The sequence below is a fragment of the Manacus vitellinus genome, unplaced genomic scaffold (genome assembly GCF_001715985.3).
Source record: "Manacus vitellinus isolate BGI_N305 unplaced genomic scaffold, ASM171598v3 scaffold_13_pilon, whole genome shotgun sequence".
NCBI lineage: Eukaryota > Metazoa > Chordata > Aves > Passeriformes > Pipridae > Manacus > Manacus vitellinus.
This window is the reverse complement of record NW_021938999.1, coordinates 17690588-17978945: the sequence shown is the minus strand read 5'-3', so window position 1 is coordinate 17978945 and position 288358 is coordinate 17690588. Positions and strand designations below refer to the sequence as shown.

The following is a 288358-nucleotide window of genomic DNA, read 5'->3' as shown; positions in this document are numbered from 1 at the left end:
CTGTCTGGACACAATCCTGTGCCATGTGCTCTTAAGATGATCCTGCTTGAGCAGGGAGGTTGGATCCAGATGTGGTCTGTTCCAGCCTGACCTGTGATTCTGTGGGGCTGGACTGGGTTGGAAATGGGCTTCTGTTGGGACAGGTTTGGGTGAAACAGAGGGGACCCATTCAGGGCAGATATGGGATGGAGGTGGGGAATGCTTGATCAACCCATCAGCTGGAGTCCCCAGAACTGGGGTCTTGTCCCTACACCCTGAGGGGGTGTTTTGGGCAGCCCTGGGGCACACCAGAAACCCTGTACTCCCTGCTCTCCTGGTGGGATTCCATGCTGAGCACCAGCTGATGGCCATACTGTTCCCAGTATCCACATCCAACTATCCACACTGCTGTTCCTCCTGGAAGAAGCTGTGTCTGAATAGATCCAAACCAAGTGGCTGACTTTGTGTTTCTGTGTATTTCTGGAAGCCGTAGGGAATTCCACAGTTTCTGAGGTGCTGCTGCAGGTCACAGGATGGTTACAAGAACTACCAGTAACTCAGGAAAGTCAAGCTTGAGGTAGCTGCCCTGTGGGATCAAAAAGTGCTGACATCAGGCTTTTAATAATCAAAGTATTTGGTCTTTTATCTTTTTTCAGGTTTAGCACAGGCTTGTTTTTGGTCAGTTTAATGATAGTCCTGCATTTTTGGAGCATTAAGATGGTATGGGCTAATTTTGGTTTGGATCTCAGAAGGGAAACCTTTAGTTTGAGCAACATGTTGTCTCTTCACAGGCCACACACTTACTTTAAATTTCTTAGAGCTTTGAAGGAGTGGGGCATTTTTATGAATTTCATCTCTAACTTTTGTCTCTTTGTCCTGTACTTCCCTGGAGGGAAAATTGACATTGCCCTTTGGGTAAGGGATAAGAGGGGAGAAAGAGAATTGGTTTTTCATAGTGTTAGAGGATAAAACACAGTGTTATTGAAAAAAAAGCGCTGTTAAAAAAACAAATTCTTTTGTTCAACTAGTTTTTTATTATAACAAGTAATATTAATAATAAGGTATTAAAGAAATTTTCATGTTTTCTTCCAGTGTTATACTTCCCCTGCCAGAGAACGTGAAAGAATATTTGCTGGATGATGGAACACTCGTGGTTTCCGGAAGGTAAAGAGAAATGTTTTACGTTTTACATTTTCCCATTTCATGTTCACAGCACTGTTTTGCATATACACATTGTATTTTGCATAATGAGTTTTTTTTAAATTTGTCCAGTCTGGCTGCAGTAAACCTCATACTGTATGAGCATGGGAATGGGCTGACTGTTGATAGTGAAACTTGGTTTGCTGAAGCAGATTCTAAAATCCATGTAATAAACTTCATTCTTGACCAAGTGGAGACAGTCCTTTCATTTTTTCCCACCTTTCCTTGCAGAGTGCCCCAGGCTCTGGGGTGCTCAGCTGCTGGTTTGTCTTTGGTTGCTTGGATCTGGTCAGGTCAGTTTGGAGGCTCGACCTGTCCCACACCATCCCTGTGCCAGCTGCCCTCTCCAGGGGTGAAGTGACATTACCTGAGTTTAATTCTCAATAAAATAAGCTGTATACAAACTCAGTAATCCTAAGATTGTATATAAGCATTTGCACACATACAGTCCAGGCTGTGATATGGCTGAATGTGTTGTGTGTGTACTCATGCCAAGAGTTTGGATGGAGAAGAATGAGGTGGATAGATGGAAGAAAAAGTTGTTATGAAACTAGGCCTTGCTCTTTGTTTTCTGCTTTTGGCTTCCTTGTGCAATGGTTGTTGCATGCATCTTGTTAATGATCAAACACAGAAATCAGTCCGCACTCCAGAATTCCCTGACTGGTAGTTCATCTCTCACAGACCAACCAATCAGGCTGGGAGCGAAATCAGAGCTGTGTCTGATTTATCAGCTATCAATTTATTTAAAACTGAAGCTGTTTTAACACCTTGTAGAGAGGAAAGGTCTTTTTTTAATTTTTAAATTCTTTTTTATTAAAGGGTATCAAGGAAATTAGAATTGTTTTTTAAACCATTTTGGATTAGAAGTTGTATTGTCACCTGCTCATGTAGAATTGTGCAACTTAGCAGCAGCTGCTTATTTTAATAAGCCTTCAGAAAAGCTGAAATTGAGGGTTTGACTTTACAGTTGTGCTGTACAAACAATTTCTGCTGTCTTTAATGGAATAATGGGTAGCTGTATGATTGACTTAAATTATAAATTTAAGATGTTTCCAGTTTAAAATCCTTTCTGGAAGCCATTTTTAATCTGAGTTCACCTTGCTTACCTAGAAGTGAGTGTGATCTTCTTGCAGTCAAGGCCAAGATCACTCCTGATGTTCAGTAAAGCAATATTTGACCTCTAGATCTCAAAAACTGGACTGATAGTTTAATCCTTATGGAACTGCACAGAGGGACTGCAGAGACTGAGCTTGTTAGAGTTGACTTTTGGCAGGGACACACATTTGATCCTACCCTGGTTTGATGGGAATAAGTCTTCAAGAGCTCCTTTAAGATCCTTTAGTATCACAGTTATATTGGCTAAAGAACTTCAAAAGTCACCCAAAGCTTCAAGGGAATATTTGCAGTCAGGAGCTTCCTCACATATATTTTAGTGCTTACAACAGATCTCACCTTTGTGGGAAAAGGAACTTTTCAGGAAGAAACTAATGGCTGTTTATCCACTTTCCATAGGACTTTCTTTTCTGTGTGCAGAGTATGAGGACATTTTCTTCTCAGAATCAGAAACGCCCAGGTCAACATCTGAAACTCAGGTTTTACGAATTTTTAATTGGAAAAGGAGTATGGAGGCAAAGCATAATTTAAACTAAACTTGTTAGAAAAAAAGTTTAATTTGTGCTTCTGTCAGAGTACAGTAAACCTGGAAAAGAATCATTAATAAATAGGGTGTTGAAAAGCTTTGATTAGGGTGTTTTTAGAAGAAAAAATGATCTGCTAATATGAAAGAAGCAAAGTGTTTATGGGAGGGCCCCAGCCTAATGCAAGGTGTTCGGGCTTTAATTTTCTATACTTGCTCTGATTTTTCTCTGCCAGGGGTTTTGAGGTTTACTCTTCTTATGAAAACATTTGGAGATCAACAGCTGGAAATGCTGTGGAAATATAATGGATATGGTCAAGTCAAACTCCAGTGCTTAATTTTTTTTTCCTGTTAATTTTTTGTTTCAGAGAGGATCCACCAAGTCATGCTCAGGAGGGGAGTGATGACACAGAGGAAATACAGGTCAGTGTAAAATGCAGCTTAATGTCAAGTCTCTTGAGAAAAATACAAATGTATAACCTTTTCTGCATAATTGTAGGTGAGGAGAGTTCTTCACAGAAATAATAATCATGTGGTAGTTGCCTTGAAAAACGTGGAAACATCATTATTTATGCTATGACATCAGGGAGGGTTTAAAATGTTTCTGTGCTCTTTCACAGAACACTTTTTTTATTTCTTGATAATTGCATTTGTAATAATGAGTAGGGAATTTTGAAGGATGTTGGAATTGAACTTAATGCTGTTTCATGCCCTGAGAAATTAGACTTACATTTGGAGGAGTTACTTCAGGAACCAGTGAAAGTTTCTGAGGCCATAATAGGTCAGAAGAACATTTGAGAAGAAAAACAGTGAAAGATGTTGTAATTACAAGGTGACAGAAGAACGATGAAAAAGAAATAGAAGTGAAACTAATGGGTCATGGGTCTAAGGATGGAAGTGCTGGAGACAAGCTTCAGACAGGGAAGACTGAGTTTTGAAATGTCCCAAGTTTGTGGTATAAATCACAATTAAAATATATAGGTGTCTTTTTTTCATACTTCTAGAATAACACTTCTGCTGAATACACAGTACTTCTCCTGTCTTAATTTACAGCCAAAATAATCAGAAGATGGTGATGTTGTGCTCTCTGGGGTAGTGATTTGAGCTGTGTGTTGTAGGAGCTGTATGAATCCTGATCGTCTCATAAATTATAAAAGATGCCTCAGGAATCCAGTAACCTTTGATTTGTTCTTGTTTTTAACAGTGGTCAGATGATGAGAACACTACAACACTTAAGGTAAGGTCCTATAAAAGCCTGACGTGGGTTTGTCAGCAGTTTTCCTTTTTGCAGCCTTGTGATAGGAAACTTGTTGCTGGTCAGACATCTCTCTTGCTGTGTTTGACATCTCTCAGACCATTTTGGATGGATGGCAGTGTACATGTCTGTAACTTCAAAAAACTTTTGCTGGCTTAATTTAACTAAAAATAAAACGCTTTTCTTCATCCCCAACAATCACATACTTGTTAGACTATAGGAAATGAACTGAAGTGCAGCTCTAAATATAGCTGGCTTTCATTTTCACCACTTTGAGTATCTCCCAATTATTTAATCAGGCTGGATGCAGAAGAAATGAAGCCCCTGCAGCTCAATTTTCACAGCTCTTCTCTGAATGTGCCATTATTTCCTCCTAAGTACATTTATTCCTATAATTTTTTTTTATTTTTCCTGTCTTTATGGTCTCCTTGCACGGTGCCTGGCACAGAATCAGGAGCATGATGGATGCAAACCAGGCTTCCTTGATCTTTTTTTGCATTTTTTTTGAAACTTGCTGTTGCCCTGTCACTGCCAGAGTTAATAGACTCATGGCACTGTGACTTTAGTCAGTACTGTTACTTCAGCCCTTTAGCTCCCTAATGTTCATGGGTGGGATTGATCACCTTGGATTAGGTGCAGTATAAAAAGGTGGGATTTTTCTCATTTGATTTTTCTGAGTTGATGACCCACTCGAGTCGTCAGGTAGAACTTGTCTCCCTTGCCCCTTCTATACTCTGAAGAAGAATTAGAATACAGGATTATAGAAAATACTGTGTTTAAAGTAACTTGCATTAATATTGATGTCAGGCATTCAAAATTTAGAAAATTTTAGAATCTGGATTGTTTGTGCAGTCACAGAACTTTCCTCTTGTGTTAATCAAATGACACAACGGTAACATTTCCCTAGGGAGGCTTAGTGTGTGATACTACCTATATAGTAGGACTTCTGATTGCTGCCAAAACAAGAGGAGATTGGATCAGAATGCAGTGGATGAAGAGTTTTACTTCTTGCAGGAACAATTTCTAGAATTGACTGAAGCTCTAAAGATAATGAAAAATAAGAGAAGCACTTTTTTTTCAGTTTTCCAAGTGTAGTTTCCCAGGGAGACTAGGTAATGTACCAAGGAAAGGTTCAGAATATTTGAAGTTCAGTCCAGGTCATTGCACTAAAATGTGAGAGGGTTTTTTAAGTGTTTGCATTTGGGGAGGCTGCAGTAAGGGGATGCCAAAATGCATGAGGTTTTTTGATCACTTGTGTGACTGTGAGGGCTTTGTTGTTTTAGAGACATCAATTAGCTTTAGCCTAGAAGTTATCTTTGAGTTTAAAAGTACTCAGACAGTATTCTTGCTATAAATCTTATCACATGAAAAATCTCTGATATATGCTTGAAATCCTTTCATATTATTTTGAAGGTCAGCAACCTGTTTTTTTTTCTATAGCACCACATTCTGAGTGGAGTTTGTAGCATCCTGAGGAATTGTCCCCCCCATCTTTTCAGTGTCCCCCCCATGTTTTCAGTGTTCTTTACAAGGCAAGGTTTTCTAGTCCAACCTTTGCAGTGTATCCTCTATTTTTAGTCAATATATCGTTAAGGAGCTATTTTAAGGCCCAATTTAAGAGCTGATTAATTAAGGTATTACTTTATATAAAACAAGGTTTTATAAAACTAAAGCTTAAATGAGGAGCTGTTACTCAAATTGCCTGTGAGTTGATAGAGATGCTTAATTCTCAAATAAATTTTTAAGTCTAAATATTATTGGGCCTTATTTGTATACAATAATCTACCACTAAGTATAAAACAACTGGTAAGTAATTAAGGTTTGGGTTTTTTTGACTTTTTTTGCTGTTGCAGATTTCATGATCTATGTTAGAAAGTTTCAGGTTTTCTCCTGAAGTTCCTGGTACTTGTTAGTGATGAGAGTCAGAACTGGAAACACTTTCAGTTTTCTCTGATTGAAAGAATGTCGGATTTGTTTATTAAATAATTTATTTCCACAAGGACATTATTTTTTATGGGGTTCATACTGATTTTGGACATGTTTATTTCTTCTGCAGTATGTATTTCTAATGGTATTTAGAAGATGGCTACACTTCACTATTAAATGTGTTGAAATGAATATTTTTGTTGTTTTTCTTTGTTCAGGCACCAGAATTCCCTGAGTTCACATCTAAAGTTGAGGAAGCAATAAGTTCCTTGGGTGGAAGTGTTTTTCCTAAACTTAACTGGAGTGCTCCAAGGGTAAGTAAGAATGCTGACTCCCAAAAGTTGTAACAGATGTTATGTGGATTTTTTTGTTTGTTTGTTTTATCTCAATGCATTGAAAAGAAGAAGAGACCAGTGGTTCTGATAAAGGAAGAAGTGATAGACAAGATATCAGTGGAGTGTGATACAGCAAACTGTTCTGGTGGATTAAGAGCAGGGGTGGTGGTGCATATTTGGTGAGGCTGATGCAAGGCAGCACTGACTTTCTTACATTAAACTCTGTATCCTGATCACAGTGTGATGATCAGGCTCTTCTTATTCAGGATACTGGTTGAAAACTGCCTGGGTGAAGATGAAAAATCCCACATTTTTTAAAAAGACAATAAACTTCCCTCTAGTTATTTTTAGGTACTCAAACTATACCGTAGGGATGAGTTCCCCCAAATGTTGTTGTATCGTATTCTCAAGAGACACTGTTCAATCAGGCATTCCAGGAAAGGTCCTGGAAGCAGTAAGGCAAAAACTTAGTTTTTAAAATAGATTTGCTCTGCTTTCAACATGGTATCTGTAGGAAAAACAGTAACTATTGTGTCTCTTTTAACAGCTAATGAAGTTTTCCTCAAAATAAAAAAACGATTTTCTGTGTGTATTTCAAATGTTGTGTAATATTCAGATACATCTTCAGCTGCATTCCCTCCTGCTCATGAAGGTGCATTTTTGGATGATCTCCTTCTTTGTTTAGGATGCCTACTGGATAGCAATGAACAGCTCTCTGAAATGCAAAGCTCTCAGTGACATCTTCCTGCTCTTCAAGAGTTCAGACTTCATTACTCGTGACCTCACTCAGCCGTGAGTACATTCCTAGTGACACAATGATTTGTACCCAGCCAAAAAAACAAAGGCAAACCAGGGAGATGATAAAGTAGCACATGCCAAATGACATTGTGGGCTAAACCCATTTTTATTGAGTTGCTTTCCACAGCAAGTGATTACCACGTCCCTTTCAAATTTTAAAGCTGTTGAGGTTTGTGTGGCTGCCTGGAAGAGGTCCGAGACTTCTGCTAACATGTTTCTAGAGCTCTTTCTGAACCCAAGTTCTTGTACCTCTTGGAACAAATGCATTCCAGGAACTGTGACTAAGGATAACAGTTACAGATAAAATTACAAATATGATGTGCTTAGAGTGTATTTTTATCTGCTCACATGAAAAGAGCACTTAATTGTATAGGAGCAGTTTCCTCCTGTAGTACCTGCATCTGATTGATTTATGCCACTCATTTCTAAAATACAGCATTTTTCTGAGAGAAAATGAAATTTCTGGAGTTTAATACTCCTGTTACTATAATTACTATTTTTTTTTCAGACAAGCAGAATTTCAAAGAAAAGGGGAAATCCGTGGCTTGGTATCTGAGAGCTTGTTTTTCAGTAGTTAGTCAATGCTTATTTGTATTGCTGCAATATCTAGGAGACTCAGTCAGGTGCAGAATCCTTGCTCTAGGTGCCTTATGGAGGGTTACCAAGAGTAAGAGTCCAATGTCAAGTGGTTTATGACTCGACAGAAATTTTCTTGTTTAAAGTGTGAAACCAGTTGCATTAGTGCCATGCCTTCTTTTTTATTCCTGCAACTCTCTTACCCCAGTTTGTTGATACGTATAAAACCAAGAAGAGATAGGTAGCAGCATCTCATCCTTACCTCTGCATTTATGGAGTGCTGGTGAGGTTGCCAGGCCAATTCTGGGGTTAGGTTTTATGTCATGTCTAACCTGCAACATTGTGAGGTGCAGGAGAAGAGACTGAGGAGGAGGGGAGAAGATGCTGGAGTGAGAAGACAGTTTGAAAAGTATGCTGGGCTTGGGAACCAGTTATGAGATTGAGAATTTATGATTTTGGGATTGTAGGGAATGAAAGAGATGGGGAGATGAGAAATCTATAGTTTACATTTCAGAGGTGAGTAAATAGTGGCTCTCAGAAGACTTTGGTGCCTCACCAAGGAGCTGCTTTTCGTGGTGTTCCTCTAAGGAGAAGTGGACTGTCTTGGGGGATGGCTTTCTCAGAGGGTTGAGTGCTGAAATTTAATGTCTCCTTTGTTGTCATGGCTTTCAGGACTGAGTTTTGTGCATCTGCAAAGAACTGCACACTTTGTATCAACCCTTCGTGAATGTTAAATAATACAGGTTTTGTATTCTGCTATCCTCATGTATAAAGAGGTTCAGCAAAAAGTACCCTGAGGTCCTTCCAGAATTCCTGTTTGGTTAACCACTTCCTAGGGAGTTTGAGAGGCAACCAAGTGTTTAGCAAGTCTCACTTGAAGATGTGGCAACTCTGTGTGTGTGTTCATTTGTGTGGCAGAATGAACTGATCTGACCACCTTCACTGGCACTGAAATCAGTGCATTTTCTGTCAGGTTTTATCTTCAATCAGGTGTAGGTGCCTGAGCTGTTCACCTTGCCCTCTGCAGCCAGCATGGACCTGGTGGTAGAGGCAGTGAAGACATTCTAGTTCCTGTGGTGTAAGAATTCACAGCGTGGGTGTTACCTTGAACCATCAGTGATTTCACCTGAAGTTCACACCAGACTAAGAGCAGAAGTGCCTGAGCAGCCTGGAACAGGCACAGTCCCTTCTACTGATCCTACTGTGGGAGAATAACCTCCAGCAGAAAGGCAACACGTCAGATTGCAAGGGCTCAATCCATTTAGAGATCCTTGTCCAGGCTGATAAGACCACACACCCCACCAGACAGCACAGCTCAGCTAGTGGGTGCTCAGTAAGTAAAGGTTGTGACATGACTGTGGGAAATCACTTTGATCTCTGTGTATCTTATATTTTATGAATATTTTGTACGTGATCAAAGCATGTCTTATTGTCCAGTCTGTGCATGGTATTTCTAAATTACTAAGTTATTGGTACAGAATGTCCCCAAACAGTGGAATGATTATTGCTAAATCAGAACAGTGGTCTTCCTTAATTATACTATTGATTAGCTGCCAGTTTCCTAGTCCTTAGCAAGCAGAAATTAAAAATATAGCTGGCATAAGAACCTGAAGTGCTGAACAAATGAAAATTGCATACATAATACATCCAAATCCCTTGGAAGGGCAACTCGGAGGGAGGGTAAATGCATTTTGTTTCTGCTTCTTTCATTAATACTCATCATGGTCTAAAAGTTTCTTGCCTTGCATAAGTAACAACTGAAATGCTGTATACCCTTTTTGTTGTTGTTGTTGTTTTGTTTCCTGTTCAATTGTATGAACTTTAAAATCTGCTTCATGGGTCATGATACGGTAAACATTTTCCACTGGCAATTTGTACATTTGATTTTTAATCCAGAAATTTTAAGCCAGTGATGTGAGACTTAAGGCAAACTGCTTTCCTTGCCTCCTCCTTCCTCTCCCATTTCCTATTTGCTTCCCTGCTGTCAATCTGTACATTTTTCAGGTCAGGGAACTGCCCTTGCTGTGATTCTCAACCATCTCGAGTTCTGAGAAAACTTGAGCCATGCAATACTTCATTACAAACCATTAAAAAATATGGTCTTTATGCAGATGTACTGAGCATGACCAGATAAGCTTTGACTGTTTTAAATGTTTGGATTCTCTCATGATGTTGACACTTTGGTTGAAAAGTTCAGACTGATGAGTTAACTTTCCTGCTTGTTCATTCTGTATAAATTAACGAAGACTTCAGAGTAATGCACTCATTAATGTAGTTGATGTTGTTTCTGCTTTAAAGTCAGCATTGTGTTTTACTTAGCTGTGTTCACAAAAAATCTTGTGGGTGGTGTGATCCTTAACTTTTCAGGTTTTAATGTGGGCTTTCAGAAACTTAGTGTTGTGGATGTGTGATTAATAAAAAAATCCCTTTCTAACTGGGTTTTCTGTTGAGGGATTAAAACTCCTCTTTTCATCAAAATCCCTTTAAAGCCTTGATGTGTGTTTTGGTTTAGAGCACAGTTTTCTTCCTTATTGTTAGAATGGGTGGACTATGTTTTGTTAAAACATGAGTGGTTGCCCACTTTGAGACTGGTAGAAATTAGCAATATTTCTAATGATCTGATAATGCCCCTTCAATTATAAGATAAGGTTGATATCATGCTCATTAATAAACCTTAAAAATTTTTCCAGAGATTGTCCCTGTTCTACAGGATGGTTTAAATGCTGAAGTGTTCTTATTTTTCCAGTTGTTTAATAATTGCAACCATAGAGGTGAAATAAGTCTTGTAAGTTTAGCCTTGTTGAAAAGCAAACTAATGCAGAGAACTTCTTTTGCAGGGATTGCCCTTTGACTTATGACATTCAGTCAGCTTGAGATCTATTTTTTATGTATTTAGGTGTTTGTAAGAGGGTTTCTCAATATCAAATTCCAAATTGTAAAGAAATGATGAAGTTTTTCTGAGATGTGGAGTAGCAGCCTGTGTTCTCCTAACAGGACATAGGAGGCAGTGTTGGATTATGAAGATGTGCCTTGGCACTCCAATACCTTTTAGCCAGAACAGTAGCTGTTGGCTTAGGCTTTAATATAACCTGTTTCAAGGAAGGCAATTACACATGAGAGGATGAAGAAAATGAGGCCTTTGATTTTTTTTTTTTTCTTGAAGTTTTACTCTCACCCTGTTCTTCTGAGCAATTTACAGTGTGGTACAAGATCCTCTTTTGAATGGTGCTTGAATTTCCTATTTCTTTTAGTCCTTAAAGTTCCAGGAAGTTTCAATATTCAAGGAATAAAGATACAGTTCAAAGGCTGTTAGAAGTTTCTCCTTTGATTTTTTTTCTTTTTTTAATTAAGCTTTTAAAATAAGCTATGAGATGATAGCAGGGAAGTGTCAGGTACAGAATAAATTTTACAATTTTCATCATATTCATAATAGTTCCTAATTATCCACAGTGATTTGCAAATGAGTTCATGGATTTCTTAGCAGGGTAGGTACTGGGGATTTTGCAAACTTTCTTGAAATTGCTTTTCTCAGTGTTGAGAATTGACTACATAGTGGCTTTGTGTCATGTGTCCTGTGGGGGAGAATATGCATTTGGAGTTTAAATACAGCTGCTAAATGTAAAGAGACCTTGGTCCTTCTGCTCTTGACGTCTAAGTATAAATCTGTAATCAAGCTGTTGACCACAGCACAGGCCTATAAGCAAAAGAGTTTGACCCCTTCACCCTTAATAGTATTGAAAATGACAGTTTTCAGAGGTTTCAGAAAATACAGCCCAGATATGTGTCAATTTGGGGTTCCTGAAGTCTTTCTGATTGTTCTTTCAACTACCTCCAGACCCGAGTAGGATGTGGGTTAAAGAAATCCCATTAAGTCTTTTGCCTCTGGAGATCAAAGGGCCACCTGTAATAGATGAGTTCAGATGGGTCTAAACAATTAATGCTACAAGAAACTGGTAAAATCTATAAAATTGCAACCTCAAGTTGCCCAAAATTTACCCCCAAAACAGGAGTGGTAGTAATGTCCTTTTGTTGACAAATCCTCATGATACTAGTTATAAGGAAAAATAAGACTGCAAAACCATTATTTTATCTTTCGCTGTGTTCTCCCATTTTTTCCTCATTTGTACTCAGTCCTGTGTCATTAAGGCTCAAGAAAAGTACCCCTACTGGATCTTGCAGTGTTTTTGCCTGTGCTCATAATTTTGCCTCTTTGGCTTGATTCTACAGCAGTCTGTGGGGCTTGGGGTGGCACCCAAGGATTTAATGTTCTAATTTACAAGGAAAGAGGAAGTATCCTTCCCCACACAGCTCTTGTCCAAAATGTTTGAGGGTTGAGTTAGAGGATAATTTTGATTGTTCATTAGGCTGGAGTTTTTTGACTGCTGGAAAAGACTGTGTGTTGTAGGACTGAAGCACATTGGAGGTATCCCAGTCTCAGATATGGAAGTCTGAGAGGCAATGCAGGTCCTAGTGTGCAGAGACTGTAAACCCCCATATGCTGGACTTTAGCTGCCTTTTTATATATTGTTTATTTTGGCTTTGGGGGGGGGATATTTTCCTGAGCATGACAGGCATATATTCTAGTAAGGGAGGAATTTTGAATCTCAAAACTGTGAGTTCTCATGGGTTTGTTTCTCCTGCCTTGACAGATCTTAAATTGTGGGGAATCCTAACTGGAGCTGAAGGTTGTTATCTGTTTACACAGGCTTACAGATATATATGATGTGTTTGATCACAGAGCTTTTGGAAAGCTATTGCCCTACTTTTCTGGGTGTTGTGGATATTAAAGTCTAAACTAAAACGTGTGAAGTGTATTTCTGCTGGCAGCTCACAGAACAAACTCTTACAGTCGCGCTTTGCTTCAAACCGAAGGCTGGGCAGCCACGTCCTACAAACACAGTGCTTATGTGAGACATGGGAGACTTTTGGGTTGCTCAGTGAAGTTCACTGCCAAGAGGAGATGGTATAAATGTTGCCTTTAGGACTAGTGCTCAGCAGTGACCCTTTGCACAGTTCTGTGCGTCTGAGGAGTTTGTTGCCAAGGTTGGGGAGTACAATTGGAAGGAAAATGCATGTTCTTCTGCAAATTCCCTTTGGAAGTTACAGAATTTTTGCAAGGTTTGCTGTAAAAGGCACATGGAAGTTGACTTGGCTTAGAACTGCCTCCATTCTTGATAGTTCCTGAAAGGAGACACACAGAGTCAGCTACTCACAAGGGACAAAACCTTGACATCTGCTTGCAGTTATGGAAATAGTTTTGTTTATTCCCTCTCTCAAGAGATTTGTAAGAGTATTTCTTAAGGCTCTTAATTTAGAAAGATCCTGTGCTGTGGAATCAGAAGTGCCGAGCAGCAGTGCTGTTTTGCATCCTTTATTCATGGAAATGAGCTGCTGTAAGGCATGATGATGTGTCTCTGTTGTGTGGTTTGGGAAGTTAAACATTAAAAGTCCTCAGGAAAACATGCTGCAATGAAACTGGATTAGATTGCTCAAGTTTATCTGGTTCTTTGAGAATTCAGTTATGCCAACATAAAAATGCAAAGGGAAAGGAGCAGCACTATTGATTCAAACAGAAATAAATCAATAGTGAATAAACACTCACATTTTGGCCTCATCCCTGTCCAGATTTAAGTGCTTCTAAATTGCAGTAGAAGAAAAGAGGTGATTTTTCCCCCCCCGCCCCGATAATTGTGAGAAGGAGGTTTGTTATTGATGTATTGCCTTTACTTGGTTTTTACATGTTGGAAACAATTTAACAGTAGTTTTTGTGATTTATAGTTTGGCGTTATTTTTCTCACCGTGGCTAAAATATTACATGTAAAGCAGATTTTGATGCCCGTACTTTGATTTTCCAGGTTTATTCACTGTACTGATGATTCCCCTGATCCTTCCCTGAACTATGAGGTAGGACTCTTTGCATGATTCTTAAGTAATTTTAACAAAATGCTCACAGCCTGGGTGCCATTTGTGCCTGAGTGCACGTCCATAAAATTTGTTGTGTTTGTTTTATTGGTGTTGCTTGTGCAGTGAGGGGGGAGTGTGGTTAAGCACTGCAGGTCGTAAGTAGTTCATTTAATTGCAGATCAGGTGAGCTAAAGTGCAGGCTTGTGAAGCTTCCTTGCAATTTCCTCCCATGTCTGTCAGGTTTTGACAGGAAGGACAAGTTGAGTAGCTGAAAGTCATAAATCCTTGATGGTGTGCTGCTTGTGAGCATCACACTGAGGTTACTGAGGGAGAAACTCGCTGCACTGGCTGGGGACATCCTGAACTGAGGTGTTCTGTCATATCTTGTTTCATATGTTTGTTACCAGATTAAAATGTTCAGCTAGACATGCTTTAAACTGTTAGCGTGGAGCTACTGCTTTTATGGTAACATTTAGTCATCTCTCTAATAATAGTCTTTATGTAAATATAACATTTGTCATCATCCTGTGGGCTTAAAGGGCTTTTGAAAAGTGAATGAACCCTTTTTTTTTTTTTTTTAAAGCACTATCTAGTTTGCTTTAAAGATACAGGACATGTGAAAGCTGGAACAAAGAGTTCCATGTTTACACTGTAGTTAGGAATGTCATCTCTGATTACTGAAGGTTTTCTGCTGCAGTCCATGGGTGTTGGGAGTTTCCAGTATCCAGTAGCAGTAACTGGGGCCTTCAAAAAAATGAATCCTTCTGAATACTTCAGCTTAGGAAATGCAGAAACTTGAGGAAGTGCCAGAGAGATGCTTTAATTACCAGGCAGTCTGTCCTGTGGACTATAATAGTTTGCTTTCTATTTCTGTCCTGTGTCCTTGTTTTAACTGGTTTGCGCCTTCAAAGGCGTCACAGAACTCTGCTTGGGTGTGTACCAGAATAGAGGTTGATTTGGATAAATTTAATTCTGCTCATCAGCTCCTTTGACTAGGGAGCAACTTTGTGCCAATTCCATGACAGATTTGTTGTGTTGTACAGCAAGGTTTTTATTTTCCATGCTTTATCATTAATGTAACTTGGAAGTCGATTCATAAACGATTTCACAGTTATAAATACTGTAGAAGAGCATAAGATAATTAAGGTGGGAAAGGGCCTCAGGAGGTCTCTAGTTCATTCTCATGCTCAAAGCCAGGTAAGAGTTCAAATTGGCTTGCTTGGCATTTTATCAAATCTGATCTGAAAAGCTCAGTGGGTGGAGGCTGCACAACCTCCGTGAGGGAGCTGTTCCAATGCTTGACAGTCCTCATGGTGAAGACATTTCTTATGTGTAGTCTGAATCTTTCTGCTTTAAACTAGTTTGGACTACATGGTATTTAGAGGTGCCTTCTAACTGAAAGCATCCTGTGATTCTCTGAGACAGATATTAAGTCTAATTGCTTGGAAGTATTTGCTGAAATGGTTATGTGAACTGCAGGTTAAGGTTCTTTTGCTTTCTTGTATCATAGGTCATCTGACCACTACAGCATAACTGTAGATGTTGATCTGTTGACAAAAAGTTACCTGTTACCTTTCTGAGACAATATTTTGTCATTTGCTTTCCCTCTGCAGCTTGTTCTTCGCAAATGGTGTGAACTAATCCCTGGTGCAGAATTCAGGTGTTTTGTCAAGGAAAACAAGCTTTTAGGTAAGGATGTTCTTAGATAAATCTATTAGATGAAGTTCTGAGTAGTTTCTCTGATTCCTTGAACGAGAGCTAAACCTGAAGACAGATCTTGCTTGTCACACCTCATTTCTGAAATGAATGGTTTCTTCTTTCTGTAATTTAAAATGTGGCATGCTGCATTGCTCTATCCATTGTTTTTGAAAGCCTGACAGCACAGCGTGCTCACCATTGCAGGGAGAATATTCTTAATTTAATTGTTAATTCAGAAACTTCACCCAGAGGCTGTTTTGTGAGTGATTCTTTTATATTCAGGAGCAAATTGCATCACCTCCGACTTGCAGAATGAATACAGAGCCAATTGTGTGTTGTGCTGCTAAGACATGACCCCATGTGGATGTTACATGCAGAAAGCTGGGGAGGTCAGAACATCTCCACGGGTGGCTGAGGTGTCTGAATTCATGTTATAATCAGTGTAGCTTAGTCCTGTTGTAGGTTAGAACCTGTTGTTCTGTTGCTCTGGTTCAAAGTCCTAAATGTAAAACATTTCAAGTGGCAGTGAACAACCAGGGTTTCCTCAGCATGCAAAGAGCTGGTGGGCACATTGGGAGACTTCTGACAGCTGGAGAACAGGCAGGTTGTGCTGGAGTATGTATTTTAGGCAGCTCCTTGGGTAATTGGGTAAATTTAGCTGAATTACACTCTTCTGGTTGTGTAGATTATTCTCTGTTGACTACAGCAGGAGCTGAGACATCCAGTGCACACCCAGGTGCTTGAATTGAGTGGTTTAATTTCAGGCTAAGTACTGTTGTGGAGTTTGAGTTTGGTTTTGGTGTGGTCTACCATGGAATCTTTAGAGATGAACAGAAATGCAAATAGCACAGGACTGGTGCACAGTTGTTCTTACCAAGGTTGAATCATTCTGCCTGAAGTCTTCTAACAAGGAAATGTTACAACAGTCATGTAGCAAATCCAGACTTTACAGGAAGGAAGGTGATTTTTTTGCTTTAAGATAAAACCAGGTTTGCTCATTTTATCTGTCTCATGCCTACATATTCACAAACCCAAGCTCCATGTCTACAAGTGATCTATCCAGGATACCTTGTGATGATATGGAAGACAAGGGATATTAACTGTGTAGTCCTCATTGTTTTTCCTGTCTTCCTCTCAGCATTGTAACTGTAGGCTTGTTCTGGATGTGTCTTTTTTTACCTGTTAGAAGCTGTCAGTAATTCATTGCTCCATCCTGTGCCACCTCTGTGAATCTAGGAATGTACTCTCTGGTTTTTGTTTCCCAATCTGAGCATCCTAGGGAGCTGCACATGGATGTTTTGAGCTGTGCTAATCCAGGTGCTGTCAACACATACCATTCTCCTAAGCCCTTTTATTTGGCTGTTTTTTCTGATGCTCCTACACTTGTCTTCCCATTCTCTCTCCATTTTTGCCAAGTGCAGGTTCATTACAGTTCTCTGTAACAGAGTTTATGTTGCTGTTAGCAGGGATTCTCCATTAGGTCAGGATTACTTAATGGCTACTGACAGAGCTTTTTGAAGGGAGAAGAGCTGAATCCTGTCCTGTCCTGTAATGCTGTGAGCACCACAACTGTCAGAGATACACATCACTGTAATAACCTCTAAAACATCTGAATTTAGTTTTATTATAGAATATACATAGTAATATTTATTTTCAAATACCTCAAACCATTTGTACACTGGCTAATTAAAAACTGTCCATTTCATGACTAGGATTTGAAACTGTAGATCTGCCAATATGGGTTTTTTTTAGCTAGCACTCCAGCTGCATTTCTGAAGATAGTTCCAAGATTTTTCATAATGTGTTCCCATGCTCTTAAAATTAATGAGCCTGTCAGTCAAGCTAAGGAGTGATAGTTGCAGTGTAGTGAATGATTTTCCAGTTACACATCTACCTCCCCTGAGATGCCATCACCTCTTGGTTTTTGTTTTTTAGACTCAACTTCAGCTCTGCACTGGTATTAAAAAGTCCAAGTTCCACTGACATCATAAACTTTTTGTATGAGCTTTTTTAGAAAGAGCACATCTTTGGAGGGAGTCAGCATTGTCTTACAGTAAAACAATCTATGTTTTGTATATGGTTAAAATAGCAAACTGACATCAGGGATAAATCTTTCTGGGGGGATTCTGGTTTCTTCTGTATGTAACTAGCCTGAGTTACTCATTCTTCAGTGATGGGGCAGCTCTTGGGTTTGGCTTTGTGAAACAGGGTATTGCAGTGGCCTGTGTTGACACATCCTGTATGAGAACTGTCATTCAAGATGGATGCAAGTGTATAATCCTGCTGATGTCATTTTAAACTATTGTCTTGTAGACAAACAAGTGTCTGAAACTGAGAGCTTGTGATGTAGCTGGGAAGTGTCAGATAGGCAGGAAAGCCCTTGAGGGAGTAAATGAGAGCAGCAAGGTACTTGACTGTGTGCCATCTCATTGATTTGGGGATTTAAGATTTCACCTGTAGTGCCTTATCAAACAAGCATCTGTTATTCCACACTTTAAAAACTGGTTAAATGAGAATCTGTGGTACACTAGGATCTATCATCCTTGCTAATGTGTGAGCTTAGCCTCTACCTCTTTCATTTCATGGTTCCAAATTGTGGTCCCTACCTCTGATGTGCAGAACAAGGTTTTTGACCACAGTATCCAGCTGGAATAAAACTGAAAGGAAAAGACAGGAACTAGAAACTTAAACAGAGGTGAATGTTCCTCCTGGAATTCACTTAAAAATAGTCAAAGAATGTGCATATAAAATGTAGGACAGGGCTGTTCAAGGACAAGGTTCCTAATGGAAGTACTTTAAGTACAGGAGAATAAAGCTAAAGAGTAAGTCATTGGTGATGGTTGAAACCTGGGAGAACCCCATCTTCTGAAATATAAATGATGGCATGCATGTGCCTGATAACTGCATTTTTTCAGATTTGGTTTTTTGTGTGCCTGGAGCCCTTTATAATCAGCTGAAATCATTGGCAGGTATATCCCAGAGGGACTACACCCAATACTACGACCACATCTCCAAGCAACATGAGGACATCTGCAGAGCCATACAGGAGTTCTTCGAGAAACACATACAGTATAAATTCTTGGATGAGGACTGTAAGTATCTTAAGGAGATCTGTGGATGTGCATCTCTCTCTTCACAGCTGTTGCTTTCCCAAGGCTTGGTCCTGTTTAACTTGGGAGAGTCTTACAGCTCTTGTGGCTTTAGCATCTGGAGGAGCGAAGGTTTGGAGTGGCTATAAAATTGGCAACAAAAAAGCCCTGAAGGAGTAGGCTGGAGCTCTTCAGGAAAACACAGTAAATGAGTGAAAGATCCCTTCAAAAGGCATAATGATTTTTTTTAAGACGTTTTGCCCTTATACTTGAAAAATTTTATACCTGAGGAGTAAAGTAGGAGATGCTTGACAAAAAGCTTTCAGTAGTAAGAAGAATACTTGTTTATAAAGATGTTGTCAGATGTTTGCTGCTAAATTATTGGTGTATTTCTTGAATAAAGTATTTTAAAATTTTGTTTCAAGAAGTTTTAATAATTTCTCTTAGAATATTAATGCACAGCCGTCTAGGTGCTGAACCTTTTGAATAAAGGCCACAGTATTTGATACACCTAAGCAGCCCAAGTAAATTGTGTTGTTCTTTAAAAGTTAAGTCCTTTGCAAATTCTACTGGAAATAGTTTCTTGACATGGTTTAGTGAGAATAGAATAGAGTTCCACTGTGATGGGTGATCAGTAGTGGTGAAAAACATGGGGAAGAAATTTAAATTGGGTCTGGCATGGACCAAACCTCAGTTCAGTAAAATACATAAACATAAGAGCTGTCTGGTAGTTGTGTTGTCTTCTCTAAAGCTTTGAAAATTCAACCTTTAGGTAAATTTGAACATGGTTAGTTGTTTTGCTGAGCCACCAGGGCAGCCAAGTAGATCTGTCCTCTCTGACTGTTTGAAAAAGATACCTTCTAGTGCCAGTATTTGTTATATCAGAATTCTTAATAATTTAACTCTGCAGAGTTCCTTTATTTCCATCCAGAGAAGTTCTCAAGGACCACTGCTTGGAGAAGAGTAGCAGTCTGGAAATCAGTACAATAATTTAACAGGTCCATAAGCTTGTGTTTTGAAGTAAGATCAGTCATATAGATCTGAAATTTCTGATTACTGTCTTTTAATTTTCCTCTGTGTTCCAATGTAATTTTAGCTGGTATGTAATCAACTGATAGATAAGAATTCAGGGCACTATTTTTGGAAATTGATGCCTAGATTTAGGCTCTGAAATTGCTGCCTGGTGAACTGAAAGGTCTGAAGTGTCATCTTATGTAAAGGATGGCATCTGAGTTACCTTCTGGGAAAAAGAGGTTTCAGGGTGACCTTCTGGGATGAAGGTTTGTTAACCTTTTGTTCTGAGGCACTAAATGCTGGTCCATCTGCAGAGAAATGTCATGCAGAAAATGTTTTCTGGTTTTTTGTGGTTTTTTTTTTTTACCACCTTTCATTTATCCCCCATCATCTCCCTTGATCTGGTAGCATATGTGTTGCTAACAATAAAATCTGGCTTTGCTTGTTTGTTTGCTTTTAAAAGGAAAGGTATTACAGCTTTTTTTTCCTGACTTCTTGTTTCGTTGGGGATTTTGATGCTGTTTGCTCTGCTTTTTCCAGTTGGTCTGGTACCATCTCCAGATGGAAGAGTTGAGTCAGAGCAGCTGAAACATTGCAGAGTCAGAGCAGTAGGATAACAGATGGGTGAACGCTTTATAAATACTTCTAAATTATGTTAGAACCTTCTAAATACCTTTCATAAGAGCCCAGTAAAACAGTGCTCTGGAGGTATTGGTACTTGCTGTAGAGCTGGGCCTTGGCTTACCCTCTGTTTGAGCAGTTTCTGATGAAGTTTTACTCCAGTCTCACTGGCACAGGACAGTCCTGCTCTGGGGTGACCCCTAAGAGGAGGGAAGAGTTCAGGTTTTCTCCTGTTCAGTGTTTGTGAGTGTTCTGAGCTAGTCACCAGTGTGCCAGCAGTCTTGCCAGGGATGTGATCCCACTAAAGGCCATTGTTCTCATGGACTGCCATGGTCTTGCTTTAATCTGACAGCCCTCACTTGATAGAAAAGCTTGCTCAGATGCAAGCATTCCATGCAAGTGGGATATGACTAATGAGAGGACATGGTACAGGCACCAAGTTCAGTTGCACAGCTGGAGAAGAAGTCCTGGGGTTGCTGTGCTCCTCTTTGCATTGATGACTGAATTAGCCACTGAGGGCTCCTCTTCCTGAGAAAGCAGAGCACTTAATCCTGGAGTGACATTTTAAATTGACGCAAGGGAGCTTGTGCCAGAGCTGTGGGGATATTTAGGCTGGATGGTCAGAACCAGATACGTGCCTGACTTTGGCTTTGTGGAGTTGTGGTTTGCCCTTAGCCCAGCCAACCTCACATGAAATGTCAGATTAAGCCTTACATGGATGGTTGTGATCAATCAACATTCCCTGTTCCTGACGGGCAGCTTCCTGAGACTCAAGTGTTCTGCAGTCATATCCTGAGTTTAGTTTATCCACATGTATTGGGAAATCTCTTAGCTGAAATATTCCCTTCCTTATTCATGAAGGAAATGACAATACAGCATTTGTCTGAGGCTTTTCTAAAGCTTTCGGGTTTTTTCCTTTTCTTCCTGCTAAACTGGTACAACTTTTGCATGTGGCCATGCCCTGAATGCTTATCTGTGGATTTCCCTGGCTCAATAGAAAGACAACTAAAGAATTTGTTTAACCACACAGAACAGCAGCTGGTAGAAAGCTGCATGTACAGAGGTTCCTGTTTAATTAAGCCAAGGGGAGGAAGAGCAGCAGAGCCAGGCAAGGCAGCTTTGTGTCAGTCACCGTGTCAAGGGGGCTGTTTGAAGGAGTCCTTGGTAATCAGTAGGTGTGCTGTGTCTGCTCTGGGTTACATCAAAGGTGGCACCCACCCCTTTGTTCTACAACTTCTTTGTCTTCTTAGCTGCTGAAGGCCTAATCTCCCTCAAGCAGGAACTTTCTCTTGTTAAATGTTTGTGCAATGTCCAACACGGTGGAGTCTTGATCCATTTCTCCATTCTGCTGCAAATGAAACAGCAGCAATGTCAAAGATAAGCTTCTCTCTGGGCTTAGAGTTTATCAAATGTTCTTCACTGGGGGGAAAAATCAACAGAGGAAAACCAGCATTAAATGGAAAAACCCAGCAGCCAATCTCCCAGTGCATTAACAGTGGTTCTGAAATGTTTCAGCTCCCTCTTGGAAATAAACCTAATTCTGGCGTGCAGTTCTTTAGACATATTGACTTTGCAGATTGTGCTGTGTACACAAGTATCTATTCAGATTTAGATGTCTTGAAATATATATTGTTGAAGATTAACACTTTTTTTCTCCTTTTCAGTTGTTTTTGATGTGTACAGGGACAGCAGGGTAAGTGAACAATAGGTTGGATATAATTGTTTATTCTGTGAAAACGCTGAAATGCTGAGATGAAGCAAATAATAGCTTTGTCTTCCTAGAAGTGGTTTTGGGGGAAAAAAAAAAGAAACAAACAAACAAAAAAATCTCACCAAAACATAAAATGCAACCAAACAAAAAACCCCCAAATCCCCAAACAAAACCCCAAAACCTATTCGATGTTATTCTTTTCCACAGGTCTTTTTCTATGTTAAGCACTATCTACAGTAAAAGAATAATAGGATTAGGGGTGTAAATATGACTGTGCCAGTGAATTATTTACCATTTTCCAGATTATTAGTATCTTCCAGAGAAGCTGTCCTAAAGCAAAGAACTTTGGCTTCAGCTGTAATTCTCTTGGTTCTGTGAATCTACTGAAGGCAACTTAGTTTTCATTATGACACTGAGAGTCTTTGCTGCAGTAATTTAGAGTTGAATCGACTATTTCAGTTGGAAGGGACCTACAACAATCATTGAGTCCAACTGAACAGTTGCCTGAACAGTTCAGGGCTGACCAAAAATTAAAGCATGTTATGGACAATTCTCTCAGGCACATGGTGGAATTCTTGGGGCTGTTCTGTGCAGGGCCAGGAGTTGGACTCGATGATCCTTATGAGTCCCTTCCAACTCAGGATGTTCTGTGACTCTTTGATTAAGGGCATTGTCCAAATGTCTCTTAAACACAAACAGATTTGGGGCATTTTCTTTTAAGACAGATATTTCCCTGGGCTTTATTTTTTTCCCACCATGTGTTATTTTTCCCTATAGCATCTGAGCTCATCAGAACTTATTAATATTTCTTCAGATTATCCGTGTGAGGTTGGAAAATAGTAACTTGTGCTTCATGTGTGGAAGCCTAGGATATGAAGGGATAATTGTGAAAAGGGAATATGAATGTGACATATCCAGTTTGTGACAGATGGAAGCCGATTTTTTCTTTTCCAGCTGCTCCAGCTGTGGTTCTGAGATGTGGGCAGAACCCTGAACATCCAAATAGTGATGGAGTTGGGGAGAAATGTTCCATCTCAAATATTTAAAAGACACAGATGTGGTACTTAGGGATGTGGTTTAGTGGTGACTGCAGTGGTGCTGGGTTAAAGGTTGGAATTTATGATCTTAAAGGTCTTTTCCAACCTTAACAATTCTATGAACTTCACGTGCCAATATCAAAGTTAGTCACCTTGACTTCTCCCAGTGCCAGTAGAGAGAAATACTCAGTCAGATGAATTGTGCTTGAAAGGCACACATGTATTGTTTTAAAAGCAACTACAACCAAAAATGCATTACCTAGCCTTAAATCTGAAAACCTGATTTAGGAATCACATTAGTGTGTGAAAATTAAGTGTTTCGCTTAATTTTTTTTCCAATCCTAAACCAGAAATGCAAAAACAATGGCTACAGACTTTTGTTCTCTATATTTCTAAGTCTCACTGTTTAACATGTTTACAGTTATGGGATTGGAGAAAGCCTTTATTTGAGTTGAGTTGAATGTTGCTAAACTATTTTGGAATTGTTTAATAGTAAATCATGCCCATGGCTTGCAAAACAGAAACTAAACAGGATGGTTCCTCATGTGGAAAACAACTACTGTACTGTTTCTCAGCACAGCTTTTAATGTAGGTACCTAAAACCAGGTAGGGACTGGGAACAACCACGCTGAAAGGAAAATTACCTGCCCAGGCTCAGCTCCTCAGACATGAGGATGCTGTCAGGGAAAATGAGGAGCAGCACTTCAGCATTGAACCAGACTCTGCTTTTGGGTTCTCTGCCTCACAGCTGAGACATGAAAACAGATTATTGAAGTAAAAGATTTCAGCCTGTGGGGTCTCAAATGAGCAGTGTTTCTTCGTCTGTCAAGATAAAATATATCTGTTTGTAGACGTCTCTCAGTGCCTTTTACCCTCAGGTTTTGTAAACTGCCAGATAGCCCTTTGTGTGTCAGATCCTCCTCCTTTCACACATACTTCTGTGGTTTGCAACTGCATTATTCATCTCTCCCTTTGTGTGTTAGTTACAGGCAGCAAAAGAATATTGAGTGTTTGTGAGCGTGATTAATTTCCAGAGCCCGTGCTCCTCATCGTGCTGGTTGCACAGCAACCTCACCTACAGAATGAGAGAAATGTCCACTGTCTGCTTGTTTTAAATACTTTCAGCTCTAAATATTCAGCTTGGAGAAGCAGCTTGTTGTTTGATATGGTTGTGAGTGAGAGCAGCCTCCTTCCTGTGCTTGCTTCAGTTCCTTGGGAGACTGGATGGAGTTGGGTGCCACAGGTCCTGCTCGCTGAGATGGAGGGTGGCAGCTCCCAGTGGTTGTGCAAGAGCTGACAAAGCCTGAGAGACAGTTCTGTTGTTCTTTGTTGTCTCCCAGGTGTGACCAATGAACCATGTTTGAGGCAAGTCACTGTGGTAATGCAGGGAGATGCAGTGAGTGGCTCCAGCCCACTGTGGGCTCACAGCTCTGGTGAACGTGCAGTCCAGTGCTTGTGTCTCTGCCTTGTGAGTGTTGTCACTGTGCAGGAAGGTGCAGCTGGAGTTAGGGAGATGTAACAGTTCAGTTTGCATTTTATCTGTCTTTAACTTCCTTTAAGCAGTCTGTGTCATAGGCACTTCCTTTCAGCAGTGTGCTGCTTAATGCTCTAGTAAAACAAAGCGTGAAGTGGCATGGTGTGGTAAATCTATTGGTTCCTCCTTTTAGGATGAGAAAAAAAATCTTATGTATTACAAATGTATTTCTTTTTTCAGCTCCAGATATGCACAACTTTGTTTTCCTGGCTTGTGCACTTCTCATGGCAAAGATTACTAGAAACAGGCAGAAGATGGCAGATAAATAGCTTTACTGTTGTTCTTTAGATACGCAGTGCAAGTCATCTGAAACAACATTTAAATCATGACATTGCATGTAAGAGTTGAAAGAGAATTTAATCTTAAGAAAAGACAGTTTGGTTACTGACCCAGGGTTACACACACTCCTTTTAATGAGCCCTGAAAAGAGATATTTAGTTTGTTTTGCCACTTCTCATCAATTTGCAGCTACCAAAGCTCTGTGCAGATTTAAGATCCTCTCAAGGAAACAGCTGGTGGTGTAGATGGGGCACTGCTGCCTGCAGGGGTGGAGGAACACTGCTGGGTGCTCACAAAAACCATGTTGCTTTCAGGAGTCTCAAACCCAATCTTCAGTTTTTTCCAGGGTACATTTCTTCTCTAGAGAAATGATCTTGTGTTCCTGTGGAAATGCTATTTGATGTATTTGGGGTGAAGAGGAATCTCTGTGAACTTTTGTAGGGAAGTATTAAGTATTACTGTTTCTGATCCAAGGAAAGATTCTCTGAACCGATGAACGAACTTTGCCAGCCATTGCTTCTGTCTGTGATTAAATTGGTTCATTAGCTTGTTTTTCCAGTGTGATAGAGTGAATCTAAAATCCCAGATTAGTCCTCGTGCTGCCTTGGAGCTAACAAGACATCCCCATTAGCAAAAGTAAAGCATGGCTTGTAATGAGAATTTGTGATGGCCTTTTGAGGAGGACCAAAGATGGGAAATGACAGCAGATGTTTGCCCTGCTGGCTCTGCACTGACGGTGTCACTATTAGTGCAGAGGTGTTGCAACTCAGCCATGCAGACTTGGGCTTCTTCACCCTTCCAAAACAAGTAAGAAACCACTCAGGACTGACCCCCCTCATTTCACAGTTTCTTTTGTAGCTGTCTGGTTTCAGCACTGCTGTTGCCGTGGTTTGGCAACACCAAATTTGCCCTGGGGGAGCTGTACCCCGTGGGCCTGCCCTGAGAGAGAGACCTGTGAAACCCTGTGTGCAACTACACACCTGCTGGTTGGGTGCTGGCTCAGCTCCAGTTTGCTGATAGTATCACTGGTTTCACCTGTGCTGGGACTCACCTGTGCTGGGACTCCCTGTACCTGCTCGAGGAACTGGCTGTGGATGGTAACAGAGCAGCCAGAGCCCTTCTGTTCTCTATCTGATGGGTTTCCATGCATTTCCTCTTCCATAGTGTATTAGTGCCTGTGGGATGGCTTGGGTGTGTGGGTGGGAGAGGCAGCCTCCATGTTACTCTGTGCTGAAGGCTGCAAAAGCATCTCTGAGTTAGAAACCAGATGGCTGTACCTTAAGTCATTGAAGATATTTGCTGTTTGAATCAAGGTGGGGAAGATCTTTTAAAGAAAGAAGATTCTTCAGTAATGAGGGAAAGGAAGAGAAAGCAAAATGAATGGTTAATAGCTACACAGTCTTCAGGTTTGTTTTCCAATTCCAGTTGATCTTTAATAAACACAGTAAAACTCTTCAGTCCTGCTTATATGACTGCAACCTTTTCCTTCCATATTTGATAGAACTGATTTCTTCCAGATGTAATACTTGTTTTGCAGTAGCAGCTGTAGTCAAATTTCATTATAATTTATTACAATATTTTGTTTTGTTAGAATAGTTGACACTTCCTTGGGTAAGGAAAGATGGCCCTGTGCTGGGGGTTGTTTCTTGAGGTGACTTAGGGAACCCAATTTCTTCCTCCCACACACACGTCTCTGTTACCTTTAATATGTCAGTCTCTGCTTTCATTTTTCAGTTGTGTAGCAGGAGTGCTGTTGTGCACACTACACAGCTGTTTGGAACACAAAAAGATTAAAGTTCAGGCACGAGAAACTGGTCTGGACTACTAGTAATGGCTATGTTAAAAATACCTATAAGTTATTCTGTATTTATCTGTATTTGTAGAGCATCTTTGTGCTTCCATGAGCTCCATTAGCCTTTTTTAGACCCTGCTCTGTGTTTTTGGAGTCCCTTCAGAGACCAAGAACAGCAATTCTTGTGGAAAACTGAGTTTACAGTAGAGCTGAGGTGGCTTTTGATGGAAAAGAAAATCCTTGTTTAGGTGGTTTAGGTTTATTTGTTTGGTTGTGTTTTAGGTTTTTTTGTTTGTTTTTGTTGGTGTCCTCCCTTATTCCTTGTTCATGCTGTCTGGGGATCTTGGAGGACCATGGAGATTAGACAGAACTTCTGTGGCACCTGGCATAGAACTAAATGCAGTTTATTTGAGCTCTATTTGATATTTTGTTTTTTAAAAAAAATACTTAAATAAGTAAATTATAGCTTGCTGTGATTTAAAACTGTATAATGTAAAGGATGTTAGACTATTTAAAGTGCTTAAAACCAGGTAGTTTGTTTTGATATCTTTTTATCTAAAGACTAAGCACACTGTAATGATACAAGTGTATGTGTATTCTGATTTTTTTTTTTTTAGTTCTTTTGTTTTGTTTTAATTCTGTGATTTGTTTTAACTCTTCTGTGGTTCCTTTGCAGGGTAAGATTTGGTTAATAGATTTTAACCCATTTGGTGAAGTAACAGACTCCCTGCTCTTTACATGGGAAGAACTGACCTCTGGGAAAAACCTGAAAGGAGACCAGAGTGAAGGGGAAGCAACAGAACAGGTGAGGGAGGCTCAATAATGTCCAACAGCAGTTATGGCCTTTTTTTTTCCCTGTCTTTTGCTCTTATAATCAAATTGTGATGCAAACCCCATTTTGAAGTAAGTGAAGGTCCTTAACTCATGACACCTAAACTCTTTGTAAAGCAGAATCTTCCTTAGTTATATCCCCACAAGTATCACCTGCTAGTTTTAGATGCCTGCAAGGGAATTTTTAGTTCAAACAGTACGAGCCCATATCACAGCTTTGACCACTTTGCAAAGAAGACGCCCTGAAACTTCCTTTTATGCAGTTCTGATGCTCTCCTTTCAATTTTTTCTTAAAATGTATTACTTATCTGTATGATCCCTCAAACTTCTGTTTTGTTCCTGATGTCTTGTCATACAGTTTCCCACATCTCCAGCTTCATGCCTGGTGGGGGGAGTCAAAAAGAAGCTTAACTTCTGTCTCCCCCTCATCTCGAATACCCTCAGGGCAGCCCCGTCCTCTGGTTGGACTCCCTGGACTTGCAGAGCAGGGCTTTTCCATCTCTCTTCCAAGCAGCCTTGCCTCCATAAAAACAAGTTAACTTCCCACTAATACAGAGAGGGAGGAATAGTCTTCATTTTTTGTATTCCAGGGGTTTTTTTTCCTCATGCTTGAGACAGAGTCCTCACATCTTAACAACTGCTCAGGCAGCCGGATGGGAGATGGAAAGAAGTGCGTTAGTAGATCTGGGGAAACACTTGGTCGTTTTTGAGGAGAGATATCTAAGTCAGTGTGGGCTTTTAGTTTCTAGCTGTTGAGCTGCATTAGAGGGAACTGAAATGTCATTTATTGGAGCTGATTTTAGCATTTGAGCTTTGCTTTAGTCCTGTGGCCATTTCCATAGCACGTTGACAGGGAACACCACTCCTCAGACTGTCGTTCAGGCCAGTTTCTCTGTCTCACACTGTGGCTGTTACTGTATGAAAACCCATTCCATGAATCTTCCTGCTAAAAGCTGCGTCTCCTTTGTTAAAACACACTCCCAATTCTTGAGCTGTCTGTGGGACACCGAAATTTTTGTTTGGGGGTTTCTTTTTCTCCGTGCCAGACGCTTTACACAGTTTTCTGTAGTGCAAGCCTGTATGAAAAGCAGAATAACTTGTCTTCATGTTTCAGCTTATATCCAATCACAGAATCTGGTGTGAAGTTACTGATTTTCTCTCTTTAAAATGAAGCTCCTTATTGCTGTACAGTGGGCAATTAAATTGCATGTCAATGTGTTGAGCTGAAAATTATATAATTACCCAAAACCTGTTGCTACAGTTGAGCATTTAGAGATATTTTTGGCTCTTTTATAGAGATATTTTTTCCTTCAGTAAGTAAATTGGTTGGAAAGTTTAGATTATAATTTCAGTAAGGTTATAGTTGCAAATGTGTTTAAACAAGGAAACTGTGAAGACAAGTTTGGGGATTCTTTCAAAAAGATTTTTCTCTATCCAGATACTTGTGTAGCTACTATTGCCCAAAGTTGCTTATAGCTCCATTATTACAGCACTGTTCTAAGCACAGCATATTAAATACATTAATAATTGATACATTGTAGGAACTTTACAGCGAGGGAATGAAAGCCGTTAATTGACTGTTTAATGTGTTTGACATTTTAAATTGCTCTGGAGTGGGCAGAGGTTTTAAGAAGAAAACTACAATTTTTAGAAAGCACAAGCTTAGTTGAATGAACGCCAAACAAAGTCATTGGCAACGTGACTCAGGCAGTCTCACAGAGGAGTTCAAAACATTTTGGTGTCTTTGCCAAAGGATTATCCAGTTTTCCGCTGCACGAACAGTAAAGTCACCGTCCAGCCCAGTCCGTACCTGAGCTACAGACTGCCCAAGGATTTTGTGGACCTTTCTACAGGAGAGGACGTTCACAAACTGATCGACTTCCTTAAGCTGGTAAGAAGTGGCAGGAAAAATTCCTGGCCTGCCATCCTTGTCAAATGGAAACATCAAAGTCCCTGGAACTGTGCTTGTGTAATTAACACGGATGATGTAATTATGGAAAAAGTAATGTATGAAGCCATCACACAATGTATTGTTGGGCTAATTGTTTTTGAAGTGATGGAGAGCAAGCTTTCCTACTGATCTCACTTCAGTTAATTGATTTTATCTTTATGGGAAGGAATGAATGTAGTTTGACACATCTTACTGAAGATGTTTTCTTTCTAATTTTTTAGAAAGATGTTTTCTTTTCTAATTTAAATGTAAACACAACTGTAATGCAAATAGAAATGTACTTTCTGAATGCCTGGAGCTAATGCTTTTAAGAACCCCTTTAAAAGTTAGAAGGTAAGTCTATTAGGAAAAGTCCCTAAACAGTTATTCCTTTTTCAATACACTTTCTTTATTCTTTTGATGAACAGTGATGTGAAAATGTGAATCTTTGTGAGGTAGGGAAGGGAGGGCAGGTTATCTGCGTCTTGATCACTGGCTCTTGCCACCACTGTCATGTTTTCTGGTTCTTGTATATTCCATTAGTTAATGCACAGGGTAAATCTTGTTCTTTACTGGAAATAAAATCCTGTAGTTTGGGATGAGGGCTGATATTGCTCTGTTCCATTTTCTGGAAACATTATCTCTCAGCATTCAAAAAATGACTTAGAAACGCAGTCATTGTCTAATCCATTGTACCTGAAAACACTTGTGATGATTTATTAGTGCTCTTATTTCAGATAACTGTGTCCTAACATTATGAACTCTCCTGTTCTGTTGACAGAAGAGAAATCAGCAAGATGATGACTGAGGTACCCAGAAGCATTACACTGAATTACAAGCAAGAAATGCAGCTAAAGCTATATTTAGCATAACTATTAAACTATTGATTTAAAGAAAACGTGCTTTTTATAGTCAATGAAAGAACTGAAGAGCTGTTCATCCTCTGTGTCTCTTGGTTTATATAAAAGTGTAGAAAAGCTTTTTCAGGGAAACATGAAAGGTCAGGGTGAGTTCTCGCTGGATTCCAGGTGCAAGCAAGCAACAGTCTGAGTGCAATGAACAACTGCTTTCCCATCTCATATTGTGAAGACTGATGCCACTGAGCTCTGCCTTTGGACTCTTCACTGATAAATATGGCAACATGTAATGCTTGTGCAGTTAAAACATCGAGCATCCTCTGAGTTTAGGCACAGTCTTGCTGAAAATATAGTCACAAAGAAGAAGGAATGTACATTTTTATCTGTAGTAACCTTTTAAAATTGTAAATTGATTTTCATTTGGGAGCACTTCTTGTCCTTCATGTAAAAAAAGAAATAAATAAAAAAGTGGAGAAAGGTTGTTTTTTTTTTTTTTCTTTGAGGGCTAATACTTCATTTCAGAGAACAGGTATAGCTACAGCAGACTACTTAAGGTTTGAAAATTTTGCATATCAGGACTTGGAAATTCTTAATGCATTTCAAGTAAAGTAGTGTTATCAGAGTCACTGAAGCGATGAAATTTGTTAAACTTCACGAAATTTCATTTTATTTGCATAGAAAAACTTTCCTGAAACCTATTTTTGTAACAGGATTACATACTAGACATCATCTGTGACAGTCTACATAGTTAAACATAACATCAGCCTGTAATTTTATATTCAGACTCAGTCTTATTTCTTTTGTATCACATCTCTGAGTTTCCTAAGAACATGATTGCTCTTTCAGCTCTTAAAATGCTGTATTCATTTGGTGGCAGCTCGTGTTTTGTGCCTAAGTGGAAGCCTGGCTAAATTTGGGGAAACAGAAGCTCTTGTTACCAATTGCTGTGATTTGGGAGGTGGGGGAGGGGAACAGGTTCAGGTGAAGAAGCAGTTGACTTTTGGATACAGGTGTTTGCATGGCATCAGTCATTTCTTAACAGTGTGCAGAGTTCCCATTGGAAAAAAAAGGGACATATGGAGATGCTCAGAGCCCCTGGAAATTGGTTCTTGTTTCACACCAGTCATGTGATACTCTCTGTGTATATAAAGCAGTTCATGTTTCTTTGCCTTGCTTTTGCTGTCAGTTTGGAGTGGTGCTTGGTTACAATCTCTTCTTGGATGTTAAATCTGAGCTTAGATGTTAAATTATTACTTAGTGTCTTTATTTCACTTCACTTTTGAATGAAAAATTACTCTAGTTGAAGATTATGCAGTTTAAGAATCCCATTCTATGAAACATTGGTGGAACATCACAGACTGAGGCTCCTGGAGTCAGTACAGGACATGCTCTGCCTTTGAAGCACTGGAACCTGCTTCTCAAGAGCTTTTTGTACACAAATTACATGACCATTAACTCAGGGCTGGGCTATACCTAATCCTGCCATATTGTAGGACTTTGGATGAGTGTTTCTCGCCCTTATCAGAGGGATTATTTGAGTCTAAATGTCTCTAAATCAGGTAGGAACTTCAAAGTGTAAAAAAATCAACAAAGCTTTCCTTTTCCTTTTAAGGTTCTAGCCATAACTTAAACTGATGTGATGATCTAACCATGCTTCCTTTATACAGATGATGCCCTGAAACTTCCAATGGATTCATAAATGCTTCTGAACTACAGATTATTGTCTTTAAAAATACAGAGTCTTGGTTTAAAGCTGTAAGATAGTTTCCTGAATCTTTCATGTTGGGTCAACAAATTAATTTACCATTATCTCAGCTTTCTTTGATGGATATTCACCAGAACATACACAGTGATGGGACCAGTTTGCTGGGACTCTCTGCACTCTGGAGTGTCCTTATAGGTGAGTAGGCTGGAGTTTTTCTCCCCTGTGATATGCTGACAGATGCCAAATCTGAATTCATGGACTGCTCAGCCAAGCTACCAAACACTGATACCAGACTTTATTTTGGAGTTGCAGGAACTTCTCCCACGTCCTCTGGGTTTAATCTCAATAAAGAGCCATAAAAGGTAGCACAGCAAAAACACTAGTCCCATGTTCAGGTCCTGGTACAGAAACAGTCCCCACTATAAAAATCTGTCCTACATAATGAGGTCCCCCAAAATACCATATCCTTACAGCTTAAATACTTACTTTAGTTGTACTTTGCTTCTTTCCTCAGCTTCAGGTAACCAGATAGTGATTTTGTTTGTCTGCTAGATTAAAGAATACTCTTCTAAAAGAATTCTGATCCCATGTGACCTTTTGATCTGCAAGGCTAATGAATGAACATACTCCTTTTGGGGAGGCGAGGAAGCTCATGTTGATAGACTGAAAATGCTTCAGATCACTTTTACACTGAATGGTATATGACACTGTTCTAATTCTATTTCAGGTCATCATAAAAGCAGTTTCTGGCTCTAGCCATCATACAGAAATTTAAAAATACAGAATTCCAATTGTTCAGGTCCTTGTTCACGTGATTCAATTGTATGATCAGAGTTGGCTGAGCAAGGGCCAACTATAGACTATATATTCTTAATAATATGCTTAAAACACTATATAAAGACACTTGCAATCTCATCTAGATGACAAACATGAGCAGTTTTAGAGGGAGGTAATGTGCAGTCATTTTATACAGATCCTGTGCTTGCCAAACCCTTCACAAGGCTGTCTGTGTCTCATGGCTTGAGCAGGGAGATTCAGTTCTTGGACTGCAGCTCTGCCAGGAGTGCCAAGGAAAATCCTGATTGTTCCACAGCCAACGCTTGCAATATTTAATCTCCCAGATGGATAGTGGGGGTCAGAATTCCAGTGACCCCATGAGTAGAATTTGTTAACCAGTACTGGCTTAGTTCATGATTTGGAATAACACTTCTGTACTTCAGGGCTGCAGACTGTCCATTCTGTTTGTACTCCTTTGACTTCTTTCTCCAGTGTTGCCCACGTCTTTCCTTGCCCACCAGTCTCTTATTTGGGTAAATGTTAAGGTCAGAATTGGCAGCAGCAGCAGCACGGATAATACTGATCTGAATTTTAAAATCTCCCCCTGTCCACTTTTCTCTCGCTCTTACAAAGACACATTTTTGAGTGGTGCTCTACAATATCTAAAAAAAACCCCAACCCAAACCCTAAGAGTAGGGGAGTAATAGCCAGCTCTGATCTCAGTAAAATCAGTAGTGCTTGTTGGAGTCTGGTCACAGGGTATGGCCTGTAAAAATGCACATAACTGTATCTGACACCCTTAGGTAGGAATTAATTTCATGTATCTCATTGTCATGCACTCCCCTGCTGCTCATGTCCAGGATGTGGAAAAAAAGGTACCCTGTGAGATGCAGTTCAAGTGCCCATTTGAGCAACAGAGACCATTAGACAACTGCCATGGTTTCAGGCTTTCAGGTGAAGGGACTCCAAAATAGATCAGTGGTGGTGTGGAGATGGGTAATAGCAAGGCACAAAGCTGTGTAAAAATACTTCTGGTGCCTCTGTGCATGAGTGAGTTCAGCTTTCACAAACTGGTGGACCACAGGGTGTTTATCAGTGAGTATAAAAGGATACTTGTTAACATTGATGTTTAGAGGCTTAGTAAACCTATCTTAGCAAAAGCTTATCTGGATGTTAAATTAACAGTGTTTTATTTCTATTTGAATTTGATGACCTCTGTAAAGAGAAAGTCTCCAACTTGGGGTCATCCTGAAATTATATAGGGTTAAAATAAGACTTGTTGCCATAATTGGAGTGTTTTGTGCAGACCTGAAGCTTTCTCAAAGACACAGAGCCCTTAAGCAGTTATGTGTGATTACGGATTTTTATAGTAAAAAGGACTTTGGCACTGCAGTAAGTCTGGTTTTGGGGGTTTTGGTTCTATTTTTGGAGGAAGGGGAGGAGGGAAGTTAAGGGGAGAGATTTCCCACTGTATTTGTCTGTGTGAACAATTGCAGCAATGTACTATCTGGGTGCCAATAGTATTTTAACTGTTCTAAGGTCTTCTTAATAGCTGACCAGGCTTCTTCCAAGGATGTGTTTTGGCAGCTTGTAAGGAAAGTTTGCTTGGCTGGTCGGTCAGAAATGCTGACTGCTCAGAACCTTTCTCCAGGGAAGCAAGCTAGTTACAAATGAACTTTCAGGAGAGATTTGTGACTCCTAAACAGCATTACTAGCCAAGAGAAAGAGAATAATCAATACTTGTTATTTCTAGTCTTTAGGGCTTAAATGCAGCTGGTGGAGGGGCTTGAAATTTTGGGTTCTATCTTAGCTTCTGCTGTGAAACTCTGTGTCCTGACAGACTGTTGCACTTCCTTGACATAAATGAATTATTCATTGGAGCTGGGACTGTAAGATCCAGGAGAGAGAATGAGGCACCATGTGAAGCTAAAACGTCTGTACACCAGTATGAGGAGTACACAGGAGGAACTCTTTGTCAATATATGTAAAAAATGATTGCTGGGCATTGCAGAGACTTCAGGAGATAAAGTGCAGCACTGGAACAGAGACTTTTTGCTCAGAAAAGGCTGGAGGCTCGATGCTGAACATCAACAGAGTCTGTAGTACTAAAGCTTGGGTAACATGGAATCACAAAATGGTTTGGGCTGGAATGGACTGTTAAAAGTCATCTAGTCCTCAAACAATTCCAGGAATGGGGCATTCACAACTTCTCTGGGCACCCTCTTCCTATGTCTCACCGAATTCATCATGAAAGATTTCTTACTTAATGTTTAAACTGACCCTCTTTCAGTTTAAAGCTGCTGCCCCTTGTCCTGTCTCGACAGGCCCTGTAAAATTCTCTATTTGTGTTTCCTATAAGCCCCTTTTAAGTATTGAAAGGCTGCACTATGGTCTCCCCAGAGCTTTCCTCAGCTTTCCCCACCTCTCTCAGCCTTTCCTCATTAGAGAGGTGTTCCAGCCTTAGGATGATTTTTGAGGCCTCCTCTGGACTCGCTCTGACAGGTCTGTGTCCTTCCTGTGCCGAGGACCCCGGAGCTGGAAGCAGCACTCCAGGTGGGGGCTCATGAGAGCAGAGGGGCAGAACCCCCTCCCTCAACCTGCTGCCCATGGTTCTTGTGATGCAGCCCAGGACACAGTTGGCTTTCTGGGATGTGAGCACACACATTGCCAGCTTGTGCCCAAGTTTTCATCCACCAGTATTTCCAAACAATGAAGTCTGGTGGAAACGGGAGATATTCACTACTTGGGTATCTGTTGGGAAAGTTCCTAACATGGAAAGCCTTGAAAAGACAAAGAGTTAATAGATTTTTTTTTTTTTCCAGAGGACAGTTTGTAATTCAGAACATAGAGAGTGTTATTCTGGAGTTGGCTGTTCTGGGTTACAGTCAGGCTTATTTGATGTGGTTAAAACTTGTAAATTCAGAGGTAATTTGGGTAAAAAGTGGCTGTGGAGTTGGCATTTGGTGCTGTGGAGAAAGCAGGGAGATGAAAGAAGCAGAATAAGGACCTCAAAAGGCAGTTTTGCTAAGTGGGGGGGTTGATGCCAGGGTCCATTTGGGAGAGGATAGGTGGGATAACTCAAGGAAGGTGCTTTTTTAATGGCAGATCTCTTAATGCGAAGGGAAAATGGCATAGTGAGGGCTTCTAAGGCTCAGTCAAAATGAAAACTGCAGAAGTCTGAAGGAAAGGCACATGATTAAGTGTGAAAAGATGAGGGGATGGAGAAAAAACGACGGATGATTCAGAGAAAACTGATGCGGTTAATGTTTCCTTTGCCTAACTGTATCCTTTATCCTTTTTACAAGAAAGAGAAGGAAATGAGCTAAAGTAACACAGCTTAGCAGAAAAATTGCACTTGGAATGGCTATTGGTGTGTAGCCAGAGAGGGCATCGTGAGACCACTGTGCACTTTATTGCAGGGTCTGTGTTTTTCTGTGACTTCATTAATGGCTGGAGCAGTGACAGTAACAGCCTGTGTAAAACCCTGCGGTTGGCAGTGACTTGAGAACACACTCAGGCACTTCGGAGGGCTGTATCAGAATTCCAAATGGCCATAATCCCCAGGAAAAATGGCCTGAAATAACGAGGAGAAATTTGATAAAGGCGAGTGCAAAGAGCTGTAGTTAGGAGGAGAAATCAGACATTCGAGTACAAAATGGGTGAGAGCTGGCAGAGCAGCAGGACAGTGGGAGTGGATAAGTTACAGTAGAGACCATTAAATGCAAGGCAATAATAAGCTGTTGGGGGAGGATAAAGGCAGGTGTCATTCTGGGCTAGCAGGAGAGAGGGATGGAAGAAATGAGACATTACTTTGTTTGATGAGGGGATGGTGTGCTGCCATGTGTCACTTTAGGCACAATGTTGCAAGAAATACCTCGGTCATTGGAGAGCGGCCAAAGATTGAATAAAGAACCACAGAATGCTTCAAGTTAGAAGGGATCCATAAGGATCACTGTGTCCACCTCCCTGCTCCTCACAGAGCTACCTAAAAACTAAAACTCTATGACTAAAAGCATCATCCAGACTCTCCTTGAACTCTGTCAGGCTTGGTGCTGTGAGCACTTCCCCAGGGATCCTGCACACACTCTGATAGTCTGATGTCCTTCTTATATTGTGGTGCCCAAAACTGCCTCAATATTCAAGGTGAGGCCACCCCAGTGCAGAGCAGAGCAGGGCAATCCCCTCCCTCACCTGGCTGGTGATGCTGGGCATGATGGCCCCCAGGACAACGTTGGCCCTCCTGGCTGCCAGGGCACTGCTGACTCGTATTCAACTTACCATAGTTACACAGATTCATGAGATCTCTCTGAGCCTTCTCTTCTGCAGGTGAAACACTCCCAGCTCTCTCTGCCTTTCCTCATAGAAGACATGGTCCAGTGCCAGACAGATTGCTTCAAGGAGCACCCCAGAGGTGGAGGACAGCTGTGAACTCCAAGAGCTTAGAGAAAATTACTGTAATAATGGAACATGTTTTTCTAACTGCAGTGGATGTCAGGCTCTAATCCCAGAAGGAACAACTTGGCCTGTGATACCATCTTTGAAGGGCAATGGAGGGTAGAAGGCAGCAAAGGGGCTGACCTGCCTTCTCCAGCTGGCTTTTCCAAATTATTGCTTGCTGATTCTGTGACAGCAAGATGCTCCTTGTGTCCTGGGTTTGGGGTCAGGAATGCACTGAGAGCTGCCTCCAGTCCCTGCTCTCCACAAATGCGGAGATGGTGAAGGGCCTGGAGGGGAAGCCGTATGAGGAGTGGCTGAGGGCACTTGGTCTGCTCAGCCTGGAGGAGACTGAGGGGAGACCTCATTGCAGTTACAACTTCCTTGGGAGGGGAAGAAGAGGAACAGGCACTGATCTCTTCTCTATGGTGACCAGTGATAGGACCCAAGGGAATGGCCTGAGGTTGTGTCAGGAGAGCCTTGGGTTGGATATTAGAAAGAGGTTCTTCCCCCAGAGGGTGGTTGGGCACTGGAACAGGCTCCCCAGCTCACAGCACCAAGCCTGACAGAGTTCAAGAAGCACTTGGATGATACTCTCTGGCACATGGTGTGACTCTTGGGGATGGTTCTGTGCAGGGCTAAGGGTTGGACTCAATGATCCTTGTGGGTCCCTTCCAACTCAGCATATTCTGTGATTCTGTGTTCCTCCCCATCTATCTCTGCTTAGGCACCTAAATGGGCATTCTGGCTCTTTCAGCATGAAGGTGCCCCTTGTGTCCTGGGTCCAGGGTCAGGGAGGACTTTTTTCCCTGTGGGTTTTTTACCCATAGGGCAGTTCATTGTTATCACAAGAAAATGTGATTCATTAGAAATGGCAAAATCTGAATTCTTCAACGTGGGATAAGGGGACAAGGTTCATGTTGTTTCTAAATGAAATCAGCTAATACATAGCAAAGATGAGCAGAGTGAGATCTCAGAGGAGAAAATAATCCCAGCCCTAAGGCAAGATACAAGGGGAGTCTGGGGAATCTGCAGGAATAATGTTGCTTATGCTCAGTCTTCCATGAGACCCTTCCTCATCCTATTTCTCACCTTCCAGATGGTGTGAAAATTTCTGCCTTATTCAGTGAGGCAAACCTCCCTCAAACTTCAGATCTCATCTGTGGATGCCACAGGCCCTTTCAAAGTGGTATCCTGCTTGATTTCACTGATTCCAGATGGAAGCCCTCAGTGCTTTCCTATGTGCACGTGGCTGCCACCATCCCTTTTGGGGATGTGGTGGGTCAGCCCTCCTCAGTGCACAGGGATGAGGAGGAGGGGGAATTCAGCTCCAGCACTGGGTTTGCATTTGGGTTTTCTCCCTTTTCCAGGAGGCAATGATCCACACCAAGGAGTCAGCCAGAGTCCAGGAATAGCAGTTAGTCTCTCATAGAAACCATTTGATTGGCACCACTGAGCTGCAAAAAGACCCTGTGGGCTTGGTGACAGATTCTGATCGCCTGGAGACAGGTTTTTCTCTCTTATCTCACAGCAAGGGGAAGAAAGCTCATCTGATATCCTTTGTACTTGCATACACCGGAAAAAGGATAGAGGATCTTTTGAAAAGGAGATGCAGAATGGGATCAGGCACGGAAAGGGGAGGAAATTGTTGTGCTGGAAGCCCTCTGTCTCTAAGGGTTTGGCCTTGTGGGATTTGCTGTTCTTTGGAGTGTGAATACCACTAGTAAAGGAACAAACAAAAGAAAGGCACTAATGTCATTTGCTGGCAATTCTTAATTATAGAAAAATACATATGATGGAATTATTGCTCAACTCCTCTCCATTTTTAACCTAATTTGATCAAGAGCTTTCTCAAACATCATGAAAATAAGCAGATAAATGGAGAGATGGGCATGAGTGAGATGCTCTGAAAGGCCCCTCCTGAAGGAAAGGTTGCAGTAGTGGTTTCTCTAGCAGTGGGTAATGAGTCCATGAGAAATATCTGTGGTGAATGCCCTGCAGGCAGGAAAACCTTCAGCACAAATTTCTTTCATAAGCCATTATAGAAATAAATTCCCAAACCCAAGTCTGCACAGGCCTTGCCTGTGTTCTGCTACCTCACAGGTAAACTAAAAACGAGTTTGAGTCAGAAACATGAAACCATCAAACAACTTGGGTTAATTTGGACACTTTTGAGTTGCTTTTGATGATCCTTTTCCACGAAGAAGACTTGAAAATAAGTGCTAATGGGTGCTAATTGCTGCTGTTTCACCGGTTGGGCCTGTATGGCCCTAAGTGGCAATTGATGATGACTCCTTCCAGTGATTGTGATTTATTTACTGGATAAGCTATTAGGGAATTAGCGTGGATTTCTAAACAAAATACTCAACATCTGAAACACCCTGGCAATCAGTAAAGAAACCACCCTTTTACTTCACTCCTCAGATCACGCTCAGCATTTTTCCTGGTGTTTTAGGAAAAAGGGCCTTTTCCATAAACCCGTGAACATCTGAGACCCTCCCAGCCTCTGCTGTGTGCGTTCAAGGGAGAAACTGGAGTGCTGGCCAAGGATGGAGACTGCTCCACGCTGGGCTCTCAAGGTGGGGAACAGAAACTGGTATGTAATATTTGGGCATCTGGTTCTCATTTTTCTTATTCAGCCTGAGATTCTTCTAGGTATGGAAGCAGTTACTCCACTTGATGTTCATTTCCTAAGCAAAAGAGTATCTGCTTCTCTCTAATATGGACAAATAATTTCTTAACTTCAATTATGTTGTTTTAATACATATAGCAAAGATAATTCTCCCTAATTATTAAGTTGAGCACATGGCTGCAGATGCTGTTTACGGATATTTTTTTTTCAGTAGGAAATCTGCATTAGTCCTAAATATTGAAGTGTTTTTCATTACTGAAGGTGCTAATAAGTTATTCAGCCTACAGCTTTCATGTGTCAGGAGATCAGGGCTGTATTGACTTTGTGGTTGCAAAGCCCTCTTTAAATTTAACATAGGGGAAAAACAGGACCCAACCCTGAAATACATTAACTGGAGTTGTTCCAGACACCTGCAACTGCCACGTGTAACCATCAGTCTGGTGTCTGACATTTACAGCTCAAGAAACAGGTTTCTGTTTGGAATGGCATTAACCAGCTATCAGGAACCTCTGGAGCCCAAGAACACCACCGTGTCCTGCTCGTGCTGCTCCATTTTCCTCTGAGGCTCCTCCAGCAAAGACTTCTGCCTGCAAAAGGTCCTTCCCAGGCAGGAGGTTCTCCCTCGTGCTCAGTGCCCACTGCAGGGATATCCTTCAGCAACAAGAGCCTCCTCAAGTGGTTTTTCTCCCATCCATCCCGAGGCTGGAAGGAGAGCAGGGAAAGGGAGGAGGCACGTTGTTGGGATGAGTGTGTTACACTGAGGTTCAGGTCTCCAGGCCTAAAGATGCTGCTGTAAAACAAGGGAAAACAGTGGCTTTCAGCATTTCTCAGTCACAGCAGAAATGCAGAAGCTCAGATGGGAAATTTGTGCTGCTTGTCTTGGTCACCCTTTACAGACCTAAGTGTTCATCCTCAGGGAGACCTCCAGGGACTCTGGGGTGATGGGCTGAAAACCACAGCTATAATCAAGAAGCAGGAGGAGCAGGAGGAGGAGGAGGAGGAGGTCTTCCCTGGTGGGACATTCCTTTGTATCTCACTCTTGGTATCCTGCAGTATCCCTTTATGGGAGTCAGTATTTTCAGCACATGCCTTGCACCCACAATACCCAGGCTGTGCAGGGAGAGGATCTTCATGGGGAAGAACTGCAGGACTGAGTATCTCTGTGGAAAAAGGACCAGAAGGAGCCGAAGCAGAGGCTAAAACAAATAAACACTGCAAAAAAATAGGAAACCAAAGTCTGTTTTCCAAACTCCAAATCCCCTGTGTCTACAGAGTCCCTTGCATTAAGCTCACATCCCTTCCATGTGTCCTTTCATCATCAAACTCCTTCTCTCTGTTCCTCAGTCATGGGCAAGGCAAGGCACAACCTCCTGGGGATAATTTTGAGTTGTGCCAGCTCATATCTGGTCAGCCAGAAGGACAAGCAGAACAGGCAACTATCCCCCTTACACTGTTGGTTAATAGGGAAGGCACTAATTTCACACTCTGCTTTTCTTCCAGCCAACCATTGTTTTTCACAAAAAAAAATGCAGCTGATTCATATATTTGATTTTTAGTTCAAAATTGATAGAAATTGGCCACTGGACCATTTGTGGGGACAGATGGAGACAGAGGAATCACAAAAGTCCTTAAGGAAACCAGGCTAAAATGTGGGATGTGTTTTGCACCTCAGCACCTTTACACATCTTTCTTCCATCCCTGTCTCCTGCTGGAGTTGCATCCCTCATGCTCCCTGCAATCCCATGTGCACAGAGACTCTGCTCAGCCCATAACATTTCACAATGCTTTCCATGAGCCTCCAACAGCTTGTTCAACAAGATAATCCTGGTTGCATTACTTCCTACAAATGCTTCCATTCATAGATCCAGCACTTGCTTCTCCTAATTAAAGGCAATGCTTCCAGTTTGGATATGTTTTGCCAAAAATAAAGTGAAAGACATCTTTAAATTAAACAAGAAATGCAAAATATTATTAACATGAGATAGTCACACACGTGGTAACTTCAGAAAGTTGGGTTTCCTCTCTTATTAAAGTACAATTTATAACATTTCCCCCCTAGCCTATACATTTTTCTTCCTATCTGAGGATTTCTCTTATAATATCATTCAGGTCTGTTAAAAAAAATTCTTTTTCTTTTGGTAAATATAAGACCATCTTTTGGCAAAAATAAATATAACGAATTTGGGAAAAATTAAGATGTTTAGTACTCCAGTAACTAAATGCTGAATTTTGTTTAATGTCACATTTCAGGAAGTTGTATTAGTTTGAAATTCAAATGTTGTTTATGAGATTTGAGATGGATTTTACAGGAGAAATAGAAACTAAGGGGCAGAAAGTTACTAGTAGGGAATACAGGGGTAAAATGGAGAGCGGGACAGGAGAGAGATGGTTACCTTGATCCAGTCAATATCTGTGTGTAGTTTGACCTTGCTCAGGATTTGCCTTGAACTGGATCCTGTTGTAGACAATGACACCATGCTCTTTGCAGTGATGAATTTGTAGTTACTGAGCTGAGCCTTTCCAACAGTGAGACTCCTTGCAAGTTGAATGCAAACTTAATTATTCCAGGTTTGGTACTTTGACATAAAAAAAATTTTAAAAGAAGCATTAAATATGCCTTATTGCCCCTGTACTTGTAGTTATGTATCTCTAGGGCACTGTAAGGTGGCTCTTTGTTCCAGCCTGCGTGTTTTAGCTGCACTTTCTGTGTGTGGGTGGACATGCTTTATGAATGTGTGTTTAGCTTTGTGCAGTTATGCAAGAGCAGGTTTCTTAAATAGAGGAAACCCGGGAAACACAGAAGAACACAGCCCACCCACCCTGGAGCACCAAAACCCCCTGCAGAAAACTCACACCTTCTCCAGGATTCATTCCCAAGGGAGAAAAAGGAGAAGGGAGCAAGTGGTGTTAGCAGAAGTTGCAATAATCTGATTTATTTCCACTGCTGGCATCATTCAGTCTGAAGACTCTGGGAACTGACCTGTCCTTGAGGTTGAGGCAGAACATGCTACAAAAGCCAAGAGGAGTAAGGAAGCAAAATATATTTTCAGTCTAAATTGATAGGATGAAACCAAGGGATTGATTTGGCCCTCCATGCTGGATCAGGCAAAAGAGGTGTGTGCAGAGCCAACTTCTGCTCTGGACAGAATGTGATGGGAGAGGAAACAGAAGGAGCCAGAAAACCTGGTGCTCAGGTTACAGTAATGAAGGCCAGCTAAGCAATTAGCTACATCCCACGGGTCAGTCCTGGGCTGCAAGAAGCTGCCAAAGAAAATATGCTAAGGGAATGTGTTTTGGACCTCTTTTTGCAGCTCTGACACAGTAGTGTCAGAGCTTCTGGCTGCCTGCAGGTAGAGGTTTTTTGGGAGGATATCAGTGTCTAAGTCCCAGCTTGCTCCACAGTGGGATGACTCCAGCATTTTGGACATCTCACAAAGGTTTTTCATTCCCACAGAGCCAGGTGTGGGCTGAGCCCTCAATCCAGGGTGTTGCAGGGAGGCTGCTCACACCAGAGCAAGGCAAACTACGTTGTTCTGCAGTAAAGCCACACTCTTGGCACTGTCTGTTTCCTCGTGGCTGCTTCTTCAGCATCAAGCCTGTTTGCAAAGGTCCCAGGTGTACCAGACTAGCTTTTCACCTCCACTATTCCTGTCTCAGCTCCAGGAGCACGTTTGGGAACCAATATCTTAGCATATGTATGTGTGATTCCCATAAGCAAACTAGGAGAAGCAGAAATTCCCTTCTGGCTGTTTCTGAGTTTGAAAACTCTGCAAACCCTTACAATTTCATCTTTGACTTTTTCATGCTCCGAGGCCAAGCACCTCTGTGCTTTCCTTCCCCCCTTCCTGCCTTCCTTCATTTCCTTCCACAGAACCATTTCCGTCCTCCGAACGTGAGCGTTATTAAATTGCATTCATAGCTCATTAGGGCCTGCCAGTTCATCCAAGGGAGCAACAAAAGCCAATATTTCTTGTGAAAAGCCATTAAAGTCAGAATGCTGAAGTAGAAAGACACCCCCAGGCCTGCTCACGAGCTCTGTGATGGGCTGCAGCACAGAAGCCTGTCTGAATCCAAAAGACTCCTTCATCTGGTAAAGCTTTGCACCAGCAAATGTGTAGGGCTGAATCTGGATGTGTCCTGAGCACCAGTCATGTGCAGAACTCCTTGAAACACGTTTACAAAACCACATCTTTGCTTGCTTTTAAGGAATCTGCCAGTCTTAGATACCAAGTAGGATGGCAGTGGAGTGTCTTGCTAGAAAAAGAGGCTTGGGGCAGCAGAAGGTGCCCAGGAACTGGATCAAGGGCTCAGCTTGGGATGCAATGGCTAATGTGGTCTTACTCAGTTTTTAACAGAAACTTAAATCTTGGTACCAAAACATTAGTTTGCATTGCCCAGACAGTGGCCTCATGCAGAGGCTGCCAGGGAATGGCTCCCCCCAGCCTTTCCCTGCTCCTGCCCAAGCCCCAAACTTCCTGTTAGGGCAATTCTACCTCCATCTCCCTCTTCACCACCCCCATGACCCCTTTAGTCTAAAGTCTCCAGCCTGGACATTGCATGGGGACAAACTGTGCTCTGTTTTCCTGGTGTGCCCAGGGCTCACATTCCTGTGTGAGATGGTGCAGGATGGAGGGGCTTGGTCTGTGCACCCCTGCCCTGGCAGCACGTTCTCACCATGGGCAGAAGTCACAGCACAGCTCTCACAGCAGAGAGGCCCCATCAGCAGGGCTGTGAAAATGGGAGATTTTGGGTTTAGCTCACAAACTTGCTCTCAGCTTTTACAGCACTATGAAAGCTTTCAGATGGGGGTGTTTTTTCTGTCTTCAGGATATAAACTAATATAAATATAATGATGTTGTGCCTTTGCACCAGCTGTACTGCTTTTCTCTCTGAATAAGGACTAAATCATTAAAGCTGTCACAGGTTTTAGATACTCAGAATCCAATAACTTTACTAAAGGCTCTTGGTTATGTAGTTTCTAATAGAACAGCTATTCCTGCATCAGCCCTGTTGGAGTCTGCCTCAGCTACAGTCCTTGAGCTACTAAGGCATCATAATTTCTTATATATGTTCTAAAAGATCTGCAAAATTTGATGGGATCTAGAATGAAATAGTGTTCCATCTTGGGCAAAACCCCAGTACACTTTAGGGGGGCTGTAGGCATGTTAGTTCCAGACCTCTGGGTGTATGGCAGCAGCAGACTTTTCCTGCAGCATGTCCTAATGAGTGCATGGGCAACACTGGCAGCCCTGCCTCTGTGGGGGAGCAGATCAGGGGTATTGCCATTTTATTGACCCTCCTGGTAGAGCTGGGCACTCAGGATGGAGGCAAAAAATAGCTTCTGGACTTCTCAGTCGAGAGTGTAGGAAACAAATCATTAATTCACATTTTCAGTTGTGCTGAGAAAGAGGAAAAAAACAATGTTTTCTTATGGTTAGAAGAATAAATTATTATTTTATGCATTAGGAAAGAGCTGCAAACCAGGCTGCAGACTCTCTCCAAACAAGAACAGTTGTCCTTTCATTTCAGATACAAAAATGGAAACAAATGTGCTTCTTAGCACATAGCTTCCCTCATTCAAAACCCCCCAAAGAACCATGTTCTCTGCTTACAGAAATCAGCACAGCTTCAAAGTTGTACCCTCTGAGACACTGGCCACAGCCTTATGGGCAGAAGTAATTCAAAGAGGAGCACTGTGGCTCTTTTAACATCAGCTGAAGGCCAGTGGGGAGCGGGAAAGGTTCAGGGAGTGGTTTTGGGAAGCAGCTCACATTTATCTCTGTGCTGCCTGGGGCAGCTCTCCATGCAAACCTGAGCTTTTGCATAAAAAAAATTTACCTTAGGCCCTCCTGCTGACCTACTAAGCACTCAAAAGCAACTGAAGCCAGCTCTGAGCTGCATTCAAACACCCTGCTTAGGATCCACCCCTCCCCAGCCCTGTGACTGAGCTCTGCCCTGAGAACCCAGCTGGTGCCTGGGTGCTTGTATTTTGGTGCTCTTGGCTAAGACTTTTAATTTATCTATGTAAAGTCAAAAAAAAAATTAAAATCCCTTTTTTTATTATTTATGTGCAATGCCACCTGCCTTGTAGAAAAAAGTATTTGGTCCCTGACTTTCCTCCTTCTTTTATGTGATGATCAAAAAGGTGATGTTTTCCCCCCAAGGCATTTCCAGGGCAGAGGAAGAGTATGCAGCCAGTTCAGTGGAGGATGTATAAAGCGATCCTAGCTGGAGAGGCTTGCTTCGTCTCAACTGAAAAATTAGGATGATGTTTCTTGTAGCTTTTGCAGCAAAGGAGGCCTGGAGGCAGGATTTTGAGGAAACTGCTGAATGGGGAATGTTTCTGGGAGCATCGTTCCCACAGGGAGGGCAGGGGCAAAGGAAAGCAAGCCCTTGGTTACTCAGTTCAGCACGGGGCACATCAGATGCACAAACAGGCTGAGTGAGAGCCTTTTGCTGTGAGCTCCCATGGTTAATATTGATTTAGCATCAGTAAGTAGCAGGATGGGAGAGCATCCCTAGCAAGGCCACACTGCTGAGCCATTAAGCAGCAAAGATGCTTCCTTGGCTCTAAATTAATTTTACCAAGGCTACAAATAGCTCAACCAAAGAAACTCATAACGGGGAATAAGTGCATTGCTAGAGAAGGAGGAAAATGGGTAGAAAAGTGTTTCTCTTAAGGCCCTTGGCTGCACTGTCCCTTCTGCTCCTGACATGTGGAACAGTGGGCTTGTAAAGGTCAAAGCCCTTTGGGTGCCCAGACAGCCATGCTTTGCTGGTGCTGAGCAGCCAAGGGTGGAAGAAATGCTGGATTCTGCCCTAAGAATGGTATTTTCTTACCAAATTTTAATTGCCTATCCCAAAATGTCCCTTGTTCCTGTACAATGCCAGTAAATAACAGGTATTGCCAATTAGGATTTTCTCTATAGTTTCTCTTTATTTAGGTTCTTGCACTTCTACCAATTCCACCATGCAAAAGTGGGAATGGCTGTATATTGAATTATCCACTGGAATTTTACCAGAATGGAGTGCATTGGCTTCAAATTGACATTTGAGAAGGGATGATGATGGTCATGTGCCACCTTCAGACTTGTCGGTCGCTGCTTGGCACTTGAAATGCTGAAGGTGGGAACCATCACACGCAGCTGGATGAAATCAGGATGTGAAGTTGCCTGGTGTTAAACTGTCTCAGCCACCAGCCTATCTGCCCTGGTTGCTGCCTTGACTTTGGGGAAGCAAATGTCCCAGGCTTGCAATGAATAAACCTTGTGGGTCCACTTAAAGAGAAAGTCACAGTGCAGCAGTAAAAATATCCATCAGGAGCAAGTCTGTTTTCACATAATCTTCATTCACAGCCTTTTTGTCACCCAATAATCCGTTGGTTGTAATTGCTATATCATATATACACTATACACCATAAGGAGAAGCAGTCCCAAACCGATACCCACAAGATCTACTCCTGCACCAGCAGTTTATGCACCTGCTACTCCCAAACCACAGCCACCTCGTGAACTTTTTTGACAAAAATTGCTTCCTAAAAGGAAAATATTCTCACTGTTTGTACACATGCATGCCCACGTGGCTATCAGTCTGTTTTTTAACAAGTTAATGAAGACTCCCCTTAAGGGAGGGGGCAAGGAGACCTTGCTGTTTTTCTTATGCAACATAGAGGCAGATGAGGGAGGAATAATAAGAGGAGTAAGGAAAAGACAGAAAAGAACTAAAAACAGCCCTTTTTTTCCCTCTCATAGGATACACTCTGAAGACAGCCTTTCTCTGGCAAACAGGAGTTTTTTTCTGTCTGGGAGGTGATTTTTAAGGACAGCAAGACATTGTGTGTGTTAGTGCAGAGGGTCCTTTGGAAAAAGAAGTGGCACGGAGCTGAGGGATGGGAAGCGGTGGCAGGGCAGATGGGGTTGTTGTGCTGGGAGGTAGCAGGAAAAATAAATGAGCCTGTGTTGGGTCAAAAACATCACAGATGTGACTATTACAGGCTTGCTGGTGCAGCAGGTTCCTGGAAGAGAGCTGTTTGTCTGAACAGCCATCCTGTGTGCTCCAGCCCGTGACAAACCCAGGGTACAAGAAGACCCATGTCACGGTGCTATAATAAGAGCTGTGGCATCAAGAACAGCATCACCCCTTCCAGGAGAATGGCAGGCATTTCTCAGACAGCCCTTTTCACCGAATAAAGGAGCTCTTGTTGAAAAAAAAACAGCTGCTTTAAACTTCATTTTCCCATTTGGTGCATAAATGAGGAATCAAATATGCTGGGTCAAACAGACTTTTCTCATCCACCTCCTGATGATAATAACCAAGGCTTTTAAGGAAGAGGCAGCACAGGGTCTGTTCCCATTTTTGCTGTGGTTTTCAGCTCATTGCCTTCAGCGGATCCATTTCGGCTTAACAGCCTGAAGCTGCCTGAGCAGTGGCACTGCTGGAAACCACCCACTCATCTCACCTGTGCCAGTGATGGTGGGTGAGAGGGCAAGACTCCACTCTGCCTTTTAGATGTGCAGTGAAATGGAAACCAAGGAAGACTCTTGGATAGGTCATGTCTGATGAAATGAGGTGCTGAGCCAGCAGCACCGCTTTGCTTTGGGGTGAGTGCTGAGCAAATGGACCCCTCCATCCACTTGGAAGTGTCCAAAGTGGACTGGGTGGACCCAAGCAGGCCAGCAAGCTCAGATGTGATGTGTGCTGAAGGCTGAAAGCAGGTGAAATGAGTCCAGGTCTTTGCCATAGGTTTCTAGGGGGAATTGCAGGTGTGTTTTGGTTTTTCCAGGCCTTCATCCACAGCATGATTCCCAGTTGTTCCACTTTGACAGGGGACAATGGTCTTGTCTGCACAGAGGATGCACCCAAAACCTAAGGTTGATCATGAATGGTGCATGCATGATCTCCAAGAAGTCTGTATCTTTCCAGACAGCCTTGCAGTGCTTGGTGATGTCTGTGTTTCCCAAGTTAGCAGAAGGGTAGAAGCAACTGTAAAAGAGTAGGATGAGCTCACTCTAATTTCAAGGCTTTACTCACACTGGTGAAGTCATCTGCCCATGATTATCTGTGTTAGGGTACTTCTGCCAGACAAATAAACCCTTCTGCCATCTTCATCACCTCCTTATCATTTGACCCTGTCCCAGCCTTCTTAGTTAAGGCTAATTAAGACTGTGAAAACAGTCTTAATGTACAACACGCCTTTGGTGCACACAGTCCAGCTGAATGAGGTGGTGTAAAGTTTCCAAGGGTGTGCACATGCAGTCTGGGGCATCATTAGCCCTGCAATAAATGGGTTTTGAGCATGGCAGCTTATGTGGGAGAAACACTGGTGGACATATTCCCTTTTCTTCAAGTTTTTTTAAAGCATAGAAATCATTGCAATGGCATTGGGTTTGCACAGGTAACCCTGGCAGGTTTGCCCTAATAACTGTAGCTGACAACTGGACCACTGACATCCAAAACTCAACCTGCTCATTGATTTCTGAGCATGGGGATGAATCAAGTCGAACCATCACTGCAAATGAAACCAAAGCTATGGACTCTGATACTTTAGGAAGCTGGACAGGTGAGGTTCATGCTTCAGTTCTCCCAGAGAATATCCACCAAGGTCCATTTCATAAGGGAAACTTGGGCTCAGGTACTTGAAGTCTTACCATGAAGATGGAACCAGGACACAACTTGCTCTGCAGCAGCCAAGCTCAGAAGTGTGGTTAAACAGGGACAAAGGCCCTGTAGGACAGAGAGCTTTTTTGTTAAGGGGATTGAATTTACGTGGAAAAGCTCAACGAGGAAGATGGTGGTGCACAATGTAAAACCTCACACTAGCTGGTGTTTTCCTGCCTGCAGAGCCCAGATTAGACCTTATCTGACCACAGCTGGCACAGGCGGCAGGCACGGGAAACACACAGACACAGCAAAACACAGCTCAGTGCCACTCAAAAAGTGACCCATGGGAACAAAGAGTGGCTGGATTCCTCTCTGGTGGGACCGTGATCAGAGGCTGTGCTGGGAGATGCAGGGTGTGGACAAAAGGCAGAAACCATGGCTCAGTTTGGGAGAGGAAGGAATGAGGGTGCAGTTGGATGGTGTCACTCGTGAGCATAGTAAGGTGGTGGGAATACAGATGGAATGCTTTGTCTGATAGGAACTTTGGGGGCAATGGCAGCCTGGGTGTTGTAGGGAGCTGGCAGGAGGTTCCTGGCTTTTTCCATAGTTGTTTTTGTGCTCATTTTCTGTGAGATCTGGATCTCCTCTCCTGCACCCAGCCAGGTCCCAGACAACCATGGAGCCTCACAGTCAAGTCACAGAAAGCATGGGGAGATGTGGGGCATCACTGTTTAATTAAGCTTTTTGGTACAAGCTGTTATCAAAACTGAGTGAGATGGAGGAGCAGCTGGTGAGAGATGTAACATTCACACCAGGCTTTTGGTTTAATTGGAGACATGGACCTCCATTTGGGGGCTGAAGTTTAGGGGCCCATGAAGGGTTGTGTGAGGGCTCCTGAGCTTCAGCGAGACTTAACCCAATTAAAACATGCCAGTGACGTGGATGATGAGTCCAATGGCTTCACTGCACTTCAGTTTCCCCCTCAATAATGAGAATGGTGCTGCTGCTTACCAAAGAGCATGCAGCAATCATATAACAAGACAAGAGATTTGATGGCAAATAGGACAAATATCATTGTCTTCCAGCAGAAAATATTGCAAAATTGAGGTGAGTAGCCTCTTTTTGAAAGCTAGTGGGGTTTGCTGTGGCCATAGAGCAGACTGTGTGCAGCAGTCACTGCTCACAGCCCCGTGTATGGATGAGAGGCAAAGGAAAGCCAGGTGGACAAGAGCCTGTCAAGGCATCATTCAGCCCATAGCTGGCCTGAGAGAGGATTTGGCAGTTTGATGGTGGGGGGAAAAATGGGTATTGCTAACTGAAAGGGGTAGAGTTTGATAAAGCACCCTGGCTTTCCTTGCTTTCTATGCCTATGCAGATTTAATTAAGAGAGAGTGCCTAAAATATTCCATCCAATTAAATGAGTTTTCAAAGAGCACAAAGTGAACTCCAGTTCCATCAGAGAAAGCCACCTGCATTGTGGCCCAAGGCTTAGAGACGTTGGTTTGATTAAACACCGTGTAACAACCTTCGTGGTGCTGTAGCTTTCACATCAATTAGATGAAAGCACATTTTTCCAGCTGAGTTATAGAGCTCATGAAAAATGAGGTTCACCCTTCTACTAGAATTGTTTCCCTCACCATCCAACTCTGCATAACTCACCTTCTGGAGATCCTTTCACAGTCTGCTCACATCCCTGCAGGCATGAGTTTGGACTGTTGGAAGAATTGCACCAGCTGACACTGGCCCTGGCATCCTGAAAGTGAGGAATTCCAGTAAAACTTTCCAAAAAATGTCTGATTTTGCTAAACACTGACAACTTCTGTTTTCAGATCTGGCAGTGAATGAGGTTTTTGGCTGAAGTTGCAAAATTGCATCCTTTCTTTGCTTGGTAGCTCATCTGGTAATTATGTTGTGTAAATGGAGCGTGGCTTGCAAAGAGTGGAGGGCCCTGATTTGGCCCCTGGGCAGCTCCGGCTCAACTCCCTCACTTGTTTGCTGATGGGGACTGTGCAGAGCTAGGCAGTGATTAAGCCTAAATCCAAAAGATCATCCCAAGTTTAAGACTACTCCATAAGTAAAGCCTGGTTTTGTGAACAGGATTATCACCTGCGTTAGTTGTCCTCAGTCAACCCAACTGGTAGCTTCGAGTTCAGATATTTACCCTCCGGGCAGGAAGAGTTGAGCTCAGGACACAGCCCGGGACAGTCCTGATGTCCCTGTTCTGGAGGGATGAAGAGGGAAAGGCTCTTGTGCTTTTCTCTAAAACACCCACTGAATTTGAGGTTTGTCTGCCAGGGAGCACTAGGACATGGCCTAAACCTGTTGCAAATTTGTGTTTTCTGTAAAGAACAGAAATCTGGATTTGAGCAAGCTCATGCTCATGTGAAAGCCTACTTTTCTTTTCCAAGCCAGAGGGTCCCATTTCTCATGTAGGTCCTCTTCACCCATTAGCTTTTTTTTTTTCCAAGCTACAAATGAGCTTTTTAATGGATTCCACCCTGGATTTCACGATGTCCAGCTTCCCATGGCCTACTAAGGCCCATCCAGCTACAGCAGAGCTGGAAGAGGATGGGATATATGCAGGAACATTTCCTTCACCTTTCCATCACTATTCCTGCAACACAACCCTGTTGCAGCCCTAAATAACATATTGGGGAATCTGCCCATGATTAAAAACTAAAACACCTCTTCTGGGTTGGTTTGGGCAGCAGGACTCTGTTCTGGCTGTTGGCTCAGGTGCCCATCGCTGGCTGATTGCACTGTGCTGCTCCTTGTCTGTGAGTGCCAGCCTGGACTTAATGTGACTAAAGTTAATTAGCAAAGCTCCTTCTCTCTTCGTAATTCAGCAACATTAATGCCTGCGGAAGGAAAGAAGAAAATGAGTCAAGTTCATTTCAGTCCTGTGAGAAACCCTGAAAAAAAGCAATGTTCACGAAATGGGAAAAAGAGAAAATGAGAAGATAAAAAAAAAATTAATTTCCAGCTTCTAAGAGGACTTTACCAATAACAATATAAAAGATAGCTGAGTGTTCTGCTCAAATGAAAAAAGTGATTACTTCGCAGGCAAGTGAATGGCTTTTGATATCTTCTTTCCCTGCCTCTGTCATTTAATTTTTTTCCTCCACTCTTCACTTGTTATTTGACTCATTGGTGTGGTGAGATGGTGCTGGGCTGGAGGCTATCGACATTTTTCCTCAATGCAAGTGGAGGTGACATCCAAAATAAGTCACCTCCTTTGGAGGGGATGACTCTGGCCTGTCACCCCTGGAAGTGAGTTGTGTTGATGCAACATTCACATGGCTCAGATAAGCACATCAAGCTCAGGAAGATGAAAACTTACAGTAAATGTACAGCCTTAACAGTAAAATTGCATGGAGCTAAGGAGTTCTGATGTGTTCTCAGGGTGAATATGGACCCAGTGCAAGCATGGGCCAGGCTGGAGAGGGAAAAGAGGCTCTTCCATGGTTCCAATCAGCATAACTGTGACTACTGAGTGCTTCACAGCTGGTAGTATCTGGCCTCTAAATATTATTTTGAGGTTCACAGGCCAAGTTCCCTGATGGATAACCCATTGGACATAAGAACAATGTGGTGGGCAGTTAAACCAGCTGAGCCCCACATCCTACACACTTGTGTCCTCTGCTGCACTTGCATCTTCTCCAGTCTCCCTGATGTCCAAACAAAGCAACATGTCTTTCTGGGGAGGAATAACTGGATCTTTTCTCTCTTCTCTGACTCCTCATTTTCAGTAAACTTCTCTTCTTGGGCTGCCCTATGGTGGCATTTTATGTGGTCGGAAATGGGTATGAAAGTCAAAATTTATTGGGGGTGGAGAAGACCAAGAGGCATATGAATGGAAGCAGTGCAGAGAGAGATGTGATAAAATAATCCTCCCTTCCTGAGGGCACGGGCTGTTAACCCCACGTGTAGGAGACAGGTTGTAAAGTCAGAAGTACCAGAATTAACAGCCTGCGCAGCCACAATTTGGGCCTTTGTACACATCAAATGTGATGCATCCTTTAATTATCTGATCACCTATCATTTGGGGTTATTTTAATCCAGTGAATTGCCCCAGGCCACATTAACACACGCTGTTCAAACCACACGCTGCATTCAACATTAATTTCCCTGCGAGCGTCTCTGTGATGCCCCGGTGTCTGATCAATATTAATGCGTTTATCTTCACAGTGCTCCTGCGGTATCACCAGCTGGGGAACTCAGCCACACAAGAGATTAAGGCCAACATGATCAAACGTGCTTGCTAATTTTGGGTGCTTGGTTTGCAATACCGGGGATCTGATCTTCCAGAGCACTCAGTGTTTCCCTGCACTTCGTGTGCCTGAAGCACAACTCCTGTTGTCTTGTTCCTGTCTCCCAGTGCAAATACATCCTGAGTGCCCTGTGTGGGGCAGCAGGAATAGGAAGGAGACCCTTATGGACAGTTCCTTTCCTGTGCAGCTGAGTTCCCTATGCTGAACTGTTCATAGAAAGGGAGAAATCCTGTGGGGACAAAGCCAACCAAATAAAAACCAAGTAAACTTGTATTGGCCAGCGGTGTGCCCAGGTGGCCAAGAAAACCAGTGGCATCCTGGCTTGTATCAGCAATAGTGTGGTCAGAAGGACTAGGGCAATGACCATGCCCCTGTACTTGGCACTGGTGAGGCCACACCTCAAATCCTGGGCTCAGTTTTTGGTCCCTCATGAAAAAAAGGACATTGGCGTGCTGGAGCGTGTCCAAAGACAGGCAACAGAGCTGGGGAAGGGTCTGGAGCACAAGGATGATGAGAAGAGGCTGAGAGAATGGGGAGCTTCAGTCTGCAGAAAAGATTTGGGGAGGCCTTTTCACTCTCTACAACTACCTGAAAGGAGGTTGTAGCGAGGTGGGAATTGGTCTCTTCTCCCAGATAACACGTGAGAGGACAAGAGGAAATGGCCTCAATTTGTACCAGGGGAGGTTTAGTTTGGATGTTAGAAAAAAATATCTTCCCTGAAAAGATTGTCAAACACTGGCACGAGCTGCTCAGGGAAGTGGCTGAGTCACCATCCCTGGAGGTATTTAAAGGCCATGTATATGTGGCACTTGGGGACACGGTTTACTGGTGGGCTTGGCAGTGCTGGGTTAATGGTTGGACTCAGTGATCCTAAATGTATTTTCCATCTAAATGATTCTATGGTGTTGAATTGGAAGTCTTTGGGAAACCTCTTTTTTTGATATTTTGCAGCTTCTTGGTCCTTACCTCATCACCTAATGTTCTTTCAATATAAACTTTGGACATGTAATGTCCCAACCTGGTACTCCCCTCAAAAAACTGTGCAAAACCAAATCTGCCAAATTAACTGGAGAAAGATCCATTTTTCATTTTTACCAGTCCTTGTCTCGTTGGTGAGGCTCAGCCCATTGGAGCCCAAGCCAGAGCTCCAACTCTGCAGCTCAGGGTCTGAGATAGGAGATGTGAGAGCAGGGTTTGTGTTGGCCATGCAGCTCTCTAAGGGTATGAAATATGTCTGGTGATCTCACACTGGGTGCTTGGCACCAGAGAAACACTGAGATTTGGGACTCCAGAGCTCAACACCAGGAACCAAGTGGGGTGTGTGGTTTTGCTTTCTGTAACTTCTGTCACTGAGAGCATCTGCTGTCCCTCATCCCTCTGTCCTGCCCATCTCTCATCTTTTCCCTGCTCCCTGTCTGTCTCCGGTCAGCTCTGCCATTGCTCACATCCATCTGCACCACTATGTTACTGCTTTGTCTTCTGCTTTGGCAGTGATAGTTTTTTTTCCTCCCACTACACTTTTATATGACCATGATTTACGACCCCGAGTTTAAAGATTTATTGCAATGCACACATGGCACAGCAGAGTGTAAGTGATGTGTTCAGCATGGTTATTATTCTCTTAAATGCCAATTTTTCTACAGCGAAACAAGTGGCCTCATGTTATCAAAACTTTTGTCCACTAACTTCCTAGATTTATTCCTATGAGAATAAAACCAGGGATGAGAAGGCACAACTTAAAGAGGTTGGTTGGCATCTATAAACCTCACGAGTAATATAAGCACCTGGAAGCTTAACCAAGCACCAGATGGTCTTCAGGCAATTAACTGCAGGTTGAGGATTCACGTCTACTTCAGCTCTTGCTTATTCCACTTTACAGACATGGTTAAAAACCTGGCAATTTAAACTCCCTCCTCCCTGTGAGAAAAGCAGCAGTGGCAGCTTTTCACCATCTATCACCTCCTCTCCCTTGTTTCTACATGTTTTTGGACAGTGTTTTAGCTATCTAAGATGAGCAAGAGCCTTAGGTCATCTTAAAGAGCTTAAACTGATCTAAGGCTTTAATGTGCTTAAAGGCGGTGGAAGGACATAGATTATATTTAACCCTAAAAAGAACACAAACCACATGTGCCTAAGATCTGCAGAAGTCTCTTGTTTGGCATGGCTTTGTGTTCTTTTCTTCACATGCACCCTCTTGATGTACAGACCAAGTCAAAGTCCCCTAAAATCACTGAAAAGTCTTAAATTAGCTCAAAGGAACATTGCTGTCGGCAGCACAGGCAGCAGCAGCAGAAGGCTCAACTTGCTGTTGTGGACATTCTTGGATGAGTTTATAATTTTCTGTACTGAACTTGTGGTGTCAAAACTAATCTGGAAAACGTTAAAACCATAAGTAGTAGTTTCATCTGTGGTGAAAACCTGAAACTTGTGGTCCCCTATCAAAGTGCACCTTTCAAACTGCAGTTCTTTTAAATCACTATCCAAGCAAAGAAATAGCAGTGAGCCTTTTTTTTTCTTTTACAATAAGCAATTTTCTCATTTAAAATAAGCAGTTTTGCATCTCTTTTTTAAGCAAGCAAATCTAGTAATAAGTTAATTTTCTCATGACTCAGCATAATACACAAGAGGATTTCCTCCAAATTTCCAAGTGAAGCACAGGCTGGAGCTGCAGCATTTCCGCTCTCGAAAATGCTAAGAAATGCTGTGAATGCATGAAAAATAGTGAGTTTGGATGGAATTATTAACATGCTAGTCAGACCTGGCATCTAAAAATATTAAGACGGTAACACACGCCACCAAAATTTGATGATGCCTTGCCCCAGGATTTTATTTCGTCTCAGGCTTGTCCTGGAGGCTACGAAGCACCTGAGATGTCACTTTGCTTTGGATTTCCAGTCTAGGTCTACACTCAGGCATGACATGTTGCTACCAATGCCCGTGGGAGCAGCCCAGAGCTGAATAACCTCGCTCCTGCTGTCCTGCAGTTTGCATGTGTACGTACACCTACATGTGTGTGACACCGAGAATCCACCTTCTTCTCGCCAGGGTTGGCCCAAGTTTTTCCTGTCATAAGCAGAAAACCCACTCTCTGAGGTTGCTACGTGGAAGTAAAGGCAGCAGAGAACAGCTGTGGGCTCAAGTGCTGTTTGCTTTACGTTGATGCTGCTCCAGCTCAGATGCTGGAGTTGCTGCCTTCCAGATTACAGCTCGCACGGGGAGGTTTTAACCCTAAACAGCCAGGGACATGTGGGTGCTCCTCTGTTGGAGTCAGACCCTGGCAGCTGATGGACAGGCACTTTTCTCATGTTCCTATAGAAAAGCATCAATAGTGCTGGTTTGTAATCGGAAAGGGAGATTCGACTGTATAGCTTAGAAGCAATGTTGGGAAAGAGATCCAGTGTTACAGAATTTTGGCAGAAGAAAACCAGGTTGCAAGTGGAAAAGCTTCAAAACCAGACATGACTCCTTTATTTATGTCCATGACAATGTAGCTTGCACAGTGCCCATATTAAAGACCAGCAGTGAACGTGGCCATACCATACATATTAGGAGCCACAACACCATTTGGAAGGACCGAAGTAGTAAAAATGTGGTTTCAAATGTTACTCCAAAAACCCTATCACTTTATCCTGAAATAAAATATCTTGTATAGAAGTCGGTTTTCAGTTTCTCCCCTGAATTTACAATATTTCCATAGGAGGCTTTAAAAAAAAACAGAGCTGGAACTTGTCCATTGGCGATTTAAGGGGTTGGGTTCTTGTTGCATGGAGTGGTTGGGTGCACGTGCAGCGTGTGCAGCTCTTTCAAACACCATCAGCCACGTCTGCTCATTAGCCAGTTACTGATACAACCCTTGGCAGAGCTGCAGAGCATGCCCAGGTAATGAGAGATGGCCTCCATGCAGCCACTAAAAGGGCCTGAATTTATGTTTTATTGTCAGTTTTAATGCTGGCATTTCTGTGTGCTTCATTTTACCACACTATTACTGTTCTTGTGATCTGGTTGTATGTAATTAAACATTGAATACAGCCGCACAGAGCCCCATAGCTGCAGTGTATCCTGCCACTCCAGAGGGAACTTTTCACATAAGATTTTAATTTTTAAAAAATACCTGTTCTTCAAATAGCTACAATAGCTCTGCAGGAGCTTGTCAGTCAAGGAAGATTACAGACTCCCTAAATTCAGCCTGACATGACAGATTGTAATGACCCTGAAGGGGCTTTTACAGTCTATTGTGCCAGTGGTCCCTGCCTAATAGGAGCATCTCCTACACTTCTCATTAAAACTGTAATGGCTCCAGAGATTTCTATATTACCAGTTACTTCAAATATGAGTTATTTTGTCACAAAAAAGCACATTCATGCCATGCTAAAGGTGCAGGTTAAATAAGGAAAATAGAACTTGGATTTACAGACTGACCTGTACCTTTACCTTTAACTTATGCCATGTTGATGCTGAGAAATTGCAGCATTGGCAAGAATTTGGGCAATTTCAAGTAAAACATCAGCTCGCTGAAAGCAGGGATGGAGAAGTGGGAGACGCTGTCTGTGCAGTGAGATTTTTAACATGATGCTGTAGGGACCAATGTGCCACCATAAATAATAGTAGTGGATGCTTTTGCTATGCCATACCTCCAAGGTAAATTACAGTGCCCTTCTTATGGATGGATGGAGCTCTTTGGCCTCCACTCTGCTGGAGGTCAGGGCAGATCATGACACTTGCCCTCTCTGGCCTCATACACTCTCTCAATCTTCTCCTGAAGACAGGAGGTTACCTGTCAGTAGCCCCATTCAGTAACCCCAAATCACAGCGTGGCATTTCTGATACCAAGTGATTTAGATGTGGTGAAAAGGAGAAGAAATGTCACGGTGGTGCAGGTTGAAGGGAAACTTGCATTTGGGAGTCAGCTGGATCCTTTTAGGTCAGTCACATCTTTAATTTCCCAGGTATGCAGTGGCATTGTGAGGCTGCCTGGGGACTCCTGGTGATTCTACCACGGATCATGCAATAAAGAAAATCCTGAGGGTAGTGAGAAGAGAGGAATAAGTCATGAGCAGAAGGAAATCTGTTCCAAAGTTCATGCTGTGCAATAAGCATCCACTGTAGGAAATTCCAAGCTGTTTGGGCTGTCCATGTGGCTGGACAACCACCAAAGCATCAGAGTAGAGGAGTGCAGTAATAAATCAGGGCTGGCACACGCAAAACCGAGTGGCTCCGCCCAGCAGAGGGTAGCATTGACCAAACACCCCAACCTGTATTCCAAGTTTACACTTTCACCCACCTATGAACTCCCATCTCTGTCGCAGCCCCTTTGAGATGAGAGGCACAGCTCAGCCCAGACCAAGGGGAAGCCTTAAAAGCTGATACCTTGTACATTCTGCTCATAAAATATGAGAAATCTGGAAAATCAGCTTCTAAAGTAGAATTTTAAGGAATTTATTAAAAGACACAATGCTTGTTAAACAGTTATGTGCATACAGTCATATATGTAAAGTAAATATTATTCAGCTCCTTGTATTTAGATTTATTTCCAGGTCCTGATTTGATGATCAGGTTTGGAGCTGACCAGGTTTGGAGGTGCCCTGGAGGCACTGGACTGTCTGTGCCTGCTGGCAGCAGAGCCTCTGATTTAGTCAACTAACTTGGGCATCCCAAAAGAATTGCACTTTTTTAGTGCCTTACCTATTCTGAAACTGCAGCCCAAAGATCTTAACTATAAACATATCTCAGTTAGGCTAGACTATAATTTTCCCTGATGTCTGAGGAATCCTGCCTGTCACCCCCCATCAGAGCTCAGCCCATGCCCGATGCGACGACGCTAGAGGTCTCAGTGTCGCTGAGAAAAAGCTGCTTTTAGCAATAATCCCAGCCACGCGTGTGTGACAGTGTGACAGGCCGATGCCGTGCCTGGCTCAGACGGCGGTGCCGGCGGGGTGGGCACCGTGTCAGGGCTCGGGCCTCTCATCGGGGCTGCGCGGTGCCCATCCCCTGCCCCTGGGCTGCGCGACCCCTCTGCTTGTGTGCCCCTCGCTTCGCTGGGTGCACCGAGTGCTGTGCTGGGTAAGGGTGGTCCTTGGCAAGGGGTGCGTTTCTGCATCCCAGGAGTGTGTATTTGCGTGCGAGGCAGGTGGGCACGGCAGCCCCCGCGCAGCGCCCGGCCAGGCAGCGCGGCCGCTTGTGGTGTGGCTTTGGAGGTTTTTTTTTTCCCTGCTTTCGCTTTTTTTTTTTTTTTTTTATTCCCTTCTCGCTGCTTTCCCTCCCCTCCCGTTTGACGTGCGCGGTTTTGGTGCAATGCGAATTATCTTCATTCAGTCAGGAGGGGCAGCGCCAGGCAGCAGAGCAGCGGCGGGGCTGCCTCCTCCTTCTCCCTCCTCCTTCTCTTCTTCCTCCTCCTCCTCCTCTTCTTCCTCCTCCCATTGCCATAACAACCGCGCACAGCCGCTGTGCCCGAGGGGCCGCATCGCTCCGCATCGCACCGCGCCCGGGAGCTGAGCATCCCACGGGGCCCCGCACGGGGGGGTGGGGGAAGAGAAACAGTGACCTCCCTCAAAAAAAAAAAAAAAGAGAAAAAAAAAAGAGAAAAGAAAAACCACAACAACAAAAAAGAAGGACTTTTTTCCTCGGGTGGTCAGTCAGGGAGCAAAGTGACCCGGGACGCGCAGCTGCTGCGCGGGGCGCGGAAGGGGGAGGGGGGGAGGGAACGGGGCAGCCCCGCCAGCGGCTCCGCGGGGAGGGGGGGCGCGGAGGAGGGGAAAGGAGGGGAGGGAAAAGGGGGGGGGAAGAGAAAGTTGGGAGGAAATAGCCCAGGAAAAGTTGAGCACTCGCGGAGCCCGCCGGAGCGCGGAGGAAATAAAATCGGCGGCGGGCAGGAAGTGTGAGGAGGAGGAGGAGGAGGAAGGGGAGAAGAAGGAGGAGGAGGAAGAAAAAAAAAAGAAGAAGAAGAAACAACAGCAGCAGCAGTCGCTGCTGCCGCGGCAGAAGAGAAAGCAAAAGCCGCCCGAGGGCTCGCAGCCGCCGGCGCGGCATCCGCGGGGCTGCACGGCCATGGCCCGGGAGAACGGGGACGGCGGCGGCTCCTGGAAGAAGCAGGCGGAGGACATCAAGAAGATCTTCGAGTTCAAGGAGACGCTGGGGACGTAGGTGGCGGGTTTGGGCTGCGGGGGCCGGGAGGCTGCGGGCGCTGTCCCTTCCCCCGGGGGTGGGTCCGTGTCCCCGGGTCCGTGTGCGGGGCTGCTCCGCGCCCCGCGCGTCCCTCCGGGCGAGAAGTCGGGGCGACCTGGAAACACGGAGAAAAATAGAACTGAGGGGCAGGAGCTAGGCTAGCATCCCTCCTCGCCATCCTTCCCCCCCCCCAAAAAAAAAAAAGAGGGAGAAAAAGGAAAAACTCCAAGTGTTTTAAAATATTCATAGAACGAGGAGACGGGGAAAGGCTTTTTCTTGATAGTGCAACTGTAAATAAATGCGGTCTGACTTGCACGCTTCCCCTAAAGCCGATGGCTGCAGCTATTCGTGGACAGACGAGCAGAAATAATCGGAGTGGATTGGATGTGTTTTAGCTACGATGCTTAACTGTTGTTGGGCTTTATTTGTTTTATTTATAGTGGCGAGGCATAAAGATTAGTAAAACGTTCGAGTGTTGTTTTTTTTTTTTCTTTCGGAAGGCTGAGAATAAACACGCACAGATGGTGCAAGGGAGCGGGGTACAGGCTGGTGCTTTTTCGGCTGAGCAAAGAGTTTTATTTTTGTTAAAACTAATTTTTGCATACAGGATATTATAGAGGTAGAGAGCCGGGAGTGCTGAAGAGAGGCAGCGTATGGGCTGCTGTGTGTATATACGTCGTAATCAAGGTTGCGTTGTATTGGGAGTGGTCCTCGTTGCCGTGTCCCCACTGCTTTAATTGCTACTTTAAGCATGTCTCAAAACGGAGAGTAGCTAATGCCAAGTAGTGCTTTTCCTACGCTGCGTGCCACTTCCAAAACACAGTTGAACAAGTTTTGTCTGTAATATTTCAGTTTCTTTCTGCTTCCAAGGGAGGGCTCTCTATAAACAGAGTATTTCTGGTTCACGGGCTCGCTGTTTTTTCCTATGAACAGGCTGCGAGTAAGAGCCGGGCTGGTCTTTAATATGGAGGTGGGTCACGCAGCTCGGCGGTGATGAGCTGATAGCAGAGCCCTCAGAAAAGCACTGACTTAGCAAATCAAATCAATGTCCGTCCAGGTCTCTGAAGAAGCAAAGTGCAGCGTAAGAGCCAAGTGTTGTGGTGTATTCTCGTCACCTTCAGCGAGATTTTGCTGTCAGAATTTCGTGCTGGGAGAGACGTGCCCTGCTTGTCACCTTAGAAGTGCCGTTCCCTTCCCGAGAGAAGGGGTGTTGGGGAGCAAAGTTTTAATGCACTGAGATTCTCTGGAGCAGCAGGACAGTTCACTGGGGTTCCCACTGAACAACTTTCTGTCACCTTTCTGGTCGTTGTGAGCCACCTGTGAGGGTTAATTTGAGCTGCTGAAGAGGTCCAGGAGGAATTAATGCTGTGGCCTTGATCTGTATCCCACTGAAGTTAATGGGAGCAGGTGTAGGTCCCATGGAAGGTAAAGCTGGTCAGAGTTAATAGTTATGCGTATTACCATGGCTGCTGCAAATTAAATTCATTAAATATGGCTAATTAGTATCTGAAAGTATTAACCATTGTCTGAGCCTCACAGTTTGCTTGCTAAGTCCTTTCTGATGGCAGTGGAAGCAGTGAAGTTTTTAAACTTGACTTAGCAGTCAATCTAGAAAGTTTTAGAAAATTAAAATAAGTGGATTACAAACCTGGGCCTGTATAAAGACAACAGAGCTGTTTTCTTTTCCATGCATAGTATTAATGTTTGTATTAATTATCAACGTATGTGCATTTAACACCCTGCACGTGGGTTGCCTTTTGGTTGTGCATTCCTTAGCTTCCAAGGGAGGGCTGATAATTAAAAGATTTGAATCTGAGTTTTGGTTCTGTCGTTGGCCACCCACCAGCACAGCACCTGCAGTTCCTACTAGCTCTGGTGTGATTTACTAGGGTGTGAAACCCCTAAAAAGTTCAGGCCATTGCTGTGCAAATCATTAAAGTGCTGGTTCCATTCCCACTGAAGTCAGTGAAGGTCTGTTTACTGGCTTGAGCAGCAGATACAGAGGGTCCAGAAATCCAAATGATGGGACGCTTCTCAGTTATTGATAAGAAAGTATTTAAATAGGGATTAAGCAAAAGGATAAACAGCTTTAAAGTATTTGGACCAAAATGTCTTCATCTGGCATTATTTAGGAGCAGGGATAAAATCTGCTTTGATCCCCCCTGCCCTGTAATGCTGAACTGTGTTGGACAGCCATCGCTTGATCTCACTGTCTAATAGATTTTTCTCTGGCATGGAGTGTGAAACTTGGCGTGTCAGATGAAACGCATGGGATTAGTGAAGTAGCTGCATTTTGCATTTCTCGGGCATTCCATTTCAGGATGCCAAAGTGCTGAAAGCACTTATAACAGAAAACCAGCCCTTTTTCATGCAGTAATCTTAACTGCCTGTGGTAAAATTTGTTAGAGAAAGAAAAGCACTAAAGCCCCAAATCAGGGAAGAAAGTGAAAAAGAAACTTTAAAAGTGCATTTTATTTCAAGTGCATTGATTTGTGAATGTTAGATCTATGTGTATACTCTATTAATGATTTGTTCTCTGAAGAGAGCCTTTCATCTGAATAAAAGCTCTTCAGCAGATCTTTAACACGGGAGACTTGAAATTGCTGGAATTATTAAAAAGATCCTAAGTTGGTTAATCATTATATCATTTGGGCTTCAAGGAAACTCTAATGAGTACCCAGCTCTCCCTTCCAGAGCTGGTATTAATTATTCACATGTCCCTGTAAATCACGTCCAGCCACATTGATACTGAAATTGAATTGGATGTCACATCCAGATGTAAGAAAGTAGCCTTCTTCCACCCAAAGAATTGTTTCCTTTGGTGGTTGAGGGCTGTACTGTTTGCTCTGCCCTGTGCTGTTGGGCAATAGTGTTTTTCTAAAGAAGGACCAGCAATGCAGCGGCCTGGCTCAGATGTACCCAGACCTGTACTTACCCTGGTCTGTATTTATGCAGATATTAAAGCATGTGCAATCTTAATTTGCGGCTCTGTATGTGCAGGTTCGTTGAGTTCTCTGTCTTGAAACTGGACTTGTCCACTACTGAGTCACTGAAAGTGAAATTACAGATCCTGAAAAAGTAGCTAGGAAGAAATAAAATAAATCAAGGATAAAATAAAATCATAGCAGTGGGCCAGGTCCTCAGATGATGTGATTTAGAGTCCCTTCCAAGTCAAGACAGGTGTGCTTGAGTAAGGAAGAGGATCTGACTAACTGCTTATGTCTTTAGTTTTCCACAAATTCACCTGTTGTAGCTCTACTCAATTACCCCTGGAAGAGGAATTGACAGGGGGATTGAGGACCTGCCTGAAGAGGAGGATTTCTGCCCCAGCCCTCAAGAGATGTGAAGCTTCACAATAGCAGGAATCTGATAAGAAGATGAGACTGATCACAGAAATAAGAAATGCAATGTTTTTTTCTCCATATATAAATGATATTATGTCTAAGCCATTTTAGAACTCGGATTTTGACATCCAAGAAGTAATATGAAAAACCATGTCATCCTCTTGCCAAAGAGAAATGTCTTCCATCGTTTGATCTGGCTAATTGGGTCAGCCCTGCATTTCTGAGGTATCTGTCACTAGGCCTTATTGACATCAGAGTTATGATGAAGTTATAACATTTAGAAGGGCTCAAACTTAGTAACTATGGAAATACCGAGGCTGTCCTTAAAAATGATGTGGTGGATTCCTTAAAGCTTAGTAATGATAACACAGGGAGTTGCATGGATATAGCCATAACATAGTACGGGCTGTGTGGGAAGACAAATACACTTCAGTGAAGTTTCCAGTGCTTTCCTAAAATACAGTATAGAGAAAACACACAGGTGGTTCTGTTTTTCTCAGGGGCTCTGTGGTAATTTTTGGTTCCTCTGTGTCACTTCCATAGTCTTATGCCATTTGATGGTCTCCTGGCACCCTCCATGGCTGTGCTGCACACCCGTACGTGCTTGTTCATGCTGTGAAATGAAGTCACTCCGCGTCCTCCTCTCACATCTGTTTTCTTTCTCACACACCCACACGCGCACACACACCTCGTCACAAGCCCTTACGTGCTGTCTGCTGTGTTTTGGTCCTCTCATGTCCTTCATGGAACCTTCCCCCACGTGCAGTCTCACTCTGACTCCCACTGGCGAGAGGGTGGTGAGGACAGGTCCTGGTGGAGGTGCCCCAACGGAGGGTGCTGTGTAGAGGGGAGGTGCTGGGAGGTACCAGTGGGCTCAAGATCTGTTTGTCCCTGGTCAGAGATCTTCCCTTCTCGTTGACTGGGTGCAAAAAACACTTGTGTTGGATTCCACACAGCAAATTGTCCCTGGTTAGCCGTTTAACTTGAGGCATCGTACGAGTTACTCAGTGGTTTTTCCCTCCTGGATTTGGAAATTCCCAAGATCTAAAGAGATATGTTGATACTCGTGCTTCCCCTGGCTCCATAGCCCCTGTGATGATTGAAGAGTTTGTCTGATTTTCCTGTTTCTGCTGAAATTACCGGCAATTTCTGCCTCTCTTTTACGACACCTCAGTGAGGCAGCAGTGGCTCTCTGTCAGACTGTTTCATATTTCATAATTTTTTTTTCTCAGTTCAGTATTTTCCTTTTTTTTTTTCCTAAATTACATTAAATAAACATTGCACATAAAAAACCTAGAGTATCCCATAGGTCTCAAGTTAAGATGCATGTTTTCAGGGGGAAGGTTGATGAACCACTGCAGCAAACCATGAAGACAAGAGGTTCTCATCTCCTCTGGGATGATTTTGTAGGAGCTCTGAAAGCTCTCAAGCTTCTTGCAGGAGTTGCCACGAGAGAGCTTCTTCCCGTGTTTACATAGGAAGATATTTCATGGTCATTTCTGACCTTAAAATTTGCAGCTCTGGGAACCCCACTGTCAAACCCATGTAGGGTCAGGGATAGTTTGTGCTGAGGTGCATGGTGCCTACAACACCTTCCCTGCATCTGTGGGAGGAGTGAAAGCTCCAGATATTAATGTTTAACTTAATGGTGTGAAACAACTCAGGTGTTTTAGTTTATGCACTCTGTATAGGGTAAGCAGAAAAATGTTGTTAGGACTCCTTTAAGGTGACACATTTTGTTTTAAAATAAGTAATCCTCTTTGCTATCCAATGTGTTCTTGGAGGCTTAAAAACTATTAGCAGTGTGAATTGTAGTATCTTGTAAAGTAAATTGTTGGTCTCTCTTGAACAGTTACAGAAAATAACAGCGTTCAGATGGAATTGAAAAGGGGAAGACAGAAAAGCAAGATGGCCAATAGTTTTTAAGTCTGATGGTGAGGGTTGGGAAAAGCAGCCATTGGTGGTAAGGGATTTTTGACAGCTCTCCAACTGTGGTTCATTGGTGCATTTTAGACAGGGTTTGTTTGGGGCAACAGTGTAGCATAAAGGTCAATTTTCTTTCATAATCTGAAATTAAGATTCCAAAATACTCAATGCTCAAAAGCTTTCAAGTAAATACATAATTTTGGAGACACACAGTTACTGTATCGTCAGCTCACAAATGTGCTTGTGCTTCCTTCATGAGCCTGCTTTTCTGCTAGTTTTGATGCCTGACCTCTTTTTTTTCCCTGCCTCGTCTCTCTCTCAGTGGCTGTTCTCTTTCAAGTACATCTTTGTCCTGTCTGAGCTCCCTGTTACCAGAGGATACCTGCTCACCTGCCTGCCTGTGCAGCCAAGAAGTGTGCTTGACCAGCAAGGTGACAGTAAGATATCTGAGTTGTGCTGGAATAAGTTATTCTGGTTTTTTCCCCTCTATTTTTTGCACAGGGCTTAGGAAAATGTGATCCTTGCCTAGGCTAGCACTCAATATGAGTACTCAGGACCTCAGTATAACCAATATTGAGTCCACAACTGCTTTGTGTTTGTGTAGATGTGAGCTGAGGGCAAAGTATGCATAAAAATATTGGTATTTTTAAGCAGCCACAGAGGTAGCTGACACCCAAAAGCTCCCAACAAGCAAAACCCAGAGGGTCTGAAGACCTGGTGGAGAGGTAGTGGACAGAGCTGAACCCAAGTCTTTGGAGTCCTGTAGTAATCCTTTAACCAAAAGTCTATTCTTCCCATCACAGCCACAACACAGTGGGTGTGAGAGCCGTCTTCACCACCGCTCCTGCCATCTGGAGCAGCCTGTCTGCTTCCTTCACCCTCCATCTGCTTTCACACAGGAGCTGAAATATCTCTTGATATATGTTTTCCTCCCTTTTTGTCTCTTTTTCTCTCTCTACCTTAGTTACTGACCTCAATTATTTTTGCTGTCCTTCACGCACAGTTCTCCTGACTACGTGCAGAATATTAGCTGGAGTTATTTAATCCTTTCAAGCATCCAAGGATACAATTAATATTGAATAAAGTTGTATTGTTTTGGTTTGCTTGACAATAATGAGCAAGTCATAATAGGATTCTGAATTTATTGCCAGTAATGGTATTCACTTAACCGGTGACTCACAGTTTATATTCATGATTACTTAATAGGACCTAATTTTCTAGTCATTTTAGATAGCATGAAAACAAGTTGGAACTAAGTGGGTACTGTTGGTAAACAGGTAAGGAGTGAAAGGAAGGATAAAAAATTCCTTGGGGCAGAGAGCTGTCATTTTAATTGGAATTCAAACCACCTTGCATTTCAGTGCTTCTGTGTAAATAATAATTAACAACAATAACAATAATTTGCAAACATATGTGTGTGATTGGGCTGTTGTTGAATGATAAATAGCTAGCTTAGCAATCAGAATATTTCTCATTTCTCTACTGTTCCTTAAAACCTTTCTATCAAATTTTAACACTGATATGGTTTTTTATTATCTGACTTGGCAGTTCCTATAATTTTCCTCTGAATGTTGTGCCAATCATTTTTGAAAAAGAAAACTATAAATAACAGATTGTTAATAAACTTTTGAAGGCCCTTCACTGATGTTTTCATGTCGAAAGCAGCGTATTGAGTTTTATGCCAGAATTACTCACCAAGCAGATTCTATGAGGTTAAATTAAAATAATACTCTGTAGCAGAATTTTTTGGCTAAGTTAAAAGCCTTTTTTTTTTTTTAAAACACTGGATGTGCTAAGAAAAAGCTATTGGTAAGCTCTGTTTTAGATCTGATCTGAGTGTGGGACAGCTGACCACAAGGATGGGGATCCTCCATAACAATAGATCACTGATTTTGCTTGATCTTTTCCTGAGCAATGTCTGTGTCACAGTCAAAATATCAATAGTTTTGGATAACTGGACTACATAAGATAGTTCTTAAAATACCTTTTTCAATAGTGAAATGGGAAGAAGTGGATGAGGAAAAACATACTGGCTCAGATGTATTGAAGTGTTTGGATTTTCTTGTGTCCCAAATTGGAGATAAACCAAGCAGTTTCAGTCTACTTACGGTTTCCAGGGAGGTGCTTTAAACAATGCAAATGAACATGAGCATTTACCACTAGCAGCAACAGGGTGAAGCACTGTGGCATCTCCACCTTAGACCCTTTCCCTTTGTTCTACTTCTGCAGTGGATCCTTCTCATTGTCCTGCTCTCAAGGCTCTCCCTAATTTAGGTTGTATATTTGAAGGTATATTCTTTCAAGCCTGAGCACTCAGAAGTTGGGAATTCCATCTTATGCTCAGTTACCAGAGCACAGAAGATCTAGAAGTTTAATCCATGGCTGATGGGAGTGGAGTGAGGTCAGGATCCATGGAAATTCTGAGATCTGGGAGCCCTTAACCTCCCTGTTTGTTTTGGTGAGGGCTGTCATGGCAGTTTGGAGTGTAAGGAGAGTAATAAATCCCTGTTCATCAGTACTGGTTTTCCTAGGACTGTGAAGGTTTGCTGGTTTTCCTAGGAGCTTAAATGTAAAGATTTGCAAAGGCTGAGAAGCCTGTGAGTATTCGAGGGTTGGACACTAGAAGGTGAAATAGGAAGGGTCTAAAATACTTGGGTTTTTTAACTGCGCCTTTTATTGTCCTAAGATGAGACAGGAATACTGCACACACCAGAGTAAAAGACTCTTTGTACCCTGGAGAACTTATAAACTGAATAAATAAGACAAAAATGCTTACACTGTTTTGTTAAAGACAAGAAAGTGTGTTGCTTGTAAACCCAGAGCTCAGCCTGAATCTTAACCCCAGCCCTATGCAGGGGACTGCCCTGCTTCTTTTAGTAGCGGGCACTGTGTCAGCACCAATATCTTCAAAATATATTTATTTATATGTGATTCAGCCGGGGTCATCACATATAATTTGTTTTTACTAGTTAAGGTCTGAAGATGCAGAGCACTGTCTGTGTGCTGTTGGTAACAGCGTGGGCGCTTTGTTGCTGTGTTGTTTCAGCTGCTCACAGGAATCCAGGTCTGCCCAGAGCTATAAAGAGCTGGAACAGACCAGGCGGTGCTTGGGGTGATGTGGGATCACTCCCAGCAGGATCCCATCTTCCCATCCCAGCTTAAATAATTCAAAAGACTAGGATTCAGCCACACATCAATTTTCCATACAAACTCATCAGCTGTGACCCTGATGCCCCACTGTGATGGGCAAGGGCAGAAATGAGGGAAACCAGTGGATGAAAAACCGTAAAAAAACCAAATACACAGAAAACCCAAACAACACAGAAGGGAGCTGAGGGGGTGAGGGGAGAGGAGAGCACTTAGAGGATTTGCAGCCACATGGAAAACTCCTCTGGGGAAGGCACAGGTTGCTAATCAAATTCAGCCATATCTGAGACAGACTGCTAGAGCATCCCTGAATAATCCTTCACTGTTATATTGGGTTGGCTTGGAGATTTCCTCCCACTGCTCACTTGTGTCTTCTCTTGCCTCTCAGTGTAAGTAAATCAGCATGATGTGCCCAGCCATGAAGGCTGCAGTATTTTGGAAATTCCTGGCATAGCAGAGTGCTTGGTGTGTGCTGTCAACAGCACAAGGTACTGGGAGCACATTAAACTTGTTTCGTGCTCCCTGCCCTCTTTTCTTGCATAACACCTGAACAAGTTCAAAGGCTTTATCTTTTATTTCGGGAATTTTTGCAGCTGGGGCCTGAGATATCTTAAAGACTACCTAAAGCTCTGGGATCAGCATCAGTCTCACACCTCTGCTTTAATGGGGTTTGTTGCCGTAGGGGTGTAATTAATTTGTTCAAGAGACGCAACGTTTTTTGAGGGGAAAATCTGACACTGTTAAGCTTTTCCATGGGCTGATGATGAACATCATAAAAACACCACCTCCTTCTCTGAGTGCAAGCCATGGTGTTTTGAGACACCTTCTCTAGCATAATTACATAGCAACCTGAATATTGCAAAGCAAACAAGGTTTCCCTCCCAACATAAAACACTCCCAAATGTAAAAAAACCTGCCACAAACCAGAACAAAAACTCTTATCTTCTTTAGGGAGAGATGAGGGGGACAAACAACGTGCAGCTTGTTAGCCAAGTTGCTTGATGCACCGAGAGAAGATGCTTAGATTAAAACATTTATGGAGCAGAAAAACGGTGTCACTCCTTTTGGCCTAATGACCCAGGCACTGGAGCACAAGAGGAATAACTTAGAAGGAAGAGAAATGTCTCATGTCACAGGTTTGACTTAGGGCTTACGCTTTTTAGGAAGCAGGAGGCTATATATTTAGACATCAGAGAGAATATGCCAAGAAATGAGCTGAAAAAACCAGGGTTTTCAAAAGCACATAGATGCAGGAAACGCAGATACTGCAGGCTGCAGGGAGACTTCTGCTTTTGAGCATATTAATGTGTATCTGGAGTAGTTTTACTGACTAACTTTCCTGTCCATAACCATGTATTTCATGCCATAGATATAAACCTTACGCTCTTAAGAGAGAGACTCTGAAAAAAAATAAATTTCACAGAACTTTGTAGGCAAGTCCATTTGATGAGTGTCTCTGATGAATCTTGTATTTTTCATGGAAAACAGTGAAAGTGATTCAAGGATTCCTGAGTGACAGCTGAGGTGGTTTGTGTCCAGAAAGCAAATGTGTGCCCTTCTGGCACTGTGGAAAGGGAACATAACGAGTTCTAAAGCTGAGAACTTTCTCATTCTGCAGGTGAGTGGAGCTGCTCTGGGGAAAAGACAAAAGGAGAAGTCTGGGGCAAAGCAAAGCAATGGGATTCAGCTGTAGCTAAATGCCAAGAAAAACTCCTCTAAATGGGGTTCTTTTAACTTAATTGGCTCTAAAGACTGCTAAGTCTCCCTCCTTGTTAGTGAGCTGCAAAATTTCATGGACCTGGGTTCTCTGGACAGGACAGCTTGTGCACAACACCAGGCAACATTTTCACCATTTCCAATCAGTGATCACTAAAATGACCTGCAGCTTCAGTGCCAGTGTTTGCCCTGGAGATGGTGTGATGTTGTAACATCTCTATCTTGCATTGCCCTGTGATTGTGAGGAAGGTGAAGGAGCCCTTTATATACATGTAAGTGTAGTGTCTGTATGTACATATATACAGATGTATAGGGTATATATACCCACACATTAAAAATACTATTTATATGGTGATATACAGCGATATATAGTGCTAGTTTCTTGCCACACAGCCTGTTGTTTGGCTTCATTAATAAATGCATAGAGAATGACTTGTGACATTTGGTAAAAACCGTTTAAGAGCATTGTGAACTCTGTTAATTTATTCTGTAGTTTGAATTTCTCTTGATAATTGGGTTGCATTTAGGGGAAGGCAGGGGAGTCATGCCTGCTTATATCATCTAAGCTTCATCATTCCTAATAAAGGGTCTAACCCAAAATTCAGCATGAGGATATCCCCAGCAACGAGGAGTATGCAAAGTGAATGAACACTTATGAAACACTAATGAAAGAACAGAAATTTGATGAGTACTGAATTTTATTATGACATTGTCTAGAATAAGAAATGTGGAGCAAGAAATCTGCCAGACTTTTGGCAGCTGAGTAGATTTACAGGACTGTTTCTGTTATTAATCAGCAATCAGTACACTGAAAAGAGGTAAAAAGCAGATTTCTATTTGTCTATGTCAGTGCATTTGTCTATGCACTGACTTCTTGAGAGATGTTTTCCTGTTATGTTCTTCCTCCATCTAGTGAGGTAAGACTTGAGTCTAACCAACGACTTTGTTTTTATTCTTGCTCACCATTCTTTTGCTTTCAGTAGTGGAAGTGGGATAGTGACATTTTCCCAACCTGTCATCTTTAGCAGGGATGACTTTGGTAGTTCTGAAATATGCAGCATTTGACCTTGCTCAGTTTGTGACTGGAGACCATGGGAAGCTCGCAGAGGCAATCTTAGCTCTGCGATGCCTGATGTCCCCCATGGCCCTCTGCCTCCATTTCTGAGACACTCCTGGTAGGTCCTCTGGAATATCGGAAGGAAAATGATCATTTTACCTGAGATTTAAACAGGAACTGTGTGGTGCCCCCTTGTTCAATTAGCTAATGGGGGTAAACCCAGAAAAATAAGAAGTAAGGGCACAATGGCCCTTCCCTCTCCTCTTGTCCTCCATCTCCACTACCTCTGCTATACTGAACCCCTATTTTCTATCTCCTGTCTAAATCCTGCACAAACCCCTTGGGAGGGTGCAGTGCCAGAGTTACATCCAGCTGGGAGGCAGAGCTGGAAGGCAGCAAAGCATCATCTTTTGGGTCAGTTAAGGGCTTTATTTCTTTAGATAAAGCACCCTTCCCATGGGAGAATGAAGGTGGTGCAGAGCAGATGGAGTCTGTCTGAGCTTTCTTGGGTGCAAACTTGACTGCAGTAAGTGGAGGGTGAATTAACTAACACTGTGCTTGGTGTTTGGAGGTCTGTCTCAGGTAGCCTGTGAGGGATTCTCCTCCAGAATGGGATGGTTGAGGTATCTTCACCATCCACATTTAACTCTGGTGTGCACCACTGCCTGCAGGGTGCTCTTTGACCATGGCTTGCAAAGTTGTGCTGATTAAAACCCACCTTGCCAATGTTGTGGTAATGAGTACATTACTTTCTGCAATCAAATCCCTTTTCTGCTGTTCTTTAAGCAACACCCCATGGGACGTAACAAGGCTTAGATATTTTCATACTTTAACACCAAGGCAAATGTGAAAGATGGGAAGATTGGCAGTAAAAATACTTTAGAAATTTAGTTTTGTCTTCGGAAGGTGCCTGTAAAATGTCTTCCTAGAGGTCTCCTTGTGTGTTGGCTTTGTGCTCTGAGTAGATCTCCCTAAAGCCAGAGGGTAGCACACAAAAGCACACCAGGTCTGTTTCTCTTCTTATTTTCTCTTAAATGATTTTTAGCATCTCAGAGTTACTGTAAAATTCTGCCTTTGATGTGCACAGTTTAGAGGTTTTCCTTTGGGAGTCAAGAAAAGCCCATACTACTCAGCAGCAGCTGGAATAGCAGCAATTTGTGCTCCTTGCACTCACGTTTCAAACGTCAATATAAAGTTACAAGGCTATGAAGGAACAGGTTGCAATTCCAGAAGAGAAGAGGAAGGGGCTGAGCATGTCCCACAGGGTGGTTCACGTCTTCTGCTGGCCCTGTTGTTTTCAGGGTTGTGCTGTGAATTTATTTAATGAAACGATACAGGTTTTAAAAATAGTTGTCCAAAAAGGAGGTGAGGGGGAAGGGGGAAAGTACAAAGTACAAGGAATTTTATTTCTTTTCGTTCCATAGACGCTATAAATCAGCAGGGGAGTCAGTCGCAGGATTTTTTTTCCCTTCTATCTTGCGTCGTTAAAAAAATCATCAGCCACCACACTGAAATGGTTTGCAAGAGCATCTTTGTCAGGAACAATTTCTGCCTGGGAACAATAAAAAATTAGTAGATGCCAGGTTGAAATTGTTGAGGTTACCGAATTCAACTTAAGAGCTGTAAATGGAACCAATCATAATTTCTTAATGAGACATATGAGAACAAAGAATCACAATGCTTGAATAATCTGTCGCATTTCTATCATGCTGCTTAAGAAATTATACAGTTTGTTCGATAGTTTGGCAGGTTACATGACAAAAATCAATTTACAAAGCAGATTAAATACAAATATGCAGTGCTGTGTTGGTTCCCCCCCCTCCACCCCCAGGAATGCAATTCTTAAAGCCATATGTTTTTTATCCTTACAATTCCTACCCAGTCATCTGTTTTCAGTGGTACTGCTTGAATGAGGTGCTGCATGGCCCACAGTGACATTATTCACCAGATCATTTGTCTTTAATCCATCTCTGGTCTAATGAGGCTGTCGTCTGGGCCTTGGTGAAAATGAATGATGGGTTGCTCTGATGTAGACTGTAAGTATGTTTTTCACTTAGTGCTAAGGCTGTATTTTTACAGGGTCCTTAAGGAAACCCATCTCTCAGCCCTTATTAACACTTAATGTAAATATTTCTGAATATTTTATTCATTTGGCAGCTAGTAGGAGAAACTTGGTATGAGTTCCCTAGGAGCTAAATAACAGCCATTGTACATAGAGTTGATACCATCATCTATATTAATACCAGAGCTTTCAGCACGTTGCAGCAGGCTGTGACTGGAACAGTCCTGTCCCTGTTTGTGGTTTCTGCAGCAAACCACCAATAAAAACAATTCATAGTGACAGCCACAGTGGACACTAAATGCCATCTTCAACAACAAGTGTTCACTGGTCTTACCCTTTTCTTCCATAAATGAGTCCCTCAAACTTTGAATGAAGCTGTGGCACAGAAGGGATAATTTTTTCCCCCTGTGAAATGTTTCCACCTCTCATCTTCTCTGTGGAGAACATATAGATATAGGATTTTTGTTCCCTGCATGAATAACTCTGGGATTCCCTCAGTCCATTTGTGTTTTATGTAGTCTACAAGATGCCACTGATGTACCTGGCTGTGTATCTCATTATGCCTCTTGTATGTCACTGGGTTCTCACAGATGTCGCAACAACTTTTAGGGAACTGTGAGCTCTATTTTTTTATTTCAGTCAAGGTGTCAGGGTTCCAAGAAGCCTTTTAAATATACCAGAGGACTGTGTTATGGGAGAGAATAGTATTTCTTAACTTATCGTTGCCATATGACTCCTATTACTGCAATTTTTGAGCAGATCACAGTCCTTGGAGAATCTGTGATACCGAAAACTCGTATGCTTATATTTTTGCTACATTTATGCATGACATATGGACTTCTAGGATCTGGTTACTCAGTGTCTGCTCAACATCTTGTATTTTGTGGTGACTGTTGAGGAAACTGAATATGTATGGTATGTCCTTATCTATTATTGGTGTTGCTGTAGCGTTTATCTTGTGCTTTGTTGGCTAACTGTCAAGTACTCAAAGGCTTCATTAAGAAACAGATGTACAGGTCTACACTTTGTTTTTGTAGCTGCACTTTTGACATATTGTAAATGTCCTTAATTGATTTTGTTCAGGATAATACCATCTGCTGGCATGTATTTCTGCTGTGGCTCTTGCTGAATACTTGTGTCTATCATGGTCTATAAGGACAGATTACAGAGTGTCAGCAAGATATTATGTTGCCTTTTTTTCTGGAATAAATGGGAGCAGAATTTGGACATTGGATGACCCTATATCTACATAATTTAATATCTAGACTAATACATTTTATTCCAAAAAAACATGTTTCAGGCAAGAATTGAGCCCTCTATCCACATGGATCTCTCTTAATGTATTGTTGGTGTGTCTGCAAACGTGTCAGAACTTGCAGTCTGGGAGAAAATGAGTCTTTGAGTTTATATTTGGCTTCCCCTTGATAATGGATGGATGTGGAATGAACGTTTAGATCTTCCTGAAGCCTGTACACAAAACTCTAACAGTCAAAATAAGTTGTCTTTAAACATCACTTACTGTATCTATAAGACTGAAGGTCTTCTTGTCAGCTTCTAACATAGCCAAGTGAGTTCTGATATTGGTGGCAGAAGCAATACTGGACATGCACTAGATGAGAATTCTGCTGAGGATGCAGATAGGAAAATATGTGCAGTCTCCTGAGAGTCCAGGACAAAATCCTCTTTTCTGCGTAGCCCACTGTCCTGTTGGATTTAGCTCTCCATATTCCACTCAGTTCTTTTTACTAGGTAGAACCAGTATTTATGGTAGATTTTATTGCAGTTTCCGTGTCTGTCTGAACTGTGAAATGCAATAGAAATTCCATTTCCTGGCACTCCCTGTCTCTGGTCATGACAAGTGCAGGCAAGCGTCAAAAAGTATATAGGTCAGGATTTCTCTGTAGTAGCCTAACTATGGTCCCAGTAAAAACAGTAGTGAGAGTTGGTCCTTGATGTCAATGAGACAGCATTTATTCAATTTTGAGATGCTTATGAAGCCTTTACCTCTCACATGCAGTGGTGACAGGGAGGAGAAGTGGGGTCATGCAGGGAAATGAGAGTCCTCCAAATAGCAGTGAAGATAGAGAGATGGGTGTGCTTAGTGTTTCAATAAAAGTGGGTCACTGGTCTGAGGTACTTGTGTACCTCAGCAGGTCTGGGTTGTCCTTGAGCTGCATTTGTGTTTGTGGTGCTTCATGTGGTCAGGATTCAGGTGAAAACTCAATTATGGAGAGCCTTCCTGACCATGCATGCGTATTAGAGCTCACATGAAAGTAATGGCAAAAGCACAGGTTCTCCTTTTACTTTGCCAGTCACTTTCTTTGACTCAGTGTCCTTGCTGTTGCTGTTCTCCCACTATTGATAACCCCTGTATTGGTACTCCCATACTGGTACCCGCTCAGACTTTGTAAAGTCACGAGCTTTGGAGACGATGTGGACTAATGGCAGAGAAATGTCTTGGGTTGAAGAGCACTAGATAACAATTTGGGAGACTTGGGGTTTGTTTCTGACTGTGACACTGGCCTTTTTTTATGACCTTGGAGAAATTGCAGCACCTCATTGGCCTGGTTTCCCCATCTGCCAAACAGTCCCCGACCTACTTTGTAGCTCACTTTGAGACCTAACTAATTAAAGCTTGCTATGTGAGATGTTCAGAATGCACTGTGCAGGGTGTTGTTTTTTGTCATGGTAATGTGGTGGGAATCTCCCCTCTTCTATCCATGTTGAAACCTCAGCTGCAATGCTCGTGTTTTGCAGGTGATCCTTTGTGTGGAACACAAGGCCAGAATCTGATCCCTTTCCTAAAAATACCACTCACTCCAAAAAGAGGTGGACAGCCCCACCTCAAAGACACTAGAAATGGGGACAAGAGAGTAAACCCAACTAAAATGCATTTTGTTTTCTGAAACTGTTGTCATCTTTCAGTGTGTTGGGAATTCCAGTAAGGCAGAAAGACCATCCAGAAATGTCTCTGAGCTCTCAGCACCAGCCGGATAATGCATTTTCCAGTGTAGGTTTGTCAGTAGAAGGACACTGGGGAGACAACTATAAGAAACTGTAAAGCTGTGAGGGGGTTTTCCCCTCCTTAGCAATCCAGGTTAGAAGTGGGAGTCAGAAAATAGCAGCTGTTTTAGCATCACACTGTCAACAGAGTGGGATTTGCAGAGCAGTGGATAAGGATTTGTGCTGCCCCAAAGAGCCCTCTGATGATAAGGCAATGTGGTCTTGCCTTGAAGACACATCTGTAGCATTAGTGATGTTAATTATATTTTTTAATATCTAACAATATTTGTGCCTCTTGCAAATCAGTTTAGTAAGTGAAGACAGCACAGAAGAAGCTACAGTGGCCCTGAAACAATCAGCTTTTTGAAACATCTTTAAAAAAAAATAAAAGCAATTGGAGAAATGTCCTCATTTTCACATCTTCATGGGGGAAAAAATGGTACCTATGAGATGCAAGAAGAATAGAGTTGTGTTTCAAGTCACTGCAGCATTACTGTTTTAAAAAGCCTTTTTGTAGGCAGAGTGCATTCAGGGGTTTTTTTCTGATTCTGGAAAAAAGTAAAGTTCACGCATAAATTGGCAAGGCAGACTTTCATTTAAGCTGCGTGATTTAGATCTGCTGGTGAAGGCTGCTGCTGTAGAGCATTTGGCATTCATCAGAAAAAAATCTCCAAGTCTAAACAGTTTTATTATGCAAAGCTATATAGTTGGAAGGTAAAACACTCTGTCTTTTTCCACTTTGAAGAACAGGGCCAGCTGATGGATGACCCATCAAATGTCTCATAAACTTGCAGGGAAGGTGAATAGCTGTGGGTCTCCCTCTTCAACCTGTGGCTTCTCTAAGCAAGGAGGGAAAAAGCTGCTTAGCTGGGCTGTGAATAGGAGAGCAGCTGTGCTCAAGAAACCAGGGTGGTATTCTCAAATAATGTGTTAGAAAACCATTGGTATCTTCATGAATCAGGGTCCCAATATTTGGATATTTCCACTGAGATTTTTGTAAGTGCAGCTTTATATTTCCTACAAGACATTTCTACTAACAAAGTGTGCAATGACTGTGCTTGTACATGGGTGCAGTTTCTCCCGAAGTGAATTTTCCTTAGTGACTTTTATTAACATTTATTAAAGCTTCACCCTGTTTAGTATGTGATTATTTTGCTTATTCATACTGCCATGTGTGCTTATCCTCAAGCACACCCTAAAGTACCATTAGAAGTATGAAGTCAGAGGGACTTCAGCAGGAGCCAAAATATGGAGCCCTTAATGTCTTTTTTGCTAGGTGTGGACTGCTGAAAGGCAACCAAAGAAGGGCTCTCCTAAGTGGCTGTCCTCTCTATTTCTGCACATTTCCACAGGATGCAAGGGACCAGGTCTGCTAATCCCACCCAGAGCTCACCACAGCAGCCACAAAATTCCCACCTGGTGGGAATTCCTGGCCCTCAGTGTCCTGCACCCACCCCGCACCAACCGCAGTGAGCACAAATTAGAGCCTGGCTGAGCCATTTGGTAAAACATCACCACAGAAGTTCCTTGGCAGGGTGAGAGGGAAAAACCTGTTTAGCTTAGCCTGCTGTTGATGCACCATAAATTTTTTTCTCCATTCCATAAAAACTGGAATAAGGGAACACCAGCCTTTGTGAAATGCCCTTTAAAATGCAGTAAGAAAACTCAGTATAGTGACAGGTTCCTATTTATTCAAGCAAACCTTTAAAATAAACTCTGAGTGCTCAGAAAAGTAAATTTCTCCATCACAGACAAAGGAATTGTGTTGTTTTTCATTTTGGACAGCTTTAGTTTTTCTCGGAAGAGGACTGTAGCAGAAAGAATAACCCAAGGCAATAAGTTGGGCCTTGAACACAACCCAATTTCTTGCATGTAATTTGGGTTCATTCTCCTCTGAGGCTTTGCTTTAGGTGAACAGTATAAAACTTGGCGGTCTTTCAAAATCTGGAGGGAATACAAGAAAGGACACATTATCACTTCACCTTGTGCATTGCAGGATCTGCAGAGACTGAGAAAGTACTGCTGTTTCTCAGGAATTACTGGTTCTTTTAAAGCCAGTAAAGAGGCTGAGTGGGATTCACTGCACCTACAAGGCTTGGGTGCATTTGCCTAAATTTAGGCATTCGCTGTCATTTGGGATGTCCCACATGATCCTGAAACAGCCACAGGGAGCTGGCAGGAATGATACTGGATGTGCTGGAGATGGGCACCCTGGGGAGCTGAAGGCTGGGTGTATGTATAGAATAGAGAGGATCTCAAATGGCATTAAATGGCATATAGGTGTGGTGCACCTAGAGGAAGGTCAGGAGCATCCCTGGGCAATGGCATTTGGGTCCTGAGACAATGGAAGAGCAGAATCCTGCCTGACTGAGGGGGCTGATAGAAACACTGTCTCATCTGAAAACAGTCCAAGATTCACACAGACCAAGAGTTTTTAGATCAGTGGGGGGTCTGATCTACTGCTTTGAGAAGGATTGAGCTGTTTGTAATATAAACACTGCCATAAGAGTTTTCCTTGCTGATTCGTGGTCTTACAGGTGGGAGCAAACATTTAATAGCTCTGGTGCTCAGTTGCAGTTGATTAATTCATCTGAAATTAGGCCAAAGGTACCTCAAACTGGGGCATTTTGATCAACAGCCAGCTTGAAAATGTAGGTGTGTGACTTATCTGCATTCACCCGTGAGACAACTGGTTGTGTTTCGTGTTTCTGGTTGTGCAGTGCACTGGGACTATGCTGGGCAGTTAAATTCAGGGCAGTTTAGTGCAGAATTGGGTCCTAGGGCTGGGATGGCTATAGCAGCTTCTTCTTTCTCTGTTAGATCCAGCATGTAAAATCTTCTGTTAAATAACATCATCAAAAATCAAAATTATTTTGCTTGGGCCTAATTTCATTATCTTCACTTGTTGCTTCATTTGCCAGATTTTCAATTACCCGTGGAAACTTAAGATTACCCTTGTCAGTCTCCTGAGGCTGGTGGAGGCACTGCTTTCTCCCTCGGCACAAATAAGACATTCTTTTGATATTGGTCATTCACGAATGAGCTCTTGCAAAAAAAAAAAAAGTAAAACCCCACACATCCCTATTTGCATCACTTGGACTGCTTTTCTGAAAAACCTCCATTATGAGAATTTCATATTGGGTTTGTAACCCAGTGGGGAACACATGTGATCCACTGTTTCTGCTCTGCAGAAGCAGCATCCACAGTAATTAAACACTAACTACCTTTGCTTGGAAATAGCTGTCATCATCACTCTTTGCAGTTGTGAGATTTTTTTTTTTTTTGTGTGTGTGGATACTGATTATAAGCTTTTAAAGCAGTTGCCTACTCTTTATCTCAGCTGGTATTTATGCTGAAAGGTAGGTTAAATCCTTCAATTTTTTGTCAGTGTGACCACTCTGCTTGAAATCACCTCTGGGCCATTATGCAAAAAAAAAGGATTATTTTTTTTTTTTTTTACTCCTGTTTGAGGGGATGATGGAAGAGCCTGTTTTCTGCCTTCAAATGGTAAAATCAGCAAGAACAGAGACTCAGCTGGCCGAGCAAAACTTCAGCTGGGAGGTTCTGTTGGGGAATGTGGGTTGTTGGCAGCAGTGTAAGTGTGTGAGAAATGAAAACTCCAGCTGGACTTTCTTCAGCCCTGTTTTCTCTGAACTGTCCTCCAGCTGGCAAAATTTTCCTCCCTTTGAGGTGAAGGAATGGTCAAGCACAGGAGCAATGGCTGGTTTTGGTTGCCTGGTGCCCCATTGGCTTTGAAGTTGTGTTATTGTTGTCCTTCCCTTGCATGAAGCCCTGCTGCACCAGGATTGTGCTGTGTGGGGCTTGTGGATGGTTGGGCGAAAGAGGGTGAGAACACACAGGAATTGGAAAACCAAACCTCAAACCGCCAAATTCTAGCCAAATAAAACTGGAGAGGGGTAGGAGATGGGCAGGTATGAGTCACATCTCTGGATGGGCTGTACTTAAAATGCTTCTTAGGTGACTTTAGAGGAAAATCATTGCACAGAATAGTTTTGCGATCTAAAAGAAAAAGATGGAAAAAAAATTAAAAAAAAATTAAATGGGGAGAAAAGGGAAAAAGGGAAAAAGAGAAAAAAGAAAAGTAAAAAAAGGAAAGAAGTTTGACTGTTCTTGGATTACAGAGAAGTGAGAAGCACTGATAAGCATCCTCATTTTTGGGGCTGTGCAAGTCCTGACTGTGTCATTAGATGGTTTCCAGTTCAGGGCTGGCCAGTGTCCAGCTGGCGTGGGGCATGGCTGAAAGATCTCCCATCTGTCTCCAAATGCCATCTAGGTGCACCGTGTGTCAGTCGAGTGAAAACTCCTCACTTTACAGCTCAGCCTGCCCCTTGAACAAGAAAAAAATAATAGTTTCAAAAGACTGGGGGAGAAGTTTTGCCATAGTACCGTGTTTGAACCCCGTAGCAGAGGTCGTGGTGGTGGATCCATGGCTCCTTCTCTCCACAGCCCAAGGTTGCCACCCCTGTGAGGGAGGTTTGATTCCTGTGACGTGGGGCTGGGGAGCAGGGACAGCTCAGTCATGTCTGTCTTTAAGCAGTAGCAGCTGAAAAAAAGAAATGAAGTTGTTTTCCAGATTTAGCAGTAACTGCTGAGCACTTTCCATTCCTTCTGCTCCCCTGTCTGAGTAGGAAAATTTCCTTTAACTCTGGGAAACTTGCACCATTCAAGTGTTGTACTGTGTATCCTGGGGAATTTGCGATGGCTAAATCCAAAGAAAAGGCTGTTGGTGGAGTAAAGCTGCTGAAGCTTCTGTTAGAGACAGACTTGAAGAGACAGACTGTTTTTGCAGAGATTATGGGATTGGAGACTGCAGAATCCAGCCTGCTCTTGAGTCTCCTGAAGTTAGTGAGCGCTGTGGGAAGAGGACGGGATCCATGAGTGTCTCCTGCGTGTCAGTCTTTGAAGGAAACACTAACTGAGCAATTTCCACTGTCCCTCAGTGTTGCCTCTTGCCATACTTTGTATTTCTTCCCCTCACAGCCCTGCTGAGCTGTCCTGGATTGAGGCCCAGTGTTCTGTGGTGATGTGCCTTGAGTGGGAGGCAGCCTGTGGAAAGGCAAGCACCAGAAGTGTGCTGGCTCTCTAAGGTTTTGATTTTTAACCTGGCTGGAAACAGCAGGGATTGAATGATCTTCTTAGAGAAGGTGCTTTGTGCACCGGCCGTGGGGCTGAGAGCAGCTGTGACTACCTGACCCTGCTCTGGTGCCTGTGTTGAGAAGTCAGACTTGGTTCATCTGGATCTGGCTCTAGGCTCAGTTTAATTAATCTTTTCTTCAAAGCAGATTAAATTGATTGCTTTGGGAAAAAAAAAAAGTAAATTTTCCTTTGCATCTTTTTTTTTCTTTCTTTTTTTTTTTTTCAGTAGCCAGTTGGGAAAGAAGAGAAATTAAGTGGATTCAGATGGTTTTCACTTTAAAATCTTATTCAAAAAAATCCATTCTATTGGGTATGAATTAAGAAGCTGAGACATAGACTGTCTCCATATTTTTAATGATCCTAGCATGACACGTCCTGCAAAGCAATAATGGAAATAAAAGTTCGTTTTACAACCCAATAAAAGAGGAAAGATGACTACAGCTCAGAACCACTCTGTTCTGTCCCTGGAAGGCCCTGAACACACCAAATATGATGAGTTCAAGCACTGCTATTTCCATTTGGGACTTGTGTGCATACGCTGTGTGCTGTGCTGAGAATATCTGCTTCACCTGGGACATGATGAATTTACTACACTTGTCTGGATCTGGGGTTTCGTGGGCTGAATGGAAATGTACATTTTTATTTTTTTTTTATGGATGCATGTGAGCTGCATGCATGGAGTTCATACTGACCAGGACTTCTGAAGTTTTGGATGTCCCAAAATCTTGCGCAGGTTGCCAGCTCTCTCTTCTTGCACTGAGACAAAATTTGCAGACAGAAAAGAAGATCTCTGTGGGGAATCTTGGGAGGGAAATAACGTAAAACTGGAGCAGTGATCAATGCATTTGGGTAGAGTGGATATTTTTGTTCAGTTTTGGTATGGAAAAAATTTGATTTTTGAAGTGAAATATTTCATCAGGTTTGTTACATTTTTTTTAAACCTTTTTGAATGCTGCAAATGAGAACGTTGTTTTGAAAAGAGAGAATCTGGGATGTTTTTTGACAAATTTTGACAAAAATTTTTGTCCTTTTTCCCAAGCTGAAACTAGTGCTGATGGCTTCCAAACTGTATGAGTTAATAAGTATAATATTAATTACTGGGGTTTTTAACCTGCAACTACTTTGAATTTAATTTTTTTCCCCATGTGATAGCTGAGATAAAGAACAGAATATTCCTCTTTTCAGAACTGCTTTGAAATTCACTTCAAAAGAATCCTGGGCAAGTGTTGTCTGCTGTTGTTCACTGCAGGGAGGGATTCTGCAGGAGAGCTGCTTATAATTTGTGTTAGGTTTCCATTTCCAGGTAACTTGCACAGGGTCGATGAATGACTAGCAGATCTTTTGAATAATAAATAGAATAGCCAGGCAGAAACTATGTCAGCACTGTGCTTGCAGCAGCTGGCTGTGACCACCTGTAATTCCTCCTATAGATGCAAGGACTGCCAATAATAAATAATATGTCTTGGCCAGACCTAGTGGCCAACTCTCCCGGTTCCTCTTGGCCATGTACTTGCAGGAATCAGTCTGGCCCTTGCTCTTGTCTTCAGCTGATCCACTGCCCTGCTTTATCAGCCTGGGTGTTCAGAGATCTGCATTTGCATGCTGTATTCCCCGCCTTAAGGTTTTTATGTAGTTTTGAGTCTGAAAGATGTTCATCCATGTTCTGGCTGAGAGGTGTCCCCCCCCTCTGTCCTCTCACTCCGTGGGTAGACTGCAGAATTATCTGCAACAATGGGAACACAGATGTGTTGCAGGGCTGATCTCCCATCCTGAGAAGTTGTTAAAGACCAGCTTTTCCTGCATGGTTTCTTGATCTCTTGTTGCATGTGTGAGACATGCAGTAGGTCTCTGTCCTCTGTGGTTCATACCAGCTTCGGCTAACACAGAATCAAATAATGGATTGGGTTGGAAGGGACCTTAAAGATCATCCTGTCCAACCCCCTGCCTTGGGTAGGGACACCTTGCACTAAACCAGGTTGCTCCAACCCCATCCAACCTACAAAGAGGTGTGAAGGACTTTAGGGTGCTGCAAAGAGCTTGAGAGCTTTTGTTCCCTATTTGGTGATGTTTCCTTCGTTCAGCACACCCAGGCTTTGCATGAGCATCCCTCAAAGTCACACCATGTGAGGTTTATCCTTCCCTGTCAGAGGTCATCAGTGCTGCTGGCTGTACTGGGACATCCCAGGGCTACCCCCAAACCTCCCTGGGGAGGAGAACATGACCAGGATTCAGCCTGAGGCTTGTGCGAGCTAAAGATAAAAGCATGAAAGTTCATGGTGGAAAAAGGACCTCTTGTATGACTAAGGGCTGTCTGCTGCCCATAGTTTCCTAGCAGGATAATTGGAAGGTGGGCTAATCCAGGGCAGAGATGGAGGAGGAGACGAGGGGGAATGTAGGAACCAGAGCCGGGCCCATGACATCACTGTATTTTCTTTCCTGGTGTTGCTTGGAGCATGTGGCTATGTTTATCTGAAAACCTCACCCTCGCCTATGTAATTTGAGCTCAGTTTTAGGGGTTTAGCATGTTTTGGAAACCACATATTAAGAATACAATTTGTCTATGTAATCTTTTCCTATTTTTGTGGGACGCGGACAAAAATGTCAGCACAGGAGCTTTATGTTGAGGGAGTAATTCAAATTAATATAACTATCTGTAAATCCTGGTGGAAAGTCCTTTTTTTATCAGCAATGCAGAAATACCAACTTAGAGGGTTTGCCTTTATACTTTTAAAGTTCCAGACCTGCGTGGCTCCCAAGGAATTTTAATCTTCTGTTTGATTTGGAAGGGATTTTGTGAACTTAAAAGTCTCGGCTCAGTCTTCGAGGCACACGTTGGGGTCTCACCTGCTCCGTGTGCTGAAGCGTGGCTGCGTTTCAGGTTGGATTGAAATGACCAAGGAGACAATAATGGGATGTTGAATTTAGAGCTGGCTGGGAAGCACTCCTGAGGAGCGCTGGGAGCTGTGCACCACCACCAGCTTGCTGCTGCACGAGGGACAAATTCTTCTCTGGATTGCACATGCACAACTTTGGCTGGTTTCTGAAACACAGGCATCTAATCTCACTGTGGCTTATTGACTTTAATGGAGTTTATTCTTTTAATTTTTACAGTTGTGTAAGTGAGAGCAGAATTTGGCCAGGAGCCACGGTAGCGCTGCATTGGCAAACTGAGTGAGTGAAATGTGCAGAAGCAAACCCATCTCAGGGCAGGTTCAAGTTTTGCGATACCCAAACCCTCATTTGGGAGTCCAGGATTCTCGTTTTCCAGAAAGGCTAGAAGGGGAGCCACCCCTCCCCAGCTCAGACTCAGTGTGCAGGGCCACGTGCAGAAATGAAGAGTCTGGGGCCTTATTCCCAATTCCCGTTCCTGTTTTCATACCAGCCGTGTCTCCATCCTGTGTTGTGCCTGTGGAGTCGATAAGATACGCTCATTGTCAAGCGCTTCTTGACAAGACCCATGCTTGTTCTACCCAGGATGATAAAAACCAAACAAGAGGGAACGGGCAAAGCTGTCGTTCCTGTGCTGAAGGCCAGGGTGTGACCGCTGGCTCGTGGTGACTTGTTCCAACGCCAGCAGTGCAGGCAGCAGTTTGGGCTCTCAGAAGAGAAGTAGCTGTGGTCCGTGGCAAGAAAAGATTTTCCCCTGGTGCCATCCTCCTAAATTTCCCCCTTTAAACACAGACCAAAGAGGATTAAAGAGGTGATAAACTATGAAGTTTTGCTTGTAGCTGTAGTAGGAAGGACGTTATGTATGTATGCATGAGCAAGTGAGAGGAAGGTGAGGACCTGACCATGCACATAATTTCCTAGTGATTTCTGCTGCTATTTATGTATTAATTCCATTGCCACTGCAACCTCAGTAGCACTGTCTCTCCTCTTTCCTTGTTGCTGGCAGTGGCCTCTGCCAGATGCTGTGGAGTGAGGCAAGAAAGCGGATGTGTGGATTATGATCCCTCCCCTTATTGCAGGACCTTTTTGATTTCTTACGCTTCAAAGCCTGGCATAAGCCCTGAATGTGACCTTTAAAATGCATTCAAAAGATGTTTAATCATCAGCTGTAACTCTGCTTAGTCTTTTTATCTGTATAAATGCACAGTAATATCATATACTGCTATCATTTTGTGCATATATTTAATTATCTCTTGCTTTATATTTGGTCTGATGAATTTTAATCCAGCAGATGCTGTTAGCTGATCAGTGTTTTTGGCTTGGATGTGGTCTCCCTCTCTTCCTGCAAATACAATGTGTTTATACTCATTGAACATATTGTAATCCATGGATCCACATACAACATGGATGTGCTTTTTGGGCACGCAGCACATGGAGAACAAGGGGAGGCAACTGTAAGAGTGGGCTTTGGCTGCCCTCTGGGCTATGTTTCACTGGTAGCCTTGCACTTGGAAGAGATTTCCTTTATTTGGCAGTCTTTGCTCTTTCGTCCTGTTCCAATTTGTTTTCAACACAGCCTGAATGTAATTGAATGGCTTCTTTTATTTTGATGTAAAAAAATGTCTAGTTTACATGCCTCCTGAGGATTAGGCAGTGAATTAAAAGCAAGTGGTTTTAGAGAATCACAAATAATGCTTTAACCTCCCTCCCCACTGAAACCAATGAATGACTCTCTAAATAAACAGATTTTCTTTTGTATATGTTGGGCTGGATAAGACAAGAGTCTTTCCCCCAGCTGGCCCCCTCCAGCCCACGGCTGGACCCCAGTGGCATGTGAAAGTTATGGTGTGTTTACCCATACCAGAGTTCATCCTCCCTGGTCAGGGGGAGCTGCTGAATTACTTCACACATGGGTGCCCTAGTCATCTGGGGCGGTTTTATCTCAAGTTTCATAAAGAGTTTAGAACAGGAGTGTTCCTCCCTGGCTCTTTGACTATTTTTAGTTAATCTCTGCAACTTCCCTACAGCTCTGTTCCCCTTAATGCAGCTTATACTAATAGGCAGAGACAGTCACTGGGGACGTTAATGACTTGTCTGTTGAGGTCTGTCACTTGCCAGCGACTTACACAGTCAGGTTGTTGTTTTTCTCCCTGGAGAACTTCAAGATTCTTTATCTGAGCCTCTCTCTCTTGTCTCATTGGGATTGCAGCGGAGATTTTAGTTGCAGGTGCACTTCAGGAAACATGGAGGTTTCTGCATAACTTGATAGAGTGTTTCTTTACCTCTCCGTGTGTGCTTTGTAGAGCCACTTGTTGGAGCAGATTTAAAAAAAACTTCCTCCTCTGGTATCCAAGGTCTCTGTTAGGAGAGAACCAAGCATGTCTTCTATCGTGAGGGTTTCAATTGAAGTGGATTATATGATGGGTAACAAAAATACTGTGAGGAGGAGAGGTGCTGACAGTTTGGATGATACGAGTCTTGTAGCTCCTGTGTTATTGCAGTTCTCTCAAAGGGTCTGTCAACAATGCTCAGACTTTTGGATGATTTCCCTTCAACCACGTTTTCCTTTTACATTAACCATCACATTGTGCTGTTTGGGAGAGCATTTTAGGAGGAGTTGGGATGCTGTAACTCAGTCACCCTTAAACTTGCTAGATTTTCTGAATGGATAATGCTGATTTTGGTTTTGTGTGTTGTTTGTTTGTTTGTTTTCTGACAAAGAAGTCAGAGGTGCCTGTTGGAGAAGTTTCATCCATGTTAGGAGGAACTCAGGCACCAGGAAGATGCTGCACAAAATTGTCATGAGTGAGCAGGTTACTACCTACAGTCTCTGTTTCTGGTCTCCGTTGCCACAGCAACTTATGGTCCTGCTGCCCACTTAACACTGCTTAATTTGATTGCAAAGACCAGGCCTTCAAGGAGAGACTTCAAGCTACACTTATGTGTCGAAACTGGGAGACTGTTGGTAAATTTACCCTATTATCCCAGTCAGCAAGGAGATGCTCTGCCCATGGTCTGTAACTGTGCTGTATTTTACTACTCCATAAACTTACAGCAAAGCCAGAGCTCTGCTCCCTGGCTCTGATACCCAGGTGAAGTGGCTCCAATTATGGTTTAGGTGTTCTGTGTATTCTGTGTAGCCTGTTCAATTTGTCTCTGGATGTATCAGTACAAACTGTGTAGCTAATTTCTCTTATATCAGGCCCATTTCACTTCTCCACCTGGAAAGACAGTAGAAAAAACCCCCACATTGAATTCTGATGCAGAATTGATAAAAATGAAGTATATAGCTTACAGATGCCTTATACTGCATTTGGCAGCTAGAAATCCAGAAAATGTAGAATAATAAGCCCTCTCTAAATGGTCTTTCTTCTTGGGTAAGTGGATTAAATAGCAATAACGGTTTCAAATCTGCCTGACCTTTAGGGAAGTTTGAATATGAATCCAGGACTGCCTTTGAATTAGACAGTAGAGGTTTTTTGTTGGTTCTAAATGTGAATCTAGATCTAAGCCTTGGGTCTTCACTTCTGTATCTGACCATGATGGTTACTAAAAGAGGTGAAATAATGTAATAATAGAAGAAATAACTGTGTGAGTGTGATGGTTGTACAGTGAGAAACCCAGAGTGCTGTACTTATAGGGCCATAGAGGTGAAAAGGGGATGTTGGTATGACATTTGCTGCAGGAGCCTTGAGGAGAGCAGGATGCTCTGCTGGTGTGGAGGGACCTCACCTCTCAGGTGTCACCTCTTCTCCACGTGAGTGTCTGCTTGCAATAACAATGCTCTGATCGCAGGGGGGATCTCTGGGAGAAGCAGGTGCTGGCATTGGCAGGTGTAGCTCTCAGGTGCAGAGGGAACTGGTTTAATATCTGAGAAGAATGAGGGGCACAGGGCTAGACATCATAGGTGTCCAGGTGAGTTCCTGCTGGATGCAGGGCGGGAGCAGATAGTCTGTGCTGGTCATGGGGACATGGGGGAGCATGGGAGAGATGTTCTGCAGGATAAATACAGGTTGCTATGTATTCAGGGAAATACAGGGAAACTGAAGTCCAGGATCTCCATGGTAGCACTTACTTCCAATGACATGGGAGAGTCTGGAAAGGGGGGGGCAAGGATCTGCTCACAGCTCAGTGCATATTCAGAAAGTCCAGGAGGGCTGCAAAACTGGAGTGAGAAAGACAAATCAGGCTGCCTGCGAGAGCAGTTGAGTGGCATGCACACTCTTAGCTGCTGGAGTGAAGACAAAACATACAAATGCTCTTACCCCAGTAATGGAAGCCTGAAAAAATAAGGGAGGCAGAGAGCTTGGTGACAATTGACAGCCATGGCATGACAGTGTCATGATTTAACCCCAGCCAGCAGCCAAGCCCCACACAGCTGCTTGCTCACTCCCCCACCAGTGGGACCAGGGAGAGAACTGGAAAGGTAAAAGCTGGAAAAATCATGGATTGAGATAAAGACAATTTAATAGGAAAGCAAAACCAGCGCACACAAGCAAAGCAAAACTATGAATTAATTCACTCCTTCCCATGGGCAAGCAGGTGTTCAGCCATCTCCATGACAGCAGGGCCCCATCATGTGTAATGGTTACTTGGGATCAATTCAAATGTCCCCCCTTCCTTCTTCTTCCCCTCAACTTTATATACTGAGCATGATTTCTTATGGTCTGGAATATCCCTTTGGTCAGCTGGGGTCACCTGTCCTGGCTGTGTCTCTTCCCTAGCTCCCATACACCCCCAGTCCCCTTGCCAGAGTGGCAGTATGAAAAGCAGAAAAGGCCTTGGCTCTGCTCAGCAATACCAGAAACTTCTCTGTATTATCAACCCTGTATTCAGCACAAATCTGAAATGTAGCCCCATACCAGCCACTGTGAAAAAAATTAACTCTGCCCCAGCCAAAACCAGCACAGGTACTTTGGGGACCTGGGGTTTAAGCAGATAATTAGAGGGATGCAGTGTTGCCAAGCTACAAGATTTATAGGAGCACTGGAGTAGGATGTATAGGAGGAGGAGTGACAGTGCAAGTGAAGCATAATACAAAATGCAGCAGTGTGAAAGTGTTATGGGAAAAGAGAAGTGCTATAGTATCCTTGTGGGTGGAAATTCCAACTCTAATAATAAGTGTAGTACTAGGATTGTACTACTGGCACACCCCCTTCCCTCCCCCCGCAGGAAATACTAAGTGAGATTAAAGAAGCTGAAAATTTAGGACAGGTATTAATAGCAGGAGATTTCAACTACCCATACATAGATTGGGTCAGTGCCTCATCAGGATGAGATGTAGCGAGAAAGTTTTCGGTGGAGGAAGTACATGGTTGCTTCCTAGAACAATTAATCCTGAATCCTGCAGGAAAGGATGCTGTTTTAGATTTTGCCTGAAGTGGTGCCAGGACCTTGTCCAAGAGGCTTTGGTGGGAGAGCTCAGTGGTAGCAAGTATGATACAATTAGTTTTAACATTGGGACAGGAAAAAACAGGGCACATATTTGTATGTGGACAGTTGGTTCCAAGAGAGAGATAAGGTAAATTTGAGCTCAAAAATGCAAGAAACCTGCATGCAGCCTGGAGGCTGTTAATAACAGTGTATTAGAAGCTAAGATAAAATGTGTGCTGCAATTTCGAAAGAAAACAGTTGTCCCTCGAATTGCCTGCAGACTCAGTAGGAAAATTAAACAGCTTATCATGGCAGGTGGCTGGCATCTGAGAAATGGAAGTCTTGTTCAGATGAAGAGAATGGGAAAGGATGTAAAATCTGGCAGGCCAAGTGTAAACAGAAAATTGGGTTTGCTGATGAGGCCAAGCTCCTTTGGATAGTCACATACCACAGTGATGGTGAGGAACTCCAGACAGACCTCATAAAAATGACTGAGTGCCAAAAAGGGGGTATATGAGCTTCAGTGTAGATAAATGTAAGGTAATCCATCAAGGGGAAATGAAACCATGCTTTCATGATGCTGAACTCCAGAACTGGGAGTTACATCCTGTGGTAGGGATCTTGGAGTCATGACTGGCAGTCATTTGGGATCACCTGCTCCCTGTGCAGTGACATTCAAAGAAGCAAACCCCCTGCATGTGGTCAGGGAGGGTGCTGAGAACAAGGTTTAGGGTGTTGTATTGCCACTACAGGAGGGCTTGGTGTAGTACTTGTGCCAGGGCAATGCTGTGTGCAGTTCAAGACAGAGGTAGGGAAGGTCCAGAGCAGATAAAATGACTGAAAGGAAGGAGCAGCTCCTTATGAGAAGAGACTTCCTGAGCATGGTCTTCAGCCATAAAGCTGAAGGATAGGGCAGGCGAGGGGTGTGTTGAAACCAGCAGGTGGCTGAATTAGTATACAATGATAGTAATCCAACTGGAAAGAAAGTATCCAGCTGAAAGCAAGAAAGAAGATGAAGTAATCCAGGTAAAAGAAAGTATTTTTTGTACTTGGTGGGTAGGGAGATTCTGAGTATCAGCAGCTTCAGAAGGGAATTAGACTAATTCATTGGCATTGGGTCTATGGTACTAGGAGTACAGGGATATTCCTAGTAATGTCTCTTAAATAAAAAAAGTGAGGGTATGGAAGAGTGGAAGAGATGGATGGTAGAGATGAGGCTCACCTGCTATCCCTGAAGATAAGGGATTTAATTTGCAACGATCTCATGCAAATTAAAACATTACTGTTCTTGTTTCCCTAAAGGAAGAAAAGGAAATGAGGATGGAGTTGGTTGGAGAAAGTCTGTGAAAAGAGCCCTATTTATCAATACAAGAAGGACAGACCATCTTAGCATAGTGTGGAAGTAAATGCCCCAGGTTACGTGGAGATAGTATGTGAAATGGGTAGAGTGAGAAAGAAGTTCATGGGGTAGAAGACTCAGAATCCTGGTGTGGAACTGACTGAGGGACAGCAAGAGGTGTGTATTATGGGGTAATTCTACTGCATTTGCAGAAGCCAGTATGGTGTGAATTTAGGACCATTCACTTCCACACTAGACTATGGTGCAGATATATGGTATATTTTTGGTACCGGGTGTTCTAGAGGCTCCTAAAACAAATTATTTTAATACTTAGTAAAATCTGAAACGCAAACATGTGAATCCTTCCTAATGCTGAAGCCATTAAAAGTCTGCCCACCCCCAAAACTAATTTTAATACAGATAGGAAAGCAATTTCCTGATGAGAAAGCTCTTAATAGAGCGTGTTAATAGTGAACAGCAAGGAGAGGATCGTGGGCTCTGGTGCAGCTTAACAGCCATGCTGGGAAGCAAAAGGAGACCAGTACTATGAAGGATTGCCCTCAGTGGCTGGGGTGGGGATGGCATTTCAAGACGACCAAGACCAAGCAATGGAAGAGATCTCTTTGGTTTGCTGTTTAACTGGTGGATGGCCTCAGTGGTTTGCTGTCCTGTAGAGCAGGAGAAGATCAGCACTCCTGGACACCACTCACATTGCTGGTGTGATTCTGGGATCAGCTTGGAGGTCCTTGGCCAACCACTGCAAGAGAGAAAGAAGTGTGGTTATGGTGCATTGTGATCTGTGTTACAGTGTTCTGAAATGTGTTTCCAGGCAAGAGGCATCTCATTTCTCACTTGTCTGTCCCTGGCTTTGATCAGAGAACTTGGAGTCCACCAGGCCAAGCAGCAGGGGTGGAAAACCTCCAGGAAACTCAGCGTTTTCCCTTGGCTTCTCCTGTTGTTTTTACTTTCCTTCTCTTGGTTTGCAGTCATTTTCACTGGCAACCCTCACTCCCTGCGAGGGCTGAAGTGCTGAGTTTGGGGATAACCTTAGAATCCGTAGGAGTCCAAATTTGGTGTTCCCATCTCCACTGAGGGGGTGGGAGGCCTCCTAACTCCCTGTAACCTGCGTGGTGTGGCTGACCTCGAACTCCAGGTCTGTGATATCTGGCTGCCTACAGACCTTTGTCTGTTTTTCTGTGGAAGCCCTCCTGTAAGAGTCAGCTTGCTTAAAATAAACTAATGAGTCACACAACCATGGAATTTCTTTCTGCTTTACCTTATAATCAGGTTGTTGCATAAGCAGACTCCACAGCTTTCCCGGGTGAGGGTCTGGTTTGCTCTGGCATCTCTTCTTCTCTCGTGGGGTCCTTCTTTTTTTTTTTTGGCTTTTCTGAGCTGCCCTGAGAAGTGCAGACAAAAATTCAGCTCCCATGGGGGCACAGGGGATTCCCTGTCTGCTGCTGGTGGCTCCTACGTGGACCCATCCTCTCTCCACACCACAGAGCAGCAGTGCTCCGTTGTGGTTTGCCCCGTGTAGCTTCTGTGAGTCAATCTGGGAGCTGTGCACGGATGAACCCTGTGCTGGGTGCCTCTCATCCCACCACGGAAATCACACGAGGGTCCTGCTCCTCAGGATGCGTCACGGTGTCCCTATTTTGGGAAACAGTCGTACGAATGAGAGTCTGAAGACTGCAGCACGCAGTGAATCTAGGATATGTGTTTGGCTGTGGTAGGGAGATGGAGGCTGGTTTGCTTTTCATCATGGGGATGATGAAAACAGCTCCTCTGCTCATCCCTGGAGCTGTTCCCATGCAAAGCCCCCACCCTGTCTGCAGAGGCCATCCCACCCTGGCTCTGCAGAGAGCTGTAGACTCTGCCTCAAAAGCAGGAGTGCAGCAAACAGTGTAACCCCTCTTCTTCTAACCGTGTCCCAACCATGAAGAAGGATTGTCGCCCTCCAGAAAGCAATGTGTCACAGTATCTATTTATATAGAATCTTCCATTGTGGATGCTTCTTACTCATCTGACATCGTTTCTGGAGGCAGTTCTGTCATTATATTTCAGGCCCAGGTTTTGGTTGACTTGGAAGCTGGTAATGGCTACACCATGAATTAATTTGGACACACTGAGAAAAGGTCTCATGGGACTGAACATTTTACCCAAGCTGGAAGGACCAGCATGAATCTATAGGACTTATACTCTGAAATCCTGTGGGGAATACAGCAAATCTCATTTTCTTTATGCCTCAGTGCCCAGACTGTAAAATGAAATGCTACCTTTGCCCAGGTGCAATGGGCAGGGATGGGGGGTATGGGAGGTAAGGGACTGTTTAAAAAATTGTCAGCCTCTTAAGACTGTAGAGGAACTGCATATAGTGACACAGAATTGTAAATGGGATCATAGGGCCTGGAATTATATCTGATGCCTACACTTGTCCCAGACTATATACAAGACTCACTTTGTCTGGCAGGAATTGTCCTGCTTATCACTAGCTTGTGGCAAGGGCAGTTTAATTAGTCAAATAATAATGGCCCAAACTTGGTTTCCCCAAGACAGAAGAGGCTGGAGGCAGCCAGTGTAGCACTCCCTTTCCCGGTGGAGTTCAGCAGATTTATACTAAATCAGAAGCTTAAAATGTGCTTTCAGTAGAGAAAATGTTAGGAATCTTGGAAGAAAATGATTTTCTACCCTTTTTGGAAAAAGAAATTCAGCTGTGCTGTTCTGTGCAACACAAGTTGTGCTGTACCAAGCCTGAGCTTTGCTCAGCAGAGCTGGGGCTGGTGCCCCCCAGGTCCTGGAGTTTGTGATGGGAGATGGGCACACAGAAAAGTCTCCATCACTCTGTATTAGGTGTTGCTGACTGTTGCCCTTGCTGAATCACAAAGACACATGTGCAGACCTTCACCTGAACAGTGGTTGATAAGCTTAGGTCTCTGAGGATGGATGTATTTCATTAGTGAAAAGGTAGTAGTATTTCCAGTGGTGGGAAGATCTCCAGGGACCCCTCTGCCAGTTCATATGAGGTTGGTTTTAACTCCCTCTCCAACTTGGCCTTGGCTCTCACAGATGAGATTTCTTTGCTGAACCTATTAAAAGCCAGATTAAGATCTCTTGTAGAGGTCATTTAGCAGTGAGAGAACTCTGAGGAATACTTGTTTTCATCTCAATCCTCAAAACAATCTTGGGAATGTATTTGCAGTCAGTTTCTGAACTTAACCCTCTCATCCCCAGGAAAAATAGTGTGTGTGCTGCCCTTGTGCCTGGGATGGGGTGAGCTCGACCCCAGTGCTGACTTTCCAATCTGTATTGATTTTCTGGAGCACAGAGAAGGGTTTGTGTTGTGTGTGTGGGGTTATGCCACGATGACTAAATGGGTGTGTAGTTACATAAGTTGGCATCAGCCTGTGTATTGCATGTACAGCACAGGGATGACTCAGAGGCAGGAGCTGTGCTGTCAGGGATTGACAGCCTGGGGCAAAGTTGGCAGATTGGTGTGGTGGGTCTCCTTGGGTGTCTCCCTCATCTGCCGTGGGTGCTGGGGGTGCTGGTTTCTTCTGCGTCGAGGCACTGGGGAGCAGTGAGGTTCAGTACTGAGCCTCTGGGGATGCAAACAAGTCAACCAGTGAGTCAGCATTAGGTGGAAATCCAATATTGTATATGCAGGCTGTTGAAATGCAAAGGAGCTGGTAGGAAAATGAGCCCTATCTCTCTAAAGGTGAGATTATGTTTAGATGTAATGATAAAAGATGGAGTAGAAGTGGAACTCAGCTGTGAGCTCTGTTGAGCTTAGGAACCAGCCCAAAAACCTGGAGTAAAATACTTTTTGGACCACTGAGAAAGATTTTGCTGGTAAGACTCCTCCCTATCAAGAAAAAAAAAAGAAAAAGGAAAACAGAAGAGAATGTTTTAACTGGGACTCAGCTCATTCTGTATGGTAATCCTCAATATTCAGATTCATGCCTCCAAAATGGCAAGATCTTAAAAAAAAAAAAAATTATTAATTTTTAAAATTGAGATTAACTTTTTAGGTTATGGAACTTAGATTTCAATGCTTTATTGGTTTTTTTTTTTTCCACTGGGGGTCAGAAGCTTATTTGAAAAAAAAAAAAAAAAAAAAGCAGAAATCCATCTCACTTTCCCCTGTCCCTTCAGAAAGGTTTGCTGGATGGCTCGCTCCAGGAGCCAGGGCATTTGGAAAAGGACCAGGAATCACAGGAGTGGGCAGTGCTGGCGCTGCCTCAAATCCCCTGCTAATAAACACTCCGACTGAAGCCAGATGGTAAAAGTGCATTTTTATAACATTTTATGTGGATTAATGATTTCAATAAACATTTTTCTCATTTGTATACATTCAGGGCAGCATTTGCACGAAGTCTAAGAAAACTCAGCGAGCTTTCTCTGGCTTTCTTGGTGCTGCACTCAAAGGCTGACTTTGTCTGATTTGTCTCAATTTCTTCTCGTGTTTGCCATTTGTATGAGCCAAGAGACTGCAGTAAGGCAGTGGTTGCTGATCCCTGAGGGGTCTGGTTTTCCCTTGATGTATCTGTAATTTCTTTCATCATAATAAGAGTCATTTGTACATACAGAGGGGATTAGTTAATGACCTGCAATGCACAGTCTGTGGGGCCATGGCTCTCTAGTGATGACCACTGTGTGATGTGCTGTGGTGATTTCTGGAGTGATTTAGAGACGTGTCTTCGTTAAGGTTCAGTGTGTGGTAAAATAAGTATCACTGCCCTCTTTCCAGATGGGAATACTGATTGTTACCTGTTTGGTGGGTAAATACTGTGAGCTGCTGCTAAGTAAGTGATTTATTGTATGTACGGTCAGGGTGCTGTGGTTCAACAAGTCGTCTCTCCTCAGCCGTGCTCCTGGAGGGGCCGTGGGTGTCCTCTTGCCCAGGGAAATCAGCTTAGCCTGGGAGCAGAGGTGATTAAGGTGACACAGGTGAGGTTATGTGCTCACACATTTCCCACGACTTTGCTTGTGAGGGTGTTTGTAACAAGTGTTTCTAGGCCCCCAGTGTTGGATTTGGGAATGGGGTTGGTGGTGTGCTCAGGTCCGTGAGGTTGGGGCTCAGGCCCATGCACACGCCCAGGCTTTCCCAAGGCTGTCAGAAACGGTAGGAGCAGTTACAGAGGGAGAGCATGGCAGCATGAAGGCTTTGCTAAGCACTCAGTTTGTCAAGGAGTTTGCCTGGTTGTTTGCAGTGTTTGTGCTGGTATTTATACCCGTGACCACCATATTGTGTGCTCTAGTTACCCATCAGCCCAACGTGAAGCCCTCATCCCAGGACTCACTCCGAGGGTAGTAGGTAGTGTCTGGGAATGACTCATACAGCTGCTGTATAGCACATCTACTCCTGGCCAGATGTAAAATTAAACACATGCTTTTAGTGTTATCTTGACCCAGACTAATGTTGCTATTTTGGGGTTTTATGTCAGAGGCACAAAAAACCTGGAAATCACTGATGGAAAAGACCTATGAGATCATCCCTTCCACCCACAGGATTGTTCCCTGCAAAATATTCTCCATCATTTTGTCCAAAGCAATCAAAATTCACTCAAGTGAGAGGGATCCTAATGCTTCCCCAGGGGGACTCTTACATCTTCCAGTGTGCAATGGAGGACTCATTCATCCTCAATCTACAGTCCAAAGTTAATTTTACTTAGTTTAAACTTGCCTGTCCAAGTTCAGATCCCCAAGACTGTTCCTGCTATTCCTGCTGTTCATACCCAACACAGCACAAGAGTGAGGTGAACACAGGATGCTCAGCCACCTGCAATGGGCTGAGTTTGCAACCAACCTTCAAATAATTGCCCAGGGATGGGCCAGCTGGACCTCTGCCATGAGGGTGGTGTAGGATAGCAAGCCTCATATCACAGGGCTGCATCTTCTCCATCCCTCTGAAGCACAAACCTTCCACAGGGCATTTTCTATTTCATTGAAATGTCTTGCTTGCTGCTTCATGGGATGTACAGACCCAGGCTGATAGCCCAACTGATTTTCCTATGAGAGAAAAAGGCAAAATTCCCACTAAATGGGAGCAGGCTGCAGCAAGTGGATGGTGGCTACGTGATGGACAAGAGCTGGATTAGACCAGAGTTTCTATGTGCTTGGGCTCCTGGGCAGGGATGCTGGGAACACCAACCCTTCCATCAAACCTTAGGTCTGAGATGTTGAAGGGTATTAACAACCTTTGCTAATGAATACTGTAACGTCATCAGGATGTCTATTTTTAATACAAAATGCCATTGCAAAAAGGAAAAAAAGAAGGTCCCCACATAGCAGATTTTAGAGATAAGTTGGAAAAGAAAATAATCCTGTCTGCAGGGCAGGGACTGTGTGTGCCAGCTCCCTGCTTCGGCCCCATCTTGCCCCATCTCACCCTCACATCCCCTGGGAGTGGAAATGGAAACCTCTGCACCAAGCTCTGGCAGTACAAGTGGATACCAGGGAGAGTTTTTGCAAGTACGTAGCAGAAGCCAGCTCTTGCTCCACTGCAGCAGTTAAACACATCAGTGCTCTGAGCCTGTACAGCCCTCCTGGCACTGACTGAATAGGTATTTGTGGGGTGGGGTTTTCTTTCCACAGGGGTCATTTTCTTCCTGGGCTTCTGAGCACTCATCAGTGAAACATGAAATTGCCTGACCCCGGAGCTCGTCCCTGGGTTGGTGAGATCCATAAGCTTGCAGAGAGCAATATTTTCCTTCTTTTATACACAGAGGAGTCTTCAGACTGCAATCACTCAGCAGACAGCAATTTTCAGCTGTCTCTCCTTTATGTTTTCAGTGGGATTTGAACATCTTTGGGAAGTGTAAATTTACAGGCAAGGATGTACAAAATGATGCCTCACTCTGTGATCTTCCCTGAGCAGGCCTTATGTAGAGACCACAGTTGCCACCTCTGAGGAGCCACAGTGGATAAACAGTTGTTCTGCAGGACCCATCCAAGATGCCTGGGATGGCTCCAGGCTACACTCAAGGGATATGGGAGATTGTTCAGTGCCATAGCCCGTGTGCAGTCCAAGGGGATATTTTGCCTGATTGCAGATCCCAGGTAAACTGAGATCTCAGAGCTTTGCAGAGTTGGTGCAACCCCTCTCAAACATTAGAGGATGCTGATGCACCAGTACTAGGAGGGGGGAAAAGGTCCTCATGTCCATGGAGGACTCTCATTCATTTTGAGCATGTGCTATGGGACAGAGGTGTAGAGTGAGAAATGTCTTTCAGAAACCTCCCTTGTGCTCCTGTGCTTTCACTATTCTTACTGTTACCTGTTTGTCCTGCCTCCAGTCCCCAGGATTTAGCTCTACCTTCCTCCCATCCAGCTGCCTCGTACTAGCACTATTCCCCCATTGCAGTCCCATTAATCTTCTCATATTCATCTGACCTCCTGATATCTCATTTATTTTTCTCTGTTTGCATTTATTTGCTCTGCATATTCCTCAGGCCAGGAGCTGTCTTTATAAAGCATATAGTGAATGTCCAGTAGAATTTCAGTGGGTAGCTTTTTCAGAGTCCACAAAAAATGGCAATTCCAACCCCATAGGCTGCTTTTACAGGTTGCTCCCCATGTGACTGAAGCCAACCTTTAAAAATAAAATTAACTTCTGTAACAAAATGATATAAACATCAGCTCTAGTCAGAGTATGCCTCTGTAATAACTGGAAAATATGGGAAAAATATGCAAAAATTCTGTTCTCCGTATCAAACACAAGCGCTTGAAGCACACTGGGTTATTTGTCATCATTGCCAGGCTCTACAGTGCCTGCATCCATTTCTTACCACCCACAAAAGCTGCTTTCAGAGTAACCAGACTGAGTCATTAGTGTCCTTAGCTACAAATTTTGCTCTTTGAGCTTCAAGCTGCTTCTTTGCGTAGTGCATTTGTGCCGATTCACTGAAGCGTGGATCTGTTGTTTTATCGACTCATCCATGGGACAAAGGGCTGAATCAAAGGGAGCCTGGGGTTGGGATATCGAACCTTTTGTCTCTGGAATCATTGCAGGGTGCCCTGGGCTGGCAGGGGACCTCAGCCACCCCAAGCTGATGGCCTTTGTGCAGCGATTTGGAGGTCATGACTGCGCTCGGAGCAGTCGGATGTCCGTCCTCCAAAAAACTCAGAGGAAGTCCATGTGGAAGATGCCTTACTGCTGTCAGCCACACAGCAGGCCAGCACGGGACCTTGTCTCTGTGGGAAAAATGGAGCTGGTTGTCTCTCCTGTGCCCTGTGGACAGGCTCACTGCCTGTAGTACAGTGCAGGCTATCTTTTGTGGTAGCATCATAAATTCTGAACCAATTATTCTTGCTTCACTCATGCAAAATTCAGAGAAATTGACTGTCAGAGCGAAGCCCTTCCTCATTTCCTACATTGCATTAATTTCCACCTAACAGTGGAATCACAAAATCTCCTAAGTTTTATTACAAAACTACTAAACAAAAGGCTGAACCCTTGCTTTAAGTGGAAGCCTCGTTGCTGCCTCAGCTATGAAGCTGCTCTCCACTTCTGCAATCACCCATTTACAGTGAAGAGTAGAATATGATACAGTGGACCCACAGACACATGGCTGCTAATTACTGGCAGTGCAGTAGACTGAGCTGATAGTTTTCTCTGGTTTTGGAAGTGCTCTACAACAGTGCAAACCAGGCAGAGGAAATGGTCAGCCACAGTGAAAAGGGAGCACTTGTGAACCAGTGGCCTATACAGGTGATTAATAACAATAACACACCAATTCCAGTTGGCAGAAGAGGCTCTTCAGCATCGGTATATAAGTGCCAAGGGCTGAGCAACAGGAGTTTTGCTTGTTGTGTGGGTACAAAATCAAGAAGTTGTTCTGTGGCTCCAATGTGTGAAAGTGGCAGAAGGCTTATCAAAACAAACTCCATCTTCTTTCTTTAAACACGTATTTCTTTAAATGATCCAGCTAAACTGGCATCATTTAAAGGGGATATATATTATTAAGTTTGAAGGCATGAATTGAGTGTTAGAAGATTTGAGGTTTATTGCTATTTCTCACAATGATTTCTCGCATTCCCATGTCCAAAAAGTATGGCTGTTCATCATCTCTCTTTCCATGCCAGTAAAATGGGGATCACAACATCACTTATCTCACAGCAGTATTATGAGCTTGAATGAATTAGTATCTCTGAGGCGCTCTGATGGAAAGTGCAAAGTCTTTTCATAAGAGCTCACGATTCCAGCTAGAAAACAGTTCTGTGTCGTGAATGCTGAGGTTAGAAAGGTGTGAAGCCAATTTAGCTTCCAAGTTCTGTGAGCCTTGATACAGCACCAGGCAATCTGTGAATTCAGATCTCCTTGAAGCTGAGTGGTTAATCAGGATCAGACTCTTCCATGCACTCACTTGAACCTGTCGGACTATGCGCATAATAATACAACGCTGCTCAAAAATCATGGTAGACACAGGTTCTGTGAATGATTTTTTTATCCTAGACATATTGAAAGACAAAAATAATTCTCCAGCCTTTATGAACAGGAAATCTTTTTCTGGGAGAACCTTTTACTTGCTGATTGGAAGCTTTTTACCCTACAAAAAAATAGCAATCTCGCCAGGAGTTGTGGAGTTCAACACAGTGTTAGCACTGCAACAAAAGCTCTTTTGCTGTTTGAAAGTTGGAGTTCTTCACTGGGCCCACGTGTTTTTGATGACTAATTTCCCACTCTTATCTAAGAGTTACTTAATCTAAGAGTTCCCAGTGGGATAAATGGAACAGGAATGAGGGCGACAGTTTCCAGCTGTCAAGGTGAAAAGAAAGAAAATACCCACATATTGCACTAGGCAGGCTCTTAAAAAACATTCTGGCTTTGCCAGGAAAGATAAGGGTCTCTCTGTATCTGCAAAGTTTCCATGAAAGGTACTGTAAGTGCTGCAGAAGTTGGAAAAATGGTCATGCACACCATGTTTTGGGAATGGTCTCCAGCCTGTGGCACTGCTGCTTCACTGACTAGTACTGCTCAGTCTTAGTGACACAGACGTAGCCTACCAGCCTCGATTCCCTCTGAGAAATAGGAGTAAGAACATATCCCTGTATGCTTTGGGATGCTTTGGAGCTGGGCTGGTGGCAGTCATGAAGATGTGCACAGCACCAGTGAGGTTATGTGACTGTGGATATTCAGGGGTCTAAGGCAACAAGTGTGTTTCTGGATATTCAGGGGTCTAAGGCAACATGTGTTTCTGGATATTGATCTTTTCCCCTAAACCCACTGCTTCCCCTTTGGGAAGAGTGGGGAACCAAGTATAAATGCAATCTATTTGTGCAAATAACTTGGATTCCCACCCTGCTCTGAGGGGTGTGAAGCTGCAAAAGGGGATATTACTCTCCTGGATGGGAGAGTTTCCTGTTAGCTCTGGCCCTACTGCGGTGGCCTGGGAACCTGCAGAGACTTGGGATGGGATTGATCTGCCCAAGCATGGGTAGTTGCCTATGTGAAAACTAGTCATCTTGAGTTCCCTTTGGGGAAGATCAGAGGCAGCAGGTCCTGCATGGATGGGATTTTCCACCCTAACTAGGGGCAGTTAGGATGGGTCAAATAGGTGCTGAATAGATGTTAATACAGTGTGAGCCTGTGGGGGTGAGGTAGGACATGGCTTTGCACACAGTAGATGAATCTTGCAGCTGCCATTGGGTCAACAGCTCAGTAGTTGTCCTTAAAACTACTGCTCCACTGCCACGTAATCTCATTGCACACTCAGTCTTCTCTTGATGGGTATAAATGGATTGCCCCCAATTCTGTTGCCAGCTAATGAGTTGCTGAAAGCCCACTCCAACTGAATCCTTGGGGATTCCTGAATTAACTTTTAAATTAACCAGAGGAATAGGGTCTGATATCCTGCCTCTCATTGATCAGGTTAGATGGTGTCTTTGTTTCACTCCTGAATAAAATGGATTGGGGATTGTCAAACTTGTGTTTCTGGAGTGAGGCATGTTTATGACCAAAGTTTGTGTGGGAATGTAGGGCTGAATGTGGACTTTTCCATAAAAAGTTGAAAATTTTAGCTCAAGAACCACAAAGTGTGGCAGCCTCATTTAAATCTGTAAAGATCCAGCATTAGCTACAAGACTGCTTGGTGTTACACCACATGTCTGGATGTACTTTTATAGAACACCTCACGCTGAAAATTTAATTAATCAGAGAACAGTTATCACATTACCAGCCTGACTGAATTATTTTTTTTGTGAAAAAATGTGTGTTTGAAAGTCTAAACGCTCCTGTTACAGTGATTAATTATCTGCAGAAAATTGAAAGCATGCTAGAAATAATCAAGAATGAACATTTAGACATCATCTGTCTTCCTAATAACACTTGTCTGAGTGTATTAAGAAGAATATCATTGCAGCATAGATGTTGGCCACTTGGAATATGTTTTTCCTGCCTTCTCTTTAAGTGCATTCTTGCTACAGTTTTTTTTTTTTTTATATAGTGTCTAAATGGATTAAAGATTTATTGAATTTTTTTAACTGGAATGATTCTCTGGAGAAGATTGATTTCCCTGCCGCCTCAGATGCAGTTTAATTTTTGTGTTACTTATGAAATAATGAGAAATATACTTCAATGTAATGGGGAGAAGCAGTGGCACAGAGCACTGGCGGCGTCTCGCAGAGCGTTGGGTCAACAAGGAGTCGCGCCTCTTATATTTATGAGCTGTGACGGTGTCACGGGGGCAAACTGACTGCCAGAGCCAGACCTAGTGGAGCACACACCCAGCCACCCATAAATCTGTGTACTCTCACTCCTTATTAACTGAAGATCAGGGCTTATTAATTATATATGACTCGATGATGACATGTCTCGTAAAAGAAGAAAGAAGCACACAGTGAAACTTGATAGCTTTGCATTAGGCAAGATGGAGACGAGTCTTTTACGAGCCAGCATGGGGTTAGAATAGTAAAATTTACTCCTGCTTAGAGGTTTATATGGACTCAGAGCGTCCTTATGAGTTTTAAATGGAAATTCAGCAATAGATTAACCCTGTGTCAGTCATTTCCAACAGATCGGAAATTACTGGAGGGGAGTAAACAGCATCTGGTTGTTCTTTCTTAGGAAACAGTGAAAACCAAAGCAAGAAGTGGACTGAAGGAATCCCAGGCAAAGAAAAAAAAAACATCAGTTATGTAGATTACAGAGGATGCACAGAGGAATCCCCAAATGTGACTGTGATGACCACTTTCCTGGTTGACACAAGGCAGATCTCATACTGTAAACTACCTCCTGACAAGGAGCCAAACCTTGGTAGCAGAGAGAAATAGCAGTTTACACCATCTCTGGGCCAGTGTGGAAGAGAGAACAGGGGGATGGAAACAAGGGTTTGAGAATAGCACCATTTTTAAGCCAGATGTGCTCTTGGAGCCCGTGAGCCATTGAACTAAACCCTCTGAGCTTTGTAAAACTTCTGTCCACTGAAATATTTGGCCCATTATGCAGGGCTCAATATTGGGGTCTGAATTAAATCCATTTATAGTAGCTTTTGAGGAGATCTGGGCTGGGTGGAATGCCTCCAGCAAGGAAACTGAATGTTAATAACCAGCCCAGTGAGGCCTGTGCAAACAGTTAGCCAAAGAAAATACCAGTGAAATGAAAAATAAAACACCTATTGCTCCTGCTTTGCACATGCAAGAAGTCTTCTTGGTCCAGCCCTGCATCAAGCCTTGCACATGGTCTCAGAGTCAAGGACCTGAGTCATATGTCTGAGCATGGCAGGATCAAGTGAAATTTATTCTTAGAATGAATATTATCTTTTGTTTTCAAAACATTTTCAAGATTAAGGTAAGGACTTCTGTTGCCCTGATATAACTTTCAAACCAGGTGCTTCCCTAGTGTTCTCAGTGCCTCCCTCCAGCATGTTCAGATATGCTTATATATAAAAAAATGAAAAGAAGAAAAAAAATAAGTCAGTGTTCAGACACATTAATGGCCACACAAAAAAGAGTAAGTGAATGTTGGGAAGTATTCTCACTTTTTTTTCCCCAATTGTTAAGAAAGACTGCACTGATGCCAGTAATAAATAAAAACCAGCTGAGCACATTTTGGAATTACCGTGGAGCTTTTCATCAACAGAGAAAGCCTAGCCCTGGTGCTGTAATTACATGATACATAGTGCAGTTGTCTTGCCCTTTTTTCTCCTTATATGAACAACCACCACTCTGCCACACTTGCCGTATTAAAACAACTGATATCTTCAAATAATTACTTAGTGCTAATCACGCTCTTAAAAATATTCATTCCAATTAATGTATCATTTGTGCTGCAAATGAAGATGCATTAGCTTCTGGAGAGCACCATCATGAACTTTCATCATGTCCTCGCAACACAGTGAGTCCTGACATCCCCAATGTGCTGCGTGAACTTCCACTGAAAGCCTGACCAGGCTTTAAAGAAGTGCTGTGACTGTTCTGAATTTTGGTGAGTGATGAAGTCTCCATAGCCACAGATTGCTCTTTCCAAAGCCTTCCTTTCTGAGCAGAGAAGATTTTTTTATGTGATTGTATTTTTACAGTTGCCTGGCACACAATCACTGTTTCTTGGAGCTGGTTTCAACATTCACCACCCAGCCACAGACCCCAGAGAAGAGACAGAAAAATAATACACTTTAGCAGCTGAAAGATCAAAGCTTGCAGGGGAAAAAAAGGCTTTTGGGGGAAGCTTTGCCTAGATTGGTCCTTGTCAAAGAGATCTAGTTCTGTGTTTAGTTTAGGACAAAAAAAAGGTGTAGCTTTTGGCTTGTGACCACGAGTGTCTGTATTGCCATAGTTTGGTGACTCCCTGCTGTTGGCTGTACGTTGGCTTCAGGATTTATCTGGTTGGTTTCACTTCCCATTGTGGGAGGAGAAGTGAGTTCACACATCTGGTTACTGCAGCTCAGCTGTAGCTCCTCAGGCAGTAAGTCCTTCTCTTCTGTGTGTACATGTGTGCCTTAGCATTGCCTGACGGAAAACACCGTTTTTGGGCTCCATGGATGTGTGTGTGCCCCTAAAACATGAATTAACTCAGAGACTGCTAAGGTGGTGTGGGGCTGAATCATGTAGTGCACCTCTAGAAGTTACAATTGGATTTGTTCAGCCTGGAGAATAGATGACTCAAGGAAGACCTTTTTGCTGTCTACAAGCACCGAACGGGAGGATGTAAAGAGCTCAACTCTCCTCAGAGGTGTGTGGTGACAGGACCAGAAGCAACAGGCTCAAGTTGCAAGATGGGAGATTCCATTTAGGGTTAGGAAAAGTTTTTTACCATGAATCTGATGAAATACTGGTGGAGATTGTCCAGAGCAGCTGGGGCATCTCCACCCTGGCACTGTTCATAATTTGGCTGCACGTGGCCCATTGACTTCGTTGAGGCCGCAGGGGATGAGGTTTTACTGGCTATTCAGCAAGCCCAGTTCTGGCGTTTCTTGCTTCCTTGGAAACTTCCTATAGCTGAAGGATGTTGCATTTTCTGTGTTATTTTGAACGCTGCTCCTTAAGCCCTGCCCCTCGAGCTGACCTCCAGCTGCCACCCTGCACACCAACCAGCTGCCTAATGTCAGAGTGTTTTACTGACACCCCATAAGTGGAGTCACAAGGGCTTTCCAGGCCCACTGCTGAGCCTGCCAGGACCTTTCAGCTGCTTCCCCAATACTCCTGCCTGTTTTGGATGTACCTCAGTGCAGAGACCTCAGAGATTGGCACAGAGGAGAGATGTTAGCTGAATTGTCGCTATTTTTTTTTAAGAAGTTTAGAGCTTTCTATACCAAAAGGGGAAGTTTCCTCCTTGCTGGAAGGAGGATGCCACTTGTGCGTCCTGCTATCTGGTTGTTAAAATGTACCCAGGAAAGCAATATTGGAGAGGCTCTCAATGAAGCCTGAAGCATCTCTTTGGAGTTAGTGTATTGCTAGTTTGCTCTCAGAGTAAAGAAATAACCCATGGTTAAACTGGCACTGAAGTAAGCAGATGTTTTCTGGGCAGGCTCTTAAGGACCTTCAAAGGCAGCTAAGCCCTAGGAAATGAAGTCAACCAGGCTTGCCTGGAAATCAATATCCACAAGCTGAATTTTCACATTTTGGTAATGTTCATTTGGGTGCTTAACCATCCACTCATCCTCAGCTCAGTGCTCCAAAATATTCAGCATGTATGTTCTTGTCTATCTGCTTTATGTCTGATTTTATTAATCTCTCCTTGCTGCTTCATAGCTGCTGTGAGGAGGTATGCAACTAGTGTTTTCAAAAAGCAAAATATTTGCTCTAATGTTTTCTTTCTGGAGTTTTGAAACTTCTTTTATTTAAAAATCTCAATTTTTAAATTGAGTAGGAGCACCAGTTAAACCTAAAAAAATTTATTTGAGATTAGGAAGAAATGTGCCTTTAGATTGAGCTTGTGCCTTTATTTATGATCAACAGGAAAGATTGTGGGGGAAAAAAATATTTTGAAAATTTTCCTCTCTTTCTGCTGCACCTGTATTTTTTACCTTTCCTTTTTGGATCCCAAACCCAGTCTTGCCTTGTTCCCCCAAAGCATATGTGTCCTGTCCTCCCACCTGGGCTGTCCCTGTGCTTGTGATGGCTGCCTGGCCTGGCGTCAGTGTAATGAAGCTCCAGCACAGCACAGAGCAGTGTCCTGATTTGGACGGATTTATTCCTGTCCCAGGAGGGAATTTTTTCACATTTTCCACTTAATTCACTGGAGCCCTGAAGAGGAGCACCCTTTGGTCCTACTGAGAGAGGAAAAAAAAATAGATCACTATTCATCTTACTTACTAGTCAAAATACTACTCAGCAAAACTGATCTGGAGTCATCAGCCTCAGTTTTCCTCAACTTACTGGACCCACTTGTTCTTCAGACAGGTCAGCTAAAGTTGTTCTGGGTTTCCCCAAAATGCGAGGGCCTTTTCTGTGTTTGATCATGGGCTGTTCAATATCCTTCCCAAAATGAAAGGGAAAGAGGTTATTTGAGCTGCATAGCACTGAAGGGAGCAGAGGTTGTGGATGTTAAGTGGAGCTTGCAAAAGCAATTTGAGTGAGACGTGGCTCTGGCTGGCAAAGCTCTGTTAGGAAACCACTCAAGCTTTCTACTAGGCATTACAGATTCCCAATTTTGTGAACTTTGCTGAAGTAAGGCTAGCAAAGTGAAATGTATTTCCAGGTGTAACCCAGCAAATTTCAATTTAATGGCTGCAGCAGATCTCTGCCTGCAGAGCTGAACATTGGAACCCGGAGCTGGAGCTAGGGACAGCAAGTGTTCATCCTGGAAAGGATTTCTGCTCTCTTAAAGGCTGCCTGGGAAAAAAAGATAAAAGCCAGTTGTACTTTGAGCTTTCTATAATAGGAGGATAAAGAAGGAAAGTGGACAAGACCAAGCCAAAAGCAGAATGGAGTAGGATCAGGGAACAAGGAAGTGTTAATCGTTCTCCCCCTCTTTAGAATGGATAGAGTGAGCTGGTTGCCCATAAATCTCATGGTGTCACAGCACTCTAGTAATAAACTCCATCTCAGGCAGTAAGACAAATGGATCTGAGGAATGCTTCCTTGGCTTCAGACCAGTGTTTTGGGTAGTTCTGTATTTTCCAGTGTTTCAGTGATGAGGCTGGGAGGAGATGGCCTCTGGGTAGCCTATGGCCAAATCCCCATCTACCCTGAGTTAATGAGTGACGTGGGATGGGAAAAATTGGCAAGAAGAGGGGGATCAGAGCCAGTTTCTCCTGTTATATGTTTTGAAGTGATGGGAGCATAGTGTGGGTGCTTGGCAGAAATTTCATTCAGGTAACATAGTTTATGATGTGACTCTAGTTGACCAGCCAAGGTCATTCTCCTGTGACTTGTCTGGAGGGATTGGTAGTCAGTACAACACTGATTAGTGCAGGTGGTGCTTGATCCTGGGCAAGTATTTACAAAGGTCTTCACCTTGGATTCACCCTATGACTTCAATCAACCTCAAACAGCAAACAGGAAGGTTGAACAGGTAGGAGTCACATGGGGCATAGCTGAAGACCCCATCAGTGACTCATAAAACTGATTTGTGTGGCACTGTGATGGTTGATCACACTCCAACAGTGCCATATCCATACTCATGTGAGGTGAAATGGGATCATGGGCAGCATGGAGATCAGTTGGCCTTGGCTGTTATTCAGAGGATTTTGCTGTTCGTGGTCATGTTTTTGATAATCCTGGCACTGTGGAAGGCACAGGGAGATGTGGGGTCTGCCAATAGTATTTTACAGTGCTGTGCTTGGAATAAGGAGTGAAACTACCAGATGCATAATTCATTCCTAATATTACACTATGAAGCTTTTTGCTGCTTTTCTTCCTGTGGATGTAATTAGTCATGGGAGCTCTTTTTTAGATGTAATTACACCATTAAACATACTTTCACTTCAACCACAAAAATACATGGTTGGACTCCGTAATTGCACCACTTAATGACGTTGCCACTTAATTGCACGTAAGAGTCTACGAAGCAAACAATGTATGACTTGGACTCCCTCTGACTCGCTGCTGCTTTGATCTTCAGAGTGGTTGGATTTGATGTTTTCAAGTTTGTGGAGTTTGTTAGTGGTTTGGTGGCTCATCATAGCCCTGTAGCTTTTGGGGTTGGTGTCCCCAAAGAAGGGAGGACTTTGAGGTCACCCTGTTGAAGGATCAGAAATATAAATAGTGTGGAGGGAAAGACCAGGAGTATAACTGCAGTGTGAGAGCATGGCCTTGGCAGGTTGGTGGACCTTTTCGTGGGGACTGGACTGGCTGGAGAGAAGTGTGTCTGTCTTCAACTGTCCTTGACCTCAGTGATAACAGGTCTTTAAGTGGGTGGAACATCATTTTAGAAGGGATGGCAACTTCAGGGCATATCTAAAAGATGTTTTTGCATGGTTTTGGTGTCCTTCTCATTGGATGGTGTCCCTCACCCCTGGATGGCACTGTCTCTGATGGTCCCACTGAGGCAGCTGAAGATGGATGAGGGAGATGTCCCCACATCAGGAGCTGGGTGCACCAGTAAATAGTGGTGGCTGCTGTGCACCCAACAAAGAGTGTTCCTCCAGCATTGCTCATCTAGCTCAGGGATGTGGAAGGATAAGGCTGGGATACAGCCCACTTGGTGTGGCTTTCACCCATATCTCCTGGATTAAAATCTCCTGGGTTAAAATCTCTTTTCTTACATTTTCAGTCTTTTATGGTTTTGCAATTTGTTTTTACTACTTGTTTGGAAAAAAAAAAAAGAAAGTGAAATTGTGTTTATTGTGTTTCTTTCTGTTGAAAGAATCAAATGATGAGTCCAATCTTAGAAAGAAATCAAAACCAAACAACATGAGCCTGGGAGCTGCCCAAGTGGCTCACTTCCTCTGGGTTTCTAAATCAGTACGTGTCCATGAGACATGTTTTTGTTCCCATTTCTTCTATACACAACATTGCGGAAGCTTTAAGTAAAATCTGTCCCTAAATAGGCATCCCTGGGATGTGCAGCTGCCAAAACAAAAATCAGGCAACAAAACTGGGCTCATGTCCTGAAAACAATTTATCCTGTTATCTTTTCCCTTTCTATTTAATGTCTTCTAATTGGTTTTCTTGACACATTTTTTTTTTAAGCAACCCTGTGCCTGGCCAGTGTTTCCTACTCAGTCCTGGGGAGGCTGAAGTCACTTCTGTGCCAGATCAGGGTTTCTGGCAGTGTCCATGTGAGTGCTGGCCCAGGTAAATGCTCCAGCTGTAGGGATGGCTGAAGGGTTGGACCTCCATGGGGCTGTCAGCCAAGGTGTAAGTTAGTTTTGTGTTTCTTCATGGCTCATCCTGGTTCTTTCCAAATTGCTCTGATACCTGTTTGGGGAACAGTGCAGTGGAGGGTATATTTGGGCTCATATAATTAAATTACGTATGGTTCTGTGAAAAAGCAAAGCTGGAAGTAAAACTTTGCAATAACAGCATCAACTTGTTGCATTTCCAGTATCTGTCAGTGTGAGCACTAGGAGGACTGTTGGGGAACTTCTAAATTAGTCGACTGTCTCCTAGTAAAACCACCCGATTCCTTTTTCTAAAATACATTACTCTTAATTTAGGCATTGTGTAATCATCTGTCCTTCTCACACATGAGCTAAATAAATGTCTGCTCACACAGGATCACCATTTTTTAAAAAAATCTTTATCCACTGCTGCTATTTCAAGGCCTGCATACTTGTCTGGAACAGAATATCAGTGTCTGCAAAGCATAAGAATACTCTTTTTCAATTTTCAAGAAAGTATAATCTGTAGAAATGCTCAGATTTAAAGCAGATATTTTCTGAAACCTATTACTCTGTTAATCTTGTCATGAAAAAGAGTGACACTGCATGCCTCACATCTCAGAAATAAACACACAGCAATAGACTTCTTATAGGCTGAGGAGACACCAATTCTGAATGTAGGGCCAATATACTACTATTCATTACAATGCTTTCTTCATCTGCATTTTTATTGTTGGTTTGGTAACGTCTTTGTTCTCCATCTGATTCTCTGAAATTGCCTGCAGAATACTAGTTTATTAAAGGCTACTGCACGTCTGGCAGCAGTCAAGGAGTTTGGAGACAGAAGTTGATCTCTGCCATCAAATAAAACATAGACAAGAAGTTTCTTCTCTTCAGGGGGGAAGATGAAGGACACAGAAGATTTTGTGCTAACCCAGCTGGTGCCCTCTGAAGTGCTGATGTGAAAAATGGTTGTGTCCTTGGTTATGCACATGGTGAACTGAGAGTCATGTGAACTCAGTAGTGTCAGAGGGGGAAAATTTGGTACAGAATTTGGTACTCTGCTGTAAACTCCAGCAGCAGTTAGGGAGCTTTTGGCAAAATTCACAATGAAAAGTTATTTAGCAGCTTCAGGAGACTTCTTTGCGTGATTTTCACTGAAAAAGGGCCTAATATTGTGTGCAGGTTTCCTGCTTAGCAATGTGAGCCTGTGAACATTTTACCTCTGCTCATGCTCTTTGCACGGGCTCCACATCGAGTTCACCATCCAGTTCATGCCCTGGGTCTGCTGCAAAAAATCTTTACTGGAGTCATGACCATTACATATAGGATTTTCCCAGGATGTGAAAAGCATGGGAATTGTTGCTGCAGTTTATCAGACCTCATCTCTTTCCAAACTAAATGAAAAGCCTAATGCTTTAATCATGCTGCCATTGAGGTCTGTACAAAGCTGGGCAAGGAGGTGGGGCTGGGAGTAGTAAACCTCCTACGTAACCCACAGTTTGGAGGGGAAGAAGGTGACTGCTGTTTTCTGGAAGGAAGTAATAGAGATGTAAATGAGATAATTTCTGTACTGTGTCTCTGAATGTACCAAAAGTGCACAGATGAGCATCGCATATGACAATATATGAAACACCAGTCATGACTGTTTTGCTCTGTTGGAGAAATATGGCCACAAGCCCAGGAGAACAGCTCTTTACCTTGACACTAGTGAAGTCATGAACTTGTGACACGACTCTGGGATGTCTAAACTCTTAGCTCAGTGAAAAATTTTGCAGAAGTGAGAGTAGTGATAGTAGGTGTTGTTCACAAAATCTAGATTTTCTCCTGTAATACCATATCTGCAGGCTCCTCTCTAAAACAACAAACCCCCTCAGTGGAACCATCAGTTATGCAAAATAAAGCAAAAGGAAATTTAAAGCAGGTCTGAGAGCAAGAAGTATTGGTGATACTTAGAACTTTTCTCTGCCAGTGAGTTGCATCCACGTTGGCTTTTACTGAGACTTGCATTCCTCTCTGTAGAGCCCTAAATACCATCTGTAGATGAGTGTGCAGATGTGAGCCAAGGGCATGGCACAGATTCAGCAGGGACAGTTATGTGTCTTAGTTATTACACTGGATACTGATCTAAGCATCTTTTCCAATAGATGAAAAAGTCTTAAGTGTGATCTCTTCCATGTCACTTGTCTCTTACAGTATCTCTTTCCACTCTTCCACCCCCCCCTCCCGCTTATAAATGTGTAATTTCCTGAAAAAATATTTCCCCCTACACATTTATTTTTAGACTTGTGTTTGTTTACCAGAATCTGTCTGAAGCCTGGCTGGATAGCAATTCAATATCCACTTATTGATTTCCTAGCTCTCATTAGCTTAAATACTTACTCAAAGTAGAGGGTAAGGAGATCTTCATCATTTATTTTAAGAGCATTTGGTTTTAAGATGGTCTTTTGCTATCTGTGGTACCTGAATCAATTTAGAAAGGGACCATTTATATTCTCATTCTCTTTAATGTTTACTTTTTGGCATGAGTGTCTGGTTGTTTCTGTTTTATAATACTTTGAAACGGAAACTAAGTTAGATATAGAAATTAATGAGCTCAGTGATCGTTTGCCAAAAAAAACATGACACAGAAGATGCATGTAACAAATTAACCCCAGGATTTCCCTGAGAAATACCCTTTCCTTTACCAGAAATAATCAACATGGAACAATGTGATAATTAAGCTTATTATTTTGCTTTTGAGGGATCACTGTGCATTTTGGAAAGCAGTATGATCTAAGGCAACATTAGTAAACCTTTAATGCTCTTCCCAGAGTTGACCTTAAATATTTTCTATTTAAGTGATTTGAATTTTCTGAGCCTCTGGTTGCCATCTATTATGTTTAAAACTCATCTTTTTGTTACAAAATGCTTTCAGACCCATAGGACAGTGCTCTAAAATGCTCTCCAAATGAGAACATTTATATCTGTAGCATGATTTTAAGCCATGATCCAGCCTTTTGTCTCCTCTTGGGTAGGGGACATATTCCCTGTACAGTCTGTATAGTTCAGCAATATATTTTATCCTGGTCGATTGTCATAGCTTACTAGGATCTGGCTTTTCTTACTGCCAAGGCAAGATTTTAAGGACAAAGAGAGTCAAATAGCAATGCCTTTCTTTAAAGGCAGAGACAGGTCCTGCATAGGAAGGTCCAAGAAGAAGAATTGAACACTGAAAGTGGAGAAAATAAGTAGTACTAGGAAGATTTTTATTTTTTTAAGTTGGTTATTATTTTAATTTGAGACAGAAATGAAGGAAATTTTGAAGGAAGGAAATTAGGGATGATATGAAAATGTTGCAGTCACCACTTTGCATGGTTTTAATACAAACCCTTCTAATGTTCTTCAACTCTGCAATGAAGAAAAAGCATTTTTCAGGGGGGCACACCCAGACAACAAAAGTGTCTTGACCTGTTCTGTGACTTCAGTGGGTTTGACTGAAAGCCAAGTGATCAGCAAACAAGCTTAATTTTCCAACTTCAACCAATTGTCTAAAAGAAACTGGAAGTTGTGCGAATAAATAATTACACAATTATAGAAGGTACCAGTTGTTACTGTTATATGGTTACATCAGTTATTACGGATTTGAAAACTTAGTTCCACATGACAGATTTAAAATCATGTCTTCTCTAGTTTGCCAAAAGACTCGGCTGAATTGCTGAGTGTGAAGCAGACAAAACCCCTCGTGGGCAGCCTCCAATTGCTCACCTCTAGCTTTTGGTTGTGCAAATGCAATAATTACCAGTACTTAGATAAGTGCTTTTAATATTGGATTCTGAGTGCAAATCTACAGGCACATGCTCATACTTTCAGACCCCAAAATGCAAATATCTTTACTGAGAATATATACCATATAACAATACTATAGCTCCTAGCTCTCTGTTCTTCCCTTCTCTCTCCCTCTCCTCTTCCCATTTCTGTCTAGAAATAGTGGGATTCCTTTGTATTTTCCAGTCTGGGTGGTACATGGAGTGGTATGTAAAGCCTCAGTGACTGATGGGCTATAAAAAAATCTCAAATATTCTGTGACTTACACTTTTTTTAGTGAGCTTGAAGCTTTAATAGGGAACTAATGGTAGATCAGGAGAAATCTTCAGATTGAGGCTTGCAGGGTAGAAATCTTGTTTGTGTTCAGTCCAAAATAAAAATGTGTTTTCTGTAAAGAAGCGTAAAAAGATTTCCCTTGGACCTGAGGCTCAGGTGTCATCATTCAAGATGCCAGGTCATTGTATTGAGGGGCTTGTATAGCAACTGTCTTCACTGACATCTGTTTGCTGCAAAGCACAAAGGAAAGGGAAGATGAGCAGATTTTGAAGGTACATCTGCAGAAGGACTATACTCTTTTTTTATATTATAAAAATTACAAAGGTCAGGCTGCAAGTGAGAATAATTTATTATGAAACTTCTGCAGTAAACAGCTAGCCAGAATACATAAAATTTCACTAGAGGAAGATTTATTGAAGCAGTGTATTTTTTACTGGGAGAATATAATTGCAAATAAATGCAGTGCTCTATAAAATATCAGAAGGGCAGAATGGCATGCTTCCAGCTTTCGGTGCTGAAGTCTGATGAACAAATATTTGAACAGAGAAAGGGGTGGGAAAGAAGAAGAAAAGACCCATAGCATTTGCATGGGCAGATTATTTTCATCTTGCAGTTGTTATGTTTCCGTGGGGAATCGGTGGTGTCAGTTGTTTAGAAAATACTGTTGACACAGAAATGTGGGACTTTAAAGAGTAAAAATCAGGTTCTTATCTTGCCAACTCATCTTGTGATGCTGTCAGTCATCAGCAGCTGAGCAGAGCCTTGCTGAGCGTGTTGTTTGCTTTGTTTTTATTTTTCATCCTGGCATCCTATTTTATTTATCTTTATTTCTGTCTTCAGCTTCATGGTAAGAGACTGTCCCCACCCTGAAAAGTCTGTGATCTAAATAGATAGGAGATGGAAAAACAAACACTAAGTCACAAAGAAATTGAATAGGAAAAACAAATGAAAACCCATATGTTCCAGCCTCCACTCCACCACCCTGTGTCCCAGGAGCTGCCACGTACTGTAATTATCCATTTCTTTCTGTAGCACTTGTGGTACTTCATGAAGAACCTGAGCAGAGACCTCTCATGGGCTCCCGACCCTGGGAGTCTGATTGTCATGTAAATCCTTCCTTCAAGGGAGCTGCTGATGTGAGTGGCAGCTATTGATGTGAGGAAAGGCAAAGCTGAGCCATAAATAATGAGCAAAGTATAATGCAGCAAGAGCAAATGTGTTTATGTATTTTGCATGAGAAAGTCACTGGGTTCAAGCCAAACCAAACAAAAAAAGAATCTGAGGATCAGGGACTGTGACCAGCATTGATTCCTCCCAGGTTGCTGGGTGGGCTCCATCCCCAGTGCTCAGCATCCAAGTTTTCGGAAGACGGACGAAGAATTCTGCTGCCATAGCACTGCCTTTGTGGTGGGAGGTTTTGGTGGGAGGTTTTGGTGGAAGCTCTGCAGAGAGGTTTAGATGTGAATCCCTCAAACTGGGGAAATTGGAAATTGGTCTTCCACTGGTGGTGTGAGTGGTCTGGTGGCATTCAGTGCCCTGCTGTGGCATCTGTTCATGTCAGAGTCCAAGCAGGTTGTGTTCATGTGGTCAATGGGGAGTGGGAGGTACCTCCCATGGTTAATTCCTCTATCCTTCCTTAAAACAGAGCATCTCTTTTTCCATGGCATAGACTAGATGCCCAATTTATGCCCTCTGTGCTTGGGAACTGAATCCCAACCTTCATATTTGTGTCATGGGGAAAGCAGGTGGGAAGGGATCTCAGGAGGCCTCTCTTCCACCCTCCTGCTCGCATGAGGGTCCATTCTGAGATAAGAGCAGGTTGCTCAGGGCTTGATCCAGTTGGGTCTCTTCCATCTGAACCTGTACTTCATCTATTTCCAATGGTCTGCATCCCCTCATAAGACTTACCTTGAGGCCACCTCTTACATGAATCTCCCAGGTTTATGTGCACAGGTCAGGGGACTTGGTTTTGGTGTTGGCTCCTCTGGGAGGCCCAGTGGCTGAACCAAGGTGGCAAAGTTTTTTCCAGGAATTGTACATTAGGATGACATTTCAGATAGCAAAAGAGATTAGACCGTGTTTCTGAGATCTCTGCTATTCAGTCATTGGTCTTCTGTTTGTGTTGCACTTTAAGCACTAAGTGCTATAGTTCAGAGAGTGTTTTTGGGTGAACAGTGATTTTTAAGTGCAGAGCTTCTGAGTGAGTTTGTACCTGCCAACCCTATAGAGAGCTGCGTCACTGACTGCTTTGAGACAGTTTGCATTTTTTTCATGCTGATGCCAGAAGAATTGAATCTTTTCTGGGTAAAGTGTTGCAGAGAAGAGTCCTTTTGGGTTCTTTTAAAAAGAGATGTCAATGCTTGGTGAGAATCACCTCTAAATGTCTCTTCTCATGCATATTCTTTGTGTGCAGCTTCACTGTGAAGTGTCAATGAGTGCAAACTTTGAGCTCTCCCTTCCTCCTTTAGGGATTCTCTGTATGGGAAGAAAGAAAGAAAAGAAATAAGGAATTTTAGTTCACAAAGAACTCATCAGGAAATTTAAAATCAAGAGTTTGGGCAAATAAATACTGTTTGTATTCTCTCTGTTCACTGCTTGATTTCTGAGCTTTTAAGGCTTGGGATTTCAAAGCTTCTTCCACATTCAATTGAGTAATTGCGAATTTCTTCTTTCTTTCCTTCTTTCTTGAGAAGAGGGAAGTGTGGAGAAAAATCCATCTCTCCTGAGCCTTAACCTAAGCCCCAGTCCTGCTATTGCATAATGATGAGACATCCCTCATACCCTGATTTGCAGCTGCTGCAGAGAGCAAACCCTACCCCTGAGTATAGCAGTTGTAAACTGTCCACTTGCATCTATCTGTTCCTTCTGTCTCTCCCAGCAAGATATTACAGTTTAGGAATGATGTGGGAGCCTGAGTGTGTTATCCTTGAGACTGACTTGCTCCTGTGCTGGCATTCAGATCTTGTCACCCAGAGAAAGCTCCGTGGCTGTAGAGATTTATTGCTGTGCCAGATCTTGTCTGATTGTAGAATAGTCAACCACAACGTTTGCTGGATGCAGCTCTGGAGTTTGCCTGTGTGTTTTCACTGCACAGCTTGGTGGCATGTGAGAGTTTTGTTTGGGACCATGCTTTTGGCTCTGGCTGAACTTCCTTCCTTCCTCTGGAGGAGGATTGAAGAAACCAGCCCACACATGGGCTGTTGTATGAGGGTTACTGTAATTTTGTTTCAGGACAGATCTCACAGTGATGGGAAATGATGCCTTTAAAGGGGAAGACTGATGGGAATAAAAACACCACTAGAACCACAGCCAGCCATGGCAGGCAGATGAGAGACTATCAACCCTGAGATGTGGATTCCAAGAAGGAAGCAGAGCCCTGGTCTGCCCTAGCCACAAGTTTTTGTGATAAATGGCTGGCAGTGGCCTCAGAGACCTGTACTTTTAATAGCAAATCTTGTCTCCTTTTCGTGGATGGGGCAAACCCGGGGATATCTGGAATTGCAGCTCTGTACTTGGGAGCCCCGTACTCTGGCATTTCTCTACTCTGAGCTTTCTGTCCCCCTTGAAATGTCACTTCTGCAGAGGTGGGTGTCACTGAAGTGGCATTTTCTGCAAAGGGCAGGAGGCTGGTGTTTAAGAACTGCAGCCACATCAAATCTGCACGGACACGTACAATAAAGCAGGCACTGATTTTTGTGCCTTGGGACACTGAGGGGATTTGATGAGCTGCTCTTACAGCAGCCACCACCGTGGAATCAAAGAGGAGAGCCCATGTCCTAGCATGGTTCCCAGTGGGAAATCTACTTACATGGGGTTGTTCAAGGGGAAGTATTTAGCACAACATGTTTCTGCAGAGGTTGGTTTCTCATCAGCCTTGGTGTAGAATCCTGGGTAGGAAATGATCTGGGGAGGCCACTGGGGATGAGCAATGGCAACCAGCATGCTGGGCCACACAAGGGGGAGGAGTGCCATGCAGAGAGGGAGAAATGGGCATTTGTCATTGTGTCAAATACAAATATACAATCCCAGGAGACAAACTGTTCAGCCACCTTTAGGGAAACCAGAGTTCTTTAGCAAGCAGAAGTACTGTAGGAAGGTGAAGACATGTTTTTCTGTAAACCTAGTGATTTTATTGGGCTTATATGAAAGATAATTTTGTCCCCATGACATAAGGCCTTTAGGATGGAAAACTCCTTCCATTGCTTAGTAGTTAGAATAGTGAATGTTTTCTAAGCCTTGTTTTTTAGGTGGGGTTTTTTTGGAAATGAAAACCAATGTGAATTTTCTCAGAAAAGTTTGTTAAAATTCTAGCTTTTTTTTTTCATTATATATAGTAAAAATGTTGAGAACATAAAATGTTATCAGGAAGTATCTGGTTTTTTTCATATAAAGATTTGTGGAAGGAACTATCAAGCCTGCTTCAGTGCTGTTCTGCAATAACCTATCCATTTACTTCAGAAGCTTCACCGATTAATTTCATAGTTACACTCATTTCCCTTCTTGGAGAGCCCTATATTTAATTATTTTTAATAACAGGAATATGAATCATATTATTCAATACCTTACTATTACTCTTCATCTTTCCAGGGATGTCGGAAATAGAGAAATTTTTGCTTGGCATTTTGATGTCTGTGATGGAAATATAGTGGATAGATATTTTTCTTCGAGAATGTCAGAGCCCACATAGATTTGTGTGCATTGCTTGTAAATTTAACTCTAATTAAAGTAATGCCTGGAGAGCCACATGAAATTAAAGCCCATTACTGTAAATACATGTGAAAGGAGAATCTCTGCCCCGAGGAGCTTTCAGTGCCAGACCAAGGGTAAACTGCCAACAACCTGCAACCCAGTGGGGTTTGGAGCCAGGGTTCTTGAATTCAGTCTTCCAACCGCAAGACCACGTTCCACTTCTAAATATTGTGATTTAAAACTTCAGTCCAGTTTTTCCTGTGTTCAGCACCCACCAGTTCCCAGTAAGTGATGAACATCCACCAGTTCCCAGTATGAAGACACTCAAGAAGCACTCTCATTCATCTTTTATAAGGGTTATACACACTGAATATAACTTTCCTGGTGGTACTGTGATCATTTCCAGCAGATTTTCCCAACTACAAGTCAGTGAGTTTTTTGTTAATGAAGTACAGCTCTCTGTTTTGCTTCTATCCCCTTAGAAGATGTTTTTTTTGTTTTACAGGCTGATCTCTGATATCCTGCCTTTGGGCTATATCCTGCAGATAGTCTCAGATGGTACCCTCCTCCAAGTCACATCACATAATGACTTGTGAATGAAAGATAATTCAGATCAAGAAAACCAGGAAAGCTCAGTGCAAAAAAATAGTAGCACAGCTCTTATCCAGTTCTTTTCATTCCATGATCTCCAAGGGATCTGTGAAAGAAACTTCATTTATGTATGTTCCTCAGATGGGGAAACACTCAGGTCCAGAATCACTCAGCAAAACAGGAGGGAATCAGAACTAGGCTGTGGGTCTTAAATCTCCTGACCAATCTCTTATCATTACTTTTTCCAAGATTATGGTTATCTAACAGAAGTTTGCATGGTTATTTTTGTTGTTTGTTTGTTGGGTATTTTTTTCCTCAGTGAACACTGTAGATGTTGATAATTTAGTTTTCCCGATGAGTTTACCAAAGAGATGTGTTGAAAGATGGGACTTTTTTAAACCAGGGCAACTGGACAAATACCTGTCATCAAGAGGATGTCACTGGTGGAGTGTCAGAAGCAGGGAGAATGTTTTACATATTGGGAACAGTGAAGTATCAGTGATCCGTGGCATACTTCAACTGGAACACATGTCCCAAGTATATCAAACAGCTCTGCCAAACTGATAAGGCCTGAGAGTTTTCAAGGAAAGCTATTTCGTACTATGGATATTACATAAGAACACACTGACTTCTCATTTATTTACAGGAGGATGTATGTAATAGGAACTCTGTTCTCTGCTCTGTGGTTGTTTAAAGGGAACAGGAGAAAGGGGATGTAAAGTATCCTTTTTTCCTTCTGTACTCATTAATCTGCGGAAAAGAAGACATTGCCCCATACGTCCCTTGCATCTGGTTTGCCTGGTATTTCTGGGGGCTTGGCTGCATGCAACCCTGAGTGCTTTGCTGATTCTGACACAACACAGTCTGTTTGAGATAACAAGTTAAGGAAGCTGAATGCTTGCACTTGTTTGCTGTGTAGGACTGCAAAAAATAAAAAGGGCCATCAGTTGCCAGATTAACACTGATTCTCTTACTTCTCCTTGGCCAAGAAATGCTCTCTGATATACAGATCATCTGACTGCAGATGCTGCTCTTGAAGCAGGTCTGAAGTTTTTTTCAGGATCTAGATTGTTGCTTTTCTCCCTGTAAACCTGGTTCAGTCCCATACAAGGTACTGCTTGGGAGGAAAGGAAGGAAAAGGAGACACCGCTGTCTCAGCTTCTGCAGACATTCTTAATGTTTTTCATTGTGTTTCTGCCATTGGTAACCAAGAAATGTTGGTGTTTCATTCAACCATTAATATTCATTCATTGAGGAGCTTTCTCCTGATCTGTGCCTCTGTTTGTCCATCTGTGTGAAAGGAAGACCAGGATTAAACTGACCACCTGAATTTTCTAAGGAAATTGGTAGCATTGGGTGATTCCAGTTTTGGGCACCCAGGTCTTTAGTGGGGCCTTGCCTGGGAGGATGGGTGGTTGGACTGTGGTGACAAAAGGCTTTGTGCATATCTCATGTAGCATGTGAGGGTTCTGAGTTGTGCCATTATCTTCCTTCCTCTTTTTATCTTCCCTCCACCAACTTTCAGTATTGCATGCTTTGAAATAGTTGTTCTTACATTATCTAAAGGGAGATAAAAAAATAAAAATAAAACATGATCTTTATTGTCCTTAAGGCATTTTGGATCTCTGAAAGAGACTGATCACTGCCAGGGGTCACACCATGCCCAATGGAGAGGGGAAGGAAATGTAATTATACGTATATATGTAATAGGTAAATGCTCATTTTCATGCTCAGCAGGTGATTCACGGGAGTCTTGGCCCTGGAAAGTCTGACATACCCACTCAGCTCACCAGAAAATTGTGAATTGGAAAAAATAGTTTTAGGAACATGGGGAACATGGTCTAAGGTTTACAGTGGAACTTTAGATTTTCCTTCCAAATTTTTCAGCATTATACAAGCTAACAGGAAGTAATTTCAAAAACAGACTGATGCAGTATCCTACGTGGAAACTGGTGTTATGGCAGGGTTGGAGGGAGCTCTGTGAGTATAGTTTGCTTTGCTGTTTGTTTACTGATTTTGAATAAAATGATCAAAATTTGTTTTCTGTTGATTTGGCAGTATCTAACCAGAAATAAAAATTGTTGAACGGCCAAAACAACTTGATGTAGGCAGACCAGGGAATCTTTCCTATGTAATCAAACCACGTGTTATGAGGAATTTGACCCAGGAGAGCTTATTTTACATCTTTCCTTGGTAGACTCCCGAGGTTGCATTCCCTGAGCTGAGAGTCGTGCGGAAGTGTCACGGGGAACGATAGGCTTGCTTCAAAATTGTTTACAGTGAGATAAGGGTTGTGAAATAGAGCTGTTCCTTTTGGAGCTGTCAGCATCTCCATCGTGCTTGTTCAGTGGTTGTGTTGCTTTTTGTGGATGTCAAAGGCATCCCCGGTTGTTAAAACCACTTTTGTCATTCATCCCAACCACACGGGGTGTAGAGAAATCTCAGTCTACTCAGTGACATTGAGATTTGGAATTTCTGTGCCGTATTGTAAATGTTTTCTCCATTTGCCCTTTTGCTGGAAGTGTTTGAGGCCTGATATGTTCTGAATACTGTCTGTGAATTTCTCTGAACAAGGACTGTGAAGACCTCATGGTTTTGTGGCTTCCGTGTGATAAATCCAGCCAGGATCTCCCAAATAAAAAAAAATCCTCACTCAATAGGTCTCTCTGACTTAACTTTCTGAAGGAGTGTATTGGAAGAGTTGTTTGACTGAAGTGACTCCTCAATTGCTCCCACATAGGCAGCTGGTTTGGAAGTAGTTACTAAAAGTAATGGGGTTGTGGGAAGAACAATACTTCAATCTGACAGGTTTGGAAGTTACGTAATTTTTAATGGTTTGAAGAGTCTGTCACTTATTAACAGTTATTGAATAGCTTAAAGAAATAAAGTGTTGAGAAAGTTAGAGATTAAAAAGATTAAATTAGTGCCTATTACTATTTTTACTGTGCAACCCCATCACTTCAGGCATGAACTCATCTTCCCTCCTTGTGGGGTTCACTGTCCCTACAATATTTGGGATTTAATATGGGATATTTGGTCTGTCTCTGCCTCTGTTTTTCCATCAGTTAAATGGGATAATATATGCCTTCTTTTGCAAAACACTTTGGGATATAAGGAGAAAAAAAAAAAAAGAGAAAATCAAAGTACTATTAATTATGGTTATTTTATTTACTATTTTATTGATTTAATGCCATCTTACTGTTAGTATCAAAGATTCTCAGGGAGGTTTCCTAGAAATTCAGTATCTCCAAGAGAAGGAAAATTCACAGAGAACAAAGAAATCAGAAAAAAGAAAAGGTCTCAGAGATTGGATCTTATTAAAGGAGATGATAGAAAAGAGCCTTAGACATCTTTCAAAATGTAAATCATACTTAGAGGACACATCTGAAGCTAATGCAATTAGGCATAATGTGAGATTAATATACTTATTTCAAATTATCCTATAATCAACCCTTTAACAAAAGCACTCAGTCCAAAACCAGATAAATGATAAAGATGAACAATGAGAAGGAGAAAGTACTTCAACTGAGTGAAGAGTAATAATGGTCTTGTGGTTTAACCCAGCTGGCAACTAATCCCCACACAGCCACTCGTTCACTCCCTGCAACAGGATGGGGGAGAGAACTGGAAGAGTAAAAGTGAAAAAACTCACAAGTTGAGATAGAGACAGTTTAATGGGTAAAGCAAAAGCTGCACATGTGAGCAAAGCTGAACAAGGAATTCATTCATCACTTCCCAGTGGAGAATCAGCACATTCTCCACGCCTTATTCCACACCGTTCACATCATGCTCAGGTACTGCCCTATCCAATCCAATCTCTGTAACCACCAACCTGCTTCTCATCCTTTGACATAATACACAGGAATCATTTCCCTAGTCCATGTAGAATGTCCATGAAATGCCAAATGGGTTCATTTTGTCCATGGCTTTAGGTTCCATCTGTCGTGGTCGTGACTCAGGACAGGAGAGGTGATGTGTTGTGTGGAGTTATTTGGCACCAAAGCCAGCTCAGGTCAGGTCACTGCTGCACTTCCACTGCTTCTTGTAAGGCTTCTCCATTGCTTTAGGTGGTCCATCTGACACGGAACTCAGATCATGGGTTGCAACAATTTAAAGGCATTTCCATTACAGTCTCCAACCCTGGTGCCTTTGGGCCAGGTTATAGGGTTTAACATTGCAATGAACTCCTTCCTTTGCTCCTGCTCTGGCTTGCACTTATGCACAGACTTCAGTCCCTGAGGGGCTACCTGCTCCAAGTAGAGTCTTGTCTATGAGCCACAGCCTCTCTAGGGATGTACCTGCTGTGATTTAGGCTTATCCAGAGCCACAGTCACCTTGGGGTGTACCTGTTCCAGCATGGCTTTACACATGGGCCACAACCACGGCAGTGACACAACCATGGCCATAGATGCTTTGAGATGTACCTTCTCTAGTGTGGCCATATTCATGGCTGTGGACACTTCGGGGTATCCTGCTCCCATGTGGACTCATCCACACGTTGCTTTGGCTCGAGTTCCCACTGGAGTTCCAGCCTGTCCAGTGCAGCAGCACAGGCACAGCAGAGATGCCCTGGCCATCTGCCAGCCCAGGCACATCTCTGTTCTGTTGTCAGAATGTTCCCAGGCACAGCAGAGTAAGATGATAAGCCACATGGCAGGACAGCACACAGTGGAAGCAAAAAGCAGTCACTAACAAGCACTAGATTCTAATAATAATTGACAAGCAGAGGAGCTTTCCAATTAATAACTAAACAGCAATAGCAGCTATAAATTTGATCTAGCGTCTTTCAATCAAATCTGTTGTTACCTTGAACCCTTCGAGCCCCACGTTGGTCACAGAAAAGGACTGCCATGGATTCACTCCACTGACAACCCAGCTCCATGCAGCCACTCACTCATCTTCCCCCAGTGCAATGGGCGAGAGAATCAGAAGAGAAAAAAACGAGAAAACTCTCGAGCTGAGAGTCAAATGGGTGAAGAGATTCTATTTGATGACAGCCTTTACATTTATCCTTTTGTGATTCAGATGCGATTGAGTTTCAGTTATTAAAGTAAACATAGTTTTGACAAATCTGGGCAGTTACAACTCCTCTGTGAATAAATTTTTCATTCTAATCAAATGCAGGAGATGTGAGTATGACTGAATTTTGCAAACGCTGGCCCTACTGCTATAGATGCATATATCAATATATGTGTGTACACAGAGACATTATAAATAATAAATTTGAAAAATGCCTTTCTGCTGTTGTGGCCGAGGAGCAGCCTCAATTTCTGACATTTCAAGTGACACTAAGGGAAAACTGGCTTCTGAAATTATGCTTCCATGAAATGTGAAGCAAGAAATCTTTTTTGTTGGGAGTATTGCTCTTACTGTCTTTAAAAAAAGTGGGGGTTTTGAAATTAAACATCCTGGTCCTGTACAAGTATATTTCTCTCTTCTGCTGATTTAACAAGCCATTATTTGAGCAATCTGCTGAAATAATCTTATCATACTGATGGCTTTAAGACTTTTCTGGACTTTCAGTTGATTGTTTGATTGCACTGATTCTGTAGACTGGATGGGAGGACAACACAATCAATATTATTGTAAATGTGGCTGCTTCTAGCAGCTTTTTAATTTTAAGGTTGTGTAATACTGGAGGTGAAGACAGAGTGCACAAATTGGATTTCAGCTTGACCAAGTACTTAAATACATTGTTTTCCCTTTCCCTTCAGTATATGGCTTTGAATTCTTCTAAATTACTGGTCTCCTTGGAGATCTTGTTTTAGGACATGAATTTACATTTAGTATTGTATGACTAGAGAAGTCATCATCATATCACAGTTGTTCACTGAATTTATTCCAGAATGGGAATGTCCACAGGGCAAAGCTACCATCTCCAGGAGGACAAGCTGCCATCTCTGTAGGAGGTCTCTACAAAGGTGAAAAGGATTAAGAAGGCGGAGAAAACTGATTTTTACAGCTGCCAAAAGAGGTCTGAGACTCACAGCAGAAAGGTGTTGCTGCCTCTCACCAGTGCTGTGATGGGCTCATAGACCTTGTCTGAGCACTTGGTCTGGTCCTGAGATTTTCCAATCTTAAGGCATGAATAAGTAACAGTAGGGATGGGAGGACGATGTTCCCTGTGCCTTTGTGCCCTCTTTGGAGGGTCTGGTATACAAGACCTGTGTGGGTTGATTGAAAAGGATTCCAATGTGGAATTCAAAAATATACTTTAAAAGTTAATTGAGCTCCTTGTTCATCTAGTCAAAGGCTAGACCAGGAAGGCTTTCTGAGCATTTCAGAGGTGTGCAAGGAATAACAGAGGATTCTTTGGTCTATCAGATATGTCTGCCAGAAAATTTCTTCAAGATACACCATGTGTACTCTCACATGTGGATCTGGCTTTTGGATGTCATGGACATCTTAAAATCAGAGCACGGGCACAGCCTGCAGAGAACACCTGTAGTTCCTTATTCTGCTTATATTAGATGTTATTTCTAATTCTGGTTAATTATTTAATCTATCTATTTGAATCAAAGCAAATGGGTTTAGGAAGCTGTGCTAGCTGCTGTAATTTTTTGGAGATGTAAAAGGAAGCAGTAGCTTCCACCTGCCAACTGAATAAACCAATGTGATTCTCCTAATCTTTTCACATTTATTAAGAAATAACTAATTATATCACTCAGTACAAATTAATATTGCATCATCATGTTTATCCTTCTGTATTAGAGAGCAATGCTTCTTTACAGAAAGAAGGGATTAATGTAATTAAGGATAAGCAAGTACACTGATGTGAATTTGCCTTTGGTTGAATCCTCTTTGCTTGAGGTTTGATGAAACTGGCTTAGTATAAAAATGGCTTATAAAATTAACTGGGGCCAAATTCTTCCCTCAGCTGATCCAGCACATGGGTGTGTACCTACCAGTGAGCTTTAGATCAGAGAATCACAGAATCAGTTAGGTTGGAAAAGACCTCTGAGATCATTGAGTCCAACCCATGACCAAACACCACCGTGTCAACCAGACCAGGGCACTGAGTGCCACGTCCAGGCTTTCCTTAAACACCTCCAGGGGTGGTGACTCCACCACCTCCCTGGGCAGCCCAATCCAGTGTCTAATCACCCTTTCTGTGAAGAAATTCTTCTTAACGTCCAGCCTAAACCTCCCCTGGTGCAGCTTGTGACTATGTCCTCTCCTGTTGCTGGTTGCTTGGGAGAAGAGACTGATACCCTCCTGACTACACTCTCCTGTCAGGTGATTGTAGAGAGTGAGAAAGTCACCCCTCAGCCTCCTTTTCTCTAGGTTGAACACCCCCAGTTCCCTCAGCCTCTCCTCACAGGACTTGTGCTCCAGACCCTTCACCAGCTTTGCTGTCCTTCTCTGGACTTGAATGGAGTCGTGCAGAGTAAAAAACACCTCTGAGATCATTAGAAAATGATCATAATCTTATGATTTTTTAATGAAATAAATGTTGCAGCTCTCCCCATCCACCCAGAGTGGGGCAAATAGACCTAAATACAAATGCTCAATCTTGTTTACAGTCCCTTCAGAACACAAAAATGGGATTTTCAGGCAGTTTGGCTGAGAACTTATTTTGCTTGTCTAATGAGTGATGCCCAGAATCAGGTTTTCCTCTGTCTCTCCATGATGTGTTCATCTTTCAGTTGTTAGGAAGAAAATATTTACTGTGAGGGTGGTGAGGCATTGGAACAGGTTGCCCAGAGAAGTTGTGGATGCCCCATCCCTGGAAGTGTTCAAGAACAGGCTGGAAGGGGCCTTGAGCAACCTGGTCTGTGGAAAGTGTCCCTGCCCATGACAGCGGGTTGGAGCCAGGTTATCTTTAAGGTCTCTTCCAGTCCAAATCATTTTAGGATTCTGTGATATAATTCTAAAAAAAGGTAGGGACTGAGCCAGTGTTTCTGCATTTCAAGAAGATTTTCCAAGGGTTGAAACACAAACACCTGAAAAGAAGGAAATAATGTTCACTCATAAATACAGCGAAGAGAATCAGCCTCATCTAAATGCTGTGTGATGTCTGCACTGCCAGTTCAGGAGGTGCCTGTTTCATATGTGGTTTTTTATTGTTACTGTTTTCTGTTACTATGTGCTGTGTTATTTCTGCTGCCACAGCACCTAGAAAACATAGCTCCTCCTCCAGAGCAAATGCATTAAAGCAAACGTGATTTATCCCCCAAGTGCAGTGAGGCAGGACCACATGTTCACACCAGCTGCTGTCACCTGGATAAGCAGCACTCGCGCCATCTCCTTGCAGCCTGAGCACACACCAAAAGTCTCTCTCTGCTCAGGTCAGGTCACAGTTCAAGATGGACCAGAAACCATGTAAAAATTCCCATATATTTTCTCAGTCTCTAGTGTATGTGTCCTCTTCTTTTTACAGAGTTTTCTCGGCATTAAAGACTGTTTTTCTTGTTGTGAATATCAGTTATTCCACCAGCTTCAGTTAGCAGCTTTGATTTAGACCTATGAGACTGTTCTTATAACTAATCAAAACTTTTAATAACATTAACTATAGTGACGCCCTTGTAACTTTGCTAAAAATTACCTAACACCTGTCAAGAGATTTGTTTTATTAACTTGAACAGTGGCAGGATTTATCCAGTCGGTAGCCAGTCGTTCTCTAAAGAATCATTTTATTTTGGATGCCTACCCATTTTTCAAATGCTTAATGTTTGCATGTTTTTCTCTGTCATTTGTGAGTGACTTCACGTTCTGCTCTACAGAAAAACCAAATTGGAAGGTCCTTATCATGCAGTGGGTGCAATTAGAATGAGAGGGCCAGACATAATGAGAAGTGGCAACAGGCTGTGGAGGGTTATGTAGAGAGACAGCACAAGAAGAGATGGATATTCATTCTTGAGAGGGCATTTTTTTAACAAATGGTACAAATTGTGTTATGCCCAAGTCTGCATTAGGAACATCTAATTGCAACCAGTGATGGGATCAAGTGGGCCATATATTAACATATATATTAACAAGATATACAAACTGAGTGAAAATTTGATCCTTCAAATTCAATTGGTGCTTTGACACTGAGTTTTGTGCAGTCTTTACCAATTTTAAGGGGAAGATGATTTTGTCCATGCCAGTCAGGTCTGTGCACCCAGGAGGATAGATGCATTTTCTGGGCCTTTTCTGGAAGGCTGCTACCTCCCAATATAAAGAGGCAAACATCTCCCAAAACCAGCAACTCTGTCACATTTGTTCCAGGGATCAATTGCCTTAATTCAGCAACAATCACATCTGGAATTTGGAGAAATAACCTCACTGTGTATCTTCAGCCTTTTTGCCAGACTGTTGAGATTTTAAACATCTCAGGGAGGGTTTGTGGGAGGCCTGAGATGCTTGAGCTCTGGGTTTGGGTGGGCCCTCAGAGTATGATCATACAGTGACTAATGCCCACTGAAGGGCTGTTGTCATGCCAGAACCTGCCTTGAGCTTTGTGGGAGAGCCCTGGTGGAGCTGTGTCTGCTGCTTTTTGGAGGGTGAACGTGGTAAAGCTGGCATCAGGTTTTCACTGATGAGTTCAGTCAGTTTTCAATTAATCTTTTACCTAAATTTGAAATTCAAATTTTTAAGGAAGTATTTTTATCCCTCTAAAGCCCCTACTATTAATAGGTAAAACAAGATCTTGAAGGGCTTTTACCATTTTTGAATGCTTCCCAAAAGATGATGTGTAACATGGCCCAGGGAAGCACAAGCCTCAACCCACACCTGTTGAAAACAGTGCAGTTTATATTTCTTTTCTGTCTGCAATCACATTCGTGTATGCCACATACTCCCAACTCACTTGGGGGACTTAAAGAGACCACGTGGATCAAAGTTTCTTAACTCAGAGTAAATTAAGCCTGGAGAAAGGATTTTTTTGTTTGCTTTGAATGGTCTCACCTGCATCATTTTTGCAGTAAAAATGAAGAAATTAATTTCTGTCCCGTGTGCCTGAAATTTTAGCCCTGGTTACACAGTTGGGGTCAGGTTTGGCACAAGCAGTAATTGATGCTTGTCTTCACGGGCACTGCCCAAGATGCACCATGGAATAAATTGCCCTGCAATGTACATTTTAATACCTTTACCTTTCAGTTGGGTATTGAAAACAGTATGTCAAGTTGAAAGGCAATAAAAACCTTTGTGTAAATATGCCCTAGAGGTAGGTTGATTGAACTGGTGTTTTTTTGTTTTATTCCTGGTGTCTTGTGAGAGAACTCTTTGTTGCAGAGGTGATGCGCTGCTGGATTTTATAACAAGGTTCCAACAGAACTTCTAACAAAGAAATAAGTGTCGACTGGTGTTTGTTTTGTTTTCGTTTGTTTGGGTTTTGTTTTGTTTTGTTTTGTTTGGGGGTTTTGTGTTTTTTTATTTTATTTTTATTTGTTTGTTTTTTTGGTTGGTTGGTTGTGGGAGGGTTTGTTGTTATTTCGGTTTTTTGTTTGTTTGGCTTATTTTGTTTTGTTTCAACGCAGTTCAGGTTCTCTTTTTTTACTCCACGCTTTCTTTTAAGTGGTTTATATAAAGATTCCTGACCAATTCATGTTGGCTTTTAGGAATCTCTCTTTGCTTATGCCTAGCATCTTGCTTACTGTTGTCACCGAGTGTGTTCAGTGTTTGTGACAAACTCCCATCTTCTTCCATAGACCCAGAATTTCAGCATGCTCTTCAAATACTGGCTATAGATTGGATACCAGCACTGTGGTTTTGCTCATTTTAAACGGGTATAGTCACTGAGAAATTATGTCTGTACATACAATATTAGATTTTGCCTGTTTTTTCTCTAATTTGATAGTGTTTCTAACTAGATAGTGTATAGTTCAGGTAGTGGGAACACTTGAACTAAGGCTGTGGTCAGCAGGGATAGAAGAGTAGAGGATCTTACCAGCACCACCTGCACTGCTCTGGCAGATGGTCTCCCATCAGCCACAGAGATGTTGAGCCCCCCAGGAGAAAAGAGAAGGAAAAAGTATCAGGTCTTGAGCTGTGATTATTTTGCTCTTATGTGTTGATTATATCGAGCTGCAGCATAAGAGAAATTCAGATGGTAAATCTAACACTGTGGAGAAGTCAAGGCTCAGAGTTTTAAAAAAAAAGAAGTCATCCAGTCTTACTGGTATCAGAAAAATCTCTCTAAAAATAAAGAGATTATATAAAAATTTCAATTGGGTTCTCAGTTTCAAGCCTTTAGGGTGTATTTGAGCCATGCAGTCAAACTGTTCCCTGTAACCCTGAAGGCTAACAGATACCAAAATAAAACAAAATCCTAATAAGAGTTGAGCCACAGCATTACTCACGTCTTTAAAAACTCAGACTTTACAAAAAAAGCCCACGAGTACCCAAAGACTGAAGACAAACTTAAGAGACTTGGCAATATCAATACTTTGAGTACAGGGCAGAGAGTGAAGTTGTCTGGAAATTGATGGCGAATTTAGATTGTCTGGACTGAAATGTGCAAGAAGAAAACCAAAGGCATTATTAATGTCAAGAAAATGAGTCTCTTGCAAATTCTTACTTTCCCCACCCACCCTTAAATATATAATTTAAAGTTCCATTTGGAATTTAGGAAAGAAAATTTATTTTATTTTTGAATGTATATTCTTTCCAATTTGACAGTGCCCTTTTCAATAATTCAATGAGATGGGTGAGAAGAAAAAAGGAACTGTAGTGAGTCAACTTTGCAGCTCGGCAGTGAGTGAGTGGCACTGCAGCCTCAACACAGGTAATAAGATGGAAAAAGAAAGAGCAGAGAAAAAAGACCAAAAACTAATCCACTGGCCGAAAGTTTCTTTAGTGACAGACTTATGGAGCAAATAGAGACATATTAGCTCTCCTTGTTTTGCATGATGAAATTATGCCTTGAAAGTAGCTGGAAAAAAAATTTCATCGTGTAGAGCGTTGAATTTGCTTCTTGGATTTACTTTAATTTTTCTTTGGCAAATTTTCCTGTGGGAAAAATAGGCACCAAACTTCATTTGACCCATGTTCTACTTGGGTTTCTTTTCTGTTCTAAAACTGTCCTTTCTACTTTCTTCTTCAAAAAATAAGGGAAGGGCAAGCAGCACGTGACCTCAGTTGTTGGTATGAAATACGACAGGGTAATTAATAGTGCTAAAACAAGAAACTCCCCCTTTTCTCCTTCCAGGCACCAGAAAAAGCTCACATCTTCATGCAAACCTTACACTGTAGGATTATCTCTAACTGGGATGTACTGGACGGAGAGGTTTTAACCACAGATTATCACAATTCACTAACCTGATCAAAGGGGAGTTTTTTACCAGCAAATCTGTGTCTCCTGGGCCCTTCTCTAATCATATGCAGAAAAAGCATGGAAAAAATAAGAATCCTCTTCTCTCGCCCAGCATGGATCAGTGTGGGAACTTGAACTCAGCTCTCCATTAGCTGACAAAAGCAGGAACTTTGCCCTGAATCTTTGATTCAGGGAAAACCCATTGGTTTTGTGTTGTGTCCCACTCCAGGGCAGGCTTATAGGGCTGTCAAATACTGGCTGATTCCATAGGTCCTGCCAACGTGGAAGTATTTTTGGTTGATGCTAGAGCTTCCCACTCTAAATATTTAATCACTCTTCTGCTGATGTTATGCATCAGAGCAGGGGGCTGCAGCTGCCTTCCCTGATCATAAGGGGAAAAATGGCAATACTGCTTTTATGTGACAGACAGCGTGTTTCTCTGGCTTAGTCTGCAGTGGAGGACATGCTTTCCACTGAGCACATTAGTGTTGCTTGCACACAAACAGAACCTGGAAGGACTTGACAGACTCAGCCAAGGTGATGATTCGCCACGGAGATGATGGTACTGCTGAAATCCACCTGCCAGAGAGGGATGCTTTGGTTCGAGGGAGAGCCTTGCATACTTCACACCCACTGATGACTCCAGGGCGTGGGCAGGAGGGACATGGGGACTAAAGTCATCTAGAGTAATGAACTGATGGGAGCGGAAATTTGGAGTCCCGTCTCCAAATGAGTTCAGATTTTCCCTTCGCTTCTCAGTGAGGTCAGCGGTCTGTTAGAAAAGGTGGCTGGAATAAAGCTCGCTGACATTATCAGAGGTTTAAAATTAACTTAGCTTTTCCTCAGAATAATTGCAGGTGCTTTCTTTAAAGCAGGATGGAGAAGCAGTATCAAGAGTGGGGCTGACTGTGCTCATGGGGATGAAGGGCTATAGTGTGTCCTACCCTGTTTCCCTGGGCATAATGTAAGGCACTACATTGTCAGGGGATTAGAACAACCCAGGAGATTTCAAAGGATAGAAAACCCATCTTGAAGGAATAAGCCAATACTTAAGTAATGAGGGTTAAACCTTTCACGGGGCTGGAGTGCTCTGTAACAGCCCTATGGCAGCGCTCTTACACCTTCCTCTAACAGACATAAACCAGTGTTATGGGCATTGCATAGCACTTGCTGGACTGGATTCATCTTTTTGATGGATATCTTGTATATTGGGCAACAGAAAATCTGTTGAGAAGGCAGTGAGGGAGGAGAGGGAGATCAGCTGGTATAAAGCAGAACAAGTCCATTAGCACCAATGGCATGCAGCTGGCACCAGCTGAGGCACTTGCTCCCATGGCTTTTCCCTGCAGAGCTGCAGCAGGTTGCTTGTCTGAGAGCTGGCAGGACACAGAAACAGCTGTCCTGTTATGTGTGTGAGACCATGTCTTTTCTGTGTGCAATGGGCCGTTGCATGGGTGGGCACACAGCAGTCCCCATGCTCCCTTGCACCCAGAAAGCCCCTAAATCACTGATCCTGAGAGATCAGGAGAGTGAATCAGGTGAAGAATCTCTCCATATTTTCTCTCTTTCATATGTTTTTCATGCAAATATTTGTTACAAGCTGGGAGGCTTTTTGATAAAACTGCTCTTTGGTCTGACACAGTGTGGTGGGTCTTGTCTTCTTCCACGCAGGCAGGTGGTTGAGGGGGTAATTTCATAGAATCATAGAATATGCTGAGTTGGAAGGAAGCCATCAGGATCATGGAGTCCAACTCCTGGCCCTGTGCAGGACACTCCAAGAATCACACCCTGTGCCTGAGAGCATTGTCAGACAAAAGAGAAAACACTGAACCCACTTTGTGTCTCTTGCTTTTCTTAGTTTAACTTCCCTGACTGAGCGTGTGTAAGCAGTACAGTGCTCCCCTTGTAGGGTGAGTACACGTTGATGGGGTCTCCACTGGGGCAAGAGGGCAAACCCTTTGCAGAGTTATTAGTTGTGTGTAGCATTTAGAGATAAATGTGAATAAAAGAAGGGCTGGAAATCTGCAGGGTGTTAGTTTCTTGATGACTGTGTTTGTGCAATTAGATGATTAGAAACCCAGGCTGACACTTCTGTGGCTGACAAGCAAACAACGCCCCATGGGGCTGGTTCCAAGCCTGGCCGTGGAGTCAGGAGCCCTGCCCTGGGCAGGCAGAGCTGGGCTGGCAGCCACCAGCATATTTGATGGGATGCCATTGAGAATTAGACTGTAGGAAAGTTTAAATGTGGGGCTGTTTGTTAATGTTCCCTTGGAGGCCCTGCTGAAATATGGTGCGTCTGTGCAGGCAGCGTGTGGTGTGCTGGCCTGACCGGATTCCATGCTGCAGGAATATCCATAATGTAGGAGTCACAGAGAAAATGTTGGTACCTGAAGCAATCTACCTTGTTCCTGGTGCTTTTGCTTGGTGCTCTTCACATTCTTCCCTGTTTTGCCTCGGGGTTGATACAGGAGGAGCAATGTCAGCCCAGGAAAAGGTGGCTCCCTGACTCAGCTCCAGCTGCAACTGGTGCTCTGCCTTTGCCTGCAGCAGATCAGGGTGGCTCATGGGCAAGTCTTGTTTATTTGCATCTATGGCCTGAACTAAGGATGCTCCATGCAGCTCCACTTTTCCCATTTTCCCAGCTGGTGCTCTGGGAATCTGCCCTCTTCTCATGTTTTATGTCACTTGGGATCATCTCTGTAAGAAGACAAGGTAGTCTGAAAGCATCAGCGTTGGTGATTCAGAATTTGGTATGAGCTGATTTTTCCTCCTGCACAACAATTATTTTTCTAGTTCAGAACTATCTCAGATACTTCTGCAGATGCTCTGCTGATGATATACGAGAGGGACTGATTTCAGCTAGCTGAACTGTGAAGAGAATGGTGATAAAACTCAACAAATCCCAATTTATTTTTATTTTTTATTTTTCCCATCCTGAGGATGTTATTCAGGATACAAAGAATGAACAGTCAGTGGAATAAGAAGATGCTTTTACAGATGCTTTTTACAGGGCTGCACTTGAAGTGTTTTGTTTGGATTTTTAAATGTCAAGGCAGTCCTACTGTTTAATTGAGATTTAAGTATGAAATGGGTTCCCAAACAGGCACAGACTGTGCAATGTCATACCCAGTATTAAACCTGGGACTCACCTACCCCTCCCCTTCCATTTAAACAGTAAAATTTGGAAGGGTCTGCACTGAAGGGATGCCTGCATTCCTCATCTTCTGTCTTTGTTAAGTACTTAATTATCTTTGTTGCCTTCTTACCTATTCATAAGTGGGAACTACTCTGTGTCTGATGTGGGTAATTTCTCATTGTATTGTGCTTCCAAATTGACATTTATAAATTAAACAGCAGTGTAGCATCCCAGAGAGCACCACTGTGGTACAATTAGGAATGTAATTGCATGGAGTCACCTGGGAGGCAGCTGGGATGGGGAAGACATCTCAGATATTAGAAATGGGAATGGCAAAAATAACACCAATGTGCAGAAAACTTGCCCAGACAATCCCATTAAAATTGTACTCACCAGTTTGCTCTGAGGAGGAAGGGTGGAAAAAGCATTAGAGAGCTGAGTGCTGGGTCTGCTTTCATTGAACTCAGATGAAATTTTCTCTTTAACATCACCCTGAGCAATATATTGATTCTTAATGTAGGAATCTTAGATGCCTTATTCTAGGTATGGAAAAAACACTGGAAAAAGCAATTAATTTGTCTCCTCCTGCATGCTGAGACCTGTTAGAGGTTCATGGGTCTCTGAAGACCCATGCTACCACCTTGTCTCCTCCCAGGTGGGATGCTCTCCCAGATAATGTTGCATAGGACTGAGCTTTCAGGTAGAACTGAGTCAGATACAAGCTTGGAGAACTTGGTAGGGGAAAGCATATGCTCCCTGAGCTCACTGGAGTTGTGTTTACTTCTGCTTTGATCACAGGGGTTGGCTTGTAGCCTTCTTTCAGATGTGATTATCATCCTAATTGGTCCTAATGAGAACTACACATGCAGAGGAAAGGGGGTAACGAGTGTTCCTCCCTCAATCTTGTTCTATCTCCAAATTACAAACAATAGAAAAAGAGAGGTGTGTCTCTTTTATATATATATATGTGCATATATATATATGATATATATACACATATATATATCCTCTGCATTGCTGTTGTTTTCATCATAACCTTCAGCCCCTGAATGTGTTTAACATGGGATTTTTTAGCTTCTTTAGGAACATAAGACTGAAAAACAATTATGGGGGATATTGGGTTGTTATTTTTAGCTTCTTGAATTGGAGTAAAGACTAAATAGGCAACTCTGGAGGCATAAAGCTTCCTGCTGCTGCCTGCTCCAGTCTCACCTTTGTGCTGCCAGCACTCATCCGTCCTGGCCCAGGAAGGACAAACCTCCTGTGTGAAGCTCCCTGGCAGAGCTGCTGTTTCTGGGGGATCGATCCCAGTCCCTGCTCCTGGGGTTTTAGGCACGTGACTGGGTTGAATCCATGAAATTTGTTTCTTGCTGGGTAAACACTGCCTCGTGGTAGCCTGCCAGGGACTGCTGACACTGGCTGCGTTTGGACGAGTGACCTCCTGGGGAATGGGGCCCTCAGCAGTTTTATGATTAACATTTTAATGGCATGCTATCAGGGAACATTTTTCTCAGGAGCAGATACCCAGAAAAACTCATGTCTTAACTGTTTCTCCGATTGGAATGGGCACTGCATGTTTGCTAGGTGTGCTGGAGGCTCTCCAGGCTTGGGTGAGGAAGAAGAGGTTTCCTTGGAGCTCACAGAGGTCCTCTTATCACTGGGAAGGGGAAAAAACTGCTTGCACAATTATACCTCCTCTGTTTCTGCTTAACTGGATAAATGACCCTCTGGACCATTTATTAGTCCAGGCTGTTGTGATTTACTGGGTGATGCTTGGAGGGATGCCTCTGGTTTATTGGAGTTGCATCCCATTTTGGGGTTGGAATTAACAGGGCAATGCACAGCCTGGGCTGTGTTAGAGCTGTTGGAACACAACTTGAGCTGCCCTTCTATGCTGCGGAGAAATGAGGTACCATCCTTCATATTTAATGGCCATTTTGGGAGCAGGAACATTCTCTAGGCATAGATGACATATGGAGCAGCAGCAGAGACCATCTCTGGCCCTACCATTTACCCTGTGTGTGTGCCAGGGTTGATAAGTGTGAAAATGGATGTGGTAGAGCTCATCCTGAGGAGTGGACCTCCAAAAGGCAGCAGATATCTCCCTAAACAACATTCCTGGTAAAAGCAGGAGCAGCAAATGGGTAGCTTTTTAAGGGTTCCTTCCCATTCATAGGGCAGCAAAATTCAATCTGGCTTACATAGCCAAGCAGCTTTGAATTGACTCTGTCTTTAGCTGATGTGACTCAGTGTACCATAAATCAGTATAGCTTCATCAGCATGGTAACCAGGAAAGGACCTGGCCCATGGATAACATGGAAATAATATAGAAAGCCAGGGATGAATAATTTCAGAATATAGATGTAGTCATGGTAGTAGTAATAATAATAATATTTTCCCTAGTGGGAGAAAAATAGACCTTTCATGGTTGTTGTGCCTGCAGCTATTAAATATGGATGAGACAGATGAAATGCTGCTTCTCCTATTACACAGAAATGAATAAACAGTAATTCTCAATCACTATATGCATCTCAGGCTTAAAAAAACCCACAGAACCAAGTTAAATATGAACACCTGCTAACATTTGTGTGTGCTACTCCAAGGCTTTTGTCAACAAAGAGAAAAGATTTGCTTCTTTATAAAGACTCTCATGGCAACTCAACCAAAGGGTATTTACACGACTAAAGTTGGGAAAATAGGTTCAATGCCAAACATGGGGGTCCAGTAAACAAGTTTACTGTTTGACTCATTGGGCTGATGATTCTGCTTGTTTACTGCAGCTTTAGTAGTGTGTGATTTAGAAAGCAAGAAACACTTCTGAAATTTTAAATTTTCATGGCAAGATTGGAGAGAATGATGCCAGCTTTTCAGTGAATCTCTTTTCCAGGGAAGAACTGAGCTTTAAGCCCATCACAGATGATTTATGTGTGAGGACAGAAGTCTGTGATACAGGAGGAGGGCTAAAGCAAAAGGTCTAAGGGAGTAAAGGCTGTGTGTGATCTGGCAGCACATGAAGACAGTCTTCCAGTTCAGTAGTGGGTGATGGACTAAAGAGACCTGGGGTTAATCTGCTTTATGACCTTCCTTGCCCTAGTTCCCACGTATTCATACATGTGACAGCACTGCCTAATCCCATAAGGATGTTGTAAGGACAAATGCATGAGAAATTTTGAGAGTTTAGGCTATTCTAGCTGAAGGAATGCAAAGGCAAATTGTTGTATACCATTTAAGATGTTGTAACTAAGTATTGGGATATGAACTTTAATTTAACTGATTGGTGCCTTCTCATCCCACAAGGAAGAGGTAACTGTTAAATGCAGGAGTGATTACAGGCCCATCGCTCAGAGCAAAAATAGAGGAAGGCAGGGCTTATATTTATTATGCAGAGATCAGTCCAAGAAGATCACAAAGGCTCTTTTCTCCATGTATTTGTGATGCACCTTTCAAAACTGTGTTTGCCCTGGACATCTTGTAGTAATTCTCTGCTGGTTTAATTCCTCTCAAGTCAGAGGTTGTCTTTATTACCACATGTCTGATGTACTGCTAGATGACTGGGTTACTTAGGTGAAAATGCACTTGCTGGAGTTAGACAGTATTTTACATGCACTTTTTGCCATGGGTTAACCCTAAAGAGGCTGCTATCTGTCTCAGTGACTGCTTTACTATCCATGCATTTTGCCTGCCCACTTTTTCCCGTGAGCTGCTGCTCTGCTGCATTAAAGGACCATAAGAACAGCTGTACTGGGTCAGACCAAAAATGCAGCTCATCCAGTGCTCTGTCCCTGCAGACAATGCCAGGTGTCTGTGAAGGAATGTCTAGGTCAGCACTTACCAATAATGTAATTCGAATACTGTGAGTGGTCCTCTCGCATTCAGTGAGATGTGTGCAGGCATTTTCTGAGACTTGGTGCCTTTAGTGATCTGGGATGAATTTTGTCATCAGTAATTATCCAGTTGTTTTCTGAATCCTTGTTAATGCTCCACTGTGTCCTATGGAAAGAAGCTGGATGAAGCGTTTTGGAGCTTGGATTTCCTTCTCAAAACCATATTAACTCTTCAGAATCTATCAGATTCTGTCATGTGTTCAATAATATGTCTTTGACCAGAGGTATATGCTTCATTATAGTTTTTACTGACCTACTGATGTCAGTTTTACTTATCTGGAGCTCTCTATAACTCCTGAATTATTCCTTTGAATCCCTTTTTAAAAGTTATGCCAGGTTAGCCACCTTCTGATTTTTGGGTGCCTATAAACTTTAAGGGGGCGACTCCAGTCTATGTTTAGAGTTCCAGTAATTTCATGCTGATGTTCCCCTAGAATGGGGAAGTCCAGGCTATAACCCTTTCTACCAACCTTGTAAAGAAGGTTTCCAAAGTAAGAACCTCCCCAAACCTCCCTGCAATGAGCACAAATGCAAAAAAAAAAAAAAAAAGTAATTTTTTGCTATAGTCACATGGGTTTATTCATGCTGCTTCTATACTTGGTTGCTTCCTGGTCCATCAGTGGTTTGACATGTGTCTGGCTTCTGATATGTGCAAAATAGTCTTATTGACTTCCCTGCCTGGTGCAACTGTTCTTCAGATGCTTTCCCTTGCCTTTTGAAGTTTCATATTTTAACCACTGGAACTTAAAATCCATTTATGTTCCCTCATTTGGACACAAAACTTCTGATTTTGAGGATGCTGTCTTGCTTCTCATATTTTCTCTTGCTCAGCTGCCTGACCTGCCAGACTTCTCTGGTTTTGGAGTTATACCTAGGGTATATATTTGCTCTGTGCTTCAAACATTGATGTTTTTAAACAGTGCTTGTGCCTCCTGCAAGTTTTCACTCTCCTGGTTCTGTCTCCCAGGACATTCTCACTTCTTGTTTAACAACTTTGCTAATTTTTATAATTATTCTTTCAAAATTAAACATGACACTGAAGATTTAGTACAGTGTAAGAGGTTATACATCCTTTCCTAAGAATTCTGGTTTTGTCTCATGTATATCCTACCATAGGTTGAGAGTTTCTTGCCATGAAGAGTGAAGGGGAATCCAGTTCTTGCAGACTCCTTTTGCTGATTGTTTCTAGCCCCACTCTCTAGTACTGGTTTAAAAACCATTCACTATATTTGTGATTAAAACCCATTATGTGACATGGGAAAACAGCTGGTTACTTAACGTGTTTAAAATGTGTTTCACTAGAGATTTATGGAAAGAAATTATAGAGCATCAAATTTAAAATGAACAAAGAAGAACACTCTCATATGATTTGTTCTTAGTGGAGCTTAATTCCACAGGTGACTGAAATTTAAAGTGTAAATGGGTTGGAGAAAATGAATTACACAGATTAGTAGACGACAAGTACCTGAATTACACAGATTACTAGACGACAAGTACCTAAAACACGATGGGTCAGTGCAACTGTGTCTTGAATAGAGATCCCTTTTCTGCATCACTGGCTGCTGGAGGCTGGAGAGATAAACAGGGTGAGAGGAAGTCTTATACTACTTAAGGTCTGTTTCTTAATGCTCTTTCTTTAAATAACTGTTAGTGGCTATTACTAAAGAAAGGACCCTGGGTTGGGGAAACCCTGTTGCTTCTGTTAAGCCTTCTTTGCTTTCTTCATGTCTTCCTTTAACCAGGTAAAAAGGATACGCTTCATGAGCAAACCACGTGAGTTTACATTTCAGGAACCTCAAGTCTCTATTTGTTTGGAATGAGTTTTCATTCACCTAGAAATGGAAACATTTTAATGGGAAAAGAGCTTTGTTTTAAAAAGAGCATAAAGTTTCAAATAAAATTAGACTCTTACCCCTTGCAGAAAGCAAAACTGTTTTCCCCAGTGAAATACTATGTTTTTTTCTGCTACTCTAACAGTTCTACATACATCCTTTTGACCTGTCATGTTTTAATGGACTCAAAGGTTATTTTTTCATGGTGAACCTTCCCATCTGATCATGGTGGGGAGAGATGCTGTCTCATTTTGATCTATTCCTAAATTCCAGGGATCAATTTATGCACTTGCTGTCAGCATCAAGTGTCCAACTCATCCTCCCCTCCAAGCCCTTTCAATGACAGTAAACAGAAACTCCTCAGGAAGCCAGATTTCTGGAATTTTTTTTTAGCTTTTCTTCTTTAATCCACTTTTAACCTGTTCTGAATTCTCTGCAGCCCATCTCTTCTGTGGACTGGTGTACCAACCACAGCACATCTGTACCACACACAACCTGTGGCAGCTTTTACCAGCTGGACCATGCACAGCTTGGCTCCTCAGCTCACTGCCAGTGGCCTGTCGTTTGCAGTATTTTTGGGAACTGACTCTCAGATAACCTTCACAGTGCATTGGAAGAGATGTTCCTGCAATCCTGCTGTTCCTTGTCTCTCTGCCGGTGTTCTCCTACAATCCTTTTGGGGTGCTTTAAGGTTCTGGGGTGCATGTCACCTGGGAGGATATTATGCTACTTCCTTTTTATTCATGAAATTATGCAACAGCTTCCAAAGAAACACAGGAATTATTGCTGTCAGGTTTGAAGAGCTGTGTTCCCCTCTTCCCACCCTCATCAGCTCGTGGGGCATGTAGCAGTGCCTCTCATCACTGCTTCCAAGGCATGGGTGGGGTTATCTGGACCCACATGGAGGCTGAGAAGCAACAGTGGTGGCGATGTCAGTGTGTGTGTAGCATGTCAACCCGAGATGGAAATCAGTTCTGAGAAATTTCATTTTTTAAAATAGGCAGGGCGCGTGGCAGTCATCTCCTAGGAAACTCGGCATTGTATTAGGAGACTATGATGTGCTGTGATTGCATTTCAGACAAAGGGAATCGGCGTGGCTGTCAGATTGTTTCTGGTGAAGTTTTCCAAAACAGAAGGACATCCCTTATGCAGCAGCTGGCTTTGGTTGGTATTCATGAGCTGGTTGAGGCACTGAGATGGTTGCCCCTGCGCTGTTGCTGACTGGAGGATGGGAGGTGAAGACTGAGGCACGAGTAGCCCGGCTCTGCCGTGTGTTTTACTGTGTGCTGGAGCTGTGGGCAGCTGAAGTCTATCATGGCTCTAGTGAGTTAGATGAAGCTCAGTAGCAGAAGCTTGCCCAGGCAGATCTGGAGGTCTTCACTCTTCATCTCCTCAGCAGCAGAGTTGGTAAATACATTAGTGATTCTTTTCTGTGTAGACTAAACCACTTGCTATTAAACCAGGAATCTGAAGACTTTTTATGGATAATGTGACAGAGATACTGATGTTTGTCTCACTGCTGATGTCTTCCATGGACCTTCTCAATGACCAGTTGCTTCCATGGACCAGACTGAACTCTTTGGGCAGGGAGATCTATCCTCCATTCAGATGACATACAGGAAACACCAGCACATTTTCTCTTCTGTGATTCTCTAACATGCTCAGCTGCTTTCATGCAGATCTGTGATGCTGAAAGGACTCATTCCCTCATGATTCTGTCTTCTACCATTATATGGGCAAGGCAGCAGAAGGCAGGGATGACTCCTATCCCCAGAGGACAGGATTGCTGCATGGGTCACTGACCTCTGTTCTTAAAAGCATGGGATAAACCCAGAGGATTACTGTTGCCAGGCCTTGTAGACTTCCTTCTTCATCCAAATAAATGCCTGGGCTGGGCATGGTTTGGATGGAAGCTGATGCAGCTTCTGATTCCTCACATCTCCTGGGGAGTTTCATTTTGGCCAATTCCTGTATAACTCTGTGACATCAGTGAATGTTCCTTCAGAGCAGTGTGGAGGCTCATGACAATGAGTTCATGGGAGGAGAGTTGTGCTGGTGCTGAATCTGTTCTGCAGGTAACTTCAGTAGTCTCAACACAGCACCTTAAATATGGAGCAACACAGAAATTCCTCATCAGCAGAAGCTGAAAGGAAAACCCTCTTTGCAAAGACCTTTTTGAGTGAGAAGGACTGAGGCTTGCACATGTGGATAGTGTGTGGCAACTCTTTTTGCAGAAGTATCTGTGAGTTTCAAAGTCCCTGGTAACTTTGTGTGCAGTTACGCTGAAACAAGCTTTGCCAGCGTGTTTATTATCAAGCTTGCCAGTTGCTAGGCAAATAAGTTTGCTAAGGTTTCTTAATGTACCTCAGCTCAGACATGAAGCTGCATGCGGACACGTGAGTGAAGAGGCTGGAGAGTACAAAAGCAAATACTCTTGAGAGGTGGCCATTGAAAGTAAGACTGCAGATGGAGCTCTGAATATCCTGCAGTGCCTTTTCCTACCAGAGCTAAGTTCTGAGCTGCAAAGTTATTTGTATTCCATCGTACTGAATTGTTTCTCTCTCTTTCTTTTTTTTTTTTCTTTTTTTTTTAATTCTAAACTATGACTTTGAGTGGGCAAAGATAAAAAATACACATAATTTCTAGTCCAGATATTTAAGATGAGTATGCAGGACTGGCTGTCTGGCTGAGACAACAGGATGCTAACAAGCCAATTAGAGTTTCACAGAGGCACAGAAGGACTCTTACACAATGGGAATTGTTCAGCTGTGCTTGTGACAGCTCTGGACCCTGTGGCCTCCTCTTTCGGTGGCTGCTCATCACATTCATGGAGGTGCTTCCTGACTAGGGCTGTACATCTGGTCTAAAGGATTAAACTGGAAAAGGCAGATCTTAGGAGATGTGCCTTGATTTCATGGTCTGGTTATCTAATCTAAATTTGTTCTTAGAATAGGCAGGAACCATGCTGTGATCATCCACACTAATGTCTGGTCATCTCAGATAGTCTCTTTGACCAGAGTCACGCAGCAAATGGAATGGAGAATTTTTGATTGACAGGGTTTAAGGATCCTACAGAGTCACAGTGGGCTGCCCTCAATGTATTTTTGGATGTGATGTAAGCATCTGTTGGAGATGCTTCTCAGAGTACAACAGGAATGGACACTTCTAGATCATGCAAAGCTCCCAACTTTTAAGTAATTACGTAAGAAGAATCACAGAATTGTTAAGGGGGGAAAAGACCTCTAAGGTCATTGAGTCCAACCATTAACCTAACGCTGCCATCCTCACCACTAAACCATGTCCCCCACTGTCATACTGATCCATTTAGTTCCTGTTACTCAAGTCCCTCATCTGTAGTGTGGCCAGAACAGCTCATGAAAGATGGGGTTGGTGTTTGAAAGTCACAGGTCAAGTGATACAACTCTTTGCCTGTCACCACTGAGGAAGACTACCAGAACTGATATTGTGGCTTTATTTTATAGAGATGTAAATGCCACCCAAATGAATGAGGTGCTGTGCAGACTTTTGCAACTTGGATCTGTGGAGGTCCAGACACCTTTAGACAAAAATTCCTGGCTAAATGAAAATTTGCCATGGTTTAGATACAACGGCAAAGCTATTTGACATTTAGGCAGGGGCTAGTTCCGTCTTCATTAAAGAACTCTTTAGAAGGAACATAAAAATTGTTCCAGGCAAAATCTTGGAGAATGCCACGGTGTGCCAGATCTTTTCTTAAGTTTCCATGTGGAAGAAGAAAAAGAAGAAACATGCTTTTTCAAATTGGTGTAATCTGCTTTATACGACCAGATAAGATCTCCAGAAATAATAGACCCTGCATTTATCAGTGTCAGAATAGGGAAATGCTTTGAAAAAAAATAATTATGGAGATCAATTCTGCCTCAAGAAAGGTTTGAGGTCATTATTAGAAGAAAAAAAGGTTATTTTCTTGTGAGAATGCTGCCATCAGATAAACCCTGGGAGACAATGAGCTCCTTTTGACTTAAAAAATGAAAGTGGAAAAAAGGTACTTAAATATTCACTTTGGAAAGAAAGTGATCATCAGTGGAGAGAAAAAACCTGCTTAACAGCTCATTTGTCAAGTATATAATGGAGGGAAGTTCTCAGCACAGAGAACTGCACGTTTTGCTTTTAATTCTGTATAGTTCTACTGTGACTGCCACAGACAATGTAATATAAATGTTATAGGCTTCTAAAGACAATACTTCCCTTTCTGATAGGGGTCAGGATTAATCAGAAAGGAGCAAACAGTTCAGGAAAGAAGAGGATTGCAATAACAAACATGACTGGGGATCTGAGCTGGACCAGTTTCCCTTTTTAGCATCCATGCATCACTGTCTCAGAACAGACTGCATAGCATCCTATTAAATTAGCATACACCAGGCAGCTAAAACAAATTAGTGCATCTCAGAAGGGGAAGAGGTTCTTCAGAAGCTTTTCTTTTTGGCTTAATTTCTGTGCTTTGTGGGGTTCATTCATCTTTGAATCCAAATTTTAGGGCACTGAAGCCTGTGTGCCTCATTCTGCTCTGCATATGATGGCTTTTCTTGCCTGGAACTCTCCTTGATCATGTGCTTTGGTGCCTGGAGTGTGTGTTGGAGTGTCCCAAGCACCGTGGGAATTCCCATCCGGGTGGCTGGGAGCCATCCCAGCAGTGCTCTGCTCTCCTGCCTGCATTACAACACAGGTCTCAAATTGGCATTTCCCTGCTGGCCCTTAAAGCTGGAGCTGAGCTGGCTCGTGGTGGTGAGCAGGGAGAGGTGTTCAGGGTGCAAGGGAGCAGTGTGGCACCTTTGCTGGTGCCTCTCAGCATCATGTTTGAAGGAAGGGAAGGGAGTTCCTCAGTGATAAGGCGTGCTAGTGGTGTGTGCCATGCCCTGCTGTGACCTTGAAATTCATACTGGAGTAAACTAATTTCAACTACAGAATGGTTTAAATAGCTTCCAACAATTTTTCCTTGAATGAAAATGATTGTTGCTCATTAAGGATGTGGTTGTGTTCTGGTGAAGGTGGTCCAGGGGAAGAGGCAGAGTTGTGGAGGAAACCACCTTGACTATATTGTTATAAATTCATGCTCTAAGGTGTGCTACTTTTTTGTTGTTTTCTGACTTCATAGAAGTATCTTTCCTCTGAGTAGCTTTCCTTTAAGTAGCTGACATGGAGTTCCAATCTTAATTCTAGTTCTTTTGATGGGGTCTTTTTTTTGTTGTTGTTGTTGTTTTCTTTCCTCCCCCTGAGATTATAAAATACTGAGTAGCTAAACCGAAAGAAATTATGAGCCTCAAATTGTCATTAAAATTCTTGCAGCTGACTCTGGTGACAAAAACTGTCAAAACACTAAGCTGTTGTAATTGTAGATAATAGTACCCAAGGAAATGGAAGCTAAATCCAAACAAATAGAAAAACTTTCAGGGACTACACGAGATGAAAGCTTTGTGCTGCTCATTCTCTCTCAGCAGCAAATGGTGGGAGGAAACCAAACTGGTTTATAAGGAGGGGAAAGAAGAAGCTCTACCTGCAGCATGATATCGTGGGGTGTCTCTGTAATGGTCATGGTTATAAATCCCAGCAGAGATCTTGGTACTGCCGTGGTTACTTTGTCCCAAAAAATTGTGTTAAAGGGGGAGCAACAAAGTGACTGGAAAGATTAGTCTGGAGCTGGGGATGTGCTGCCCATTCCTGGGCACGGTGACTCCCAGGGTCCTCTCACATTGTGGGGAAGTGTGTGGTCATTGAAGGACCCCAATGGTTTTAATGTAACCTAACTTGGACAAAATGCTGAAGGTATTGCCATGGGGCAGTGGCTCAGGGCAGAGAGAAACATGTCAGTGCTCCAGAAAGAAGCTCCTTGCTACAGGAACACCCAGAAAAGGGTACTTTTCCCCCTTGCCATCGTTTGAGTGTCCGTCAGGCTACAGCAACAGCATTTTGGCACAGTGGGAAGTGCTGTTTATCATCAGTAATGGGATAATAGTAGCCCCACCCCCGGGCATCAGGCATCTCCATGGGGTCATCCCTTTGGGTGGGGATCAGGATCAGCCCTGGAGAGGGGAACCAGGGTCAGACACAGCCCAGGGCAGGGCTGTGTGGTGAGCAGACATTCACTGGGCCCCAAGGTAGGAAACAGCATTTCCAATTGTGGCTGGGTGACTTAGTGGAAGTTAAATGAGTAGTGAGGCTAAAAATACCAGTGTTAATACAGTGATCCCAGTTGCTGTGCTCTTGCCCAGGCAGGGGAAGAATTGCCATAGAAGGGGCTGCAGGGCTGGAACTGTGTGTTTGATGAATGAAAATAGCTAGAAAAAGCATTTGTGCTCTAAAGAATGGATGGCTGCAACTAGATTAGTCACTGTGTTTCTTTTCCCATAAATTTATATCCAGTTCTTGGGAATGTGTAGGGATATCTGGGTTCTGTACCATGTGTGACACAGTCCCCAAACCCTTTTCCTTTCCTCCTGGCTCTCTAAAAGCACCCTCCACACTTTGATTTTGTTAAATTTCCACTCAGACATCACTGAGCTATTGAAAATTACATTGTAAATTCATTTTCATGCAACTATTGTCAATACAATATTGTCATTGATGGATGTGATTTCGGAATGAAAAACTTTATTTTCAGCTTTAGTTTATGTTTATGCTGGGTTGTGCCTGGATCATGTGTGAGGAGAGTGAAGAGGTGTGTACAGAAACAACTGAGTAGAAAATTTAAAAAAAAAATAGCCTGAGCTCATCCCTCAGATCTGAAAATGGAATTGAAGATTTTTTTTCTTACATACTTACCTCTGTTTGTGGTGCAGTGCAAAGTCACCTTTCTCTGTGGAGTCAAGGAGCAGAATTTGAGTGTGGTTGCCAAGGCTTCACTACAAAAATTACCTTTAATTTTGTTGGTCTCGCTTTTACTCAGTCTCCTGTCTCAGGATGATCTTCACGGTGGACATGGTATATTTTTCAGATGATGAGTGTTCGCTACTTTTTTTTCCATGGTTTGGCTGGGGCAAAGTACACACGGAAAGCCAACTGTATCCTAATTAAGAACATTAGCTATGTGCAGCCTGAAGATGTGAAATCTGTTTCCTGGCTATGTCTGTTGATTTAGTGTGACAGAACACCTGCTAATGCAGTGGAAAACTGCTCAACATGGAAGTCGAATGGAAAAAATGAAGTTTTGTCCCCCCCATCAACTCTTTGTCTTCATTTTGCCAGTATTTTTGTGACAGCAATTTTTTTGTTGAATGAGAACAGATTTGCTGTCACAGTATATGCTGTCCATTGTATTTCAGTGTTCATATTAAACTGTAGTTCAAACAGAAGAAGAAGAAAGTTATTTGTTCTTTATTTTGCTTTGATCTGCAGGATAGCCTAGCCTTGCTGCCATTGCTTTCTCATAGAAAAGCCAGTCTGTTTGGGTATGAATCCCATTCATATTCCAGCGTAAATCTTGAAATTCTAATCTTTAAATCTAGATCAAGTAACTGAATGAGAAATAATTTAAATGAATTGAAACTATAAAAGATTGTCATCCCATAGGGTACTGCATGGTCCAGGTGTGTGCAAAGGAGTGAGAAGTCAGAACACCTTAAGTGCCCTCTAGAACTGGCCATTATCTCAATGTCACCCATCAAGTCCTTTAACCTCTTTTATTTCTTGCGTTGTTCCTAATTCATATAGAAATGATCTAAATCATAAAATTATTCCATGGCTTAATTAGAAGTGTGAAAAGAGTAGTTCCTCTGGGGTAAATGATAATGTGGTCAAAGCTTTCAGAAATAGGTTGTTGCTGCACATGTATTTTGGCAGCTAAAGGTGGTTTCATTTTGCAGAAGTTTCTCATTTACCCATTTCCACCACTGTCCTACTTCCTCAAAACCATGATACTTTTTTATTTGTTTGCTATAATCTCCAAGCAGGACAAGGAAAGTTCCTGAAGGATCTTGAAGCCCTTCTTCAGAGAGGCAAAGAGTGGGTTCTGGGTGTGTTGGAAAGGTTGCAATTACTTCTTTTTCATCTGAAAGGAATGGAACATCCCAACCATTGCAGACACCTTTAAAATTGTAACTTTTAATCAATTAACCTCTTTCCTCTATTTAAAAAAATCATAAATCTATATGAGAGTGTGAAAATTCTTTTTGGTCCATATTTTTAGGGAAAATAAAACTCCCCCAAAAATTTTCACAGAGAAACACCTTCCTTGGTATTTCACAGAATCAAAAACTCCTCATTTGCTTGTGTCCTTCACAGAAATCCTGTTTTTCCATGCATGACATTTTGGATAAAACCTCATGATTCAAAATGCAAGATTGACCAGGAAGGTTTATGAGTCTCTTTTAGGCTCAGCATGATGACAATGGAAATACAAGCATATAGGTCAGTTCTTGGGAACATCACATAATTATAAACACCATGTGGTACTTGCTAGGAGAAGTGGGGTTTTAATCCAGAGCCCTCTCTGAGCTGCAGACCTGTAGCATTCTGGTTGCCTAATGTCTCCTGTATTATTTTTTTTTCCTTTTTATTGTGTAACACTGTGTGATGATGCTTAATGGAAGCCATGCCCTTGAAACAAAAAGTCCTGTCACATTGATCGTGTAAAATGCAATATTTTCAGAACCCAAACTTCTTTACAGAATTTTGTACACAACTAATTTTTAGCCCTCAATAAAGAATTGTAATAAATTCTTGGAGATAAACAGATTCCTTCATTAATCATGATTTTAAAGGCCATAATAATTCTTTTTAAGGAAAAAAATTTCTTCTTTAGCAAACCTGCCATGCTGGTAGTTCTGGGGAACTTTTTTGCGGAGGTGGGGAATTTGCTGTAGGATACGTTGCAGTTAGCATGAAAACAAGCAGCCTTTTCTTTCTGACTTTCTATCTGTTATTTATCTATTAATGTGTGAGCCAAAAGGGGTTTAGTGGAGGCTGGACTGAGCCATTAAGGGTGGATGAATTCAGCTGCAAGTCTGAAATGATGGTAATTGCTTGCCCATCTATTTGGTATTATTTTTGACTCTTCCCTGACTCCAGCAGACTCCAGGAGTCTCTTTGCTGCCTTTCCCCGCTGATGCTCCCTCCTACCATTTCTTTCTTCTTGCCTTATGCATCTGAATCTCTATTTAACACTTTGATCCCTATCTGCATCTCTTCCCTCCCTTCTCTTTCCTTCCAGCACTTCACTTAACTTTATTTTGTGCACTGACTTGTTGCTTTGCCCCGCTCCCTTGCTCTGTGAACACAGGAGCATTTACAGTGCTCAGGATAGTGCAGACTAAGTCACATCTGCCTCCTCAAATCACCCTCTGCCTTCCCGGTAGATCCACCCCAGCTCTCTCCCTGCATTGCCCAGGGGCTCTTCCCAGCACCAGCAATTTTATGGCATGGCCTCATACAAAAATCAATGTAAAATAGTGTCCTGTCAGTGCCCAGGGTTGACATGTGAGCAAACATTTTAGCTGAGCTTCAGCTTATTTCATGCTTTAATGAGAAAGGTTGTTAAGGAGATATGGCATTGGGTTTAAGAGTATCTCAGAGCTTCCCAAAAAAATTTCATTTAAATTCACAGGGGCTTTTTCCAGCCGGTGAAACCCATGTCTATCCTGGTAAGCAAAGAAAGAAATCCAGCAAAATGATGAAGCCAGCTAAAATAGAGTAATTTCCCAAAGCTAGCTTTCTTGCACAGAGGGATATAAAGGGACTTCCATCATTTTGTTGTCTGAAAACAGCAATGAAATCCAGATTGAGATGGGAGCTCCCTGTGTTTTTATAATATCATAAACACTGGGAGAGCTGTGTGATCAGTAAAGGACTGGTATGTGTATGCTGCTTCTCACAGCATTTAACTGAAGGCAAAAAGCTTGTTCAGGTGGAGTGAAGTGCAGTGTTGAAAGCTTAAGCAGATGGGACTTAAGGGGTTCATGAAATAGAACTAGGAGCAGCCCTGTGAGTTCCAGAATGCTTTGGTCTGTAACCAAACCTGGTAAGCACCGAGAGGTCTTAGGGTTTTCCAGCAAAAGGATTTTATTGCAGTTCTGGTCTGGCTGTCCCAGGGATGAAGGTCAGGATGAAAATTTCATTTGGTAAATAAAGTTACTCGGACTGTTGATAAGAGGAAACCAAAGAACAGGTCGTTAAAAACACTTTGGATGGTTTATTTGTGCAAGCCCTTTGGATCACTTGGGTGGATCCTAGACTGGAGCCCCTGATGCTCTGATGTGCTGTGGTAGATTATACTCAAAGCAGGAAACAGTGAATCATTCTAGTACTCAGTGGCATAAATGTGGTCATAGTCTGTCCTTTTTAGTAAAAATGATGCAAAACGTTCTTGGTTCAGAGGTTCACTGCCCTGTGTAGACAATCTGTCAAACATCTGCCATAACAGCGTGCAAAAGTCTTTCTTCATACATTCCTAAACTTCCTATCACTATTTCCCTATCACTGCTGGCTGCAAAAGCATTTCTGAATAAGCAAGCACTTTCTTTCCAAAGCATCAGTCTCTTCCTTTTGCTTATCCACTTATCCACAGGCTTAATGATTCATTTGGCTCTTTTGCAACTCAGGAACCTCTGGTGAGGTCACAGCCGCCTGGTTGTGTCATCGAAGTGCATGACAAAAAAGGAGGAGGCTGGCTAGGAAAGGAAATGCTTTTGTTTATCCACAAACATCTAGATAAGCAGAAGTTGTGGGTAATGAAAGCCGGAGAAACTTGGTGGTAGCAAAATGAGGCTGTGATCAAACATGAAACTTTTAAGAGCAGGTTAGAGTGTGGTTGGGTTTGCTCAGCATGCTCCTGAGAATTTATCAGAGAGAGCTATGTAGGAGAACAGAATAATCTGCTGATGAGGGGAATTATAAAAGAAAGAGCATTTTTATTTTGTAGAAACAAAGTATGGTTTGAGTTGGAAGGAATTTTAAAGATTCAGTACCATGCAATGGGCAATTCAATACAATACCACACCTTCCACTACACCATATTGCTCAACCTGACCCTTCATTTGTCATCAGGTTAGATAAGTCCTTGGACCTGATCTCTCTTGGACAAAGTGGGTGCTTCAGGAGGAGGTTTTGGTGAATAGGAGCAAAGATTTGCTGTTTCTTGTCAGGCCAATGCTCTCTCTTGCCCAGTACCTTGCTGCTAAACAAGTTCCAGAATATAAGAATGATCCTAATGTAGCACAGCAAAGTCCAGAGTAGCAGTGTCTGAGTGATGCTCAAATGCTCAAAAAACTCTTAAGAACCAAAAAATGTGTATCTAGCACTGACTGTAACATTTTCCTGGCCTCTTCTCAGTCAGGTCCAGATGCTTTGGAGGAAGCATTGAGAGTGCAAGAAACAATACACTGTTAGGAAATAACCTAATGAAGGAGAGGCATTGCCCACTCCTGGCAATTAACAACTGGCTGCTGTGGTGATGTTTCTTTATTTGTGTAATCCTCTCTGGGGTAACCATAGGGAGACTGCTATTAAGGCCAACGTTTGGATTTGTGATTTAATCTAATTCTTTGGCTTTAGTGGTTACACACATCAGTTTGTGTGGTGGAATAACTCTGCATACATAGAGGAATTCTGACTCTGCTTCCCCGCCTGAGTCAGGGTTGAGCCAACATGAGGAGATGCTCTGGGCTGCCAGGGAGGACCAGAGTGGGGGCCCTGACCTCTTGTGGTGACTGAGGAACCAGGAGCACTCGTGGCAGTGGTGTATCTCAATCCTAGGGGCTTTGTGCTTCTAGGTGAATTAAACCTCCAAAAATCTTGGAAAGGGGAAAAGTACATCATCTGCCTAGTCAGCAGCCAGGCTGTGGTCCATGCCCCTGTGTGCAGAAATGGTATTTTCTCATTTTCAATCTTTGCTTATATTTCTGGTGGACTATGCTTTTTTTATAAAATTGTTGTATTTGGTATACCTTTAATGTTTTGTCTGAGTGTAAATGTCTGCATATGTTTGTAAAGGCAAAGAAAGATGCTCGTCATGCCATTGCTGTGATTAACAAGAGCAGCTTTCAAAAAACACCAGAACTATATTTGATGGTTGTGTTTCAGTGAACAGCTTTCAAAGAAAAAGCACCACTTTAAACCATGGCTTTTCCTTTCTTCTTTCAGGGGTGCATTCTCCGAAGTTGTTTTGGCTGAAGAGAGAGCAAGTGGGAAACTCTTTGCAGTCAAGTGCATTCCCAAGAAGGCACTGAAGGGAAAGGAAAGCAGCATAGAGAATGAAATTGCAGTGCTCAGAAAGTGAGTATCAGACCTTCATTGCTGCCTCTTTGCTTCAATTAGACTCTTGCATTTAAGGAGCAGGAACAGTGATGGACAAATGTGACTGATAGTTTGTTCAGCCCGTCACAGGCAGACAAGATGACCCGAGTTTAAATGGTGCTGAAAACGTTTTGAGAAATGCTCTGGTTCTCTTTTGTGTTAATGCAACCAACTGACTGCAAAGTTGGAAAGAAGAGGAGTTAGGCTGCAGTAAAGTCTTTGATGCTTTAAGAAGTCCTTATCCACTAATAATATCAGCAGTTGTGTCAAGGGCTTTGAGGAGAGTAAGAGCAGGTTATAATTTTCAAATGCATAAAACATTCTGTATGCTGACTGCTCTGAAATTATGATATGCTATGGATTGTCATAGGAGATGGTGGTAACCTGTGCCATGGAGAGGTACCTCTGCCACTTCTGGAAGGAGATTTATCGGGGTTGTCCACAGTGTGAAGTTTTTCCTCACTGTGGCTGGAACATATGCATAACAAAAAGGCATTTCACAATTGCTATGAATTCCCTGTAGTCATTAGAGGCTTGATCCTTATCTCTTCCTCATCTTACAGATTCATCTCACCTGATTTGAGACATTTGGATCTGAACTCATCACCCTTGACTTTCTTTCTAGGAAATGGAGAGAGATTGGTCACTGTAGGATTAGTTCATGTAGTTTGTTTTAAACTTCTAAAAGTACCTTAACTTCTCATTGAGTTAAAGGTAGTACAATTATATAGAACTCTATGTTGGACTGGAACATTGATTCCTGCTGCACTGCTGTCCCGAGTGGGACTTCTTGCCTCAGCTTTTGGTCATGTCAAAGCTGATGGCCAATCATGTGGGCACTGTGTGACAGAACAGATCCTAAAATCTACCTGGATGAACTAAATGCTCAGACAGCCTAAGCCAAAGGAGCTGGTTCAAGGGCAGATTCAGCCACCTCAGTAGACAGAGGGGATCCTCTTAAGTGGAGGACATAAATGGGGCTCCAAAGAGCTACAAGCATTTGTAGCAGTTGCTTTTCCATTGCTGGGCCCACCTCAGGTCAGTACAATGTAAACCCAGTGACAATTGCAGCCTGTTGTCTTGCTGTGTAGAGTTATTGAGAACCTGTCATAAAACTCCATAACCAGATAATTATGACCAATAACCACAGCTTGAAAGTCTTTATGTGTATGGGTTTGTCCCCTGGTACTCATTTGTGGGGTGTAAGAGCAGCAATATCGACATGCAGTAAGAATTGCCTTGCATCAGCCTTGAACCTAGGCTGGTAAAGCAGAGAAATCATTTAGATTATTTCTTGCTTCTTTGTTGTGAAATGTTTCTGTTCCCTGCAAACAATTTCCTGAGAAACCAGGAGGCAGCACCCGGACTTTGCTATTCCAGCTGCAAGGGCAGGAGAGTGAGTAGGCGGAAAATTCCTTAATTTCATGCAATTAGATCTACTCCGTCTCTTGTCCTATGCACGTTAGGACCTTAAAAGAGATTTTTCCTTTTTTTTTTCCCCCCGGATTCTTCTACTTAGCTGTTGCTAATACAAACTTTGCATGTCATTGCCTTTATTCTGAAAATAGACATCCTTGCTTGCAGATGCAGAATTGAATTTGTATGTGCCACCAAGGAAACATTTAGAAAATAACAAACTAGATCTACATACAGTTGAGGAGATATCAACCTGTTTCTCTGTTCAATGAATTCTCTGCTTCAAAAGCTGTCAGTAAAAATAGATTTGAGGCAGGTTGAATGGATCCTGAGCATCTGTTGCTAAGCTCCAAAGGTATCTAAGTGTCCTTGCTTTTGTTTCTGAAAACTTAACACTGAGTGGGGAAGGCTAATTTGTCTGATGACTGGGTGGGATGCCAGAGCTCTGGGCTGCCCTGCATAGCTGTGAGGTGGCCACAGCCTTAATGTGCCATTAAGAAGAACCTCTTCTAAAGGGGATGTGCACAGAGCATGCCTGGCAGGAGGAATTGGTCCCTGTGCCCTGAGAGGAAGGTGTAGAGACGCAGGGGATGGATGCAAAGCAAACGTAAATGCACGCATGTGTTTCCCTTTCTGGTTTTGCATGATGTCTTTTGAGGGTGCTTAAACTCTGATGGGATAAAAGTCCCAAAGGACAGCCTGCCTAGCTAAAATGCAGGCAAACTCCTTGTGATCCGTCAGAGTGGGATCTCTTGTCTGACACTGGCCTTTCTCCCCCTTTGTTCAATCATTAGATTTTTGTCTTCCTCCTGATAAGCTCTGTGCTTTCTGGCAGATATCTGTCAAATGTTGTGAAAGGCAACTCTCATTGAGTTCCCCTGGTTGTGTGTCAAATGGGGGTCAGCTGGGGGATCTTGAATATACTCCCTGCAGCTTCTGCCAACTCTTGTGTGAGCTGCTAATGCCCCTGTGTGTGGCGAGCAGGTTTTTAGGGACAGTCAGTGATTGTGCTGGCGTGTCTAGGATCAGTACACACAAGTGCCACCTACACTTTGCATCCTTAGGCTGCGCTGGTGAAGGTTTGTCGCCCTGCCAGTCCTGCCAAATCATTCAGATCTGGCAGAATCAATATGGAAGAAAGTTTGAATTATGTTTTGTGTTGAGGTCATATTTTAAATAACATTTTTTAAATTCAGGATTAAAAGTCTGTGCATGGAGTACTATAGGCAGTAGACTCTGGTGATGAAAGCATGAATCCAGTGACCAAAAGCCTTGGGTCCCCTCTGTCTGCCGCTTTCCTTCTATCACAGGAGTTATTGTCTGTCTCAGTATTTCTTGTCTGTGAAACAGCCTTTATTCAAAAGACTTTTGAATAAACAGTTTTACCTGCATTTATTTTCCTGTCCTTTCTTGTGTCAGCAGACATTGAAGAGTGGGTGTGACAGGGGAGGTTTCTGAGCTGGGCTTTTAGTGTGAAAGAAGAACTTCTGTCAGTCCTTCTGTGTGTCTGAACTAAAAAGCTGTTGGAAGTATTAATCCTATACTCTGTGTAGGGGAAGGTCAGTGATCCCCATGTGAAGTACATGGAAGGTAGGAGATTTTATCTCTCTGTCTGTGGGCTCGGATGCTCTTGCTGCCAAAACAAAATGACACATTTTAGAAGCGATGTTCTGCTAACAGAGGAGAGAGCTGCCAGCCAACTGATCTGCATGTTTGTGTGAGTGCCAGAGTGAATCATGCATACTCCATAATTCTGTTTTTCCAGCCATGGCCAACAAATCTGTTCTTAAAAAAGAAAAAAGGCGGAAGAGCCGTTAAGTCAATATTTACGCCTAGCAACCTTAACAGGGTTCTTCCAATATGGACTCTTTTGTGTCCCGTGGAAATCCATGGCAACATTCCCCGAAGACTCGGATGGGTGGGGACGGAGTGGGAAGGAGCTCTCTGTCGAGTGCTGTGCTGGGAGAGATTGAGTCTGCAGTTAATCCAGGAGCCTGAGCCTGACAAAGCATTTAAGCATGTGTCTAGTTTTAGAGAATTATTGTTTCCAGTGAAATTGGTGAGGAGGCTGAACTCACCTTGCTGAGCTCAGGCCTAAAAGAAGGCTTCAGAGCAGGGTGAACGTCCCACTGGACAGCTGTGTTTGGTACCATATCTCAGGAGAAGAGTCTTCTTAATGTCTTCAGCTAAGACATTAAGACATGGAAAACATGCTGTGGTTTAGAATCTGAGGAAGAAAATGGGATCTCTAGGACAGGGCTATCACAGCTCCATTAACTACCTGGCTGTGGGGAACAACAGCACACAGACGCCTTTGTGCGGCACAGACTTTTTCTGACCTGACATGTGGGGAATTTCATAACCTGCCCTGAAAACAACCGTGTTCTGGTTTTGAGCAGAAAGAGAAATGTGATCCTTTCTATTGTTTGCTGTAGAATAGCGGAAATTTCTTCCACTTATGGTAATTGTGCAGGTGTGAACACGCTGAAAGAGGAATCATCTGCTAGACAGGTTCCTGAGGGAAGTACGTGGTGTGAAGAGTTGGGCTGTGGAGAAGCAGCAATCTGAGGTTCTAGTTAAATAGAAAAAAAGAAAAAATAATGCTTGTAAGAGTCAGAGAGAAACATGCCTGATTTGCTTGTTGATTTTGTTCTGTTTTTTTTTTTCTTACCTACACCATTATTTATAAGCAGAAACTCTCTCTGTTACCGTGGATAATACCTGCACAATCATACAGACTCAGTGCTGAGTCAGAGCAAAGCAAGGGAAGGAACAATAAACTGTGTGTAGCCCTGCACCCAGATGTATTGATTGCTTAATGGCAGTAATGTGCTCATGAAAGTGCCTTGTTAAGCAATACTATTTATCTAGTAAATCATACTCTGCTTTAGATAGTTTCTGCTGAACAGGGATTTTTAAAATAATTTCTAAACTACTTAAGTATCTCTTATGCTCTCCCCCTCCTCTTTACTCTCCTAGATCCTCCGGAAGAGGCACTGTTAAATTCCTTATTACAAATCAGATCCATGTCTTATTGGGGTCTGAAGCTACTTTTCCTGTGAAACAGCTTGAGGGAACTGTTCCTAGCAGGTCAGCTAAAATTCTGCTGGTGCTTTCCATTGTTGTTTCCTTGGAAAACAGGGGGATGGGGTGTTCATGCAATGATTCATGCCCTGGCTCTGCCTCACTCCTTGAATGCCTGCACCTACAGCCAGGAGCTGCTGCTGTAATAAGAAGGGAAAGAGGAGGGGAGGCATCCTCCTGTAAAATCTGGGAGCTCAGGGCTGTACCCATCACAGAGCTAAACAAAAAGCAGCAGTGAAAAGTTTTCCTAATGTGGGTGAAAGTGTGGAAGCTCCTGCTCTCTCATAAATCAAATGATGGTCAAAGGGGCCCCGTGCTCCATCCTGGAGGGCAGTGCAGTACCTGGTGTTAAAGAGGACACCCTCGATAACAAATGTGGAAGAATCACTCCTTCTCAAGATTTACATGAAGGCTAAAAGGATGATTAAATAAATCAAGCCTTTTTACTCCTTTTCAGCAGCCCATTGACAAGATCCCTGTAAAACCTCTCTGTCCCAGGTTCCTGTCTCTGTAAGGCCCCATCCCTCCGGAGCTAACCCCATAGCCTCTGGGAAGATGAATCCAAATTTAGTTACATTAGTTACATTAGTTACCTCTTATTAAACTCTTCTGTGCAATTTAACTCAGAATCAAAGGCCACACTAATTCTGAATAAAATTGGCCATGCAGAAGTTTAATGTGCCCTAACATAAATTCTGCCATTTAATTAATTCAGATGAATGTTCTTCAGTGACTTTCTGGGACAGGCCCATCTATTCTAATCTTTGGGTCAAAAAATACAGCCCTTGAAGACCCATACTCCAGTTTCCCAGTCGGGAGGCTCTTCTGGTGCCCACTGATGTTCTCCTATGGTAATTATTTTTCTGTATGAGGTCACACAGTTGAGTACTAACATAAAAGTGATGGTAGTTAGATTGCGTAGCTGATGCACAAAAACCTATGGGATTGAGTTTAAGGGATTAATGACTAATTACTTCTTTGCACCCCAGAAATAAGAGCTCTTTTTACTGTCAAGAAATGGATGGAATGGGTAGGGAAGAAAAAAAAATTAAAAAAGCACTTGTCATCTCTGTCTGTCAGGTATCATCTGATGCTTTACTTACCCTGTAGACTAAATAGGCTTTCTACTTTTTTATTTTTTCCCCTCTCTGAATAATGGTGAGAAGATAGGCTGCCTCAGCAAGAACTGGAGAGACAGCTGGTTGTTATATTAAGTAATCACTTTCAGAGAAAGCCTTTATGTAGATTTACTTGTTAAAACCTGGCTTGCTCATAGCACTGCAGTTGCACTGGAGTGACAGAAGGCTGACTCTGCTCTCCCTGTGCTGCCATGCTCCAAGCCCTACCAGCTGCAAAATCAGGGCATCCCAAAAACCACTGGGGCTCTGAAACCCCAAGGATGACTCAGGGTGCTCAGACGTGGCCACCACTTAGGGGGTGATACGGGGTGGTGCCATTAATGATGTTGATGTCAGTGGTGGAAGGGTAGGGCCTTTCCAAGAATATATTTCCTGGCACCACACATGGGTATGCTTCATCACTGCCCCCAGCATCTTTTGGGCTGATCTGGATGCCTGGTGGGACCTCAGTGCCTGCCCATGGAGCTGCCCTTACTGCTGGGTTCTTCGTCAGGCATCCCTGCTAGGGAGGCAGGCAGGCTTGGAAAGGAGCCAGGATCTATAAAAATGCTTCAGGGTAGGGGGACAGTTGGGCATGCCTGGAGGCTGACATCAGCTTAAACCATGAGATCATCTCCTGGATCAAGGAGATGCAGACTGGATGAATTGCCCTTCTCCAGTTTCAAGCGAAAAGGAATATGACCCTTTATATGTGGATATGGCACAGGACAGCTCTGCCTTGGCACTAGCAGTTGGCTCCTTGTTAAGTAAATCATTCTTCTGCAAGGAATTTATCCAAGTGAAAAAAACGTGAAACCTGAAACAAAGCTGACACCATTCTTGATCACTAAGATGCTGGAAACTTTTTGGGGAAGGACTTTGCAGCCAGGACTGCCTGGATTGCATTTCATGCTAGATTAGATGTAAGCAGATGTAGGGAAACAGATCAATGCATCCTAAAAATCCTTAAAATACATTAAATGAGAGAGAAAAAAAATCCCCTCTGAAGTTGTAAACACAAACAAAATCCTTTGTATCTTCTCTGGTCTTGCACAGTTCCATTTACATGCAGTGTGCTGGATCTACCTTCAGGGATAGTGTGTGGTGTTTCTGTGTCTGAGCCCCCTTCGTGCTCTGCATACCCAGACAGTTGTGTTCCTTCAAGGAGGTTATTGTGGGCTAAGTCATTTCTCTGTAATTGCTGGGTGACAACACAGCTGTCTTCTCTTCTGGGTGGTGATGGTTTACCAGATCTCCCTTGCATAACTGTTGTTCTTCAAGGTCACCCCATACCCTGACTCATCTCAAAAAATGGCATATCCGTGTTGGGAGGAGGGTGCTGGTCAGAGGGGATGGGAGCACATCGTCACTCAGTGTGCTGATTTTTAAAATAATTCCGTGTGTTATGGAAGAAACAGCTGCTTTCTGAAATAGTTGTTCTAAGATGGGTTCAAGTTAGCAGAATGGCTTTGTCAGCTTTAGGCGATGTCTGCTTCTATGCTACATAGAGTCATAGTACATCCTCAGCTGGAAGGGACCCAGAAGGATCATTGAGTCCAGCTCCTGCCTCTGCACAGGACACCCCAAGAATCACACCATGTTCCTGAGACCATTGTCCAAACACTTCTTGAACTCTGTCAAGCCTGGTGCTGTGACCACCTCCCTGGGTACCCTGTCTTATACATAGCTGTAATAACAAAGCCAGGGTCCTTTCAGAGCACTTAGCTGAAGAATGAGAATATATCCCCTATTTCCCAGTGCTTAATACTTGGTAAGATGGTTACAATTGTGTTTCAGTGGTACAAGTATCTGATTATATGTGCCATTTTCTGTTACCTAAAAGGAAAGAATTGTTAAGATGCATAAAGACTCTTTAATAAGATCTAACAGTTCGATAAAGGACTCAGCTTTATATCTGGATGCATAAGGTCTGCCTTTGTTACATTCACATGTTTAAAGCTAAGAGTTACCTCATTTGCAAGTACACGCCTTTGGTAGTAGTGAAAGCATTTTCACCAGTTCTTGCAGCTCAGATCTTCAAGGATGTGTTCGTGCCTAAAAGTGGCTAAGGATGTACTTCTAGGTGGCTTCGTTAGGCAAAATACTTCTTCTTCTGTTTTCTCTCCCAAGATTCTTCATAATATGGAACGCTTTGTCCGAAACTAAGTTTGTTTTTCTTTTTTCCATGGAAGTAATTTTTTTCATTTGGAAGACATATGAAAGGCCATTTAAAGGTCTCGTGGCATTAGCAAAGTGAAGATGTCCTTGTCTAAATATTACCGACCTGTTGCATTTTACCTGTATTCTCTAACTTTGTCTTGAACTAGAGGAATTCAGTGTTTTGTAACAAGCTGTTGTGATGTGCTGGTGGAACCAGCTAATTTCTAACCTCAAGATGACCGTATTTTGATGATGGGTAAGGTTTCACATGCGTAGTCCAAACACCTCAACGGATAATCCTTTATCTTACTTTCATGCTGTTAAAATTCATGGCAGTAACTCATAAAATTCTGGAGTATTTGCATGGTGAAGTAGAGTTATAATTTGTGAAACACTGCATGAAGGAGAATAAGTAAATGCAAGGTAGGAATCATCTGGCCAGCTGGAAGCATCCTCAAGGTACACAGCTGCATCTGAGCTCAAATCTCACTTGCAGTGGAAATCATCAAATATGCATTTCTAAGTAGATCAGAATGTACAGGGAGGAAGAACAAGTATTCCAAAAGTGTCAGTTCAAAAAGGTAGAAACAGAAGTCTTATCAGAAATGACAGTTTTCGTGAGTACTCCTTGTCCAAAGCAGTTGTTTGCTCATGGTTGCATGCTAAAATGCTTTGTGAACACAAGTTGCTGTATTTTTGGCCTTCATTATATTAAATTAGACCAGTAATGTTGTCAGTGGGCAGGTTTTTCTCATGTAAGACACCAACAACTTACACGTCCTGTTTTCACTTATAGAAGATGAATCACGGTTAAGTTTTGTGTCTCATTAAGGTAATGAATCCAGGTGTCTTAAACCAGAGTTTGGTGGAAGGGAGATGGTTCTGACCACAACAAAATGGGGAAATATTTGCATTTCATCCCACTTTTTGCTGCACTGGGTTAAACCTGACAGCAGCCTCTGTGTTTGGAACATATCCAGTACATCCTGAACTCACAGCTGCATAAATTAATTGGTATTTGACCAATTAAGTCTGCAGCTGTCAACTGTGATATGTATTGTTTTTTCTTATAATGCTTACTCATACAACACTTTGTGTTCACTAGGAGTTTTGAAGGAAAAAATTTTTTTTAAAAATTAAATCTATAGGTATGGATTTTATCTTTTAAGAAAGATAGACCTACAAGACACTTATTTAGTCTGTGGGCTGCCCTAGTGATCAGTTTGACCAAGGAAGCAGTAATGACGACTTTGTTCCAAATTAAACACTGATTATCTTTTTTAAATCAGAAATTCTAATTTTTTAATTGTGCCTTATTTTCATAAGGCATTGGCTTAATCAGAATAGATAACTTTTATACTGAATTAAGAGTGGCTGTACTAGAGGATTGTGCTTCTGCAACTATAGGACTTTAAACCTATTAATCCAGCCAGGTTTCAAATTAAAGCCTGATATTTTCCATGCTTCCATCCATATTTCCATGTCTCTGGCTATCATACATTGGGCTATATTGCACAGCTCTTAACTGTGCAGAAACCTGTTTGTTTTAATACTGACAATTTGTATTAGTAAGTTGGGTATGAAATAATTTCCCTAAGGTTAGGTGACAACTAGCTTTTGCTTTTACTTTGCCAGATATTTTATCAAATGAAAATTGTGGAGCATTACTTTAAACAGGGATGTTTTTGCCTCCTTTATTACTCCTTTTTTTTCTCCAGGAGAGTAGACATGGGTGAATTCAAGCTTTCTTAGGGATAATATGTTCTCCTTTGAAGGCACTTAAAAATATAATTAGCAGAATTTATTTCTATTTCTTGAAAGTTTGTTCAATAATTTTGAGAAGGGATATTAGTAGGAAGCTTTCACAAATAATCTAATATATATTATATCTCTATACTGAATCAAAACCAACTGACAAATGCATCACAGTGAACTGTGCCAGACATGTTTTTGCACACCAGCACTGTCTCCTTCTGAGATTAGTCCAAGATTTCCATATATAATCCGTTTGGTTCCCACCAAATAGAATAACAACCTGCTTCAAATATCTTCATACCTTTGTGATATCTCCTGTCTTGGTTGACGCACCAGGGATTAAACTGGGACCTTTCTGGACTTACACATACATATCTTTACAGCCTCAGCTAAGCAGCCAGTCCCTGCAGGCTGCTGGAATGGATTCAGGCCTTGGTGGAGTGGGCTCTCAGTACAGTAAACTCATGCTGAAATACTTGTTTGAAAAAATACACATCGGTGTGGGGCTGTTTTTCAGCTGTTTGAGACTTTTTTCCCCCCTCCACCAAAAGCAGAAGAGTTCACATGCAGCAGCAGCATTTGGCATAATATGTTTTGTCGAGAAGCATCTCTCCAGACCAGAGCAATCTGGTCACTCCCATGTCTGCTGTAAACTTCATAATTAGAAGAGAAAACAGCGGCTGTTCAGAACTTTGCTCTCAAAAGGGAGAGGGGTGGATTTCTAACTGAAAACAAAGAGGAAAGGACTTTTTCATTATTCTGGTTATGCTCTCTTATGCGAGCCACAACAAATAGGACATGATCCACCAATATGCAGCTTTTCTTGGCATTTATACAGAAGTGCCAGTATGCCCCTTTCTGTGCTACAGTAATACCGATGGCTGCCTGCTTTTATATTTACCACAAATGGGTTGGTGGGAGGGAATCTGAAAATTCTTGTGAAGTTCGAGACTTTTCCTTCTGTGTTTTTTTTGTGTACATGAGAAAATTGCCATTGAGTGAAGCTGCTGTGTGTCCCACAGTGTTTATGTCTTGGAGGCATCATCCTTGCCATTTATGGTGTCCAACACACACGTCCAAGCCATGTGGCATCAATGTGGGTAAACGAGCCCTCGTCATTAACAAATAGACATGGGTAATATGATCTAATGCTATTCTGGTCAATAGGAAAATTCAAAGTGGTTGAACTTGGTTACATGACTCCACGAGGCTCCCTTGAGAATCTCAGCCCAAAGCAAAAGGGGAAAGAAAGCGCGAGCTGAGGTCATCCGTGTGGATTGCAGGGCTTTGTCTGGTGCAGTCATGCAATATGGACTCAGGGCTTTATACACAGCAGAAGTGTTGCATAGCCCCCTTTCCTCATTTCCAGTGCCTCCTGAATTGCTATATCTAGAAAAAGGGCCATAGCCCAGACTTGTGGCTTCACTGTTCCAAAGGCAGTCACTCCTTCTTCGTGATCTTGTAACTCAGGCTCAGCTGAGCCAGCACAGGATCCTGCCTTTTCTATAGAACTCTGTGCCATCTCTGGATTATCAGTGGGAACAGTGGGTGTTTTATGGTGTTACTGCTGATTTAGGCTGCTGTGCTTGAGGCCAGACTTCAGTCTGCAGAGAGAGAATCTGCAGGCACTGGCCATGTCCCCTCTCCTCCCTCCAGGTAGCTATAGAACTAGAACAAGGGAATCCAAAACACCACTTCTGTGAGAGGATGTGGAACATGGTCTGCATCTTACCCAGTGGGGTTTTCTCCTGCTGGTATCATTAAGTTGGTTTTCCTTCTAGAAATTGGAAGATCAGGCAAGAGTTCTTCACCAAACTTCACCCTGAAAGGATGGGGTTGGCAAGTAGAGATTTTTCTCCCCTCTTTGCTCTGATTTACTATTAGGATGCTGAATTGCTGATTTTGTTTAAAGTTCCACCTGCTATTAGAACCATATGTTTCTCATTTTCTTTCTTATGATGACGTAGTTTGCACTCTTACCCAAAGCTGTTTTCTTAATAGGACCAACTATATTTGGAATCACTCTGAATTGCTCTTCAAATGGAAGACTGATGTCAGTATTTCTGGCAATTTTTCACTATTTTTCTTTCCTCATAGATGAGTGTTAAATAACGATTCAAACTGGGAACACCTACACCATTTTATTTTAACATGGTTTGATTTGTTTCGTTTTAGTGCTGTACATGCTCCTAGAGTAGCTGGTATAGGTAAACATATTAGCAGGGTGATTTGTGGAGGATTTAGTAAATAACCAAAAGAGTATGTCAGTGAGTGTAGAGGGTTGTGCTTTGCATCAATTTACACACAGTGAAATCTCATAAGGTTTAGGGATATGGTCCTGTGTTGACTCTGTCACATCCATATCTCAGGTGGACTTCAGTGGCATTTTTAAAAGCATCTGCATAGGACAGTGATCTGGATCTCATTTGAGAGAGGTATATCCTTTTGAGAGGGAGCACTCAGCTCGGTCTGCTGCTGACCTTGGCCTAACACCATTTGGAAACCTCTTTAAGACTCTCTTATAAAAAGCAACACACCTTTGTCAAGAAAAAAAAAATGGGACCCAAAGTGCCCAAAAGCTTGGGCTTGTTTTGGACTTCGTGTTTCAGCAACTTGAAACTCTGTGTTTAATTCTGGAAAGAGAAAGTCACTCACCTGATCTGCCCTTCTGCATCAAGGGGGCTGTCTTATTTCATCTTTTTATGCTGCGTGGATCTCGATAACAGGATTTGACTAATGCATGGTGGTTAGAAAGGTAGCCAGGCTTCGTGGGAGTCTCCTGCTTGTACACTACAACTCCTTCAAAAAAAATACTCTACTATTCCCATTTGTCTGGGAATTTGTCAGGGTTTAACTTCTATTTACTTGAGTTTGTGTTTCGTGATATATTAAAAGATCTGGTGTTTCTTTAATTTTCTGCCTGTATAGGTCCCTGTTTTGTGGAATCTCTCTGTTTTTACTAAGCAGAATTGAGTAGGATTCTTCTTTATAGACACCCTTGGGTACTTGGAGAATATTTTGGATATTCCTCATGTATACTCTGTAGGTAGAAGTGTTCCCATGGCATACAGTGCTTTATGGGGAGCATGGCAGGAAAAAAATTGGGGTAATCCTGAAAAGACCACTTGATTTGGCAATAATTCCTGGTGATAATCCAGATTTTATCTTCATTTATTAAATCCATTTATTCCCCTTGTAAGTTTTGGTTAACTGAGAGGTAGAAGGAGCTGATTTTAGGAGCCCACCGACATCCTGGGGGTGAGGCACAGCAGGGACCCGTAGCCAAGGACATGAAATATATAGAAACAGGGCAAAAGGAGGGGATTTGGTCAGGGAATCAGTACTCTGACTGCTCTGCATGATTTGTGTCCTGTTTTTAGGAAAATTAAAGAGCATAAGCCCAAGAGCTTATTCTGGAAATGGCTTTATAATAATGGTTTTCAGCCATTTGAATAGGCAGGTACCTAATTTTTTTTCCAGTAGCAGAGCCAGCTCCTGCACAATAATTTAATTTGAAACTCATGACTGATGGATTTACTTTTTTAGTTATCTTTTACAGAGTCTGTGAAGCCCACAGATTCCCAAGGGTCTGCACTTCCCTGGGTGGAAACCAGCCCTCTGAAACATGGAGGAATGAAAAGAAACTCTAAAGAAAATGACAGGAGAAAGAAGAAGCTAATTGTAGCAGGTGAAAGCTGAAACAGAGGAGCCATGCTGGGTGCCTCCAGTAGCAGTACAGTTGTGCAGGAGTTAGTATCACATCTATTTTTCAGGAAACCCACGTATATTAACTACTTTTTTCCTAATAATACTTGAACTTGCAGCATTTTTAATTAACCTCCCAAGAATCTCAGCCAGCCCTTGCCTGTTGCTGTGGCTGTGGCCACTCTACAAGAGAGAAGATGGTGTTAAGGGATGTTGGTGTAACTGAGAGTGCTGGTGTTTGTTCTTGGGCCTGGCCATAGTTTCCCTTCTCCAAAGTGGATGAAGAAGCTCAGAAAATACTTTCTTCTGAGCCTATTTCAGACTAAACTTTTCATTTGAGGGTCCTAAAGGAACATCTCTTCCTGGCTACCCTTCCTGACATGTGCACCAGGGTTTGTTGGGTGATGGCACAGTCCCACTGAAATAACATTTATGAAGCAAAATTGTAGCCCTTACCGAGTTATATAAATATCAGCATTTGGCACCGTTATACAGAGCCAAAAGTATTGCTGGGAGAAAGCAGTTAATTAAAAACTGCTTTGCAGGGCTGTGCTTTTCCTTGTATTAAAAATAAAGTGGAACACTGTGAGCAGTTGGTCTTGCTGTTTTATAAACAATTTTCCTCACACTTTCTCCTCTTTACTTTTGATAATGGTGAGGAATTATACTGCTTATCAAAGAAGCTGGATTGAGTCTGCTATGGTAGGATCAGAAGCTTTTTCATAGCTCTGCCAATAGGATTTATTTGTCCTATAACAGAGCAAAAATGCTCCTTGCTTGGGATCATTCCACTTGTAGTAATCCCCCCTTCCCTAGAAGCCATAACACACGCACATTACTGTAAATAGAAAATATATTTAAACATGACACATGGCCACATGGATGCTTTTAAGATTGAGTAATCCAGGAGAAAGGGGGAGTGGAGGAGCAATAGAAGCAAGATGAGAAGATTCAAGAAAAAAGTTTCTTCAGCTTGGATGCTGAAAAGGTTCCCAAACAGTTAATTCCTACTGCATATTTTTGTGCTCGTCACTTAAAATAGAAAAAAACCTGAAAGTGACCACTAATGCCAAGAATTTGAATGGGAAGTGTGAACCCCCTTGCAAACTTATAGCTTGTTCAATTCACCTTTAGTATTTCATAGACAGAGGAGTTACACAGGCGAGCTCTAAAAGCTATAAAAAAGAAAGTGAAATTATGTGCCAGATCATTCTTGCACTCAAGGAAGTGGTTTCCAAGTGTTATCAGAGGTGTATCCCTGTGGTTGAGAGTCAAGGCTAGATGCTGGCCGTAGTCATGGCTGGATAAAGGTTTGAAGATGCGTGGACAAGGACTCAGACCTCACCAGTGTTCATTGCCTGAGTCAAAACTAAATCAAACAGGGGCCAATAAGCCCTCAGGGCAGCAGAGGAGAGGGAGTTCAGGTGTTAGTACCACTGGCTAACCCAGATCTCTTTTGCCCCATCCCTGCAAATGATGATGCAGGGATGGCAAATCTGCTGCTTGAGTGAGCTCTTCCCGCCCTCCCTGTTCTGCAGTGAGATGCCCATGAGGATTTGTGTCAATCTGAGGAAGCGAGTTTTGTGTGTAAGGCGTCTCGTACAGAGCACAGTGTGCACCATGTATTACAAAACAGGTTTGTCTGTAAATGACGCTGACCTTTACCGTGGTGCAGTCTGCCTGAAAAGAATGCCCTGAGGAGACACACTCCACAGCAGACACCACCGTGATTTCTGTAATTTGTGTGTGGTATTTCTGACCGAGGAAAGGCTAAGCCATTTCTGTGCTGTCACTTCCCACCAGATACCTTAACACCTTCTTGTCCAGTCTCTGGCCAGCAATTCTGCTTTAAGTCATATTATTTCAGTAGGAATGGACGTGTAGAGCATACAGAGAACTTCAGTAATTTTACTGTTTCCTTTACTGGAGTTAATCAGGTTCCTCAGACAACTAATTTGTCTGTTATAAACAGAAAAGCCACATGCAAGCTGTCATTGATCACTGTCCTTGAAAGTGTTAAAAAACCATGTGGATATGGCGCTTGAGGACATGGTTTAGTGGTGAACATGATGCTGGTGTTAACAGTTGAACTTGATGATCTTAGAGGTCTTTTCCAATCTTAATCATTCTAAGACTCTAGGATTCTTCATTGTGGTATGGCCCATATTATAAACGCATTTGTGTGTGCATTTCTCAGCCTCAAAGGAATATGTTTAAGCATCACAGTTCATAGCTATCTCTCTCCATGGTATCTTGGCACTGTGTTTGCAACACTGCAAACAATGAAGTACAAAAAAAACCCCTTCTCTGCCTGTGAAGAGGTGGAAGTGTTTTGTTAAGGTCTGCGGGAAAAGCATTCGTGAAGAAATAGATCTTTCAGCAGATCTGATGGTGACAAGGACATGTGTATTGGTAGAAATCCATTGGATTGTGGTTGAGGGCCCACCCTGGACTAATATCCTTTATTAGCAATTCCTGTGGAAAAATAGAACATCACTTTGCCCAAACAGATACTCTATCTCCTCCTGCTCACCTTCAGGAAGCTCTTCCAGAGTGTTGGATCAGCCATTGAGATATCCTTTGTACTTTCCCCTTGGACTTGTTAAACCTGTTGTGTCTGACAGCTGCTGCTGAAATAACTGGGTTTGGTAGAAAGGTGGATGCTCCCTGGGATAGCATAAGCTTAACTTAGTGTATGAGTTCTTTAGACTAGTACTAAAACCTGTTCTTGGATGCCCTCCAGAGCAGGGGATCAGCACAGGCTGAAACACTGTGGTGTGATGCAGCACAGGGATGTTTGAGCGACCCACAGTGAGAATGAAACTAGGCAGCGAGCCCAGTTTCTTGTGAACTTTTTGGTCTGATGGGCAAGGCAAATATGCTCACCTGGAGTCAAGGTGTGGATCAAGTCTTTTTGTTTCCTTTCTGTGAACTGGAAATGGCCCCACCTCGCTCAAGACATCACTGCAGTGGGATGCCTGCCCTCAAATAGTTAAGTGCTGATGCTTGTCTGAAATGTTTCCTTCTTCTGGGGAATGTGTTAAGCACTAAATGATGCATGAGCACCTTGAAGGGAGGTGTTACATTCTGTATGAAACTGTACACAGACTATTTTTCACTGATGATTTTATTCAGGTTCCAGGCTAACTTGACATGCTAAACAGGCCCTGAAGCGAAGCAGCAATTTGCATTCCTCTAAACAAACACATCCTCTAATTACTGTTTTAAAGGTGATCTCACTTAGGAAGAAGCAATAGAAAATAATTTTATAGGGTGGGACACATGTCAAACTGGCACTGGCATGAAAAAAAATGTCTTGAAGTTGTAACAACTTGTCTTTATGCTTGACTTGCTGCATTGCTTGCCCTGAATTTAGTAAGATCTTGGGTGTGATATTTCCTAGGAAAGATTGTTATCTCAGGTATTAATGTCTGTCCAAATTGCAAAAATGGTGTTTTGCTCATCAGTTGGCCTTCGCTTTATGGTTTTTGCTTTTATTATTTGCTTCTTCCCATGCATATTTTAGCAGGTGAGTGCCTGTAGTGTCAGCTGAGCGTTGAACAGGGCTCTCCTGTCAAGGTGAAGACAGGAGACACTATAGCCTAAGTTGGAAGAGCCTATCTATGCAGGAAGGGCTGTAACAGTCTCTTAACAACCACACACGTGGTACAGGGGGTATTCAGAACACACAGTTGTCAAAGAGTTGTGTCTTGAGGAATGTGCAATAAAGACAAGCCAAAACCTCTTAGTAATTAAGATTGCAGTCAACTTTCATTATGAAGCCCAGCTTCTGATCCTCTCTTCTCCCTCTGGCCACAGCTTACAAAATTTTTAATTGGCCTCAAAAATGACATATTTATTTTCAAATAGTCTGTTTTGATTTCTGCAGCATGAAAAGGAAAATAAACCAATTCAGTCTTAGTGACGGACCACAAAATGAATTGGCATTTGTTAAACTCTTCTGTGTGTTCTTCTGAAGCTGCCATCCCTACCTTTACCTGCCATTGGCAACGATGCTGAGAAAGTTATGGGTCCTCTGCTCTCGTCTGTGAGGGATAATAATGACAGCAGCTTCAGTTTGAGCTCACTTTTTGATCTCCCTTACAGCATGTTGGAGATAATGACAGTATAATTACTCTATATTATTTTTTAAGTATCCCTTAAGAATTTCCCAAATGCTATTTATGCTTTCACTTTTTAAAAAAAATCTGAAATTATTTAGTCAAAAATCAGCTGTATTATTTAATGAAATTGCCCTCTAGTGTTCTAGGTTGAGGTTCTTATTTGTATTAATCTTTTCTGTTGCTTCTGTTGTGCGTTTTTTGTATATAAAACCCTCTTCCTCACACTCTGAGAGTGTCTCCATGCCTGGAGAAAGCAACCATTGCCCTGAATTTAGTAAGATCTTGGGTGTGATACTTCCTAAGAAATCATTAGAAAACATCCCAACATACAAGATCCCTACAGTCCATATTAGTAACGGAGAGAGAATAAAGAATTTATTGAAAGTTCTTGCCATCTGATTTGTTCTTTCACGTTTCAACAAAGCATGTGTAATATTATCACAGACTGCAGCCACAATATCATGGCAACATGTCTGGGAATGGGCCAAACATACCAGCACTTGAGATACCAGCCTAGGCAGATACTCAGCAAAGAGCACAGGAATATAAAGAACAGAGAAGGTGGGAAAAAAAGAAGTTTTTAGCTGTACTGCACTGTATGGATCAGTACAGTTCACCACCAGAAACCTGTTTACACTTCAGAAAACAAACACTTGTTTAAACAATTTCCTTCCATTAGAATTCAGTCAGAGGCTTCTTTGTTCAGACTCTCCCAAGATGGTTGTTTATTCTTCATCCAAAAATACTTTAGTTTCATCAGAGGGAACTGTAGTATGCTTTGGCTAGCAATAACTCGAGTTTGCACAGTAAAAAGTTGCTGCAATAATGGCAATAAATGGTGACTTTAACAAATGCATGTTCCCTTTTATAAGTGGGGTTGCTTGTGGTAGGGCAGGAATTGTGTGCAGGCTGAGGGACGTAGCTGTTTTTGTATGAATATCATGCCTAACTGAGTTTACATGTTTGATATGATCCTGTCTGACTCCAAGGAGATAAATTAAGTTAGGTTCTCAGAAGGGAAGTAATTAGACCATGAAACAATGGCTCTATGATAAGGCACTATGGCAGAAAATGTCCTTGAATAAACAGGGAGTGGAGGGAGCTCTTAGCAGAGAAATACAAGTTTCCTCTGCTCTCAGCAGATCAGCAAAGCTAAGACTTCTCAAAATTAAAATAGCAGCCAAGGGGGCTGCTATAGATCTGACAGTCCTGGCTTTGGGGAGAGAATAGGTTAGTTGGGGAATGGTGCTGTCAAGAAATCATCAGAGGTAGATGCTGCGAGGAAAGTCCTCAAGGTGGGTGAGCTCCAGGCTTCAGCCTTTTCTCTTTCTTGTCACAGACCTGCTGTGAAATAAATAGTGAAGTTATTTCCTACAATCAATGTCCACAGAAAAACAAAGCTGAGAGGTGCCAAAAGTAGAGGGACCATTTGTGTGAAGGTGCCAGGAAAACAAGGAGTCGGCACGTTGGAGTTATGGGGCAAGAGGGCTTAACCAACAGCCTTCAACCCAGAGAAAGGTGGGAGAAGTGAAAGAAGTGCTTGACATGAATTTACTTTTCTTAAATGTAGCAAATTCCCAGGCCTTTGTACTTACTGAGACACCAGTTTTTTATTATTTTGCCTGGCCTTTAGTTAAACAAATAATAAATGCTACCACAAGGAAATACTGGATCACCCTCCTTTGAAATTATCTGATACGATACCTTGTTTGTTTGGAGACTCAGGCTTTAAATCTCTTCCTAGTTACATTAGTTTTACATTTGTTTAATTATTTTTACTTCAACAATGTTGTTTCTGAATTAAAATCTAACTGGATGTAATCAGCTATTAGTGTGAGCAGCTTGCAAACAGTGCCAGTGGGATGCTGAAGGTTTTTTATGTGGATCAACCAGAGTATCTGGCAACTTATGATTGTGAGAAGCAATGGCATATTTTCTGTACAAATGCCTTAAAGTAGCTGTTGTACCATCTTATCAGGTTTACATGAGCTATGGATCCCTACAGAGATGGGTATTGCTTGATTTTTCGTTGGATGAAAGTTGGTATCACCACTGGCTTTATGCATGGGAGGGATCCTCTTTATCAAACAGTGTGATTAATCATACTGAATCCTTAGAAATTATTTAAAATAGATTTTACTTCTAAAAAATTAATTGATATTGTAAAATGTGTAACAGTCTCCATTTCAAGGGGAATCACCTGGATATCATAGGTTTGTGTGTTAGAAATCCATGAGTATTTGACTAAAAAAATCAGGCTGTGAGTGAGATTTCTCAAGGCAACTTGGAGTGGACGGTTGTGCTGAGGCACAGGGAAGTAAGCACTTCTGCCTCAGTTCTGGATTGTGATTTGAAATTCGGTAAAGAAAATGGCCTTTTGATTTCAGCTGCTGGCCTCACTCCCTGCTGTGGATGGACACTTCATTCACACCACCACTCAGCTAGTTTACAAAATGATGAAAAGTAAATCCTGTTTTGAAATGGAGGATCAGTGTAGTCAAGGGGCTGTAGTGAGAACAGAGGGTGTGCACAGATCTGTCTTGTTTTACACTGCAAACCATCACCACAAAGTAATGCACCAACTAGATCAGGAATTGCCAAGTTTCTGGCAAATTTAACAGAGGTGTTAAATCATCTTGCTTTTGGAATTATAAAACACAGGTCATACACATACCTGCTCAAAGTTTGGAAGCTAATTTTAGACTTCTGTTCTTTTTAATATTTTTTGTGGGTAGGCAGGGTAAGCAAGGAGACATTTCAGTCTTGGAAGAGCTTAGCAGTACTTGCTGGAGAGTCATGTTCTAGCTTTTTCTAACCACCTTTAGAAATGCTTTTCATAGATAATAACCTCAGCAGACACATACATGGACGAACTCTGGAACTAGGAAGCATCTTATGCAGCCGGTGGATTCATCCTGAGAGGCAGCTGACAGAGTTATTTTCAGAAGGCAAACTCCTTCCTCGGGGTTTCTGCAAGGGAGGGGAAGTTTTCAAAAGGAGCTGTGCTCCTTTTCAAAAGGAGCTCTGCCAAGTCAGCATATCCTCAGGTTGTTCTGCTTAGGCCCTGTTCCCAGCTGGTATATCTTTCTCAACGGGTGCTGAGAGAGGTCTCAGTTCCTTTTCAGGCTGAAATCCCCTCCCTTGGTGAATTTTTTCACTTTAAAGGGCCATTCCTACTTTAATCAACTGAAAGTTGAGTTCCTTTGGGCCATTAGGCATATGTGTTCTTCCTCCCAAGAGAACTGTTATTTTGGCAAAAAAGAGATGGAAGTTGTTTATCTGCAGAGCTCTTTGGCCGAGTCCCACCTTCAAACTGCGGCATTGTTTTTTGGAAGGAAAAAGGAAACCCTGGGAGCCAGGTTAGGATACAGATTGCCTCCATGTGTTTCAAGGCCTGTGGAAATGATCTGTGGAGAAAGCTGAAATCCTGAGGGCAGCCCTTCAGAAGGTTGGGTGGAGATACACATAGAAGTAGGCAAAGGCAGTGCCTGAACTCCTGTCCTGGGTCAGGAGGAGACTACACCTTCCTATGATCACCCAGTTGGGACTTGGAGCAGCAAGATCTTTGCTGTGCTCCATGTCTATGTCCTCTGCCTTATAGACATTGCATTAGCAGCAGAAAGATTCCTGACAGCTAAAAGCTGTTCAAATGTGGTGCGAAAAGAGTTCACACCACAGGGGAACATGTGGTGTGAGAGACAGGTACAGGCAGGTGAGAGAGCACAAGAATCATAGCATGTTTTGGGGTGGAAGGGACCTTTAGGATCCCCTGCAAGTCAAACCCTCCTGCCATGGGCAAGGCCATACAATACTGGCCAATACATCTTGTCACCTTTAAGAAAGGCTTTTAGAAGCCTAGAACAGTGAGAGAAGGGATTCAGTGATGGCCACCAGGAAGATAAGAAGTAGCTACAAAATGTGTGGCCATGCACTTGTGTAACAGGCAGCACAAATGCACTTGGTTGAAAATCAGGTTCTTTTCTTTATGAGCATTGCTACATTGTTGGAGGTGAGAAATTAGATAAGGTGGGGGTAGGCTAAGAAGGTCCTTAAAGATGCAGATGAATGTGTTATGTTTCAGGGAATAGACAGTGCACAGTCCAAAACGTGGACTAGGAAACGTGCTTTGCAGCAGAGTGAGTGAATGAAAGGCCAGAGTGGAGGAGATTGCAGTAACTGAAACTGCGTGTTTGGGACTCTTCTCTTCCCTTTCATTTACTCCTGATTGCTCCCCTGAGCAGGATCTCACAGACAGCACAAATGGAAACACAAGTCTTGGGAAGCTGTGTATGACCTGCTGTCACTGCACGGCATGGCTGGTGCAAACAGCAGCCGCTGAGATGACTTGTGTGTATGAGACAGCTGTCAGGGGAAGACAAGAGCTTTCCACCTTCAGGTGGGCTTCTGACAGGGAGTAAATGGATGTGGGGGGAGGCAGCTGAAACCAGAGGAGAAAATAAGACATAAAAACAAAACCGGAAATGCAAACAAAGCAGGAGTAACAATTAGAATAATGAGAGATTGAGTGTTTTAACTGTTCACACTGAGTGATTAAGTACTGTGAGATTTGACTGATTATCTACTCAGAAGTGTATTTATGTCTGTCAAAAGCAAAATGGCATGTTAGAAACAGAGCCTCACCTGCCCCACCTGTATCTGGTATGGAGTCTGTAAAGTATAATTCAACAGCCTATTAATCAAAATGATAACAGTGAATTGTGTCTGAATTAAGCACGCACATGACTGATGCAATATTAATTGCTCAGCAGATTTTGTACATGGGATTACTACAGGGTGACTTTACTGATATTATAAACCTGCTTTCAGGTCATTGAAACCTGTCTGCCCCTTGGGGAGTCTCCTTCTCCCTTGACTTGAATATTATGGTGTCATAAGAACCAGCTCAGATGTCCCACACTAGCATGGTATGGACTAGGTCAGGTGTGAATAAAGACACAAGGTTTGGTTATCTTACCCTCTAAATACCTGCAAGTATATGTCCTCGGGGTAAGAATTGACACTTTTCTGCCCATTCCATCTGACTGGTTCCACTTGGTTATACCTTTCAGAAAGGTATATAAGGTGTTAGGCAGACATTCCTTGCTGTCTGGTACCTCTGAAAGTTTCTGACTGGTTACTTGACAGTAAGTTTGTGCCTCTTGATGTGCTCATTAGTTGGCATGAAGTCACACATCAAAACCCAAATGTATTTTGGGCATATGGATTCATGATTTTTTTATCCTAAACATTTCCAAGATACTTTTCATAATGTTTGCTGGTAGCTTGTGTGAGCTTGAAGCCTGAGCATGTTTCCATGCTAACTCCAGCTCCCTCTGAAATCCAAATAACTTCTTAAACAAATTCCATTGGCTTTGCAAACTTTGATTTTTAGTCCTAGATCAAGGGTGGATTTTTTAACAAAAGAAGGAACATTGTTTCCAGTCACACTTCAGAGCTCTGTGAGTGGGGAGAAATGTACTTTTTTTCTGTATGCTTGGTTTGAAGGTCATGATTTCATAATGAAAAATGGTTGAAGTTAGGAGGTTAATGGAAACTCAGAGCCAAAGCATTAACTCAGCAGGTACCTTCCTCCCTCTTACCATCCTATTGAGAGCACACAAATGTCCTCCTGCCTGGAGGAAATAATTATTTGTTGTTATTTCAAAATCCCACCAGAACACAGAGTAACATGATAATGCAGTAATTCACAAGTTGAAGTATAACTAGATGGACAGAGCAATAAAACAGGGCAAAAAGGCTAGGACAGGATGCCTGTCAGGATGCTACTCCAACGCAGTTTGGATTTAAACTTCAAGGGGCGCCGTGCACGAGAGCGTAACACATGAGACTACACATAATTGATAAGGACCTGTGCAATTCTAGGTTTTAAGCTAAAGCACAAATTAGGAATTGTATAGGAACATCTGTGCCTGTATTTGTGTTGCATTCGGAATTGAGATATTCTGTAAATTTTATTCCAAACCCAGCTCTTGAGAGATCACCAGATCGCAGATGATAAGACCCGTGAGAATGTGTACATTCATCTAGAAATGAACTTCTAACCCCTTCAGTTTGTGATGCTAATCACAGCAGCGACTACTTTCCCAGCAGTTTCTACTTGTGCTCAGCATCTGTGAAGCACTAGTACACTTGCAGTTTGTGACAAGACATTGGATTTATTGATGCCACATAAAACTGAGGTAATGACAAAAAAGAGAAAGGCTTGATGACTGTTTCATGATGTATCATAAATGAATGCATCATTCCAATTAAGCAGACAATACGTAGGAGTGAATGCTATAAAATCACACCCCTTGCTTTGTAGCTCCTTTTTCTTGTGGGAGCAGCCAAGCATCGAGTATCCTCAAATTCTGGGCTGAAGAATGCCTTCACCCCAAACACCCAGCTCAAAATTGACATATCCCATGTGAAGCAAGATTTGTTGTATTAGGAGTCCTCCAGCATCATCCTGACAAGCTGTAGTGGCAGATGCTCTTTAAACAAGGTGCAACTTTAATTTATTAATTCAGCATCATCTGTGGTGAGCAACACAGTTTTTAGCACAGCAGAGGAGAGGGTGATATTATCAGAATGCCCTGTGTCCATCAGCACTAAGGTTGCATTTCGTACCATTTATTTTAGACTTCATCTAATAGCTACCTTTCATTCTAAATACCTTGAATTAATTAGATGTATTGCTTAGGAAAAAATGAGTCACCATGTGTGACTTGTATGTGTGACTTGGCTGCATAAAATATTAGAAATCTATAGCACTGTAGTTTATAAGTCAGTTGGTTAGAAAGCCTTTTCTTGAATGGCGTGAAACAACCCACTTTTTCATACTGATTTCTTTTTAGTTGTGTGAATGAAAACAAGGACTTGACAAAGACAAATCTGCTATCATTGTCCTTTGAAGTACATTTATTAACTCTTACTTTCAAAGTATTTTTATTCCCATTTCAGCTTCGTCATGACTTGCAAAAAGTCAATGGGCAGTGGTAAAACCTAGCTGGAACAGTGGAAAAATAACCACATGTCATTGCAGGATTGCTCTTTAGCCCTACTGTTCCTACAGCTAGACATGCATTTATTTTACATGAAGGATTTGCTGTCTTTTAACACTAATTGCTGCTTATGACGTTAATATTCTGCTTGTTACTGTCTGAAGTATTGGTGTTGTTAACCTCCATGCTCTGGATCAGGACAGTGCCACAGTGACATATTTAAAAAGCATAAATTCCTTCTGCAGTGGTTATTAGGGATTTAAAACCATGGAAAAATTCCAGCCTTCCAGCCCTTTAATGCCTATATCACCTTCCGAAATAATTTAGAGATATATTTTTAAGATATTTAACTATCTGAAGATATCTGTGAGGCAGTCTGAAAGTGCTTTGATGCTTAGTTGCTGTGGAAGTTACTTGCATCATAAGGTACCTAATAATCTTTAGAAATCTCATCCTTAAGAGTGGGTGCTCTTAAAAATTATACTTCCATGCCATAAGAAAAGAGGGAACTGCAATTTAAAGCACTCTTTACTGGGCAAGTGGCTGCAAGTATAGACCTGGCATCTGGTTTAAACTCTTCTGTTACTTCTCCAAAGGCACTCTGGGGACGTTTGTGAATTCGGGTTTCTCTCTCCTAAAAATAGAAACCTATATGTAGGGTCCCTATTCTCCACAGTGATACAAGTAGCAGGGATAAATGAACTTCAACACTATTTAACTTTTAATTAGACCCCCTTTATGATATCCTTTGTAAAACTGGAGAGATTAGGTTTCTCAAACTTATTCTCACTTGGTTAAAACCCAATTAGCTGTTATACACAAACAAAATGCATCCTTATTAACAAGGATTTCTGCTAATTATATTGTTCTGGTTAAGTGACTTTCCTGGCACTTGGTGGTTTGAGTTCAAGTCTACTTTGGACTCTTCAGTGATGCTGCCAAGATGTGAATCCAGCCGAGTGAGATCCCCAGCACTCTTGCCTGATTAAAGATTCCAAGATTTGGCCCAGCTGAATTACTCCACAGTTAATTCTGTCCATTGCTGGGAGTTCTCTTTCTCTTCCCTCCTTCTGCTTCTTTCCTGAAGACTATGTGCAAAGCAAGCCCAATAGCAGTGGAAGTAGGGGACATATTTTTGTCTCTAGTATCTGGGAAGGTTGAAAAAAAGACAAGCTTTAACATCAGTAGCCTTCACTTAAGCTTTGAGAGGGCAGGTTCTGTTATGGAGGACTGGAGCTGTATTCTCTGTCATTACCAGCTGTGCAAAGAAGAGGCTCTGGGACTTTCAGGAGTCCCATTGCTTTCACACAGGTGTCAGGAGAACTGGGTCTGCCTTTGAGTTTGGTTTCCTACACTCTGTGATTGAGGACAGTAACTCATAATGAACACAGAGTGGCACGATCGCCCTCCGAGATCAATCCCCCGCTGTGCAGAGCTTTCCCACTTACTCTTTTATGGTATAGGGTGTATGTGACTCACCCGAGGGCTATTGGCACTTCCCACAGGCAACTGGGGGAGCAGCCTTCTGTGTAGGAGTGTCCTAATACAGTGATGATGAAATGTGAAAACCTGCCTAGCCTCTTACTTATCCTTCTGTCTCAATAAATAAAATAAATTGGCTTCCCAGTAACTTGGTGGGAAGGAGGGAGTTTTCTGACAGGTTGCTGGTGATGAGTTTGTCATGTGGCTTGTCCCTGCAGACCGAGTGTTTGAGTCAGACCTCTGCCTAGATGCCAGCTAAGGATTTTCCAGGAGCCTCAAGAGAGCTGTGCTCCAGCATCCTGATCTGCTGGACTTCCATGCTCCCAGGCAGGCAGGGTGCAGGCAAGCACAGCTGATGCACAGTGGCCCTGGTGATAGACAAATACAGTGAGACTTGATCAAGACTCAAAACCACACCTGCTAGCAGAAGCAAAGTGGTTCTTACTGTACCCCTTACACCCCCTATACAGGGTCTCTGACTAATTTTGGATGGCATGTGCTTTTCCTCACTGTAGGAGACACCTGCAACGGGGCAAATATGACACTGTTGGCTGCCAGCATGGCACTGAGGAACTGTAATCTGCTTTAATTATCACGTGCTCACTCAGTCTGATGGAACTCAATCAAGCCTTGTGATTTTCTAGGCTGCCCAGCAACAATTTACAGAGTTGAGCATGCAGAGGACTCATCAACTTCATTGGGGAACAAGAAATTTATGTTCAGGGTGTCACTTGTGCTTGGTTACCCATTTACTTTTCTGCTTCTCTTGTGGAGAAGATGCAATTTTGAGCCATAAACCTCTTTGGATATGCCTGTAGAACATAGCCTTGCTTCCTGCTGTGAGCCAAAGTGTCCTTTTGGTTACATCACTGTTTTCTGAGTGCATAAACCATCTCCACCTTTGTGCTGTTACTTGTCCTTATCATCAGCAGTACACCCATATGCATTAGCTTTTAGGGTAACCCAGTAGCTAAAGATTCTGTAAAAGTCACAGCTGGGAGTCTCAGCTCTGTCACATCTGGGTGACAGCTCCATTTATTCCCCATATGGTGGAATGAAATCCCTAGTTTTGTTACATCTTTCAACTCTGCTCATCCAAATAGGCATTTATCCCTGTTTTTGTGCAACTCACCTATACAGGTGTGTGGGTGTTATAACATTCACCCTTCATTAGCGTGTATTCAAACCAATGAAGGAGATAATAGTAGACAACAACAACCCTGTGTCTGTGTCAAATGGGTATTTCACGGATGGCAGAGCTTTCTTTTCAGAGGTGTAGTATCTGCTGCCAGGTTTCAGGTGTAAATGAATGTATGTGTACATTCTGCACTCATCTGAGGACCAGGAAGCCACAAAAAGAGTGTTATACCAGCTATTCAGCTCTTCATTCACTGTAAACTAATAAGAGCTTCTCATTTTGTGAGGCAATGTACAAGGATAGTTGCTCTGACTGCAGCCAGATCACCCTTCCAAGTGTGTCAGTCTTCCTGTTTTTCAAGGGTTTTGCAAACTCAGGCTGCTTTTATGTTCATGGAACCCCTCCAGAGCAACCCTCTGGAGCCCAGGAGGTGCTCACCACCTTTAACTGCATGTAGCTCCTGGTGTGTCCCAGGCAAGGGAGTGGGAATCAGCTCTAATTACTGGCTGCACATGTAAATCCACAGTTTCCACACTGCAAAAGCAGGGCTGCTGCCAACAACTAAAAGATGGTGCCCTGTTTTTGTCTGAGATAAATCCTTGCAGATACTACTTTAATCTTCTTCACCTTTAATGATTAATTCATCATTAATACTTGCTTTGATGTGTTTCAAATTAAACAGCCTGGAGGTTTTTGCTCAAGCTTTGCAAGCCTTTTTGATCGCTGCCAATTTGGATACATGGATTGGAAACCATCATTCTGATGTCTTCATCTGCTTTTTGTGGAAATCAGGGATATTCCTGCTGCCTTGAATGGGCATTTCAGAAGGTTATTTGGGCTTAGTCTTCTCACTAGAGTTGCAAGTTACAGCAATAGAAGATCCAGAGCTTTAATTTCTTTTCCTTGAATGGCTGCAGAGCAGCATTCCCATAAAAATACTTGAGACAAATGAACACAAGGTGAGCACCTAAATTCAGGTATATGATCTAGGAATCACTCATGTTTATTCTCAAAGTGCCTATATTCATTTGTTACTTTTTTTGGTGAAAAAGCATGAGTCCGTGCTGGAGAAATTCAGCCTTTGTCTGAGCTCTGCTGTGGTCTGGATACAAGGCAGAAGAGGGCATAACCTCAGCTTGTGTCCCAGGGAAGCAACAAGCATGTGGGCTCACTCTTTGCATGCCTAATGGGCCCAGCATCGTGCCTGGCACAACAGCTGGAGTCAGCTATTGTTTCAGAAATGGTCAGGATGCTGTCCCCAGCATCCCTTTTGGACCATGCTCGATGGCTAGAAAGTACCTCCAGGAGGAAAATACACATGCTCGGGACCTGAGGAAGTTCATACAACTCTCTCCCCTTCCCAGGAGGGAACCAAGTTTTAAGATGAGCAAACAGTCCCCACTTCTTCAAGCTGCCCTGTTGTACAGAGTGGTGCAGGAAGGCAGACTGCAAATATCCCTGCCAGTGAAGGAGCCAGACCAGTCTCTGCCCACAGGATCTGGAGAAATGAACAGAAAGGTTACTCTGCTAGGAAGTACAACATGAGGTAGGGCATGGATCAGAAACTGTGAGGTGAATGTGGGTAGGTTTTGTCACAGCCAGTTAGTGTTACAGCTGCTTAACTACACAGCTCAGGTTTCCAGCTGTGGAATGTCTCCAACTTGACTTTATCACCATGAAATCTCATGAGAATGTTTTATGCACATGGTACATAAGGCTGGCATTTGTTATAGAAGGCATGCAGTGCTGGGGAAGAAAGGCCATTGAAATTGTTGGAAAGATTTCCGGGTCTCCACTCTTGAGTAAGAGGAGGTTACAGAGGTGATGGGTAGGATCTGAAAAATGAAATGGAGAGAGCTCAGGTTGTATAAGCATGAGATAAGATGTCCTGGCACCTCCCCATCCTTTCTCCTCTCTCTCCCCGTGTAGGCCCCAGAGGAGGCAGCTGCACTGGCAGCAGAATTACTCAGCATCCTGCTCGGACGCTGGCTCAGGAGAAATCCCATCCTGGTTCATTACTTTGCATACAGAAAATTATATGCCTAATTGAAGAGTTAAATCGTGAAAAAACTAAACTGGAAACAATATCAATTTTAAAATCATCACCAGCTTTCAAGGCTAATAGAAGTAGGTCTTTTGGTGAGTGTCTCTCCCATGAATTTTGGCTGTTCCGGCTTCCTTCAAACACCTGCTCTGAGCCACTTGCTGCTTGCTACCAGCACTGGAGCTTTTTATCACAGTCTCCTCTTCAGCTGCAGCTGAGGGAAGGTGTATGAAGTGACTCATCCCTCCATGCTTGCCTTTGTGTACCATCTTCTAGGGCATCCAGGGTCTTTCTCTTCTAGCTGATTTTCCAAAGCAGATGAAATTAACCTGACAGAAGCATAAAGATCTTAAAGATATTAGTAAAGACAATGATTTCCTTCTGTGTTGTGAGCAGTCTGTGTTTTGAAGCCCATATGTGACCCCAAAGTTCAACTCCTTGGCCTTCCAGCCACAGAGATTTAACTAATTTGGCTGGGCAGTCAACATATGGGCACTGGAACCATCTGGCTTTGAGGTGGAATTAGCCCTCCCTTTCCCAGTCATTAGATTGAGCAAGGCGAGATGTGCAATGTGGGTGGGAACAAAAGGTATCACAGTGGTAGGAGATCAGAGGAGGTCAAAAAACAGCGTCTGGCCAGGGGACATAGCACAATTTCTATGTTTCAGCTTATAAATATGAGTTCTCTTTCATTTTTAATTCAACGGAATATTCAATACTGAATCCAGAAAATCTCCTCCAGCTCTTTTCAATAAGCAAATTAAACTCATAACTTCAAAAAAGCCCCAGCAATCTAAATGCAGTAGGAGAGAAAAAACAGATGTTTTAGCTTTGCAAACTCTGTAGATCTACCTTTGCCAAGCAACTGACATCTGCCTGGTTTTGTTCACATCTCTCCTCTGTGTCTAAGCTGAGGTTTCTCTACGTTTCACATTATTTGCATGTGTGTTTGTGGGTGAGAGAGAGGAAGACTGCTGATCTGAGATGGTGGGGACCAAAGCCCTTTCTGTAGCCACAGAAGGTGTCACCACTGCTGTACCAGGTACTTGCTGGCTGCTGTGGGAGGACAGTGTGGGGAACATGAAGTAGCAGAAATTAATCTCAGTGTCATTAAACCTTCCACCTTTCTTCCAAAGTGTCTTCTTTCTATCTGCAAGAGTGTCCATTGCAGGGGAAGGGGGTTGACTTAGTGACATCAATCTGGTAGCCTCTTATAATTTGGACCCTTGAAAGTCAACCAGACACGTATGATGTGAGGCACCACACTCTCCTCCCTCCCTTTTCTATCCTGTAGCCCCCAAAGACCAACAGTGTAGCCAGCAGGACCAGGGCAGTGATTGTCCCTCTGTATTCAGCACTGGTGAGGCTGCACCTCCCATCCTGTGTTCAGTTTTGGGTCCCCCAAGACAAGAATGACATCGAGGTGAGGCAGTACAAGTCCCATGGACAACATCATATAGGTTTTTCTGGAGCAGGAATGGTGGGCAGAGCTCTGCTGCAGTCAACCAGCCATTTCCAGGATTTCCAACCATCAGTTTCCTTCCCCATACCAACCCCTGCAACCTCACCCCATTCCCCTCTTGTCAGACTTGCCACAGTTTCCCCTTGGGAGCAGGCTGGTTTGTTCCCATGTGTTCTTGCATCATTCTGAGCCATCCTGAAGACTTTTTGATAGTTTTTTTTCAAGTGTAAAGCAATCTGATATGATCACTCTGTGTGAACATGTGTGAGACTATCCTAATACCTGTTGAAATTATTGACTTGTTTCAACCAAATAAAACAGTTGAGCAAAGGTAAGTTTCCAGGATCATCCAGAGCAAAAACTGTGATTTAAACATTTCCCTTGGTCAACTTGTGAATTCATCAACCCAGGAACCCTCATGCTGCTGGTAAAACTCTCTTCAGGGTACATGTAGAAATAACAGAACATTGATTCTCAAAGACATTTGGTTACTCAAAGCCACAAATCCTTATAGACTCAGGCTTTGTTAGTTCTGGCTTTCACAAAATTATTCACGCTTTCTTGTGGCATTTTATCCATTACACGTGCTGTTCATGGAGGTGCAGCATTAAATGTCAGATCTTGCAAATGTAACAGTGACTTGGAAAAGAGCTGTTGTGGGGGGATCCTGCCCTACTTACATGGATGTCGTGTTTGCCCAAGGTTTTTGAACAGCGTTCTTCTTACTGATCCTAGTTTTCAGTGTTAAATATGATAGATGTTAATGTAAGTGATTCAATTGTAGTTTATAACTGGTGTGTTTAACATGCTCTCCTGGCAGCTCAGCAGCCAAAGCAACAGCAATGTCTGGGTTCTCTGCTTTTATGTGTGCAGAGTGCTACCCCTCTAATTAATGATCCATGGCAATACACAGTGGGTTTAATTTCAGCCCTTTGGCCTCTGGGATGGTCAGGAACTGGCAGAGATGTACAGAAAGCTCAGTCATTACAGGATTTAGTTTCCCTTATTGTACATCAGCTTCCAAATTTCAATCCCTTGCTTCTTAGAAGAAATATCCAGCTAAAGCCCATGGAATATATAGATTTTTAATATTTTTTTTTGCAAATGTTGAAGGGAATATTGTGTATTAAAGCTAGTTCTGGGCCCATGGAGCTTGTGCCCTCTTGGTGGCAGTGGGTAGGACATGATGTCTCTGTGCTGGCCAGTGGCAAGGGAGGATTTTAGCATCACTGGAGTGCCATACCACGTACTCGTCACCACTCCAGTGCTGCAGCACTCCCCATTTGGTGTGATGGAAATTCTTGTACAGTGAGGAAATGCTACTCCTGGTCAAGTTGGGTCTTGTTTCGGGGATGTGTTTCAGCTCTTTCAGAGGTGGACGTTTCTGTGTTTCTGAATGCTGTAGCAATCAGGGGGAAATGACAATTCCCCTATCAATGCCCTTGTGCAATGGCTCCACAGCAAGCAAAGGGACCAGTCTGTGCTTGGGGCTCTGCCACAGATCAAACACTCTTTCATCAGCCCTTGTTTGCACAGCTGCCATGCCCAGAAAAGTCACTTGAAGTCCTTGGTTGCACAGCTTAGTTTGCTCCTTTAAGGCTCGGCTAGTAATGTGTTAAAATATTGCTCAAGTGCAACATTGCCTTCATTCATGTTGTTGACACCTTTGTAACACCACAGGGCAGAATCATAGACCTGAAAGGCTGGAGGGGAAGCCTGATAATTTTGGATGGTTGCATCGAGCCCCATGGTTTGTGTCTGTCTGAGGCACAGCATCCAAACCAGGGCTGTTCTGAACATGGGGAACCCATCCTTTATTTTCATGGTTTCCTACCAGGTTAATCCCTCTTCATGTTTTTGTGTATACTTAAATTTCCCTGATTCTCATTCCTGGATTTACTTTCCTCTTTTTTTTTTTCCCCTGGATTGCAGCATCTCATGGGCTTTGTAGGGTGAAGAGACTGGAGTGTAAAAAAGCATTAGCCTCTCTTTATTTATATTTTTATTTCTAGGCATCTTGTTTCTGTCTAATGGCCTCAGAATATTCCTGAAAATGAAAAAAGCAGTGGTGGCTGGAGGTGTCATGTGCCCTTTGTGTCACAGATGGAGGGATTTGTGGGGACACGTCAGGGTGTGGGAGACACAAGCAGCAGGTGGTGTTTGCCAGGAAAGGGGGGGAGCATCAGGAAAAATAGCAAGTGTGATGAAAGGGAGGTTAAAAGGGTGGTAAGGGCAATTTTCCTTAGCTGGATGTTTCCTTGTTCATAACAATTTGAGTAATCTGATCTAATTTGCTTTAACTAAGTCCATGCTTTGATGTTCACTTTCAGGGCTTTTTTTATTTATTTGGAAACAATCAATGGGAACTGCTGTCACCCCAGTGCATGTCCACGTCCCCTCTGCTACAGCCATAATTGTCCCATCATGTACTTCAATGGCATCGATGTGTTGCTTTGTGCAGAGTTAATCCAGTGCATGTTTATCAGCTGCAGTGTGGGAGCTACACGTTGGGAAAAGGGGAGTATGGACAGGGAGGACAGAATGAAGAAAAAGGCTACAAACAAGTGGGGTTAATATTGTTTCTCTGAGATGGGAAGGAGAAGGGGTGGAAATAATATGGCCCACTGGTTAAGATAATACTCTGGGACTGAGGCACCTGGATTCTTGGCCCTTTCTGCTCCCTCCTCTCATGAGAAATCTTCAAGTTTTTCTTCACGGTGCTTCCTCTTTTGTAAAGTGAGAGCAACACCTTTTAAAAAAATTAATCCTGTCAGGTCTCGAGGAGATCAGACAGTCTGGTGAGTATTTCTGCTGGGCGAGCTCACCGGGGAGGCTGCGTGCAGGCATTTGGAGGCTTAGCAGAATGACTCCTCTGAACCTTTGAGATTCACTCAGTGCTCCTGGTGGGGATAAAAGTGGAGTTAATTAACCCATTCTCAAATCCCTCCTGATCTGTGACCATCAAGTAGATGCCACTGCACAGTGCTTTCTTTCCTTGGCTCTCGATGTACCCAAACATCCGTGCAAGCTTGAAGTGTGTGTCTGGCTGTTACCTGCACGTCTGGCACTGCTGATCTGCTTGCACAGGAATGGGACAAATTTGCCCCATCCCCATTAACCTTTGGGGTATCAACAAAACAATGCGATGCTACTACACCCAATTTCCCAAACCCCAGGGTGCTATTAAAATGAGCAGTGTTCAGCCTTAATTATTGTGTATCCAGGCTGTACACGATTGCTTGCTCGTGCTTTAAAGTGAAGAAAGGGCCACACAAATTTCTGTGTGAATTTCTGGAGTGAGAGGCAGAGGAGCTGCAGCTGGGCAGTGACCTCTGCTGGGAAGCCCACAGATGCTCTGGTCCAGCTTCAGTAACACCCCACCCAGCTTCATCTAACCTGTGGGTTTCACCCCAAGAGATTTCCATGTCACTGGGTTTTTTTTATTTTAAATTCCATTTTCCTTTTGATAGCTTACCATTTGAGAGTTCATCCGAGTAGAGAAATGCTGTGCAGGACAAGCGGCTTCATTTGCAGGGATATTAAACACTGTGTAACACCACAATTAAGGCCTTGCTGGCCTTGGGAAGGCTGAGAGAAAGTGGAGAAAAATACCTCCTCTCCATCTCAGCAAGCCCCTTGAGTGCAGCAGCCACCAGCGTGGTGGCTGGTATGCACAGACATCACCTATGAAAGGGGCATCTTCTTCCAAATGCCTTCAGCCCTATGAGACGTTGCCCTCTGTGTACTTTGGGGGTGATTCAACTTCTTCTGCTGCCGCCTTCTAGTTTATATTTGCTGGATCCCACATGCTCACATCCTGCATCTGATTTCATAGAGGGGCAGATTGGCTCAATACAGAGGACTCTGTAGTGGTGGGACTAAACCTCTTCTCCCCCCCTAGCACTGAGCGAGTTTATCTGCCTTCTGAGAGCACAGTGGTGCAGTGCCCATTTGGTTTGCAAATCAGGAAGGGGAGAGGGTCTCGCCGCAGCCCTCGGCGTGCGGTGTTGCATGTCTGATGAGCTCTCCTCTGGCCTCTGCCTCCCTGGCTGTTTGCTCTGTGGGTAACCCACCCCTTGGCCGTGTGTGTCACGGTTAGGGGTTGCTGTGGCTGCCTCAGAGGGCGTTTGGGGAACCTCTGAGGTTCTCAAAAATAGAAATGCAAAGCGTATTTAATATAGGCAAGGTGAAAACCGTACCTCTGAGTTGCGGGCTTTAAGCAGATAACACTGTGGCAGATTGTTTGTGTTAAACTGCCCTGATCGTGGTGGTAGGAGGAACACAAACGATCATGTAAATGTGCATGTGCGTAAAGGAAAATGGATAAATACATATAATAATTTTCATTAAATGTGACTAATTGCTTGAAATGTCATTTGTAACGTACCTTCAGCTAACCTAAACAAGGCAAACCAGCCCTTGCCCTACCTAACCCTTAAGGGACCAGGCACTAGACCTGCACAACAAAATAAACACTTCCTAACACGTGTGCTGTGTAAAGCCAAGTGGGTGGTGTATTGGTTTCCTGTTGCAAATACTAAGAATTTAATTTGCAATACAGTCTACCTGGAAATTTTGCTAAAATATCATGGGATTTTCCAGATATTTAGGTAGAGTGAATAGCCAAGTCATATACTTGTTACTCTAACGTCGTGTAGTGCATTATATTTGAGTTTGCTTATTGTTGATGTTAAATTTCCTGTGTGTGAAGGTCATTATATGAATAAGCTTCTGATGACTATGAGTGTAAATTCAGGTCAGTCATAATCTTACCAGTGAATTCAGAGGAAATTAAATTAGTCTGTGTGCTTACAGTAAAGATCCTGCTGGGCACAGGGGATCTTCTGCTCTCAGCATCATCACACAGATGTTAGGACACTTGGGACCACTGAAGATAAGGCCCTGATACATGATTAAGCATCTTAATTAAGCTACTTGAACCTAGACATATGTAAAGTTTTGGATTTGCTGACAATGCATGTTTACTTTCTTTCTGAACATGTCCATCTGTTGCTTAGTGAGTGGCCTCTGCTTAGCATTTTCCATCTTTCTCTTAAAATGATTGTCTACAATTGGTGTAATTAATATCCTGCCCCTGGGGTTGTACTGGTAGTCTCCTTAGGGTTTGCACAACCTAAATGTATCCTTTGCGCATTATTTGTAAGCATTTAAGGACCAAACCCAGAGAGGCATTGCTCAGCTGGTTAATTAGATGGGTGCTTGTGGAGATGATTTTTGTCTTTAAAGCTAGTGTTTTGACAAGAGGCTTGGTGGGAATTGTGAGGATGCAGAAAACCCATTGGTTACTTGGAGGTGTTGCACAGAAAGCACCCAGTGCTTAGCAGTGCTGCAGGGAAATTCAGGTGTGAAGACTTGGCTGGACATCAGAACTGGGTGAATTTGGTGTGAAGGAGTGTGGAGCTGTCATATGGCTGCTGCCTACTTGTGCCAGCTTCTCCACAGAGTCAAATCCCTGCTTTCTCCCTGCCATCCTACACCCTGCCTCCGTCAGTCCCCTATACCCTGCAGCGAAGCTGTCCTGAGAATTTAACCTCCAACCAACCATCTTCATTCATCTGAACTTCTAATGCCTCATATACTTAACCCTTACACATTTTGCCTTTGGAGAGGATTGAAAGAAATCTCTCTGAGTAATAACAGTATTCTGGGCTGTGAAGCACTTCTGGCTGTTTACTTCAGTTGGAAGGACCTTAAATATCACCGAGTTCCAACCCCCCTGCCATGAGCAGGGACACCTTCCAGTCAACCAGGTTGCTCAAAGCTCCATCCAGCCTGGCTTTGAACACTTCCAGGGATGGGGCATTCATAGCTGCTCTGGACAACCTGTTCCAGTGACTCACTACCCTCGTAGTAAAGAATTTATTCCTAACATCTAATCCAAACCTACCTTCTTTCAATTTAAAGCCATTACCCCTTGTTCTATCACTACATGTCCTTGCAAAATATTTATGATGGTGAATAAAACACTGACAAGTAGTGCCTAACTAAAAATAGCTTTATGTTTCATAGTCATGTAAAAAAAATTAAAATCAGTATTTCATCTTATCTTATCTTATCTTGTGGTTTTTCAGGATCAAGCATGAAAACATAGTTGCCCTGGAAGACATCTATGAGAGCCCGAACCATTTATATCTGGTCATGCAGTTGTAAGTACTGAACCTAATGTATTTTTTGTGTCAAAATTGCCACCTCTTCTTGTTCTGGTTTTGTTCTTTAACCCAAAAGATGGGGTACATGAGAGGTATTTGTCTAGTGTGCTACAGACTGCAAAATCCCTGGTGGGTGGTTAAAAATGAATCTCCAGTTGTAACGGGCTGAGTTGTTGTGAAATTGGGAATTAAATTGTTTTGTGATGAGTGTCACCCAAATCAAACCAGAGCAAAGAGGAGATGTTAAAGGGATCTGAACAGGCTTCATATGTATGGAGTTGCCAAGGTTTAGTTCTCTGTGTCCCAACAGGTACCTGCTTTGTACTGTGCCCAAGGTGACCCGAGATGCCACCATGTGCATGGGTACATGGGTACTGCACTTGAAAGACAGCATCATCCTTAACTCAGCAACAGTGGTAGATCATATCACTATTCCTTGACACACCTCTTTCACCAGAGCCCCTCTTCTTCCTCATTTTCCCCTTCTGGACCTGAGAAAATCAGGATCCCATCACATGCATGATACGCTGTAGCTGACCTGGTCCTCCTGTCACATCAACCTGGCAGGAAGGCAGGGAGGGGCAGGCAGATGCTCATAGTGCTTCTATTTTTACCTCATTCTGAAATCAATTAAAAAACATGATTTGAAGTTAAAATTTCCTCTTACCAGCTCTAGCCTCTCTCTTATTCAATTGTGAGATCACATCAAACAAGATCAGAACAGACAGACAGGGCAGAAGAGTAAACTACAGCTGGGAAGAGCCAGATGTGCCATAGGGAAACCTGACACATCTGATAGAGGCAGTTCTGGGGTTAAATACCCCAGGGAAAGCTGGGGACTGTGCTGGTCCCTGGTCTGTTGGTAACAGTTGTTAGAAGTTGTTCTACTGACAGTGTGGGAAGAATATGGTTTTTGTAGCCCATGTTTTAGTTCAGAGTGCTGTAAAAGAACTTGTATAGGAACATCAGTGTTGTACAAATTCCAACAAACCAGCTGGATTGTGGGAAGTACTAGTTTTGTGATCAGTTGTTTTACAAATCCTTGATTTTGTTTAATCTCTTTAGAAAAAATAAATCGATATTATTCCTTCTTATTAGCTTGTTCAGTGTAGTGTAACTTTCACTTTCATAAATTCCTGACATCCAGATCTTTGGTTTATCTGAAATATAGTTCTGTAATCATAGGTGACACTGAATATATATCTTGGTATAAATTTCTGCTTGCTCACAATTCAACACTGACTAGAGAATTATCCCTTCTGTTATAGCTGTGCTTGTAAACCCAGCTAACCAATTTTCCGAGGGCCAAGCACTTAGCTATTCCAGAGGGATACAGATTCGCTGATGCCCACCAGGATAAGATGCCCAGCTGAAACCATCAGCTGGAAACCCATCAGCATGCTTTGGGGTGGCTGCTCTGAGCAATTCCCAGCCTCAACAAAGAGCTGTGCCTTGTGTTACAAGGTAAACCAAGAGCACTGAACTGAATGCAGGGCATAACCTTTCTGCCAGTTCTTGAGAAAGGGCTGTGTTATCCCCTAGTGGAGAGGACAAGAATGCCAGGGACTCACCTCATTGCTTTGGGTGTTGCATGAAGGATGGTGCAACCTCTGCACTGCCTCTGAACTTTCATCAGTAGTTGAGTTTGGGATCAATTGGCATCAACAGCTGGGCAGCAACTCTGCAAAGCCCAGAAGGCTCAAAATCCATTCTGCATGCCTCTTTTCATGGGTTCCTGTTTGGGAGAAGGCATGTACAGATAATTTCTGGTTTCCAAGGTAACACCAACTTGTTGATACAATAGCTGTGAACCATTGCACAGCATGAAGTATCTATTTGTTTACATTTCTGCCCTATTTATTATTAGATTCCTTGTGGGTTTTTTATCTTCTCATTTTTGTGTATTTCTCCTAAACAACACGACAGTTGCCTACATTTAAAACTTGGCTTCTGATATGAAGCAGAAATGGTTCTGATCAAGCAACTTTCATGAAGCAGCATTTAGAATATAAAAAAAGGATGGGTAAAATCAGGGCCACTCAAAGGTCAGTATCATGGGCACAGCAAATCTCAAATCCATATGCCCTTCTCCCTGGGTCCTCACTAAGTGAACTCTAGCTAATAGTTTCCAATGGTTATTTTGTGTCATGGACAGCATTTTCATTACCAACCTTTAGAGCACTCCTTGCTATGTTGTGGAAAATCCACATTACAGCCCTTGTGCATCTTGCAGCACCTCTGTGGGAGAAGGCTTTTGGAGGTAGACCAAACCTCTCTGTTTATGTTTGTCCTTGGGTACATCTACTTTTCCATGAAAGCCACGCTTGTTAGCAGGCCAGCTTGAAGCATAAATATCACACCTCGTTTATTCTGTCAAAGATATGGGCAAGTAAAGGTCTCAGTGTCTGTGCTGGAATTGGAAGAAAGGGAGGTTAAGAGGCAGCTGTCCGTGTCTACTTGACACTTAATTTGTTCCTGCCAGGGCCCCTGGGAGCTCTTCCCAGGATTACCTAGCTCTCGGTGAATCTGTACTGTGTGTTTCCTGGCATGTCCATGGGGGAGATAAGGACTCTGGCTTTGGTTTCACCACCTTGTTTTCACATACATTGTATACAAGCCATCACAGAACAGTTCAAACTGAGAGGTAAGACAAGGGTACACCAGAAGTTCAGGTTGGAGATCCCCAAATTTGACAACTCAGAATTTCATGTGCTGTCTCAAAGCACTATCCTGTCCCTTAGAAAGGGCTGGACTGTTTTTTTCTTTATTTGTTTTCCAAAAGTGCAAGATATTCCAACCTAGTGCCTCTAATTTTGGCAAGATTGTGGACAATTCCTTGCTGCCTTTCACTCCAAGCAGTATTGCTCAGCTTTGGTATGAGGTGGAGTTAGGGATGCAACTGCAAAGCAGATTACAGATGTAGGACAATTGCTGCCTCTCCTGTGATGATTCTGCTAAAATTTTTCAGGCAATATAGAAAAGTGTTGTAGAACATTTGTCTTATTTCCATGACAATAATGTGCTTTCCAACCAAGAAAACACCTGCTCCTTCCCAATCTTGGATTTCCTATAGTACTGTTAAGACCTACACAGGCAACAAAGACAAAAACTAAAATGAAACTCTGAAAGTTTCATTCCTTCTGGATGCTGAGATTCCCCGGAGGATACTGTAAAAAAACAGGGGGGAAAAAATTGCTTTCAGAAATAGAAGTTTTATGAAACTGTATTTTGGTATAATAATAAGCTTTGTTAATGAGCATTTACAGGATTTTTAGTTGCTATTGTTGCCACTTGGTAAGAATTACCATACTGTATCTCCTAATTGATCTACCTTATTTCATCTCGTCAGTACAGGGAAAGATCATGATAATCTGTTGTGGTTAGTGTCGTCAGATACTAATGTTTCATTAGCATAATCAGCCTCTTTGTGTATTGATGATTCACTTTCTGTGTCCTGGAAAATCTTGCATAAAAATGGATTTACATAAACACATGGAATCATTTGGGTTGGAAAAGACCTTTAAGATCATCTAGTCCAACCATTAACCCAGCACTGCCAAGTCCACCACTAACCATGTCCTCAAGTGCCACATCTACACGTCTTTTAAATACCTCCAGGAATGGTGGTATTTCCTTGGGCACCATTTGCCAGTGCCTGACAACTCTTTTGGTGAAGGAATTTTTCCTAATATCCAATCTAAACATCTTTTCCATCTGAGTTTTACGGATCCATTTGCAAACGCTGTTTCTGAAGGTGCTGCCTGGGGAGATCGAAGCAGATTCCCAAGGTTTGACCCTGACTTCATCTGTATTGTTCACCTGCACTGAAGCGTGAAGCAGCAAAGTTTGGTTTCCCAGAGATTTTTCTGTAACCTACACTAGTCAAAGCCACAGGAGCTGGGGCTGCTGCCTCTCCAAAAGGAGAGGGGGAGCACGTTATAAATTGATTAAGACAGTAATTTCATTGTTCTCCTTTATTCATCCGTATTTCCTTAAAATATTTAGGAACTTAATATTTTTGCTATCTCTACCCTTCTGTCAAAGCTGGTTGAAGTTCATCTAACAGGTCAGAAATTACTAAGGGCTGGAAAGCTGGGATGGAGAGTCAGTGCCTCGCTGCCTTCGGAAAACAGGCTAAAAATGGGTCCAAAAGGCACCTCCAAAACTGACAGACCAGGCTTGGAGAAGCATGCAAGCAATGATCAAACCAGAAGACCCACCTCTGGGTATCACTGCATTTGTTTTTCACAGTCAAGAACATTGCCAAATGCAGAGGAATTCCTATTAACACTAGGATCTAGTTAAAGAAAGTGAAAACCCTAGTCCCTGTCTGGTATAGCTTTCCACTGCACTGGTGGAGCTGTGCTCCCAAAGAGTACATCTGATCCCCTCAGTAGGATGGCTGCTTTACCCAGATCCTGTTGACTGCTGGTTCTGGTTCTCCAGGGTATTTCTCCTGTGTGATGTCTTCTGAAGCTTTGACATCTCTGCTGAGAACCAATTTTTAGGGTGAGCAGCCTGGTTGACCCAACCCTGAAATGTTTCTCCTTACATTTACAAAAAAACCCAGCCCAAACCAAGCCTGAATCCCTGACCTTGGGGTTTTTCCAGCTTGGTCTCTTAACTCTGTTGAATTATTCAGATGATTTCTTTCACAGAAAAGCTGAGATGACGGAGGCTCCTTCCTACCGGGTGCAAGTCACGCATGGAGGAGAGCCCTGCCCACAAGTTTGCAGGCTCAGAATCCCATTGTCCCATTCCTGCTGTTTATCAGCTCTCCCCTGCCAGACACAGGTGCTTCATAACCCTGTAACACCTTGGGAGGCAGCTCAAACAGGCAGGTACCCACCGGTGCTAAAATCTGCAGAAGTTTTTATTATTACCAGAACTACGCTGCTTGGGATTTTGCCTTTCAACTCCACATTTTGCTAATAAGTAAGTGGAGTGCTGAGCTGTGATTAAGTGCTGAATTTCCTTTGTTTTTTGAAAACCCAATGCCTGAGCGCACTCCAAGAGCAGCCAAGCATGGACGGGGTATGTAAGTGACATTTCAATGAAAATATTCAGCCTCCAAGAAAAACAACAGACAATGGAGGGAAGTGCCGTGTTTGCCAGGTTCCTTAAGGAGTCCTGCAAGGACTCACTGTGTTACAAAACAGCAATCCCGCACGCCAAGCCGCTATCGCGTCAGGATGCTAATTAAAGCAAAACACAGATCTGCCACACCACATTAGGTTTTTTCCCATACTTGGGGGGTGCAAAAGACAGAAGGAACTATCTCTGCCCTCGCAGTGGAATTTATATCACTGAATCATAGAATGGCTTGGTTTGGAAGGGACCTTAACGATCACTTAGTTCCAACCCCCTGCCATGGGCAGTGACGCCTTCCACTAGACCAGGTTGCTTGAAGCCCCATCCAACCAAGTGTTCCCTTGAACACTTCCAGGGATGGAGCATCCACAACTTCTCTGAACAACCCGTTCCAGTGCCTCACCAATGAATGATTAAAACGTAGTGTTAGTCATTAAGCAGCAGAAAACACTTTTGTCCAAGCATGTGAGAGAAACCCCTCAGCATCACTTTTCTTTACAGATGGTGTGTTTGTTATCATTATTAGTAATGACAGTAATGGTAACAAGAGAAACACCACCATTAATGAAGAACACTGATGACCGTGTGCCAGGGGATTCAGTTTGTTTCACAGTACAGGATGGAACATCAGCTGCACACCCACACCCACAGACTCTGTCCTTCTTTATTTCCAGTATTCCTGGTTTGGATGAAGTGTCTCAAAAGGCTCAGCCCAAATTAATGCCTGACATCCATTGAAAATACACTGGGTATGTGTCAAAAGCCTTGTATCCCATGCTTCATGCACCTCCTCGTGCCCCACAGGAATAAGATGTGTAGTAGATTTATGTGGCAGATGGATCTCATGGAGTTTATTGGCTAGGACACTTAATGGATGGGCCATGGAAAGACCTATTCCCAATTCCTGGTCAAGCAAATACACATGAATTTTATATTAATCAGTTATTGAATAAATTGTTCACTTGGTTTTGGTGGGGGTTTTTGAGCAAATGCTATGTAAGTAGTACAGCACCAGGGAGGCTAATGCACATCCTCTCAAACCAGGAAGGAACCTGAGAGGTGCTAAGGGAGATTTGTTTGGATTTTGACACAACTAAGCAGAGACTTATGGGTTCTAGTTAGGCTTCATTTCCTCACAACTTATGTAGTGAAACACCAGTGACTTGGGCAAAACAACATTTGTGAGTCTGCAGTGGAACAAGATATGGCAATAACTACACACTGTGTTGAAAAAAATCTTTTGCTGCTTCTGTGGACAAGAGTTTTTTGAACTGAGGGAAGTGTGTTGTATCGAAGGCACAGCTCTCCAGGGATGGATCCAGCTGGTGAATGCAGAAAGCAAAGTGGGACAGCAGCAACAGGGTTGAGCATGTGTGACACAACTGGGAGCATCAGACCATGATCGTGGGAGAAGCACTTAGGAAAATGAATCCTGGGCCCATCACAGCCTTCAGTATGACCATATTGCACCCATGGTCCCAAACTGCAGCGCTGGGGTGTTGGATTTTGAAATTGCCCTTATTATTTGGGCATGGGCAACACAAGTTTTGCTTCCAGCCTATTTCTAGTGCTTAAAGCAGTCAGAGCACATTCTGTCAGTATAGCTACAAAAAAATTATGCCTTATCGAAATCTCCGAAGGCATATTGACTAAACAACACAGGCAACCCTGCAAAAAGGCTAAAGGAGTTAATCTCAGTGTACTTTAGTATTTTCCCACTAGAGCTTTGCAAGCTGCTGACCACATCATAAACCTGCTCTTGGCACCATGCCCCTGGGAACTCGGCGGCAGTTATTAATCCAGCATCAATTTCACATCTTTTCCTTTGTGGAAAAAAAGATTATTATATCAGTTGGGTTATGCTGGTTAGTGTTCAATGTGAAGGAGTGTCTCCCCTTTTCCAGTTGCTGAGAGGTTGAAAGCAGACTAGGAAAGATTAATGTGGGAGTGGGCAGATTTGTTGGTAACAGATTAATAAATCACAGATTGACCACCAGAATGGCTTTTAGACACCTGTAATTGTTTGGACTGTGTGTGATCCTGAAGTGTGAATGGGCTCATTGGCTAGTCTTAGCTGTCCTCAGCACTTTGATTTTTCTTCTTTTTTTCTGGCTATAGGCAGGACTTATGGTAACTCCTGGGCCCCATGTCTTTTCCAAACACAGCACCTTTTCCTGGGAATGGCACTGAGCAGCAGTCCTGTTGCTTCCTTGTGCTGTTTTATGTGTAAAGGCTTCAGCTCTGGGTAGCATTTTAGAGTCCCTACAGCAACAGATGAACAGTGAGAATCTTCTTCATCTTGGAGACTACGAAAGACTTTCTCATGACGATTTCCAAATTCACTTACAGTGTTTTGTCACCTTGAACAACTGTCAAAATCCTTGTTCCAAAGCTTGCACTTATTATTGTTACCTTAGTCAAAGCATCCCGGTAAGGACTCATTAGCAAGCCAACACTGAGGGTTGGGCTTTTTTCAAAGTGCCATTCTACATCTGATGGAGAGTGATTATCTTTTTTCCCTGTAGCCTTGAGAATAAAGAGGTAATGGAGAAACATTTTCTCATTTTCACTGAACAGAGAGCATTATAATGTTTCCTTTTACAGAAATGTGAACAGCTCAGATGAAAATGGATTTTTTTTCTTTAAGATATCTATTGTTGCAAAGCTGCTGTTGTCAATCAGGAAAACAAGAGTTTTGGCTGAAATTCAAAATAAACCTTGTTCTTATGTATTAATCTTTAAAGTTACAGAAGGAGTTGAAGACCTTGTAATTCTGTTTGTTTTTTTGTGCTAGTGATTACAATGAACAAGTACTTTTGGAGAGTTATTTGATGTAATGTCTGCTCCACAGCAAGGGCCAGTACCAAATTCTTAGGGTAACAGTATGTGCCTTGATTGAGCTTTTTTACAATAGAATTTGGCAGCACCAACTTGAGTTTATTCCTTCAGCCCACCAGCAGTTCCCTCACTAAATCCCCATTGCAGGTGGGCACGGGGGTGTATGTACCTGTATTGTATAGCTTGGTCTGGTGTAGGCAATTCATGGGGCAGCAATATAAGTCTGCCAGTAATCCTGTATAATATCACTGCTTCCCTGAGAGTAGGAGTGAGGCTTTTCTCTCCAAACAGCAGGAAGGTGGCTATTTAGAGCCATAACAATTTTCTTTCAATTTTGTTGGCTTTGGATAACCATCTCCTTCCTTTCATGCTTTGCCCAGAAGTTTCATTGCTGGTTACTTGATGTTCATGTAGTCACTGAATGAGTCTTTTAGATTTGGTTCTGCCTCTCTCAGTACCTGATAATTTGCACTGTGGTACACTGAAATCAATTAAATAGCTGGTGTTTAATTCAGGAGGAAGGGACTTTGCAGCAAAGCATATAATAAATGTTAAATCCATATATGCCACAGTGTGAGAATTCATTATGATACAGTAGGATCCCTCTCAGGCACAAGGTGGAGGCATTCTGATTAAATGGTTACACTCATTTAAACAGAAAAGGACTTTCATAACAACCTGAAAAGCTTTGAAGTGAAATAACATGGTGGCATTGAAGCAAGATGCAGAATTAACGTGGGTGTTCACAAGTCCGTTCTTTTACATGGAAAACAGTATTAAAAGTTTACTTCTGGAGGGAGGTTGTGCAGACTGTGGTGAAGAGGACAGTAGGAGGCTGGCGAGTGTTGCATGTCAGTGTGTTCCAGAAGACATTTAATGAATTTGTGGCAAAAAATTAGACTCAATCTCCCAAACATACTTATAGCTCAGCTCCAACCTCTATTCTAGGTTGTGTAGTCAGGAAGGTTACTCTGGTCAGGAGTCTGTGGTTCTGGGGTCAGTGCTGGGCTAACTTGCAGTTACATTTGCATTGTGAATCTCACAAATTCTAGAAGAAGAACCCATTAAGCAGGTGAGGATGAAGCATTATCACCTCGTTCATATTCATGCTGAAAGAAAAGATATTTTGCTTTACATTTTGTCTGTGCTTGTCCCAAAAACTCTACATAGGGCATATTTTTAAAGCCAGGGAGTTTCACAGAGTTTTCTGGGGCTGGGCTGGGGGTGAGGGTCCTAAACAGGATTCTGAAAAACCTAAAATTTTTCTAATGGAAATACAGGTTGGTTTTTGAAATCCTGTTTTGACTTCCTTTTGCAGTATTGTGGTTGCCTCCTCTTACAGAAACTATTTTCACAGGACTGCAGAAGTTCTTGCCATAGTTTTCTGCTTTAAACATTCTCTCTGGAAAATTATTCAGTGGAAAATAAATGTGGAGGATTTTGTGTTTTTCTTTTATTTTCTGAAACAGTGGTTATGTCTGCTGTAGCCAAACTTTTACTTTTTAAAGAATTTTATAGAAAAAGAAAATACTGTTGCTGGTGGAGCTTTTCTTTGATGCATTTATAGAACATGTGCTCATTTCATTCTGATTCATGCCACATGGCTATATCTTAGCCTATAAAGGCCATTTTTTTCTCTTAAATTGGAGGGAAAGGGTGTTCAGAGACCAAAATACTTATGTCATCTTTTCTCTTCTCCAAGACAAAATTCCTTTTTGGGGCTGCATGATCCTGGCTTAGCTGTAAAAGGCTTTCTCTACTAGTTCTGAAGATGTTTTGGAGGAGTTTGTTCTGTCTGATTATTCCATTGATTAGGAGCATTTAACCACTGTGTAATTTTATTTAATTCATCTCTAATTGATGATACTCTAAGGAGCACTGATATTCTTGAGTGAGACATAGTGGAGCCTTATATGTCCATGTGTCCCTGAGGAAGAAGATACCATACTCCAAAGTGCATTGTAGTGAAAGAGTGAGAAATACAATTTGAAATCCACATTTTAAGACCTACATTAACATAGAGGCAGCATTACTAAAACTTGGTCTCAGCATTCTTAATATTAAAAATCAGGTAGAAAATTAAAATTCATGCAATTATTTTTGTCTGCCTTAGGGATTTTGCCATTAAAACTCTGCCATGACTCTCCTACAGCTCCAGAAAAAGGGTTATTCCTTTAGGAGAAACAGAGCCAAGCATCCATCCCGCCATCACTATGAAGTTCCTTGTTGTGATGGTGGTGTTAGATACATTCAGTCCTAAAGTTCCTGATCACCCTGCTGCAAAATGTTACCCAGTGCCATAGGACAGGAGAAGTGTAACCCTAATTAAGTGATACTGAGCAGAGAAGAAGGAAATTGCCTCTCTCTGGTTGCTCACCAGTCTTATCTGCAGAAATATTTCTCTCACTGCAGCCCAGGATCTTTCACAGAGATTAAGGTTTGTTTCCCTGTAAGGATGGGGCAGGACCATTTGCAGAAAGTGCTTCTGACATTTTGCTTTTCGGGGCTGAAAACTTTCTGCCAGAAGCTTTTAAATTTGCTCTTTTCAGCTGGATTTGCTGTATAGAGGTCTTGCTTCCCATTGGTGCTGTCTTGCCTTATTTGAAGGGTGGCAAGGGAAATGTAGGTTAGTTCTCTGTCACTGGCGATTGGGTCACCACATCAAATGTATTTTTAAAAGCAAATTTCCTGGGAAAAGGCATTTTATCTTGCACTCTCTTCCCTCCACAGATAACGTGTTTGCAGTTGGGAGTCCCGTTCCTTGCTATTGATATGTGAGCACTGTCAGGAGAGCCACAGTAGCTTCTAGAAACAGCATATGGGAACATTTTGGGGAAAGACCATTCTGATGTGTCTGGCATTTACTTTTTAACGGAGCAGGAGTGAGGAGTGCTGCCTGAGGGCAGGGCTGCTGCCAGGAGCAATTCACACCGAGCTGGAGAGAGGTGCTTTTGAACAGTCCCTCCTTTAATCCTGGTCTCACCTGAGCTGAATTAACTCAAGAAATTTGCTACTGCAATCGTGGCTGTGTATGTCCAAAAGTTTAAAGCAAAAAGGCAACTTTTTGCATAACATCAAAGGCAAAAAGCGAAGTGGGGAGGAAAAGAAAAATAAAAAACCAACTTGTATAGCTGCTGTCTGTGTGCTCAGCTGAAGGTCTAGACCTTCCCTTTGGCCTGAATATCCTTTTCCCTGGAATATGCTGTCAAATGTGACCACATGATACTCATATAATAGATTTTCACCTGTGGCTGAGCTTTCCTGAGCACATGGCTGTTCTCAGCCTCCTCCACTTGTGTGTATCTTCATCCAAGGAGTTTTCCCTGCCCAAGGGGTTTTGCTACAAATTTCCCTTGTCACACAGGTGGACCTACCGCTCTCCAAAACTGCAGCAGCATGGTGTTCTAGAGACATCCCAGACGGGACTGCACTTGTTACTCATTTCATATTCTGCTGTGGGTCACCTAAGGCCAGTCTGCATGTTACAACCCCTTGGATGCAGGCAGGAGGCAGGTGCCAGGTGTATTTTATTGCTTTGTTGCTTGTGCTGGTGTGTGACAGCCTCTGGCAAGGCAAATGACCCTCTTCTGTTAATGAGTCAGGAAGGGCTGTCCGGCTCTAAATTTGGGTACACGGCTGCTGGCACAGCCCCTGGAGCCAGGGACTCCTACTGAAACCGCAGGGACAGTGGCAGAGGAGACAAGCTCATGGCTCAAAAGAGGCAGAGGGGAAAGAAGAAGCTGAGCCATATGGTAGAAAAAGTAGAAGCAGACACAGCATCTCAGTGGTAGGTGCTCATTAGGCTGTCCCTGATGTGCTGGGAAGACTGAGTGTATCCTGCTAGAGGAACTGTAATATTCTTCTGTAAGCTAAAAAATGTATCAGTGAAGAGTGCATAAAGGATAGGTCTTTTTATCTATGGAAAAGTATTCTATTCTATCCTGTTTACCAACAATGTGTAACAGGAACCAGGGGCTGCTGCTCTCAAGAGTCTTGTGAGGGTGTTTTGTGGTTAGAGCACATGGATCTGAAAATCTAGAGTTCTTGTCTTACTCTGTCATTGATTTACATTGTGGTCTCAGATCACTTTGTCTTCTAATTTCCCTGCCCACAGAAAGAGAATACTTTCCTAATTAATTCTGGGTAAGATTAATTGGGGGGTTTTTGTTTTGGTTTTGTGTTTTTTTCTCGAGTCAGTGTTGCATTTCAAGGACTAAGTTGTTAAGAGAAATTAGAGTACTGGAATCTGACCTCTGACTTTGTCCAATGAGGAGTACTGTGGTCCATCTGTGAATGAGTAAAAGTGAATGGGTTTGTTTGCTGGGACTTATTGACTATTTTGAAAAACATATTCAGGCATGCTTTGACCCCCTCCAGTGTTTCCCTGGGTACTCCGTGCTCTGCAGTAGCTGTACACTTGCTTTATTTCTTTTTCCCATCCATGCCTGTGCAGAAACCTCTGGAGAACATAACCCAGGCTGTGTGGTGACTCAGTGTAACAGCATGACCAGCGATGGCCATCATTGCATAGATTTATTTATCCTTGTGACGTAGATATGTGGAAATCTAAAGCAACAGACATATGACATCCAAAGTTAAAAATCCACTTACATAAAGCCAGGATTTCACCTACTGTGCACAGATGTGGGTGTACCCAAATGCATCACACTGGCAATGGAAGGGAACAAAAAGAGTCATCAATTAAAATTTGGTAAGAGAGAGCTATAAAGCAGAAGTTTAAACCCAAGCTGGATAGAAACTGAACAGCAGGATCCTGAATTTTAATATCCATTTCTTTATGCTGCAGGTAGGTGGAAGTGGTTATTGCAAATAGGGGGATGTAGGAGCAAAGTGCCAAAGCACATGGTACAGCAGGCTGGCTCTGTCACCTCCCTCAACTTTGGGGACTGTGATTCGTGCTCCCCCTGTGCAGTGGGAGTGCAGTGTGACTGGATCTTTGTGGAGGCAAGGTGATTTGGGAGTCCCCAGTGTGCCCAGGTCCCCTCTGGGGAAAAAGAAAGTCACATTTATGCCTTTTCCCCAACTCTCCCTTGTTCACACGCAAAGGAGCGAGCTCAAAGTGCTCATTGTCCCAGGATACGTTACAATAGCGAGTAAGAAAACTAGTTATCAGCCCAACGTTTGAAATACTTATTGTGCTCAAAAATGAACACCAGAAAGGGCCTTTGGAGGAGAATTCTTGGGGGCATGAGATTAGACTTCATATATAAGCCTTCTGTGTGCAGGCACTGGTCAGGAGAATGGCTGGCTCAGCGTGAACCAGGGGAGCGTGCCAATAGCCCTGACAGTGTGGGCAGTTCTGGGGCAGTGCCCTGTTTCTGTTCAGGGACAGACCAGGCACAGCTAACATGTCTCTGCTCCTCCTTTGGAGGTGGAAATAACAGCCCTTTCCACCACGTGTGGATGCTGTGAGCATAAACGTGTTAAACTCTGTGCCTTTTTGAGATAATAATATCAGTTTAGGCGTGTAAGTGCCTCAGACAAATATATTGTACAAACACCAAGTGGATTAAAGTATGACTTTTGGCACAGTGATATTGCTTAAAGACTAGTTTAGTTCCATTTCAAAGGATTTCTCAAAATAAATAGTTTGAATCCTGCCCCCTCTCTGCAAAAATATGGTCAGTGTCAGCAAAAAGAAAAGAATTAAAAAAGAAAAGCAAAGCATCTGAAAGAATTCTCCTGGTTTGACGTTTTAGATTTCAGAGTGGAACACATCAGTTCATCCATTAAGTGTTGTTCTGGCACTGGTACTGGTCTCCATCACCCTGTGGCACAACTCACTGCAGAGCTTCTTCCTGGCATACTCTTTTCAGAGCTTTCTGGCACAATTTAAACTTCAGCCTGTCCACAGTCTCACCACTTGCATGAACACGAGGGTCTTAGAAATAGTTTGCAGAATTACATTCTAACATCTAATTCCCACCTGGGGATGCCAGCCCTTATTTAGCCACAGGTACCTTTGCATGGTGATTTGGCCTCTCCCAAATGCAGGACAAGGAGAAGAACAAATGGGAGAAGGAAGCAGAGCTAGCTGCAGGAGACCTGACTTGAGGTTTGAGACACTCTCTTGTGTACCCTCAGCCATGCATACACCACACCATGTGGCTGTTAATGCAAAATTTACTTCCTTGCTATTTACTTAATCTATAGCCTCTTGGTAATAAATTATATTCATTGCCTCCAGGTCCTATTCTTGTTCCTGTTCCTGATGAATAGTTATTTGCAAGGCAAAGGAAATATATACTGTTTTTATTCTATTTGGGCTTTGAATGCATAAAATAGTCCTTTTTTTCAGTCTGAACATGCAAGTGCCCTTTAGAATGTGAATATTAGCATTGTGTTCAGAAAACATACTTTCTTTCCAAAGCGTTACTTCTCATGTCATGACCCATTTTAGAAAATTCAACATTCTTTATGTTTTTCAGAGAAATTCCTAAACAAAAAGGTATCCTACTTTCTTTCATATTAAATTCTCGCTCAGTAGATAGCATCAGATTCCAGAGCATCATAGTCTTGTACAAGTAAGTTGTGAAGCCTTTGCCCTGTAGAACTTGTTGGTACAGAGAGGTGAAAAGCAAAGACAATTGCTTGTAAGCTTTTACTTCTGGCAATATGTTCAGAATGTCTTTTAAAAATTCTAAAATTATATTTTCTGATAAATCATAGAATTGCAGAAGGATTTGAATCAAAAGATCATTTTAAGGATCATCTAGTCCAACTCCCTCTGCCACTGAGCAGGCATGTTTCACTGGATCAAGTTGCTCAAACCTCCATCCAACCTGATCTTGAACACTTCCAGGGTGGGACATTCACAGCTTATCTCCAGCTCTCTTGGAAACCCCCTTTAGGTACTGAAAGGCTGATATAAGTTCTCCCTGGAACCTTTTCTTCTTCTGACTGAACATCCCCAGCTCTCTCACTGTGTCTTCACAGGAGAGGTGTTCCAGCCCTCTGATCAGTTTTGTGACCCTACTCTGGACCCACTCTAACAGGTCCATGTCTTTTTTGTACCGAGGACTCCAGAGCTGGACACAGTCCTACTACAGGTGCTCTCTCATGAGAGCAGAGAAGAGGGGCTGAATCCCCTCCCTCGACCTCACAGTCCTTCTGATGCAGCCAAGAATAGACTTGGCTTTCTGCAATGTGAGCACACATTGCCAGGTCCTGTCCAGTTTCTTATCCACAGATATTCCCAAGTCCATTTGTGTCAGTGAGCAACAGCTCCAGTAACACTTCTCCTCTGGTTGGACTGTCTGTTGCCTTGATTAAAAATTTATCCTCAACATGCTCCAAGAGTCTTCTGGACTGTTTACAGCTTTCTGGCTGCTTTTGCAGCAAATGTCAGGGTGGTTTAAGTCCCCTGGCAGGATCAGAACCTGCAGCCATGGTACATCCAGTAGCTGAAACAAGGACACTTCACCAACATCCTCCTCTTGATGGAGTGGTCTGTAGTAAACACCAGCCATGAGGTTTCCTTGGTTGGCTTGGCCTGCTCATCACTGTTTTTCAAAGACAGCTCTGTGCAGCCACTCAATTTTTATTTTTTTTACATAGAGGACAACACCACTGCCTCTCCTTCTTTGCCTGTTTACATATAAATAAATAATTGATAATAAAATTTGTCATAAAAATGTCCTATTTTGGACACAAAGAACCAAAGTTTAACCAGCACCAGCAGCTAAATTTGACACAATGAGACTTGTCCAAAGTTCCGTCATCAGTTGTTTCCTTTACTGGAGTGAAGCCTTTGCACCTTGCCTGGGATCTGTCTGTTCTTGGAGTTCCTCTGACATACATGACATCTACAAGTTTTCCCTTTTAGGCCCAGTCTCCTAATTACATGTCTGGCTCCCACAGAGAGGGAAGGAGATGGTGTCAGGCCTTGCAGGGCATTCCAGCCAGGCTTCTGCAGATGATTCATCTGAAGGATTGTTTTTGAAAGACTGGGCTCTTGCATTTGATTCACTCTCCTTGGCGAGCTGAAAATAGCCTGCATTGTTCTCATAATCCTTAGCAACTTGAAAACTGCCATAAATTGAATACATTTTAATCTTTACCTACAGCGAGAAAAGAAGCTAATTCAGTTATTCCTGCAGTTCCTTAGCTAATGCTAATTAACTGGTGGCTTTGTATTTTTCCAGCAGTTTTCTAAACATTTCCATTATTATTTCAATGAGCCCTTTACAAATCTGAGACACAGTGAATAGATGTATTTCTCCTGTGTGCATTGGTAAGTCCAAGCGACATACTAGAATATAACTGTCCAAGAAAGAAAGACCCACTCCCACAAACTCATAAACCATAGATTATCAAGATTCATAATCCTCTGGATATGATTTCTGCAGGGAAGTTGTTTACAGTCGTGTTACAGAACAAAAATAAATTAAGGTGATGTTGAGAAGTGATACCACACATTGGTGGAGTTGTAGGGTACATGCAGGACAGAGACTGTAGACCCACCAGATGTAACAATTATGCCCAAAACTGATCTGGAGGATTGTCAATTTTATCTTTGGCTATTTTGAGTACTATTTTGAGCTGCACTTGCTTTATTTCCCCTGAAATATACTTCTTCTCAGTTGGGTTGCAAGTAATTTTGTGAATTACTTACGTGTGGCCATATAAATTTTTGAAAGCCCTAGGGGGGGTAACTTCAGTCTCATAATATTTGCTTAAAGGCTTAAGTGTTGTAGTGCACTTAGGAAGATCATATCTCAAATGACAGGCACGAGTGACCACACATGTTGTGCAATGCAGAGGAAGCACCACGTATGTGTCTGCATAAGGGTAAATTCTGCCCTCCAAAACTTGGGAATGGTTGTTCTGCATGGCTGTTCTCTGGCTACAGTGATCCAGTGCTTACCACCAGTTTGAAAAGGGGTTACAGTTGTATCTTGAAACCACACTTACCCAGTGATTTCTGCCATGACCTGGCTCTCCTATCAAAATTTTGCATTAAGCAACAGACTGATGAAAACTAACAACCACCAAACCATCTGGGACCGTTAGATAATCTCATTTCACATTCAGTAAGGAATACCCCCCTCCTTTTGCTGTACAAACCAAATGCCTCAAAGGGATCTTCAAGGACTGTGTGGAGAAATGTGACGACCCACGAGACTGGAAGCAAGACAGGACTAGTGGGATGAAGGTGGTGGTGAGCAGCACTGATCTGCTTTCTGTGCAAGGAGTAGGTGTCAGCTCTGACACTGCCTGGGGCTTTCTCAACCCTGGAGAATGAAGAGACTGTGTGTCCATGCTCACATCTAGGGGCACAACATACTGTGGCTGAATTCAGCTAGAATTTTTCTTCTAACTTTGATAGAATCAGTCCCATAGGTCAAAGATTAGGTTTTGCCTCTGGATAGAAATGTAATAGTTGGGAAAAAAAAATCATCATTGCATGAGATGGTAGAGTGCTTGTGATAAGACAAGGAAGTAAAAACTACCTTGGCAAACAAAATTCCCAGGTAAAATAGCTAGAGGAAGGGTGGGAGTGGACCAAACCTGCTGCTTACAGCAAAGAACTTTTTCCAGTTCTAGCTGGCTTAGGTTTGCTGCTTGGCTTTTCCCAGTTCAGAGGGTCTCACAGCACAAGAAGGACCATGTTGCAGTCCACTTGCATAGGATGGCACTAAGAGAGTGAATTGCATGACCCTGTGACCAGTATGGGAAGCCGGGCGGTGTTGGAGAGAGACGTAGTTGGCTGAGTTGTAGTGGATCCAAAACAGAGCCAGGGTGTGACCTAGGAGGGGATCCTGGAACCTCAGGCATTAGGTGCTTAAGCTCATTTCCTGGTCCTTATTTAGTTGACGTTTTCAGATGTGTCCTACATCTCCCTCGAAGAAGAAGGAGATCCCTAAGTCCTGAAACTGGATCTGCATGGTCAGATTCTCAAGTAAATCCACAACTTCCATGAGATAACCTGCATGTCTCCTGTCCCAGCCAGTTTCAGGATTGGGGAGGGGGGTCTTAGGGTTGGACTTGATGTTTCTGGTCCTGGTGACTGGGCTGGTTGCTTCCACACCAGGGCAGAGAGGACATTGCCAATCCCAACTTAAGCGTAGCAGCTGGTGGGTAGGAGTCAGTGCTAAGGCAGCATCCTGTGCTTCCCTGGTGGTGTGAAGAGCTGCTCAGTGGTGAGGGAGGGGAGGAGGGAGTATGTTGGGAGGAAGCTGTCACGGATCTGCCTCTCATTGCTGCTTGCAGTCCTACGCTGGCTGAGTCAGAGCTGGCGGGAAAGGCGAGACACGCAGGTGGTCTCTGGGAAAAGTCCACACTCAAAAACAGATTTGTGAGGAGGAGAGAACCAACAGGACCCCCAGTCTAAGGTCTGCAAACCTGAAGGGCTGTGCCTGGTGTTACAGAGTGGATGAGGATGAGGAAGACCATGTTGAAAGGCTGTAGTGTGCAGGTGTTGCTGTCTCACACCCCTGAACCGTGAATTTGTCATCGTGGTTGGCTCTTGGGAGGCTCAGCCTTCAGCATGGATCAAACCACTACGTTCAAGCTGCTGAGAGCAAATCAGCAAGAATGGTGCAATCTCCAACACAGCATCCAAGCAGTTTCCCTTCCTTTCTGCCCTTCAGCCCTTGCGTTGTGGGCTCGCTGGCACTTGCACGGCCATCCCAGCACTCAAACACTGTTCTGATCAATAACACTTTCAAAACGTTCTGCAGTAGCTACTTATCATGTTTTATGTCGTTCTCATTCAGATGGGCAAAGCCAAACAGGGTGAACTTTGAAATAAAGTTAATGTTCGGCAATAATCCAGGGAAGAATTAGCAAACACTTCAAAGCTAAGATAGCATGTCAAGCCATTGAATTTCAGTTCAGCAGCATGCCAAAATATCTCAAGATGTCTCTCATGATGTATTTCATTGTTTCTTATAATTTGAGTAGTAGGAAAATGATTAAAAATAAGAGTGCATCCTTCTGTTTCTTTTTGATTCACTGTCTGAAATTTCAAGATGTTTAAAAGGTATTTATACTCATACATTTAAGCTTCTGCAGTCATTTGTTTTACTATGCAGTTTGAAAGTGATTCTGTTCAGCAATTAAGGTCTAAACTAAATCGTCAAACACACCAAAGGACGTTTGCATATGTTACTTACGGCATCCATTTCAAGCTGATTTCCCAGAGAGAAACATGGGTCTTTCTGTTCCTTCCCCACATATTTCCTAATGGTTTTTGAACCATTGGCTAATTAGAGATGTACCTTTTGGAGAAGTAGAGTTCTTGGATGTAAGTGGATCTCTATGCATTTTCTGACGGTATCTCTCTGCTAAAGAAAGATCCTATGAGTGCCTTCGACAGAAGGAAATACGTATTCTGGTGAGGTTTGAAAGCAGTAGCATGTGCTCCATAAACAGCTCAGTGTTTCCCAGTGACTGAAACAGAGAGGTGTTTCCTTTTCCAAGTATAGAGTGGTTATTTTGAGGGCTTGACAGGGGAATGTAGAGTTTCATGCATCACCCACAATATTTGAAAAAGCATTAGGATATTGAGACTATCTGAGACAAGAAGTACAGAAATGAATTTAAGAGGCTGGCAGAAATGCCTGGGGAGAGTTTAAAAGACCTCAAGAGGTTACTTTGACCGAGCAATGGTGAATATGGGATACATTATGCACAGTGTGTGGTGGATGCAGGCTGCTAGTGGAGAGAAACTGGCTGCTGTTGGAAAACTGTGGCAGACCTTTTCTGATTCCTCACTGTGAATGCAAGTGTTAGAGAAGTCAGGAGATATTTCCTGCAGCTCTGTTAACTGGCAGCAGCAAGTATGGCTCTTCAAACCCCTCTCTTTCTAGGAAAGAAACATCAACAAGTCCCTAGTATTAGGATAAACCATGATCTGGAAGGATATTTAGGTTAATGGCTTACATGTGCATTTGGGACATTACTCAAAACCATTGAAGTCACTGTGAGTTTTTCCATATGCTCAGTGAGCTGTGATTCAGGCTTGCTGAGGTGGGGAGAAGGATGTATCCATTTTTTTCAGAGAAAAGCAAATACCGGCTGCAAAAACTTCTGTTCAGCAAGAAATTCCAAGGAAAAGTTTGGACCTCATCTCTCCTGTGACATTATGTTATGGTAATTTTAGCATATTCTTTCGAATTTCAGAAGGGAGTAACATGGTGCTCCGTAAACAGTTCAGAGGTTCCCAGAGGCAGAGAAGAGAGTTGTTTGTGATTTTGATGATGTGCTTTCCAGACACCCTCAGAAGGAGAAGAAGGAAATCCTGATGGGGTTTAGGGTATAGCAGAAGTGGTGGTTCCAGCAGTAGCTCACAGAGGAGAGCAGGAGAATTTGTGAAGGGTCATGTTGGGTGCAAGACCTTAGGAAACAGCCGCTCACCCAGAGGATGTCAATGCTTCTGTGTTGATACTGATACTGAGACATCCACCTCAGATTAGGCAGCAATGAAAGGAGTAAAAGAATGAAAGAAAAGGAAATTGTTATGATGAGTATGAGGACAGAGTTTCCTAACAGTTGAAATTATCGTCTGAATGAAGTGTGAGCAGAGCTGTCACTCAAAGCTGAGCAGGACAGAGAAGTGGGGAGGAATCCTGCAACTTCAGAGGCAACAGTCAAAAGTTTGATGGACAAAATTGTGCAGGAGTTTTTCTCCCCACTTCTGGCTTCTGCAGTTTGAAATTGCCTCTGAAGCCAAGAAAATTAGAGGAGAAAGTGGCCAATATTGCCAACATATTGGGTGCGGTTGCCCTAGGTCAGTAATGGGCCACACAGTGAATTTCCTTATGAAATTTTGCAGAGTACATTTTGTGTTTTAGTGATGGAACAATGGACTCAGGTTGATTCTTCTCTGGAGAGTAAGAATTGTCTAAGTTACGTTTATCTTCAATTTTTACTACATTTTATAAATGGCTTTGTTCTGTTTTCTTTTTCCAAAAAGGAAAATTCACTACGTAAAAAAAAATTCTTTCAAGATCTAGTCTGAACATAATAACTACTTTTGTGCAAATCCGAATATAAACTCAAGAATAGAGACAAACTAAATCTCTTGAGGATATTACATCAATCTCAAAGTTAATAAGCTGGAAGAGAATGCATTTTAGATTTTATATTAACTTCCTTCAGACTAGGAACCATTTTTCCTTGCACGTCAGTTTCCAACTCATTAATTTATTAATAATTAAACACCTGAAAAAATAAAAGATCTGTTATTTCTCATGTAACGTCAATCAATAGATTTCTAATTAACCAGCCTCAGAGCACCAAGAAGCGGTTTCTCCAGCAACAGTTACTACTGCCAGCAAGTTTTAGTGGGACAAATAGAATTTAACTGTTTTTCTATGCCAGAGCAGAGACCAGAGGCCAGTTGAGATTTTTCTTAGCACAAGAACCACATCTAAGGTGGGACCCTGGGAGCATCCCCAGCAACCTTGACCCATGTGTGGACTCTCAGTGGATCCTGGTTTGTGGGGTGATGTATCCCATCCTCTTCTGATTGGAAAATGTGGGAGCATGGACAGGGAAAGATCTGTCTGTGCTCTCAGCCTGACTATGGGGATGCTGGGGTGCTCTGTGCTGAGAGGTTAGTAACGCATGGATACATTGCTTTAACCGTGGAGATCTCACAGGTTCTGGAGCTCACAGGTCAGAAAAACAACAGAAGGAGATGTGAAAATATTTGGAAGGTGAAAATGTGCTTTAGGGCACAGAAGGAGCCTGTGGTGGTGTCAAAAAAGAAACACAAAATTTTCAAAATCTAGTTTTGCCTGTTCCCAGCAAAAAAATGTATAACCAGCTACTCTTCAACACTTCAGAAATCTCCTGTGATTTGCTGGCAGAGAAGGTGTCAAAGGTATATTTCATCTCATGATCCTGTGAACACTTTCTGATGTAATTTTGCCCCCATAAATAACCTCCTACACAGGGAGCTGAGAATCACATTCTCAAATTATAGCTCCTGATGTGCCAAGTGCCTCTGAATAAAGAGATCTCTGTCCATGGAAAATATCCCTAGAAACTCTTTCCAGATTTATCAGTGAGCTTTTTCACAGTCATTTAAAATAAATCTTTCCTGGCTGATAACTGGAAGGACGGCCGTGTGTATGGGGTGAAACTGCAGAAGCTCTTTGGCAGTCTCAAATTCTGCCTGCTAAAGTGGTACTGAGGCTCCTCCTGTGGGGATCAGGGAGAAATACAAATTATGAAAATACTAGAAATAAGTAGCAAAAGCAGCTGAGGAAGGAAGAGGAACTCCAACTAATTGGTGAAGGATGTCAATGAATCTCTCAATGTTCCTGCCAAAAGTATAAAATAAACCCAGTATCTGTTCCCCCCTTACTACAAACCCTCAGAAATTGCTGCTTTGTTTCTGAGTAACTTTTCTCCTCTGCGCTTTTTGTTGGAAGTGGTAGCACTAATTCAGCCTGAAATCAGAGTCCTGTGGGTTTGGTTTTTTTACAGGGAAACACAGACAGGTTAATGATGTTACTTGAGCTCTATGAAAGCCTTGGAATCCCAGGGTTCAGGCTTTGCTGCCTTCCAGAAAGCAGCACAGTGTCACTTTTCTGCAGCTCAGGTGTGACTCCTGCCACCTTTTCTGGGAATGACACCTACTCTGTCCTCCCAGAGAGGACATACTGCCTTGTCACCATCTTCCCTTGCTCTTTGTTAGCATTAACACTTCTCCATTGTCCAAGGGGAGATTTACACAATTACTAAGGACACCAATGCAATGAAGCTTTGCAGATTTGGCTTTTCTCAGTGTGGTTGAAAAAACAAACCGTGTGGATTTGTTTGTCATAACTCTGATAATGGGAGTGGTGACCCTGTTCCAGTTGTGATTTATCATGAGAGTAGATTTATCATGGGAGTGGAATTACACATCCACTTTGCCCCCGCCTGAACTTCTGTTTGGGAGGTTCTGGTCCGGGACTAAAACTTGCAGAGTCCCTTCTGTGCAAGGATGGAGAGTAAGGATGCATCTGTGCAGGAATAGAGAGATAAAGGCCAAATGCCAAGAGGGACTTGGGCATCCAAAATTGCATTTAGCTGGAGTATAAAGGTTGACAATCAAACCTGTCATAATGAAGACACTCACTCAGCTGCTGCCATCCCTGAGGGGGGGAAGAGCTTCCTAATTTGCCTGTTGTTATTTACTCCAGTCTCTGAACAGTAACGAGCAACTCAGCACTAACTTCATTAGCTAAATTATCGAGTCCTTCCTCTGCTGAGCCCTGGAGGAGGTTGGTTTGGCAGCTGGACTCCAGCACACCCCACACACACCAACTTGGTCCAACAGAGCTGCAGCTGCTGCTGGTTCCAGACCTCAGTCCCAGAACATGGTGCCACATGGCCTCCATCCTTTCCATATCAGCTTCAAGAGCTGGTATCCATCCAGAAGCTTTGATTCCCTCCTGAAAAAAATTGCCAAAGGAATACCTGAACCAGTTTAATGCTTAATTTTAGTATCTGGGGTTTTTTTTCTTTATTTTCTTTCTTTTTGTTTTTTGTATTTCCAAAGACACAGATGCAGTTCTCTTCCAAAATATGTGAAGTCATAGGGCAAAATGGTGAAGCTTTCTAAAAAACAAAACATCAATTCCGCAGAAATGCAGCATAACCTTACTCAATACTTCACTTTTCTTTTTCCATCATAGAGGGATTTTTTTTAAAACTTTATTCCACTTCTAAACTTGTAAAAAAGATAAATCAGAGGGAAAATGCATCACCTGTGCTTTGTGGACAGCTCACATTTACAAAGCAATGGCAAAAATCTTGTCTGAAATTTTGAGTACTTAAATTTTACTTTCACACATCTTACTATGCTTAATTTTTCTGCTTTTATGCTCTGGGGCAGACAATTTAGCTCGGCATCAGAGGAAGACAAGAGCCCAAGAGACGAATTTTAATTAGAAGGCAATCAAACCACCAGATGGCTCTCTGAAGTCTTAAATCTCCACTTGGGTGAAATAAATTGACTTTCCTTGAAAACAGTGCTAGAGTAAATTTTAAACAATGCCCCAAAGCTGAAACATGAAGTAGTTCTGCATAGTTGTGAAAATAATTTGTAGACTCTGAGGCATTTGTCAGAGTGTTTTATTTGTTTAATAAAAAGCATTAATGTTTGAATCACTGCTTGTTTTAGCACTGTGCCCTGTGATCTGTTCTCAGTATGACTGTTGTTTAAAAATATTTTTAATGTTTGGGTCTAGTTCTACCAAATTGCAGAAAATAAACCAAAAAAGCACTAATTCTTCCCAGTTTTCAGTTTCAGTTTTCAGGGGGACACGGTGACCCCCTCAAATCAGTGAGCTACGAGGAGAGGTGGAGCACAGCACAGAAGCATGGTTGTGATATAAACTCTGAGCATCGTCAGTACCCTAAACCAGGAGAGGAAATCTTCATCAGAGTGAAAGGGGAGGGCAGCATGGCAGAGAGGAGACTGGGAGGTCTGTAATACCCAACTGTATTGGGACCTGCTGAAATCACTTGTATCTATTTTTTCTAGGTGGTTGCATTCATCTTTCCCTGCAGGTGGAGTCCTTCACAGAGTATTTGTGGTATCACATCTTTATCCCTTGTCCCATCTGTTACTTGAGGACCTTAGGGCCAAATTCAAAGCTGGTTTATAGTCGGGGAGGGGGAAATGCCACTTGACTACAGGGATTCAGACCTCAGCATCTCACTGCCTTTTTCAGTGTGAATATTGAGACTTGCCATCCTGCCTTGCTTGGTGGCTCATGTGCCAGTGTGGACCAGATGCCAGCAGAACTGCATCCTCCCGCCCCAGAGCTGCCCTGCAGCATTTGCGTCTGCTGCTGCAGGAGGGAATATCCTAAACCACAGCTGACTGTTCGGCAGTGGGTTCAGCTGCTGTCTCTAGTTTGGCAGCTCACTCTGAGTTTCTAGATGATCTACATTTTTGTGCCTATAAATAACGAAGGCAGCAAAAATCATGACTATTGTTGTGCCGTCTGTCTCTGGAGCAAGTCCGGTCTTATGATCTCACTGCTCCACCAAGGACCTGCTGGGTTTTTTTACATTCTCTATGTATCCCTTTTCAGCCTGATCTCCTGTCTGTGCTCTTGGGGAGTCCTGGTCCCAGGCTGACCAAGAGGGACACTGCAGAAAGCTGTGGGTCCCGGGGGCAGTTCTTTCACTCAGGGACAACCCAATTACAGCTGCAATGCCATTTTCCTCTCCACATTGCTGGGCTAGGTTTGTGGTGGTGTCTACATTGTCTGTGTGGGATGTGCACACCATGGTTGTGTGATGAACCCATCAGACTGTCTGAGGCCCAGCACCTGAAGTCTCTTGTACTAGACCCTAGGGAGGTCTTTTCTTGCAAGCTGAGGTGTTTTGGGATATGTTTATTATTCTACAACACTATTGTCAGTTCATTATACTGACAATGCCTGCTTGAAATTGAAAACACTTAATTAACATGTTTCTTTCTGCTGGATAACCACATCCTTAAGGAAGCTGAACCATGGAAAAAAACTTAATAATGCATTGGTTTTGCATCTTCAGAAAGGGCTTTGGTCAGCTCTGAAAGTCAAGTTCAGCTGGTTTTGTGTCCAAACTTTCAGCCTCAGGAGCACTGGATATCAGGCATTGCCTTGTGGGAGGGTCAGGCACCTCTGCTTTCAGGTGGCACTTAAAGCAGGACACTGCAGCACAACAACAACAACAGCAATTATAAAAAAAAAACCCAAAATCATAAAAATATCAGCTCTGTTTTCCCAATAAATAGTTTATTTTAATGGAGTATTATACAGAGGTGCTTTTAATATGCCGGAATAGCACTGTAACAAAAAGCACTTTAACAAGGGTTTCCAGCCTGGTGCTTAACAGCTGCAAGGGGGGGAAACATTTGGCATTTCTGTTTTCCTAACCTCATGAGAACACACCAGCAAGATTCCTCTTAATTGAACCCTTAAACTTTTAATGCAACCCCTGGACTGATATGCATTTGCCATATGTTTTACTTAGCGGTTAAATGGTTGACTAAGGCCTTTACTTGGCCTGTTAAACTGAATTGATGACATTTTAATATTGCACAGGGAATACCACAGCCAAATAGAAAACAGACATCTGTGGCACTGAGACGGGTCAATTCTGGCACTGGGCTGAGGAGCTGGACTAGGGAGCTGAGTTCTTGCAACCAGGGCAGCACAAATAACACAGCAAGAGCACGAGGGCATTTTCGTCAGTGGCTTTGGATGTTCATACCTGGTTATAACTCATTATTAAAGGGCTGCCTAAAACACTTCATAAATCATCAGTGTGAGATCTGTTTTCCATACTGGTCTGTAACAAGTGACTGCAGTGAATGGCTTCTTCCATTGCATAAATACACCTGGTTTGGCTGCTGGAGAGGTGGATGTGCTCTCTCTGCAAGACCAAACTCAGCTCGGTCATTTTTCAGTTAGTCGTGGAAGACACGGACTTAAGATTGCCATCTAATGAAAGAATGACGGGATCAACATATTTCTTTAAAGGGATTAATCTGGCTCCCAACAAAGGTTAAGGGAACAACTGACATTCTTTTTAGTGGACCCTGTTACTGCTCCATGACATTGTCTTCAATACAGCAGTCGCAGTGCTCAGGAAGTGTTACGGTGCTGAGGGAGTCTTGAGTTCTTTTCTGAGAGGTGGAACACTTTCAGAAGGAAGTATGGAAAACACCCTAAGGTTTTGGGCACTTTCCAAGAGTTGGATCTTGGACTTGATTCCCCTCTCCTCTTGTCAAACTGGAGGGGGAAGCAGAGTTTGTGCCCTAATTCCTGGGAGGTTTGCTGCTCGCAGTTGATTACCTGGCAAGTCTTGACCTGTTGGCAGCAGCAGCACCCAGGTTATCCAAACCCTTTGGTCACAGATGCCTAATTCCCCCTCAAGGGACCTAAGTCCCTTTTCAGAGTTATCCTTCAGTGGCTTGCCCAAGGTTGCAGGGGAGATGTGTGGCAGAACAAAGGTTAAAGGTTAAACCCCCAGGTTGAAGCTCTTCCCTTGGCCATGCCCTTTGTTTGCAGGGAAGTGCAGATCCTGCCTGTCTCACACCTCCCTGCCTGCTGGCACAAGAGTTCTGAGGAGAATTATGGGGTTGTGTGGTAGCTCTCATTACATTTACAGATGTAAATACTGCAGTAGTATTCATTTCTTTGCCATTTCTTTGTTAATGATACTTTCCTTGGTATGCAGGCAACCAAAGATTGCCTGATAGCAGAGAGGTCAGACCATGTAGCTGTGGGTATTTACCCTAGCACTTTTCTTTGGTCTCTTCCTTTGGACTAGTGTAGTAGCAGTTCACTGACTTGAATGCACTGGCTTTGGGATACACAGTGCCTCCCTGGCAGTGTCTGGACTGAGAGCACTGAGTTTTAATACCATTTTCTCTATTTTCAATCTCTGAATCCCTCTCATGCAGAAAAGCAGTTGCTGCTCGACAAAAGCGAGGGTCCTACAAAAGCTCTCTCGTGGGTTATATGCACATACAAGGCACTGACTCTTTAAAAAAAAGGTTATAATAGTGGCATTCTTTAGCTAAATGCATGGGGCATCACTTGTCAGATGTTATTGCAAAATTCTGGACACTCGAGATTGCTGTGTAGGGCTGATGAGCCCTGTAGCAAAAGTCTGTATTTCTTTTTTGTCCATGAGTTTTTGAAATGTGCTTTGAATACCATATTAGAAAAAAAAAAGCCCTATGTCCATCCACTTTATTAACTTTCTAATGTTCTTAGTGTATAAATCACACATCCCAGGGTTACATTTGCTAGATTATTTTTTAGGTTTGATCAGTTTGGATTGGCAGATGGGCTTTTGATTTTAGTTTTCACATAACTGTGTTTCTAATATATGCAACCGACGCTAAGGAGCCAGGATTGGAGATACTGGGATACTCCAGGACTTAGGAGTATCCCTATAAAATGGAAAAGAAAAATTAAAAATTTACTTCTTTAAGTGACAGCTGAATACAAGAAATTATGAGGCCATGTAGTTTTGTCAGCAGGAATGCCCAGGATCTTAACAGATCCTACACTGGCCAAATTATGTAGACAGCAAGTAAATGTTAATGCTGAGGATTCCCTGTGGGATGTACTGAGCTGTTATTGTGTCAGTTCAAACCAACTCTGCATTACACCCATCAGCACAACCCTTTGGATCCCCCTCAAGTTGCATAAGGCCCCAAACCACTGTGCTGGTGTATACCTGATCTGCCTGTGGCCAGTCTGCCTGTCGGAAAGCTCACTCCTGGAGTCATCTCCTGCCATGAGCCTCCCCAGGAGCAGCAAGGCTGAGCTGGGAGGAGCATTTCCACAGCTGTGGTCTGAAGCTGAAGCAGTTTTACAGCTTGTACTTCTGCTGTTGCTTGGGGCTTGCTCACAAATGAGATTTTATAGGGAGTTTAAGTATGAAATGTGAAACATGGGGAAATTATACCCTTTACGATCCCCGGGAGGTAGAGCTCAATGAAGAGCTGTGCACAGTGCGTGGGTAACAGAGGGAGGCAACGAGGCTTGCTTGAGGCTTTGGGATAGTCCTGTTGGGCTCTTTGGAGGCTGGGGTGGCTTGAGGGAAATGAGGACCATGTCTTCACTTTTTGCCCATTCTGCCTTGGGGTGGTGCTTCCTGGGAGCTGCCTTTGAGATGCCACGCCTGGAAAGGGGATTTTTATGATGCTGTGGTGAGGGATGGGCAGTAGTGTCACTGTGTCCTGCCCCAGCACCACTTACTCCCACACAGTCAGGGTCTGACTTTGGGAAGGTGACTCAGGTGTTTGCTGTGAGTCAGAGAAGAGTCTTTGAATCGAGGTGCATTGGGCTTTTGGATGTAGCTTCCACAGATTACTGCATCTGAGGCAATCTGGGTCAGCTTTTTTCCATTTTCCCTGCTAACTTTGATTACTTGTTGTGGCAATCAGGGGGTTACTTTTAAAAACATCACCTTTTACAGCTTGTCAGTAATCCATCCATTAAAAATTATTACAGAAATAGACACAGCAATGGTAACACAACTCCTAAAATATTGAGCATGACCTTTAAGCGTTTGCTTCTTGGCATCGATTTGCTCTTCTGTCTTGAAAAGACAATTACTGTGGAGCTACTTGTGTTGATTAACAAATAATTAGCTGGAGACTTCAATTTTCTGTGTCAAGGCAACTGTATAAAGAGTTAGAATAGATGGCACCCTTGGAGCAATAATGTATAAGTGAGTATTTGAAATATCTCTCAAGGCTAAGGGGCAGTCCCAGCAAAAAACCAGAGCACCTGGCAGTTGTCCAGCCTGGTTTATTAAGATGCAGGAGCAAGTAGCTGCCTTTAAAAATAGCAGAATCATAAAATCTTCCCTCTTTTTCTCTAGTCCTCATTATTAGCATGTGCGTGTGTCTGTTTTCATCTCTGTGATTATATTCTTGGAAATTGTCTCTGTGATGAATTGATTATTTCCATTAGAAACATCTCAATGACCTGGACTAAAACAGACACCAGTAAGGCAATAATTTAAGAGTTATTAAAATAAGCCCCGGGGCACATCTGTGTGGACATTCTGGAAACTTTCTCTTTTGTGAACTATGCTCCTGCTATATCTTGTTAGTAAACAGTTGTCTTCCCAGAAGGTTGGGTTCTTTCCTTCAGAAGGCAAAAAATTCAGCTATTGCACACAACAAAAGTAGTAAATCTGTGGTACTTGGTTTTAGTGCCAGGCAGCCAACACGGACTGAGCAAGCCCAGGGTGTTGGCAGGATCTCTCTTTCTGTCTTCTCCATGTCCAGCTGGTTTCACTCATTGTTTCCCAGCATTTTTGGAGGCTGTCCTTTCTGCTGGACGGTTTTGCCCGTGCTTCATTGGCTGCTGGTGGCACCTCATTCCTCTCATCTCTCATGGGGATGCCATGGACAGCATCTCCTTGAAGAGCTCATCCCACGGTAGTCAAAGAGCAGAAATCACATGAGCAGTGGCGTTTCACATGCCTGACTTCAGGGGTTTTTGGAGAATACTGAGAATTAGGACCAGATGCCTTTTTTTTTTTCCTAAGAAACTTTCTCCTTTGTACATCATAAATCTTCCCTCAAGACCGTGAGAGAATATCTGTGCTGCCCACCCTCCAGCCAAACCACAATAAATCAGTGAGTCCTCTTGGTCTCTGCTGTGCCTTATCTGTGCAAAGGGCACAGCTTGGAAATCAGCCGTTCCTAGTGGGAGAAGGCATCTGGCCATCTGCAAATAAACATGGAGCTTGAGTAGCCAGTGCTGTTCCTGGCCCATCAGCAAGGCACAAGCAGCATCATGAATCACACGAACCACTTGCAGGCTTTGTGCAAGGAGCTGGGAAAGAATGGGTAATGTGAAAAATTGGGATTAACAGGGTAGGTGAAAGCCTCAGGTGGGACACAGCAAGGAGTGCTCAGCATCATGGATTGCAGTAGGGTTGGAGCAGTGGGATTTAGACCAGTGTGTTTGCCCTAAACAAGGCTTTTAACAGGTTTGATCTGGCTGTGTTTGCGGCTCATCCTCACTCACCATGACGTGTGCCCACTGTCCCTCTTTAGAGATTAATCAGTTTACGTGCAATCCTGAGGTTTCCAAATTCAATACCTGTTTCTCCTGGTTCTTTCAATGACTTTACAAGTGCCCTGTTGAAAGTGAATTTGCTGGCTAAATATGTAATATTGCTCTGAACAGTCACATAAGTTTTATTTAGCTGCAATTGCATCCAAACTGTAAGAACTTAGTTTGATGTCTCTCTACACTGCTCAAAATTGCAGAAATTCAGTCTTCACTGTGGAAAACAGGAATATCTTGATTGAATAGCAGCAAAATAAACTCTCGAGATGAAGTAGAGTGATCAAATGATGTTCAGAAGAGACTGGTAATTGGAAACTCTATATTCTGTTTAGATTTGATTCAGTATTGAAATACAGATACCTAGTACTGGTCCATATCCTGTCCAGGAACAGCCAGTTCATTACTGATGCAGATGTAAGTGAAGATACTTAACATGGTAATTTAACATTCCAAATGGAGAACTGGAAATGAGCATCACTGTATCTACACTCAACTTCTAGCTGGCTCTTCACAAAGGATACCTCCACAGGTGGCTGTTGATTATAATATTATTTTATGACAGAAACTTCAGATAGAAGTGGGAAAAATGAGGTTACCAAAACCTAAATAGAATAAAGTTGCTTTAATATAGCTAAAGAGTCTGCAGACAGTGTTAAAAGGGTTCCAGTGACAGGACATCAGAAATTATCGTCAGAAAAACCCTCAATGTAATTAGTCAGTGTGTGTAATTAACTACTGAACAAAGCAGACAAGGGATTACTGGTATCTTCCAAGTCAAGCCTGGCTACACTGCTAAATGATAGTCTTTTGTCCAGCTAGGAGCTATGGATTGGAGGCAAAAATTGTACCATCTTTGTTTTGTCTGGGGTCAGATTAGATTATCATAATGGCTTTAAAATCTATGAATCTGTCATATTTGATTTTAAGTGAATGAATCAAAAGACTCCCTTAATGTAGGTATGCACATTCAGACCAGAGTCGAGTGAGTAATTCAATAATTAATTTGATGAGCACAAACATAAGAACATGAGCACAGTTTTATTGGGTCATACCAAAGATTCATCTGTTCCAGGATTGCTCCTCAGATGACAAAGGCTTTTGTCTTAAATCCACCACCTGCTAATTCCGTTAGGTCCCCCATTTCTCATCTGTGATGTGAAATAATTCTTTATATTTCCCTTGCCCATGCTCCATCCTTTTCATGAATGGTTTAGTGGTGGACTTGGCAGTGCTGGATTAACGGTCAGACTCGATGATCTTAGAGGTCTTTTCCAGCCATAATGACTCTGTGTCTGTGTGAATCTGTGATTTGTAGAGTGCTTTCAGATCTCCTCTCTCATCTCTTTTCATTGTAAAATGTGTTCTCTCTTCTCATGGAGAAGTTCTCTGGTCCTGGTTGCTTTTCTTCTCTGTACTTCCCCAGTTTTGGTTTTGCTTTTGGCCAAAGCATCTTCTGGACTCTTTCCATAAAGATCATCAAGGTGGGATTTGTTCAAATGAACAAAGAAATGGACATTTCTGCTCCCCACACCTTAGAGTGATGCTGCCCTTGGCAGCATCACACCCTAGAAATGTTTCCCTGTGCTGGCTGGAGGAGATGACTGTGGCATGTCTCATAGGGGTGCTCATTCTCTAGGCTTGCAAGATTTGATGAGATGAACTTCGTCAAAAATATTGAAAGTGTGAGTGTTCCATGGAAGTTTAGAAGGAGAAGTTGTTTTCTACTTTGCACTCAGTTTTCTCCTAAACCTCTTGCTGGATTTTTGATGGCCACAGAGTATTTCAGGGGACTGCCCTTGACAACTCCAACACATATTTCAACTCCAACATATATTTCCTGATTTTTATAGGAATTTTATATCCTAAAATTGTGCATATACAATAAAATGGGTTTTTCATGTATTTACTTAAGTTACTTGCAGATTTCATAAGAAATACTTGATTATAAGGAAGTAGAATTTTGTGGTTATCAATTCTCTTCAAGTTTCTTGACACTTTAGAGAATATATTAATGGTGTTTTGAATGTATCTATAGTTTTTGTAGCTGTTTGATAAAACAAGATACATATATAATTTAGACTTAAATTGGTCTGTTTGATTTTAATATTTATCTCCCAATTTATTGTTTCTAACTATTTGTTATTGAACTGCCTGGCAAGCTGATTTTTGCAACAACATACTTTGACCAGTTGACTGCACTTCTTTCTTTTTAGTTCAAAATAAATTTTCCAGGGTTGTGTTTGTCCAGGAAAAAGGGATGGCTCAATGTTGTAAATCCCAGAGAAAAGCTAAAAAAAAAAAAAAAAAAAAGGTAGAATTTATGTGAGATACAGGGGATATAAGGAGCTTCAAAGCTCTTTTGTGCTGAGGCAAGTATTACTCAATATTATCTTTACAGCAGCTATTTCTGTGGTGACATCTGTCTGCAAACTTACTTGAGAGAAAGCAAGTGGAAAGCAAGTCGGTCTCAGAAAAAGGAATATACACACAACCCCAAATTTCTGTTAAATGTAGTTCACAGAAAATCTGGGCTATTTGAGCTCCAACTGGGAGTGACTTTACTGTACTTTTCTGTGCTCGTTTTTATTATTTAGGACAATTCCTAGTGCTGCATTCATCTAATATTTCAAAATTGTTTACTATACATTGCGTAATTTACAGTATCTGTTTTCAGTTGCATCGGTTTTCATTATTTTTAGGTCTGTTCTTCCCAGTTAGTGCTGGCAGGACATCGAGGTTGGTTTCCGTTGGAAAACAAGTCAAAAGGAAAATAAACCAAACCTATTAGTGCTGAAACATGACCTAGTTTTAAATTGCTGTCAGGTGAGGAATCTCCTCCAGATTTTAACCATCCACTTATTTTATGGAGAGGTGGAAGAATAAGAGAGCAGTTAGGAAATACATTGTTCCAGCCCTCAGATACTGGAAAATGTATTTTGGAGTGGTGTTTTGTCTACAGAGCTGTACTTTTCCATTTTCTAGAAACAAAGTGAAAAAGGTTGACACAACAAAATCACATATATAGAGATAGATAGATATATATATATGCCCACACAACAAGCAAGAGGTCACAAGTGAAAGTCACCATTGCTAAGCTTCAGCTTTGCCTTTTCATTTAATGCAGAGCCATGAAGAAAAACAGGCTGAAGCACCAACCTTTATGTCATAGAAGCATAGAATAATTTGGGTTGGAAAAGACCTTTAAGGCCACCTGGTCCAACTCCCCCTGCAATGAGCAACTAGATCTGGTTGCTCAGAGCCTCATCTAAGCTGACCTTTTATGTTTCCAGGGATGGGGCATTTACCACCTCTTTGGAGGGCTGTCATAAGCTGTCAGTCAGAAAGGTGTAATCACAACAGACTTGAAAACCTGATGTCCTTTGTGACTTGGTTCCTGTTAGTTCTGTCACACTTTTTACAGCTGATGGGACCAGGGGAAATTTTGAATATAATGTTGGATCTTTGAAGATGGAATAAAACGTTGAATAAAACAAGACAGTGTTGACCTTGAAGAATCATGGACCTCAAAAGATCCCTGCAGTAGGGATTCTGTGAAGGAAAATGTTGTCTCCAAAGATTTGAACTGCCAAACTACATTACATCCCTGAGCTGAGCTTTCCAGAGACTTAACAGTCTTGTCCCAGTGGAAACAGAGGTCTGTTCTCCAAAACACAACCTCACTACAGCTGCTCAGCAAATGTCACATGAAACTTTTAATGCAGGGGAAAAAAGTGTTTTAGTTTGCTCAGTTCGGTTCAGAAAAATGACCGCACCATTTTTGCCCAATTTTTTCCAAAAACTGCCCCTCAGGGTGGGGAGCAACCCTTTGTTGCAGACACCATCAGAGGGGAGATGAAGGGCTGAAGAACCATCAGGCCCCCAGAATAAATGCCACAGCAATCTTGCTTTGCATTTTCTCTGCAACTGCTTGAAAGGAGGTTGTAGCTGAGTGGGACTCGCTCTCTTCTCCCAGGAAACTATGAATAGGACAAGAGGAAATGGCCTCAAGTTGCACCAGGGGAGGTTCAGGTTGGATATTAGGAAAATTTTCTTCTCTCGAAGAGTTGTTAAACATTGGAACTGCTCAGGGAAGTGGTGGAGTAACCATCCCTTGAAGGGTCTAAAAACTGAGTAGACGTAGCACTTCACAATATGTTCTAGTGGGCATGGTGGTGTTTGGTTAAAGGTTGGACTTGATGATCCTGGAAGTCTTTTCAAACCTGAATGATTCAGTGATTGAACAGCACTATCAAAGGAGAGGGTGCTAACATCCACCCATCCCTCTCTGCCATATGCACACACCCGTGTTCTAGAAAAATAAACCAAAACTAATCTCATGTTCTTTCTTTGGTGGCCTTGGAGCATATATTTATGTTACCATCAGATTTTAAGCTGGGTGATTTAAAGCTACAATAACAAGAAAAGTCCTCTCCTTATTCAAGTTGGATATTTTATGATGTGCTGCAAATGAGAAAGCCAGGGCAGTTTTCTGAGATATACAGCAAGTAAGGCAAGTCTCTATAGGCCATACAGCAATTCTATAGCAGTAGCTGTCCCTGTTTGATTAACACCTTAGATTATTGGTACAAGGAGAATTTTAATCACATACTTTTATTTGCAAGAGGTCAGACTGAATAATCATAATGTTCCTTTCTGGGTCTCAAAATCTATTAATCTGTTTGCTTATTTTCTTTTAATGTGTTACTTCATTTGAACAATGAGATGAGGGAGGCCAATTTCTCTTTCCTTTTAAACAGCATGCTGTTCAGGTTTGCTTTCTGGTTCTCATGCATTTTCACAATGCAGAGGAAGTTTAAAGCCAAACAGAAAAGCCCTCCATTAAAAACAAAATACATTTTAAAAATGGAAATATTTGTATTAATAAGAATACCTTCATTAGAGAAAAGTAATACTCAAAGCTAGAACTTCCCAGGAGTAGTCCCTTCAGTCTCTCTTATCTCCCCTCACACTTCAGCTTCATGCTGAGTTCTGTGCGTTTTCTGATTTATATTGTAGGAAACTGTGACTGTGCAACTTCTGATCGATAAGCTGTTCTCAGTTACAGGGTAATGCTCATATTTACTTTTCATATTGTCCTGGAAGGCCTACTGCTCCAAATTTCTGAAATCAGTCCTCTTTTCATTAGGCATCCCTAATCTACATGTTTAAGCAGTGAGTCCCTAGGGACATGTCTGTGTTTCAATGGTGGTTCTTCTAACCCAACATGATGTATTGGTGATTTGTCCAATGGAGAATGGACCATGACTTTAACTGCAGTGAAGCTTCAGCTGTACTTAACATGATTCTGGAGGAAAAAGCCGACAAGCTCTGAATAGCTTTGTTGGGATTCTTCATGTAAATCCACCGTTGATGAGTTCATCAATAAGACTCTTGATAAAAAGCAATTAAACTGTCAAGCAGTAAATGATCCAGAGCAATTCCAGCCTGTACTACAAAAGAGACGGAGAAGAAAAACATCAATGTTTTGCCAAATGGCAAAGAAGTCAAAGTGATATTTCAAAGGGTGTTATTTTTCAAGCTTCTAAAACAAGCAGAAAGGCTCCTACACTCGATAACAGAAGGGGATGCAGGGGTGAATAAATGAGAGGATTTATCTGTACACACAGATGGTCCCCCCAAGAGAAAGAAAGGGTAACATGAATACATTAATATGACTAACATATTTTTAGTTCCAGCATTTATTTGTTCTTTTATTCATGTATTAATTCACCTGTAGGCTAACATATGGAGGGATGCCCTCACCAGGCAGCCCTGCTGAGGTGGCAGTCTGGCAGGTACCTGCTAGTGTGACCTGCAGTGTGCTGGTTCAGGTTTCACACTGCTGGCAGAAACACCAGAAATTCTGAGGGATTGGCTCTTGCCTTATGTTTATGAGTTTAGGAGCCTTAAATTGCAAGGGAGTTTTTGTTTGGTGCTCATTTTTCTTCAAAGTATTTCTTTGAAACTCTGCACGTTCTGCTTTCCTGATGGTGCTGCAAATGAATCAGATGCTTCAGAAAAAGGTTTATGACATCCTTTTTCCTTACCTGCAGCAGGTTTTCTTTTTGTTTGTCAGTTTGGTTCTTTAACTGATGGTGAAATGAGCTAGTGTAAAGTGAAGGTGTAATAGTAATGCTGAAATGTTTCTTCATCTCTCCCAAGTTATGTCTGTAAATTAGAAATTCCAAAAACATGAAAAGTGTGTAGTGACAAGGACTTGAACTGAGCCTGAGTAATTACTAGGACAGTGTTAGAGTGCCCTCTCCTTTGCCTCTAATGAGCATTGCAAGGTCTTTCAGGGTCCTTTTTTACCGTCTGAGAAGGGGTCAGCCAACAGTGTACACACTCAACGACCAAATAACGAGGTAGCTCATCCATGTGCACAGAGCCATTGTCATTTTGAAGTTTTTTAAAACCTGTCCTAAACTGAGACACTCAGTGTGGCAGCTTGTACTGGAGGTTTAGATCTGCATTTAAACATCAAACTGGGAAAAAACAAGAAGCAAAATCCCCAAATCCTGCCAGGAAAATAGAAGATTAAAAGTATAACAAGGGACAGGAATTCTGTTTTTAACATCTGTCTCTGTTTTCCATGTTCGTCCTCATGAGAGCTGGACAAACCTTCTATAGCTGTCCCCAGACTAGAGAGCTGTAGGAATTTATTGCAAACACCAGCACCAGGCTAGATCCTCTGAGAGATCTGCATTATCTGATCATTTGATTGATACATGAAGTCTCCTTAATGAAACATTAGATATGGAAGCTTTTATCTCAGGAAACCCTGGAAACAGAGTGCAATCTGTGTTTCCCCACCAGAATTGCAGATAATGTCTCTGTTATCATGTGGTCAAGTTGTGTCCTACTGCCCCTCTTCAATCTGGGTGCTAGTGGCACTGCATTTTGCTTGTATCAACAATAATGTGTCCAGCAGGACTAGGACAATGATTGTCCCTCTGTGCTCAGCACCTGGGGACACACCTCGAATCCTGGGGTCAGTTTTGGGCCCCTCACTACAAGACACACATTGAGGTGCTGGAGCGTGTCCAGAGAAGGGCAATGGATCTGGGGAAGGGTCTGGAGCACACGTCTGATGAGGAGCATCTGAGGGAGCTGGGAGTGTTCAGCCTGGAGAAAAGGAGGCTCAGGGAGAACTTGGTCACTCTCTACAACTCCTTGACAGGAGGTTCTAGTGAGGTAAGGATCGACCTCTTGTTCCAAGTAACAAGCGATAGGACAAGAGGAAGTGGCCTCAAGTTGTGCCGGGGGAGGTTTAAATTGGATGTTAGGAACAATTTCTTCACCAGAAGAGTTGTCAAGCCCTGGCACAGGCTGCTGCCCAGGGCAGTGGCAGAGTCACCATTCCTGGAGGTTTTGAAAAGATACGTAGATGTGGCACCTGGGGACATGGTTTAGTGGTGGGCTTGGCAGTGCTTGGTAAATGATTGGACTTGATGATCTTAAGGGTCTTTTCCAATCTAAACGATTCTGTGATTCTTAGTGGGGTAAGGGCTCATGGAAGAGGACATTATTGTATGTCCTGGTTGTTTCAAAGGATCAAGTCTGAAAGTTACTGTCTTTATTTTCTGCAGTGAAAAAATGGAAATAATGTCTATTCTGGCTTTCCTCATGTGGATAGTCAATGATATGTAGTAAAGGCATGTAGCCTCAGGTAAAAGGTGTAGTAGAAGTGAAAAGTATTCATATTTATAGCTCGGTTTGGGATTTCTTTTCATTCTAAACTAAATGAATCTTCTGGTCATTGTTTTGAAATTGTTTCCTGTATTGCTGGAGCCAGGCAGGGCATGTGCTGGAGTGTCCACGTGCAATGTGAACTCCCAGCTGAAGCCCTTCTCCAAGTGTTGGGCTTTCCCCATGATGCTTGATGAACAGGGGAGACCCACTGTTTGGTGGCTGAGCAAGGACCAAGGGTTGGAACCACACAGTCTCCATCCAGGCAGTCCACACAGGCGTCTGTACAGAAGATGCAGTTGTGGCCACTTTGCTGAGTCCCTGGGAAGAGCTAATGCTACTCTGTATCACAGCATGACACTTGAGCTGCTCCAAGGTTAAATGCTTTTCAGGTAGCTGAACTTGGCCAGTCCTCCTTTTTCTTTGTGGGGAACCAAGACTCAGATCAGCTGGGGAAAAAACTTATTTTTGCTGTTGTTTGTGAGTCCAGCTCCATGAGCCAGTGCCAGCTACAAAACAGGAGCAGTCCTCTTCCACTAATGAGAAAACTCCCCTACCCTCTCTTTCTGGACCGAAAATTTTGTCTTAAATTTCTTTAAGACAAAGACCCAATTCTGCTCTTGCTGCCTGCAGTTTCAACTGTGCCTCAGAATTGCCATAGAGAGGGCAAAGCTGGTGCTACCATTAAAAAGAAAATAGTTATCCCAGGATATTAAAGGCTGGAACAAACAAATGGCATCAGCGCTTTGTGGGTGCCCAGGTCTGTTCAGTGCAGATGCCAAGTCCCATCTCAGCGGGGTAGAGGAGGTCGGGATCAAGACCAGCACCAGGCCATATCTCCACCGTGAGTTTAGAGCTCAGATGCTCTCCCACAGCTGCCTTTGCTGGTTTGCTCCTGTAACAACATTGACTTATGTCAGACCTTGGGCACTGCAGCAGCATTCCCAATGACATTACGGTTGAGTTAACCCTATTTTGGAGGAGAAAAGCCATATGGACATAAGCTCCATATGGAAAGTAGCCATGGCCTTGGGTGCTGAGTTGAAGAGCATCCCGGGGAGGTGAACCTCAGCCAGAAATCTTGCCCACAGCAGGGAGACACTATAGATGAGTGCAAACATGTAATGCAAATCCTCCTGTACCATAACACTGAGTCACCACACAAATAAATAGGAGCACGAGTCCCTTGACTCTGCATACACCTGGAATGCTGTCGACACTCTGAATAAGCAAGTGGCTGCAAATATACTGGCTGTTCCTCTTGAGTGCTTGGATTCAGCTCTGCTTTGCAGTGCATCATTTTAGAGGTTGCAAATATTTTCCGTGTGTTGAAATAAAATTATAAACAGATTGAGCCTTGGTACAGTAGATCCACTGGACTAAATCTGACTAAGAAAAGCTTTCAATTAAAGAATGAGGCTTAGGGAGGTTGGGGAATGAGCTGGCAAGGAGGGAAATTCCCTCAGTTTAATGAAGAAGTTTTGTGGAAGTATACTCTCTGTAAAGATCGAAGGAGAGTTTCCTTGTTCAGGAAAGCAAGTGATGTAAATGAGTATCTACTAAAGCAGTTCATGGCTTGAACATAACAAAAGTAACTGTATGAAACTGCAAAACAGCATGCACTGCATTTTCATGGGGAATTGTGCTGTATTCCATCATATTAATTACTGTGTGGGCTCGATTTTCAGTGCAATCAATCCACAGGAAAAAAAAAGACTGCAGGGGAAATATAAAAAGACAATCAGCTAATAGGAGCCAGATTTGATAAAATTGTATCTGCCTTCAGTGAATGGTGAGGTTGAGGTGTGTCTGTTTTCCCTTGGCAAAGCACACAATGGGTCAGGCAGGGGCTTGGAGCAACACTCTGTGCATACATATATATGTGTGTATATATATATATATATATGTATATATATGTATAGGTGAGAAATGCAGCTCCTGTTGTGAGAAACTAGGAAAGAAAGGGATTTAATTCAGGCTGCTGGTGGACTTCAGATGCTGGGTGAGCTTCACCTTTCCTGCAGTTTCAATTCAGTGCCAATATTTTAGCAAGCTATTTGGTTTGTTTGCCTAGCACTTAATAGGAGGATTATCTGGTTTCTTTTTTTTTTTCTTCTAATGTTCCTTTTCATTTTCCAAGTTGAATGTATTCATTTTTAGTGGTAGCATTCTCCCCCATTTAGGTTCCAAACTTCCCTAGGAAGTGACTTCATGGCATTATTCAAACAGATTATTGCCTGGAGTGGCTGAATTACCTAGTGTTCATGTAATGGCAAGCTCCCAGTCCATATGTATTTAATGACTGTAATCATTTGTTATTTTCCCTTTATTAGGTTTGTTTTTAAAGAAAGTTTTACTGTGCTATTTATGATATGCTAAGTGGTGCAGCTTGCTGAAGAAACATATTGCATACATTTTATTTTTTAATAGGTTTTGCTTGTTAAAAGGAAAATTTTTTATTTACCCTAGTAGGACAGTTTTTTTACTGACAGTTTTATTATTTCAATTACTCAGACATTTCTTTCCTCTTTTGTTTTCCCAGATACTCCTCCAGGGAGTTTTAATGTGTCCGTTCTTTATTCAAGATTGGGTTCAGAACGTGTTATTTCTAGCAAGGCAGAGAAAAAGTGTAATATAGCAGACATTAAATAGTGAGATGTCAAAGTTTTATTTTCTTTCCTCTTTGAGTTGTGGAATCCTTTCCTCATTTGTGTCATCTGTTGATTAATAGCACTCATAATCTGCACTACTCATCAATAACTGTCTTCTCATCAATAAGCAGTGCCGGGCAGAGTCCGTGCTCTGCCTAAAGAGTTTGTGTCTGTTGATAGATGAACATAAATTGAGTAATTGAGAGGACCTCTAAGAGCATTTGGAATTGTCAGAGATGCAGACTACTTTAATAAACTACTATAGGTACTGGCAGCAACTCTTGGATGTGTTTCACTTGCCAGTGGGGAAAGGAGGATGGGACCATTTCTCCAGGGCAAAACCCAAGCTTTGGACAGTGGAGTGAGAAGTGAACCCCAAGGGATCATACTAAGAGGAACCTTGGAGCCTCAGTGGGCCTGAGTGGGTCAGCATCAAACCAAATTCACCTATGCAAAGTTCACTAGGGTGGGACAGCATGGAAACCAGTGTCTGCTCCCCTGGCTCTTGCTGGGGTAGGGTTGTGATTCCCTCTGCAAGTACTAATGAGTCTTTGACCACTCCCTGATATGTGATGGATTTGATTTTCCATCATAACCTGGCCAGTCCTTGGACTATGAGAAAATCAAACCCAAATCATAGAATCATAAAACATGCTGAGTTGAAAGGTACTCATCAGGATCATCGAGTCCAACTCCTCATCCTGTGCAGGACACACCATGTGCCTGAGACCATTGTCCAAATGCTTCTTGAACTCAGACAGGCTTGGTTCTATGACCACTTCCCTGGGGAGCCTGTTCCAGTGCTCAGCCACCTTCTAGGTGAAAAACCTTTTATGGATATCTAACTTAAACCTCCACTGACTAAACTTCATGCTGTTTCCTCGAGTCCTGTCACTGTCGTGAGAGTGAAGACATCAGTACTTGCCCCTCTGCTTCCTGTCATGAGGATGTTTAAGACTGTGATGAGATTTCCTCTCAGTTTCCTCTTCTCCAGGCTTAACAAACCAAGTGACCTCAGTTGCTCCTCATACAGCTTCTCCTCCAGACCCTTCACCATCCCTGTGGCCCTCCTTGGGACACAGCAGGGGAGCCCCCAGAGCTGCAGACAGACATATGCTCTGGCTGCCTGTGGCTGGTGCATGGCCTTGACCATCCTTTAGTGAGGTACAAAGGACATTACAAAGCACATCCTCACACTTGTGCTTCCCATGGTGTTTTCCAGAGTGTCCGGGGGAGAGCTGTTTGACCGCATCGTCGAGAAAGGGTTCTACACGGAGAAGGATGCCAGCACCCTGATCCGGCAGGTCCTGGATGCTGTGTACTACCTGCACCGGATGGGCATCGTGCACAGGGACCTCAAGGTATGGCCACAGCATCTCTCAGTCCCTGGGCAGTGTTAGCAAAGGTTTCATAACTATGTGAGTCTAAGATTTGTGCCCTGGAATGGCTGTTTCAGTGAGGTTTTACCGTAGCAGAGAAGCTTCGAAGCCTCCCCACGTAATTGGTTTTAATGAGGACTTTGCAATCACTTGTTACAATGGGAATTTCCCATGTGATGTGGGGAAAAGCCACTCGTTAAGACCCGAATTGTTGCATTAAGGCAGAAAACTCATCTCAGTTGGGATGTGTTTACTGCTGTGAAGTGTCTTGCAGGTTTGCTGTGCTGTATTTACTTTGACTTAAAAATAATTAGTAACAATAAATAGCATGGGAAAGTAGAGTGATTTCCTATCATGGTATTTGGACCAGTGTTTTTGGAGACACTCTTAACAGCAAGGGTTCTTCTAAGGACAATTGTGTGATGATGTGATATTTAGATAATTTTCCTTTCAGCTGTACCATATTGTTACATCACAACCTCTCAGCTTTTCTGGTAAAAAAAACCCTAAACATTGTTTTTTTATCATTTCCTTCCAGTATCTTAAACTGTCATTAAGACAACCAGAAAGGCTTGGATTTCATAGCATGCAGCTAAATCGCCCCATGTTTAGTATCTTAAATAATAAGTTAGCAGAGGATACTAGAAAAAGATAGAAATCTCAGAAGAAAACTGCGTGTTCAGTTCTTGAACTGCTTAATTCTACCAAAGTCTACTGCCAGAAACTAAAAATTCGGTGATCAGAATAACATGGTGGTGCTTTGGAGGGATGCTCCAAACAGGATTTTCCTTGGATGTTGATGCAGAGCTTGAATTTTCCCCCTGTACAGAGAGTAGAATTTGACTAAACAGGTCATATTATAGAAAGGCTTAATGAAAATTATTAGAGCCAAGAGCCACAAGGAAGAGATCTTTTTTTCTTTTTTTTATTTCTTAAATACAAGGTTTTATTAAATGTATTTTTAAATTCCTTCTTTGAATATAATCTAATATTAAACTGCACGTTTGGAATTTTTAACTACTCCTCTTAGCAAAGGTTGTAGTGCTGAGAATGTGACCTTGTTGTGCATTCAGATGGATGAGAAACTGTGGTTATGAGAGATACTGTTTATTTGCTTTTTATTGTCTCAAAAATTAGTGCTGATGTGAAGTGCTGTGTGGTGTAAAATAATAGATGACAGACTTGTCCCCAAATGCAAAGCATTGGGGCAGAAATGCAGCCCATTACTGGTGTAACCACCAGAACTGGTGTTCTCCAAGGTGCAGCAGTGCCCAAGACAGACAGACATGACGTTCCCTTGTGACAACCTCAGTGCAACCATTTCCTTCTGCCAGTCTTTGACTCCAGATGGGAATCTTTTAGCTGTGTGTGGGCCATTCCTGCAGGATTGCAAGCTTTTTTGCACCTTGTTTCTGCAAGAGAAATACCTCTGCCAGAAGTGAGCATCCTATGATGTTCACTTCAACAGGTAGAGTAGAATAATAGAAAGTAGAAACTTTTTTTTTTTTTTAAGTATTGGTTTGGTACATTTTTAAGACAAAACTTGGAATCCACTGAAGGAGGATACACAATGATATCCTCAAATAACGTTTCCTCCCTGGTGTTGTCCCAGATAATGGATTTTCTCTAAGGAGGCACTGGTTAGGCTTCCATCTCCTGCAGTCTTCACATACTGCCTCAGTTCCTGTTCATTTCCTGCTGTAATGTACATATAAATATTCTCATATTTTTTAGAGTTCCACAGCATTCCAATATGGAAGTATTGTTTAGTATTTTAACATGACCAGCTTGCTCCCAAAGTTCAGATTTTAGGAAATAACTTCAGACTTCTTTCTGCCACCAAAATTTTCAGAGGCAGGTCTGAGTCCTCCTAATTCAGATACTCCATTGTACAAGCTCTTGATATTCCCGTCTTCATAATTCTTGTCTTTATAATCTAAAGCATGTTGTAGCTCTCACTTTTTAAAAAATCATCTTATTTTAAAGTTCCTGTAATAACATATGAGATCTGGTGATTGGGAAGTGGATTCACGTACAAATTACTTTCAGAACTTACATAAGGCCATGCTGAATTTAGGTCAAACCAACCTTCTCCAGTGGTATTTGGGGGGAAAGACTAGGTCTTTTTCTTTTTTTGTTTGCAAGTCTTTGTCAGTACTGTATCATTTGTTAAAATTACTCAGAAAATACGGTATATGAAGGCACCTGCTCTGAATTTCTGTTAGCACAAACATACCATGATGAGAAAAACAGGGATATAATAAGGCTTTTTATGATCTCAAAATACCGAGATAAGCGTAAGTTTCAAATTATGATCCCCAAAACGAAACTCTGGGAAAGAATCCACTCTACAAAAATACAACCCATGAAACATCCATTACAAATATTTTTTGTAATTATGTGTTATTCAGATACCAAAATAGTACTTACTGTATTTGGGAAAAGCAGGTCTGAGCCCCAAGTCTCTGATCTAAGTAATGCAACAGCAGAAGAGATGGCAGCAGATGAAGTCCAGGGAAGTCTGAGATGCACAAAAGGACTGGAAGGCTCAAGAAGCTTCACTTGGTGCAGAGCCACCTTGTTAATGCTTTTTGAATTAACCATCTTGAATAATCAGAATTCTTTTAAACAAGTTTAAGTTTCATATGGATGGGTTTCTTGGACTTCCTAAATATGAATAAGTGGGAACCTGAGCTGAGTTAGCAAATATTGGTAGGAAATAACTGTCTTCCTCTAATACGAGCTCTACCAACCCCTCAGCAGATCAGAAGTGGACAAGTAAGAATCAGGGGTGACTCCAACCAAGGGCAGAACATGGCATAAAACTGTGAGCCTTAAAACAATGTCAGCATTATAATGGCCAGTTAAAGCACTAGACTTGTGAGTCATCATGAGAAAGAAACATAAATGGTAAAACTTCATATTTATTTTGACAACCAAACTGTTTCCCTTTATATCTCAGCCCAGCTGCCTAACAGCTGTGGATGTACCTTGTAGATCCTCTCATGGCCGTTGTGTCCCATGGATAAAGCCAGCACTTTATGCTGGGGCTGGGGAGCCATAAAATGCTTTAACCTCCCCTTGAAGCTGAAGGGGAACCTCAGAGTCGGGTGGAGGGGACGTCACCCTCTGGCACTTCTCCAACCCCTCTTTCCCCAGAGCACATGAAGAAGGCAGGACAGATGCTGGTGCTGCTGCACTGCAGTTGCTCCTCCCTGCAAATCCAAGCTTGGATGTTTCCCAAGGAGTTTGAGGATGTTGTGTGTCCACAGCTGCTTCTCACCATTTCCTGAAGCACACAGCAGGCCGAGGGTTGGAATTTGTACCAGTTTCTGGGCAAAAGACTACACCAGGGTTATTTTGAAACATTGGGTTCCCATCACTTTTATAGGTGAAGACCCCCAAGGTCGAGGGCCTGTTGCCACCAGCTGTCTGAGTGCCAGCAGGTGCTGGAGCTTTTTGTGAGCCCAGATATTAAGTAGGGAAAAAAGTGAACTCTCACAGCACCTAGAAAGAGCTCTGCTGTACAGCAGTAGCACAGTCAGAACACATGGATGCAGGACTATGCAGGACCAGATGGAGGATAGTTGGGCTCTCCAACCCACCTGACACTGGTATAAAAAGTCACAGGGCTTTGTGGAGTGATTTGTGCTTTCCCTCAGCATAAACAAGTTGCTGTGCTTAGTGCTACAGCATTTTTTCCTAATCAGCTCTAGCAAAAACATCCTTGCTGCAAGTCTGTTAACTGTAAAGGCATTTCCGCTCTCAAAAGTTTTTTTTCCAGTGGAAAAGATACAAAAATTCTCTAATACTACCTATTGGTTTCCTTTTTCTTTTTTCCAATGCTGCATAAAAAATTTCACTACACTACCTGGATTTACCATATTTACTTGATTCCAAATGAATCCTTTGGTTTTATCACTCTGATGTGATAGTATGTCAGACACATCTCACAAGTAAGGGATGAGCCTTAGTTCTTATCTGAGCTGCCAAAGGAGAAGTTTGTTATCCCAGAAAAATTATTCAAAGCTCAGGTGTCAGTTTCTTCCATTCTTTGCCTACAGGAGAGGATCTCCACATAGGTTGTAAGAACAACTCCAGATTTAGGGGAAACAAATTATTTTTGTGTGTGACATAACTAAGGATTGTATTAAATGCAATGCATGAGTCAACAGATGTTGTTACTGAACTTATGTATTCAAAATTCACTGTGCTTATTTCCTTTCTAGCCTGAGAACCTGCTTTACTACAGCCAGGATGAAGAGTCAAAAATCATGATCAGCGACTTTGGATTGTCAAAGATGGAGGGTAAAGGAGATGTGATGTCCACAGCCTGTGGAACTCCTGGCTATGTTGGTAAGAGATTTGGTTATATTTTATTGAAAATTAAATAACACATGTTTTCTAGTGCTGCTACATGCTGCACATGAGATTTTACAGATATTAGATATATTTCAGAACTTGATGGTGCTTTGTCTTGTGTGTTCTTTCCCTTTGGGTTGCAATCCTGTTCTGAGTTGATGGGATTCACTTTCATGTGTTTAGTCCTTTGCAAAGTGAGTCTTTTCTAACACACTGCTTGTAGCTAAATCAGGAGCACATAAAGAATAGCCTCAAACTTATTGATTCTGCAACCTATAAAATCAAGCAGCTTTTCCTAATGAAATGTATTCCTTTAATCATAAAGAATAGCATTTTCCAGATTCCTCTGATAGAAGACAGTAAAATGAAAGATCTGCATTTACTCAGATATGTTCAGTAATCCTCTCTTACAAGCACATTAAGTTACTGACTCAGATGACAGTATGCAAAAACTCTTTAGATCCTCAAGCCTTCCTGGACTTTATGAAATTGTTTCCTATCACTTATTCTTTGTTCTTCTGCCCATTTGTTAGTGATTGTACAAGGCTACTGATTAGAAGGGTGTTTGCCAGCATTCTTTAAAAATAGCTAAAGTAGCTGAATGTGAGATTTATACAGCAGGTGATGGTGGGGTCTGCGTGAGCAAAAATTATTTAAAAGGCTCACTTTGTGCATCAGACATCCAGCAAGCCTGGGCCTCCTACCATAACCCCCGATCATCAGCTGAGGCGGTAAAATTAATTTCTGGGGTATCCATGAAATCCATGAAAGTGAAAACAGCTGCCACAGGGATAGATTTGTCTGAGATTTTTCCAGCAGGAACAACTGGATGTTTTCCAGCAGTCAGAGACATCTTTTACTTAACAGCTGGCACCTCACCTGTTTCCATACTTCTGATAATACCATGGTATGAGATTATGCTGTTATGACACAGACATACAGATTTGTCCCAGGTACCTTTTTCTGGGTATAATCTTCACGCTGCACAGACACAGTCTATCCTGATAACATCAGGAAAAGGAACAGATTTCTGTGCTTTCCCATCATGAAGCCATCAGCCCATCATTGTTTTATTTTAAGACATATGAGTCAGGATGCTCTCTGCACAGCCTGGGTAGCTGTCTGGTGTAATCACACCAGACTGGAAATCTTCTTCTAAGCAGTAGCAGGAATTGAGCTGAGATAGCAATTTTCATAATTTTTGCTGTCGGCTCTTCTCTCCTTAACAAACTTGTTTTATTTTGTTCTGGAATGAGCACTGACTAGAATAAGTCTTCAGACACAGAGAAGCTCAGATATAATTTGCTGAAGTGCTAATGGAAATGAGGGAGTTTGACTGTGCTTGGGCACTGAGTGATCTCATATGGTCTCTCAGCATAGCCATTTGCATAAGAAAACTTACTATTTTGTAGAGGAAGCTCTCAGAGCCTGTGACACAAACTGTAGTGCTTTGAGAGATGTTTGAGAGCTCTCATTACTCATGGTCTGGGTGCTGATAGCTGCACAAGTGCCTCCAGGCCTGTTGTTACCTTACTGAACACAGGATTTACTCATCATGGTTCAAGAGGTCCCAGCCGCTTAATTCTGAAGTGCTGACAGGACTTTCCCCTCTCTCTCACAAAGCAAACATCTTCAAATATTTGTTCTATTTCTTTTCTTTTTTTTTTTTTTTTTTTGGACAGGAAGGAGCTCCTCTTTAGTGCTGTACTTTTTTTAATGTGATAGGTTGCTCAGACAACATTTTCCAAGCACAGAACATTTTTGTTGCCAGCCACTGTGGTGATGCCCTCAAATGGGTCTCCGTGAGTGTCACACCTGATGACATGGGTTCTGCATATGTGGTCAGCAATTCGTCCACATCCAAAAGGTTTCCTGCCTTCCAATTTGCAGCACCTGCCTAGTGCCCTCAAATCAATGTAAGAGTCGTTCCTCCTAATGGCACAACATGAATACATGTCCTCAGCTGGGTTGGGGTAGACAAATGCCACAGTCCTGGCCCATAAAGTGCCCTGTCTGCCACCTCTTTTTGTGTTTTGTGCTTTTTTCCCCCAAGATATTTTACCTAGGGTTAAATAACAGTTAGGGATCCATCACTCACATTGCATTTCCTGGTGATTTTCTTTAAAGATATGTAGAACACAACATTGTTTAAGATTTTGGTTAGTAATTGATTATTTTTCTTGGTTTAACTACTTTGTTTTTAAATTACTGGAAAAGAATTACTTGCATATCACATGTCAAAGGCACCCAGAGCTCTGTCAAGAAGTCATTAGCATCCACTCCTATTTATACTGCATCTCCACAAATGGATCCAGTCAGATCCCACTGTGCAAAGTGTCAGACAAGCTTCTGACTTGGAAGCAGACCTGATCTTAACTCATGTCTGCTACCCAAGTATTTGAAAGTATGTAAACTCTTGTCCTTTCTGTCTTATTTCCCTGTTTAGGATATACTTTCAACTCTTTGTCTTTGAGTTTTTATCTCAACTTTTCTTAGTTTCATCTACAAAGAGCAGTAGTATCCAAGACACTGAATCCCTGTTTATGTGGTTTGGAAATTCATTGAACAGGGAAAGTTGTAATTATAGTTAAATTCTTTAACAAATATCAATTTTCTTACTGAAAATCAAAGTATTACGTATCAAATTAGAGTATATCTAAAATGTGCATGACCAGTAGTGGATTAGCACTTTAGCTTTTAAAGCTCTGCCTTACAGATCAAATTACTGTTACGAGGTCTGAGATCTTGTTTTTTCAGGAGTTTTGTCAGAGATTTTAGTCCTCAGGTTAAAAGCTGATGGTTACGATAATTTAACCTAATTAGTTAAGCCACTTTTGATAAGAGGACAATCTAAATGTTTAGTTACTGCAAAGGGCATCTGACAATACAATCTTTAATAAGGAGGTCCCCCATTTTCTTATCTGCTTACTGCTCTTGTCCCCATTTTGTATGGAAAGAGTCTAGGTGATGAGCTGAGACTGGGCACCCAGCTTTTAGATAACACATAAATTGGGTTAGATGAGGTGGCTTGTGTGGCTCATTTCATTGCAAATTAGGTGTGTGGACTGGCCTACATGGATCCCACCCCATCATCTAAACTGGAGAATAAGTGATGCTTTCAAAACCCTGAGTGATGTGTGTGGTTATCAGCAAGGTTATAAGCCATTAGTGATTTATCATTTTAAACATCATAGATTTGGGCTGGTCAGCTTGAAACTATTTATAATAACTCAATTTTGATGGAGGAACTTTTCAACCTGCCTGAAGCTGAGCCATCCCTGAGGTGTGTCCAGTTGGGCACCCACCAGGAGGTGACTCTAGTCACTCAGAAAATTCCTCTAAAGACGTTTTGGCTGTTTGGGAATCAGGTATCACTGAGTGACTTTCCATGAGACCTGGTCTCTCAAAAGTTTTGGTTACTTCTGCAGATGGGACTTAGACTTGCAAGACACTTAGGAGCATTGAAAAGTTTGAAAAAAAAGTTAGAAAGCCTGTCTGAGGCAATCTGATCTCCTTTGCAGAAAGTCTGAATTATGAGCTGTGTTTGTGGCTGGCTAATATCTTAATCCTACTGAGATTTAAAATTCTTGCACTGAGTCCCAATCCAGCCTCATGTACTATTTTCTCGTACTTTCCTGTCGTACAAATTGGGCTGGACCCTGGATATGTGGTTGGTCCCTGTACAACCCACCTCACTCACTGTTTCACTTTCCGTAGTGCTTTTATGAAAGGTCATTTCACAACATTCAGCTCTACCAGAAATCCAGTTTCAGATCATACTAAAGCCACATGTTTCTCTTAACCCTGCTCAAGACCACAGCATTTAAGTAAGCAATGGATTTCCATGTTGAATTTTGACCTCTTTGGTATCCTTTGCGTCAAAGGTTTGAAAACACTCAATAAGCCTTTGGAATATCCTTATTATGAAAAAGTTACCTCAGGAGCTGTTTAGGCAGTAACATGAGTAATAAAGTAAAAATAAAGCATGGGAACCACTCTGACCAGGGTTTGCTCAGGCATAAGCACGTGACAGAGTGATTTCTCAGCTACGTTGACATATCCTGACACTGTGTTTGCTTGTGTGTGGTTGTGCCTGAGTTATGTCCCATGACAAATATCTAAATCTGACTCAGCAAAATGAAACAGGGAGAACAGGAGCACAAGAAGTCAGCAATACTGCACTGAAACCCTGATCTTCAGAAACAGCCTCAAACTTCAGTGTCTTGGCCAAACAGAACACAACAAACACTGGAGGACTGTGTGAAAAATGGACAGGAGTTGTTTTCATCCCAGGAGTCAGCAGGAGAACACTGGTTTTGTAGTGAAGCTGCCTCATGCATCTCAGCCTGTTTGCACTGTGAGGAGACTCTGTAGGACAGCAGAGGAACTCACAGTGCTCTTGCACTCTTTGACTTCAGAAGAGGGGCTGAGTTGGCCCTTTGTGCCTCCAACCATCTTCTCAGTAGTGCTGGATTGTTCCTCTCTGTCTGTCTTCTTGAGCTGGTGCTTCAGAAGTCCTAGGTGATGGGGCTGGCACCATTTCCCTTTGGTGTCCCTTATAAACTCTGCCCATATCTCACCTTCTCTCTTGGATTTCATGGCCATCCTGTACCTGTGCAGCCCATTCATGTTTCCCCTTCTTTACTTGCAGAATGCGCCCACGTGATGGAAACTGGCACATAAATATTTACCAGCTGAACTATTTGTCCATGTTTGCACCAGGCCAGTTTGCTTGGGCAGCTGAGCCATCTCCCTGCCCAATGTGAGCATGTCTCTGGTTATTTTAACCCTATTTAGATCTTTCAATTCATCCCACATTTACAGGTGATTTGTCACTCCTACAGGGAACTTCAAGGCCATTAACCTTTGTTCAAAGGCCTTCTTCCTTCTGGCATACAGTGTGTGGGAAGCCATGTAAACCACAGAAAATAGCATTAGACTGAGTTCTTGTGGGACAGCCAAATCTGCTGGGAGTAGCACCATCATGGGAGTGAAGGAGAACCACTTTTAAGCAGAGGCTGTTTTGAAGAACAGGCACCCTCATGACTTGTACATTGTGATCAACAGGCTTAAAGTATCAGAGCAATCCCCATCACCTGAGCTCTTTGCAAGAACATGGGTTGCTGGTTTTGGCACCCAGGCAGCTGCATTTTTAGGGAGCTTATTAGCATAGCTAATAGCTCACTGAGGGTAATGGCATGGTGTTCTGAAAGGATTCAAAATGTTCCTGGTCTGTACCTTTTTTTAAAACCTCCATTTGAAACGAGCACTTTAAGTTTTTCTCTTATTAAAAGCAAAACACAACTAAACAAAAAAAACCCAAACCTAATAATAAAGCAGCGGATCATCTGGCCTGGGAAGCACATTTGATGAGGCCCTGGGACCATTATCCTGTCTGGTACCTGGCACACGTTGCTGGCAATAATGGTTATTCGGCCTGAAACACAGTTCCTGGATATGGAGGAAGGGTCCAGGTTTTCTTCATTGATTTCCCTGTCTCTGGATGACTGTTGTGTAGCATTTGAGCCTTCAGTGATTCCCTAGGGATGTGTGATACTGGAAGCCTTTGCTCAGCTGGCGTCTCCCCAGCAACAGAAATGGGAGATTTGACTTTCCCCTTCTCCTTACTGCTGTTTTGTCTCCTCAGCCGTCTGTGTTGATCCTTTAACGCTGTCAGATCTTGGATTTTTTTCATTGTGTCTCCTGCTTTTGCCTCTTGGCACTGATCTACCATCATTCCTAAGAGCTCCTCTGACTTGTTTTTCAGCTCATTAAATATTTCCGTCTCTCTGTGTATCAGAGACAGATGATGCTGAGCTATCTTCTCCTGTTCCTGTTACGTGTCCGCTTATTGGAACAAAAATCAAACCCAGCCATTTGGCCTTAAAATAAGTATTTAACACCCCTGCCTTTCTTCATTAAGGTTTACCAAAGGGGGGGTAATAGCCTCCCATTTGCTCTGAGCAAATGGTGTTCTTACCTGCTTCACAGCCACCATCCACAGCAGCAAGTGTTATCAGTGCTCTTCACTACTTTAAAACAGAGAGAAATGCCTCAACAAAGCTTTGATGTTTTAAGGGGGAGAATCTTTATATAGTTCACATCCCCTCATCTCAGATTTGTTTTCTACTGTGTTAATGTGGCATATCTGTATAATGTGTGGAGCTCACTAGGATCCCTGGTGCTTAGGAGACATTTGCATGATATTTTCTTTTGGAGTTATGAGACGTATAATGTTTACCAGTCTTGAAAATTGTGTAAACAGGAGCAGAGAGTCAAAGGTAGAAGAGATATGTGAATAAAATATTGGGAATTTTGAAGGACTGGAGAGTTGGAAGACATCTAATCTAATATAAGGACAGGGGAAGATTAACTCCCTTCTTCCTCGTATTTTGTCACAAAATTCAGTCACAAGGGATGGAACAAAATAGGAAACTGAGTCTCCCAAATCCTATTTGATGCACATTTTGAAAAACATATTCTTGATTTGGTTGGCTTGCCTAGCTTAAGAAGCTAAGTCTTTGAAGAGTCCTACCAGTACACCAGAACATAGGTAGCAACTAAATGTGAGGCTCAAGTTTTAACACTTATATGTGGTTCCCAATTTTCTTTGCTGTTCTTCAAGTAATTAACGGCTTTGATGTTGTTAAGACTCCTGAGAGGAAGGTGTAACCCCCAAGAAATATTTCTGTTGGGACTTGCCCCTTCATGACTTTTTTCCAGCATTAGAACTCCAAATTACTCAGAGGAAATACTGTGCTTTTTAAAACATAGTGTGGCAAGTCTGCTTTAGGAATGCTACAGTCAGTGATTTCTGGCATTATTGTGGACATTTTGCTTTGAAAAAAAAAAAGCAAAAGCTTCTTTACATGAAACAGATTAGGGTCACAGGGTTTTCAAATTTAGGTTTAAGCATTTGTACAGCAAACTCCCAACAGGGAAAACATAATACTCCAGGATTCCCCCCAAAATACACCTTTTTAACTCTCACTAGTCTTGGATAGGAAAGCAGACCCACAAAGAGTTTCAGTAAATACTGAATTTTGCTTCTTGCAAAATTCAGAGTATGGTGGCTGAAAGCTCAGAGGTAGAAGGCTCAGTTCCTTTGCGTGTGTCCAATTCCTGCCGCTTTCCATTTCTCCCTCTGATGTGTCTCTGTTCCCAGAGGCAGAAGGACAAATTACTCCTCCTTTCTCTGATGTCCAGCAGGCTTTGAAAGGCAGCTGCTGGAAGAAATGGTGGCTGCTCTCCTTCCTCTCCTGCAGACGTAGTTTATCTCCTCCCTGACATGCTGCACTTTCTGAGCTGCCTGTGGAACTCTCTGGTTTGGCAGCATGATGTGGTGAAGCTGTGATGCTGTCAGGGGGAATGTGCATCTCTGCACCCGTACAAGGCTTGACCTCATTTTCCTCCTAAACAGGGAGGTGATGACTCTCTGCCTCTCACGTATTTTCTGTGCTTAGTTGTGTTTTCTGTGCCTAGAGACAAAAAACAGGGAGTTTTCTCCTCGTTAGGAGTCATCCTTCTTTGTAAGAATACGAGCTTCAAAAACCTCAGGACATTTACAAATGCAAGGGCTGTGTGTGAAGGGCAAAACAAGGTCTTGGGGAGCTTTAGGGTCCTGCCTCTTGACTGTACTCAAATATTTGTTCTTATAACATGTTCACAAAGCCTAGCCATGATGATGATGATGCACATGTGCTTGCTTGGTTTTTTGTTTTTCAGCTCCTGAAGTACTGGCCCAGAAACCCTACAGCAAAGCTGTGGACTGCTGGTCCATCGGGGTCATTGCCTACATCCTGTGAGTACCTGTTGGATTTTCAGTCATTGTCCCCCTTGGGACCTGCAGAATGATCTCCCACCATAGAGTTACCCGCTTAGCCTGGGCCAAATTGTTAATCTCTGACACCTATGACCCAGGATAACATGAACTCTGGACAACTCCCAGCTACATAAGGACTGAAATTTGGGCACAAGTGGTAGGAAATGAACCAGTACCCTTCAAATGCCAAAATCAGTGCTCCCACCTGAACTACACTGTAGGCAGTGGTGTGGGCTTGCCCAGATTGTGACATTGTTGAAGTTATTATGTCCCCTGCTCAGATTAGCTTTGACAGGAAACAAATTTTGCTGTTTCCATGCAGCATAGCACCATGCCTGCAGGCATATCCCAAAAAGCCACCTCTCTCATGGCATCACCCTAATGGCTTTTTGTTCCCTGGGGAGGGCACAGAGGGAGATAAGGAGGAAAGAGCTTTTAATGTATGGGAATTAGTTATTCTCATCAAAACATAATACAAAAGTATTGAAATTCTTACTGAAAACGAGGGATTGTTTTCTCATCTCATCCAACCATCAGGTCCCACAGGAGAGAGTGAGCCCTGTCGGTTCTATCACTCTTCCCTCAAGCCATTAAGCCTCTGCATTCTTGGCTGAGATTGCTCCTGTAATGGGACTAATCACTGCTCAAAGGAGGGGGGATTGATTGCTTGAGAAAGCTGCAGGACCAGGACTTCTGTGCATTCTCCAAAGTGGTGGATAGATCTCAGAACTCATGTTTATGGAGATGTAGTGCCTATCCTCATTCATTACCTGCCACCCTTCTTCATAAAGGCTTACTAGGATAATTTAGATTGGAGGGAACCTTGAGAAACCCTTTCCTTGAGGTCAGACTAGGGAACCTAGGGCTTTATTCAGTTGTTTCTCAAAATCCTCCAAAGACAGGGACTGTGGGCAACCTCTTCCACTGCTTGACTGTCCTCATGGGGAAAACATTTTTCCTTATATCCAGACTTGTTTTCATGAAAGAGGCAGCCAGTACTTTAGATGCTTTCAGTCCTTGAGCCATGGAAGTAGGTGTACCAATCACTGCTCCAGTGACAACACATGGAAGGACTGGAGAGGTGTCCAGGCTGCTGTGGTCACAGGGATACCCTGGTACCATTAGTACCAGGGTACCATTAGGGGTCATTAGTGCTATCCAGAAAAAGGCATTCATGACATTACTGGGCACCATCATCTGAATGCAGATCTGTGTGCATGAGTATATAAAATCACTGCTCATATTTGGATTGCAAAGAAAATGCAGGACTCGTTGTCTGACACCAGTTTTTAGGGATCTCTCTTGACGGGGCAGGCTGTGCTCGAGGGTGAGGGCTGTAGGTCTGTGCATGTCACTCAAATAACAACTGCACAGGTTTCTTGTGCCCAGCCTGAGAGACTTGAACCACAAGCTATTCATGCGGGTCTTCGAGAGGAGATTGGGCTTTTGCCACAGACAGATTGGGGTGACCACACAAAGCACAACAACCCTGTTCCTTCAGTCAAGAGAGCACAGAGCTGCTGTTTGGCTACTGACTGCCACAGAAACAAATGTCTTTTCCTGCCGGCATTACCAATGCCTTCTCTTTTTTTCGACTTTTCCCTTTTACGAAACTGTCACAGTTATACAACGCTGAAGAAAAAAGCAGCTCCAATGAGGCACAGCATTAAAGCATTCCTGCTTTGTTCCTTTTCTCCTTATGCAGACATTTCATGGCTTGTCAACATGAATGACTTTTTGATGGGGTTGTATAACTATTTTTGCCAGGATATACCTCACTGCTGTGTTATCCACTCTGTGCAATGTTCATTTCCTACATTTGCATTTGATCTTGAGCATGTTATATACTCCCCAAAATAGGTTTTTTATATTAAAATGGTATAGGAAGGATTTATTTATCTGCACATGTGTTTTATTATTTAAAACAAAGTCCTGCCTGAAAACATTAGTTTTATGACTGACTTTCTAATTTACATGAATATTTGAAAACTTATTGAGTGCAAAATTTTACAGGGGAATGGATTTATCTTGGAGCAGCCATCAATAGCAAGATGCAAAAAGCTTTTGCTAAACAAAGCAAAAATCAACAGTGCTGATTCTGACTTTGTTGCAAAGCCCAATGGGACATGTTGCAGCACTGAGGAAGAAAACAGACTTGCCAAAATACCTCAAAGGCTGCTTCACACGTCATGCCCTAGTGCTCTTTTTGATAAGGATAGTGCATGCTGACCCAAAGTTACTATTTTTCACAAGCAAACCTGAGCATGGAAGTCCTAGGGGTTGGGTTTTTTTAATGTATTCAGTCCATGTCAGCCATGGCAGGACACAGAGTCTTTTCTGTTGCTTTTTTAGTACTTTACTGAGTACCAGCTTCAGTGAGTGGGAAGAAGGAGGATGCAGGTGGAAGAGAGCAGTACTTTGCCTCACTTCCAGACTCAGCTGCTGCCTGGGTTCAGTTTATTGTCAAATATCCACCATGAAAATGTGTGTCCATCTGACAGCCCATGGGAGGGCTGTGAACTGTTGCATCTGGTTGCCCAGAGATAAACCTGGCTCTGCTTATCTCCAAGTTTTCAGTTCCATGTATCAATGGCTCATGCACCAAAGGTCTTTTTTGCTGGCAGACCTGTTGTTATTTCATTTGTTGTTTTTATGTGTCTTGCTGAGCAATAGGGGTGAGATAGTGCTAGGTAATATGTCCTCCACACCCAGTTTTTGAGCACATCTTCAATAGGTGGAAGATTTCAATCTCATCCCTAATCCTCCCTTCCTGAGCAAGGCTGCTCTTTCTACAAGGTTCAACTCTGTTTCCTTCTCTGTTTTCCAAATCAACATGTGCTTGGCTTGTCAAGCAAAGGCATGCACACTCCTCAAATTTAAATTCCCTGTTTGCTGTATGGGGAATTCCAACCCAGAAGGCTTAAATCAGCTCAGTAAGAATGAACCCCTATGAATTCCAGTTTGCAGGACAAGGAAGCCTTTTCAGAGTTTCTGTGCTTCAGGTAATAAGGACTTGATTTGTACTGTGTACAGTCCAAATGAATGGCAATAACATTTTGCTGCAGAAGGATCATGGTAATGTGTTTGCCAGACTGTTACAGCTTGGGTGGGATTGGGTCTGGACCAAACCAATCTTCTTCAGTATTTCTGCACGTGAACTACATCCTTCAGCTTCTGTAACAGCAGCATTTCAGGGCTCCCTTTGGTTCCCCTGATGTAGGTGCTTAGTGTTTTTGCAGTCACATACAGTGTCCTGCCTGGTCTCAAGCTGTGGCTTCAGGACAGTCCAGCCCTCCATAGTCCTGTGACATCCCTGTCAGCTGAGGACAGGGGTGCTGTGCACTTCAGCTTCTCCGATGGCACAGGACTCTTTGTCTGGGCACCTCAGCCCAGTCTGGGTCAGTGCAAGCAGTCCTTTCACCAGGGCGTGCCCTTCAGTTGCCTAAACTTCCACATTCAGTGCCACTCTGGGGCATCCAGAACAGCCACGTGCATTTGGCAGATGCAACGTGCTGTGGAGACCTTCCTTGCGGAGTGACAGATGGGGCCAAGAAGGAGACCGTGGACCATGTCAAATAGCACCAGATGTCCATGCTGAGGTGACTGGATCACACCCTGCTCTGTACTCAGAGCCCTGCTTTCACAATATGGATTAATTAGCTTTATGGAACACTTGCATCACTCTCCAGTCTCCGTTGACTCCATCTCTGTTGAGTGCAATGTGATCTTAGAAACACAGCCCACATTTCACATGTCCTTGTTTTGGTCTGGATGTCATCCTTGCTTCCAGGAACAGCCAGAAGCTGCAGATGTGGTCTTTTAAAAGAGTGGATGTCTGGGATACAGCAGAGAGGAAAAGGATCCTTCCCTAAGCTGGAAGGAGGCAGTCCTGCTGGACTGTCTGATACCACCAGTGAGGGACATGGATTTAACACTTGGGTTTGCTGTCTCAGCAGTGCCATACCACCAGAGCTGGCAGAGCCGGGGAGCTCCCAGTGTGGAATGACACTGAGACGCCTCAAGCACCAGCAGTACAGTCACCCTGGTGCAATGCTGGTAGTTAATCCTGCCCTGAGCAGCAGTTATAATTCCAGTATATCACTGCACCCATACAGATATGCCATTTCCAGCTTCACTGTCAGCACAGTTGGAGCTACTTGCACATGCCTAAAGCAGTTGGAGACACAATTTTTGCATCAGGCAATCCAAGCACAATGTCCTGCATCACGTCCCCACCTTTCCCACAGATTCTAACAGCCACTCTGGACAGACTTGTCGTTTAAGAAGATGGAAACTCAGGGGAATCTAACACCAAAGCCAGGCATAAATTAAAGATGCTGTGAGCTATTATTACTGCAAGTGGTTTGAGTGCCTGCAGACACAAGCTTGGTTTCACTTGAGAGCCCTCAGTTTATGACACTGGAAGAACAAACTGTTTCTGTGGCACCAATGCTCTAGAGAAATATTTGTTTCTGTGATATGCAAGGCAAAGGACGTCTTAGGAAAGAATACCTTTGTTTCAGTGCCAGTCTCTAATGCCTCTAGTTAATGACAGCCAGATTGCAGAGGCTGCACCAGCAGAGTTTTTATCAAAACCTCTTTTGCATGAGATGTCATTATTCACACAAACTAATTTTAGAGCCTGAAATTTCCTGTTATTCCAGTTGCAGTATTTCTGAATTGGAAACAGCCTCAGTGTTGAGCTCAGCTTTCCACTTATCACAAAATAGTTCTGATAATATGTCCAGCTTAAAAATATGAAGCTTAAGAAGAGCAAGAGACTTCACTGGATTCCCAGCAGCTGGAGTAAGGGGTTGCAAAAGCTTGTGAAACTAAACTACTGATTACATGCCTGCCTGATAAAGAGATTAAGTTAATTTATGGAAAAAATAGAAAATCATGTTTCAAAGCTGGAAAAGAACCTAGGCCAACAGAATGATATGCTTCAGCCCTTTGTTATTCATAGGCAACACCTCCTGTCTCTTCTGCACTAGACTGAGCACATTTTGCCTTGAATTTTCTTCTGATTCTGTTCACTGTTAGGACAAGAGAATTATTGGTTTGTTATTGTTGTTTATAAACAATAAGTATCTGGAAATAGATCTTGGATCATAATTTCACACTTCGCTGCTAACCTGTTTTTGATTTTCAAGTAGATGTGCATGAATCATCAGTGATGTTTGTATGGAAGGATTAACCAGGGACAGTACAAAGTGTATTATGCCAAAAGAAGTTTCCACCATCATCCTGGAGTCATAGATTGGGAAAAACTGGTCAGTCATCTCATCTGCTTGGCATCACACACAAGCCTAAGCAAGAAACTGAGGAATAACTTACTTATTTGATACTGGAAGATCAAATAGTGATGGCAAAGTACAAAGGCATGTTGGATCGTTCAGGATAACTCACACAAACACTGGGAAGACAGTCTCAAATGATTGTTACCCATCGCTTGCTTCTTAATTTGTCTTTGATTCCATAGGTTAATATGTCCTTGTCCACAGCTTTGTGAGGGCACCAGTGTCAGACAGTATGAGAGTCCCAAAATATACAGAAAAAATACATGTGTTTATCCCTATAAATAGCACTTGGATGACTTCCCACACCATACATGTCAGGTCTTTGAGCACTTACTGAATTCTTTGCTCTAATCTAACTATAAAATTGTTTGTGTGTCTTGGTCCTTGGTGCCTCTTGTGCTGCAGGCTGGGCACTGACTGTGTGAATGAGTTATTTAGCCTTTAGTATCACCCTCAATATGTAAAGACAACTTGCAGGGATTTGCTTTCTCTGCATGGTGAGGAGAAGATGTTCCTGCTGTTGTGCTCTCATGATGGCTTCTAGAAATGACTTCTGGCAATATCTTTCTTTCGTACATCCACCTGGTTTTTTTCTGTCTGCATCCCATTATTTTTAAGGCAAGACTGGAAGTAGGAGTTTAGGGGAAAATCTGTTGCTGATGTGATAAGGTCACTAAATAATTCTGAAAATCTTCTATTTGTTGAAACTGCAAGAAAATGATGACAACTTATATCTGCCTGAAACTCCCTCAGGACAGCATAGGACTTTTTTCACATCGAAGACTGAGGGTTTATTTTTGCATTTCTGCATATCTAAAGAAAAGCAGCAGAACCTCTGATAGTGAGGTCGTTTTTTTCACACAGAATGTCCCAGCAGATGGAAACAAAGTTGGTGGGATTTTGATTCTGTAAGAATTAACCAAAAACTCATTACAGACTTTGGAAAGTGGCCCAGTTGCTGAAAGTCCAAGAATATTTCCTCCAGCTATAAATTGTATGATAGGCTAATTTATTAGGGCTTTCCCTTCCCTTTCTGCAAAGCCAATAATGTTAAATATTAAAGTAACATTAAAACTTCTGTGTCTTCCTAAACTCTGTTTTTAAGAGAAAGGACAGCAAGACTGCCTATATTTTGGCTCTCACCCTGCCCCTGTGCCAGGATGCCCTGATGTTCCCCTCCCAAATGCCACCTCTTCTGACCTACAGAGCTTCCTCCCTTCTCACCTGCTTTCTGGTGCAGGTCCTCATTGATTTGCCTCCCTGAGCAATATCCTTGGCACCCCCTGTGCAGGAGGTTCATCCTGTTCCTGGACAATTCAGGATCAGCCCTTGCGCTGCACTCAGCCTGCTCTCATGTGAGGGGCTGGTTTGGAGGGATGTCCCTGACCATGATCTGTAATAGCAACAAAACTTCTCAACCTCTCACTGGCAAGCGAAAAGCTGTGCCCTGTGCCCAGCTCCCAGCAGTCCTGGTACTCTCCTGCATGACTCTGTCTCTCCTTATGCTTCACCCCTCCCAGCACCCACCGCTGTGATGGGCTTCAGGGACCTCCTGGACATGGAGGTAGATCCAAATGTGTAGATACTCAAGCCATGCATAGGAGCAGTGGAGGAGCTGGACTGAAAGGCTCTGGAGATGCTGGGGTCCTTGCTGGGGTTCACATCTCTGTGCTCCCTCCTGCAGGGGTTATAGCCCTCCATCTCTGTGCTGCTCAGAAGTTTACTCCTACATTTTGCTGCCACGAGTGTGTGTAAATCACAGCAGTCCCAACTTGTGCTCTTGTACCTTTGCCAAGGTAATTAGTACAGTGCACATTTAGAGAGAGTTATTTCTCTCTCCAGAGCAGCCTGCCAGTTCCTCAGTGTGCACACTGCTGACTGTTTGCCTTAAAATGCTTTATCAGAGCAGTTTGGGTTTGTTTACGGGAAGTGCTGAGGAAGGCAAGAAATTAATGAGGGACTGCCAGGCTTCTTATACTGAGTCTCCCGAGCCTCCCAAGGAAGAGGGACAGAGTGATGGCTCCAAGTGCCTTTGGAGGAGCTGTTTTGCATCAACCTGGGCATCTCTACCCCAGAGCCCATCCTAACAGCTGCAGTGCTGATGCTGTCAACTCCATCATTTCCACACCTCTCAGTAAGGCGCACAAATCTTGAGAGTTGTGAGGGTGGAGTAGTCACTGTCCATGGAGATGTTTAAGGAAAGACTGGATATGGAAAGACTAATAATTCTGTGAGGAGGAAATTGAAAATCAGTTTGTGTGCATCCCCACCCCAGGACTGTGGAATGTAAGCACCGATAATTATTACATTAAAACAAGTTATTTAAATTTTTTCATGCTACCGGATGTTTTTCCTTCATTGTCCCCGTTCATAGTGGCTTTTTGGCACTTGCCTAAATGCAGCATTTTTAACAGCCCTTCTAATACACCACTTCTACCACAGGGTTTCACACAGGAGTTGCATCACCCAGCCCCACACACAAGCACGTGCCAATGAAGTAGGTACACAGTCCTGCTCTGAAGGAGCATACTAGTCTGGCATGAGGTTATCTTACTTGCTTTTGATAAAGGCAGTCATTCAGTGGGACACAAATGAGGACTGGCTCATCTGCTCTGCAAGATAAAGAGAGAGATTTCTGATTCAGCTGAACCACAGTGGACTCATTATCATGCTGCAAATTTCATCAGAGTTCTCCCAGGTCAATATGGATGTGACGCAGATCAACATCTCACTCAGTATTTAAATTATTTATCAAGTACATTGGCTCTTCAGAGCTAACAAAACATTGCTCCTTTCACCCTGAAGTGTTGAGTTGGTTCAAATAACCTCCAGGGCAGCTGGCTGGCCTTGGGTTATAAATAACTCAAGTATTTAATTTCTTACAGTTCCCCCCTTTTGCTCTCTTGTTGCTGCAGTGTAGTTTCTGAGCTGGATCTTCAATCTGTTTATATAATTGCTGGCTCTCTCCAGTTAAATGCCTTATTGAGGTTGATTGACTCAGAGTTTAAGAAAAGTGCTGGGAAAAGATTATTTCAATACCAACAAAGTATGTGTAAGAATAATTTAGACCATGGACTAGAGATAAGAGATAAAAATTCATCATCTCTATATAGACCATAGAGGCAGAAAGGTCTGTTTAACTGTGAGCAGGATGGGTTTGCTAAAACCTTGGAGCAGCCTTGGAGGTAAATCTGGCACTTTGCAACCTTGGTATTAAAACTTGAAGAAGGGACATCTCTGCTGACATGTCTGTTTAGAAAGGGACAGACTACTGCCTGCAGCATCAGCTGGGTGTGAGAGATCTCTGACACTGCAGTGAGTTTTATTGGCTTAATGCAGTGCTGGATGTGCTTTTCCCACGCCTGCAGGGCTAGAGGAGCCGTGTCTCAGCACAGTGACTGTCCTGCTGTCTGCAGCACTGGGAGGGTGCACCCCGAGTGTTGTAGCTCAAACTAGGCACGTAATGTTCAATGTCCTGCTTGTCCTGGGCTTAGGCTTGTTGAGAATTCTGATTATAAACACTGAAAAACAGGACAGGACTGTTGTTAGCCTTAGGCAAGGCAGGCAGTCGGACGTGGTCAGCAAAATCACTTGCAGAAGTGAGAAAGGGAGAGGCTCTCAGTGTATCTGTGTCAGCAGCAGGTCCATGTCCAGCCCTTGCAGGCTCTGCTGCAGAGGGGGACTGACTCCTAGACATCCTTCTCGCTGTGCCTGGGGATGCAGAGCCCAGCACAACCTGCAGATGCATCCTACCCTGTGCCTGATAGCTCTGCAGGGCTCTTTGTCCTGCTTTGCACACCAGGTCTGCTGGATGTGCTGACAGTTGGGGCTCTGTGGATGTAAGGTATAGCTCATGAAATCTCCTCCTACTACATGTATAGGAAAGGGACAGGTCTATGTAATAAAACTATTCGTCTAGTTAAACACACAAAAGAATGCAGAGAGAGACTAGGATATCTGCATCAGTCAGCATGGGATCAACAGCACCAGGTTTCTAAGCAGAATTCCTCTTTGTTCAGGACAGTGCCAGTCTTCAGAAGTGGCTTTATGTACCCCTGAACAAACTTCTTTCATGTTAGCACTTGCCTACTTGAAAACTCAATGGGTCAAGTCTTAAGCAAGAGTTTCTCCTTTTTCTCCCTCCCTCTTTCTTCTTGACAAAGATGGGTCCAATGATTACATCTCTCTTTTCTTGTTCACCATTAGCCTCTGTGGATATCCTCCTTTCTATGATGAAAATGACTCCAAACTCTTTGAGCAGATCCTTAAGGCAGAGTATGAGTTTGACTCTCCATATTGGGATGACATCTCTGAGTCTGGTAAGTAGTTACTGCTCCTTTAATTGCAACAACCATACATCCATGTATGTCTATTGCTTATATCCTCCTCTGGGCATGAGAATGTCCCTTCCATCATGTCCAGAGCTCCTTTTGACTGAAGACTATTGGGAATGTGCATTTCTCTCAGCTTAAATAGTTCTGGGAATTTGTTTCTGCAGGAGAGCAAATTAAATACAATTTTGTCCAGCCACACATAAAGCACTAAAACATACCTGAGACAGAAGATGAAGATGTCAGAAGACTGTCCCAAGAAGAAAAAGCAGTTTAATTTCTCAGTCAAATACAAATGAGAAGCAGATGGTTTAAGTGTCATTAATAATAAGGTGGCAAACTGTTTTGGCTCTGTTACTGACGCTGCACTGCAGCTCCAAAGTGGGACTGCAGCGTGTGCAGCAAAAAAACCAGGAAATCATTGGCTTCCAAATGAGGTGGATGAGATGAGCAGATCCAGAAACTGAGTGGACTGTCCATGTGGTTGGATCCAGATAGCTTCACATATGCCTACCCAGCTCCCCACCCAGTGCAGAAGACATTTAACCCACAGTGCCCGTCTGTTCCTGCTCTGGTCAATCTGGCAGAGGGGCAGATACACCAACATGTTACAGGCAGATATGGTTAAAGGCTTCTGGCTGCAGCATGGCTCATGGCCTGCCAGCATCAGTGTCCACTGGTGACAGGAGGGACACATTCAGCATTGCACCCTGCATGTGTCACTGACGTGCTGTGTGGTCTCCAAGGGGTCACACAAGCTCAGTGTCCTCGCTCTTTACAACCCAGGGAAACATCTACCATTTCATGCAGGAGAAGAAATGAATTCTAAGAATATTTCATCATATAAAAATATCTCTAGAAATGCAGTTTTCTGATTCATTAGTACTACTGATTGAGGTAGGGGAGATAAAAATTGTTTTTATTATAGAGATTATTATATATGCTCTTATCTGCACAGAGAGCAACATTTCATGCTGCTTACATCTGCAGTCCAGATATCATTGTGAAGGATTGCTTAAAAATATATGTGATGAGAAGTTTTTTAAGCCTATAAGGGTTTTCAGAGAAAATATGAAGGTCTGCTGGCAGACCCCTTTGCCTTTTGGGGGAAAGTCCAGCACCTAAATCAGCACAAAGATTTTCCTGCCATATTTGGCTTTGCTGTGGCTCCTTCAGCTACACTGTCCTGACACTACTGGATGCATGCCATGCTGCAATCTCCCTTCCTTCCATTATAGTGTCAATTAAAAACATACTGCCTCATGCTCAAGGGAGTCCATTTGCCTCACTAAATTCTTTTTAAATACACAACATGTCCTCACAGCTGTCCATGTGTGTGACTGCTTGGAGTGAGCAACGTGAAGCTTCTCTTGCTGTGGCATCTGACCTCCTTCCTGCTTTTCCCACTCAGTTTACCAGCAACTACAATGATGTGACCACATTCAGGCCACAAAGCTGATAAGAGGCACGTGGCTGACCAGGGAGCTGGGAGCTGCCAGGCTTGTACTCTGCTGACTCTGAATTATCCATTCTACTCATAAATATACCTTCAGGAGTAGATGCCTTCAGCTTTTATCTGCTGTACTAAACAGTTTGGATTTGGTCCTAAGTCCTTTTGGTTATATCTATTTTAATAAATGACAAGTGGCCTAGGACCATTTTCTTGTGCTGTGGCCAGGTGGCACTTGGTAGCCTGTTGGCTGATCATCCATCAGCAGAACTGGGCATCAACTCTATTGCTTTCATTTATTCTCTCTTTTTTTTGCAGCTAAAGACTTCATTCGCAATTTGATGGAGAAGGACCCTAATAAAAGATACACCTGTGAGCAAGCAGCACGGCACCCTTGGTAAGCAGCAGTCACTGCTGTGTGAAACCCTCAGGGCAGAGGGCATCATTTTACATTTGTGGGTGGAAGTCGTTTTCCTGTAACATACTCTACTAAATAATTTAGTGCTTTTATTGTAAAAACCCCGCCTTTGTCCTCCAGTTTTTCCTGGAAGACCGTGATGGACTTTAATCTCATGCACCAGCCTGTTGAGTATCTGTGTAAGGATTAGTAAAATGCTGGATTGTGTACGTTGACTGCAGTGCAGCAGTGGCGTATGCCCAAATGACTGAACCCAGAAATCATAGCTGGGGGCCAAAGGTCGAATTCCGTGGGTGTGCAGAAGGCTTGATATCAACCTGCTCATGAGGTCCTTGCCAAGGTAATATCAGAGTCCTTTAGAGTATCCCATGAAGTAGGAAATCTTCATCTGTGCTTCACAAATAGTCCACCTCCTGCTTGCAGTACGGAGCTGTTTCCACATGCTGGTTATCCCCTGTTGTTGAATGGAAGAGATAGGCTAGAGAGGAATGAGCTGAAGGTGATTTAGCAGTAGCAATGCTGTCTCTCTGCAGGGCCTACAGAAGAGTACTTGATCTGACTGCATTTGTAATTTAGACCTCCCTAAAATGCTTTAAATTAGATGATGCCTTTTCATATGAGTGACTTTAACAACGTTACCCAAGGTTTATGCAGCTGGAACAGGACTGGGTCATTTACTTTTGACCAGCCCTGAGTGACTGAGAGCATCACCCCACACTACCACCTGCACCCTCACATGGGCTCTGAATCCAAGTCTTTTAGGGAAGGGAATGTTAAATATGAGGTGAGATATTATTTTTGTTTTTATAATAGCAGCAACAGAAAAAAGTCAATGGCATGACATTTTCTTCCCAGATGCATATTAGACTGTTTTTATACTATCACAATTGCCCCAAATACCATTTCCTTTTGCACTGTTTGTGTGACAAAAAGAAAATTTGAGTAACAAAATCCAGTTTATGGGAGATGAAGAAAAATCTGAGCTTTGGGAAATTAAACATTACAGAACTCAATATTAGCAATACAGAATAAACAATGGGAATGCAACTCCCAGCGGGAGTGAGGTGACCATTTGTACAACTCAGAGGCAAATTTTCCAAAGCCTTACATCCAAGATACATACACACACACAAAAAAAAGAATCCAGCTCTTGGCCCTGCTACATCTGTGTTGGTTGCTGGAGTGCAACAAAGAAACGTGGCACTTGCAACACACACAGCTTTTGGGCCCTCCAAAAGGAACAAAATGATAAAAAGAATTTTCATTCCTTTTCTTCTTGGTTTTTTTTTTTTCTTTTGCATGACATGGCCAAGGGCCGATGGAAACTCACAGACTGCTTCATAATTCTTACTGTTTTCTACAGAATTCATTCTTTGATGTAAAAACAATCTCCCAAGAGAGTCTTTCCCCAATTTCTGTGTCAGGGGGTCGTCTTCTGCCAGGCTGACTTTGCCAGATAGTGGTTCACTTGAAGGGCTGCTTCCCAGCCGTGCAAAGCACAGCTCAGGGTCAACCTTTGAAATGTCAGACATGTAAATGGCACTGCAGTAGAGAGGCTTCGAATGTGCACCATATTTCCACCCCACATCCCAAACCCACCTCCCTTTGACACAGAGGCAGTATGTACCAGTGGATTACAGGACAGGGAGGTGGGAACTAGATGATCTTTAAGGTCCCTTTCAACCCAAGCCTTTCTACGAATCTGTGCTTCTATGACAGTTGTATAGTGGAAGCAAAGCATGGAGGTTTCCTGACCTATGGCTTCAGATCTGCTTCTGTCCTCCCCACTGCACTTGTGAGCAAAACTTGATGGCTCATTCCCCTTTGCTCTGAAAAACTTCTTTCCTTAACACAGATGTTGCTGTTATGGACCTCTCTGGAGAGGTGGTGCAGTGATCTTGTGGAGGGTTTGGATACTGTAGTGATAAATGCCTTTTTGGATAATCAAGGCTACTCACCCAAATATTATCTGTTATTTCAGAGTCAGTGATAGGGTCTCCTTTTGCCAAAGCATTGCTCAAGAATCATTTTCCACACAGATTGCTTATGTCAGGAAACAGTGGGGGTTTTGATGTTTCTTCTCTCATTCTAGCCATTACATCTGTTGCAATGGCATTCTCTCCTGCTCTTGGAAGAAGGGAAAGGCCTTTTTGGTGGAGGAGGGATAGATCTCTGTTTTTCCTCTCAGTGGTCATCTGTGTCCTTCTCTCAGCCTGGTCATGTTTAAGTTTTCAGCAAGTGCAGGTTTGAGTTCCTCTCATGATTCCACCTTTTATGATGGGGGCATCCCACACCACCTTGTCAGATGAGCATGTATTTTTCAGTGTACCCATTTTCAACCCCCATTAGCCACATCACCCTCCACAGTGCTGACATAGCATTGTCTTCTCTGTGTGTTATCCATGGTAGTGAGGTACATAAGACTATTGCCTTAGTGGGAAGAGGTGATCAGAGCAGACTTAACAGGGCCCCATAAATTATATACTTTTCCCAAGTGCTCGCACTGCAAGTAGCCCTTAATGGCATCTCATAAAAAGCACCTCTTTTGTCTGCACAAGCAACGTAACTGGAGAAGCATCTTTGAACCCCACAGCATTGTCATGAAGTGAAATCCTGATTCCACTGAGGTTAACAGGAGTTTTGCCAGACTTTAGTGAGAGTTGGGGTTTGTCTCCTTGTCTCACCAGCAGACCACAGATCTACCTGAGTCACTGGTGCTGTGCAAATGGTAGATGATTAACACATATGATGAAGTAGCTCCATGTAGTAACATTTTCCAGCTTTCTTATTTTCTTCCCCCTGTGGTATCTTCCCTTGCAGTATCAGATCTTTGCAATAAGCCACAAATTAGGAAGAAAACTATCAAATCAAGAATACTTAACACTTATTTTATAATCTGATTGTGATAAAAGTGGTTAATTGTGCCTGACATTGCCATGAGGCTTTGTTGTTTCTTATGTAACATTTGTGGAGAACAAGCCAATTCCAAAATACACCTTTTATTTCAATTACCATGTTTTTATTTAAAACTTCCAAAGAGGGCTTGCAAGAACTGGATCTTGCAAGATATTACATTTATGCTTTTAAGGTTAATAATCTTTCTGAATTTTGGAAAACTGCTCTAGAATAGACAGCTATTCGCATGACTAAATGTTTGCACAGGAACAGACCCTAATAAAAGTAAATACTTCTTCCCAATGGCCTGCTTTTCTGTGCTGTATCTGCTCCCCACATGCCTGCATTTACGTGATGTTTTGCTATTTATAATCAAATGGCCTTGGCAGAGGGACGGTATGTTAAACTCAGAGTTGGCAGAAAAGGAGGCTAATAATTGCAGTGAAGTATGGTAGCTGAAACAGTATAATATGTGAGACTTGTTGGTATAATGATTCCACCCCAGCCTGTACAATCCATTTATACAGATTTCTCCAGTTTAATGTACAGGTGACTTATGCTTTCACTGGAAAACTTAATTATTTTATAGTGTATATTTCAGTGAGGTTTGCACTGTTCATGGTGTGTTGCAAAGGTGCAGTGTTCTGCTTGGTTGTTCCACTGGTGACTTTTCGAAAAGGACATGGAAAGTGAAGGTAACAAAAGAGTGGAGTAATTTTGCTGCAGCTTGATACATTTTAATGTTTCCCTGGCTCATATTAATGACAGCAATTAAGTTTATTAAATATATTGCCATATCAGAACCCACACCCTGTTTAGGGCAGTGGCTCAGTCTGAAGTGATTAAGGGTGAGCAGCAGAAACCTGAGAATCTGTAGAATCATAGAAACCTAGAATATCCTTAGTTGGAAGGGACCCACAAGGATTATCAAAGTGTGCCCTGCAGAGCCAAATTCAGCCTCCAGGCTGAGATCAGAAGGAACAAAAAGAGTGCTCAGGGGGCAAGGACAAAGTCCAACAGTTAGAAAGCTAACATAAAAGTTGGAAGGGGTGCCATGAATTTACTTGCTCTGTCATGCATTAACCAAGTGAACTTAAATGGGATTTAGAGCTGTGTGCTGAAGCCAGTTATAGCATTGAAGGCAACCTAGGGCATCTAAATTAAAGAGTGATGTATATGCTGCCTCCCTGTATGGATTGTATAAGGGAGAGGGAGGTTGTGGCCCCAGGTAGACTCCTGTGTCTGCAGGTACGAGTGTGGTCCTCGCCTTTCCCCGTTGCTTGTGCAAAGGGACAGAGGACACTTGGGACGTGCTGACATCCATCCACGCCTACACTGAAGAATCACAAAGCTTTGGCAAGGACTGAGTCTCTGCAAATTATGGCCATGACCCTGAGTGTTTATTATGTGCCAGAGAGCACAAGCCAGATAATAATTTCCACCCAGGGAAAGGACGTGGTTTACAGAGAGCTCACTTCTCAGATGGTACTGTTTGAAGTGTGAAAAGGCCTTCCTGAAGGGAGCTGCTGATGTTTACAACATTAAATCAAACTTATCGAGTTCATCCCTGCACTCTATTTATTTTGGAGCAGCACTGATACAGAACGTGTGTGTGTATATTTATACACATACATGCGTGTACATGTAGATATATATATGTGTGTGTGTACATATAGAAGAGTTATGATCCTTCAGCATTATCCATTACAGCTAACTCCATGTTTCCTGTCATCATACTGAAGAGTATTTCCAAGCACTGTTTGGCCAGCACAGCGTTTGAGTTGGCTGCCTTCAGCACGAGGGCTCAGAAAATAATGGTAGATGAAAGACTTTGCCTGCTGTCATGGGCAGGGAGAATGAGACATATGCTTGCAGCATGCTAATAAAGAACTGTCCAAAAGGAAATTTACTGGTTTGTCTTTGTTGGAGGTTCCCCTCAAAGCTTAGAAGTGGTACGGCCAGATAAATTGGTGTGATAAGTTTGAACTCAGCTAGAGAGCTAAAATAAATTAGATGCTGTGAAATAATATTTGATCATTAGATTAGATTCCTCTCATGTGCAGTATGAGATTTGTTATACTTATTCACGAGGAATAACTTTCTTAGTTTCAGTGGATGTATTTGGGATGGAAAATCATTAGACTGTGGCTCTTGGTATCTAATTCTATGCCCCAAACCATTGTTAGGATGTAGCTGCTTATGGGTGCTGCAGAACTGGAACCCTGAGAGAAAAGCCAGGTTCCACTTAGACTAATCAGTCCTTGCTCACTTCTGGATGATATTCAGCATGATAGCAGATGATGCATTATTCTGATTAGTTTAATTTTGGTTTTGTATGTGTGTGTGGTAGATAGAAGCAATATCTTTTACCGGGCCAGCTAGTACAGTTGATAAAAACAAACTTCAGTGCTGACATAGTTAACTTCAAAGTTAACTGCAAAACCAGGAACTACTGCTCAGGGTTTTATTAGATATGCATCAGTTTGATCAGCTCAAGTTGATTATTGTTTCTCAGTGAAAATGGAGATGATTCCTGCAGGCAAAGGATGTGTTGTGATGGAAAGGGAGAAAGAAAGGTGCTAAGGGATTTTGACCTAAAAGGAAAAAAAGCAAGATGGTTTATAGCCTATGGACTTGGAGACTTAGGGAAAAGGGGAAGAGTAATTATAACATGCGCTAAAACCTGTTAAATTTCATTCACTGTCTTTTCAGCAAGGGAACTAAAGTTCATTATTAAATACATTCAGTATAGATGAGATGATGCTCATGATACCCACCTCAGGGTAGGTGCCCAAAAGCCTATCTCATTTTTCAAGCTCTACCTGTTAAGTATAAAAGATACTGCTTCTCCCTGCTTACCTCCCCTTCTTCTGTGTTCTCAAACCATCACATCTCCAACAAAACACCAACAAACAACGAATGGATGTTAACACTGGTTTTGTTTTCCAAGAGGTAAAAACTGTACTATAAACACTATAACACCACAAGTGTTATTTTATAAAAGCTTCAAAATCCTCCAAGTGCAAAATACAGCATAAAAAGCGCAGTCCTCATGTTACAGAATCACAAGATTAACAGGATAGTTCTTCAGAGGCAGCTTGGGGAACAATCCCACCCCTGGCTTTGGCAGCCGGGGCTGCATTTTGAGCCACACTGTTCAGCATACCAGCACAGGTTTGAACAGATCCTGCTGCACTGAATTACCCCAGAAGGGCTGTTATTTTGCTCTGATTTAAAGCTAGCATCTCCAAGGTGCTAATGCTTAGATGTAGGATGGTCACACCACTGTAGCATCTGAGGGCTTCACAGGATGTCTGTCCATTCCCCTGTGAAGTAAACAAGTACTATTCCGCTTATTTGGAAAACGCCCAAATACCGATACTATTTTCCTGGAATTACAAGAATTGCATAGTGAATATAGAGTTAGGGGTGGTAGAAGACAGTTTGTGAACTATTGGAATCAGCAGTTTCTTATTGAAACCACCAGCATTTCAGAAAATGATCGTAAGCTAAAAAAACAAATATAGCCTGACAAATATTGGAGCTACACGCCTGATCGAAAGTTTCATATGGCAAAAATGCATTTTCAAGTCCTTGTGGAGACTGACAAGAACAATCTTCTGGAAGAGCTGGCAAGGGTATCATGCCCCAAGAACTTGTTCCAAAATAAAATTTGGCAAGTGGAAAACAGGATCTGTGCTTATGGAGTTTGTTAATCAACTTGTTCATAAAGGAAAATGCATCATTAACTTTGGAGGAAAAATGTTCTTTGCAAGTGTAAGTGAATTTTCTCTCTTGGTCTTTTTGATCAGTTACTGAATGGATGGTTTGGCTTGTAGCTGTCCACATATTAAGTTGTCAGCTTAGTTTTCTCCTGAGATCTGTGGTATGACAGCCAGTGATCCCAACTGGTATGTGTTGAGGGCACCTGCCTTCACTGGGGAGGTGTTTCTGCAGGGAGCAGAGTGCTCATGACATTTCAGAGTGACTCTGACTAGCAGTTTGCATTCCCACTGGGAAACTCTGCTAGGGCCTGTCTGGGAGTGTATGCTGCATGGGATCCATCAGGGTCTGTGCTGAGCCTGGCAGCAGTATTTACTGTGCAGGACAGAGGATGAAACAGTGAACATGAGGCTTAACCCAGATACTGCCTCACCAAGCTTTTAGTTGCCTGGCCCCAGCTGGAAATCCAGACCAACTTGGCTCCCTGTCAATGGGAGAAGTGATCAGAAGGAATCACCTTCAGAGAAAGATCTGAAGATCATCCAGTTCTCAGCCAAACACCTTCTCTTCTCTGTCAACAGCACAGGGACCCAGGGGAGGAAGTCAGGTGCCATTTGGGAGCCATACTTTGTCCAGTTCTTCTGTCTACTTGAGGTAGAGGCTACATGGTGGTGGCAGTCAGACAGGGCCCTTCCCAGCTGGATTAGAGCTACCCTGAATGGGAGCCCTGTTCCACCATCCTGCTGGCTTCAGTGCTCTTGAATGACCCAATGTAGATGAGCAACAGGATGGGATTGGTGGGTCTCCCCTCTTGGGAGATGAGGATTTATTCCTTCCTCCTGAAAGTAATTAGTTCCTCTCACCCCTCTGATCATGATCCTGGGTGACTGTTGCCAGCAGGAAGGAGGACAACAATTTGGAGAAGTCTGGTTTCAGAGAGTGCTTCTTAGATGTGCCATGGACACGAAGGCAGGAAAAGCAGCATGTCCCTTGAAGAACAGGGTTGCAGTTTGGAATGATCTGGGTGAAATGGACGAGCTGTCTCCAATTCACGGGACACATAAATGGAAACAGCAGGCTGAAGTATGTAAGCAGTTTCACCTCTTAAGAAACAAAAAGCAATGCTGCCATTCTGCTGCCTTAGTTGGAAAACAGAGAACAGTTCGGGTGCAACCCTCTACAGAAGATGTGGACTAGTTGGAGAAAATCCAGAGGAGCTCACTAGATCAGAGGATTAGAAAATATGAGTTATGAAGAAACAGTGAAAGAATCAGTTTGTTTAGTCTAGAGAAGAGAAGACAGAGAGAAGTCATGATAACAGTCTTCAAATATGTGAAAGGATGCTTCAAAGACAAAGGGAATAAACTATTTTCCATGTCTTCTGGGAGATAGTGAGGCCCTGGAATTGTTTGCCTGAGGAGTCTCTATCTTTTGGGGATCTTTAGGGACTGGTTAGCCAAATACTTGTCAAAATTATTTTGACAGAGCTGGAGTGGGGAGAAGGACTAGATGACTGCTGAGTCCCCCAGACCCTCTGATTGGAGCTCCTTATTGGAGCTCCCTTATTGGAGCTCCCTAGACTGAGAGACTCTGGCCTTGATAGATTATTCAATTTCTTACAATTTTTTATTGCTAATGGATATTGTTTTTCTACACTGGGGCTAAAAAATTGATTTCTGAAAGCATCACATACAACATAGAAGGCAATCTTTGCCTCTTTGCATCACCTACATTAGAGAGTACTTAATACCCCACAACATGGCCCAACATCAGTTCACTGTGTTGCCTGCTCTTCCGACAGATCTTTATGCCTTGAGGAGTTAAACAAATCAATAAAATTCCCTTGAAATAATAGTGTTTAGTGAAGATTTGAATGTGTCTTTATATGTTAAAGGAACTATGCAAGATCAATCAATTTTTTAGGTTAAGTGTTGTTCAGCTCAATTTTTTGTGCAGTCTGTGCTGCTTTAGTGAGAGTCCATGTATCTGCTTTACTGTAAATCCACATTAATCATGATGAATGACTATGTATGTTGCAGGGTGGCAGGACAATCTCCAGTGCAAACAGAAATCAGACAGGTTGGAGTGGCTCTGGAAGCTTCTGCATGGCTGAGGCTAAAAGTAGTCTCAGCCTGTTAATGTTAAATCTTCAGATGTCAAGAAAAAAAAGGTAGAATGTCTTCATCCAGGGTTGTAATGGTGATAGAAAGCAGCAGTACACCAACAAAATCAGGCCATACCTATTTGTAGCTGCCAGACCTATAAGCCTTATCTACACTTGCATTTATTGCCCCAGATTTTCCACCACTGCTGCCAGCAGAGACGGTGGTGAGAAGTTTGAGCCCTTGTGTGAGTGAAATCGTCATCACTGCAGGTGCAGTCACACCTGGGACCAGCCTCTCTGTTGAGGAGAAAAAGTAGAGTACTCAAGGAAAGAAAAAGATCTCTTAAAATGTGCCTGCTCTGTCCATTTCAGGATTGCTGGTGATACAGCACTCAACAAAAACATCCACGAGTCGGTCAGCGCTCAGATCCGGAAGAACTTTGCAAAAAGCAAATGGAGAGTAAGTGACCTGTCCTTGGGGATGACACTGAGACGTGGCTCTGCTAATGTGGCAGCTGTACAGCCACCCTTTCAGCATGTTAGTGCTCTTGTGGCCCAAAATTCTGGTCAAAATAGTTGGTCCAGACTTAAGGGCCTGCAGGGGCTTCTGTACAGGATGGCATTCCCCAAGTACCAAATGAAATGGCGAGAGATGGGGCTGCTCATCGCTAAAACACTCACGGTTATATGTGAGGTCAGGGTCAGCACCACGGGGGGACAGGAAGCAATGAGAACACCCTGTGTGTTGGGGCAGAGGAGGATAGTTCAAATATGGCTTTGCCTGTAGGCTGCCAGCTGAGTACTGGGAGTAACGACAGGGAGCAGGACCAGTGCAGAGATGCATACGGCTTGAAAATGCTGTTCCTAGCCTAGAAACTAGAATTCAGGAAAAATTTGAAAGATAATGGGCTCATTCACCTCTGACATTCTGAGCAGCCGGGAGGGGAGCAGAAGTAACTTTCCACCTCCATTTTTTTTTTTTATTATTCTTTATTTCTTTCTTGTTATTTTTCCCCAGCAAGCGTTTAACGCCACAGCAGTCGTGCGGCACATGAGGCGGCTACACCTCGGCAGCAGCCTGGACAGTGCCAGCGCCGGCGTGTCCAGCACCCTCAGCCTCGCCACACCGATCCCTGAGGCAGCCACACGGAAAGATTGTGAGTAGCCAACATCCTGGGAAAGCTCTTACCATGAGCAAATCTGCAGGATCCCCATTTTCACCTTGACCCCCAGGCTGCAGTCCTCACTGCCAGTAGGTTTGGCTTTGTGCAAGCAGGTGTTTAAAACAAGGACTTTAAAGCGGACCTAGGTTATCACTTTTGGCTGGCCTGAGAAACAATGTTTCAGTTGGAAAAGTTTACGCACTAAAAAAAAAAAAAAGAGAGGTTTTAGCTTGGTGCATTTTTGAGAGAAAAACACCCTTTCTTGTGGAGAAAAAGGGCTTTCGCTTGGGAAAAAGACCCAGACTCCCACAGCAACAAAGTTTTGTATTTGGTTGAAATCTGAAAAAGTTTACTCAAACTGTTTATGTTTGAGTTTCCAGTATTATGATAGGGCATTTTTCTGTAAAAATTGGTTTACTTTCCATTTCCATTTTTCATGGAGGAGACCGATCCTGCTAGTGGGACCCAGCTTCCATCTTTCCTGGGCCAAGTTAAGCTCCTACATAAAGAGGCTCATTTGTCTGAGCAGGACTTGGGCTTTCTGCACCACAGCAGGACTTGGCTCTCTGCCACTTTTGTTATATGCTATAATTGAAATTTACAAGCTGCACAATGGACTCAGATGTTTGGGATATATCTTTTTCCTGAATGCCAGGGAAAGAGACATGGCAGCAAAGGGATTATTTGGAAGACAGAAATGCATCCTTTGCAATGAAGCCTATTTATTCTCTGGCTTCTGAGCATTTATTTTATTCCCTTCGGTCCATATGTAGAGATTTTTATATAATGAAATGGAGGGATGTGGAGTTTGTAGTTAGAGGAGATTATTTTAAGGTGTGACACCAAAAAAGAGTGGTAGTAGATTTTGGTATTGCCAGTCAGTGCTTGCTTCACTGTGGAGTGAAATGGTCGTTTCTAGACTATACCCTGCACTATTCTGGAACTGAAAGCATCTGTTATTCAGGATGGATTTTGGATCGTTCTGCTGTCTGCTTCTGCCACCCCTGCTTGCCAATCCTTGCTCCTTGAAGAGGTCACACCAGCCACAGTCCCCATGGCTCTGCGTGGAAGCTGTGGTTTCTCTTGCTGTCGTGGGCACAGTTTCCCTCATACCTGGGGTGGGACTGGCCTTCTGGGTGCTCTGTGAGATGTTTTTGCCAGCTCGTGCTGTGGCTGAGCCAGAGAAGAACCCCTTCCCTCTGCATCCTGGGCCTGATGGGAATTCATGCCCAGTGCCCAGTTTGTGATGCCCAGTGGCAAATCCTACAGCTGCTGCCAAAAAACATTGCTGTGCTTCTGGCACACACCTGCCACTTGCAAAGGAGCAATGCAGTGCTGACCATCCTCAAAGCACTTCTAACCATGCACTGGCCATTCTGTGATGTAGAAAATCACTTACAGGGCAGAAACATGCCTTGATTTTGGTTCCTGCCGCAGTATGGCAAGGCTGGACCCCAGTCAGGTCTAGAGCACCTGATGCATGTTTTGCTGTTAAACTGGTGGGTGATTAATGCTGTTAAACTGGTGGGTGAATAATCTCCATCCCTCCATTTAATTAATCTCAGATGGTGTTAATTAATGGCACTGAATAGTCTGAACAGTGTAAAAACATGTGTGAACAAGAAGGGTGGGAGAACAAAATCTGTTTTATCACTACAGAACCCAGCAGGTCCCTGTACACAATCCAACCATATTTTGCAGATGTTCAATCAGGACAAGAAGAATTAAACCAAATGTGTTAAGATAGGATGAGTTTTTATATGCCAGAAATATGAAGCAGAAAAATATTGAAATATTTCCAAGCATCCCAGTTTAAGTCCAGCTTTGTGGCCAATACAGAAGAGCTTCCCTTCCTCAAAGAAATTAATTAAAGAGTTAGGAGATGCTGGAGCCCCAGAGAACCAATGAGGAGAACCAGCAGCAAATACAAGGAGTTAAGAGGGATCTGACGGATCAAATGTATTCCACCAAACACCTCCTGTTGAGGAAAAGGAAACCTCTGAGGTCTCTGTCTTGCCTCTTTCAGCAGTTTTCTCTGGGGACTGATTTCTTGCACAAGAAAGATCCCATGCATCAAGTTACATGAACCAGCTGTGCCACCATTACACAATAGAGTGCTGCCTAATGCTATTAATAGACATTTAATGAGCTTTCCAAATAGTTTTGAATGCAGCAATTTCACATCATTGAAGACAATTAAGTACAGCCTTTGCCTGAGAGTAGGTTATGTCAGGCTGCATCCTTAGTCTGTTCTCTGCAGTAGGGCAGAGCAGAGATCATGCATTAGGCTGGACTATGCTACCTGTCAGGACAGCCTAAGGGAATCAGACAGGATTTCTCAAGTGTATTGGTCTGATTCTCAGTCTGTGGTGGGTGTATTTAGTTTAGACATGATTGGACTGCCAAGATTAATTGCAGGTCCTAGTTCTCTATATTTTTAAGGTAGTAGGTAAATTGCAGTATGAAGCCAAGGTGGCAAATGTCAATGGGAAATGGGATGTGACCGAGTATAGGTAGAGCATAATTGTCCCTGAGACTGAAATGCCATCTTGAAGCATGGAAAGAAGTCCTAACAAGCATCAAAAAGATCCTGAAAAGTCAAAAGGCCATATCAAACTTCAGTCTGAGAATATATTAATATAGGTTTCATCCATCCTTTATTCACCAGTCTGGGAAAATGAACTGTATTTCTAATTTCTCTGGTGCTGCATCTTGTCAGAGCAAGGTGACCAGGCCAGGTGCCCTCTCATCAGCTTTTCTTGCACCAGAATACTGCTACTCAACAGATACTCAACTTCCATCAACCTGTATCTCAGCTGGAACTCCTGGAGACATACCAGCAAGGCCTGGAGCGACGTAAGCTGTCGCTAGAATGATATTGAAGTCACATAAATTTGCATTCCCTCTAGGCTTACTGGAACTCAGCAATGAATTTGACCCACTCTACTTCTTTATCAGCAGCTTTCCAGGATGCCAGGGGAGATGTTTTTAGTCCCGGTGCATAGTCTGTTCGTTTAGCTACATGGCCATGATGAGAAGTTTAATCATCTTTAATATGCTCACAAGGAAATTATTCTGAGCAAGCACAATGCTGGAGGGATTTTTGAATCCCACAACTCTTTTTCTTCAGCCCCAGAAATGTGGAATTGGTCTGGTTGAACACGTACCAAAGCTGGACATTGAGTCACTGTGTCGTGTGTATGCACTGCTGGTGGTGGCAGTAGGCGAACAGCCGTGGGCCGGGAGGGCAGAAGATGCCCTGTGGAGGTTCCCAACCAACCCACCACTGCAGGAAGAGCAGCAGCACTTTCTCCAGCTGCAGTCCCCTTCTCCAACTGCAGTCCCCTTCTCCAGCTGCAATCCCCTCCGCTCTGTAGCTCGCTACGCAAGAAACTCAGCTTTGCCCACACTCCCGCCTCCAAAAAAAATAACATTTCTAACTGTGTTTCTGGCTTTCCTTTTAGGTATGTCTCCATCCACTCTCTGTAGTTTTGTTTCATCTGCTTCTTCAGGCGTTTCTGCGGTCGGAGGGGACCGGAGACCCAGACCCACCACAGTGACCACAGTGCACACAGGGAGCAAGTGAGAGCGGGGCCGGCGAGGAGCGGGCAGGAGGCCGGGCTGGCAGGTGGCCCCGGTGCTGTTCCACCCCGAGGCACACGCTCAGCGAAGGACTAGAAGAAAGAAGATTTTTTTATGGCCATATTTTATACTGCAATTCTGAAATGTTTCATTTATCACAAACTGCAAATGACTCCAGGGGGAACGGATCTAACAGTCTCTGGTGCTGTACATATATACATATATATATAAGTATATATATGTATGTGAGTCTAGCAATGTTCTAACTAATGAACACTCATTCTTTTCCCCAGTGATTTACTCTTTTCTCAGTGTAGGTAACAGTATATGTTGTATTTTTTTCCATTAACTACGAACATCTCAACTGGATTATTTAAATAGAGATACTTTTCTGAGCATTATTTTTTTTCTTTTAAAAATTACTTCCAGTAATGTCCCTCCTTCCAGTTTGCTGGGGGATAGGCTATTTCTATAAGTAGGAATCAACGTTAACTTTGCAACATGGGAGGATTTCAATGGCATGCCATTTCTTACTCCTCAAATTGGACTGCAAGTCTGTCTGGCTTTAGCAGAGCTGTTACTGCTCAGATTAAGAAACTACTGCTTTCCCTCCTGCTCAGATTAAGAAACTGCTGCTTTCCCTCCCATCCTTCTCTTTCAAAGCCACGGTGAGAGTTACGTTGACATCAGATGGGAGCCAACTCATGCTTGGCCTCATTCTTTTAGTGCTTGGGATCAGCACCCTTGTTTCAGAAGAGAGGCAGGTACATGGTGTCAGGCCAGAGCTGGGCAGAGCTGAGCAAAGGACATGGCAGAGCATGGTCTCATCCTGCAGCTCCTCTCCTTCGAGTCACTGTGTATTACAAGCAGAGTGGAAGTAAAGGAAGATGTGTGGCAGGGAGTCAGCATCCTCTGTCACTGACTTACTGTGCTGCCCTCAAGCATGACATTTAATTCACCAGTCTGGCCTCTGGCATGGGGTGCATCTAGTCCAAGGGTTCCATGACAGAGGTGCTGAGCACCCACAGTTCCTCGGGGCTTTTCATGGCATTGCTGATGCTCAGCACCTCCCAGAGTGGCCAAAGCTGTGTATCGGAAACCAAATAGAAAAGTGCAGACTTTAATCTCTGTGTGCCAGGTTTTCACCCTGGGCAGAGAAGAGGGCTGATGCTTGAACCCCTCTGTGAAGCACTGGCAGGTTCTTGGGTGGAAAGTGCAGGATCTGATGTGTGGCTCCATCGTGCTTATCTCTGGCCCAGGCTTGACAGGGAGTGCTGAGCTGGGAAAGTAGGATCTCGCTGAAAGACACAGGCACAGGTGGGCTGACTCTGGCTTCCCCTCTGGCTCATACACCAAAGCAAGCTCAGTTTACCCATTTTTTAATTACTGAATGCATGCACTTCCCAGGCTTTTTGTTGTGGTGCATAATTTAGGAACGGCAACCAGGACTGTTGTGTCACTGTGCATTAAAGCAGTTTGAAACAGAGAGGAGAGCAAATCTGCCCAGATGTGCTGAAGGGTTCCAGGTTACTTCAGCACCATTCCCATCCATGATTTTCCTTTGAGGAGGTGAGAAGGGAGGCAGGTGACAGAGGCAGGCACCATTCACTGAGCACTGTGAACATCTTGCACCCCAGACAGGTCCATGCCCCTAGAGGCACAACCCATTCCCCGCAGCATGTTCTATTGCCATACTTTGCCTCATATATCCTCCACAGAAATTGTGAAAGCCAGTCACAGTCAGAGCTGAACGTATCAGGCAATAGTGACTGTGCTGGGAAAAGCCATAAGATATGTTATTTTTCATTGAGACTTCAAAATCCTGCTCCATCTTCAGTCAGTTGGCTTCAGGTGGCAGAGCCAGGATTTCATCCATCGTACTTTGAGTGCTAAAAGCTGGAAAACCATGTGTCAATGAGCACTGACTTTGTTTAAAATAGCCATTCCTTTGGTGGCACTTAGAGCTGTTGCACCAGGTAGATCTCTAGCTTCCTCAATATTCCCATTTTCATAGCACTGTGGCACATCCGAGTGAGCCTCTGGGACCACCGGTGCACCCCACCATGTTGCAGCTGGCATGGATGCTCACGCAGAAAGGCTTCAACTTCAGCTTCTCATTTGAGGAAAGATACCAGGTACTGAACTCTTGGGGTTTCATGGCAAAACTCCACATAATTTACTACTGTCCCCATCCCCTGGCCATTGCCACCATATACTTTTATCAGCATGTACATCAGAGCTCTTTATGTCTCATTCTAAGGCTGCTTTATTTTGCCAGCCTGGTTAAGAAAGTTTTAGTTTTGAGAGACTCCAAGAAGTTCAAGGTATTTTGAACCCCCGTGATTTCACAAGCCCAGCATTTTATTCTGCTCCAGCTTCGGGGACATAAATAGACAGTCTCCCAGTTTGGCATCAGTGGAGTTCCCCATGTTTAACCAAAAGCAGGATTTGGCTAGAAACCTAGAATCATAGGATCAACTGGGTTGGAAAAGACCTCTGAGATCATCAAGTTCAACCCTTGATCCAACACCACTGTGGTTCCCAGACCATGGCACTAAGTGCCACATCCAGTCTCATCTTAAAAACCTCCTGGGACAGTGAATCCACCACCTCCCTGGGCAGCCCATTCCAATATCTGATTACTCTCTCTGCAAAAAATTTCTTCCTAATATCCAACCTCCTAGGGAATAGTTTTATGTTTGTACAGCAGTTTTAAAGGTTAGGGCTCAAGTATTCCCTCAGCACCTTCTCTTCTGAAACCTGAGGTCTGGTTTGAACTTGACCTCAGCAGTTGCTGTGGCCACTGATCAAAATACAGTGTCTAAATGTATCTTGAAGAAAAAAAAGAAAAGCAAATAGATTTTCATCTCCAAAGAGCAGTGACAGGAGCGAACGCAGACATGCTGTCCTGCAGATGGGGGGTCCCTGTACACTGGCTGCCCCTCCTTGCTAGATGTTTTGTGTGGTTTTTTGTTGGGAAGGTTATTCTTTCCTTCCACATTTGGAATTAGAGTGATTTGGTTTTGTTTCTGCAAGTAATATTCTGCCTTAGTTGTATAATTTATCATCATTCTCTCTGGCTTGCTATCAACTGCTGGGATCTTAAGACAAGAAACAGAAGCCCTTAAAAGCAAAATTGTTTCTATCTGCTACAGTTTTGGTGGTGGGAAGCTCTTCTTTTGTATCAGTGTTATACAGCTGGAGATCTGACTGGGGTTCACCGAAAGCTTAGAGATTTCTCTTTAAGTATCAGTTGGTTAAAACTTCTCTGTTTATTTCTGGGTAAATCTGTTAACTGAGATGACTTGGCAGCACCCAGGCCAGATTTTTGGAGGGGGCTGGAGATATTTGCCCCTTGGCAAGCACATCCTGGGCAAACACTCCAGCATTGCTTTCCAGCAATGCTCCAGTGCCATTGCATGTCCTTCCCCTGGCCCAGTCCACCTCTGCTCAGCCACTCTCACAGGGGAATGCAAAGGTGGAGTAAATAATGTGTCCATGGAGGGAAAGGGCTGATAGCCCTAAAGTAGAAGATTCAAAACAAATCCCCAGCTGGCCTTGCCATGAAGGAGTAGGTAGAAAAATCACTCTGGGCTCTTTTCCAATGAACTGTCCTACTAAACAATCTGTGATTTGCTGCTTGCATGAGGACTTCAGCCTGGACTCTCTCTGTTACCCTTTTCTGCTTTACTTTACTGGTACCTATGTGTTTTTCCTTTGTAACTTGTTTTCCTCAGCTCCTTCCCCTTCTTTTTCTTTGCTTGCAGCTTTGATTGTTGATTTTTACCTCCAGAGTCACAGAGGCCATCTCTGATGCCAACAGCAGTGCTCTTGCTGGGAAAACAAAACAAAACAAAAAAATCCAGAAAAGCTCCAGCTGGCCCCTTAGCCTGCAGAAGACATTGTGAGGACAGGCTACCCGTGAACTCTGCGAGCTGAAAGTCAGTATTGCAGTGGCAGGGGCTTCTGCTGATGATTTTGCATGTGACTTCATTCCCAGTGCATCCTAACTCTCTGCTGGATCACCCCTTCTGCAGCACAAAATGGATTTTGGCCCTGCAGCATGGCTAACGGGGAAGTAAAAGTATGGGGAAAACCTGGCAGGGTTGGTTTCTTGAGACTGTGTTACTATGCTGCTGATGTCTCTTCTGTCCTGGTTGCTGTTGTACAGGTGCCATTAGAGTAGTGGGTACAGAAAAAAAAAAAAAGTAGGATTTTACCTATGCCTTGTGTGTGTCTGTTATGGTTGTGGTGCCGAAATAAAACCAAGCAATGGTACAGGTTCGTTCCTGATGTGAATCAAACCACAAAAAGAGGTGTCAGCCCACTGGTAGACATCTCCATGTAGTTCTGCAGTAGGTATTGGATAGGGGTTTCCACTGTGCATGTGTCCTGTGTACCTCCATGGCTATTGGCAGTATTTCTTCTTGGCCCCTGCCTGGCCCTGAGGGAGTTTGGGTCTTGTCCAAAGGTTTTTTTCTGCCCCAGGAACCAATGTGACCCCTGATTTTAGCCTTTTCTCCCCAAACCCTCTGCCAATCAGAACATGGGCCTCCAGGATGCCCACGAAATGCAGTGGCAGCTGGCCCTGAGACTGTCCCTTTCCTATTTTTAAGGAAACAAACCCCCAGGGAAAACCAGATACCTTTCAGCCATTGGCAAGCAGAGAGAATATTGTTCTTTGATGTGAACTTGGCACTAACTAGTTCTGCTCTAGGGAAACCTGTGGTATTACTTCATCCTGTGATAACAGCTCCAGCCCTGAGCAGCACTGGATGAGCACAACATAAAAACACCAGATTGACTTTGCCAATAAGATCATGCAGGCTGTAACCTGTTCCTTTTGCTCTTTCCAAAGAATTAGGAGATTCATCTACTGGCAAAATAAGAGTTTCTAGGCTGAGCCCCAAGGTACGGAAACAGCTTCCATTCATCATATGGAAATTCTCATTTGATGCAATTACTTGCATTCTTGATCCCATGCATATTTACCCATTTGAACTGGGGCCTGAATGCATCCCAGAAACTAGGGACTATTCACGGGAAGGCAGTTTTGCCTTTGTTGTCATGCTTATTTACACCAGAAACTTGATGCTGAGTTACTCTCATCCAAGCAAAAAGCAGAAGCACACATGGAGACTACGGTGTCCAAGGAAAACAGCATCAAGACCGAGAGCGGGGGATTAGTTGGCAAATCACTGTCAGCAAAGGCTGAGTGAGGAAACAGCAACCTGCTCACAAATGCTGCACGAACAGAGTTTCCCCTGGTAAATCAGTCATCCCATATTTCGTGCCCAGCAACAAGGTTTGCACAATCCCTTTTGTTTTCCCTCAAATCCCTGCAGCTGGGTCCTGCCTTTCCATCCTGTCTACCAGGGTGGTCTGGTCTCTGTGACACGCGTGTGTGCACGTGTACGTGTGTGTGTGTATGTGCATTGTGGCCCCGGGAGTCACAGGTCCCAGCAGTGGGAGATCACAAGCTGGTTCAGGTCTTTTGGTCTGACTTTGCACAGTTGGGTCAAAGCTGTGTAAATAGTGCTCGTAATAGAGGACAGAGGCTCTTTAGCCCAGACTCTGGTTTTCAAGACCCCCTTCCCCACCATGAACCATGCCACTTACCTGTCCAGGTAGCTTTTTTTTCCTCCTCTTCATAAACGCTAAGGTCAGAAGAACAGCTCTTACAGTTTTTCCATACTCCAGAGTGGCATCAGGGCATGTACGCTCACAAGTGTTGTGAAAAAACACTGCTGAAATAATGATGACATCAACTGTCCAATAAATGCATGATACTGCACTGCATGTATTAAACTGCTGTTCACTGTTTCTGTATTTCCCAAGCCTTTTCTTCATGCACATTCAACCCAACCTTTTCTCTGAGGGGATTACTTCTGTGTTTTGCTTTTAAATTACTCAATGTATCTGTAACTCGAAATCCATCATTGAGTTTGAGTAAATGCAAAAGCTGATGTTTTGTAAACAAGATACTGCAAAGCCTGGTAATGTGTTTTGTCTTTCTGTTGAATGCTCTGCAGCATGTACAGGAAGAGTCACCATCCAGATCAGCTTAAAATTATGCAGCAGTCACATACACATGTCTAGAAACAGGGAGCTGAGGAGGTGAGAACCCCATTTTTAACACAACACTTAAAAATTTGATCTGCATCAGAAATTCTTTCCCTGGGTCAAAAACACCCAGGGCTACCAAGAAACATGTTGGTGTGTCTCTTTGTTTTTTCTTTTTTTATTTTGGATTGTTTTTCCTAATGAAAATTTAGACTGGTTCACTTAATTCTTAGTACTTTTCTCTTCCTACAAGATATTGCTTTCTCACCTCTTGCAGAATGAACTGCATTTTGGGGACCAAGATGCTGTGATTCTTTGCCTGCACAAAATAGAACAGAGAGCTGAGCTAAACTATCCCATCCTTTCCAGAGCATCACCACCTTAATCCTCGAACATCCAAATAGTACCACCATTTATCCATGGAAGAGTTTGGTGTAGTACTTCGCCTTCTTCCACATGCAAACTATGCCCTTGCCTTTTCTTCCCTTAATCATTAACACATTTTCATTTGTGCTAGTCTTTCCAAGGCAGGGTATAGGATGGATCCATGGTGCTTGCATTAGCTCCAGCCCAAACCTCCTGTGGGCATCAGCAGGGCATTGGTCCCAGGTCCTGAGTGGTTGCTGTGTCAAAGATGCTGAAGTTCTCAACACTCAAAGATGAACCATCTGAAAGGACTGGGAAGTTGCTCTGGGTTCCTGGCAAGGGCGTGCCAAGGAGCAGGGCTGGAGAGCAGGCACCATGGGGGTGGCACCGTCCTTGGAAATTATGCAAGGGACTGCTCCATGGTGGCCAAAAGCACCAAGAAGTCTTGAGCCCACCTTAAGGCTGGTGCTTAGCTAGGATGCTGTGCCATCGCTGAAGCACTATATGGCAGCACAAAAAAATCATCGTTAATAATGTTTGTAAATTAACGTGAATTCAGATTGCTGAGGCAGCACCTGGTGCAAGGCTCCGTGAGGAGGTGGATTGTGTGCTGTGGTGGGTGGGAACTCCTAGGGGGTTGCTCAGAGCAGCTCTGAGCTTTTCCATCTCTTATCTTGCATCCCCTGAGCCCAGTGTGGCATCACACATGCTATATCTTACTAGATCGAGCTGTAGCATGATCCCCAAAGTGAAGAGTGTGGAAGGGTTGCAGCTTAGTCAGAGATAATGGTGCAACTCATGTTTCTGGTCACCCCAACATCAGTGACCTGCTGTACATTGGCCTCTAGTTGAGAAACAACATTTTGTTCCATTTGGGCCTTTTTTTAAGATAGGTCTTTTATTTGAGTCAGCAAACAATAAAAAAAAACCTAGTCTGCCAAGAATAGTGACTCCCCAAATACACCCAACTGCAAAATATCCCTCGGTTGACTTCTAATGAAAATGCAAGCATGTTTTCTACAAAGGCTTAAATCTTAATCAAGGAATGTCAGTGTGCCTAATATTGCAGGTCTTGTGATTGATACAAGTTCATAACAGCATCTATGTCCAAAAAGAAGGGAGAATGTGTATTTACTCCATGCATGTATTAAGGCATCGCAAAAGTTTTATCTGCATAATGAGTTTGCAGTACTGCAAATTGTTAATGGGGCTACATCGCAAGTGGTTCTCTGCCTTGACAATCATGTATACATATCGAGATTTCTATCATAATGACAATTTAAAGGGATGACTAATTGTTTTCCTCCAATAAACCCAATTAAATCACCCTGATGTGAAGTCTGATGTTTCTGAGTGCATGAGTCTCGACCCGTATGCAAAGGGAGTGAATCATTTCTATGGCTGCTTCACTGCTCCACTGTATTTTATGCAATGATATTCCTTTATGACCCAAAGGGGGATAGTGGGATTTTCTTCCTACCCAATTTGCTCCATATGTACATGGATAAAAAGGGTGATTTGTCCTTCAGATGTTTCCTAAAGCTGTCATTGGAAATTATGTTGAATGTCCACATATGGAGACATGGCTGTCTCCTGGGCACTGGGAATATCTCTGCAGGGCTGGGGAAAGGGGATGTAGTTGTTGGAGATTGCTGTACTTTTGATCTGGTCCTGGTGACTTACACACCCTGTGATGGGAATAATTAAAGGAGACAGGATTTTCTCTAATGTTTCTGACTACTTTTGCAGCCAGCAATGGTCTCTATAGGTTGTTGTATCTGCTCTGCCATTGGCTTAATTTTCTTCCAGATTGTGTTCCTGGGGTTTGTTATGACTTTCTTTTTATTCTTAATTTATTCTTAATTTTATCCACTGTTATTTCTGCCAGTTTTTCACTCACTGGCACACAAGAATTCCTCCCCCCTTAAAATAGGTGGCAAAACCAACGTCCTAGGCAGGGAGGTGGGCCAGTGCTTGAGGTCAAAGTCAGATCGTTTTAGACATCTGGTTCAGTAGCAGAGCTGAAACAAACAGCAATGACAATGGCCAACTCTTGGCAATGTGAAGAGAAAAGCAAACTAACTTATAAAGCTTTCATATTGTGAATGAAGAAACGACCCCCACAACCATAACTCTCTGAAAGCTGTGGTATGCAACTATGGCCACAGAATTAGGATTTGATAGTGGGCTGTACCAGGACAGATGAAATAGCCTCCAGTTTGTGCTCTGGAAAAGCACATCCATGGCAAGGTACATCTTTGGAAAAGTACATCCATGTACAAAAATGCTGACTGGGAGTGTGTTGGAGGTGGTGTTGTGATACTGAGGCACAGACACATGATTTGCACTGTCAGGAGGAGCGGCAGATCCTCTAGGAAGACTGTACAGTCTTCCCACATGACACAAGCCTGAACTCTGATCGTCCCTTCGTACTAAGGACCACACTCACACCCATGTGTAAGTTACTCTCTTGGTTTGGCTCAAATTCTGCAGACTTACAGTGGATAAAGGTCTCACCCACATTTCACAATGAACTTAGAATCTCAGCCAGGAAAACCTTCCTCTCGTGTCTTGGTTTTAAAATCACGGGTTCCTCTGTAGGCTCAGTGGTCACTCAGTGTGCACTGAGCTTTTCCCAACTCCCAGTGAGACAGAGTGGAAGATCACCTCAGGACCACTGAAATCCTGATGCAAGACACCCTGATGGTGTCATATCAGTATTTACTTGATCTTTGTACGTTTTCTTCACTGCTATGTGCTCAGCCACAAACTCTTGGCTGTTTGTAGCAAACGAGATAAAACATCAGTACAGAGAAGCCAGAGGGACAAGACCAAGATGCAGCTGCAGAAAATGTCTTGCTTGCAACCTTGCCAAAATCCACAGCCATGTTTGCACTGGAGGGAAGGGGACCATCCTTATTTTGAAGGCTTCCAGAGTGTTGGTATGCACTTACTCCATACATCAGCCTTTATTCATGCTATGCCAAGCCCATTTCTCAGCTCCTTTGCTCTCCATCACTGTCCCTTGGCAGAATGAGGGCTCCAATGGGCTGTGGGCAGCTCCTTTTGCAGGCCAAGAGGAGTTTTGCGTAACAGTGACACCTATTGAAGCAGAGGATGTGCAGGTGCCCAACTTGGAAGACCATCCAACCTGAGCAGGGATAGACCCGTGTGGTTCAGGGCCTCCACATTCAGGTGATGGTGAGGAGGAGATATTCTACGCAGGGCTTTCAGCCACAGCTCTTGTGCAGTGTAGACAGTCCTACCCTCTCTGGTTATGCCTACACTGAATTTCTTCCTTCAGGCCAGGCCTGCCTTCCAGTTTGACTGGGCATCCACAGAACGATATTGGTCTTGTGAGGATATTTTTGGGGATCTTTCCACGAGGAGACAACACAGGCCTGTGCTGCCCAAAAGCAATCCTAGGACACTAGGATTGCTATCATAGGTATAAGGGGACACACTGTTCCAACCATATTATGCTTCCTCCAAGCTCTGGACATCCCTGGCAGTCCACCTACATCCCTCTGGGTGTGTGCCCTGCCCAACACATCTGAGTCCCTGTGTTGGTGTGGCCTCTCAACCAGACTGAATTACTGTGACGATAACAATTTTTTATAGCTGTGGGGGTTGGGAAGAAGGACCATCTGGATCAGCATTGCAAGTATTCAATTGAGTATTTCCAGATTGTTTGGCGTTTGGGCTTTCTGGATTACATTGGGATAAATTCCCGTCTTTCAAACTTTGTTTGCTTATCCTAAATTCAAAGGTTTCTTTTCTTTTTTAATCTTTGGGATTTTTCTTTTTATAATTTCAATATTCTGATGAAGTTACTCTCAATGATTCGTTTATCATCTTCATAGAAGTGTTTTGTTTAGGGAAATTAATAATAATAGAGCTGAGAGGCAATTTGTTGTTCCCATCAAACTCATAAACTTTGTGCTTTCTTTGGCGCCATAGATGCTCTTGTATGTTTTTCATTTTCTTTCTTTCGGGCAGAAGCAAGAGCTGTGTTCACATCTGTGCCTCAGCTTGCAGTCTAACAGTGACCTGAAATGCATATTAAGTCTCAAGCTAATACTTTTTGTTGGAGGCCAGCTGGGCAGGTAACCATACTAAAGAATCACATTTCACATCTTCAAGCTTGTGTTTGCTCAAAGTAGCATCTGAAATGTAACTTTTCCTCCCAGTCTCTGATCCACCACAACTCAGTGTAGCACCTAGGTGGATCAGATCACTGTTCCAGGGAAAAACTGTGCCATCAAAGTTATTAGTCATGGTGAGCCCATGGTGACCTTCAGTGGGAGTTGGTGGATAAACTCCTGTTCTCAGCAGGGGCACACACTTGGAGCTGTATACAATACAATACAACACAATTTTATATTATATATGTTATACCTTATGATATTATTAGAGTGTGTCTGTCAGATCAAAGCAGAGGGGAACATGACAGAAATGGAAGGTTTGGGACTAGGTTGCTATTCCTTTTCAGTACTCAAATGATAGAATTTTATCATGTATTTCAATTACTTTTTGGTCACAATATCTAGAGAGGGAATTCAGCTATATTCAGGCTAGGGCTGAGTTTTGAAGACAGCGTTTAACTTCACTGCCACCAAACATCAACAAGTTCATTGCTGAGTCCACTGACAATCACCTTGGAGACTCCTCTTCCCTCCCTAAGTATTTGTAGTACTTATATGTTCATTTATGAGGTGCTTTTCAGGAATCTCAAGACAGAACTGCAGAATGGTTGAGGTTGGTAGGGACCTCTTGGAGATCATCTGCTCAACAAGGAGAGTTGCCTGGAGCAGGTGTCCCAGGACCAAGTCCAGACAGCTTTTGAATATCTTTAATGATGGAGACACCACAGCCTCTCTGGTCATGGGCTTCAACAGTCCAGGACAACAGACTTCAGCATTTACCAAGCCTTCATTAACAAGTCCAGATAATGCAAAGTTAGTTAAACATCCCAAGAAACAGAAGAGGATTTCAGTGTTTGTTTTCAGTCTTTGCCACCTGTTTTGGTTCTTTTTTTCCCATGAAGAAGATGAGCATCTCTGCAAATATGTGTTGATGCGGTTGGTAGTCTAAATGCTTCCCTGAAGGACAACCTGCCATGATGCTGGACAGATGATCATTTGGGGTAGAAGAGTCACATTATGCAGCAGGCACCATGTGCATGAGTTTACCAATGGTTCACATTAAATCTATGGCCAGAACCAATTGTTCATCAGTTCCTCTGGAAGGAAAACCTTCAGGAAAGAGCCAACAACTGTGGTTAAGAAGGGCTTGTTAGCAGGACACCTGGGGGCTTTAATTATCTGTGCAAAGAAGCTGGTGACAGACAGAGGAGATGACTTAGCTCCAAATGTGACTGGACAGATGGATGGGATCCTGACATCTCTACCTGGAAATCACCATGCCCAGGGCTACCTACATCTCCTTGGTGGCCTGGGAGGACTGTTTTGCTGTGCACCAAGGCAGTGGTCCCCAGCAGGGTGTGGCCTGGTTGTAGTAAGATGAGCTGGGCACCTCAACTGGAAAATATTTCATTCTTTAAATTCCCCTATGGCGGTGTAATACAGTAATTGTGTTTAGCTTCGGCCTCATAACTTGTTTTGATTGTCTATGGCCTTATGGTGGTGATTTAAACCTACTGATTTATTGATTCAGTCTTAATTGGGTCCTGAACTGGGTCATTGCATCATTTTATCTTTAATTGTTCTAATGAAAGTCTAGCAAATTAGGACAGTAATGTGATTGCTTAGAGAGATTCTTGCCTGTTCATGCTTCTTAATGAAATCCATAAAAGTGAAAAAAGGAATGAGCTTATCCTACTGAATTGCCATTTGTATTATGCAGTCTGAGCAAAACTCAGAAAATCAATCTGCGGTGCCCTTGGCTCTTCCTCCAATTCATGTCCTCAGAAAGAGAAAGCTTTGCACCTCAGCAAACATCCCCACAGAGAGGAATGAAAGGAAGAAAATAGTAAAATATAAAGCTAAAACTTGATTCCAGTTCCCACTTTTCAGTCTTCTTTTAACTTTGCATACAAGTGATTTAGGAGAAGGCCTAAAAACCTACTTATATCCCAAAACTGAACTTCAGCCCACAGATCAGAGTACACCCTGAGAATCCTTCCTGCTCTGGGAGCCCAAATCTCTGTGGGTTTGAAGTCTTTCATCATGTCCCCAAAAGTTTGACTCATACCCCCTTCTCTTTGCTGTCAGTTTGGTGCCCAGACAAACATTTTAGGCAGAGGATTCAACAGTACCTGTGAGAAGCACCTTTTTCTCCCTACTGCATGTTATGCATCCATGAAGATGGATGCAGCAGCCTTGGCCATCTTGGTTGTCCCCCATCACCACTGGGCACTGCTTGTTGCCTGCACAGTTCCTTACCATCTCTTCCCCATGGATTTCCAGCAAGGCTGTTGCATCTGCAGTGCATTTTCTACCCACTGGGCTAATGAGCTCTGTGTTGCCAAAGCTGTCTGTAACTTCTTCATGTCCCCCTGTTTTATGGCTGGAAATATGCTGCTTCCTCCCACTCCTTGCTCATCAGTGAAGACATTCACATCTCACTTGACCCTGATTCCTGCTGCAGAGAAAACATCATTACTTATCAGCAGTGAGAAGCCCCCCACCAGCCCTGCTCATATATCCCAAGCCTATTCTATAAAGAATACAAAGAATCTGCTTCAAAGATGAAGTTGCGAAACCAAAGAAAATCTGCAGTCAATTAAAAGCAGTGAGAATTAAGAACACAGCAGATGAGGAATACGAAGTTCAGATCAGCTTGATCCCCAGCGTGACAATGCATTTTATTTTATCCCTTTAGCAGAACAGGGATTTTTGTCTCTGCATGGGCTGTAATGATGTGGCTGGAAAGCTTCTATTATCTTTTAATTAAACAGTGTGATTACATTTTCCTTTCTCCAGCCTGTTTAGCCCCTGAGTCAGTGCACAGAACGAAGTACCTGTCAGGGGTGCTCTGAGTGCAGCACTAACCACACTCCATTGGCCAGGGCTGGACCTGGAACCCCGATAGCCTGTCCCTGGGCTGCCCACAGCTCTGACTGCAGTGCCACGTGGTCTCAGTCACCACAGTAGAAGTCAGATGTCCTAAGGTGGCTATACCTTTTCCATGGGATTTGCAATCTGCTTCCATAACCAGCTCCTAGTATCCAATCGATGTGAAATCCTTCCTCATTTCTCATCTTAAATGACCCTGTTGATGCTGCTGTGGTTGTTATACAGCTCTACTGTTCCAGATGTGCCTTCATGGCAGGGCTTGGTAGTTATCAGATGTAATGGAGGACTGGAGGAACAATGGAAACAGATGATTATGTTATTATACCCCATACTATTCATCCCTTAGTGTGGTCAGCAACTCAGCGTGCACCATTCTCAGTGATTAACATGGAAACTACTATTACAACAGAGACCAGAGAGGTGATATCATTCTTTCCTTGTGAAGGTGAGATACTGGAAGGGATGTATGTGATTCTGGGCCTTGGATGGATTTGGTATGCTCATGAGGTCTGACTGATGCTCAGGATGTTTGACCCTTTTTCAGGAGCTTGTCCTGACAAATCTGATCCAAGTGCTTTATTGGAGACATCTGTCATGGGGGATTCAAAGATAATTCTCCCAAACTGCTCTTACCAATCCGTCCACCTTGTTGACCTCACCTTTAAGTGTCCTCCTGCCTCCCTGCCCAGCAGCTCTCTCCTTGATGGTGATGGATTGTCTCATTTCAGCTCAGCCACTCTCTGGCTCACAGCCCTGTTTTGTGACAGGCCACTGAGGTGCAGCGTGGCTACAGCACTGAGTGCCTGCTGGTCCATGTTTGGTGCAACCGTGTGCCTGCTTGTTGGAGCCACAAGGCATATCCAGAGACCACCTCAAACAAGGGGGCTGAGAGCAAGAGCAGCTGATACTGTCATGGCCTCTCATGCCAAAGGGACACAAGAGAATAAGAGGTGTTCTTCCGAGCTGGGTGAGGTTTCCTGGTCTTGCAGGTTCCCAGGCATGGAAAACAGCCTTTCTCTCCTAGATGTCAGTGGAAACGAGGACAAGATCATTAATTTTTGACCATGTAGTCTGTCTTGGAGCAATTTCAGATTGACAGTGCTTTTTCTCTCCATAGGGTGAGGTATCAAGTGTGTGGCTACAGGATGGGCTTTCCAGGTGACATCAGGATGCAACTACAGATGGTGCTTTCTGGCAGAGAATTTTAGCAAGTGGCACCACTTGGACCATCACATTACACTGTACTGCCCAGCTGTGGTACAATGCTGAGGATCCACCAGTGACCAGGACTGGTGTGGTCTGTGACACTGGGACAATGGATCTGGTTAAGAGAGAGACTCAGTTCACTGCCTGCAACTGAATAACTCTCAACCATTCATTATAACCTGCCTAAATTAGGGTGGATTTTTCATAGAAATAATATGCTAGATGTAAAAATGTCCTCATCACACTCCAGCTCTTTGCTATGAAGATGGTGATGGTAAAAAAAAAACAGCAAAAATATTTAGAGAAATAGAAAATGTTTTTCAGTTGCAAACAGTTGACAGTTTGAAAACTACTTTTTCCATGCACTGAGTCAGAGACTGGCACCAGCATGGAAACTTTCAACCTGAGCAGTGTCAATACAGCTACTGGAAGTGTTGTAAAGTCAAAACTGTTCTGCTTTTCTGGCAAGAAGTGCTGGTTCCAGACACAATTATAAGATACATTTCCTGAGGCAGGAATTAGCTCTTCATCTTGTATTCATAGGGAGCAAAATGAAGCCTTATTTTGTGTATGAGAAAAAGAATAGATTGTAACCCTGAAATTAGCCTGAATCACCTATATGTGACAAGAAAAAGGAGATCAGATTATAAGATGTTTTCTTTTACTACAGAAAAGGTCTTTGTTGCTGCCAGCTTCCAACTAACACTCTGTCCATATAGGTGCATATTGCAATTGCTAACATCTCTGAAACAAATAATTTAAGAAAGAATAACCCATGATCTCTTTTCCTCCAGTGAGAGCTGCTTTTCCTGGCATCAAGAAATGGGAAAAATAATTTATTGACAACAGTCTGTGACATTTCCTCTTCCTTATCTCTTGAGGCCAAGTCTCCAGCAAGCAGGGTATTTCAGAAATAATAATAAAAGAAATATTAAAAAGAAGAAAACAAAACAGTTGCCCCGTTTCCATGGCAATGCATGGGAACTGTTCAAGCGAGCACCCCTTCGTGATGTGATCATGTGTTTGTCCTCGGATGGTGAGCAGAGATCAGGCATCTCATCCTCTCCCTGGTCTGCCTGGGGTTTCCTGGCATGGCAGGTCAAATAAATCCCTTTTGCCTCAGAGGCTCTCTGCTTTTCTCTGTGCAGGGGGAGTGGAACAGAAATGTCTTCTAAATAAGTGGGTGGGACAACCTGCTGGTCTGCACTTTCCTTCTCCCTTCTTGGCTGGTGCAGCCCTTCCCTTGCGTGCCCTGGCACAGCTCAGTTCAAGGGCCCCTCTGTCCCCTTCCTAGACCACCAGTGACCCCATGGGATCATCTCCGCCCATCAGCCTCACTCTAACCTCCTGGGTGAGAAAGGGATGAAGAAATTGGGTTGTGAAGGTTAAAAGAAGTGTGGTCAGCAGGTCAAGGGAGGTGATTTTCCTCCTCTAGTCAACTGTCCCGAGATTCCAGTTGGATTACTACATCCAGCTCTGGAGTTGCCAGCATAAGAAAGTAATGGATATGCTTGAGCCTGTCCAAAAGAGGCCATGGAAGTGATCAGAGGACTGGAGCACCTCTCCTGTGAGGACAGTCTGAGAGAGTTGGGGTTGTTTAGACTAGAGGAGAGAAGGCTCCAGGGAAAGCTCTAGCAGCCTTCCAGTTCTTGAAGAAAGACAACAGGAAAGATGGGGAGGGACTCTTATCAGGAAATGTAGTGATAGGACAAGGGGGAATGTCTTTAGACTGAAAGAGGACAGACTTAAGTTGGACATAAGGAAGAAATTCTTTCTTGTGAGAGTGGTGATGCCCTGGTACAGGTTGCCCAGAGAAGCTGTGGATGCCCCATCCCTGGAAGTGTTCAAGGCCAGGCTGGATGGGGCTCTGAGCAACCTGGTCTAGTGGAAGGAGGGTTGGAACTAGATGATCCTTAACATCCCTTCTAACCCAAACCATTCTATGATTCTAAGAATAAACTGAAATACTTTCCAGTCAGGCTGCAGTTCCCCTCGTACTCTATGAATTCATGGGACAACCCACAGGCTCCCTCACTGCTCCTGCAGGAAGCTAATCAAATGCTTCTGATGCCAGTTTTCTGCCCAAGGTCTCTGATTTTCTTTACTGAGCAACCAACTGTTTAAAGAGATGCTTTGAGCTGCAGGTCCAGGGCTGCCAGGGAGGCTGAGGGCAGAAAGGAAAATCCTGAGCATGTGGGCTCCAGCACTGACTGAGCTGAGCAAAGCCCTGGTAGAAGCAAACAGTTCCTTTGGAGCCTGTGTGATGTATGCATGGGTGGAGGGAACAGAGCAGATGGCAGGGCAGACACTTATAAACTTCAGAGACAGAACTGACTGAGTCCTGTAAAAATTAGGGTTTGGATTATGGCCTATCTACTAGAGCAAACAGAACAGAGAAAAAGTGTCAACAATCCTCTCTGCTCTCCAAAGAGCATGTCTGCCCTGCAAAGAGACACTGAGAAAAAGCAATGGGCTTCAAACCTCTGCTTGTATGGGGAGCACTGGGAGAGCCAATGGGGGAGATGCTCCAGATAGTGGTTTACCTGCCCAAGTGCTCCTCATCCTCTGTGAATGACCACAGCAAAGGATGACATCCCCATGGTTCCTATCAGGAAGGATTCCCCTGTTTGCCTCTTGCCAGGCAGCCTCAGTGTATAAGTGCCAAATTGTGGCAGCCCTGGGAAAGGACCTACATTCTGTGTGAAGACTGTAAAGACCTGCAATAGTCAAAGGAAGGCTGTCAAAAGAGCTCTTGCCACTGAGGAGCAAAAGAGACCTCCCTGGCTCCAGTCAAGAGTACATTTGTCCCATCCTTTTGCTGAGACAGATGTTTTCCTGTCTGAATAAGCAATCCAAATTTTAGCACCCGTTGCAGACCACTCTGATTCCCACTCAGCTAGGAACTACACCTCTGATGTGTTGGCACCTCCCCTCCCTGCCCGACTCGAGCAGGTGACAGTTTTAGAAACTGGAGCAGGTGCCAAAAGCCAAGGACCCCTGAATTCTCTTATGCAGACCTGCCACTGAACTGATGTATGAATTAAGTGATTTACATGCACCTTGGTGCCTTTGCTTGACTTTGAGAGGAAAGGCATCATGCAAAGCCTTGCCTAAAGCATTTTAAGGACTCAATGTAGTCAGTGGAAAGGTGAAGTATTTTGTTGCATTTGTTCCCAGACTGTGATATATGGGCTGCACTTTGGCAGCTGGTGGCCCTCCAAAACCATGTGGTTTTTGGTTTCCTTTTGACTGCCTTTTTTGCAGAAAAGATCCCAAGAGTCTGTAAGAGCAATTAGAAATGAAGAAAAGCAGCAAGGCCACTTTGTGTACTCTGGACACTGACAGCAGTGGGTTGAGATCATCTCCACTCTTCACCCTGCTGCCAAGCTGCCACTCCAAGGCAATGCCTCCAGGTCAGCAGCAAGCTGAACCACAGAAGTGATCACTTACCTATTGCTCCCCATGTTGGTTCTTCACCTGGAGATGAAGCTGGAGCTGTGCAGCTCCTGGTCATCTGCTGATACAAAAAATGTCTGACAGAGGCTCCAAGGGCTGCAGGTGAGCAGGGCATTTTTGGAGGTTAGAAATTTTGGAATTAGAAAAGGGTAATGCAAGTATGAAGCTGAAATCTGTCACAAACTTGGCAAAGTCAGATGGTCTGGGGTATCAGCAGTGGCTTGATTGTCATTGATGCTCCTGCCTGATGTGAGAGGAGAACTGGGTCCACAATCTGTACATGAAGTGGAGAGCTGGGCACTGAAGACCAACATGTCTCACTGCAATGCCTGCCCACTTCCTGCAGACACCCAGATGTCAATCCACTGTGCATGGATGAAGGAGCTCCTGGTGAAAGTGAACACATGCACAGATATAAAGGACTTGTCCTGGCCTCTTGTGAGCCCTACCAGCCTGCTCCAGATCTCCTGGGATTCCAGGGTCACAGTCAGGGCCAAAGTTGGTGGGAATGGGACCAAACATTCAAGTACAAAATGTCTCATAGCATTTCTGATTAAGGCTCTACCACCATGATCAAGAAGAGAATGACATGGTAACAATCTCTGTCCCCTGGTGAGAGAGGGCATCAAGAAACACACTAGAAGGGTCCTTGAAGTCAGGCCAGCATTTGAAGAGCAACATGAGGGGAGATGGTGCCTGTATGTGATATGTTCCTACCTTCACAAGGCAGAGTACACAGGGTGGGCAGATGGTAGCAGAGCAAATCCCACCCAGGGAAAGGGGTAGGGACACGGTACCATAGGAGGACATGGTAGCAGCAGAGAAAATATTATATCTGTGAGCTGCTGCAATGCAAATTCTGGTGGAAAACCCTCAGAGAACTCCTTTGGGGGAAAGGAGGAGGGAGTTAATTTGAAGCAGAACCCCTGCTTCTCAACACTGGCCCTGGCCACTTTCCTCCTCCTGCTTTTAGGGCTTGTCTATTCTAGTGTGTGAGACTAGGTGCTTTTGACTTCATTATGTTCACTGAGGTGGGCATTTCCTGGGTGACTTGCTGGGCTGTGTGTGAGGAGGGCAGGATGCTGATAAACCTGACTTTCAGAAGGTACAGTCAGCAATCACCTGTCTGACACTCAGAAAGATTCGTAGCTGTAGGAAACCTTCCACTCAGTTCCCACCTGGTCTTACATAT

At 42.8% G+C, this 288358-nt stretch overlaps 2 protein-coding genes across 4 annotated transcripts in view; both read left to right on the top strand.

Annotated features, from left to right (window-relative positions):
• CDC123 (cell division cycle 123) overlaps window positions 1-30483 on the top strand; it is a 31584-nt gene extending 1101 nt beyond the window's left edge. The window contains exons 2-13 of the mRNA XM_029958075.1: window positions 1041-1143; window positions 3184-3238; window positions 4020-4052; window positions 6215-6310; window positions 7017-7123; window positions 13561-13609; window positions 15223-15298; window positions 18277-18399; window positions 21696-21724; window positions 27061-27189; window positions 28969-29106; window positions 29927-30483. Coding sequence (XP_029813935.1) covers window positions 1041-1143; window positions 3184-3238; window positions 4020-4052; window positions 6215-6310; window positions 7017-7123; window positions 13561-13609; window positions 15223-15298; window positions 18277-18399; window positions 21696-21724; window positions 27061-27189; window positions 28969-29106; window positions 29927-29953 — 965 coding nt within the window. The 3' untranslated portion in view covers window positions 29954-30483. The remainder of the gene's footprint in view (window positions 1-1040; window positions 1144-3183; window positions 3239-4019; window positions 4053-6214; window positions 6311-7016; window positions 7124-13560; window positions 13610-15222; window positions 15299-18276; window positions 18400-21695; window positions 21725-27060; window positions 27190-28968; window positions 29107-29926) is intronic.
• A 29881-nt stretch (window positions 30484-60364) lies between these two features.
• Window positions 60365-276793, top strand: CAMK1D (calcium/calmodulin dependent protein kinase ID). Of its 3 annotated transcripts, none has more exons than XM_018068141.1 (11): window positions 60365-60557; window positions 152858-152989; window positions 189595-189669; window positions 231732-231870; window positions 236118-236244; window positions 243976-244051; window positions 253579-253691; window positions 255472-255550; window positions 264666-264753; window positions 265312-265450; window positions 272832-276793. In XM_018068141.1, coding segments are annotated over exons 1-11 (1062 nt in total). In that variant the 5' UTR covers window positions 60365-60465; the 3' UTR covers window positions 272834-276793. The 3 variants fall into 3 exon arrangements, with proteins under 3 accessions (XP_017923630.1, XP_017923629.1, XP_008924426.1); XM_018068140.1 differs by having other exon boundaries at window positions 272806-276793; XM_008926178.2 differs by lacking the exon at window positions 272832-276793 and adding an exon at window positions 268921-271589.
• The last annotated feature ends 11565 nt before the right edge of the window (window positions 276794-288358 follow it).

Coding starts and splice junctions, on each gene's coding strand:
- CAMK1D (XM_008926178.2), top strand. CDS start 60,466: ATGGCCCGGGAGAACGGGGACGGCGGCGGCTCCTGGAAGAAGCAGGCG. Junction 236,245..243,975: donor TGGAACTCCTGGCTATGTTG/GTAAGAGATTTG, acceptor TTTGTTTTTCAG/CTCCTGAAGTACTGGCCCAG. Junction 244,052..253,578: donor GGGGTCATTGCCTACATCCT/GTGAGTACCTGT, acceptor GTTCACCATTAG/CCTCTGTGGATATCCTCCTT.